Source organism: Balaenoptera acutorostrata, chromosome 1 (assembly GCF_949987535.1).
Source record: "Balaenoptera acutorostrata chromosome 1, mBalAcu1.1, whole genome shotgun sequence".
Taxonomy (NCBI): domain Eukaryota; kingdom Metazoa; phylum Chordata; class Mammalia; order Artiodactyla; family Balaenopteridae; genus Balaenoptera; species Balaenoptera acutorostrata.
The window spans coordinates 74,320,675-74,536,033 of NC_080064.1; the positions used below are offsets into that span (position 1 = coordinate 74,320,675).

Consider the following 215,359-nt stretch of genomic DNA (forward strand, 5'->3'; position numbering starts at 1 on the left):
TCCCCACGCCGCCTCCCAGATCTCGAGGATGGGCATCCGAGAGCAAGTCCGGGCCACCACGTCCCGGCTCGGTGGGCCGCTGAGGTGCCAGCCGGGGTTACCCGAGTCCGCTGCCCTCGGCTCGGCCCCCCTCAGCCCGCCGCCCTTGTACCCGGCCGGCACGTCACTTCCGGCGCGCGCGCCCGCTGGTGAAGAGGGACAGGGTCGGGGCCCCGGCGCGCGGCTGCCGGGGGGCGCGCAGGGGGGGCGGGGCGGGGGAAGGGGGAGTGTCTGCCCGCCGCAGCCGCCGCCGCCGCCGCCGCCACCGTTGCTGCCGCTGCTATCGCTGCTGCCGCCGGGGCTGAGGAGTTTGCTGAAGCCTTGGCCTCAGAACCGGCCCAGTCGTCCCGCCCGCACTCCGGGCGCCAGCGCCGAGAGCACTGACCGCTCTGACCGGTGCAGAAGCAGGAGTTGCCTCAGCCTGTGGGGCGGCGGGGACGGCCCCGGCTCCCCTTCCCCTCCCTGACCCCTTCCTTTCATCGTCTCAGTCATGGGGAACGCGGCGACCGCCAAGAAAGGCAGCGAGGTGGAGAGCGGTGAGTCAAGGGCTGGGTCTGGGGGCCCGCCGGGCGGGCCGGAACGGGGCACCGAGCGCCCCTCCGGGTCGGAGCCCGGAGGCCGCTGACAAGGTCCAGGCCTCGCAGCGGCCGCCGGGAGCCACTCGAGGGGACCCTGGGGACCCGCTGCCTTCCTCTTCCACCCCCTCCCCCCAGCTCCGGCGAGAGGGCTGAGCGCCGAGGGCCGGATGGAGAGGGCAAGGGAGGAGAGCGGTCCCCGCAATTCCGTCTTTCACTAGAGCGCGGGGCGGGGGGGGGTCTCCTATGCTTAGATACTTCCCCAAATATGGTCCGGATAAAGAAGTCTCTTCGACCATCCCAGCCCTCGCTCCCCACCCCCCCCCCCAAAACGCGGGCCCCCTCTTTGGGAGCCACAGGTAGTGTTGTGAGCAGAGTTGGCTCTTTTCCCTCCATCACTTGGGTCCATCCCAATCTTATCATCAGGTGAGGGGCTGCGGGTCTGGTCCTCCGCAGGTGAGGTTAATCCTAAGTGGGCAACTACGTTTTAGAGAGCCTCCATCTCTTCAGTTTAGGAGTGGAAAATATAATAAGAGTAAACAAAAACTTTTCCCACTAGAGAAAAAAAGCAAGGCAGGTTTGCCTTTTCTTGAGACATGAAAGAATTTGCTACAATGTCTGTAAAATTTAAAGGTCACTCTGAATTGAAGTGCTTCCAGAATATGGTGGATTTCTTCTGAGAGCTGAAAGTGCAGGCACTCTACACTTTACACCAAACAGTAAAGAGTCATGAATTTCTGTATGGCTATATGGCTTTATTTATTTATTTATCTATCAATCAATCCGTCAGTCAATCTGGATGGTTTTTGCCTTTGCCAGGTTCAACTCAGATTTGATAATTCAGGATGAACAGAAAACAAATAGTATTCGTTGTGTGACCGGGAGTAAATGACATCTCAGCACTTGAGGGAATGCCTGATGAATTTATTCCAGTTTGTGTAAATAGTATCTTTTAATGCTTCTATGTTTTTACTATGTTTTAGGTTAATTTCATAATTTAGCATGAAGGAAATAGCTTTTTTCGGTATCAGTAAAGCAGAATCGATTGGGAAAGATCTAGTCATTCGTTTTGTTTAATGTGAATAGTTAGATCAGATTATGTGGTTTGTGTTTCACCAGTAAAGTTGTGGTGTTAATTTTCAGGAACTCCAGAAAAGTTTAATGTCTTTCATATGTGATACGGAGATTTTAAAAAGCCAATATAGAGATAGAATTTTCGTGTTGCTTTTTTCTTTAATTGCACAAATGTAGTAACTAACTGTACAAAAAGTATTAAAAATGCAGAAAGTAAAGAATTACTTGTGCCTTTCATCATTTTCCTTTTTAATTTAAAGCTAAAGGTAAAACATGTGCTAATTGTATTACAAAGAGTGTGCTTGGTAATGGAATCATATCAGTGATTTTTATTAACAAGTGCTGGCCTGTACAGTGTTTATATTTTTAACAGTGATAGTAGACTCTTTTGTGATCTATATATTTCCATCTTTAAGTTACCAAACTAATTCTCCCCTAGACATATTAATTTGAAGCTTGTAGCTATGGGATAATCTTGGAATATTTACAGGAAACAGAAAGGAAACTTTAGATGTTTATCAAAATATCTTGAAATGATTCCTGTGAATAAATTCTTTCCTAAGCTTTAACTGTTAGTGATAGCCTAGTTCTTAAGTATGTTAGCCAGCTTTTTATATAAGTTTATTTATGGAAATTGAAGGTCATTATAGTAGTTTGAATAAATGTTGTGAAGTGATAAAAGAAAATAGCAAGCTATGTCTCATTGGGACAATCATTGCAAGTGTCACATGTTGATCAGTTTGTAATTTCATTTGGAGCAATGTTATCAGGTGCATGTTGCTGCTGTTCTATTGTGGTGAACAAAGAAATTTTATCAATATATCTTAAAACTTAATGAAAGAACAACTTTTACCATTATATACCTAACTGTTCTGTATAGTTTTTAAAAATTACTTTTGAAAATATATGCCTTTCAAAATTTGAATGTAGTTATTTAAACTTCAGCTGATACATAAAAGCATAAACTTATAGAAATATAAGTGATTGTAGAGATCAGCCTGTGTAATCATTCCATTTCAAAGCCAAAAAGTGCCTGACCTCTGAATAAGCTGGAGCTGAGATCATGCTATTCGTGATATCAGAGTAAGGAATAGAATCTGATGCCCTGACTCCATACTGTATCACTAAATAATCAATTAATACGAATATTTTCAAAATGCCTACAAAGTGTATTAGTTTCATATGGAGACTCTGTAAGTAAAAGCTCAAGAAATTTTACTATCTAGTGTGAGAGAGAAAATGTACATGTAAAAGTTAACTGAAAAGCAAAATATGACAAGTGCTAACATTATGGAAAATGAACTTAAAACTCTGAAAACTACCAATAGGAAAATGTTTGATTTGAAATGATGATATAAAAATATCAGGCCAGTTAGGATTTGAGGTTTGGCCCATGCCTCATACAGGTGACTCTGGAGCTTAGTTCTAAAAATATTCCAGAAGAATGAAGCTGGGCATAAAAATATTTGAGAACGGTCTTAGTTAGCTTTGACCATCTGGTGCTTATGTTGTACTCTATTGAAATCTATCCCCCTACACTTAGAATAAAACATTTTCTGGAGTAAGACTTGAAAGCCGGGGAGATTTCATTTTCATCTCCACAGTTTCTGGAGATCACATTAAGTTGGGTACCTATTATTCTACTGTAGTGAACCAGGAAATTGTATTGATATGTCTTAAAACTTAATGAAAGAGCAACTGTTACTTTTACATACCTGTTCTGTGTATTTTTAAAAAATTACTCTAGTAAAAAATATGTGTCTCAAAATCTGACTGTAGTTATTTAAACTTCAGCTAATATGCAGAAGTATAAATTTTAGAAAAATAAGTGAGCATACAATTCTCTGAGAAATTTTAAACTTGTCATTCAAAATTGTTTTGCTTATCCTGTCTCCCACTTTTTACTTTACTCACAGTCCCCAACATAAAAACAGATGCCACCTATTTTAGCCTAGGAGGGGTTTTTTTGTTTGTTTATTTCATTAAAAACAAACAAACAAACATTAGATTTCCTCTACCCCCCACCACATGTTGCTTGGGGTCTTTATGTTACACTCTTAGCGCCAAGGTGTTGAGACCTATGGGTAAAGTGTTGATAGAGATTTGGATGCAGATTCTCCCATGACTGCAAGTGGTAGAGCCACCTGTAAGCCAGTGTTCATATAATGATTTTTGAATGTCTTCCAGAGTCTCTCTGTCTTAAGAAATTTTGAAGGTGAATGGAAGTTAAAGAAAGTCACCAGTAGACTAGTTTCAACCAAAATGCAAGTTTCATAAAAACTAGCATTTTTTTAAAGGCTTACTATGTGCCAGGTTCTCTAAGTACTTTGCATGCATAATTTCACTTAATCTTTTCAACTGTATGATATAGTTTAGTTATTTCTCCATTTTATAGATGAGAAAAAGGAGGCTCAGAGAGCTTAAATGACTTGTCTAAGGTTGCACAGCTAGTAAGTCAAGGAGTAACGTTTGAACTTAGGCAGGTTAACCCCGGAACCTGAAATCCTAACCACTGTGCAAACAGTCTCTGCATCCATTGGAAAATCTGATTCTAAGATACACAGAATAGCTTTTACTTCATTTTAATCAGTTTATTATTATAGACAATTTTGGTGGTTTTCAATAGTGTCTTTATTTGGATATAGTAGATATCTTAAATGAAAGAGTTTATTTTTCCTTGTACTGTCTTCTAGATTCAATTTCTGTAAATTGAGGATGAAGGATTAAATTACCTTGAAAGTCTTTTCAGATTCAATATGGTATAATTTCAAATTAAGCCATAGAAAATTAATTTTGTATACTTAAAGCCTTCATTAATATTTGTGTTTAATTCTTTTTTTCTCATTTGTAAATGTATACTTCCCCTTTCTGTGAAATAGCCAATTGAAAAGTTACTTTTGAACTTATATTGCCATTTTAAAAGTATTTGGAAATTTGCATTTTACCATGGTTTACAATAGCACTACCCAATCAAACTTGCTGCTGTGATGGAAATGTTTCTATCTATATTGTCTCATGTGGTAGCCACTAGCTACATGCAGCTATTGAGCACTTGAAATGTAACCTGGGCAACTGAGAAACTGAATTTTTAACCTACATGTGGCAGTTAGTGTTTGGTATATTGGACACCACACGTTTAGAGCATAGCTGTCTTTACATGTAATAAAAACGCCAACCCATCTTTCCATCATCTTGGTAATTTGTGGATCCTCACAAGTTTGTATAGATGAACAAAATGCTGTATTTGTCTTTTCTCATATTAGAAATTAACTTATTTCTTCAGTATTTCCTCTGAATAAGCATTTATAAACCTAGTGAACAGGTTATTATAGCTTAGTAATTTGTGTATAATCTGTAAGGTTAGGTACAAAGTTAATTTCCTTATTGGACTCTACTACAATTAGAATTTATTAGTTTTTAATACTGAATCCCAGTGAATACATTTTTATTGAAAATTTTTATAGATTTAAATGTTGATTAGGAACAAGTTCAGTGATCTCATATCTTTAAACTTTTCAATTATATTTTTTTTAAAAGAAAATCAGCAACAGATATTTATTCTATTTTAATAGACTGACAGAAGAATTTTGGAGTAGTCTTCCTTAGGTTAAAAAATAAAGAAAAAAAAGTCAAAATAAACAGCCACACTATTTGGATGATAAATACATATTATCTCATACAGTTCCATGATTCTGTGATTCATTTTGTGCAGATCATCTACTGTGTAAAATTACCCTCCTGTTCAGGAACCATTTTTCCCATTCTCTTGGTCAGTGTCCTCTACTTAGGATATAAACAGATTGTTGCTTTTTATTGCCAGCAGCAGGATAATTAGAGGCATGAAAGCCAGTTTAGAAAAGTAAGCCATGGCTGAGTGGCAGAAGCAGCAGATGAAAAGATACTAGGTAAGCCAGCATAGCTATTAAGATTCTTTCAGATAGTAAGGAGTTGACCATAAGTCATTTTGATATTCCATTAAATTAATAAATAATTAGTTTAATTTATAAAATTGTCTATATATCTATGTGATAATATATGTTAGTAGACATATGTGTCCACATTTCCTCAAGGGAATAAATCTTAGGTTTTTAACAGAAAAAACTATGTTAAATAGGAAAATGTGGAACTTATAGGAGGTAAATATACCTAGGTCAGTACCATATTATTTTGAGTATTTTATCTTAATTTAAAAAATATTCCTCAAGAGTCCCTGTATTGTTCTTTTCTTTGTTCATTTGTTCATTCATTCATTCTACATATTGAGTTCCTAATATGTGACAGACTTTATGCAAGTCTATGGGAATAAAGGTTGAATAGGATACAGTATCTGCTCCAGAGTACCTGTGTTTCAGAAGGGGGGGACAGACATGTCAACAACTTAATGAAAAACAACAACAAAAAAAACTGTTACAAATGCTTTTGTAAAAGTTCACTGGGGGAACCAATAGAAAGTATGGTCATTTCCACAGAGGTGGGGGGAGGTGAAGTTCAAAAAAGACTGCAAAGAGGAGGTGAGCCCTGAGTTGAACATTGAAAATCATAGATGTTCAACAGCAGGATCACAGGAGGAAGTATGTTCTGAGTAGAGAGAGCACACAGAGTGAGTAAAGATACAGAGGGGTGAAACAGCATGACATATTCAGGGAAGAAAGTAAGTTGTCCATTATGACTAAATGATAGAGGATGGGGTTCGTGGTAGGGAAGAGGGGAGATTGTACAATGAAAGATGAGACTGAAGAAATGGACAGAGACCATGAAAAGAGTTTGAATTTTATCCCATGGACATTAGGGAGCTACTGTGAAATAAGAGAAAGATATGATAAAATTTGGGTTTTAGAGAGATTACTTTGGTGGTAATGTGAAGATGTCACCATGGAACAAGTGAAGTGTTTGGAGGCAGGAAGATCAATTAGAAGACCCCCCCTCTCAAGTGAGGGACTTTGAGGGTCTGAATCAAGGTGGTAGAGGTAGGGATACAAGAACGATCTGAAATGTGAGAAATTTGGAAACTAAAAATAAGCAGACTGTACTGTACTGATTGCATGTTGGTAATGAAGAAAAGGAGGAATTGGGAATAACTCCCAAGTGTTTAGCTTCTCTGTCTTGGTGGCTGGGTTGTTATGCCAGTAATGGAGTTAGGAAATGGATATAAGGGGAGGAACAGATTTGGGGGTGCATATTGAACTCAGGGTGCTTATGGCATTTCTGAAAAATGATTTCTGATTGGTTGTTTTATGTGTGGATTGTCTATAATTCTCCCAGCTGTGGGGGAAAGAATGACCTTGAATGGTCAAAGGATCTTTTCCAAATTTCATCCTCATTTTGCTCCCCTTTTAAAGCCAGCTGTTTAGAAGCTATAAAACTATATATGACATCTGACATGACTTCTATAAATTAAGAACTATAGCCACTAAAAGTTTAGCTTCTTTGTTTTGAAAAAAGTAAAAGCCAAAGCACTGATGAGAACAGCATAACTTTTAAAGAAACAAAATAATTTAAAGTCAGATAAAATGTTACTTTTATGATTAAAGTAAGCATCCTATAAGCTGTTGAGTTTTGTAGAGTCATGTGGAATAGTGGAAAAAACATGTAAAATATAGTACCAACATATATTGTACTAAGTAAATATCAATATTCTTCCCTTAGCGTTCTTTAAAATTGATATTAAAAAGTTAAAGTGTGACTTAATAGTAAGAATATGAACTTAGAATAAGAAAAATCTAAATTCTGTTTTCTAATTCTTTCCATTAGTTTGCTTTAGACAAGTGTTTTAATACCTCCAAGCTGTACTATAAAATTGAGAAGGATGAATTTGATAAAGAGGCTGTGGCCTTTTCCAGCTTTATAATTCAATGATTCTCATATATTTATTAAAAGAAAGAAGGTATATTTAAAAAGTAGCAAGACGGGAATAAATTATAGAAGAGTCTTACAGAATTATGTGTGTAGAGAAATGGCAAATGATCCTCAGTGTGAGCAAATACAAGGTAATTTATTTAGGGGAACTTTTTGATCTGTACTTAAAGAACGATAGCCTCTGAGTTTTGGCCTAAGAAACAAATTTTGGAATCACTGTATTGATCTTTGAAGATATTTTCATGTTCTGCTGTAGGTAAAGGGACCATTTAAATGTTGGTCATCAAGGGAGTGTATTAGAAACAAAACATAAAACAGTCTACTCTTAGTGTAAAATCCTTAACATATTATGTGTAGTTATGATGTTTTGTTTATAGCAGAACTGGAGAAAGTTAAGATCAGGGCAGCTAATAGGAGTAAGAGAATTGAAGGTCTATTGTATGAGGATAAACTTAAAACAAAAAAACAAAACCCAGAACTCTTCATTCTAGAAAGATTAGGGCTACACGATTGAAGTGTATAAACCAAATAGTATAGACAGAGAAAATCTGGGATTGTTCACCTGAATTTAAAACACTACAACTCATGGGCTATTCCTCAAAACTTATAAAAGCTAGTTGTAGAGCAAATAAAAGGAAGTACAGTGAAACCTTTGTAAACTTGGCTTAGAGAATAAATATATTTAACTGATTAGTTTAAAGGTAAAAACATTTGTGCTTACAAATTCAGCTAGTATTTTTATCAACTTAAAAACTGCTGGAAAGTGTTGATGCTTTTTTACTCTTTTTATAGGTTTTGTAACCCTTTCAGCCCCTTACAGCTTCAAAAAGACTCATCAGTATTAGTAGACCTCTTTCTTGCTAATATTGAGGTTTACTACCATAATGCAAATACCAAATTATTTCCCCTGATATGGAGGTATAGCTTAAAAGTTGCTTAAATAGATATAGAGGTATAACTTAACTTGCTTAAATAAAGATGGGAGGTATAGCTTAAATTTTTATATTTCAATCCATTATAATTCATCTATTCATTTTTTTTAATTTCTGGGGGGGGGCGTGTAGGAGATACAGAGTTGTCTTCATGTAGCTCATAGTCTAGTGGAAGCTTTAGATAAGTAAATGCATAATCATGAGAATTTTGTAGGAAGTATATTATAGAGTATTTCCTGTAGTAACAATTTGGTTTTTCACTTTTTGGTTATAATATAAGTTAGATTCAGTAATGTTCTGTATCTATGTGGATAATTTTCTGAATCAAATTTGGGAATACTTGGGACTTCCCCAGTGGTCCAGTGGTTAAGACTCTGCGCTTCCACTGCAGGGAGCACGGGTTTGATCCCTGGTCAGGGAACTAAGATCCCACATACTGCGTGGCGTGGCCAGAAAAAAAAAAAGGGACTCGTTTAAAGAGAGAAATGAACTAATTGACAATTCACAATGAAGGATAATTCAGTAGCACATTTGACATTAGGGCTGCCTTATAAAATCCAATGTAAATGCCATATCTTTAGCTGATTTGCTGTTACAGGTATAAAGTCCCAGGCTTTATGGCTGTGGTTTAAGGTTGTATTCCCTGTTGCCTACTATTCATATAATGTTAACTTTTCAATGACTTCTCAAATTTTTGTTTTCTAGTAAAACAACTGTTGAATCTAAACCTATGAGTCCTTGGCAAATCTGTATTCTCCATCTGGACTTTGACTCAGAAAATTAAAGATACTGTCTTGAGATCTCATTATTTTAAGGTTCTACTTAATGAGTATTCAATTTCCACTTATTCAAGTAGAAGACCATATAGCATCAGCAGACCGTTGTGGTATGTGAGCCACAAAATTGAAAGAAAGTGTTTATACAGATATTACTTAGCTTCTTTTCTAAGAGCCGGTTCTGCTAATTTAGCTCCTCCAATCCTAGCTCAGCTAGGATCCTGTCCTAGCTCAGCTCCCTAGATGTATAGAAGCCATGAAAGGTTAAACTGGGGAAGAATATGAATCCCTCTTTAGGCTGTAGTCTTGAGGTTATTAAATAAGCTATAGTTCAACTGATAGAATGACGCAGAGACAGAATAGTCATTTGTTTGTCATTCATTCAATCCTTTAGTTATTCTCAATCAGTACTTAGTAAGTGCCTACCTTGTACCAGGCATTGTGCTAGTCCATAAATGCAAATATGAGAATAAATGTAAGACTTAGTTCCTATCCTTAAGCTGGGAGACAGATACATTCAGATAATTATGATAAAAATGTACAATGATACACAGGTGCCTGGGATTGATACTAGGGTGAAAATACAACATAGGAGTTTATATGGGAATAAGTATAGAATTTCTGAGATCATCTTGGGAAATAGACTGTAACTGACTGAAATAGAAATTGGTTTTGAGTCCATTTTGGAGATGTTTACATCTGTAACTCTAGCACTTATACTAACATTGATTTCTCAGCTGTTTCTCCTACTACACATTGTGATATGTAAGGGCAGAGACAATATCTACCTTGTTTAGGTAGATATCCCCCAAACACAGTTCCCAGCTCATAGTGGAAGCTGAAACTATGGATAATTAAATGGATAAAAAAACTCAAGCTTCTTTTAGAAATGTTTACCCTCCCCCCTCCCCAGTTAGCAGGTACTTTCTCTGTAATATATTGACTGTTTGGGCCTAGTAGTTGATTTATTTGATAAGAGGGTACCTCTTTCCCTCTCTTCTTATTAGCACATAGTAATTTATTCAACATTTGTATGTCAAAATTATATCACTTTTAATTGGTAGGGAGAGATTGGTCTCAGGCTTCAGTTAGGAAGACATTAGGTTAGGAAAAACTGTTATGCTCCCAACCTCTTAAAAAAAACCCTCCTCATTTGAGGCCTGAATGTTTGTGTATCCCCCAGATTCATATGTTCAATCCTGACTCCCAAGTTGATGATATTTGAAGGTGGGATCTTTGGGAGGTGGTTATGTCATGAGGGCAGAGCCTCATGAATGGGATTATAAAAAAGGCTGAGAGAGCTCCCTTGCCCGCTCCGCTGTGAGGTTAACAGTGAGAATACGGCTGCCAATGAGGAAGTGGGCTGGTACCAGACACCAAATCTGCCGGCACCAGATCTTGAATTTCCAGCCTTCAAAACTATTAGAAATAAATTTCTTTTATTTATAGGCCACCCAGTCTATGGTATTTTGTTATAGCAGCCCAAACAGACCAAGACAAGACCTATACCATTCAGCTGTATCACCATGTTCCTCGTCTATGTTGCTGTCATTTACCAATCGCTGGCTCACTTACTTTCATTCATCAAAAACTTTGGGTCACAAAGTTTCTCTATACTGTAAGCCCTGTATTCATCCTTGATGGCTTTAACTTCTACGTGATGACTCATCCATTACCATTGCATCTCAATTCCCTGACCACATTATCCATATCCCCTTCTCTTCACTTCAGTTCAGATAGCCAGTCTCACCAGCAACCTTGTCATACTCATTAACTGCACAAGAATCACTATTGTAGGCATGTCATTCTCTGATTACAATGTCCTCTCCTTATTGTTTGCTTTTTAAATATTCCCATTATGATCATTCTTCATTAGAACCTCTTGCTTCTTCATTTTTTCTTAACCAGTTTAGATTACGTGGTCCCTGAAATCCTTTGCACTTTTCTCTTTTTATCACATTCTTCCTTACAGAAGTCCAGTTGATAAACTTAACTTCCGCTTTCTTAGTGCTTTCAGCCAGGAGCTAAGCACTGCTGGAGAAAGCCACATGGAAGGGGCACTATAAATTCAACCTCAAATGGGCTGTCAACATGACTTGACAGTTGTACCGCATTTCTCTGATTAACTCTGTTTCGCATTCATTACGATTTCTATTTCATTCTCTTCTTTACCCTTATGAAGTCCCCATTATGTCTCTCATTCTAAGCAATGATCTTGCCTCGTATTTCACAAAGAAAATAAAAGGTATCAGACAAGAACCCCTTCAACTTCTTATATCAAACATCCAGATATCCTATATTTTAACTTTATCTTGTTATTCTATTATAATAGAGGAGTTGTCTATTCCATTTATCTATTGTTAAATCACATCTCTCATTTAGTGGCTTAAAGCAATGACAACATTTATTTTGCTTAGGAAAGTGCACTTTGGGCGGAGTTCTACAAGGACATCTCATCTCTGTTTGACAACAACTAGCTCAGCTCAAAGGTTGGGGCCTAGAATCGCTTAAAGACTTGCTCATTCACATGTCTCCTTGTTGTGCTGGCTGTAGGTGGTTGGAACCTTAGCTGGGATTTTCAGCTGGAATATCTACAGGTGGCCTTTAAATGTGGCTTGGGCTTTCTTATAACATGGTGGTTGAGTTCCAAGGGAGAGGGAGAAGAGCCAGGTGGAAGCTGTATCCCCTTTTATGACCTAGCCTTAGAAGTCAAGCAATGTCACTTCTTCTGCATTCTGTTCATTAGAAGTGAGTCACTGAGATGAGTCCATATTTGAAGAAGGTGTATTAGATTCCACCCTTTGATGGAAGGATTTCAAAGAATTTTTGACATATTTTAAAAACCCACCACATCACACATCTTTCTCTGCAAGGCCAATCCCTCTACCATTACTCTGGATCCCATCCTCTCTTGCTTTCCCAGGAACCTTATGCAATTGTGTATTCTTTTTTTATATTCAACCTGTCTTCTCATTTGTTTTAACAATGTGCACCCCTTTTTCTTTAACTGTCTGTTTTGCTTTTTGACTACATTTTCTTCCCTTTTTCATCTCTCACCTACTAAAGTAAACTAGCCTATGACTTACTGTACACGTGGCCATTTCAGTTGCCTTTGGTCGCTAAGCAGGTAATTAAAATCTGTGTTGGATAAAACCTGAAGCCAGGATTAAAAAAAAAAAAGAAAGTGTTCTTTTTTTCCTCTTCTTGCTGTATTATAGCTACTTACAGTCATGACGCAGAGAATGTAACCTACACTTAATGCAGTTCAGCTTTTAGAATACAACACGTTTGAAAACTTGGTCTGCCTGTAAGTAAATCAGTATGTAACAACATAAAAACAAAAAAGTCTTAAAATGAGAGAGGGGCAAATGGCTAAAAGTGTGTGCAAGGAGGTGATCATAATGCTTGGCCTTGGGATTTATGCTTTTAAGGAGGAAAAAGGATATAAGGATACGAAGTAGAGTGAAAAGAATTGGAGACCTTGATAAGGTCTGAAGATTGTTGGAGTTGAGATATTAAAGTGAGTGAGCTAAAAAGATAGATAGATGGTTGTCAGAGAGAGGATAGAATGAAATGGGTCTAGGGTATAATCTTTCAAGTAATTGTCTAAGATAAGGTAGGGTGGAAATGTATATATTAAGTGAATATAGTTACTAAACTAGAGAGGTTGGAGTATATACATACTAAATAAACATGTATATTAAATGAACTACAATAGCCTAGTTTTATTTGTAGTGTTAAATATAAGAAATATACTCATATGTACAATGCCTGTATAAAAATTCTATTAAAAATCTTAGCAGGGGCTTCCCTGGTGGCACAGTGGTTAAGAATCCGCCTACCAATGCAGGGGACATGGGTTCGAGCCCTGGTCCGGGAAGATCCCACATGCCGCGGAGCAACTAAGTCTGTGTACCACAACTACTCAGCCTGCACCCTAGAGCTTGCGTGCCACAACTACTGAGCCCACGTGCCACAACTACTGAAGCATGTAGGCCTAGAGCCTGTACTCCCCAACAAGAGAAGCCACTGAAATGAGAAGCCCGCGCACTGCAACAAAGAGTAGCCCCTGCTCGCCGCAACCAGAGAAAGCCCACACACAGCAACGAAGACCCAATGTAGCCAAAAATAAATAAATAAATAAATAAATAAATAAATAAATAAATAAATAAAAATATTAAAAAAAAATAAAAATCTTAGAAAAGTACTTAAAAATTAGATTTTAACAATATAATTTTCAGATAAAAAGACAATATATTAAATGTATTTTAGTGGCATGAGTTTTCAATTAATAGTGTATAGCCAAAGACCAAGTGGGATCACGTTGGTTTATATATTCTGTAGATTAAAATATACTTCAGTTTAAATACGTATCTCTTCTTGAATTTAAAAATATTCATACTTGCATAGTTAAATGGGAATGTATTCTTATTCTCTGTGGAACTATAGCTTTTATTAACAGCTGATTTAAATTTATCTAATTGAGAAAGGAATTGAATTATTCCCCTCCCCCTTTTTAAAAATCAATTAACTGAAAAACCTTTGAGAATTTAGAAGCTAGCTACTTAGGTGATCAGAGGTTACTTGCCTGGGCACTTAATATCATTAACCTGGTGTCTGGATCACACTGAGATCTAGAAAGTAATAAAAGTGTTCTCAAAGAAATAATAATAGATGTTACAGCGTATTTATATTAGTTCACACAGGTACTTTCAAAATCTTTCCTAATCTGCAAATGGAGATAGTGCTGAGTTGTGAGATTTAGAAATTGTATATGATGTATACATTTCTCTTCGCACCTAGAAGATGGTCAATAAATAGCGGCTATAGTTTTTAAGGGAAATCCTTAATCACTGTGTGTATAGATTGGGCACATTTTTTAACAAGTTGTCTGAATTGCAAGTTAATGGACAACTAGAAACAGCAAATTAATCTACTGGAGTAATGTTAGATTATAAGGAGCTGACATATTCATAACCTCAGGATCATCAAGAATAAAAAGACATAAAAATTCAGTGGGAAATTTTAGCGTTATCCACCAAAACTTTAAAAATTGCATAAAGCAGCTTATATCATTTATTTCTCACCATAACCCTATTAGTAAATACTATTATTATCATCACTTTTTTTTAGTAAGAAAATTAAGGCTTAGAGAAGTTTAACAAGGTCACACAGTTAAAATGGCAGAGCCATGTGCAATGCAAACTTAGTCAGTTTGTTCTAGGCCTTCTACTCATAATCACTAGTTATTCTGCTCTCCTAACATGGTAATGATAATTTTCTTTTAAAAATTGTACATTTGAAACTCTCCTAGAATCCAAAGAGCCCTTAGAAGATCTGTGTACCTACCATATCACCTTTTTAGACTATTACTTAGCTTTTCCTATGTGCCAGGTACTGTTGTTGGTGCTATATGTATAATAACCCACTTAATCTTCACAACCCTTTGACATAGGAACTATGATTGCTCTTATTTTACACAAGAGGAAATTTAGGCACAAAGAGGCTAAGTAATTTGTCCAAAGCCACATGGTTAGTAAGTAGTCAGGCTGGGATTTGAACCCAGGCAGTGTGACTCTAGAGTCTGTGTTCTTAACCACCATGCCATATTGGCTGCTTTTCTAAAAATCTGTAAATGTTTTACTTTATTTACTTATCTCTTGCATAATAATCTTACCAGTGGTAGAAAACTCAGTACTCTATCAGCCAGGGTTACACCAGACAAACAGAATCAATAGGCTATATATTAAGAGATATATTGCAGGGAATTGACTTATTGATTATGGGGGCTGGCTAGGCAAGTCCAAAATCCATGGGGCAGGCTGTCAGGAAGGGCATGCTGGAACTCTCAGGCACAGGCTGAAGCTGAAGTCCACAGGCTGACTTCAGGGAAGCTTCAGTTCTGCTCTTCAAGGCCTTTCAGTTGATCAAATCAGACCCACCCAGATTATCCAGGATAATCTTTACTTGAAATGACCTGATTATGGACTTTTCATCACATCTACCAAATACCTTCACAGCAACACCTAGATTAGTGTTTGATTGAATAACTGGAGACTATACCCTAGCCAAGTTTACACATAAAACTGATCATCACAGACATTGTTTTTTTTCTTTTTTAACCCTGGGGTGGAGGGTGGGGGGAGCTTTTCATTTTCCTAAGCCAGAAATGGAACTTTCTATTTTCTCTTCAACCTTCATTTATTTATTAATCACTCTGGTACCTCCTCAACACCATCCACCCCCCCCCCACCGCCATTACCACAGCCAAAAAAGATTTCAAATGTTTTGCGATAGAAGGCATATACATAAATCATATTATCTTTAAAGTAAAATTTTAAAAATAAACAGGAGCCTCAAAATAAAGTAGATTAAGATTGAACCAGAAAACTGATGGTGAGACTAGTTATTATATTTGAGCATAAAATTTAGCACTTTCTACATGGCAAGGGAGTTATACAGTATAGAACCTCTTCCAAATTCACTGAAATTCTAACAAATTTAGCATTGAATTCTAACAGGAATTTAATCTATCTCAATATAAGGAGCATTGGCCTACATAATTCACAAGATAACTGTTGTTTAATAAATGAGAGAACTCTCTTTAGATTCCTGGGTGCAAGAAGGAGGGTTTCAGAAAGCTGCCTGCAGTTATTATTTTTTGGCAATTTTTATTTGTATCTTGACCGTTTTATCTTCTTTTGATAAATACAATTTAAAATGCCGTAAGATCCTTTACTAAGAAGAGGATTTAAAGTGCTGCATCATAGACTTTCTAAAAAGGCTTATAAGAATCTTAAGTGTGTGTCTTACAGACCCTCTCAATTAGACAGTTGGGGTTTCTAGAAATGAGGACTTTGTCCTGTAACACAGCAGTCCCCAACCTTTTTTGGCACCAGGGACTGGTTTCATTGAAGACAGTTTTTCCACAGACGGAGCAGTGGGGGGAGGTTGGGGGGGGGGGATGGTTCAGGTGGTAATGTGAGCGATGGGGAGCAGTAGATGAAGCTTCGCTCGCTTGCCCGCTGCTTGCCTCCTGCTGTGCATCCCGGTTCCTAATAGGCCTTGGATTGGTACTGGTCCGCAGCCCAGGGGTTGGGAACCCCTGCTACAGCAGCCTTACATGAGGCCCAAAGTAGAGAATAGCCTTTCAGAGAGAAATGTGAACGTGGCTTTTGTCTATTGGAGTTGATTATAATATGATAACATGAAACCCAGGGTTTTAAAAGGAACTGTATCACTTAGATTGAAAGGGGCAGAGAGAATTCATAATGAAAAGAAGCCTCTGGGCCCTCAACGTCCTGTGGAAAGGAAGCAGGCTGAGAAGCTACTCAGCTCTAAACATAGGCCATTTGTTATGGAAAATGAAGGATGACTCAGAGGATGCAGCCAAGAAGCCAGAGAGTAGAGCTAAGAGACATGGAGAACCACTCCCAGGACTAGTCAAGGAACTGGTGACTTGTGCCCAACTGGATTTCAGACTTGCTATTGACTAATGACTGTTATGTACCTCTTGTTTTCCCCCTTTTTGAATGGTAGTGTCCATTGCAATTTTCCTGTTCCTTGCCTCACCATTGTATATTGGGTTTGTATTGGGCAGATAACTTGCATCTTCACAGATCGTCAAATTAGAGGAATCATACCTGAGGAGCTGCAGACAAGAAACTGGATTTGAGGAGCCTCCTCTCCATCTGCACCTGATTTAGACTAGGTCCTGGACTCTGAGCTGATGTTGTAATGGGACTTTGGGGGGGCCTTGGGAGGGGTTAAGTGTATTTTGAAAATGGAGAAGTGTAAATAATTTGTGGCCAGAGGATACTGTGACAGCGTAACGATGGCTGCAAATTTTTAACCACCCTTTCCATCCAGAGGCATAGTTGATTTCTTCACTCCCTTTAATCTGGGCTAGACATATGATTGTTTAAGCAATAAAATATGGTGGATGTGATGCTGGGTCAATTCCAGGCTTATGCCTTTGAGAAGTCTAATAGCCTGTGCTCTTATAGAAACCAGCTACTATGTAAGAAGTCTGACTATTTTGAGACCGGCATGCCCAACCAGCCACTTGGAAAGAGAAAGAAAAGTGACAGTGAGAGAGAGAAAGGGGGGGGGGGGGAGACAGAAACAGAGGGACAGAGGGAGTTAGAGATAGGCCATATGGAGTAGCACCTAGGCACTAGACAAGTGAGTGACGCTTTCTTAGCCCTTTCAGTCAGCCCAGCCTTCAACTGAAGCCAGATGAGTGAGTGACTCAGCCAGCAGTGACAAGTGAGACGGCAGATGTATGACTTCAGCTGGGCTGTTCCAGCTATCCTCCAGCTGTTTGAGTCACCCAGCTCAGACCCCAGACCTTGTGGAACAGAAATAAGCAGTTCCTACTGTACCTTGACCAAATTCTTGAACCACAGAATTGTGAGAAAAATATGCTCACAATTAACACTAAGTTTTGGTGTTTGTTCCATAGTGATAGACAACTGAAACACATACGAAGGAACTGAAATACAGAAAAGTTCTATCACCTGCCCAAGTTCAATCACATTTTAAACTGCCTATGTCCCTGTTCTTTCCAGAGGACCCTCTGGAACCTCTTTTCCATTATTAGCAAACCTGTCCTCACCTACAGGTTTTCCATGTAATGCACATTTTTTCCCCTACTACCTCGCATTAATAGTTGGACAGTTATGGTTAGCATACCTCCTTGATTTAATTCTAGAGTAATGATAGAATCTGAGATACAGCTGGGTACTATTCCTTAGTTTAAAATATCTCAAGTGGGATCTTCTCCTCTGAGTGTTTCATAAAAGAAATCCCTCACGCAAAAGCATTTAGTTATTAGCAAAGTACAACTGACTGAAACTTTCTTAAAGGAAATTCAGGATCATTTATGTAATATACCAAAAGGTAAACAATTTAGTACTCATGAGACATTAAAGTTTTTCTCAAATGTCCTTCTGATTGTACTCTTGATTAGAGGTCTTCTTTCTTGACCATTCACTAGAACAGAATGCTACCCTGGTCACTTCTCCCTTCTGGATATTTTTCTCTGGAACATCTAATTCTTTCCCACCACCTCAGTATTCAGAGAAACTTCTCGCTTTCACAGAAAACCCAGGCACTGACATTTGCTTCTTTTTAAACCTGGAGTGAGTTTATTCAACCATTTCTTTCAACAAATGAATTTTCATAATAACAGTTAGGGGAAATTTTCTACTCACCATTACTTATATATAATAAAAAGAAAAGAAAAATCTCAACCAGAATCCCACCATTCACAGATAACCAGTTAGCATTTTTTCCTTCAATATATCCTTTTTAAAAATATATGGGTTAATTTTAACAAAAATGGGATTATAATGGGTTGGCCAAAACATTCGTTTGGTTTTTCCATAAGATGGCTCTAGTAGCATTTATTTGTCTTTAACTTCATTCAAAACAATTTTGTTAGATTGTATCGTGACAGCTGTCGTATCAGTGTGTGTTTAAAAAATAAACATCAAAATTGGTGAATTTTTGTGTAGCCATTTTAATACTGAAGATGGAAGAAAGAAGCAACATTTTCGGCATATTATGCTTTATTTTTCAAGAAAGGTAAAAACGCAACTGAAATGCAAAAAAAGATTTGTGCCGCATATGGAGAAGTTGCTGTGACTGATCAAACATCTCAAAAGTAGTTTGCGTGCTGGAGATTTCTCGCTGGACGGTGCTCCACGGTTGGGTAGACCAGTTGAAGTTGATAGTGATCAAATCGAGACATTTATTGAGAACAATCAATGTCATACCACGTGGGAGATAGCCGACATACTCAAAATATCCAAATCAAGCGCTGAAAATCATTTGCACCAGCTTGGTTATGTTAATCGCTTTGATGTTTGGGTTCCACATAAGTTAAGTGACAAAAACCTTCTTGACCGTATTTCCACATGCAATTCTCTACTTAAACATAATGAAAATGTTCTGTTTTAAAAACAAATTGTGGGGCTTCCCTGGTGGCGCAGTGGTTGAGAATCTGCCTGCCAATGCAGGGGACACAGGTTCGAGCCCTGGTCTGGGAAGATCCCACATGCCGCGGAGCAACTGGGCCCGTGAGCCACAATTACTGAGCTTGCATGTCTGGAGCCTGTGCTCCGCAACAAGAGAGGCCGCGATAGTGAGAGGCCCGCGCACCGCGATGAAGAGTGGCCCCCGCTCGCCACAACTAGAGAAAGCCCTCGCACAGAAACGAAGACCCAACACAGCCATAAATAAATAAATAAATAAATAAATAAATAAATATTTAAAAAAAAAAAAACAAATTGTGATGGGCCATGAAAAGTGGATACTGTACAGTAATGTGGAATGGAAGAGATCGTGGGGCAAGCGAAATGAACCACCACCAACCACACCAAAGGCTGGTCTTCACCCAAAGAAGGTGATGTTATGTATATGATGGGATTGGAAGGGAGTCCTCTATGATGAGCTCCTTCTGGAAAACCAAACAATTAATTCCAACAAGTACTGTTCCCAGTTAGACCAACTGAAAGCAGCACTCGATGAAAAGCGTCTGAAATTAGTTAACAGAGAACACAATCTTCCATCAGGATACTGCAAGGCCACATGTTTCTTTGATGACTAGACAAAAACTATTACAGCTTGGCTGGGAAGCTCTGATTCATCCGCTGTATTCACCAAACATTGCATCTTCGGATTTCCATTTATTTCGGTCTTTACAAAATTCTCTTAATGGAGAAAATTTTAGTTCCCTGGAAGACTGTAAAAGGCAGCTGGAACAGTTCTTTGGTCAAAAAGATTAAAAGTTTTGGGAAGATGGAATTATGAAGTTGCCTGAAAAATGGCAGAAGGTAGTGGAACAAAAGGGTGAATACGTTGTTTAATAAAGTTCTTGGTAAAAATGAAAAATGTGTCTCATTTTTACTTAAAGCTGAAGGAACTTTTTGGCCAGCCCAAGAATAGTATGGTACTTACCACGTGCCAGTCACTATTATAAGTGCTTTAACCTGGTTTATTTGATCCACCTCACAACCCAGTGTGGTCTGTACTTTTGTTAACACCATTTACAGGTGAAGAAACTGAAGCAGTTAAATAATTTGCCCAACAGCACATAACTGGGATTCAAATTTAGGTAGGCTTGACTTTAGAGCCTGCAATTTTAACTATTACCCTAATCTGCCATCTAAGTATACATTCTTATACTTTGTTTTGTTTTTTTTTCATTTTTACATCACGAATTTTTCCATGCAGTCAGATGTTATTCTGTAGGGAATTTTTTTTTAACAGTTTGTTAAATTTATTGAAATAATAACGTGTATAGAACTAATTTTTTTAACTCTCCACTTCAATAGTAACCATTCTTCCTACTTCCAATAGCGTTAATTAGTTTTGCTTGTTTTATAAATGTTATCATACAGTAGGTACTCTTTTGTGTCTGATTCATCCCTATGGTTGAGTATAGTTAGAAATTGTCCATTCTCTTGGCTGTTTTGTATTCCATTGTTTGAGTATATCATAATTTATCCATTCTGTTGTTGGTATATGTTAAGTTTCCATTTGAGGGCTATTATAAATGGTGCTGCTATAAACATTCTGGTACATGTATTCTGGTGAAAATATGTATGAATTTCTATTGAATATATACCTAGTTGTGGACATTCAGCTTTAATAGATACAGTCGATAGTTTTCTGAAGTTGTACCAATTTGCGTTACTATCAGCATCGTATGAGAGTTCTCATTGTTCTACAATCCCAACAACTTTTGGTTTTTCCTTCCCTGTTTGCTTTAGGAAAATACTAGTGTTCCATTGTATGATTATGTACTGTCTTTAAAAAGGCAGCTCCTGTTGTTGGGCATTTAGGTTGTTTTCATTCTTTTTTTGAAAAGTGTTGAGACTAGTATTCTTGTAGATTTATTTTTTTAGACTTCTGGTACATGTTTTCCATGCACATAATTGTACAAATAACATGAGTGTTTGTTTCACTGAAACATTATAAGAAGGAGTTATTGTAAGTTTTACAGCTTTAGTTAATCAGCATGAAATAGCATCTCATATTTTTAATTAATTTTATTTCTAGCAAAAGTTGAACATTATGTTTATTGGTAATTTTTATATTTTTAATAAGTAACCTGTTCTCATCCTGTGCTCATATTTCACTTGAAATATTTGTGAGTGTCTTTATTATCATTATTAACCCTTCTCTGGCTGTATGTTATAAACTTTTACTATTTATCTTTCAATTTTGCAAAAATTTAAGTTTTTATGTAATCAAATGTATATTTTACAGTTTTTGTCTTTGGTATCATGCTTTAAAACATCTAGTCATATTTTCAACTATTCCATTCCACTCTCTTCTTCCCCTTTGTGTATATATATGTGTATGTGTACATATATGCATATATTTGTACTGTATACATACATATAAATATTCAAGTTTTACCATTTGAAAAATAATATGAGAGTGTAAACTTTCTCCCTCTATGTCATGTCATCTTCTTTTTCTCAAATCTCTTTTAAAACTAAACTTCTTAATTAATAGGCTAATTTCACAGCTTCTACTTTCTTTCTGTTTATACCTCAAATCCTAAGGTTGATCTCTGTTCCTACCTGCTTTGGTAAGCGTCATCAATAATCCTGTTTGTGACCTTTTTTCTTTAGTTTCTCTCCTCTGTAATGTTTCCCCAAGTGAGTCATCCACTCAGTTACTTCAGATATTGCCACTTCCTATTACTTCTTTGTGACCAATACATATCTCTCTTCAGTTCTCCAGGCGTATTTAATTTTTACTGGGTGTGTTACCTGGAAAGTCAAATTGAGGAAATTGTCTTTTCCCTAAGTCTGTATCCCCTATTTAGGTGAAAATGGAGAACTTTCTTAGTCATGTAAGCCAGAAATCTGGGAGTCATTCTAGATTCTTTCATTTTCCTTATCCCCTACCTCTCATTGGTGACTGCATCTTATCAGTGATTTGTCCCCTCATTTCTACTTCTACTGCTTCTGTCTTAGTCAGTTCTTTATCATCCCTTTCCAGGATATCTAAAATATTTGCTTAACCAATCTCCTTACCTATGTTTTCTTAGCCATCTCCCAAAACTGATCTGGTTCCTCCCTGCTTAAAATCATTTTTTTGTCCTCCATTGAATGTCGTATAGAATCTGTTCTTAGCATGGCATGTAAGGCCTGTCATGATTTGGCCCCTGTAACTTGTTTGATTTCCTTCCTGTCACTCCTTATAGTGCGTTTTAAGACACAATAAGACACTGTTATTAACTATGATTGCTTTGGCATTTGTTAATGACTTTAACACCCAAAGCTGTAGTATTCAGAAGTATGCCCCAAACACAAAATGAATCTTTCTGTATTGCTAGCTAATGTTTATTAAGATATTACAAATAAATTTTTTAATTAGTTTGAGCAAAACAAATCAATCTACTATGGGAAAAATGTATTGGATTAATTCAAAACTAAATCAAAATAATTTTGTCTGCTGTTTCTTGCTTGAGATTATCTATATTAATATCTCCCATTAGTATGGATTATTGAAGATTTACTGTGCCTGATCTCTTCTTCCATTATTTGATTTTATATAAACTTCTCAAAGGAATTAACCAAGGATATAAATAGTACCTGTACATAATTACCAAGTTCTTGATAATTAAAAAAATTGGTAAGTATGCCTTTTTTTAAGTGATAATTTCTGAAATTCACCCTGCTACTTTTCTTTTATAAGGCCTTTACCCATACTCTTTCCTGTCTGGAAATCTTTTTATCTCTTTTCCTTTCACCTAATTAACCCTTTATCACATCCCTCATATTTCATTTCAATTATTATGCTTTTAGGAAGGTGTTCTCTGATCTTCCCACATTAGATTAAGGTCTCCTGTTATATATTTTCATAGAATCATGCGGCTTTTTTATAGTACAGTCTTTCTCACTGAATTATAATATCTGTTTTTGCTATTAACTGAAGTCTAGCACACAGTACTGTGCTTGGCACATAGTAGGGACTCAGGAAATACTTGGTGAATAGATAAGTACAGTTTCTTGATAGGCAAAGAGGATAGATTGGAAATATTTTTTCTGAGAGATGCTTGTTTTAAATATAGACATAGCAACCTTGGTATATCTAAAATACTGTAAGAAGAAAAAATCTAATCCTATAGAATGATGTGCCAACTGGTGCTTTTAATTTTTATTTTGTATTTATTCCTAATATAAGATTGGGAAGATAGCCGTAAAAATACTTCTGCTAGGTAGCAAAGAAGACTAATTATGTTCCTGGAAATAACTACAACTATATACTTTCAACTTCAGGCCTGGTTTACTTGTTATATTAGAAGCAATGTCTTAACAAGAAACTAATATTGCAAGTGGTCTTGTGAACTTGACTCAGAAACAGAAGATCAAATGGAGATTTATTTTGGAGAATTGAGAATATAGTGGTGTAGCAATGAATATCCATTGGTGGCATTGCCGTGGAGGTGAGTGTCCATTTCACAACAGACAGTGTCTTAAGTGCATTGCTTCTCAACTGTGGCTTACCTCCTTTGGTTCCTGCCTTAACCTGGTTTTCAAGTCTTCCTAACCATTCTATATTATACCCATTTCATGAATTCCTTTTCTTCTTAAAATAACTAATATCCGTTTTGTTGTTGTTGTTGTTTGTTTTTTTAACAACAACCTGACTAGTACATGTCCTAAAGGGGAATCTGATTCACATGTCCTCCCAGGAAAGGCAGCTAGAGGTCTTATTTGTATGTATATTTCATAGGGCTCCCAGGGAAACAATGAAAAGTACTCTTAGGATGGATAGTTAAGCTCTAAGGCACAGGAATCAAGGATCATAGAACTCTAATTGATAGTTGGGAGTAATGTTTTTGCATAGAAGAATTCTGAAAGATGGTGCTCCAAATTTCTTAAAAGATTGACAGGAAATATTTTCAGTGCAGAAAACTGACAGGATTAATATCCAGATTAAAAAACACTTTAAAAGTCAACAAAAAGACAAAAAATGAGAATGGAGAGAAAAATACAGTAAAGGATGTGAATAGGTAAATTACTGAAGATGAGATTCAGATGATCAGTTGACATATGAAGAGATATTTGACTTCATTAGTAATCAGTGAAATTTAAAATAAGATGTCTTTTTTCATTTACCAGATTAGCAGAGATGAACAAACCACACATGTATGTATTATGTATTGCAAGCATGTTGAGTGTAAATTGGGATAGCTTCTCCTGAGATGATTTGGTTGTATCTATTAAAAATGAAAATGGGTATAAAGAGTAACTCAGGAATTCCTCTTTTAGGTATCTTCTGAATAGAAACACACATGTGCAAAAACAAGTGTGTATTTTTTAAAAAAAGACAACTATTGGCAAGGGTGTGAAAAAATTGGACCCTCATACATTGCTGGTGGAAATGTAAAATGGTGCACTTTGGAAACTGTCAGTTTCTCAAAACGTTAAGCACCAAATTACCGTACACAGCAGTTTTTACTCTTAGAAATCTGTCCAATAGACTTAAAAACATATGTCTACATAACTTGTACACAAATACTCATAGCAGCATTGTTTATAATAGCCATAAAGTGGAAACAACTGGTGAAACAGAATGTGGTGTATCTGTACAATGGAATATTATTCAGCAATAAAAATTAGCAAAGTATTGATACATGTTACAACATAAGATAAACTTCAAAAACATTAAGCCAAGTGGAAGAAGTGAGACAGGAAAGACCGCATATTGTATAATTTCATTTATGTGAAAATGACAAAATCTGTAGAAACAGTAAGTAGAATAGTGGTTGCTCAGGGCATAGTGGGAATGGAGAATGACTGCAAATGGGCATGAGGTTCCTTTTGGGGTGATGCATACTCTAAAATTAAGTAGTGGAGATGATTGTGCAACTATAAATTCACTTTAAAAATGCCACCGAGGACAGAGTCAAAATGGCAGACTAGGAGGAGCAGAATTCATGTGTCCGCACAACTAGGGCCCCTACCAGGCACTGGTGGGGGACATGGACACCTAAAGGGATAGAGGAACCCCCAGCGACCGGTTTGCGGGATCTTGGTTCCCAGGTCAGAGGTCAGGCCTGAGCTCCTGTGGTGGGAGCTCTGAGTCCAAACTACTGGACTAACAGAGAACCTCAGACCCCAGGGAATATTCATCAGAATGAGGCCTCCCGGAGATCCTAGTCTCAGCATCAAAACATGGCTCTCTCCAACTGCCTGCAAACTCCAGTGCTTGACACCTCAGGCCAAACAACCAGTAAGAGGGGAATACAGGCCCACCCATCAAAAAAAAAAAAAAAAAACAAGAAACAACAAAAAAATATGTTACAGACGAACGAGCAAGGTAGAAACCTACAAGACCAAATAAATGAAGATGAAATAAGCAACCTACCTGAAAAAGAATTCAGAGTAATGATTGTAAAGATGATCCAGAATCTCAGAAACAGAATGGAGAAAATACAACAAACATTTAACAAGGATCTAGAAGAACTGAAGAGCAAACAAATAGTGATGAACAACACAAAAACTGAAATTAAAAATACCCTAAAAGGAATCAATAGCAGAATAACTGAGACAGAAGAATGGATAAGTGAGCTCAGAGATAAAATGGCAGAAATAACTGCCAGGGAGCAGAATAAGGAAAAAAGAATGAAAAGAATTGAGGACAATCTCAGAGACCTGTGGGACAATATTAAACACATTAACATTCGAATTATAGGGGTCCCACAAGAAGAAGAGAAAAAGAAAGGGTCTGAGAAAATATTTGAAGAGATTATAGTCAAAAACTTCTCTAACATGGGAAAGGAAAGAGTCAATCAAGTCCAGGAAGTGCAGAGAGTCACATACAGGGTAAACCCAAAGAGAAACACGCCGAGACACATATTAATCAAACTATCAAAAATTAAATACAAAGAAAAAATATTAAAAGCAGCAAGGGAAAAACAACAAATAACGTACAAGGGAATCCCCATAAGGTTAACAGCTGATCTTTCAGCAGAAACTCTGCAAGCAAGAATGGAGTGGCGGGACATATTTAAAGTGATGAAAGGGAAAGACCTACAACCAACATTACTCTACCCAGCAAGGATCTCTTTCAGATTTGACGGAGAAATTAAAACCTTTACAGACAAGCAAAAGTTAAGAGAATTCAGCACCACCAAAACAGCTCTACAACAAATGCTAAAGGAACTTCTTTAGGCAGGAAACACAAGAGAAGGAAAAGACCTATAAAAACAAACCCAAAAGAAATAAGAAAATGGTAATAGGAACATACATATCGACAATTACCTTAAATGTAAATGGATTAAATGCTCCTACAAAAAGACATAGACTGGCGGAATGGATACAAAAACAAGACCTGTACGTATGCTGTCTATAAGAGACCCACTTCAGACCTAGGGACACATACAGACTGAAAGTGAGGGGATGGAAAAAGATATTCCATGCAAATGGAAATCAAAAGAAAGCTGGAGTAGCAATTCTCATATCAGACAAAATAGACTTTAAAACAAAGACTATTACAAGAGACAAAGAAGGACCCTACATAATGATCAAGGGATCCATCCAAGAAGAAGATATAACAATTGTAAATATTTATGCACCCAACATAGGAGCACCTCAATACATAAGGCAAATGCTAACAGCCATAAAAGGGGAAAACTACAGTAACAATAATAGTAGGGGACTTTAACAGCCCACTTTCACCAATGGACAGATCATCCAAAATGAAAGTAAAAAAGGAAACACAAGCTTTAAATGATACATTAAACAAGATGGACTTAATTGATATTTATTGGACATTCCATCCAAAAACAACAGAATACACTTTCAAGTGTTCATGGAACATTCTCCAGTATAGATCATATCTTGGGTCACAAATGAAGCCTTGGTAAATTTAACAAAATTGAAATTGTATCAAGTATCTTTTCCGACCACAATGCTATGAGACTAAGTATCAATTACAGGAAAAACACTGTAAAAAATGCAGACACATGGAGGCTAAACAATATGCTACTAAATAATCAAGAGATCACTGAAGAAATCAAAGAGGAAATCAGAAAATACCTAGAAACAAATAACAATGAAAACTCGATGACCCAAAACCTATGGGTTGCAGCAAAAGCAGTTCTAAGAAGGAAGTTTATAGCAATACAGTCCTACTTCGAGAAACAAGAAACATCTCAAATAAACAACCTAACCTTACACCTAAAGCAATTAGAGAAAGAAGAACAAAAAAACCCCCAAAGTGAGCAGAAGGAAAGAAATCATAAAGATCAGATCAGAAATAAATGAAAAAGAAACGAAGGAAACAATAGCAAAAATCAATAAAACTAAAAGCTGGTTCTTTGAGAAGATAAACAAAATTGATAAACTATTAGCCAGACTCATCAAGAAAAAAAGGGAGAAGACTCAAATCAACAGAATTAGAAATGAAAAAGAAGTAACAACTAACACTACAGAAATACAAAGGCTCATGAGAGGTTACTACAAGCAACTATATGCCAATAAAATGGACAACCTGGAAGAAATGGATAAATTCTTAGAAAAGCACAACCTTCCGAGACTGAACCAGGAAGAAATAGAAAATATGAACAGACCAATCACAAGCACTGAAATTTAAACTGTGATTAAAAATCTTCCAACAAACAAAAGCCCAGGACCAGATGGCTTCACAGGTGAATCCTATCAAACATTTAGAGAAGAGCTAACACCTATTCTTTTCAAACCCTTCCAAAATATAGCAGAGGGAGGAACACTCCCAAACACATTCTACAAGGCCACCATCACCCTGATACCAAAACCAGACAAAGATGTCACAAAGAAAGAAAACTACAGGCCAATATCACTGTTGAATATAGATGCAAAAATCCTCAACAAAATATTTGCAAACAGAATCCAGCAGCCCACTAAAGGGATGATACATCATGATCAAGTGGGGTTATCCCAGGAGTGCAAGGATTCTTCGATATATATAAATCAATCAATGTGATACACCATATTAACAAAGTGAAGGATAAAAACCATATGATCATCTCAATAGATGCAGAAAAAGCTTTTGGCAAAATTCAACACCCATTTATGATAAAAACTCTCCAGAAATTGGGCACAGAGAGAACCTACCTCAACATAATAATGGCCATATATGACAGGCCCATAGCCAACATCGTTCTCAATGGTGAAAAACTGAAACCATTTCCTCTAAAATCAGGAACAAGACAAGGTTGCCCATTCTCACCACTATTATTCAACATAGTTTTGAAAGTTTTAGCCACAGGAATCAGAGAAGAAAAAGAAATAAAAGGCATCCAAATCGGCAAAGAAGAAGTAAAACTGTCACTTTTGCAGATGACCTGATACTATACATAGAGAATCCTTAAGATGCTACCAGAAAACTACTAGAGCTAATCAATGAATTTGGTAGCGTAGCAGATTACAAAATTAATGTACAGAAATCTCTTTCATTCCTATACACTAATGATGAAAAATCTGAAAGAGAAATTAAGGAAACACTCCCATTTACCATTGCATCAAAAAGAATAAATTACCTAGGAATTTATTACCTACCTAAGGAGAGAAAAGACCTGTATACAGAAAGCTATAAGACACTGCTGAAAGAAATTAAATATGGTACAAACTGATGGAGAGATATAACATGTTCTTGGCTTGGAAGAATCGACATTGTGAGAATGACTATAATACCCAAAGCAATCTACAGATTCAGTGCAATCCCTATTAAACTACCAATGGCATCTATCACAGAACTAGAACGAAAATTTTCACAAGTTGTATGGAAACACAAAAGAACCTGAATAGCCAAAGCAATCTTGAGAAAGAAAAACGGAGCTGGAGGAATCAGGCTTCCAGACTTCAGGCTATGCTACAAAGCTACAGTAATCAAGACAGTTGGGTACTGGCACAAAAACAGAAATATAGATCAATGGAACAGGATAGAAATCCCAGAGATAAACCCACGCACACATGGTCACCTTATCTTTGATAAAGGAGGCAAAAATATACAATGGAGAAAAGGCAGCCTCTTCAATAAGTGGTGCTGGGAAAACTGGACAGCTACATGTAAAAGAATGAAATTAGAACACTTCCTAACTCCATACACAAAAATAAACTCAAAATGGATAAAGACCTAAATGTAAGGCTAGACACTACAAAACTCTTAGAGGAAAACATAGGGAGAACACTCTATGACATAAATCACAGCAAGATCCTTTTTGACTGACCTCCTGGAGATATGAAAATAAAGAAATGGGACCTAATGAAACTTAAAGCTTTTGCACAGCAAAGGAAACCATAAACAAGATGAAAAGACAACCCTCAGAATGGGAGAAAATATTTGCAAACCAAGCAACTGACAAAGGATTAATCTCCAAAGTATACAAGCAGCTCATGCAGCTCAATATCAAAAAAACAAAGAACCCAATCCAAAAATGGGCAGAAGACCTAAACAGACATTTCTGCAAAGAAGATATACAGATTGCCAAGAAACACATGAAAGGATGCTCAACATCCCTAATCATTAGAGAAATGCAAATCAAAAGTACAATGAGGTATCACCTCACACCGGTCAGAATGGCCATTAGCAAAAAATCTACAAACAATAAATGCTGGAGAGGGGTGGAGAAGAGGGAACCCTCTTGCACTGTTGGTGGGAATGTAAATTGATACAGCCACTATGGAGAGCAGTATGGGGGTTCCTTAAGAAACTAAAAATAGAACTACCATATGACCCACCATTCTCACTACTCATCATATACCCTGAGAAAACCATAATTCAAAAGAGTCATGTACCATAATATTCACTGCAGCACTATTTACAGTAACCAAGACATGGAAGCAACGTTAAGTGTCCATCAACAAATGAATGGATAAAGAAGATATGGGACATATATACAATGGAATATTACTCAGCTGTAAGAAGAAACGAAATTGAGTTATTTGTAGTGAGGGGGATGGACCTAGGGTCTGTCATGCAGCGTGAAGTAAGTCTTAAATTGAAAAAAATACCGTATGCTAACATATATACGGAATCAAAAAAAAAATGGTTCTGATGAACCTAGGGGCAAGACAGGAATAATGATGCAGACGTAGAGAATGGAGTTGAAGCCATGGGGTGGGGGAAGGATAATCTGGAACGAAGTGAGAGAGTAGCACTGATATATACACACTACCAAATGTAAAAAGATAGCTAGTGGGAAGCCGCTGCAGAGCACAGGGAGATCAGCTCTATGCTTTGTGATGCCCTGGAGTGGTGGGATAGGGAGGGTGGCAGGGAGACGCAAGAGGGAGGGGATATGGGGACATATGTATGCATGTAGCTGATTCACTTTGTTATACAGCAGAAACTAACACAGCATTGTAAAGCAATTATACTCCAATAAAGATGTTAAAAAAAAATGCCACTGAATTGTACACTTAAAAGTGGTTAATTTATAGTATGTAAGTTATATCTCAGTAAAACTGTTAAACATGATTAATAGCTGGGCACTTTATAAACATTGTAACCTAAGATGGTGGGCCAACACTTGCATGAAGGATTGCTGGAGGAAATTAAGACCAGAGGTATTTTATTAGGAGAAATAAAGAAAATGGAAAACAGAGGGGGCGAGGATGGAGGGGAGAGAGGAAGAGAGAGAGAGGAGGGGAGAGGGGAGAGGGAGGAAGATCACGATGTTCATTATTACATTCTTTGTAAAAATGGAAACTGAAATAGCATAAGGGCCCATCAGTAGAGAAATAGCTAAGTAAAATATGGTACATATGAAATAAGTAACTTGCAAACAGGTATTCAGAGCATGATACCATTCAGGTATATTAAAAATTTAGTATATATGATACCTGTGGAAATATATGTAAAAGTATAAAAAAAGAAAATTTAAGGCTACAAGTAAATTTGGAATAGTGGTTGCTTCTAGGGAGCAGAGCAGGGGAATCAGGATGAGGATAGAAATCAGGAGGGCCTTCAGTATCGTATATAATCTAATTTCTAAGTAGATACTACATTCAAAATTATATAATTTTTGAAAGTATAAACAGGGGGCTTCCCTGGTGGCACAGTGGTTAAGAATCCACCTGCCAATGCAGGGGACACGGGTTCGAGCCCTAGTCCAGGAAGATCCCACATGCCGCAGAGCAACTAAGCCCGTGCACCACTACTGAGCCTGTGCTCTAGACCCCGTGAGCCACAACTACTGAGCCTGCGTGCCACAACTACTGAAGCCCGTGTGTCTAGAGCCTGTGCTCTGCAACAGGAGAAGCCACTGCAATGAGAAGCCCGCGCACCGCACTGAAGAGTGGCGCCCCCTCGCCGCAACTAGGAAAGCCTGCACACAGCAACGAAGACCCGAGGCAGCCAAAAAATAAATAAATAAATAAATTTATTTTTTAAAAAAGTATAAACAGAAAAATGGACTTGAAGCAAGTATTCCAAAATATAAATAGTGGTATTTCTGGATGGTGGGAGTAAGGATGAGGAAAAAAACCAAATTTAAGAAACAAATATAAAAAAGCATCCTTTTCTTTGATTAGCTAATGTAAAGCTGTAAAAAAAATAAAAAATAAAAATAAAAGAAAATGTAAAAGTGAAAGAAAAGTCTGAAAGGTGGCAGTGATAACCCTGCAAGCCCAAAGCAGACCTGAGGAGCAGCAAGAGCATAACAACAGCTCACCATCAAGGTCACTGACCTTTGGAACAGAGCATCAGTGACCACAGTAGGAAAACCTAGGATTCTGCCTGGAAACAGAGGGAACTTAGGGATCATGGTATTTTATTGATGGGGGCCAAAATAATCAAGATTATAATACTTTAAACATCTTATATTCACATGTGACACACTTGCCATCCTTTTTTGGTTCTTATTCAACAATAATCTTGCTTATAAAATTTGACAGTGTTTTTCAAACCACTTACAATGTTATTCACTTTTTCAGTTGAGGAAGTTGGGAATTCACTTCTCATTATCTACCTGCTCTTAAAGGGTCCTGTTTCTATCTTCCAAATATCATAAAAGGACATCTAATGGGGAGAACTTTATTTGCATCCCCAACGTTAGGAATAGGAAGTCCAGGAAGTATATTTTATAGCTTTATAGCTTCTACTATTACAGTTGGAAAAGATGGAAAAAAGCAAATACATTTTAAAGTTTTTAGCCTTGCCTGTTATTATAGAATGGAAAGGATGTTGCATGAGCCAATTAGCAACATCCAATACAGTCTACTCCTTTGACTGTTCATCACCTACATATACCCTTCTACTGACATTTCCGTACATAATGGTAATCACAGTATGCTACATCTGGATTTAATGCTACTATCCTTCATATAAATGAAAACACACTCAACTTCTATCTGGAAGGAGAGACTCAAAATTCCGTCAGTCCCTGTATCAATCTCTGGGTGATACTCATTTAGTCATAATATCAGTGTAATTTTCTGCTACCCTGTGCTAAATTATAAAGTCCACAACCACTAACATACCTTATATAAAATTACTGAGGAACAGGGAGAAGGATATTGATGTGTTAGATATATACATACATACATATGTGTACACATACCAGAACAAGGTGGTATTTATGAGTAGCTGCACTAGTCCTTGTTGTTCTGTCTAGAAGTTGCGACGGGGGTGAGTATGTGTGTGTATGTGTATGTAACATCTCCACAGCTCCTTCATTGTTGTTCCCTCTGTCAGTATATAAATTAGACGGGGTTCTAGTCCAGGATAGTTGCTCAGAATTGTAGTTCAGACCATCATTCTTGAATTATTGAGACCTTGATAGTGTTTTCTATGTTGGATTGCTGAAGTAACCTATCCTTTTCACCACTCAATGGAAATTATAAGAATATATCCCCACAAAATCTCCTGGGTTCCTGTCCTGTTCTTCTCTGCACACATTTTATAGCAAGAACCTATGTTTCACTGATAACCAAGATTAAATACCCAAACAAAAATAATAACTCCCCTATTTTGCCTTTTCTCTTAAAGAAAAATAAAAATTGTAACAAAGCATTATCTTGTAGTTTAATTGCACTTCCTTTTTTCTTTCTTAGTGGTACATAAATGATGATGATTCTTACAATTGGTAGTCTTAGATTCAATGAAATAGGGTAGTGAGGTCTACCACTCTCAGCTCTATTCCAGTGGTTCCCACATGTGTGTCTTCTGTGGTTGAAGAAACACCACCATACACTGGTGGCTGACAGATTTCTTTCGTATATGAACTGTAAGGTTTCAGGACATTTCTGGTTTTCTTGGCAATAATTAATCTTAATTTTTGAACTAACAATGTTCATTAATCATTTTTTCTTCAGTGTCCTCATTGTACTGGCTATTATGAATTTTAGGTATCTCTATCAATGTTAGAATTTTGTGTCCAATCAGCAAGAAACTTAAAAATATTTTATTCTCTTCATTAATTTGATTGTGAAACAAAGTACCTATTCATTATTTTTATTTAGAATTTTTTTTCTTTTTAATAATTTAGTGCTTTGTGGGGGTGGTGGTGGTGGGATGTACTGGGAGATTGGGATTGACATATATACACTAATATGTATAAAATAGATAAGTAATAAGAACCTGCTGTATAAAAAAATAAACTAACAAACAAAAATAATAATTTAGTGCTTTTGTTTGATCCAGAAAAATTTTTGTTGTGATTCACCTTTCTAAATAAGAATAATTTTGTTGATTTCATGGCTCTTTTTCATCTTTGTTTTTATATTCCATTATGTTTTTATCTAAGTTTTATCTTATTTTTTTAAATACATAAATTTAAAGATGAAAAACGAGGTATTCTTCAAATACGTTCAAATCATGAGTCCGTAATTTCTTTTTTATTGAAAAATTCTAAAACTTCTTCCCAATTGCAGCTAGGATGGCATACTCCTATCTCAATTTCCCCTTAGCAAAGTCTCTAAAATGCTTGCAGCCATTCTTTTAGCACGTGACATAATAGGAAGTGTGAAGGAGGGGAAGTTGGAATGAAAAGAACAGTTTTAATGGATTGTAGTTAAAGTATCTTTTGCAAATCTTACAAAAGCATATAGCCTGTGAACACAATGCTAAGAGTCTCTCCCAGGGTGTTAGAATCCATCTCCCTGACCCCGACTCGTTTTCTGAATTTTAAGCTTCTTTAGCTTCACAGTAAATCTGCAGTGGATCTTGGGTTTTCGTTCTCTTTATGAGGGAAGGCGTCTCCTCTGGCTGGCCACTTATGACTCCTTTGCTCATGTTCCTTTTTCTGAGATCCAAAGGACAGAGATGCATTTTCCCTGCCATTGCAAATGGAGCTCTAACAAGTCTTTACTCTGCCACTGGGCCTAGGTGGCTTCATGCACCATTAAGTATCTACATTTGGTACATTTGGTGAGTCCCCCATAGCAGCCCCTAACTGCTATGGACTCTAGAGAATGTCAAATCTCTGAGTGGTTCCCTAGAAGCACCTCATTTGATTTGAGGTGAGGGTGAAACACCTCTTCTCCAAAATGGTGTTGCCTGTCTCACAACTTGATTCACTACAGTTCTCTCCAGGACTCTTCAACCTCTACTTCTGATGTAAATTGGCTAATGTTGGCATATCTGGTTTGATGATCTGTTAGTTTGTCTCTGTAGGTAGCCTGGTCCTTAACTGAGGGCAATTAGCACCTATTGTTTTGTGTTCAGTTTGAAGGGGCTGGCCACCTGATGGAAAAATAAAGAGAACCATTTTAGTACAGATTGATGTCTTAGGTATCTGCTTAATTGCTTTTATCCCTCTGTTTTCTCCTTGAAATCCTGCTTATGTGTTCTAGGTCCTATGATAGGTACAGGAATGCAAAAGTAAACATCTATTATAAACAGTCAAATGCAATACAAAGAATAATGTGGTTTACCTTCCATATATTAAACCATAGTGCTTAAACCTCATTTAAAAAACCCAGTATAAAGACAACTGTTTTCTTTAAAGTTATATGAGATTTTGTAAAAGATTTCACTTTGCCACTATGTAGTAACTATGACTGAACTTATGAAATTAAATATATTACATGATAAAACATTTAGTAGTAATTCTTCATTAAAGAATTCAGATGTGATATTGGAATAATATGGGGGACTTTGGAGGACTTCATTTTTCATAGCGTTGTGGAAATAGGGAAGATTTATCAAAAGGGAGAATGGGGATTCGTTTCTACTATGGTAGTCTATGTGGGAAATTTATAGTTTGATTTGTATACATGAAATAATGCTCTTGCATATCTCTAGTACATAAAATTCTTACTTGTATAAGTATCTAAAATTGTGATTTTTGTGTACTGCTAAAACCTAAGGTAATGATAACAAAAAGATTTTTCTGGATTTGTATGTGGATCCTAAGTGGCCTCATTCTGCCACCTTCTGGCTGACTCCATATCTTATAGTGCTATGAATTAAGTGTCATCTAACTGTTCCTGCTATTGTTGGCACCAGATCATTTATTTTGGGGCCTGGGAGGTTACAACTGGAGTCAAGTTAAGCTATAATGTAATTCTAGTGCCTTAGGCTCACGATTATTTCTTAATTCTAAATGCGTCAGAGTTTATTGGAATAGCTTACCCCATGATGATGTGTCGGGTTGTTTCCTCTAACAGTATGTACTTACAACTACTACTGCTTTTCCATTGATATTAAAACTATATCAAGTTTGTTAGCTATTTATCATAGTCACAATAAGAAAATTATTTGGAGAATGATAGAGAAATCAAAGTTTTTGAAATCGCTCCTAAGTTCTTAGAGAGAAAGTAATGTTGGGTTCAGTAATCACTTATCAAAGCTCTAAAATAAAAGCAGAAACCATGTGACTGCTAATGAAATCTTAGTATTTTATACGCTTGGTTTTATGACTCTTCAGTCTGTTTTCATTTATTCAAAAAAGATTTTGGTAAAGGCTTAAAACTATTGAAAATGTAAATTCATTTTTAAAAAAATATATACTTCTTGGGGGAAGGTAGGGAGAAGGAATTAATATAGAATATTGCAATTTTGTCACCTTTTATAACATACTTTACCTCTCTGTACCTCTGGAAAATTCGATAATAATACTCATCTTAAACGTGGGTTATTGTGAGGAATAAATATGTTATTTCATGTAAAATGCTTAGAACAATGCCTAAGAAGTTAACATTATCATCAATCTGACAAAATTCAGAATATATTACATATTTTTATATAATTTATAAGTAAGCAGATTCCAAAATATGCTAGACAATGTTTTATATTTTCTTACAGTTTTATATCCAGTATTTTAAAAAATAGAAAAATTGAAGATAGTGGAAATATTCTTCTAAAGTAGTGTAGAAATATATGTGATATACCGGCGCCTAATAAAGGCCCTCTGTTTCCGTGTGAGACTCATCTTTGACTTGAGAAACCTAAAATTATCTCAAAAAAAAGCTGTGGTGCTCTAAAAATTTAATCAATTCTAAAACATTTATTGAATGTTTACTATGTGATTACCATTGTGTTAGATTCTAGAGGTAGAAAATTATGGGAGAAGCTCAAAGAAGAGTTAGAAGTATAAGCATATAGTTATTGTACAGTGTGGTCAGTACAATAATGTGGGTATTAATATATTTTAGGAGCTAGAATAGAGGAAATAATATTAGACTTTAAGTAACAGGAATTGGCCAGGAGAAAGTCATCTTACATAAATGGAAATTTAATGTTGATTTTTTGGGACTACTGGTTTATCTGTACATTCTAACATTTCATATTAGTACTGCTATACTGCCTTTCATATCCAGAATGCTTTGTCACACATTCCCTGAAAAATGAGATTTTCAAGCATTTGTACTTTAGTAGGGAAGACCAGGTTTCCATCATGGTAATTCTAGGTAAAGGTAAACTGTATTTTTCTGGGTGGATATTTGCAGTGCTGCTCTCTGAGCCTATAGCTCACTACATTCACCTCCCTATTCTGTGGAGCCAGATCTACCCTGGTGGAAGTCAGATACCTGAGGCCTGGAGCTTGCCCTTGTCTACACTGATGAGGACTCTAATTTGAGTGAAAAGAGTGACTCCATTTGTATAGTGGTAGTGGGAGTTGAGGTGATAATTTTCATCTTCTTTATTTCTGTTCCAGGTATTTAGAAAGTCCTTACATGGAAATTTAGATACTGGACTGCCTGGATATAGTCTTGGCTAATGAGTCAGTAGTGAGTCCATGGGAAGGTTCTAATCACCATAAAGAACTAAAGGGCTAGAGGGAGAGAGTGCCTGCATCAACCATGATTAGAAGTTTTATATTTTCATAGTTCATATATTTTAGTACTCTGGAAATAGAACCCCACTTTTCCCACCCCTGTCACCTTATTACATTTAAGTCTGGTATTAGCTTTCTATTGCTGCTATAACAAATAACCATAAGTTTAGCAGTTAAAAACAATACCTATTTATTATCTCACAATTCTGTAAGTCAGCATTCTTACAGGCTCTTATCTGCAGTTTCTGGGGAAGAATCTACTTCCAAGCTCATTCATATTTTGGCAGAATACAGTTTCTTTTGATTCTAGGATTGAGTTCTCTGTTTCCTTGCCATCTGTTATTTTGGGGCTGCCCTTATCTCCTAGAGGCCTCTCTCTAGTCCTTGCATATAGAACCTGATATTTCAGAGCGAGCAGCGGTGCAATGAATCATTTTCATGCTTGCAATCTGACAGTTTTTTGCCTTGGCTCTCTTCTGCTTCAAGCTGGAGAAAGTTCTCCGCTTTCAAGAGCTAATGTGATTAGATTGGGCCCACCTAGATAATCCACCAGAATCTATTTTCAGGTCATTAATTAGTAACCTTAATTATATCTGCAAAATTCCTTTAGCCATGTATTGTAACATATTTGCAGGTTCCAAGGAATAGATGGAACAAATTGGGGGAGGGAAGGAGGATTCTGCTTATCACAAATCTGTTAGCTTTCAAGTATGGTTTTTGAACCAAAGTAGGAGATTGTGTATGCAAAGACATAAAGTTAGGAAAGGGCATTTTGTTCTGAAGAAATGGCAGTTAATTTAGTAGTATTATTGTTGAGATATAAATTGGTGAAATGGAGCTAAATGGAGGCCTGTTGAAAATTGGCAAAGGTCCTTGATTACTATGGTAGAGGTTTGGATTTTGTGGGCCATGGGAAATCACTTGAGTTTGTTTTTCTTGGGAATGACCTGTAATCGCGTTTTGGTAGTATGACAAATATGATGAGAGTCAGAATGAAGATGTCGGGAGTTTGGAGAGAAGAGGAAGTACAGACAGACTGACCTTTGGAATGCATATCAGACTCACAGTCACCATTGAGAGGAGGATTTATTTAATAGTTAAATTAAGCCATTCTTTCTTTCCCTGGACAACCAGAAATATAAAACAGTTGATAACAGATATGCATGTAATTAAAATAAAATTTAAAACACAGTAATGTGTTCTAGACTCATATCCAGCTCTTTTTGGAATCTCCAATTTGATGTCTAATACATGTCTAAGGAAATCTTTCATTATTAGAACATCCTTCCAACCTCTTCCTTCTTCACCCTTCCTCCTCTTAGTAATTGGTATCACAATTTACCCAGATGCTCAAACCAAAAACATAGGTAATGTTTTTTGATAACTTCCTTTTATTCATTCTCTAGATTCAAACTATCAGCAAATCTCCCTATTTCTCCAAAATATATTTAAAATTTGTCCATTTCTCTCTCTCCCACCACTATCTCAGTTCAAGTGGCTACCATCTCTTGCCTGGACTGTTAACAGTAGTCTCAATGGTTTTCTCTGCTTCTACTCTTACGCTAAACTTAGACCATTTCCCAATCCATTCTCTGCCCAGTAGTTATACTGTTTCTCCTCATTTTTCTTTCAGAGTCTTTAATTCATTGTTCCTTCTGCCTGGTGTACTCTTCTTCCATCTTCCCTCAACTTGCTTCTTTTATTAATACTTCAGGTCATACAACTCAAAAAAAAGTCATGTTCCTCAGACATTTTTGACCTCTCTATACAAAGTAGCCCTCTCCCTGCAATTAATTTCTATCATATCTTCTCTTATATTCTTTGTTTCTTAACATGAAAAGGAGAGTAAATGGGAGGAATAGAGCATGTCATATTTATTCTTACCTTTAAGCCTTTATTCATATAGTTTTATCTTCTTGAATTAGCCTTACTACTTTTTCTGGCCTATCTAAATTCTACCTGTCCTCCAAGACTCTTCTCAAATTTCACATATTCCATTCCATTTTCCTCAATACCTAGTATACACTGAACTCACCTTTCTACTCTTTATGGTGCTTTAAAGTTTCCTTAGTCCTTTAAATTCTCTTAAGCTGAACATACTAATAGTCAGGAATGTTAGGGTTCCAAAATGGTCAAACTTTATATTTGCTGTGGTGTCTTCCATACAGATCAAGTGGCTGGAGTTCCTTGGTATGTGAAAGTATTTCACAAATGCGTTTGGGTTAGTGTATCAGTAGGGTTACTTTGTTAAAAATTCTTCGAGAACAATCATTTACCATAAATATTTAATTATTCCTAGTATATTACTGAACTAGTTTACTGTGTCTGACTATGATATAAATGAAAATTTTGTGGTTTTCTTCTTTTGTTTGTTCTTATATTTGATAGCTGTACACAGCAAATTTAGTTCTTATTCCCTGTTGGACTCTGACTTTTGAAAAGTTATTTTAATAATACATTGAATTGTCTGTATTGACTCTTTTCCTATCTGGAGATTTATTAGTTTGTTTTAAAAGTACTTTCAGTGAAATCATTTCATGTTTTGAATAAAATTTAACATTTCCTATTTTTATACCATAAAATTATATTAAAGATACATATATGTTCAATGGGAGTTTTTTATTTAAAGAAAACCGATTTGCAAAATTTTTCATTATGCAAACAAAAGGCTTTGCCCAGGACTGTTTAGAACCTAATCTATTTTTCATTAAAATTATTTTCATAATATAGGTACTTTACCTTCTAAAAAGGATAATTTTAAAAAGAATGTCTTGTATACAAGATATATTAGGCAGTATGGGACACAATGAACTGACACCTTTCATATTTTAAGAGCAATATTGCCTTGATGTCACTGGAATGTCCAGTCACATCTACAGTGTTCTGTCCAAACTGCATAAATTGACTGTTATGGCACACCCACTGCTTTCTCATAGAGACACTGCAATGTTATAACACAATAGTTTCAAAAAATCTTATTTGTATATTTTGGTGTTTGAATGCTTCCAGTGTTTAGACATTAAAAAATGATGCTGAAGTACACTTTGACCTTCCTTAATCTAAGTAAATAATAGCAGTGTGTTATTAATCAAATGTGTTAATGTAATACCAGTCTGTATTTTTATAATATTTACAATCTACAAAGCTGTTTCACTTACATCATCTTATTTGAGTCACACATAAAACCAGTGATATAGTCAGGGAAAGTATTAATAATCTTGTTTTGCAGAAGAGAAAACCAAGGATTATTGAGATAACTGACTAGTTTAAAAGTGTCATAAACTCATCTATCAGAAAGTATAACAGATCGTAGTTTCTTTAAAATACTCGGCATGAAGGAAGACAGTTAATTCATAGAAATAACTAACTTGAATCGCAGTCTCCACAGTTCTTCCCATCTCCAATATTCTCTTCAAATCTTCTATTCAGAACTGTTTTAAGAAAAGTAGTATCTATCAGCAGTTTTGTTTAGTATTATCAGTATACCTATCATTATTCAGTGGTTAAGTGGATAATCAGCTAAGATAATAGAACTCTTACCATCTTTTTTCCTATATCTTTTGATCCTGGGTATTTAATCAAACAAGTTTTGTCATTACTTTTTCTTTCTTTTTCTTGTTCAGACGGTCCCCTGACTTACGATGATTTGACTTACAATTTTTCAACTTTATGATGGTGCAAAAGCAATATGCGTTCAATAGAAACTGTACTTCAAGTTTTGAATTTCCATTTTTTTCCAGCCTAGCAGTATGCGGGTACAGTATTCTGTTGTAATGCTGGGCAGTGGCAGCAAGCCACAGCTCACAGTTGGCCACACCATCATGAGGGAAAACAACTGATACACTTACATCCATTCTGTGCCTATACAACCATTCTGTTTTTCGCTTTCAATATGGTATTCAAGAAATTACATGAGATATTCAATACTTTATTATACAGTAGGCTTTGTGTTAGATGATTTTGCCCAACTGTAGACTGATGTAAATGTTCTGAGCACGTTTAAGGTAGGCTATGATGTTTGGTAGGTTAAGTGTATTAAATACATTTTCAACTTACAATGGGTTTATTGGAGTGTAACCCTATAGTTAGTTGAGGAAGATCTATTATTTTAAAATTTAAGTCATTTTGTATCTCCTCAGTAAGCCTTGAATCAAATCAAATATATGGCTTGATGAAATCATGGTTCAAATAAATAATGACATACGTAACTCCTAAAAATACTTCCAACTGGGAAATTTAAAATAAGAAGTTCATATTTAAAAAAATAATAATGTAAAATTATTTTCACCATAAGCATAAACTAATAAGGGCTAACACAGTTCTGGCCTATAGATATCTCAGGAACTGTGCTTGCATAAAATTTTGGATGTTCCTGTTGCCCAGTTCTGTCTAATAGAACTTTCTGTGATGATGGAAATGTTCTATATCTACACTATTTAAAAGGTAACCACTAGCCACATGTGGCTATTGAGCACTTGATATATAACTAGTGTAATTGAAAAACGGAGTTCAATTTTGTTGAATTTTAATGAATTTTAATTTAAACAGCCACATGTTGCTAGTGACTACCATATTGGACAGTGTATTCCAGACTCAAATATCTGAATAAAGCAGTTTAAAATCTTGAAAAAGAAATTACAGAATGTTTCTCTTTCAATGTAGAACATATGTTTTGAGCAATTATATATTCTTACATTAATATTTCAAGATTCAAATAAGCTTCAACTTCTCTTTTGATGTGGATTAGTAAAATAAATACTATCTTTGTATCTTGTATTAATTTATCTTATTACTTACTATTTAGCAAGATTATAAACTTTTTTAGATTGTTATACATTGAGATTTATGTGTTATATTAGGTGTTATGGATAGCCTAAGAATGAAAAATATGGAGTAGGATCACGTAATTTTGTTTATATATTTGAAAATATATCAGTTTGCCAAGTGTGTAAGTTAATTCCATATTAATGATGGCACCATCTTTGTTATTAATAGTAATTATTAAATTTTATATAAAAATCATATTTTTCAAAGAAATATGTGCATTTAACTTTTTTGTCACATGAAGTACGGTAACAAAATACTACGGCATTACTGTGGGTTTATTTAGAGGACATGTTTGTTAATTTTACACTGAGATCAAGGTGGAGCATATTGAAAATCTAGCTGTATCCTTTAAATTTTTTGTTTATAAATTGATTATTAAATTGTTAAAATGAAAAGTGGTGAAATTGGTTTCTAGTTCCAATTAAGATGGAATAAGCACACATCACCCTATCTGTTCTACTGATTACACGTAAAATCGTTGAACAGAACACATGCTGTAGTTATGGGAAGACTTTGAAAAGCAAATAATAGCAAGCAGACTGGGGATGGAAATCCAAACTTGGGAGAAAGATACAGTAGTGAATTTCCTTGTTTTTCTGTTTCCTCCCACATCTCCCAGTTTAGATTCAAGGCAGTCTGAATCCCAGAACTGAAGCTTCTTCAGGAAGGAACAAGTGAGGGAAATTCTGTTTGTTTTTCCTGGTCCTGTCTCTGAGTAAGACACACTCCTAAAACTGCACTCCTGTGGCAGTGGTGGGAGCAACAGTGACTGTACAGCTGCCTAAAGCTCTGAGAGAGAATAAGATGACAGAGGAAAGAGTGAATTAGTATAGAAGGTCAGAAGAAATTTTCTAATGTAAAAAACAGAAAACAATAATTTTAAAAGAACAGAGCTTTAGGGACCTGTGGAACAATAGAAAAACTTCTAATATACACATCATTTGTTGACTGAAAAAAACGCACAACCTAAAAGTTGAGAATTAAGTTTTATTTGGCACACAAAACGGGACTTAAGCCTGGGTCACAGCCTCTCAGACCTCTTTGAAGAGGTGAGGGAGGAGCCAGGATATATAGGAGTTTTTGCAACAAAAACCAGGCAGTAGGAACATCAAAAGTTCACTGTTAATTAAAGAAAACCAGACACCTCAAGTTAATGAATTTAGCATTTTTCTATGTATGGGAAGATGCAAAAGTCAGGGCTCATTGAAGTCATTCCTTTGATATGTACCTCAGCTACCTGGGGCTAGTATCCTGTGCTGTCTCATCCTGAGTCTTCTCAGGGTGCACCACTGGGAGGTGGCTGCAGTGGCTGATGGCTTGATGGGAGGCAACCTGTTTCTATCCTGAGTTCCCTCAGGGCTCACTGTCAGGGAAGCTGTAATGTGATGGCTTCATGGCTGCAACATCCTTTGTTTAGTGATATGGCAGGCAACATTTTTTCATTGACACATTAAAATTATAGTAGGGGAGGAAAGAGATTAATGCAGAATAAAATGAAGACATATGGCTGAAAACTTCCCAAGTTTGGTGAAACACATACATTTACAAATTCAAGAAGCTCAGTAAGCACCAAGAAAACCACACCCAAATACATCATAATTAAATTACTAAAACCAAAGATAATTCTTCACCAGAAGTCCTGTTTTAAAGAAATGGTAAAGGAAGTTATTCAGGCAGAAGAGAAATGATACCGGAGAGAAATTTGGAACTTCATGAAAGGAAGAAGAGCAACAGAAATGGTAAATATCTGTATAGATATAACAGACAGTTTTTCTCTTGGGTTCATTAAAATATGATGGTTGAAATAAAAAATTGTAATATCTTTTGGGGTTTCCAATGTATGTTGATGTATATACATGACAACTACAATATAAAGGAAGAGTTTAAAGGGAACCAAATGTTTATAAGCTTTATAAATTTCACTTGAAGTAAAATTTTAATTCTAAGTAGACTATGAAAAGTGAAGTATGTATTGTAATCTGTAGAACAACACCAAAAAACCCCACAACTATACAAATATGCAATATTCAAGTAATCCAAAAGAATTCAGGAATAAGGAAACAGGAATAAAAGAGGAAGGTAAGAGACTTCTAGTTTCAGCTCTGACATATAACAAAGTTAGAAGTCATCACTCCTGTTTCTTTTTTTAAATATTTTTAAGAGCTTTAATTTACTTATTTATTTGGCTGTGCCACGCAGAATGCAGGATCTTAGTTCCCTGACTATTGAATCCGTGCCCCACTGCAGTGGAAGCACAGAGTCTTAACCACTGGACTGCCAGAGAAATCCCATCACTCTTGTTCTTATAGGAGCAACCACCAACCTGATATCTGGAGTGAGGCAAATCTAGAGAGTTGCAGCAGAGATCAGCTTACCAAGAGAGCAGGAGCCACTTGAGCCATAAATTGTTAGGAACATTTAAATGATAATTTTGATAAGTTGCTGGAGGCTGAGTATGGACTTGCATGAGGGTGTGAAACTCATGGGAGCAACAGTCTTAGGGAGGCCCTCATACTCCCATGGGTTTTACCTCCAGGAACACCATCAGGTTCTCAAGATGAAGATCCTGGAAAAGGTCCCCTTGTGGCTTTTGAAGGAGGGATGGGTAATCATTGTGAAATATGCCCAGAGCATATCTGGGGGAAAAGATATTACCAGAGCCATATCCCAGTTTGAGGTGGACATCCCTCCTACTCCAGCCCCCTCAGCCTTCCTAATTCATCTTAAGGGGGCTATACTGCTGGAGAAACACCTATGAAGTTCACATCCCAGAGAAATAAGCCAAGTAAAATATTGAGATTTAATCCTAAAATTGTAGAATGCTTTTCCTCCCCGACACTTTACCCTCATACCAACACCAAAAAAGATAAAAACAAAATATGCAGATGTATAACAGGGCTCCAGTATAAGAACAATGGATTACAACTGAATAGCTACAAGGCATGGACTCTCTCTGAGGAGTACTGAGGGAAGCCCAGAGTCAAAACAAGGATACTAAGGGAATTTGAAGCTTCTGACACCTATAGCAAACATTAAACACAGTTAACCTCCTTGGACAAATTAACAGATCCACCCAGTAAATGCCTGTTTACCTCTGTTCTTATTATCCAATGCTACATGGTAAACTTTCAACAAAAAGTTAGAAGACATGCCTAAATGCAAGAAAAAATAGTCTGAAGAGGCAAAGCAAGCATCAGAACCAGACTCAAATATTGTAGATGTTGGAATTATCAGATAGGGAATTTAAAATGACTATGATTAATATGTAGAGTCTAATAGAAAAAGTAGGCAATATGCAAGAACACGTGAGTAATGTGAGTAGAGAGAAACTCTAAGAAAGAAACAAAAGGAAATGCTAAAAGTAAAAAAACACTGTAATAGAAATAAATGTTTTGATGGGCTCATCAACAGATTGGACACAACGGAGGAAAGTATCAATGAGGCTGAAGATAGATCAATAGGGACTGGCTAAACTGAAATGCAATGAGAAAAAAGAATGGAAAAAAAACCCCAGAACAGAACATCTAAGAATTATGGGACAATTTTGAAAAGTGTAACATATGCATAATTGGAATACCAGAAGGAGAAGGAAAAGGAGCAAAAGAAGTATTTGAAGTAATAATAGCAGAGAAAGTATTATAAAATTAATGACAGACATCAAAATACAGGCCTGGGAAGCTTAGTTTAAAAGTACCAAGCAAAATAAATACCAAAATAACTGCACCTGGGCACATCATAGTTATACTGCAGAAAACCAAAGACTAAGAAAAGCTTGAAAGAAGTCAAAGGGGGGATGGAAGAAAACCTTACTTGAAGAAGAACAGAATAAGAATTATGGCAGACTTCTCATCACCGTGCAGGCAAGAAGAGAGTGGAGTAAAATATTTAAGAGTTGAAAGAAAAAACCCACTAACCTATAATTAATTCTATATCCAGGAAATTATCCTTCAAAAGTGAAGGACAAAGACTCTCTCAGACAAACAAAAATGGAGGCTCGGGACTTCCTTGGTGGTGCAGTGGTTAAGAATCTGCCTGCCAATGCAGGGGACACAGGTTTGAGCCCTGGTCCGGGAAGATCCCACATGCCGCAGAGAACTAAGCCTGTGCACCACGACTACTGAGTCTGTGCTCTAAAGCCTGCGAATCACAACTACTGAGTCCACGCGCCACAACTACTGAAGCCCGCATGCCTAGAGCCCGTGTTTCACAACAAGAGAAGCCACCACAATGAGAAGCTCACACACTGCAACGAAGAGTAGCCCCTGCTCACCGCAACTAGAGAAATCCTGCACACAGCAACGAAGACACAACACAGTGAAAATAAATAAATAAAATTTTAAAAAATATATAAACAAACAAAAACGAAGGTTATTCATTGCCAGCAGATCTGTCCTACAAAAATCATAAAAGAAGTTCTTCAGTGAGAACGAAAATTACATAGGTTAGAAATTTGGATGTACATAAAGAAAGGAAAAGCATCAGATAAGAAAAAATGAAGGTAAAATAAAACCTTTTTATTCATCATTGATCTAAAAGATAACTTTAATAATAGTAACAATGTACAGGGTGATTATAGAATATGGGTAAGTGAGATGAATGACAGCAGTGTCATAAGGGATAGGAGAAAGGATTTAGAAATACACTATTATAAGGTAGCTACACTACAAGTGAAGCATTATAGTGTTATTTAAAGATGGACTTAATTCAGTTAAAAATGTATATTGCAGACACTAGGACAACCACTAAAAAACTAAAAAGAAGTATAATATCTTAAGAGAGGAGATGAAATAGAATCATATAAAATGTCAGTTAAAATCAGAAGAGACAGAAAAATAGGGGAAAAAAGAAAATAAGTGCTGCAACAAGTAGGAAACAGTTACAAACAATAGTGGATATTAATCTAACTATGTTAGTAGTCACTTTAAATATGAATCGTGTAAATACATCAATTAAAAGAGATTGTCAGAGTGGATTAAAAAACAAGATCCTTATATACAAAAAAAGACCCAGCTACGGGTTGTCTGTTAGAAACTCACTTTAAATATAAAGAACCAGGTAAAAAGGAAATGAATGGAGAAAGATATACCATGCTATCATTAACCAAAAGGAAGCTGGAGTACCTATATTAATTTCAGACAAAAGAGATTTTAGAACAATGAAAATTATGAGGGATGCAAAGAGATATAACGTAATGATTTGGTGGTCAGTTCTCCAAGATTTAACAATTCTAAACATTAGCTTTTAACAACAGAGTGTCAAAACACGAGGCAAAAGCTGATAGAATTGGAAGGAGATATAGACAAATCCACTACAACAGTTGGAGACGTCAACATCCCTGTTTTGATAATTGATAGATCAAGCAGGCAGAAAATCAGTAAGTATGTAGATGAGCTGAACAACAGTATCAATCAGTCAACTTGATCTAATTAACAGAATATGCCATTTAACAGCAGAATCTACATTCTTCTCCAGCTTGCCTGGAATATTCACCAAGATAGAGCACATTCTGGGCCATATACCACACCTTAACAAGTTTAAAACATGGTACTCATACAAAGTATATTTGCAGACCACAATGGAATTAAATTAGAAATTGAAAACAGGGACTTCCCTGGTGGTGCAGTGGTCAAGAATCCACCTGCCAATGCAGGGGACACGGGTTTGAGCCCTGGTCTGGAAGGATCCCACATGCCACAGAGCAACTAGGCCCGTGCGCCACAACTACTGAGCCTGCACTCTAGGGCCCACGAGCCACAACTACTGAGCCCGCATGCCACAACTACTGAAGCCCATGTGCCTAGAGCCTGTGCTCCACAACAAGAGAAGCCACCGCAATGAGAAGCCTATGCACCACAATGAAGAGTAGCACCTGCTCACCACAACTAGAGAAAGCCCGCACGCAGCAACGAAGACCCAATGCAGCCAAAAGAAGAGGTCTCAAGAAATTTTAAAATATTTTGAACCAATTTTTAATTAACAGCTTCTCAAGATTTGGGGGATTTAGGAAAAGCAGTGCTTAGAGGGCAATTTATAAACTTAAATGCATGTACTGGAAAAGAAAAAATATCTACATTCACTAAAGATACTGATGGCAAATAAGCATATGAAAAGATGCTTAATATTATTTGTCACTAAGGAATATTAAAACAACAATGAGATACCACTATACATCTTTTAGAATGATTAAACACACACACACACACACAACTGACTGACAATTGCTGACAAGGATACAGAGCGATAGGAACTCTTTTTATTGCTGGTAGTAATGAAAAATAGTACAGCCATTTTAGCAATTTCTTGCAAAGCTAAGCATAGTCTTACCATACAATCCAGCAGTCACACTCCTAGGAATTTATTATACTGACTTAAAAACTATGTCCACATAAAACCTGCACATGAAAGATTATAGCAGCTTTACTCATGATTGCCAAAAACTAGAAGCAACCAAAACATTCTTCAGTAGGTGAATGGTTAAACAAGCTGTGGTACATCCATACAATGGAAAATTATTCAGTGATTATTAAAGAATGAACTATGAAGCCACAAAAAGATATGCATGAATTTTAAATGCATAACACTAAGTGATAGCAGTCTGAAAAGGCTGCATGGAATATGATTTGAGTTAAATGACATTCTGGAAAAGGCAAAACTCTGGCAATGGTAAAAAGGTCAGTAGGTGCCAAGGATGAGGGAAGCACAGGGGATTTACTAACGTGGTAGACTATTCTGTATGATACATAATTGTGGATACATGACAGTAGGTATTTGTCTAAACCCATATCACTTAAAGTACAAAGAGTAAACTTTAATGTATGCAAAATTAAAAAAAAATCATTTAGAAGGTTGGGGAATCCAAGAATGAATGCAGAGTGTGACAAAACAATCTAACTGTATTACAAATGTATGAAACAGCTTCACTGAAGATGACACAATAGGTGCTGACCTAAGTAAATTTGGAAATAAGTGAAGACTCTAATAGTAGAGGCAAAAGAAACTACATAGTAGTGTACTCTGGTTGATAAAGTTATTTCCCACGAGAATAAAGTTTTTAACTGTATTAAGTTCACAATGCTGGTATTGCCATCTGTGTATACCAAAATTGAACAAGTAAGTAAATAGATGGTGGATGGTGGAAGCTAGGTTTCTCACTGTTGGAGTGGGAGTTTTCAGATAAGAAAGGGGAGGAAGCTAAAATGAATTGTACAGTAATGAATTAGAGTTGGCGATACCAGGAAGAACTTATGTTTACCTTACTATAGACATAGGTGGTTACATATAGAAATACTGATAGATATGGGTATACATACATGTTAGTATTCACATATATTTCTCTGTTCTGAAAGCTGAGAGGGCCTAGAAGCAACACCCCAGTAGCAGCAAGCATACCTAGTTCCAAAGTATTGGTTTCTAATACCATTCTCCAGTAAAAGGAACTAGGGATCCTTGCAGAAATGGCTGATTCTGGGACTGGGGCAGGAAGTATAGAAAATGAGCATGGGCCATTTTATAGTGGTAGAAAGTAAGTGCTCAAACACACATGCATGCACGTGTGCGTGCACGCATACACAATTATATGTCAAAGGGACATAGAGACAATTGAAAGAGTTTCCGACGACCAAAGCTTGAATGATTTGAGCAACAGAATAATGTAGTATTGGATTAGAGCCCAAAGTATAAAATAAATATCCATGAGCCCGTATTGCTGTTAGTGATGAATAAATAAATAAATGGGGGAAAAGAGACACATTGCCCAGGCAGAGGAATTCCACTCTTCCTTCAAGGAGGTAGAGTAAAACTCCATATTCTTTAAGTGTGCACTGGGCATAGTGACTTTATTCCAAAGAGTACAGTGTGGAAAGGGAGGAAAAAATGTAATTATACAGTGAAGACACCTGACAAACACTACCTCAACCAGGTGATGAAGGTCAGCATCCACAGTGATAAGCCATGTTGATAGTGTGTAACTTTGATACAATATGATATAAATGGCACTTTACTTCTGTTGTCATCTTCTCAATAACCCATAACCCCAGCTAATCATGAAAAAAACACCACACAAATACCAACAGAGGGATACTCTACAACATACCTGACCAATACTCCTCAAAGTTGTCAAGGTCATCAAAACAAGGAAAGTTTGAGGAAACCATCACAGCCAAGAAGAGGCTAAGGAGACATAAATACTAAATGTAATGTGGTATCCTGGATGAGATCCTGGAATAGAAAAAGGACATTAGGTAAAAACTAAGGAAATCTGAATAAACTTTGGACTTCAGTAAACAATAAGGTATCAATATTAATTTATTAATTGTACAAATCTACCATACTAATGTAAGATGTTAATGATAATGGAAACTGGGTGTTGGGTATATGGCACCTCTCTATACTACTATCTTTGCAATTTTCCTGTAAATCTAAAACTTTTCAAAAAGTTCATTTTAACATAAAGTCCCATTTTATATAAAAGTCTTGAAAAGTGTAAATTATCTATATTAAAAAAATTATCAGTTGCCTGGGGATTTGGAATGTCAGGAGAGAGAGATCATGAAGAATTCTGAGAAAAGTTTTGGAGGTGATGGATATATTCATTTTCTTGATTGTGGTGATAGTTTCACAATTGTATTTATATAGCAAAACATCAAATTCTACACTTCGAATATTTGCAGTTCATTGTATGTCAGTTATATTTATTAAAGCTTTTTTTTTTTAAACATAGGGGACAAACAGAAAATAACAGAACGATAGACCTAAATCCAATTATACCAACTATTACATTAAATGTAAATTGTCTAAACAAGACCCAGCTATGTGCTGTGTAGAAGAAGTCTACTTTAAATATACTGATAATTGGGGGTGGGGGGAGAAATATGCCATCCAAACACTATCAAATGAAAGCTTGTGGTGGCAAGATTATCCAGGATTAAAGAGGGACGTTTATAATGCTAAAAGTGTCAATTCAATAAAAAGACAGAAAAATCCTAAATGTAAATTAATCTAATAACAGAGCTTCAATATATGTGAAACAAAAACTAATATAGCTGAAAAGAGAGAAATAGCAAAATCTACAAAGTTGAAGACTTCTATAATCATCTCTCAGTAATCTATAGACCAATTAAACAAAATCCAGAAGGATATAGAAGACCTGAACAATACCATCAGCCCAATTGACTTAACTGACATTTGTAGTGTATTCTACTTAATAACAATAGAAGACACTCTTCAAATGTACATGGAACATTCACCATCAGAGACCATATCCTGGGTCATAAGACAAACCTTAACAGTTTAAAAAAATTAAAAATCATGCAGAATATGTTCTCTGACCATAATGGGACTAACTAGAAATCAATAACAGAAAGATATCAAGAAAATTCTCATATATTTGTTAATGTAAACAACACACTTCTAAATAATCCATGGTCAAAGATAAAGTCTTAAGGGAAATTAGAATACTCCCTAACACCATACACAAAAATAAACTCAACGTGGATTGGAGACCTAAATGTAAGACCAGACACTATAAAACTCGTAGAGGAAAACATAGGAAGAACACTCTTTAACATAAATCACAGCAAGATCTTTTTTGACCCACCTCCTAGAGTAATGGAAATAAAAACAAAAATAAACAAATGGGACCTAATGAAACTTAAAAGCTTTTGCTCAGCAAAGGAAACCATAAACAAGACGAAAAGCCAGCCCTCAGAATGGGAGAAAATATTTGCAAATGAAGCGACTGACAAAGGATTAATCTCCAAAATTTACAAGCAGCTCATGCAGCTCAATATCAAAAAAACAAACAACCCAATCCAAAAACGGGCAGAAGACATAAATAGACATTTCTCCGAAGCAGACATACAGATGACCAAGAAGCACATGAAAGAATGCTCAACATCATTAATCATTAGAGCAATGCAAATCAAAACTACAATGAGGTATCACCTCACACCAGTTAGAATGGGCATCATCAGAAAATCTACAAACAACAAATGCTGGAGAGGGTGTGGAGAAAAGGGAACCCTCTTGCACTGTTGGTGGGAATGTATATTGATACAGCCACTATGGAGAACAATATGGAGGTTCCTTAAAAAACTAAAAATAGAATTACCATATGATCCAGCAATCCCACTACTGGTCATATACCCAGAGAAAACCGTAATTCAAAAAGACACATGCACCCCAATGTTCATTGCAACACTATTTACAATAGCCAGGTCATGGAAGCAACCTAAATGCCCAACGACAGACGAATGGATAAAGAAGTTGTGGTACATCTATACAATGGAATATTACTCAGCCATAAAAAGGAATGAAATTGAGTCATTTGTTGAGACGTGGATGGATCTAGTGGCTGTCATACAGAGTGAAGTAAGTCAGAAAGAGAAAAACAAATATCGTATATTAATGCATGTATGTGGAACCTAGAAAAATGGTACAGATGAACCAGTTTGCAGGGCAGAAGTTGAGACATAGATGTAGAGAACAAACGTATGGACACCAAGGCGGGGAAACCGCAGTGGGATGGGGATGGTTATGTGCTGAATTGGGCGATTGGGATTGACATGTATACACTGATGTGTATAAAATTGATGACTGATTAAAAATATATATATATTTTTGGACTGAATGAAAATGAAAATGCAGGAGATTGATTCAAGATGGTGGGAGATTGGTTAAAAATGGTGGAGTAGAGGGACATGTTCTCACTCCCTCTTTCGAAAACACTGAAATCACAGCTAAATGCTGAACAGTCATCAACAGGAAGACACTGGAACTCACCAAAAAAGATACCCCACATGCAAAGACAAAGGAGAAGCCGCAATGAGACAGTAGGAGGGGTGCTATCACAATAAAATCAAATCCCATAACTGCTGGGTGGGTGACTCACAAACTGGAGAACACTTATACCACAGAAGTCCATCCACCGGAGTGAAGGTTCTGAGCCACATGTCAGGCTTCCCAACCTGGGGGTCTGACAACGGGAGGAGGAATTCCTAAAGAATCAGACTTGGAAGGCTAGTGGGATTTGATTGCAGGACTTCGGCAGGACAGGGGAAAACAGAGACTCCACTCTTGGAGGGCACACACAAAGTAGTGTGCGCATCGGGACCCAGGGGAAGGAGCAAGGACCACATAGGAGACTGAACCAAGCCTACCTGCTAGTGTTGGAGGGTCTCCTGCAGAGGCAGGGGGTAGCTGTGGCTCACCAAGGGACAAGGACACTGGCAGCAGAAGTTCTGGGAAGGACTCCTTGGTGTGAGCCCTCCCAGAATCCGCCATTAGCCCAACCAAAGAGGACTAGGTAGGCTCCAGTGTTGGGTCTCCTCAGACCAAACAACCAACAGGGAGGGAACCCAGCCCCACCCATCACCAGACAAGCGGATTAAAGTTTTACTGAGCTCTGCCCATCAGAGCAACAGCCAGCTCTACCCACCACCAGTCCCTCCCATCAGGAAGCTTGCACAAGCCTCATAGATAGCCTCATCCACCAGAGAGCAGACAGCAGAAGCAAGAAGAACTACAATCCTGCAGCCTGTGGAACAAAAACCACATTCACAGAAAGATAGACAAGATGAAAAGGCAGAAGGCTATGTCCCAGATGAAGGAACAAGATAAAACCCCAGAAAAACAACTAAATGAAGTGGAGATAGGCAATGTTCCAGAAAAAGAATTCAGAATAATGATCGTGAAGATGATCCAGGACCTCAGAAAAAGAATGGTGGCAAAGATCGAGAAGATGCAAGAAATGTTTAACAAAGATCTAGAAGAATTAAAGAACAAACAAACAGAACTGAACAATACAATAACTGAAATGAAAAATGCAGTAGAAGGAATCAATAGCAGAATAACTGAGGCAGAAGAATTCACTGCTGCAGAACAGAATAAAGAGAAAAGAATGAAAAGAAATGAAGACAGCCTAGGAGACCTCTGGGACAACATTAAATGCAACAGTTGCATTATAGGGGTCCCAGAAGGAGAAGAGAGAGAGAAAGGACCCAAGAAAATATTTAAAGAGATTATAATTGCAAATTTCCCTAACATGGGAAAGGAAATAGCTACCCAAGTCCAGGAAGTGCAGAGAGTCCCAGGCAGGATAAACCGAAGGAGAAACATGCTGAAATACATAATAATCAAATTGGCCAAAATTAAAGACAAAGACAAATTATTGAAAGCAGCAAGGGAAAAACGACAAATAACATACAAGGGAATCCCCATAATGTTAACAGCTGATCTTTCAGCAGAAACTCTACAAGCCAGAAAGGAGTGGCATGATATACTTAAAGTGATGAAAGGGAAGAACCTACAACCAAGATTACTCTACCTAGCAAGGATCTCATTCAGATTCGATGGGGAAATCAAAAGATTTACAGACAAGCAAAAGCTAAGAGAATTCAACACTGCGAAACCAACTCTACAACAAATGCTAAAGGAACTTCTGTAAGTGAAAAACACAAGAGAAGAAAAGGACCTACGAAAACAAACCCAAAGCAATTAAGAAAATGGTCATAGGAACATACATATCGATAATTACGTTAAACATGAGTCGATTAAATGCTCCAACCAAAAGACACAAGCTCGCTGAATGGATACAAAGACAAGACCCATGTATATGCTGTCTACAAGAGACCCACTTGAGACCTAGGGACACGTACAGACTGAAAGTGAGGGGATGGAAAAAGATATTCCATGCAAATGGAAATCAAAAGAAAGCTGGAATAGTAATACTCATATCAGATAAAATAGACTTTAAAATAAAGAATGTTACAAGAGACAAGGAAGGACACTACATAATGATCAAGGGATCAATCCAAGAAGAACATATAACAATTATAAATATGTATGCACCCAACATAGGAGCACCTCAATACATAAGGCAACTGCTAACAGCTGTAAAACAGGAAATCGACAGTAACACAATAATAGTGGGGGACTTGAACACCTCACTTACACGAAAGGACAGATCAACCAAACAAAATTAATAAGGAAACACAAGCTTTAAATGACACAATAGACCAGATATATTTAATTGATATTTATAGGACATTCCATCCAAAAACAGCAGATTACACTTTCTTCTCAAGTGCGCATGGAACATTCTCCAGGATAGATCACATCTTGGGTCACAAATCAAGCCTCGGTAATTTTATGAAAATTGAAATCATATCAAGCATCTTTTCTGACCACAACACTATGAAATTAGAAATCAATTACAGGGAAAAAAACGTAAAAAAACACAAACACGTGGAGGCTAAACAATACGTTACTAAGTAACCAAGAGATCACTGAAGAAATCAAAGAGGAAATCAAAAAATACCTAGAGACAAGTGACAATGAAAACACGACGATCAAAAACCTATGGGATGCAGCAAAAGGAGTTCTAAGAGGGAAGTTTATAGCTATACAAGCCTACCTCAAGAAACAAGAAAAATCTCAAACAGTCTAACGTTACACCTTAAGGAAGTAGAGAAAGAAGAACAAACAAAATCCAAAGTTAGCAGCAGGAAAGAAATCATAAAGATCAGAGCAGAAATAGATGAAATAGAAAGAAAGAAAACAATAGCAAAGATCAATAGAACTAAAAGCTGGTTCTTTGAGAAGATAAACAAAATTGATAAACCATCAGCCAGACTCATTTTGAAAAAGAGGGAGAGGACTCAAATCAATAAAATTAGAAATGAAAAAGGAGATGTTACAACAGACATGGCACAAATGCAAAGCATCCTAAGAGACTAGTACAAGCAACTCTATGCCAATAAAATGAACAACCTGGAAGAAATGGACAAATTCTTAGAATGGTATAACCTTCCAAGACTGAACCAGGAAGAAACAAACTGTGAACAGACCAATCACAAGTAGTGAAATTCAGCCTGTGATTAAAAATCTTCCAACAAACAAAAGTCCAGGACTAGATGGCTTCACAAGTAAATTCTATCAAACATTTAGAGAAGAGCTAACACCCATCCTTCTCAAACTCTTCAAAAAAATTGCAGAGGAAGGAAAACTCCCAAACTCATTCTGCGAGGCCACCATCACCCTGATACCAAAACCAGACAAAGATACTACAAAAAAGAAAATTACAGACCAATATCACTAATGAATATAGATGCAAAAATCCTCAACAAAATACTAGCAAACAGAATCCAGCAACACATTAAAAGGATCATACACCATGATCAAGTGGGATTTATCCCAGATATGCAAGGATTCTTCAATATATGCAAATCAATCAATTTGATACACCATATTAACAAATTGAAGAAGAAAAACCATATGATCATCTCAATAGATGCAGAAAAAGCTTTTGACAAAATTCAACACCCATTTATGATAAAAATTCTCCAGAAAGTGGGCATAGAGGGAACCTACCTCAACAAAATAAAGGCCATATACGACAAACCCACAGCAAACATCATTCTCAATGGTGAAAAACTGAAATCATTTCTTCTAAGATCAGGAACAAGACAAGGATGTACACTCTCACCCCTATTATTCAACATAGTTTTGGAAGTCATAGACACAGCAATCAGAGAAGAAAAAGAAAAGGAATACAAATTGGAAAAGAAGACATAAAACTGTCACTGATTGCAGATGCCATGATACTATACATAGGAATCCTAAAGATGCCACCAGAAAACTATTAGAGCTGATCAATGAATTTGCTAAAGTTGCAGGATACAAAATTAATGCACAGAAATCTCTTGCATTCCTATACACTAATGATGAAAAATCTGAAAGAGAACTTAAGGAAACACTCCCCTCTACCATTGCAACAAAAAGAATAAAATACCTAGGAATAAACCTACCTAGGGAGACAAAAGACCTGTATGCAGAAAACTATAAGACACTGATGAAAAAAATGAAAGATGATACCAACAGATGGAGAGATATACTATGTTCTTGGATTAGAAGAATCAATATTGTGAAAATGACTCTACTACCCAAAGCAATCTACAGGTTCAATGCAATCCCTATCAAGTTACCAATGCCATTTTTCACAGAACTAGAACAAAAAATCTTAAAATTTGTATGGAGACACAAAAGACTCCAAATAGCCAAAGCAGTCTTGAGGGAAAAAAACGGAGCAGGAGGAATCAGACTCCCTGGCTTCAGGCTATACTACAAAGTTACAGTAATCAAGACAATATGATATTGGCACAAAAACTGAAATAGATCAATGGAACAAGATAGAAAGCCCAGAGATAAAACCATGAACCTATGGTTAACTAATCTATGATGAAGGAGGCAAGGATACACAATGGAGAAAAGACAGTCTCTTCAATAAGTGGTGCTGGGAAAATTGGACAGCTGCATGGAAAAGAATGAAATTAGAACACTCCCTATCACCATACACAAAAATAAACTCAAAATGGATTAGAGACCTAAATTTAAGACTGGGCACTATAAAACTCTTAGAGGAAAACATAGGAAGAACACTCTTTGACATAAATCACAGCAGGATATTTTTTGATCCACCTCCTAGAGTAATGGAAATAAAACCAAAAATAAACAAATGAGACCTAATGAAACTTAATAGCTTTTTCACAGCAAAGGAAACCATAAACAAGACGAAAAGACAACCCTTAGAATGGGAGAAAATATTTGCAAATGAATCATCAGACAAAGGATTACTCTCCAAAATATATAAAGAGCTCATGCAGTTCAATATTAAAAAAAACAAACGACCTAATCCAAAAATGGGCAGAAGACCTAAATAGACATTTCTCCAAAGAAGACATACCGATGACCAAGAAGCACATGAAAAGCTGCTTAACATCACTAATTATTAGAGAAATGCAAATCAAAACTACAATGAGGTATCACCTCACACCAGTTACATTGGGCATCATCAGAAAATCTACAAGCAACTAATGCTGGAGAGGGTGTGGAGAAAAGGGAACCCTCTTGCACTGTTGGTGGGAATGTAAATTGATACAGCCACTATGGAGAACAGTATGGAGGTTCCTTAAAGAACTAAAAATAGAATTACCATATGACCTAGGAATCCCACTACTGGGCATATACCCAGAGAAAATCGTAATTCCAAAAGAGTCATATACCACAATGTTCATTGCAGCACTGTTTACAATAGCCAGGTCATGGAAGCAACCTAAATGCCCATTTACTGACGAATGGATAAAGAAGATGTGGTACATATATACAATGGAATATTACTCAGCCATAAAAAGGAATGAAAGTGGGTCATTTGTAGAGGCGTGGATGCATCTGGAGACTGTCATACAGAGTGAAGTAAGTCAGAAAGAGAAAAACAAATATCGTATATTGACACATATAAGTGGAATCTAGAAAATGGTACAGATGAACCAGTTTGCAGGGCAGAAATTGAGATACAGAAGTAGAGGAAAAACATATGGACACCAAGGGGGGAAAGCAGCAGGGGGTGGGGGTTGTGGTGTGATGAATTGGGAGATTGGGATTGACATGTATACACTGATGTGTATAAAATGGATGACTAATAAGAAAATAAATAAATAAACATTAAAAAAAGGCAATGTTTCAGAATTTGTTAGATGTACTAAAATCATTGTTCAGAGGGAAATGATCTAAACTTCTACATTATGAAACTAGAGAAAGAGCAAAATAAAGCCAAAGAAAGTAGAGGGAAGGGAAAAAGATAAGAACAGGAATTTATGAAACTGAAAATGGAAAAAATGATAGAGAAAATCAAGAAAAACAAAAGGTGGTTCTTTGAAAAAGATAAAAAATTAGAATCCTTTCACCAGACTGACCAAAAAAGAGAAGGCAAATACCAATATCAGGAATGAAGGAGGGGATATAACTACAGATGCCACAGACATTTAAAGGCTAATAAGGGGATTTTAGAAACAACTTTATGCACGTGAATTTGACAACTTGGTTGAAATAGATCATTTCTTGAAAGACAAAAATTACCAATATTCATTGAAGATGATATAGATAACTGAAAAGTATGATATCTATTGAAGAAATTGAATAGTATTTGTGGCCTTCCAAAAACGAACTACTGGCCCAAATAGTTTTCCTGACAAATACTACCAAAAATTTCAGGGAGAGTTGATACCAGTTCCCTACAGTCTCTTCTAGAAAATAAAAGACAGAATACTTCCCAACTTATTTTATGCAGCCATTTTTAACCTGATATCAAAATCGTGCAAAGACAGTACATAAAAATAAAACTTCACAACAGTATATCTTGTAAACTTATATAAATCTTCAATAAAACATTTGTAAATTGAATCCAGCAACATATAAAAAGATTAGTACACCAAGAACAAGAGGTGTTTATCCTGGGAATTCAAGGCTGGTTTAATGTTTGAGAATTAATTGGTAAGTGCAATACACCATATTAGCAGACTAAAGAAGTAAAACCATATGATCATATCAATAGATACTGAAAAAGTATTGGATTAAATTCAACATCCCTGTAATATATAAAAACACTGAACTAACTAGGAATACAAGGAAACTTCTTTATCTCAATAAGGGGCATCTACAAAGAATTTCTACAGCTGACATAATGATGAGAAGTGAAACATTTCTTCCTAAGATTGGGAATAAGGCAAGGATCTTCACTTTCACCACTTGTTTAATGTACTACTGGAAGTCCTAGCCAGTGCAGTATGGCAAGAAAAGTAAATAAACAACACAGGAATTAAAGAGGAAAAAATAAAGCAAACTATCTGTTTGAAGATGGCATGATTTTCTGCATAGAATATCCTAAGAAATCTACAAAAGGAAAAAGATTCCTAAATATAATAATTGAGTTTAGCAAGGTTGCAGTATACAAGGTTAGCATATAAAAATAAGTCATATTTCTATATACTAGCGATGAACAATTGTAAACATCTTTTAAAGCATCATTTACAATAGCTCCAATTTAAAAATAATAAATGCTTAAGTATAAGTCTAACAAAATATGTATGGGATCTGTATGCTGAAAATGAAAACACTGATGAAAGAAATCAAAGATGATTGAAAATGAATCAAAAAGTGAAATATATAATATGATCATGGATTGAAAGACTCAGTATAGCTATCATTTCTCTCAATAAACATAATCTCAATAAGTCCTAGCAAGATTATTTTTGTAGAAATAGACCAACTTTTAAAATTTATATGGAAAAGCTAAGAAACTATAATAGCCAAAACAATTTAGAAAAAAGAAATGTTGAAAGATTTATACAATCAGATTTAAGACTTACTAAAAAGCCACAGTAACCAACACAGTACGCTACTGATGAAAAGGAATTGACACATAGGTAGATCAGTGGAACAACATTGAAAATCCAGAGTAGACCCACATAGATATGGTTAACTGATTTTTGACAAAGGTGCAAAGGCAACTCAATTGTAAATGGATATATAAATTGTGGTAAATCCATACAGTGGAATACTATTCAATAAAAAATTAGTAAGCTCTTAAAACGCACAACATGGATGAACCTCAGTTAGTTATGCTGTGCTAAATGAAAGAAGCCAGTCTTAAATAGGTGAATCCATTTAAAAAATGTATGAATCCATTTTGGGAAAGGTAAAACTATTACTGTAAAAGCTTTATTTGAATAGCAGGGGTCATGGTCATATCATTTGCCCTCCACATGGAACAAATACATTATTTACATATAAAATATGCTTCCATGTTTTTCTTTTCTTTAACCTTCAAACTCTAAAGTACATAGTTCTACTTGGCCCCGAGATGATTGTAAACATAAATGTGGACAATGAAATTGCATGGCTATAAGGTGACCATGTGAATGAAAACATTCTCATAGCAGAATCTCAGACTCCGGACAGTGTGTCCAAGAACCATTTCCACCTCCTACCATCCTTTTATCCCTACTTCCCCACCCTTTGAAAAAATCTTTACTTGTGGTAATCATTATTGTCAGTACAAAGGAGCCTTGATTTAGGAGGCAGAAGACATAGGTGACTTTGCACAAGTCACTTAATAACTTAATATTTACGTTTGTTTTCTCATCTTAAAATAAGGATAATAATACCTGTCCTGCTTACTTCATTTGTAAAGATCTGATGAATCAATGGAAACCATTTTATGTGTTGTAAAATGCTTTGTAAATGTAAGGTATCATTACTATTATTAAACATAAGAAATAAACTAATATTTTGTGATATGGCAATCAAAGGAGGTTCAACTCTGAAAATTATTATAATTTATAAAATTAATGCAGAATGAAAAATAAGGACTTGATAACTTCAAAGTTGATTACTCTAGTTTTATTACCATACACTATTTAAACTATTAATAGGATATAAGATATGTTATTACAGCAAATTTTTGGGTACATGGCTAGATATCTTAGTACAAATTCAAGTTCTGAAAATACCATCAGGAAGGATAGCAAGCAATATACTTCTTAACATTAATTTGAATTACGAAAGAATTCAGTTTTAGTTAAAGCTGTAGTTGTTTCTTTCTAGCAGTAGATGCCAGTAGAGTTCTTTTTAATAAAAATCAAATTGCCTAAGTACTTCGATAGCAACAGTTTCCTGGTCACAATACTGTATATAGAAATATTGCTCTAAGGACTAAAGATTCTACTTTCTCTAAGGACTTTGTAACAGATAAAAAACAGTTTTATTGAAGAAAAATGCATAAATTTTAAATGTAGTGTTTTCTAGTTCTTCATCTAGTGAAGATTACTTTCTTCTTCTTGATACAGTAATTTTGTTATAAAACTTATACATTGCTTTAAATAAATTAATCTTCGTGTTCTAATTAGAAATCTGGAATATCTATATGAAACTCAAGCAACATTGGATATAAGTCTGGCTAGACCTGTGTTAAAAACAAATATTGTGGGGCTGAAATGTTAGAATTAGCTTGTACTTTTGGCAAGGGAATGCCATGAGTGTAGTATTTTGGGGAGGTTAATATGTCAGAGAAGAGTGATTGAAAGGAGTGACTGGAAGCAGAGAAAACAAGTTATTTTAGAAATCCACATTTTCACTAATAAAAATGAAACTCAAAGAATGAGTAAAATTTAGTAACTGACTGAACGTAGAGAAAAAGAAGTTAAGTGACATTACTTCTATTGCTGTTGTCTCTATATATGAACAACTAGGTGGTCGTTGGATAATTTACAAATATGATCCTATCATAAATAAAATATTTTCAAGGGTTTGATTCTACTTAGACCTTTAATTTATTAAAACTGAATACTTCAACATATATTTATTGAGTATATAACTAGCACATGCATTTCATTTATGAATTCAAGTAATTCACAATTTGAGACATAAATTTATAAATAGCAAATTTTAACATAAAATTATAAGATCATTGGAAACAGTGGAGAGAGCAGTGTATTTTTCTAGGAAGTATGCGGGAAACTTCAGTGAAGATGTGACATTTTTGGTGAGCCTTGAGGATGAATAGAATTTATCCCAAGAGAGCAAGTCAAAGAATTCAGGAATTTTATGCACTTATACCCATACAGAGACAGTTCATCCTCTGTAGATGTTTATTGAAGACTGCAGACACCTGTTCAGGGTCTGTTTTGTATAAAGTCGGATGTTAATAAAGAAATTATTATTATATACACACATATTTATCAGAAAGCTACAATTTAAGAAGTTTGGTGTTGTAGATACTGTTGCCTGTTTGTTTAGATTGATCTAATTTTATTATACAAAATAAAATGTACACAAATGAGCTGTTATTTGGCAAAATTCATTAGTCAGTGTTTCCTCTGTGTGTGTGTGTTGTGTCCTAATTTGATTACATTATTATTCCTATTTATTCTATTTGTCATTATTGTTTCTATTTATTCTGTTTGTTAAGCAGTAGGCACGAAATCTTGATTAAGACTTTTTTTAGATAGATTTTTAAAAATATCCTTCCTTCCTTCTTTCCCTCCTTCCTTCTTCCCTCCCTCCCTTCCTTCCTTTTTTTCTTCCTTCTTCCCTTCATTTAAAGCTTCCAAAGAGAAAAACCACACAAATTTCTCATCCTTTAATAAGTGTCAGAAGGCAAGTACTCAGAATCATTGTTAAATGTCACAGGTTACTTTTTTCATGCAAATGGACAGTTTACTTTTAACCAAAGGAGCTGTTTCCAAGTGAGACCCCTAAATCAGGGATCAGGTAAGCAGTAGTCCTCAGTGTTAAGTTTAAAAATTAACATGTCTCAGTCAACTAGAAGGATTTTTTTTCCTCTCAATTGAAATTTCTTGCTATGGCTGATTTTATATAATTTTAAATCTTATATATTTTTTTCAAATTTTAGAATGTTTGAACATGTACTGCTGATATGCACTTGTCAGCAGATTATGTTTGGTAAGCAATACTGACACACTAAGTTTTTATAGTTTTTGTATATATTAGACTTAAGTCAGTGAGTTAGCAACATTGAGTTTTTTTAAGTGCTAGTTCAGATTTTTTTCGTTAAAATTTATGTGTTAAAATTTGTTTTGCAAGTGTTTTGTGATATCTATTCCATACCAGCTTTCAGTGAAAAGTTAACAATTTATAAGGATTCATAAAATCTACACTAATCTGTATTAGCTGATATCCTGGATAAAACACAACCTTTTTAACATATTATATTTGGAGAGTGGTTTGGTCTTCAGTTGTTTGTACAGGGCTGTAATACACGTTTAACTAGTTTTCCTTTTTAAAAATTTTTTTTCAGCCTACTATCCATATGTAAAGCTTTATATTTAATGTTCTTATTAACCTGTATATTAATATTAAAACACTCTTAAACATAGCCTTTTAGGATGATATTGCAAGTCTTTAAAATCTTCATCTCTAGTTGAGATGAACAGTTTTGCTAAGAAAGGCTCAGTAATGTGCTGTTTTATATTAACAGGAAACAGAACAGCAGTAGTGGTTTGAATACCCTGCAAACAGGAAGTTTGATACATGCATAGCTCTTGGCTTCTGTGTAAGAAGTTGTTGAGCTCCTTCTGGAAATATTTTCAGTTACTTTAAATTAAGTGTAAATACACATGAATGGCAGCTTACAGAGAACTACCCTGTAATCAGTATACAGGTACAACTGCTCTTCAGAAATTGGAAGGTTTTGCTAGCCGATTATTTCATAGACACTCCAAAGGTACTGCACATGATCAGAAAACAACTCTGGAAAATGACAGCCTTCATTTCTCTGAACATACTGCCTTATGGGACAGATCAAGTAAGTTTTTTTTTTTTTTTATGATACATTGTAACTAGAAACTAAAATGCTAATTGGAGTTTTAGAATCAAGCACAGAACTGTGTGTGGGGGGGTGTCTTTTTATGATTTGGCCAAGGATATTTTGCAAAGTAAAGTTGAAAAAAAATTACAAAAACTTGATTATAAGTTGAGCTGAATCACATAGCTCATGGTTTTGTTTTAAATGCGATTAGTTAAGTTGAATATCAGTGGGAAAATTTTCTACAAAATTCTTACATCATTTCTAGTGTATTTAAAAAAATTTTTTTGTTGTTGTTCTTAAGTGAAATGCCTACATTTAAGAAAGATAATCATTTTATTTTAAAAAATATCTTGGATTTATAAGCCTTAAAATTCAAAAGGGGCAAAAGACTTGCATTTATAATTAAATTTTTGTTATTTTTGCCATATTTTATTTTTAAATGCATGTGTGAAGTTACTTGAGTTTAACAAGCAGGATTTATAATATGAAAGCATAGTATGATTATTCTATGTGAAATCTTATATTTATAACATTATAAATATCAGAAGCTTTCATATGGGTTGCGGGGGGGGGGAAACTTGTTTATGCATGCATCACATTCTTTCCAGGCATGTTAAAATGTTTGGACTTACTGCTTTGCTGAAATGGTGATATGTAATGATTTTTTGTGACATGCACTTTTTAAAGGCTACATTTCACATATAAACAATACCAGTGCCTTCATTCCACATCTCACCTTGGACCCTCCCCAAGGTATTTTTGTTATTCTGATTAAAGGAACAATAGAATTACTCTTGGTACTTTTTTAGTGTGTTTGATCACCAAATAGCACTGTTTTGCCTCTTTCTGTTTACATACTCCATAGCAGTTAAGGAAGAAAACTCAGCTAAAAGAAAAACAACAAAAAACCAAGAATGGCTTACAAAATTGACTCTTTTATTTATATAGTACCTTCATAGTTCCGCAGAAGTTTATTTGAATTTTTTTTTTATTGCATCAGAATTTTTTACCTTCCTCAAGCTATTTTAGGGAGAAAGTAAAGAACATATATTTGTACAAATTTTTTTTCACTTTATAGGTTTTGATTATTTATAATTAATCCTTACTATATAGCAAGTTGATATGAGGAATCTCAAATATCTTCAAGGTAATGAACTGTTGAGTATTGAAATAATAGTACATTATTAAAGATTACCATGCAACAAAAGTTTGTTATTCATTTTACTTGCCCTATTCTGTTAAATTGCAGTCTCCTAAGGCCTTTTGGAAATCATTTTTATGCATTTCAAGGACCTTTTAATTAAACATTCAGTGAGGATCGAGGACAGTACTGAATTAGTACACTAATCCCTGTTTCTACAAATAGTGGGTGTTTAGTAAATGTATCTCAAATGAATGAATATCATGGGCTTTTAATATTTAAAAGTTATGTTTGAATTATACTCTCACCATTTTTAAATGTGTGTGGCTTGTAACATTTTCTGAGACATTTTAAAATCTAGCAGTTGAAGATAATATCATGAGCTATGATTTCTTTTGGAAAAAACAGACTGATAAAATGCTGTTAACATTTTTCTTTATGGTGATGTCACAAAATAAAATAAATAGAATCATAGTGCACAGTGAAATTAGGTGCAAACCTTGTAGCTGTTCGAATAATAGGTATGATATAAGAAATGCTTAAAGAGTAACTGAATGTTCATTAATCAAGCATTCTTTCACTTTCTCTTTCATATCCTCAAATATAGAAATAGACACAATAATTTTATATATGTAGTGATGAGAATGGTAAGCATGGAGTTCTAGTTTCTTATTATGAAATGTGTTGATATAGAGGAGAAAATATGGATACAACAGAAACAGAGGAATCCTTTTGTTTCAAAATTCCAAGGTTTATTTTCATGATGAAAACACAGATTTTTATTCATTTATAGTGTGAGATATGGAAAGAGTTTTGACAGTATGAAGTTTTCGTACAAACCACATTCTTCAAAGCTAATTAAAGCAGTTTACTTGCATGACTTGTTTGACAAGGAAAAGGAATGTAATATCTCCTGATGATAAGCTCTCTGAGTATGCTTGTTCCAAAAGTGTGATTTAAGAAATCAGCTAAGCACAGAAACTACATGTAATTTTATAAAAATTAGGTTTGTGAACTATTGAGTAAAGATTAATTACCAATCTAGGCATGTATGAAATGTAAGAATTTTAATCCAAGTTTCTTTATTCTCCAGTTAAATATAGGAAGAAATACAAAATAAAGTCCACACAGTGGTTTCCAGGTGCCTTAAATGTTTTATCTTTTACTACTAAATTAAGTAACAGGAATTCCTGTTTGATAACATAAATATTTAACAGCTGATTCCATGCACATATAAGTACTTGAAGTTCACAACAAAAACATGAAGGAATTCTTTTTATTCTGGCTCAGAATGAAAGGGAGTATTGACATTCATTGAGTTCTCTTTCTAGCAAATTTATTTAGGTTAGCTTTTAAATCTTTCTTTGATCATAAATGGTGTGTTGAGTTATATAATGCTGAACTTAATGGAAGTTTTGCACATTTTAAATCTTGGACTTTATACATTTAATGTCTAATTACAATATTTTAAGGACTGAATAGACAAATACCATCAAATGCTTTACCTGTTCTCCTTTCCCATGAATTGACAGGCTATTTCTGTGGCAGATACAAATCCATATTAGTGAAGCTTAGATTGAAATACTATATTGAACAAATGAACAATTTTGAATATGGATTTTTTTAGGTAGAATCAGAGCTAAAGTGGTTGTAATAAACCACTTTATCTAGTTAGTTTTACCTTTCCAAAGCTCATAGAGTCTTTAAGGCAGTACACTCCCATGCTTATTTCTTAGTCCACTAAATCTGTATCATTGTAACTTCTAAGCTAAAAGACTGCCTACATTATCTTTTTTTAAAAAAATTTTATTGGAGTATAGTTGATTTACAATGTTGTGTTAGTTTCAGGTGTACAGCAAAGTGAATGAGTTATACATATACATATATCCACTCTAAGAATCAATATTGTGAAAATGACTATACTACCCAAAGCAATCTGCAGATTCAATGCAATCCTTATCAAATTACCAATGGCATTTTTCACAGAATTAGAACAAAAAATTTTGCAATTTGAATGGAAACACAAAAGACCACGAATAGCCAAAGCAATCTTAAGAAAGAAAAACAGAGCTGGAGGAATCAGCCTCCCTGACTTCAGACTATACTACAAAGTTACAGTCATCAAAACAGTATGGTACTGGCACAAAAACAGAAATATAGATCAGTGGAACAAGATAGAAAGTTCAGAGATAAACCCATGCACCTATGGTCACCTAATCTATGACAAAGGAGTCAAGAGTATACAATGGAGAGCCTAAAGAATTTTAACTAGCATAATACAGGAAAAGTTAACTTGCTTATTCTACAGGGAAATGTATTTAGCTACTATACATCTTCTTTTGGAGCTGGACACTTAGTTAGAATTAGCACTTTTCTTCAGGACCTTTTTTTTAATTGAAGGGTAGTTGATTTACAATATTTTTGTGTTAATTTCAGGTGTACAGCATAGTGATTCAGTATTTTTGCAGATTCTATTCCATTATAAGCTTATTTCAAGATAATGGATATAATTCCCTGTGCTATACTTTAAATCCTTGTTGCTTATCTACTTTATATATAGTAGTTTGTATTGGGTTGGCCAAAAAGTTCGTTTGGGTTTTTCCATAAGCTCTTACAGAAAAACCAGAAAGAACTTTTTGGCCAACCCAATATATGTTAATCCCATATTCCTAATTTGTCCCCCACCCCTTCCCTCTCCCCTTTGGTAACCACCAGTTTGTTTTCTATGTCTATGAGTCTGTTTCCATTTCTGTCTGAGTCAGATTTGTCTTTCTCTAAGCATAGTATTCTCTAGGTCCGTCCATGTTGCTGCAAATCACAGTATTTCATCCTTTTTTATGGCTGAGTATTATTTTATTGTGTGTGTGTGTGTGTGTGTGTGTATATATATATATGTATATATATATATATATATATATATATATATATATACACACCACATCTTCTTAACCCAGTTGTCTGCTGATGGACATTTGGGTTGCTTCCATGTCTTGGTTATTGTAAATAGTGCTGCTATGAATGTTGGGGTGCATGTATCTTTTCGAATTATTGTTTTCATTTTTTCTGGATATATACCCAGGAGTGGAATTGCTGGATCATATGGTAGTTCTATTTTTAGTTTTTAGAGGAACTTCTATACTGTTCTCCATAGTGGCTGCACCAAATTACATTCCCATCAACAGTTTATGAGACTTTCCTTTTCTCCACATCCTCTCCAACATTTGTTATTTGTAGATTTTTTGATGATAGCCATTCTGTCTGGTATGAGTTGATATCTCATTGTGGTTTTGATTTGCATTTCTCTTAATAATTAGTGATGAGAGCTAACACTTTTGGTCACTATGTGAACATGGCAATGAATAGTCAGACAATGGAATCCCTTTATAACAACAGTGGTTATTTATGATGTTTCTTCTACCTGGAATTTCCTGTTCCTACTACTGCCAATGGTGAGATTTGCTCATACTTTAAGACTCTGCTCACATATTATCTTTGTAACAAAATCACCAAAGCATTCTTCTGTTCCTCTGTTCTTTATCCTTTTTAGAATTCATGATCTCTTCCTGTGTTCTCATATCATACTCACTTCTATTACATTTTATTTTATAGTATTAAAATTATATTACATTAGTACTCAAGTTACCTCTCTCCCCTGTTTGACTTTGAACTCCTTGAAGGCATAGAATTTGTCAATTTATTTTGGTATTGCCAGCATAGTTCTCAATACATGTTGAGTTGTTTGTTAGATTAACATTAAATATCACTACAGTCCTACACTAACACGCTTTCTCTCAATTTGTTCTATTATGATCTTTGCAATTTACTTTAAAGGCCTGTGGCCATTAACCAAAAACAGTGAAATGCTGATCTGACCCTGGTAAATAAATATCACATTTCAGAGGCACTGAACTTTTCAGTGTTACCTGTACATTTTTATCATGATTGTTTATAAGAATCTGAGTAATCAGCAGCCTTTATAGTAAAACTAAGAAACCGGGATATTAAATGATTTGAAATTACAAAATGTTTCCATGGAGTGTTTAACAATGTCAAGTACTATATCAAGTGTAATAATGAGAAACTTGTACTTGCTTGTGTTTTACAAGAATAGCCATACTACATGGTTAGAGAAGGAAGATTGAGTATATACTCTTGATAGTGTCTTGATCAATTGTGGTCCCAGTCTAGTAGCATTAGCATCATCTGGGAGCCTGTTAAAAAGGAAGACTTTCAGGCTCCATCTAGACCTACTGAGTCAGAATCTGCATTTTAACAAGATTACCTAGCTGATTCATATGCACATTAAAGTTTGAGAAGCCCTTTTTCCCTAATAACATTTTAATCTGATTACCAAATACTATGTCTTCATTGGAGAAAATTTGCAAACCATAGAAAAGAACAAACAAAAAAGTAAAAATCACACATAATCCCACCAAAAGATAATCACTATTAACCTTGTTCTATATATAGTCTATTTTGTGCATAGATACACAAATTTCCACTGGCCCTTTACTTTGGATTTCTCCGTACAGTGTTTCATAACTTTTTTCCTTATTGTAAAGATTTGTTCTACAGTATCTTTTAAGATGGCTGTTTTGTATTAAGGATGCACCACATCTTAAGGATGCACCACAATTTATTTAAACAGTCACTAGCCATCTAGACTGTTCTTAATTTTTTGCTATCGTATAAAAAAACCACTGTGATAAACATTGTTGTAGCTAAATCTTTGTGCATATCATTATTTTTATATTTTATAGGACAAATGTAGAGAACTGTTATAACCATTTTAAGCTTTTGTATTAAATAAATTGCATCCCAGATATACATGTAATATATTCTCTTGGAGTTAAATTAGTTTCAATATTCAGAGAAGACATGTTTAAATTCCCTAGTATAATTTTCTGGCACAAAAAGCATGCTTTACTTTCTTCTTATTAGTGTTTATCAAAAATTTTCCACTTATCAAAATTGGTCAATTATTAGTAGCAAATGGTCTGAGAGACATGTTTTAGTTGTTGAATAGAGCATTATCTTTGGTAATCAACATACCATAATCTGCTTGGGTTGGAGATTCAGTCATATTATAAAGTATATCCTCTAAATCTGATTCTGCAATATAGCGGTGACTCATACCACTTCACTCCCACATTTCCTGGGTGGAATATTGTCATATACACTATCACATGAAACACTTATTTACTATCTGTCAGGCACTGTTCTAAGCACATTGCATATATTAGTTTATGTAATCCTTTAAAAAACCCAGTAAGATGGATACTATTATTATTCACATCTTTCAGATAAAGAGACTAAAACACATTGATGTAAAGTAATTTCCTCAAGGTAACATAACTAATAGATAAAATTTGAACCCAGGCAGTCTGGCTCCAAAGGCAACACTCTTAATCACCATTCTGTGAAATCTTTCTATATGTTTGTAAGAAAAACCAGTCTTTGGGTCCTATAGCAATGATTTCTGTCTGAGGTCTTCTGTTAGTTGCAGAGACCTAGTTCATATTATGAGGACCCAGAAGACTAACAGGCTGGTCAGAGAACTTTGAAAATAAAATGTCATCCAAAAAGAGCTAGTAATTTGAAACTGGAAGGATGATGCATTTTCTGAGGGAGTGAATATTACTTGCAACTCCTAAAACAATGGCTGCTTTTAGCTCTGGGGTCTGGTTATGGTTGTATAACAAGTGTAGCCCACTTGGGATACATATTAGGTCTCGTCTTTGAAATATTCGAATTAATCACTGTACTCATCTGCTCAAATTAGCAGGACTTCTAAATGGCAATTTTCTTGGGATCTTCTTCCAGTCCCCTTCAAGTATTGCTAAACTTCTGGGAGTTTACTCATTCCAGAGAAGCTAATCTTCTTTCCAAACGTTGGATGAAGAAAGAGATGGGTATTTTGATTAGTATAGAGGCTAGTAATCTCATTTTCAGCTGCTATTGATTTTGCCAGTGCTACATAGTTTCACGGTTTAAACTGGTCCCAAAGAATTTGACGTATCCTTGCTCTTGATGCGATGCCACTGATACTTGTGGAGACCGGATTCTTAATGGGAGGATGTCTCCTTGTGGAGACACTGATTCTTTTCTTCTTCTTCTTTTTTTTTTTTTTTTTTTTGAGACACTGATTCTTTTTTTGTCATATTTTATTTAAATTTTATTATTTATTATTTTACAACAATCATTAAGAAATCCTTGTTACCCCTTCATTAAAAAAATTTTTTTAAATTTTTTTTTAACATCTTTATTGGAGTATAATTGCTTTACAATGTTGTGTTAGTTTCTGCTTTATAACAAAGTGAATCATCTATACATATACATATATGTATAAATATGTATTAATTTTTAAATTAATTTTTATTGGAGTATAGTTGATGAGACACTGATTCTTAATGGGAGGATGATCCACCCTTTCCAGTGTTATACTCATTCAAAGCTTATATCACAGATTTAGTTTCCTTAATTTATACTTATATGCTTAGTCATCGTGGCTTCATGCCAGGTTGAATGTGAGAAGGTGCTTTTGACTCATCCCCACACTGTACCAAAATTGGCCTTCCTTTCTTGAACATCTTTCCAGGGATAGCAAACTGGTTGTCTGTGACCCAGATGTAAATCACAGATATGTTTTATTTAGTCCTCATGATATTTTAAAATAATTGAATGTGATACCATTATTTTATATGTAAATAAAAAATATTGATTTTAAAACAAGATCTTTCATATTAATATCTGGACTTTCATATTCTTTTTTTATAATTTTAATATTCTTAATTTTTATTTTTTTGGTTTTGTTGGGTCTTCATTGCTGTGCACAAGCTTTCTCTAGTTGCGGCAAGCAGGGGCTACTCTTCAATGTGGTGCATGGGCTTCTCACTGCAGTGGCTTCTCTTGTGGAGCACGGGCTCTAGGCGTGCAGGCTTCAGTAGTTGCAGCATGCGGGCTTCAGTAGTTGCGGCACGGGCTCTAGGGCATGTGGGCTCAGTAGTTGTGGTGCAAAGGCTTAGCTGCTCTGTGGCATCTGTGATCTTCCCAGAGCAGGGATCGAACCCATGTCCCCTGCATTGGCAGGCGGATTCTTAACTACTGCACCACCAGGGAAGTCCCTGGACTTTCATATTCTTTTTTTTTTTTTTTTTTACTTTCATATTCTTGAACCATTTGAAAAACTGATTTCAGTGGCCTCTTATTCCCATATGAGAACAAATGGGAATTTGCACTGAATAACTATTCTCTTTAGTCAGGATTTATACTGTCTCATTTGCTCTAGCCTTCACACTTCACTACTTCTGTTGTTTTACCTGCCTGTCCTCGGTAGGTACTTGAATTTGACCTACAGAGCCCCTAATATGAGCCTAAATCACCAGATTCTCCTTTATTCTTCGATAAAGCTTATTTAGTGTGCCTTCTTACTCATGGGCCACAGATACTATCACTAAAATCGATAAGAAGTTCTCGTAATTCTGAACCTTAGAAAGAATGGGGTCTAGGTTTTGATCCCTCCTTTTCAAATTCCTGTTTTATTTTTAATGCAGATCTACTTACCTCCTTCCCATTTGTTAGCTCTCTTTACCATAGGGTATTGAGAGGAACAACCTTTACCAAGCTCCAAAGGGTTTTGTTAGATCATTCCCCCAAGGTAATAGATGCCTACCAGCCTTAAATTTACATAATTAAGTTGTCCGCTGAAGTGATTCTTCCCACAGCAAAGAAGATCTGCCTCAGATTGACTCTACTTATGTAGAGAAGCACTTGATAACTTTTTTAAAAAGAGAAATATAATTTACATGCCATAAGACTCACTCATAAGTGTACAATTCAGTGTTTATTAATAAACATATAGAGTTGTGCAGCCATCACTACAATTCAGTTTTAGAACATTTTCATCACCCCCAACAGTTCTTTTGTTCTCTTTTGCAATCAGTCCCCACCTCAGACAAACTCAGATCTGTTTTCTATCCCTACAGGTTTCCTTTTCTGGATATTTTATAAAAATGGAATCATACAATATATATAATCTATTGTTGCTGGCTTCTTGAACTTACAATAATGTTTTTGAGATTCATCCATGTTATAGAACATATCAATAGTTGGCTCTATTTTATTGCTGAATTGTACTGTATTGTGTGGATGTAACATTTTTGTTTATCCATTCAGCAACTGATGAACATTAGGATTGTTTACAGTTTTTGGTTTATTTGGATAATGTTGCTCTATCTATCTGCATGCAAGACTGGGTGGACATATGCTTTCATTTCTCTTGAGTTGATGTCTAGGGGTAGAATAACTGGGTCATATGGTAAGTTTATGTTTATCTTTTTAAGAAATTTCCAAATTGTTTTCCTAAGTAGCTTAATATTTTATATTCCCATCAACAATGTAGGAGGGTTACAGTTTCTTCACATTCTTGTTAATACTTGGTATCATCAGTCTTTTTGATTTTAGCCATTCTTGTGTGTGTGAATTGGTATTTAATTGTGGTTTCAGTTTGTATTTCCCTAATGATTCATGATGTTGAGCATATTTTCATGTTCTTATAAACCATTCATGTATCTACCCTGGAAAAATGTATTTTCAAATCTGTTGCCCACTTTCAAAATTGAGGGTTTTTTTCTTATTATTGTCAAGTCTTAAAAGTTCTTTATATATTCTGAACACAAGTTCTTTACCAAATAAGTAATTTGCAAATATTTTCTCCCCATTGGTGGCTTGTATTATCTTCTTAAATGATATCCTTGAAGAGCAAAAGTTTGTAATTTTAATGAAGTCCAGTTTATCATTTTTTCCCTTGATGGATTGTATTTTTGGTGCCAAATCTTAAGAAATCTTTATCAAACCCAAGGTAATGGAGATTTTTATTCTATGCTTTTATCTAGAAATTAATTTTTTGTGTTGTTTTGTGTGAGCTATGGAGTGGAGTTCTTTTTTTTTAACTCATATAAATATCCAATTTTTACTGCACCATTTGTTGAAAAGACCTTTCTTTCTCCATTAATCATCTTGGCACCTTTTGTCAAAAATCAATTGACCATAATTGTAGGAGTTCACTTCTGAATTCTCAATTTTGTCCCAGTGATCAATGTATGTCTATCCTATGCCAATACCACATTGTCTTGGTTATTGTAACTTTTTAAAAAGTTTTGAAATCAAGTAGTGTAGGTCTTCGAACTTTGTTCTTTCCAAAATTGTTTTGGCTATTCTGGGTCCTTTACATTTCCATATAAATTTTAATCAGCCTGTCAGTTTCTAAAGAAAAGCCCACTGGGATTTTCATAGAGATTTCGTTGAATCTATAGATTAATTTGTGGAGACTCTTCTCTTAACAATATTGAGTCTTGAAGTCCATGAAAATGAAATAGCTTTCCATTTATTTCGATGTTCTTTAATTTCTCTGCAATGTTTCCTGTTTTTTTTTTTTTAGTGAGCAAGTCTTGTTAAAATGGATTCCTAAGTTTTTTTTCTGTTAATACCATTGTGAATGGAGCTGTTCTTTTAATTTCATTTTTGGATTGCTTGTTCCTAGTATTTAAAATGTTATTGATTTATATATATATTATATCCTATGATGTTGATAAACTTACTTATTAGTTCTCATGGTTTCTTTATAGATTCCTTAGAATTTTATACGTATAGAATCATGTCATCTGTACAAAAGACAGGTTTATTTCTTTCTTATCAATTTATATGCCTCTAATATCTTTTTAAATATCTTTTTTCTTACCTCATTGCACTGGCTAGAACCTTTCATACAAAGTTGTGAAGAAGTGGTGAGTGTAGATATCCTTGCCTTATTCTCATTCTTAGGAAAAGCATTCCATCTTTCACCATTATATATAATGTAAGCTATAGGGTCCCCCTCTCCACCTCATCCCCAAACTCACCCTTTATCAGCTTGAGGAAGTTCCCTTCCAGTCCCAGTTTGTTGAGAGGTTTTATCACAGGTATTGGATTTTGTAGAATGCTTCTGCTACATATATTGAGATGTTTATGTAGTTTTGTCTTTTATTCTATTAATATGGTGTATTCCATTAATTAATTTTCAATGTTGAACCAACCTTGCCTTCCTGGGATAAATCCTACATGGTCCTGGTGTATAATCCTTTTAATATACTGCTGAATTAGGTTTGCTAATATTTTGATAAAGATTTTTGCATTGGAATGGATATTGATCTGTAATTTTCTTTTGATCTTTGTCAGTTTTGTCATCAGGGCTCATAGAATAAGTTGGGAAGTATTACATCCTTCTTTATATTCTAGAAAAGTTTGTGTCAGATTGGTATTATATCTTTTAATGTTTCATAGAGTTCCCCAGTGAAGCCATGTGGACCTGAGCTTCTCTTTGTGGGAAAAATTTTAATTACTGACTTAATATTTTTGTTTGTTTATAAGTCTTTTCAGATTTTTTATTTCTTCTTGAGTTAGTTTTGGTAATTTGTGTCTTTCTATGAACTTGTCCATTTCATCTAAGTTATATCATTTATGTAAAGTTGTAAAGTCATAGTATTCTCTTTTAATCCTTTTAAATTCTCTAGCATCAGTGGTTATGCCATCTTTTCATTCCTAATTTTGGTAATTAGTGTCTTCTCTGTTTTATTTTGTCTTGTTTTGTTTTGTCTTAATTTTGGTCAGTCTAGCTAAAGGTTTATCAGTAAGACTTTTGGTCTCTTCATTTTCTCTATTGTTTTTATGTTCCATTTCATTGAATTCTGCTGTGATCTTTTTGGCTTTGGTTTAATTTGCTCTTCTTTCTAAGTTTCTTTTTTTTTTTTAATTAATTATTTATTTATTTTTAGCTGTGTTGGGTCTTCGTTTCTGTGTGAGGGCTTTCTCTAGTTGTGGCAAGTGGGGGCCACTCTTCATTGCGGTGCGCGGGCCTTTCAGTGTCGCGGCCTCTCTTGTTGCGGAGCACGGGCTCCAGACGTGCAGGCTCAGCAGCTGTGGCTCACGGACCTAGTTGCTCCGCAGCATGTGGGATCTTCCCAGCCCAGGGCTCGGACCCGTGTCCCCTGCATTGGCAGGCAGATTCTCAACCACTGCACCACCAGGGAAGCCCTCTTTCTAAGTTTCTTAAGGTGGAAACAAATTATTGATTTGAGACCTTTCTTTTTTTCTAATACATGTGTTTAAAGTTGTGAATTTCCCTCTAAGCTATGCTTTATCTATATCCCATAAATGTTGTTTTCTTGTGGGGTTTTTTCCATTCAGTTCAAAATAGCTTCTGATTTCCTTTGGGATTTCTTTGTGATCTAAATCCAGATATTGGGATTTCCAAAATTTCTTTCTGTTGTCGATTCCTAGTTTAATTCTCCTATGATAAGAGATCATTTTTTGAATGAATTTTCTATCCTTTCAAATTAATTTGAGATTTGTTATGTTGCTTAGCATATGATTAGTATGGAGAATTTCAATGTGTACTTGAAAAGAATGTGTATTCTGACGTTATGATGCTGTGTTTATAAATGTCATTTTAATGATATTATATTCAAGTTTTCTGTAACCTATTGATTTTCTTTTTTCCATGAATTATTGAGAAGAATATTGAAATTTTCAACTATAATTTTTGAATTATTTAGTTCTTTATTTTTTTTAAATTTTTAATTAATTAATTTATTTTTGGCTGCGTTGGGTCTTCGTTGCTGCGTGTGGGCTTTCTCTAGTTGTGGCGAGTGGGGGCTACTCTTCGTTGCAGTCTGTGGGCTTCTCATTGCAGTGGCTTCTCTTGTTGCAGAGTATGGGCTCTAGGTGCTCTAGGGCTTTGGTAGTTGTGGCATGCAGGCTCTAGAGCACAGGCTCAGTAGTTGTGGCACACGGGCTTAGTTACTCCACGGCATGTGGGATCTTCCCAGACCAGGTATCGAACCATGTCCCCTGCATTGGCATGTGGATTCTTAACCACTGCGCCACCAGGGAAGTCCCTAGTTCTTCCTTCAATTCTGTCATTTTTGTTTTAGCATTTTGGAGACTATTTTGTTCATTGCATATACATTTCTAATTGCTAAATCTCCCAGAAGTATTGGCCCTTTTATCATTATGAAATTTCCTTTTTTTGACTTCAGTAATATTTCTTGTCTTAAAGTCTATTTAATAGTCTGATATTGATATAGGTATTCCACCTGTATTATGGTTACTGTTATATGGTATAACTTTTTCTCTCCTTTCCCTTCAACCTATTTTTATCTTAAAATCTAAAGTGTGGCCCTTGTAGACAGCATATAGTTGGACCTTTTTTAATCCAGTCTGATAATTTCTGCCTTGTGATCTGTTTATTCACATTTAATGTAATTATTGATATGGTTGGCTTTACATCTTCGATTGTGCTGTTTGTTTTCTATATATCTTAAGAGTTTTTGTATTGTTGTTCCTCTGTTCCTTCTTTTGTGTTAAACAGATATTTGTAGGATGCCATTTTAATTCCTCTTTGATTTTTAAACTACATTTTAAAAAGACATTTTCTTAATAGTTGATTTAGGGGTTAAAATATGCATTTTATCTTATCACAATCTACTTTTCTAGTAAAATATAGCTACTTTGATGCAATATAGCTCCATTTCTTCTCTAATTTTGTGTCATTTTCACATTTTACCTTTATATTTTTATAAACCTAGAAATGCAGTGTTACAATGATTGCTTCATACAATTTTAAGGTCTTTAAAGAAATTAAGAAAAGAAAGATAAATGTGTTTATATAGTCTTTTACTTATATATTTATCATTTCTAGTACTCTTTATTTCTTCCTGTCAGTTTGAGTATTGTCCAGTGTCTTTTCATCTGGAACAACTTCCTTCAGTATTTCTGCTTGAAGCACATATCCTCTGTTGTTTATCTGAGAATGTTTTTATTTTACCTTTGTTTTTAGAGGATAGTGTTCCCGGATAGAGAATTGTGAAAAGGTTTGTGTCTTTTTTCTTTTAGCACTTTGAATACATTATTCCACTGCCTTCCGGCCTCTCTTATTTTCGTGAAGAAGTCATCATTAATCATATTGCTTTTCCCCTGTACATGATTAGTCATTTTCTCTTGCTTCTCTCAAGATTTTTTTCTTTGTCTTTGGCTTTTAACAACTTGAATATGAGGTGTCTAGGTATGAATCTCTTTGCACTTATCATACTTGGCATTGGTTGAACTTAGATTGCAGGTTAACATTTTTCATCAGATTGGACATTTTCAACCATTATTTCTTCAAATAGTTTTTCTTTGCCCTTAGTCTCTCTCCTTTCCTTCTAGGATTCCTATTACATGTATGGTGATACCCTTGATATCCTACAGGCTTCTGAGGGTCTGTTCATTTTTTTCCTATCTTTTGTTCTCTGTATTCTTCAGACTGGATGATTTCTATTGATCTATCTTCAAGTTCACTGAGTCTTTTGCCCTCCTCAAATCTGCTATTGGGCTTGTGTAGTGAGTTTTAAAGTTTGGGTTATTGTACTTTCCAAGTCTATAATTTTTATATCTTGAATAGTTTCTCTTTCTATCATTATATTGAAATTCTCTTTGTTGTATCATTGCCATCATATTTTCCTTGAATTCTTTAAATACAATTTCCTTTTATTCTTTTGATATATTTCCAATAGCTGTTTTGAAGTCTTGTCTGCTAAATCCTATATCTGGGACCATTCAGAGACATTTTCTATCTTTTTTCCTCATTATGGATTAAATAATGTTTTTGTCAGAAATTTGACTTTTTAAGATAATATTTTGTAGCAGCTCTGCATTCTGATTATTTTTTCTTCCCTCAGGATTGTTTTTATTTATATTGTTTTGTTTTAATAACTTCCATGGCTTTAATCTATGGGCTGTATCCACCATGTTGTCTGGCTGCTGATTTCTCTGTTAGGGATTACCCTGTGCCTGCATAACTTACTTATTATTCAGTGATTAATCAGAGTTTGTGCTCAAACATTCTGAGCCAGTCTATGCTGATGGAGCTGTTTGTGGGTTAGAAAGCATATTCAATGTTCAGGCAGTTTTCAAGCCTGTACCAGCTTTAACTTTCCTTTGGGTCCTCTTGGATCTTTCCTATGGAATAGCTTCCTTGTCAAGCTGGGATATGTGGAGACCTTATTTAGGCCCTCTCTGCCTCTCTCATTTCCATTTTCTATACCAATTTTTTTGCTAGACCATCAGTCTACTGTTCACCCCTACTAAGGCCACAACTTCAGGTTAGCAAAGCTGGATACTTTCCCTGTTTATTTGCTACAGTTTGCTTTTTTTTCTTAATAGACGGTATCACTTGTATGGGGTTTTTTGGCTTCCTCTCCAAATCATGTCAGCCCTCTCTGGCAGTAAAGCTCCTGGTTGTCATGGAGCCCCACCCTGACAGAAGTACTGCACTGACTGAGCTGTGGGGGAACAGGAGCAGCACCAAGCAAGAATACCACAGACTCCCACTGTTCTCATGCAAAGTGTAGCAATTTTTCATGAATAAATGCTTCTCAGTTTGTTGTTTGTGATTACTAGATGTCCAGAACCATGAAGTCATTGTTTTTGATAATTTTGTCGAACTTCATAATTGTTTCTTGGAGAGAAGATTTGCTGACTTACTCATTCTCTCATCACCGGAAGTCCTGTCTCACCTGGCAACTTATAAAATGGCATGTTCACTTGGTGACATTCCACTTAACAAGGAACCATTCTATAGATCCCTTGTACCATTTTGGTACAAATTTTGGGTCTCTGGGAATCAGAACAGTTGTTCACCATACCATCTACCTTGCTATACAATCTGTCATCTTAATCCTGTTTAATGTAAGGGATTTTACACTTCAACAATAATTGTCAGTAACTTTTTTCTGTACTCCCCTCTTTTGAAAATCACATAAGTGGCATCTGACACTGTGATACTGAATATAATGGAAGTTTATAAATAAGTTGTTTTACAATTCTCCTTTATAAATGAAGATATATAGTATTATATTTTGTTTCTTCCATAATAACAGAATGTTTAAATGGTTAACATTTGTGCTGCAGTATAGCTTTCTGGCTCATGAAAAATGAAAGCTATCAGCGATCTGGGCAATAAGATTCATCGCCAATAGTCACTAGCAACAGCACACAGCATTTTAATATCAGTGAGGTCCACAGCTAGCAGTAAGAGCTGGTGTAATTGAAAGACGTTTAGGTGCAATCATTCTGCTGTTTGTTCCTTGCCAGGTTCAACATGGGATTGTGTGAGTATTTGAAGAAAACAGCAATTTTTAAAATATCTTTGAAAGATGTAAAAATGGTAGATAAGTGCTTAAATTTAAGAAACATGGTAATTTTTAAATCATGTGGCTCTAAAATAAAAAGGCATTTTATTTGTCTTGGTTGATTAAAGCTTTAGAAAAGCTACTCCTTGGTTACAAGTGAACCGATAATTCTGGTCTAATGTTGCCGTGGTAACAACTCATGCTGATATAATTGAGAACATCTTATACATCCTGGTTCGAACATTTTCTCCCTGCCATTTTGAGTTGTTCTAGTGGTATATGAAGAAGCCTAGGATAACTAGCTTGAAAGAAATTAAATCTAGTTATGCACATCTTTGGCATTAATCTGATGTTTACTAGTGATATCTCACACTGAGCAGTTATGCTTTGCTTCTAGGGGCTTCTCTTTTTAAAACAAAAGAAAGCTCTTTTCATTTTCTGTCTGCTGCATGCTCTAATGTATGTGTTTACACCATCGGTTCTTATACCTCTAGAGATTAGCATAACTCCCTTTGCTGTTGGATTGTTGTTTTGAGCAGTATGTTTTGGAAAGGTTGATTTTCATCATGAGTGGTAAGTATGCTCTCTGAGACTCTGTAGGTTTGTATTTTTTAAAAATATTTAACTATAAAAGCAAAAAAATGTTTTTTAGAGGGGCAGTTGTAAAGCCAGAACTACAGTGGATTACATTTTCTCTTGATGCTTTTGCATTTAGGGATTATAGTAATTTGCTTTTTAAATCCATTAAGAACTGTGAACAATTAATACCACTATTAATAGTCAATACTAGTAATCAGTCTCTAATCTATTTTATGGTGTGATTTATTGTATTCATTATATACATTAATACATTGTTATTAATTGTGTTATAAATTAGTGAGTAAAAGACCCACTGTGGTAAAAGAGGAATTTTTTTAGTATCTGATCCTGAAGATAATTAAACTTTCCTTTTATTGGCTTTGTCTTTCTAATATTAATTTTTGTTAGCTTCTTTTTGGTTATATAAAAAATACTCAATTTTGAATGAGATGTTGCCAAAATTTTATTGATTTATTTGTTGCTTTTAACTATAATTCATTGAGAAATAGGAATTTAATGATGAAATAAATATATGCATTTTGGTTTTGGAGCCTTTGTTAAAATTTTTAGAAATAATATTTTGGGAAATAATTTGTTAGAACAAGTACTTTTGTGATAGTTTCCTTTTTGTTTTTGTAAATATGATTTATTTTTTTCTAAACATTTCTAAAAATGTTTTTTGAGAAAATATACTACAGTATATACTGCAGTTTATCATAGGGTAAAAGCTGTTCACTTTAAGCCAAACCTGCAGCTAAAAATAGATATCCTGTTGTTAGAGGGAGAAATATTTGCTTAGAGCATAATTCATTAGCATCTTTTTGCTTAACTAAAAAAGAGGATGTTTATTAAGTTAACCTTTGAATCAGATACATGTTTAGGAGAAGTGTTATATGGTTTTTCCCTTATAATAGTCTATAGTTTATACTTAAAAGATTTGGAATTGGAATTCAGAACCTGAGAGAGTTGGATTTTTGCTGTATAGTGGTAGAATTCCAAACAGATGAACATATTCTTCCATAATTGGAGACCATCTCATTATTGCCAATAAACATTTTTTATCCTGCTGCTGTATAATATAAACCTCTTCAACACTGTTAGGTATTTATTTATAGAATGACATTAGATGTTAAAAGAACAATTTTGCATGTAATATATTAAAAATGAATTGTTATTGTTATTATCCTGTTATTCTTCTGTTAGATAGATCTTTCTGTTCGAGTGTTTTAAATTTGGGCTAATATTACAAAAGCAACATGTTAACATTTCTTAGGATTTCTTGGATATCAAAACTGAATATACCTGGTTATCATACTTAAAATACTGTATTTCTTTGAATCCAGGCAGTGTGTTTTTTCTCCTTGAAAGTGTTCTAGAGGTTTTACAATTGGATATGTTGGTTTTAGCTGAAGAAAATTGTTACTGCTTCTCTATTGCTTTTTCTTTCAAGAAAGCTATGGATTATTCAGATAGTATTTGATATACTTGATCATATTGGTCTGCCTTTATAGCCTTTTTTACCATAGGAATTATAGTAATGACAACTAAACATTCTGACTTTTTCAGGATTGTCCAGTTTCAACTAATGTTACTCATAAGTGGTTAAATGCCTCAGCCATTTCAAAATGTGGAAAATTTCAAATGAAGTGTGGTTTTATTTGTAAAAATGAGCAAATGCCAGACCTTTTTATCTAAGTCTTTAGCTATACATGTGATATTTATGTGTATGTGGTACTTTTCTAGTTAAAGAGCTATTTCTTTTCTCCTTTCTTGCCTATTAAATATCAGCTTTTTGGGGGATTAGTTTTCTCTGGAATCTATCTTTAGCCCTCTTTTAATGCTGCATTCTCTCTGAATGATCTCATCCAGTCCCACATCTTCAGTTGTTACCTGAATGTTCAGTGCAAAAGTGAATTTTCTCTTTCCATCCCAAATCTGCTCCTTTTTCATTCATCCTGATTTTTGTTAATGATCCCACTCGCCATGCAGGAACTTAAAACAGAAACCTTGTAATCACTCTGAACTTGTTTCTAACTCCCCAGACATGCACTCAGCCATAAATTTCTATTGATTCTACATTAGAAATGTCTCAAAATCACTCAATTTTCTCCATTATCACTGACACTGAGAATGCTTTTAGATCAGGAATTCTGTCTCTTTTCAATCCTATTGCAGTAGTAACAGCTTCACTGGTCTCAACTTCCAGTTTTATATACCTCCAGACCATTTTCCATGCTGCCATTTTAAAACTGCAGATACACCCATTTCTTAACCCAACATGAAAACTTTCAGTTACTCCTAGTGCCTCTCAAAGGCTAAACTCCTTAGTGGGGCATATGAGAGCAGTGGCCTGCCTTTCTAGCTTTATTTGCACCACTCTCATAAAATTCTGATCTAGTCATATTATACTACATATTATTCCTTGCTCCCTTTCCATATTTATATCTTTTATCATAAAAATTCTGAAAACCAGCTATGCTTTTCAGTGCCTCCATTATTGACTCTGTAGAGTCAGATGATTCCTCTATACTCCCAAAGCAAACTTATAAACTATAACAATTATTTGTATTATACTGAAATTATATATTTGCATATCAGTTTCCAATCACCATCCTTTGAACTCCTTAAGTCAAGGATAGTGCAGTGTTCATCTCTATGTTTCCAGTGGTTAGCCTAGTGCCCCAAACATAGTAATGAACTCATAAATTCTTGTGAAATATATGAATGATTAAAACTTATCCATTTTTTACATAGTACAACACTTTTATTACATTATTGAAGAATATCAGTCATGTATTTTGATTTTTTTGGTTCATGTGCTTATCGGAACATAACTAGCATCATTATATCAAAATCTCAAATGAAAACTCTGATTGGTCTTGCGGTAGTTGAGGGAAAATCTCTGAAAAAGATTTGCTATGCTTTGAATTACAGGAAAGTTACAGACTTGAGCAAAAGCATTTGAGTAATTCCCCTTTTTAGATCAATATTTTCTAAATTGAAAATTTAAGAACACAAAACTGGAAAAACAGTATATCAGTGGAATTAAGGAAGGGTACTTGCCTAGAAATGTACAGTATCAGATTGAAGATCAGATGCCAAAGTTTAACAGTTTTATTTTGAGTAGCTTCCCTTCATGGAAAAGAAATAAAAATAATTTCACCCTTACTAACTTGGATGGATGAAGCTTTTAAGAAAGACTGTGGGAGGTTTCACATACGGAGGGCCAACTGTAAGGGACTAGACCATCCATGGATTTTGGTATCCATGAGGGTCAGGGAAACAATCCCCTGTGGATACTGTACTTTATGATTTTACTTTTAAATGTGGAATCCAAAAAAAAAAAAGCCAAAGCCCTAGAAAAAGAGAATAAAACTGTGGTTACCAGAGGTCAGGGGTGAGAGAAGAAGAATTGGAGAAAATGACCAAAAAGAAGTCCAAACTTACAGTTATAAGAGAAATAAGTATTAGGGCTATAACATGCACTATGATGACTGTACTTAACACTGCTATATCTATATATGAACACTACTATATTTATAATGATATATATGACAGTTATTAAGGGAATAAATCCTAAGAGTTCTCTTCACAAGGAAAAAAAAAAAAAAAAAAAAAAAAAAAAAAAAAAAGAAAGACTGTGGGAGAGATGAGTGGAAAATCCAACACTGCTGATTTCTTTCATTCTAAAACAATTGGGACAAGTGGGACAACCAGAAATTTGTTAGTCTAATCAAGCTGAGAAAGTGGCTTTTCTTCTTCCAGATATAACAGGGCTCTTCCCTGATGTGACGGGCATCACAACTAGTAAGGAACCCTATAGTCCTGGCTCCATTCCCCTCTTGGATTATTTAAATGATAATATAAATATGTATATGTATCAACTAAAAGATATGAGAAGTTGATTCTAACATACCCAAATAGGAGGTGGGAGGATCCACCTTATTTAGGGGGAGCAGTTGTAAAGTTTTGAAAGGCTTCTCATTGTTCATGAATGAATAAACAAGAAAAGTACCAATGTGGAGCCTATAAAAGAGATCATGCTCAAGGATAAGTCCACAGCCTTCAAGAGGAAGAGAATGAACTTATGTTTAGAAAATATTTATGAGGGAGGGTTTAAAATAGGAAATTATAGATAGCATCTATATGGAATTCTTAAAAATTTCAAGTGAACATGGACTCTATAAAATAAGACGTTAAAGATAAAAAGATGAAACAAGAGACTAGGATGAGAGGAGAGCTGGATGAGAGGCAGGAATAGAAAAGAAGCAATAATGATATGATAAGAGAAGGTTTATAAGAAAATGAACCTGGCATTTGTAGAATATAAAGCTGCATTAGACGCAGTAAAGAGCAAAATAATCACTGCAGGAAGGTACATTGAACATGTAAAGAACTAACTTGATAAAAGCTACCAGAATGTAGGGAAAATGGACAGGATAAAAATTATGAGGTGAAAAGTATGTTAGATAAAAGTAGGAACTCTACAAATTGAATGAATAGCATTCCTTCAGAACAGATAATGACTAATAGAACAGAAACAATCATAAAAAATTATGATTCAGGAAAACTTAGTTGAAGAAAAACCTAAAAGTATACACTGAAAGAGCTCATTGTGTATTGACAAAAATTAACAAAAATACCAGCACCTAAATATATCCTGACGGAAGTTTGAATTACGAGGATAAAAAGTGAATTCCACAAACATCCAGGTCTCCTTGCATCTTACAACTTAACACACATTTTTTCTTATACAGAAAAAAATCCATAAATTGTAGACTGGATAATTTGAAAACCCTTCTAGACCAAAAATTAACGAAGATACAGCAGCACATAGAAATACTGAATAAAATATAACAAGCATCCCTTTAAATGAATACTTGAATTTACAAGAATATAATAGAAATCCCCAGTGTGCAAAAAGTCAAATAGTAAGTGAAAAACCAGAGCTGTAAGGGGGAGCATACTTTGACTACCTTGAGGAAATTTTCATACCTTGGTGACAAAATGGCTTTTGTTTTAAATGGCCTCACAGAGACAGAAAAGTTCTTTTTGATCCATGCAACTTGGGATTTCTTAGACTCGTGTATAAAGCCAGGATCCTCAAAGGATCATAACCTCAGTGAAAGCATAGACTAAAAAATAAAACGTCTCCACTGACACAGGGAGAAAATAAGGAAGCTTACATTTCTTGGCTTGGGTTCCTGGGGAGGGGGGAGGGCTGTGTGTGCATGTGTATGGGATGCTTTTCCTGAGAGTTTGTAATCAACTGCTTCTCCAGTAGCTGTCACGTTTTAATCTGTATTGTGTGGTTTAATAATTTTAAATAAAATACCTTATAGTAACAGTTCCAGGCTGGTAACATCTATCGGATGCCAGGCAGAAGCTAATACAAAACATATCCTCATATCAAACCCTGTGGTTTTCTCACAGATAAAGCCCCACTGAGCTTTGAGTTCAGAGTCCAAAATCAAAATAGATACATAACACACACACACAATCTACAACAAAAGGTATTTAGCAAATACAACAGCATTAGACCCTACCAAGAATGTCAGAGTAGAATTGTCACATACAGACTACCATTTAAATTAATAATCACATAAAAAAGAAATATAAGAGAAAAAAATTGTATGCACTTCCCACAGAGCCTCAAAATATATAAAACAAAATCGACCCGTTTAGAAGGAAAAATTATAACTATGTAAGATTTATAGATATATATAAAGAATTCTCACCCAGTAATTGGAGAATACACAGAAATATACAGAACACTTACAAAATTGATTATTTGACTACACATATTTGATATACTTTAAAGAATTGATACATAGGCTGTGGTCTCTGACCACAAAGCAATTAAGTTTAATCAATAATAAAAGACTAATTAAACAAGTAAACACAAATGTTATATTTGGAAATTTAAAAAAATTCAAATAACACACAGGTCAAGAAATAACTCATAAATTTAAAATTCAATTATGTATCAGAACTTGTGCAGCTAAAGGATTTAGAGACAAAATCTTAAATGTGTATGTTAGGAAAAGAGAAAGACATTTGTGATGTAAGGATGCAAGTAAACAAGTTAGAGAAAGCACAGCATGGTTAATCAAAAGAAGGAAAAAAACTAATAGAGACATGAGCAAAAATCAGTGGAATAGAAAATATTCATCAGAGCCAAAGCTTAGTTCATGGAGAAGACTTTTAAGATTAGAACTGTACCTATTTAAGATTTAATCATAGTTAAAATGTTTATTCAAAACTTAACAAAATTAGGACTGGACAGTTTTATAGTCAAGTTCAAAAAACAAAAATTTTACTCTTGTACAAAATTTTTCAAAGAATTAAAAAGATATTCTTAATTTCTTAAATATATGTATTCTAGTAATAGCTTTACAAGTAAAGTATGGGAAAGAAAAGCAGTTAGAAACATGTTCTTTGAAGTTAGGAACAGGAGTAGGATGCTCATTGTCTCTATCTGTACAGTATAACACTGTGAGTCATAACCTACACGGTAGGACAAGAAAAAGTTGGAGTAAAAAAAATTATCATTATTCACAGATATGTGATTATCTACATAGAAAATTCAAGAGAATCTACCAGTGTTATTTTAGAATTAATGAGAGTCTGCCAGTCTGCCATATAATAAGATCAGTATATAAACATCAACTATGTGCTATACATCAGCAACAAACAAATGGTAATTTTTAAAAAAGTCTCCCTTTTACAATAGCAACCAAAGCTCTAAAGAACCTAGGAATGAATCTAATAAAAGAATAAGACCTTTAAGAGAAAAAAGTTATAAAATTCTACTGAGATATTTAATGTTTAACAAGCAGATATCATTTCATACCCATTAGATTATCAAAAATTAGAAAGTAAAAATTAAACAGTAACACATTTTGTTGAGGATATGGATCATCAAGGATAGAGTGGTAGTATAAACTGGCACAACCATTTATTGAGCCACTTATTATTTAGTTAAGTTGAAAACGTGCATACCCTATCATCTAGGGATCCACTCCTAGCTCTATACTGTCCGGCAACAAGACAGAACATTTGAATTCAGGACCAAATGGAAAATCTTTAGCATATGGTTCTGGTAGATATAATATCCTCTGAGAAAAAGCTTCAGTGAACAATTAAGGAAGTAAAGTACATTTCAAAGAGCATTTCAAAAATTGCCTGGGTCATTAGTTTTATGACTATAAATTTACTTTAAGTTTTATCACAAAATCCTTTAGGGAACATCTTCAGTCAAACATGGCTTGGATGGCCTAGAAAATCCACAGCATCCCTAGACAGAGAGCAAGTTTGGAGAGAAAGCATGTACATGTGATTTGTAGTGAATGAGTACACTATGTGAATTCATAGTGTGTCCATCTGTCCATATACATACTAGTCAAATAAGTTAATGTGTTTCTTTCTATAATTTGATCATTTAAATATATATGTCTCACAAAAAGTTTAAAATTTTTTTAACAGTGTAGTGAAAGAGTGGGTCAATTATAATGTTCACTTGTAACCAAGACGATAAAGAATTAACTAATAAAAAATTGTAAGGAGAGGACAGAAGAGTAAATGTAAGTAGTATTGCAATAAGAATAGCCTTTATTGCCTATTAAATTTTCAACCACTCATTCATGTGTGACTTTGTGCAAGACTAATTAATATCTTAGAAAACAAAAGTAGGCCCATTTGTGCAGTTAAGTGGTCCCATCCACTGAACTACACAAATAACAGTTATAGTAATTAAAGTTGTTTTTTATACCCACTGTCATTTTAAGGTTACAGTGAATTTGCTTTGAACAAACATGTTTGAATATGGTGAAGCAAAGTGTCTCTTCAGCAAAGTGAACACAATTGCTCTTCAGATTAAAGGGATAGAAATACGATATTTCATTAATACATTTCCAGAGTAGGGTTTTGACTGGTTAAAAAAATATATGTATCCAAAGAATTAATTGTAATCATTGTATAAAACACTTTTGAATATGTGTTTTCCATTCTATTCCTATGTGTGAATATCTAATGAACATGTATGGGTTGGTAACTTCTTGTGTGTATGTTATTTTATGTGTTATTTAATCTGTTTAATTTATTCTTTTTGATCAAGCACGCAAATCATCAGAAGCATCTGGTAGGAAACCACTTTTTACAGAATAATTTGTTTGCTTTGTTGCTATAAGTTGGATTTTATGAGGCATTTTGTAGCAACTAGAATATTTTATATTAGTTTACTGAAAATATTTGTACTACAGCATGTATGTGTGTGGGGGGGTATACTTAGAAATAACAAGTATAGAGTTCTAAAGAGGTGAGTGTTTGAAGTAGGGGTGGCAGAAGACAGTATTACAGTCCACTAGATTTACACTTCCTAGAGGTTTTGGAAGAGATTGTACTGTTATTTGTTGATAGAACTTGGTATTTTCATAACTAATTTACTTCCATTCCCATCCTGTTCTGTGCTTTCTAACATACACTAAATAACCTAAATAGAATAATGCTTTTATTTAGGTAAAGAATGAAGATGAAAATAATTTAATTACAAAGAGATTAGGGGGCCCATGAATTATAATCTGCTCAGTAAAAAAATATTTTAACTTATTACAAAAAAAGATACTATTAAGAAACAACTGCTTATAGTACCTAATACTTGCTCTTTCCCTAATAGAAAATTTTAGAGGAACAGCTCCTTCTCTTATTCCCTAAATGGATAGCCATCAAGATTTAAAATATTCAGACCTGTAACCCCCACTGTTCTTCCTCCTTACTCTATCTGGCTCCCCTCTTTCTTTAGCAAGTGATCTTGCCTCCTATTTCCCAGAAGAAATGGAGTACAGCAATTGTGAATAACTCAGTTTACTCCTGTGCCTTTCCACATACTGAAAAGCGTCGCTGTGGCGAGCAGCTACCTCCCTGCTTGGGCACTTTCTTGCCCATACACTTCACCTCCCACTGCTGCTGTACACTTTTACCCTATGCTGCAGCTATTTCAGGTCTGTTGACATTTCCTGAGTAAACCATGCTCTTTCCTTTATGCATTTGATTCAAGATCATCCCAGCCTATCTTTGTCTTCAACTTCATCTGCCAGAGGAACTGTTTATCCTTCAAGATTCAGCACAAATGCTGCATCATCTTTTATGCCTTAGCTTACTACCCAAGAATTTCCTCTTTTGAGCTCGAATAGCACCTGTAGATTTCTTAGTTGTAATCCTTGTCACATTCTATTACAGTGGTTCATCTATTTCCCCTTTAGCTTCAGAGTGTCTTTCCTACAGTAGAGTTTTGAAAAAGAACAGAAGTCCAGAGATGGCATTGAAGTAGTTATAGGATGTGTATTTCAGTATATGCTACTTAATATTATTAGCGCTATTGCTATGAGGAGTTAAATTTTTTCTTAGCTGTTTTAAGGAAAATTAGAATGGTATTGATTTTGGCGCTGAACAGTAATTATTGATTTTATTTCCTAACCATTTAATTTTAAAATATTCTATTTGAATATGTTCAGTCAAATAATCATTTCTACATTAATGTTTTAGTCTGTACATAATATTCTGTAAAAATGTGTATAAGTGATTTCATGCTAATATGCTGTTTTTATGAGTGTCATTTAATCATTGTTTAATTTATTTTTCGGATACAAGCTTGCTCCTCTTCAGAAGTATCTGGTAGGCAATTACTTTTAATAAAACAAATGTTACCTTTTAAAACTTTTTATTTGGTTGTTTGCAAGTTGTTATGCTCCTCTTAAAGTTATATTTTTATAAAATATTCTGAGTTAATAAAATATTTTAGTTGATGGGAGAAATGGTTTATTTAGTTTTATGTTGAGTTTTATCCACAAAAATTATTTATATCGCAGTTTCTTGTGTGATATTTTAGAAACAACAAATATAGCACTGTGAAATAGTGGGAGCTGTACAGGGTAGCATAAGACAGATTAATACACACCACTTAAATTAGATAACCCAGGTTAATGAAAGGTTTTTGAAAGAAAAATATAGTTGTAAGTTTTGAGTAAAACAGCTAATATTTTAATTGGGTATTTACCCTAGGAAGTTTATATTCTATTTCATTCTGTTTTCTATTTGTTTCCCTTCTATTTTCTGACATCCATTAAAAGAAGTTAAATAAAATTGTGCTTTTATTGTAAAAGAGGTGTCAAAGAGAGAGGTGACATTTATCACATTACAAAGAAAACTGGAGAATTCAACATCTGGCGTAGTTATAATCTGTACAGTAATAGATTTCTAAACCCTTCTTATAAAACATGAATGATAACCTCCTTTAAGCTTCGCATAATGGTACACTGTAATGAACAACATGCCCTTTTTATAATCAGTAGCAATCTAGAATCTAGCAGCAACACAGAACCAAAAATTGCCCAGTAAATAAATTTACTAACTATAATTAGTGAAACATTGCAGAATTATCTGAATAACATGGAGTAAAGATATGTCATACTTGAATTTTTAATAAATTTTCCTAATGTTTAAAATGAACTCTCTAATTTTTAACAATGTCGTGTGTATAAATATATTCAAAGATATTTTGAGGGTGGTAAGATTTAAGTTTTTTTAATGTACTTGTAGATATGCATAAAAATTATCACTTTGTTTCTTCTTTCTTCATCTCATGAATGTGGGTAAATATTTCTACAAACCAACCCTGGGTGAACATATAGATTCCTTTGGTATTTCTTAAACTGAAGAGAAAATAAATTTATGTGGAAAATAAATGTAATTGAAGTATATACTTCTGGGAAGAAATTGAGGTAATTTTTGGTGTGTCCTCATTTTTTTTAGTACCTAGTTTGCTCCATTATTGACCAGTACAGAACAAAATATATTTGCAGAAAAATCCTTTGTTGAGATATTTTTTCCTAAGGAGTGTTACTAATCACTGTGTCTTTAGATAGGTACTGATGATTACTAAGAAGCATTAGAACCAATATTATAACTCATATGTGTTGAGCTCCAAAACCTGTGGCTGTTGCAGGATATCACAAGGGTTTAAATTGAGTGTAAATGTAGATATGGCTTATATACGAACACAACAAGAAAACAATTGAGAACTTCAAGTATATGCTTTATAGGGAACTCCAGATTAAATGTGCTGCAGTGTTTGAATTTGGCTCTCTCCCACCACTCATTTTATTAATTAGTTGCCAACACCTTATGTCAGTGGATATAAACTTTAAAAATAACTAGAGAAAAACATTTAGAAAGTTAAATTCACCACTGTGTAAAAATAATAAAATCCAAAGCAAATACATGTGGTTCTAGATTGCCTATTGTTTTAGAGTTATTCGTAATCTAGCATGTTATAAAATATTTTATTTTTTGTGTTTATATTTATAAGGTATATATTTTGGTTAACCAATATTTTTACAAAGAGTTAACTGTGTTCATCTTTGCATCTAAATAGTACACATATAAACCAGACATTTCATGTGTATAGGTATACTTATGTGACAAAAAGTGTTGCAGGAACAGAGTTTTCTTTGTGGAATTATTTAATGACATTATAATTAATGCTTATCCTTACTCTAAAAGGGAATCTATTTGTTGAAATAATTTGCAAAATTTAACATCTTTAATTCATACCATTTCTGATAATTTTCATATAAGACCTTTATGAGAACTGTTATTTACTTTCTACAGTGTTACTTGACAGTAAACTCAGAATAATGATGAGTACAGAGAGTATTTCAAAGATTTTCCTGAATATCCTATTAGTGCATGAAATTCAGTAGTACTTAAAATTTTTCCTTTACTTTATTCACCAAGCAGGAAAAAAGGAAATTTTCCTTCAACTTACCATCTTTGGCAAATACTGCCAGTCCTTCCTTTGACCAGTTACTTTTTTCTTAACTCAAGATCCAATTAGCAAGAAGTGACAGGAGAAGCTGAAACAGGATGTTAGGGATTTTTTTCCTTTTCCTGATTTTCTTCCATGTCTCCAAATTATCTGTACTCATGCAGGCATCTGGAGAGTTTATGCTGCAACTTGATGTGCAAGTTCTATAGATAGAAAATAACTAAAAATATTTTTCAAAAGAAATCAGAGGTATATTTTGGGAATCACAAGTTGTTTCTTAAAAGCCACAGTTGCATTTAGCAATAAATTATGTTTTTAATTTATTTTATAGCTGTCGTTTCCAAGTCAATGGCATGTGCAGATGTCTGTTTCATGCAAAAAAAAAAAAAAAAAAGATCTTACTTATAAAACCACTCTTCTTCAGTTGTAACTAGTATATTAACTTTTTAGAAGTAGGATGACTTGAACCTTCCTAAACTCAAAGAAAATGTAATAATATTCCACCCCCAAATCCACCCCCAGGAAGAATTAGATCATATTTGCATAATTAGTTGCAATTATTTGATTCATTGTTTTGGTGAATGAGATTTTCATACAATGGAAAGATTCTAATTTTAAAAATTATTTTTCTCAAATTTTCTAAAATAGGTATTTTGAGAGTATTTTGCAAAATACAAGTGACAGTTTATATAAAGTAGTAAAATAATATCTTCAGAAATGCACACTAGTGTTACATAAAAACTAATGTCTGCTGTTGGTGCCTGTTAACACCATTTTGAAATCTCAAAGCACTTAAAATGCCAACAGCTTTCTTGTTTAACAGTATTTTGCCAAAGGTACTTCAGTGGGGGTAAAGGAGGAAATTACAATATATCTTACATGCCTCAGTTTAATACTACTGCATCATTAGAAGATCTTATTAAAGTATTTGTGAACCCCTCATTGAACTTTTGTCTTTTTATCATCATTCTTATTATTACTTCTGAAATAAATGCCACTGTGCCATTTGTTTAGCCTTTTACTATTTCAACACTATTTAAATCCTATTTTCATCTTTATTTATAGATTCAGATATGAGAGGAATATTGGGAACTCCCCACCCCCCAAAAAAAAGAAAGGCTAAAATAATTACTTCTTGTGTAGTTAGGTTTTGCTCTCTCAAACCTAACTATGGGAAAAATAATACATTTTGTTAATGCCATTTCATCTCTCTGGAATTTTTTTCCTATTTGTTTATAAACCCTGAAGTTATTTTGTAAACAGAAGTCATTGTTAATAGCTTTGTGGGAAGACAATGAAAAAGAGGAATCCTTTTAAATGATTCATCATTTATCAAATCTAAAACTTCAAACCACAGCTCTATAAAATAATGTGGCTATTATTGATCACTATATAAACATCTGATTTTGAATTGCTTTACTTTAGTTTATATTATAAATTAGGCATTCAGGCATTTCGTTTGCTCCAAATTTAGAATGAGAGTTTTAAGCTGTTTGGGTTTTTTGGTTGTGGTTTGTTCTGTTTTATTTTTAAGTCTTTGTGGCTATTCTTTGTGTTAGTCTGTAGTTTTTCCCTTTACCTTTAGTAGAGAGGATACAAATCTAATAATATAAATCCTTATACCTGAAAACAGCCCTTTATCAAAGTCAGTTATTTTTGAAACTCCACAAATCAACAAATTGACATTCTCCAGATTTTTTACTTCTTATGTTTAAAGGCTCTGTTAATATCTGCTGGCTTATTTATTTACAATAAGTATTTTGTCCTATATTGATTTCCAACTTTTTTCATTACTTTCGGGTATGTTTTCAGGAACAGTATTTTTATTATTAAATTTGAAATTATCAAAGTGACCTCCATAGAGAACAGTATTAGATATTCTTAGAAACTGGAGAAACTGTTTGCTTCTTCTTTAGAGTAACTGAATAGCTCTCTAGTATATCATGGTTGTGAATACATGTTTCACGGCAACCATAGTTGACTTAAGTCTGTGTTTTTTAAGCAAGTATATTTATGTGTAATGTATTTATGTATGTAGTATAAATATTCTTAGAAGTCAAAATTTGTTTTTGTTTTTTTTTTTTAATATATTTTCAGTGAAAGAGTTTCTAGCCAAAGCCAAAGAAGACTTTTTAAAAAAATGGGAAAATCCTGCTCCGGTAAGGAACATTTAAAATTTTCTATGATTTAAAAATCTTGCTTTAAGTAAAATCATGATTCTCACCTAAATAATTTACTACTTCAGAAAGTTTAATTTTCAAGTAGCGTTAATGAATATAAGCTGAACGTGAGAATTTTGCCATAACATTATGTTTTGATTTATTAATAATTTTATGTATACCTAAATTGGAGAAGGAACTAATTTCTGATGTAATACCTGATTATACATTTTGATACTAATTCCCAGTTGCTACAAACTCTTGATATTTTCTAATATTCTAGTAATTTTGACTTATGCCTTTGATAGCATATTTATTATTTTTATTAATTATGACAATTAGGGATCATATTGTGCAGTTTCAAATTCTGAATCACAAATACTTGGCTACTGACAACATACTAAGTACTCTAGGATCCTTTCATAAATGTTTTGATGGGTTAAGTTCTATATAATTTAAGTACTTTAGATCTTAACTAAGATCTAAAAATTGTATATAAAAAGCCATCTACACTTGCCAAAAGCTCTTTTTGAATTTATTTTTATAAATAATTAATGACCTTTAATAGTAGGTGAAATTTTGAAAACTTTTTTCCTAGCATAAAAATCCTTTTGAAGTATTTTTTTCACTAAAAAATATTTAATTCTAAATAAAATGTTATGTTTTATGAAGATGCCGTCATTACCAAGATTTAGAGTATGAGCTATATAATTTATGAGGAAGATGGCATATTCGTGTGAAAAGCAGTGACTAGCAGAAAGAGATGTTTTGTTGTCTATTAATGATGTTTATTTTCATTATTTAGTTGGGAACTTTATTAAACATTTCAATCCATTGTTGTTGATAAAACCAAAAATTAAATATTAACCCATAAAATTAAATAATTAATTCAGTCAGAATTATAAGGACTTTTTCTTTCTGTATTCATACAGAATCTCATGGCAATTTAAAATTATTAGAAATAAGAATGAAAACAAGTTTTATAAATAAAAACTTAGAGTTACTTGCTTTCTCCTTAATGATTCAGTAAGAAGCTATGATGTGTCTCCAAAGGCAAGGTTGATTTGCAAAAGATCAAGTCCAACTACAGTGAATTCCAGTAGCAATCCAAATTCCTCACTTATAAAAGAACCATATTGCATCACATTTTTCTCAAGCTTAATGCTATACAGAATGGCCCTTGGAAATATTTCTTCCAAGATTTTCATGAAGATGTTTATAATGAAAACCTATTAAACAAATGGGTTAGCAATTACTATTTGGTGCCACTTAGCACATAATTTGTTCCTAGTAATTTTCATTTTGTTGTGGCAGCAACAAATTCAATAGATTGATGCCTCCAATTCTTTGCTTCTATGCTATAGTCAAAGCCAAACAAAGATGTTTGCTTGTAACAAAGCATCTTTCAAGGAGAAAGAGAGTGATTATTCTTCTGGGACTCCGACTTTTGGTTATCTTTGTGGGAGTGAGGAACTCTTTTTACCTTATTGTTACTTTTTTAGGTAATACTGGGTTATTATCACGTCAGAGAGAGAAAACCATTAGTATCTCTCATGCTGTTATTATCTAGTTCATATAAAGATAGAAATGAAGTAAGACAGTGTTTCTTCAGAGGTAACTCTAGTGAAAGGACTCTGATCCTCAGCTTATCTATTCATTATAATTATTTGTAAGTGCACTAAGACTGTGTGGCTTCCATGATTGCATACTTCTGGTCAGTTTGTAATTATTAAAATACGGAGCTAATTTATTAGAAGTCCAATACTATGAATTCATATTAGAATATGACCTTTCATATTTAAACTGAGGATCTTACTTCCTCACATTACTATTATACTTTGTTTTACGATGTAAGTCTCTTCTCAAATATTAGATCCTTTCTTATTCAAAGGGAAAAATAGAACCAATAATCTGTAATTTCAGTAGTCTCTTTGTATTGTTTTTAAATGGATAGTTATAAATTACCTATTCTGATAGCATATCATTAAATCTATTATAGTTTTCATAGTCTTCTTATAAAAATTTCTAATTTTAAAGTTTATTTTTTCATGTATATGTAGAATAATGCCGGGCTGGAAGATTTTGAAAGGAAAAAAACCCTTGGAACAGGTTCATTTGGAAGAGTCATGTTGGTGAAACATAAAGCCACTGAACAGTATTATGCAATGAAGATCTTAGATAAGCAGAAGGTTAGTGTATTCATTGGTTTGGGTTTTTTTTTTTTTTTGGAATTTTAAAAAAAATTTTACATTTTAAATTGAAATATAGTTGATTTACAATGTTGTGTTAGCTTCAGGTATACAGCAAAGTGATTCAGTTATATACATATATATTCTTTATTAGATTCTTTTCCATTATAGGTTATTACAAGATATTGAGTATAGTTCTTTGTGCTATACAGGTTCTTGTTGGTTATCTATTGTATATATAGTGGTGTGTATATTTTAATCCCAAACTCCCAATTTATCCCTCCTCCTCAACCTTTCCTTTTGGTAACTATAAGTTTGCTTTCTATGTCTGTGAGTCTATTTCTGTTTTGTAAATAAATTCATTTGTATCATTTGTTTAGATTCCACATATAAGTGATATCATATGATATTTGTCTTTCTCTGTCTTGCCTACTTCACTTATTATGATAATCTCTAAGCAGAATACTCTTTAACATAAATTGCAGCAATATTTTTTGGCCCCATCTCCTAGAGTAATGGAAATAAAAACAAAAATAAACAAATGGGATCTAATTAAACTTAAAAGCTTTTGCACAGCAAAGGAAACCATAAACAAAATGAAAAGACAACCTACTACAGAGTGGTAGAAAATATTTGCAAATGATACGACTGACAAGGGATTAATTTCCAAAATATACAGTTTATTACAGCTCAATATCAAGAAAACAAACAGCCTAATCAAAAAATGGGTGGAAGATGTAAATAGACATTCCTCCAAAGAAGACATACCAATGGCCAACAGGCACATGAAAAGATGCTCAATACTGCTAATTATTAGAGAAATGCAAATCAAAACTACAATGAGGTATCACCTCACACTGGTCAGAATGACCATCATCAAAAAGTCTACAAGTAATAAATGCTGGAGAGGGTGTAGAGAAAAAGGAACCCTCCTACACTGCTGGTAAGAATGTAAATTGGTACAGCCAATATGGAGAACAGTATGGAGGTTCCTTAAAAAACCAAAAATAGAGCTACCACAGGATCCTGCAATCCCCCTCCTGGGCGTATATCCAGAGAAAACCATAATTCGAAAAGGTGCATGCACCCTAATAGTTACAACAGCACAGTTTACAGTAGCCAAGACATGGAAGCAACCTAAATGTCCATCAACAGATAAATGGATAAAGAAGATGTGTATATATACACAATGGAATATTACTCAGCCATAAAAAAGAATGAAATAATGCCTTTTGTAGCAACATGGATGGACCTAGGGATTATCATGCTAAGTAAAGCAGTCAGACAGAGAAAGACAAATATCACATAATATTGCTTATATGTGAAATCTAAAAAAATGATACTAGTGTATTCATTGTTATTTACCTGAAGAGTAAATTTTATCTGCTAGATTATTAAACACATGCAATAGAATAACTTACCACTGACACCTTCAGATAATTTATTGTTGCGTTTAATTTGCATTCCTCTTTATTGTGGCTATATAACACACACAATTAATAGTTTGAGTGTAGGGGGGTACATTATTATTTCAATAATTATTTATACATAATAGGTATATATATGTTTGCTAACAAAATATTGAATTCTATATGTAAAGAACAGGCATCTCTATTACATTCTGCCTTGTGGAAAAATGCAGGGACCAATTACTTGATCCTTAGATTGAGGTAACAGAAATTTAGTGATTTATTTTATGACTTATTTTAATTGATAGTTGAAGCCCTGTTGTTTAACATGATTGAGTTGTTTAATTTAAAATGTAAGTTAAAGCAGGGAAAAATTTGAAAACCTGCATGCTGTAACAGATATCAAATCATTATATTATACACCTCAAACTAATAATGTTACATGTCAGTTATAGCTAAAAGAAATTAATTAATTAAAAAATGAATTTTAAGCGTTTATCATATATTAGTGTTATCTAATGAATCAAGGTGTCTGAATTATTCACGCTTTAAATATTAAGCTTCTGTTTTCCTAGTAATCACGATTAAGGGAAAGTAAAAGAAAAATGGCAAATCTTGATTTGTTATCTTACAGATATTATGTACTCAAGAATGACATTTTTGCTTGCTGGGATACAGATAGGAAAATGTGGAGGAAACAGTTCTGAATGAGTAATCAGGGTTACAGATGGTGGGTAAACTAGTGCTATCCCATAGAAATATAATGTGAGGCACATATGTCATTTTGAGTTTTTTAGTAGCTACATTTTTTAAAAAGTAAAAAGAAATAGTTAAAATTATTCTTAATTAATAGATCTTCATTTAGCCCAAGGTATCTAAAATACTATCACTGCCACATGTAATTAATATAAAAATTACTGAGATGTTTCATACTCTTTTTTTCATACCAAGTTTTCAAAATCTGATGTTTATTTTACACTTACAGTATATCTCCATTCAAATTAGCCACATTTCGAGTGTTAAATAACCACATGTGGCTAGTGGCTACCATATTGGACAGCACAGCATTAGACTGGTCTGAGGTTTTAGTCCAACCTCTATTTTAAAACAAAAAACAAAACTAACCTCTAACATGAAAAGTAGTAATGGATTAAGTCTCTCTAAAATTAAATACACCCATACACACATTTGTGCATCTTTGTCTACTGCCGTCTTTCACTTTATCGTTTCTAACCATGCTTCTTGAAAAAATAGTTTAATCACTATCCGCTAACTCACTTCCTTTTAATTCTTCAACCCACAACAATTTAGCTGCCTCCTTGTTTATCTCCTGCTTCTTGCTACTCTACTGAAATGGCACTACCATGGGTCACCAATCCAGTGACTTAATCACCAAGTCCAGTGGACTCTTTTTGCTCATCTTATGTGACTTTTTTAGAGCCTATGACTGTAGTGATGCTCCCTTGAAACTGTCTTGTCCCTGGACTTCTGGAACCCCATGCTCCTAATTATAGTATTTCCTCTCTGGGCTCTTCTTTTTCATGTGCCTTTTCCTGTTTTGTTCTATTTTTTCCTTCTGTCTGCTCTTTAAAGATTGCTAATCTCAATCTCTGGACTATCCACTCTTCCTGTTTTCTTGTTCTATACCCTCTCCCTGTGTACTCTAATCCAAGCTTCAGCTCATCCTTGAACTCTACACTTCTGATTTGTACAGTCTGAGCATGGAGCTCTTAGATATCAACTAGTCCTTACCCTAATTATCTAGATGAGGTAATTGGATCTTAGAGAGGGTAAGTGACCAGCATACTTGTATTGCTAGCACAACAACAAAATGTCTCAAATTTGCTTGCTTGCTTGTTTGTTTGAAGCATAATAGACTTACAATATTATATGAGTTACAGGTGTACAACCTAATGATTTGATATTTCTATACATTACAAAATGATCACCATGACAAGTCTAGTTACTATCTGTCACTATACAAAGTTATCATAATATTATTGACTATATTTCCTATGCTGTATTTTATACCTGTGGTTCATTTATTTTGTAACTCTTAATTTATCCTGTAAACTCTTAAAGTTCGTATCTCTTAATCTCCCTTACCTATTATCACTCATCACCCCACACCTCCTCCCCTCTGAGTTCTCTGTATCTATGAGTCTGTTTCTGTTTTGTTATGTTTGTTCACTTGTTTTTTAGATTCTACATATAAGAGAAATCATATGGTGTTTTCCTTTGTCTGACTTATTTTACTCAGCATAATACCCTCATACCCTCTAAGTCCATCTATGTTGTCACAAATGGCAAGATTTCCTTCTTTTTTTATGGCTGACTATATTCCATTTTATATTCCATCTTCTTATCAATCCACCTGTTAATGGACACTTAGGTTGCTTCCATATCTTGGCTATCGTAAATAACACTGCAGTGAACATAGGGGTGCATATATCTTTTTGAATTGGTGTTTTTATGTTCTTTGGAAAAATACCCAGAAGTGGAATTGCTGGATTATATGGTAGTTCTACTTTTAATTATTTGAGGAACCTCCATACTGTTTTCCATAGTGACTGTACCAGTTTACATTCCTACCAACAGTGCATGAGGGTTCCATTTTCTCCACGTCCTTGCCAACACTTGTCATTTGTGTCTTTTTGATAGTAGCCATTCAAACAGGTGTAGGGTTGTATCTCATTGTAGTTTTGATTTTCATTTCCCTGATAATAAGTGATGTTGAGTATTTTTTCATGTGTCTGTTGACCATCTGTATGTCATCTTTAGAAAAATGTCTATTCAGGTCCTCTGCCCATTTTTCAATAGGGTTGTTTTTTGATGTTGAGTTGTATGAGCTTTTTGTATATCTTGGATATTAACCCTTTATCAGATACATTGTTTGCAGTTATTTTCTCCCATTCAATTGGATGCCTTTTTGTTTTGTTCATAGTTTCCTTCACTGTGCAGAAGTATTTTAGTTTAAGGCAGTCCCGTTTGTTTACTTTTGTTTTTGTTTCCCTTGCTTGAGGAGACATATCCAAAAAAACATTGTTAAGACAAGTGTCAAAGAGCATACTGCCTATGTTTTCTTCTAGGAATTTTATAGTTTCAGATCTTACATTTAAGTCTTTAATCCATTTTGAGTTTGTTTGTATATGGTGTGAGAAAATAACCCAGTTTGATTCTTTTGCATATAGCTGTTCAGTTTATCCAGCACCGTTTATCAAAGAGACTATCTTTTCTCCATTGTATATTCTTGCCTTGTTTGTTGTAGATTAATTGACCATAAAAGCATGGGTTTCTTTCTGGGCTTTCTAGTCTGTTTCATTGGTCTATGTGTCTGTTTTTATACTAGTTTCATACTGTTTTGATGACTGTAGGTTTGTAGTATACTTTGAAATCAGCAGGCATGATACCTGCAGCTTTGTTCTTCTTTCTCAAGATTGTTTTGGCTATTCAGGATCGTGTTTACATATATATTCTAGAATTATTTGTTCTAGTTCTGTGAAAAATGCCATTGGTATTTTGATAGAGATTGCATTGAATCTGCAGATTGCCGTGGGTAGTATGGCCATTTTAAGAATATTAAGTCTTCCAATCCATGAGCTCAGTGTATCTTTCCATTTGTTTGTTTCATTTTTAATTTATTTCATCAATGTGTTTTAGTTTTCCGAGTACAGGTTTTTACCTCCTTGGTTAGATTTATTTCTAAGTGTTTTATTCTTTTTGATGCAGTTGTAAGTGGGATTGTTTAAATTTCTCTGATAGTTTGTTGTTAGTGTATTAAAACACAAAAGATTTCTATACATTAATTTTGTGTCCTGAAACCTTACTGAAATCATTTATTAGTTATAATAGGCTTTTTTGTGGCATCTAAACACATTAAATGTTTAGCAGGGGGGAAGTAAGAATGCAGAGTCATTAGAATGCATTCAAACTTAAGAGATTATCAACTTAAATAACCACATATATGTATAGGTTGTTATATATAAACCTCCTGGTAGCCACAAACCAAAAATCTATAATAGATACACACACAAAAAAGAGAAAGGAATCCAAACATAACACTAAAGATAGACATCAGATCACAAGGGAAGAGAGCAAAAGAAAAAGAAAGAAACAAACAAACAAAAAAACTACCAAAAAAACCCACCTGAAAACAGTTACCAAAATGACAATAAGTACGTATCTACCAATAATTACTTTAAATGTAAATGGACTAAATGCTGTAGTCAAAAGATAGAGTGGCTGAGTGAATAAAAAAACAAGACCCATATATATGTTGCCTACAAGAGACTCACTTCACATCTAAAGACACACACAGACTGAAAGTGAGGGGATGGAAAAAGGTATTCCATGCAAATGAAAATGAAAAGAAAGCTGTGGTAGCAATACTTATATCAGACAAAATAGACTTTAAAACAAAGACCATAACAAGAGACAAAGAAGAACATTACATAATGATAAAGGGGTCAATGCCAGAAGAAGTAGTAATAATTATAAATATATATGCACCCACCATAGGAGCAGCGAAATACATATAGCAAATATTAATAAACATAAAGGGAGAAATTGATAGTAACATATTAATAGTAGGGGACTTTAATATTCCACTTACATCAATGGACAGATCGAGATAGAAAATCAATAAAGAAACACTGCCCTTAAGTGACACATTATACTAGATGGGTTTAATAGCTATATATAGAAAATTCCATCCCAAAGCATCAGAATACACATTCTTTTTCAAGCACACATGGAAATTCTCCAGGGTAGATCAGTGCTAGGCTACAAAACAAGTCTTAATAAATTTAAGAATACTGAAATCATATCAAGCATCTTTTCCAACTATAATTATATGAGACTAGAAAGCAACAACAACAAAAAAGTACAAAAAACACAAACACATGGAAGATAAACATAGTGCTACTGAGCAACCATTGGGTCACTGAAGAAATTAAAGTGGAAATCAGAAAATACCTGGAGACAAATGAAAATGAAATGCAATGATCCAAAATCTGTGGGACACAGTAGAAGCATCTCTAAGAGGGAAGTTTATAGTGATACAAGCCTCCCTCAGGAAACAAGAAAAATCTCAAATAAACAACCTAATCTTACACCTAAAAGAACTAGAAAAAGAAGAATAAACAAAACCCAAAGTTAGTAGAAGAAAAGAAACCATAAAGATCAGAGCAGAAATAAATGAAAGAGAGACTGAAAAAAACAATAGAAAACATCAATGAAACTAAGAGCTGGTTCTTTAAAAGATAAGAACCTTTAACCAGACTCATCAAATAAAAAGGAGAAAGGGCCCAAATAAATAAAATCAGAAATGAAAAAGAAGTTACAACTGACACCACAGAAATACAAAGGATCATAAGAGATTACTACGAACAATTACATGCCAACTAATTGGACAAACTAGAAGAAATGGATAAATTCCTAGAAGAGTACACTCTCTCAAGACTGAATCAGGAAGAAATAGAAAATATGAACAGACCAACTACCAGTAATGAAATTGAATCAGTAATTTAAAAAAAAAACTCCCAACAACAAAAGTTCAGGACCAAATGACTTCATGGGTGAATTCTACCACACATTTATAGAAGAGTTTACATCTGTCCTTCTCAAAGTATTCCAAAAAATTTCAGAGAAAGGAATGCTTGTGACCTCATTGAATGAGACCAGCATCACCCTGATATCAAAATCGAAAAAAGACACCATAAAAAAAGAAAACTATAGGCCAATATCACTGATGAACACAGATGCAAAAATCCTCAACAAAATATTAGAAAACCAAATTCAATATTTTAAAAAGATCATACACCACAATCAAGTGGAATTTATCCCTGGGATGCAAGGATGGTTCAGAATCTGCAAATCAATCAGTGTGATACACCACATTAACAGATTGAAGAATAAAAGTCATATGATCATCTCAATAGATGTAGAAAAAGCTTTTGACAAAAAAGCTTTTGACATGAACATCAATTTATGACAAAAACTTTCAACAAAGTAGGTATAGAGGGAACAATACCTTAACATAATAAAGGCCAAAAATGACAAGCCTACAGCTAACACTCATACTCCCTGGTAAACTGAAAGCATTTCCTCTAAGATCAGGAATGAGATAAAGATACCCACTCTGTCCACTATTATGCAACATAGTATTGGAAGTCCTAGCCACAGCAAACGGACAAGAAAAAGAAATAAAAAGAATCCATATTGGAAAGGAAAAAGTACAACTGTCACTGTTGGCAGATGACACAATACTATATCATATTTATATGTTTTTTTATTAAACCTATTATTAAAATGTTATTATCTGTATAGTCCCTAATTTTTGTTTCTTAAGATGTTAACAGAATGTACTCTAGTCATAAAATATTAAAAGGATTACAAAAAGATACCATTTTTATGCTTTAAAGTATTTAGGGAAGTTTCAAATTCCTTTTTTGGTAAGATAGTGACTTGTCTAAGTTACTGAGAAGATTAACTCATTGATTAAATCTTGGTGAAAGAGCACTTCTCAGAAGAATAGCTGCCATTTTAAGTCATTTCTACTGTGGCAATGTTCTGGATCTATTCATAATTAGGACAAAGTGTTTATGTTCTGAATTTTTTTCAAGTTTATTTACTGTAATTTGCTAAAGATAAGTTATAAAATAACACTCCATAATAACCTTTTTGCCATGAATCTTTCAATTAACTCTTTTTGGCTTCTATCTTATAGTGTATGGAGCATGGGGAAGAAAATCAGTGCAGAAATCAAGGAAATCACATTTCTCTATTCCTTACTATATGTCTAGCATTGCTAGGTACTTTATATTATTGTATCAGTGAATCTTCCCAACAACTTTATGTGACATTAATTTCTTTTAAGCCCATAACCTATTTAAGTAATTTTTCCAAAGTCAGACAGCTAGTAAGATGAACTAGGAATTTGCACAAGCTTTGTCTGATTTCTATGCCTCTACTCCTTGTTTAATTTTTCCTTTGAAATGTATTTGTTATCCCTAAGATTCTTTCTACCACCACACAGTTTGGTCTCTCACTAATGTTCACTGGGCTTTCACAATAGCATCTTAATTAATTTTCACAACCCCACACTTTTCCCCCTGTACTAATTCACCCTCCTCGTTGCCAGTGAAGTTTTCTTACCATATCATATCATTTCACTTAGTCAAAAAGCTTCCTGATGTTTATTAAATGAAGCCAGAGCTCTGCAGCCTACTTTCAAACACTTTATAATTTTCTTCCAGACTCCACTATAGGCTTATTTGACACTGTTTTCCTACATGTCCTCTATTCTCTACTTCTCTGATTGAAACTTGACTCACAGGAGTATTTGGTGCTCTGCTGGGTGGTGCAGGGTAATATGTGATGATACATGGCCTATCTTCTATATTAATATCTTCTCAAGTGTTTGGCTAAAAAAAAGTCAGCTGATAAATAATTATTTAGAAGTGCGTTTAAATATATGTATTTAAATTAACATAAATATTAAGAAGTAAATATAAATTTTATTTGAATTTTGAAAATAAAACATGGACTATATTCCCAGGGGTACTTGTTAATTTTCTCTGCCATTCTGGCATACTTCATTACCAAAGACTGTACTACTCCTCTGTGTTTTTCTAACCTTTGATATCTATCCATCTTTAAGACCCAGCTGAACTCTCACCTTTTTTAATAGATTATAATAACAATTGACATTTATTGAGCTTTTACTTTGTGTCAAGCACTGTGTTAATCACTTGACATGTATTGTGCTACACAGTCACTTTCAAAGTAGGTATTATAATTATCATCAGCATTTTATAGATAAAGAATCTTGGACTCAGAAAGATTATGTACTAGGCCTAATGTAAACATTTTCTCCTCTGAACAATTATAACATCATAACTCTTATTTGGCAGTTATTCATAAATTGCTATTCTCATATTTATGCATCATACTTTCAAGTAAATTTTGTGGAGCATGAAGGGAGATACTCTCTTGTCCTTATCTCTATTGCACTTGTTGTGCCTTACATGTAGTAGATATGCATATTTAAAAGTAAATTAAAATTTAATTAGTTAATTTTAAAAATTAATTTAAAAATTAACCAACATTATTTGCTTTGCCAGCTCATATGTCTTAGATTCATTTTAATTGTTATGCCCCCCAACATACACACACATTTGGCTTAAGGCTATAATGCAGAAAGCCTCTCTGTTACAGTTTTCATTACTTATTTCACAAGGTAACATATTGTCTATGCCTAACTAAAAACCCAGTATATCGTAATACATAAAAGTAAACACTGTGGTATATCCAAACAACGGAATGTTATTCAATGCTAAAAAAAAAAAATGAGCTATCAAGACATGAAAAGACATGGAGGAAACTTAAATACATAAACTAAGTGAAAGAAGCCAATCTGAAAAGGCTAAATAAATACTATATGATTCCACCTATGGAACATTCTGGAAAAAGCAAAACAATGGAGACAGTAAAAATATTAGTGGTTGCCTGGTTTTGATGGGGAGGGAGGGATGAATAAGTGGGGCACAGAGGATTTTTAGGGCAGTGAAACTACTCTGTATATTATAATGGTGGGTGCATGTCATTACACATTTGTCCAAAGCCATAGAATGTACAACACCAAGAGTGAACCCTAGTGAAATTAATGGGTGATAATCATGGGTCAATGTAGGTTCATTGATTGTAACAAATGTGCACTCTGGTGAAGAATGTTGATAATGGAGGAGACTATGCATGTGTGGAGGCAAGGGGTATATGGGAAATCTCTGTACTTTGTGTTCAGTTCTGCTGTGAACCTGAAACTGCTTAAAAAAAAACAGTCTATTAATAAAAAGTAAACACAAAGCAACAGTAATTCTCCAGCTAATGTTATATAATTTATTGTGATAAGTATGGACTAATTGGTTCTGTAACCAGTTAGAATGTGGACAATAGTGATTCATTCACTTCATGTTTTCAGGTGAAAAAAAGCAGCTGAGGTCCAACGAGTTGAAATAACATCTCCAGTGTCACAAACTGGTTGAATAGAAGGTCTAGAGAACACAGGTCTTCTGACTCTTAGTCAATTATTCTTTACTCAGCATTATTTTTATACTATAATTTTATATCCTAATAATGGATGGTATCTTTGATAACCTTTCTTATTCATGTTCAACTTCTTGAGTTCTGTGACTACCCCACACTGACAATAAGCCTCTGTCAAGAAAAAATGCCACTTCCTAATGATTTACACATATACAAAACCCTGTTTTTCTTAAATTCAGAATAGAATCACATGTGGAATAGAATCACAGTCTTCATGAAGTCAAGATAAGTTTCTTTCCCTACTATGTACCTGATTGATTAGACAATCCAGTGGAAGCTTGATTAATCCTATATGACCTTATTTGTTATACAGACATAGTCATTTTTGTCAATATTTTGTGGCTGTGCAAATGTTCTTGTATTTATTCAGGTATTATGAAATTAACAGATTGTTCATTTTTACCTCCTGTTTTTTAGTTATTGACTTTTCCTCAATCTTTAATTTTCTTGCTTATCTTCTCAAGATTTAAAATCAATACCTACTTATTACAGTAATTTGTGCCAGCTCTTTTAGTGGACTATAAGTCATTAGGACCTAAGTATTTTCACATATTAATTTTTTAAGTAATTTATTATGAGTCCCTTTTTTCTTAGCTCTGGCTTCTTTACTGAAAATTATAGTTAACCTTTCGAAGACCAAGTTTTAAACCTCTGTTAGGTTTTTCATTTGAATCTGATAAGCCTACTTGGTAGTTATTATTATTATCCTTATCTAAGCTAGAAATTTTGTTTATCCAAGTTCATTATTATATGGAAAACTATTTTTTCCTTTAAAAATTATAACAACTTTTAAATTTTGTTCAAATACATTAAATATATAATCTTTTTTTGGTCAATTACAGGTTGTTAAACTGAAGCAAATAGAGCATACTTTGAATGAGAAAAGAATATTACAGGCGGTGAATTTTCCTTTTCTTGTTCGACTGGAGTATTCTTTTAAGGTAAATTTTACTTCTATCTAAATGAGATATTTTCAACTTCATATTTTTTTAATTACAAAGCTATAATAGGATTCTAATCTATATGATAAACCTGGAGAAAATGAATAAACAAAAAAGTAATATATTTAGATTTTATGTAATTAAGTCCTGTTGTGCTTAAAAACTTAGGTGACATTTGAAAAGGTTTTGATTCTTATTGAGGAAATTGTTAAAGTTAATGTGTAATTAACTTTGTTAATGTGTAATTTTTCATGAAATGGTATTATAAAATCAAGTATTTTAATTTATCAAAATTCATAGTGACATCTTATTAAGCAAATCTTACACTCATACTAACAAATACACCCACATACCTTCTTCTCTTGAACCTTTGCTGCTGCAATCTCACTGTCATCTTTTACTTAGTAATTTGTGCTCTAGCCTTTTCATTTATTTGAAGCAGAACAATCTTTGGCCCTCTGCTCAAGTGCCTCATAAAGTTGCACAAGGTTTATTCTTTAAGTTGGCAGCTTTTCAGCTTTTTGGAATGATACTTGGCATCTCTCTACCAATTGATTAATATGGAACATTTTAGCCTTTTTCCTTTTTCCTCCTTTATTCTTTAAATCAAATGAAGATCTGTGTATTTAGGATGATGTTAAAAATCGTTAATCTCTCTGACCTAATTTAGTACATAAAATGTAAATATTCTAACTTTTTCAAATTGTTTTTTAACTTTTGCTTACACTATATAGCATTACGTCATTGCCACAGTGTTTAATTGTTCAAGAGTTAAGTGTTCCCTGCAAGAGCAGGAACAGCAAAAATCCCAGACTAATCTGTGGCAAGAGTACCAGGGGGGAAAAGATAAGTGCCCCAGTGTAGAAAAGTTAGGGCCTTTTCCATTTATTCTCTATTTCCCAATGTTAGTAATGTATCAGATTTTTTAATTTGTCTTTTTCTAATTAAACATGGTGTTATCTTAAAATATTTTCATGCAAAATAATGTTTCATAATTTTGATTTATTTATCCTTTTTATTTGTTCATAGGATAATTCTAATTTATACATGGTTATGGAATATGTCCCTGGTGGTGAAATGTTTTCACATCTAAGAAGAATTGGAAGGTTCAGGTAACTAACACTTTACACTCCTCAAATCTTTATATGCTGTGTGTTTGTTTTAAACCAAACTTTTAAGTTATTGTCAATGTTAAAAATTTATTTCATGTAATTTAGTAATATTTTAGCTATATGAAGAGTTACAGGGAAACATTAATAAGAGGCCACATCATACTGAGTTTTAAAAATTAAATAAAAGCACCATGATAGCAGTATAAATATTCTAGCGTTGGTAGGTATCATGAGGGTCCATTATTTGAAGAATATCCAGATATTGCAAAAATTAATTGAATTTAAACCAGTATTTACTGAATAAATATTAATAATACATCTCTGGGGAAGAGGTTTGTGTAAGGATGAAGATAAGAAAGAAATATATAGAAAAGATAATCATTGGTATCATAGTGATAAAATTATGAAAGTTTATTTTGCACAAATTTATTCTCCTTAACGTTGTTGCCATGTTGAGTTTTAAACATATATATGTAATTTAAAAGGAGTTTGTACCTTATCATTAGGTTATTACTAATAAGGTCATACAGTTATTAAAAGTTTATAGATTCTGTTAACTTTACCTGTGTGTAATAGTTCGTAAGCTACTACTATTCATTAAAAATCACTATTAGAATGAAGCTGAAACCAAGAACAGGTCCAGCTTTGTTCAGTATACTGTATATTGACATAATTAAAACATCAGTATGAATTCAAACAAGACTGAAGATGGTAATTCAATTCATGAAAACATGATGGTAGACTTGGATTACCATGAGATCATATTCAGTAATGGGCCAGAATGAGAGTTATTTTAGTTACCTGAGGCCTAAACCAAAATTCATTTATTGACCTAATATGTATAGGACACCTAATATATGTCAGGCACTGTGCTGATGCAGAGTAACTTCTGTTTAATGATTTTTTTTTAACTTCCTGTTGTCCTCTCCTACACTCCTTGTCCAGGCAGGTCCAGAATTCTCATATTGCCCTATGATAATTTACAGTTTTACACTGAATTACCACACCTTAACCCATCTTCAAAAAATATTTTATCCATTTTCTGTGATTATTTCTTTTCTTTGCAACTCCCCACACTCTTATTTCTTTAATACTTAACTGGATACTAAGAGGAAAGCAAGTTGATTGACATAATTCACACAGAGACATTGCCTTTTCTAAACTTTCACTCATACTATTTATATACTTGAAATGTTTGTTGCTAACTCCCACCTTAGAAACTTTGAGGCAACAGGAAAGACTGAGTTATTGTTGAGCATGGTTCTAATCAGAATCAATGGAGTCATTACGATTCTCTACTTAAATAGTAACTGTCTAGACTTAAAGCTGCTATAGCATTAAATGTTCCTTATAGAATATTTTGCTCTGACCTTTCAACAATTTGATTAAAGATCTATGTAATGTTTGTGTACCTCCAATCAAACACCAGTGTGGAGATAAACATAAAATGCTGAGTGCCTCTTATGTTTATGATGATACGATGATAAATGCATCTCATATTAACGGGTGTATGAAGAAAATGAGAGGGGACTTCCCAGGTCAAACGTTTCCAAAATTAGGGATAAATGTTTCAATGACCAGGATGATTCTTCTAATCTCCCTTTACAGTATTCTCATTCCTTGTCATAGGACATATGGTATAACTTGTTATAGTGTCATGATAGGGCTGGAACTGGAAGAATATTATAAAATATTGCCACAAAAAAGTTTTTCTTCACATATTCATTCATTTAACAAATATTTGCTGAGCACTTGGTGTGTATCAGGCTAGGACCTTGGAAATATAGTGAGTGACAAGCAAAAGGAGTAGCATATACAATCTCTTTTTAGAATTCCTATTTTTGGTGCTACCAGATCAAACTCATGCCAGCCATCGTGAGGGAAATTCTATTCATAGTTAAGGTTGTTCATTGAGGACACAAATCTGAAAGTCATTGCAATATATCAGGAAGATTAGCAGAATTCAGTGTATACACTACAAGATGAAATAGAAACTCAAACTAGAAAACAGTACATCCTTTTGGAGTAATACTCAGAATGTGGCATCAAAATTACCATAATCCATCAGTTAATCTAATCTATGTATCCAGAACTGTGTGTATTTACCTAAATATACAGATTATACCTATGTTCAGGTATCTGTATAAATATGCATAGTAGAGGATTTGGAAATTCAGACACCAGGATTGAATCTGGTTTCTGAATGGGATTATTGGTATCTTTATTCTTCATTAATATTGTATGGCTCTTTTTCTATAATGAGCATATGTCACTTTTGTAGTAGTAACAGCCTGGGTAAAATGGCATAAATCTGCAGATTAATGCAGAAATTCTTTAAGTACTTGAAATTTATGAGAAAGGTAGATGAGATGAAGCCTATCAGCAATAGCAATTGCCCTGACAGATAATCTAACTGGTGCTTTTCAGTCATTCTCAATGTCTTCTAACATGGCCAATAATAATTTAAATTACAATGAAAATCTGAGAGTTAAGTTTTCTTCAACATATGCTGCCCACTAAGTATATCAAAGCATTATTTGAAGATGATTTATAGATTTAGTAAATATTTGGAAACCAACATGTTTCTTTACATATGTTTAAAAGAAAAAAAAAATTTTTTTGCTCCCAAAATGCCTCTACCTCATGTTATTTTTTTTGTATAATCTACTAATTACTATATGTTAACCCATTTTACCAAAAATCAATGTTTTGTTTCTTTGTAGTGAACCCCATGCACGGTTCTATGCAGCTCAGATAGTGCTAACATTCGAGTACCTCCATTCACTAGACCTCATCTACAGAGATCTAAAACCTGAAAATCTCTTAATTGACCACCAAGGTTATATCCAGGTATGACTTGAACACATTATATATAATGTATTTGAGAAATACTAGGTAAGAAGTTATATGTATTTAACCACAACTACCAATATTGGATTCTTTTTTTTCTTTGAGGGAGACAATTCTTCCTAATAGTTTAAACTGAGCTCACAGTTCTGTTGCTATTACAAAGAACCAAAAGTTCCATCAAAGATGGAACCCGTTTCTATCTCCCTTAGTCTATAGTTGTGAACTGATTTCAGGCTCCTGCGTAAAGAAATAATAGCTAAATTTGTGAGTACTCACTTAGTGCCAGGCATTATTCTAAGTGTTTTACATGTATCACCTCTTTTAATTCTGATAACACTATGAAATGTAAATACTATTGTTATCCTCATTTTAAGGTGAATGAAACTAAGGAACAGCAAGGTCACACACGTAGAGTCATAATTTGAACCCCGTCAGCCTGTCCCAAGAGTCCATGCTTTTTAACAGTACAGTGCAGCTACCAAAGGAGGCCCAGCTACCAATAATGGACTGGTGGTAGTGTTTTCTTTCCATTTGTACTATCAATAGAATGAGAGCACTCCTTTTTATGCAGTTATTAAGATTCTCCCAGTGATGCTTTTGCATTTCTGAGGATGTAATTAAGGGCAGAGGACAATGCTGGACTTAAGGAACACTCGTAGCACTGCTTCATTTTTATTAAAACTATTTTTTTTTTTTTGGTTCATTTGTTTCTTTGTTTGAGTCAGGGAAAGGTTCTCCAGCATGGGTTGCTTTAACCTTTATTCACTAAACAGTGCGTTCTTGGATTAGTCTCAATTACATTGACTTAATTTTTTTCATGGTATTAATTTTAACTCTGATTTTTAACTTTCAACTTAGGTACAGTAGTACATTTATTATGAAATAATAAATGTTTACAAGTTTTTTTGTCTTTTATAGGTCACAGACTTTGGGTTTGCCAAAAGAGTTAAAGGCAGAACTTGGACATTATGTGGCACTCCAGAATACTTGGCTCCAGAAATAATTCTCAGCAAGGTATATTTATAATGTAGTTATGTAAGAAGTAGAAATATAAGGCATGCATCACTGTGGACTTTTATAAAAAAAAAGTTTATTGATCGATTTTACATGTTTATTTAATCTAAATATGAATTTAAATCTATTTGTTCATAATTACTAAAAAGTAATTATTTAGAGTCTACCACTAATCCCATAAACTGGTGATTTTAACTCTGAATCTGAGAGAATTAGTATGAATAAATCTGACCTCTAGATCCATGTTTTGAAGCCAAAAGCATAGCCTTTTCATAATTATTCCCAATACAGGAGGGCAAGGAGGCCCTTGCTCTGCGTTACACCAAGAGGCAGACTAAAGATGACATGTACTAGTTGTCAATTCTTCCTTTGTTTCAACTTTACCACTTAAATGAAAAAAAAGTATGTGAATTATTTTTTTAAATTTTACTTTAAAAATAGGAAATTATAGCAATTGAATAGTTATAGTCTTATTGAATACAGTTCTGCTTTTCTAAACAGTGCAAAATGTGGTGAGAGAAATTTTTAATCATATCACAAAGGATGATTTAACTTTTGTTTTCCTTTCTACTGCCATCCCTTGGTGGAGAAAGCCAGAAAGGAGAGACTGATAATAACTGGGCACAGGAGCCAGGAAAGAGAAAGGGATAACACAGATGCTTTGATATTTACACATTGAATAACTACCCCCTGAATAATTGAAATTTGGCTAACCTACAGAAGTATTAGACTAAAATAAAAGAATTCTTTCAGCTGTCCTCTCATTATCTTACATAATTTATATCATCTATAACTTTTAGTCTTTTATAATCTAAATATCATTAACATATTTCTTCTTTAAGTACATTTAACAAATAATGATAACATAGTAGGCACCAAAACTTTAAAAACTGTATGTGTATATATATATGTGGTAAAAGAAATAGATATTCATTGTATGAAATTTGGAAAATATAGAAAAATATAAAGAAAGAATCAAAAAACCTATAATCTCACCATCCAGAGGTAGCCTTTTTAAAAAAACATTTTAATATATTTTTCTATGCATGTTATAGTGAATGTATAGTTTTGTATTCAGCTTTTTCACTTGAATGATAATAAGCATGCAAATATAATTCTAATGGCTTATTTGAAAATGTACCATATTGTATTTTGCCATTCTTCTATTGTTGAGTATTCAGGTTATTTCGTTTTTTTCTATTATAAATCACTGTGATAAACATCTTTGTACATAAAGCTTTTTCTATATTTTAAATTATTTTTTTAGGATAGATTCCTAGAAGTGGAATTACAGGGTCAGAGAGTATGAACATTTTTAAGGCTTTCAATACATGTTGCCAAAGCACTGTCCAAAAAGATTGTAACAATTCTGCACTTCTCAGCAGTGTTTGAGAGTACCTGTTTCACCACACTTTCTCCAGCATTGGGTATTCTTGTTTTAAAAACCATTACTAATTTGATAGACAGTAAATGATATCTAATTATTTTAAGTCTCATGTCTGATTATTAGATTTTTTTAATGCTTAATAGTCATTTAGTATTTCTTTGTGTGTATGAATTATTAGTTCATGTCCTTTGCCCATTTTTCTATTATAATTTAGTATTTCTTACTGATTTGTTTTAGTTTTCCATACCTAGGGTATTGAAAGCATCTGGAATACTTATTATGAACATTAATACACTATCCAAAACATAGAAATCAAAGTTTGGTAAAAGGATCTGTATCAACGTTACATGCTTTCATTATAGCAAAAAAACATGGTAATTACATTATTAATGAGTTGAATTTAATGAATTAAAGCAAAGTTGATGCCATTTTTATTAGCAAAACAAAGTGCTATTCCTATTTTACTAGTCTCTCTCTTTTTAAAAACATACAGAAGCAGGAAATAAAAAGGAAAAATCTCTACATTATTATATTTTAGCCAGTAATTTGAAAATTAAATAGTTTATAAGCTAAAATTTTGAAAAAAGGTTGGACTAGGGGGACTGGCAAAGGTAATTAAAAGCTGTATCTGATGGCAGACTAAAAGATCTGGCAAGAACTCAGCTCATTTCTCTCCATGATCAAGTTGTTTTGTTTTTTTTCATAATCTTTTGTGCCAGTTGACACTGATTATGGCTGATAACAAACTTTATATAAACATGTTAATATTTTATTCTTATTTATTTTCTTATCAATACTTCTAAATCTTAATTTTAGTAGGCTTAACATGAAAAAAAAAAACCCAAATAAGAAACCTTAGAATTGTACATTTGGTTTGCAACACACTCTTTATACACATCATTTCCTTTCATTTGATGTAGTCCCCACAAAATCCCATGAATTAGTTATCTTTCTTGTATACCTTTTAGAGATGAGAAACAAAACACTAGATGAATAAAGTATACTTAAATATTTACATTTATTATGTTCCACATTAAACTTTTAGCTTTCATAAGATCCTGTGAAGTGGATGGGATTATCCCGAGTATATTCACCTGCTTAACTCCAACAATATAGAATATTTTGAAGTCAACTCCACTGTTTATTATGAAGTACAATATCTACTCTTTCATTTCAAAACTTTTGACCTTTCTAAGTATTCTCTAGAAAACCTGATTCATAATATTATGGAACTAGATTGGGCTTTAAGGGGTAATTTGGTCCAATTCCCTTCCTATTGTTGAGCAACAACTAAATTATCCCAATTAAACAGGGCATTTTTTATTGTCTTTAATATTCTTAATTATTTTAGGAAGAAGATTTAATAATATTTCCTAATATCCAATTTCAGTATCTGGAAATTCTCCCCTTTGTTTAATTCAAATCTGACCTGATACATTTTATTTTTTATTTTATCCTGAATTACTGCTCAGCAACTGCTTTTTAAAAATTTTCATATGCTTGAAGATCACTTTGAAATAATTTATGACTTCATTCTCCTCTGAGTGAATTAAGTAATAATTGACATTTGGTGTTGGTTTGTCTTAGGGCTACAATAAGGCAGTGGATTGGTGGGCATTAGGAGTGTTAATCTATGAAATGGCAGCTGGCTACCCCCCATTCTTTGCAGACCAACCAATTCAGATTTATGAAAAGATTGTTTCCGGAAAGGTAAGTAATACAATTTATTATTCCTTTATTCATTATTTCTATAAACAAATGTTAAGCTTTGTAGATTGAAACCATTTGATATCACCAGAATATTACCCTAAACTGGGAAAAAGACAGAAATATCTATAGTTGCTGCCCTTATATTTAGCAGCTTAAATGAGCAGCACTCATTTAAGATAGCGTAAATACTGAATAATTGAAGTCTTTGAAGTAAAAAAGGGCAATTTTACAAACATATTAGCAAAATAATAAAGCAGTTTCCACTATTAGCATTGTTATCTCTTGTAAAACACAGGATCATAGCCCTAATTCTTCCATATTCCTTCAAATAAATAAAAATTGTTAGTTATTTCATGTGGGTATCTGCTTGGAGAGAAGTTTTAGGGGCTGTTTTTATATGCCGTTGCTTTTTTAGGAGAGACTTGTTTGAATTATGTCAAACATGACAAAATTGGACGTAGACATAGAATAGATAAGCCTTTTTAAGATGGGAATTCATATAAATGATGTAAACAGTTTTTCATGTTAATGTGATTATAATTGCCATTGATCTTTAGCAAATATGAAATTAACATTAATTCTTCTTGGATATAAGTAGATGTACTATAAGTCAGAGTATTTTACATTTTGTAATTACTCCACAAACCTTTCTTCTTTTGCATTTATAATCCCTAATTTTGTTTCCAAGCGTATTTTGTTTAAAGGCAATCATTCACTCTTGCCGTAACTCATGCATTAGATCCTTTTTAAAAATACTGCAGTCAGTTTTAATAGAGATGAGCCTGATTCAGTAGGCTTTCAAAAATTCCCAGAAGGCCTTCTATGCATTTATGACAGAGTTCATGGGAAGGGATAGTTTCCTTATATTTCCTTATTTTTCCTTTTCCTACATGTGGTACGCTCTATTAGTTTGTTTTTGTTTATGTGTTTGTTTTTGATGATATAACATCAGTCTTGACATGACATTCCCTGAGATGTGATATAGTTGACTTTTTTGTATTTTGTGACCTTCTAAGGCAGAGATAAGCCTAATCAACCTAAAGAATCTGGAAGGAGATAGAAGAAAATCTGTTTCTTTATATCTCAGCCAGATTCATGTTCTATATTTCGTATGAAAGCTGACCCTTAGCATTCATGAACTTAAAATTTATAATGTCAGCTATTCAGAAGGTACCTTGAATGTCCATAATATAATTTATCTTTTTTACTAAGACCCAAATTTAAATATCTGGATGGAACAAGACACCAGTAGAATGAGTCTCTCCAGCCACCTAGAACCCACATCTCAACACAGTGTTGTTCCATATGTCATAGTGCATATGCAGTCTACAGGGATCACAAGATTTTCAGTTATATTTTACTGTATTTTATGGGGGGAAGTTTTGTATTATGGCAGGTTCACAAACTAGGGGACTAACTAAAGAACACATACTTCAACTATGTCAAAGGTAAAAAATAAATACCTCTTACAGCTAACTAAGCTAGGTTTTTGAAAGATTCACACTAAAGTAATATAGAAAGGCAGAACGAAGTATTGATATTTAGGTAATTAAGTATTACTGCTGTCCCTGCTACATTTGTAGATCTCTAAGCTTCAGGTTTCTTATATTTGTAATCGTTTTCACCCAGCAGAATATTAAAGTCAAAGTAAGAGAACTTTTGAGATGAACAAAACAAAAAATCAAGAAAAATTAATAGACAAGGCAGTGATTTATTTTTTAAGAATTTGAGAAGTGATTATGTAAAATCTCAAGAGAAAATAAGGCCAAAGGTCATATGAAGAATAATGAGAGGACTAAAATACTTTTAAATAACTGAATGGGAGAAGCATATTTTACTAGTACAAAGACTAAGAATGCAGAAATTATAGTAATAGTTCCAAATAATTACAGTTAATTACAGAGTTCCTGAATCTTTACTACATTGCTTTTATTTATACTTAATTTCATAGGAGGAATCAAATTTTCTGACAAGGATGCTGTCATAACTAAATTTTATTTACTTAGAAAAATTGTTTTAGCTAAAACAAATGTATCTTCATCTGTATGAATTGGCCTCTGTTTGCCAATCATTGTACATTGTGTAAATTTTTTTTGGCTACTTATGAATGTGTTTTTATTTCATATCAAACTTTAACATTTAGAATCCAGTGGTAGCACACGGTTTAAATTTAAATCTGCATAAATTCTAAAATTGTAACAGTTTAAATCCTGGTCACCTTAGAAGAGAAGAGTAGCAACATAAAATTTTATCATATCACAATATCTGATTTTTTTCCTTTATTTATTAGGAATACGATAGGGTGTTTGGTGTACTATTGTTTTTAACTAAAGGTGCCAGATTATCTCTCCCCATATTGGATGTAAAGTTTTCATTCCTTGTTCCCTTTATGCATTTAAAGTAGAACTCATGAAAACAAAATAATTGTTATTAAGTGATCTCTAGGATCTGTATTATTTGAATGTAAAATCATATTCACATTTCCCAATAAAACCATCTGTTTCAGCACTCAAATCCAAACTAGAAGTTATCTCTATCCACATTACAAAGTATTATTGTCTCTCTAGTTAGTAGCTAAAAGTCAAATTGGAGACGAACTTGTTTTCAAATTTTTTAATTGTTCAAGTCATTGAAAACCCAGTTTTGGTCTTACAGATCCTGTATTTGTATTTAAATTTTTTAATGGTTTTAATGATATCAAATAACATTTAAAAATATACTTTTCATTCAGAATTTTTTTCTTTTTTTAAAAAGCATGGTATTTTATGCAACAATATTTTATGTTGATTATATTTTTGGAAACCATGTTATAAAGATTATAGGTATCATTGACTTATCAAAGTTAAATGAAATGTGTTTAATGAAGTGATTAATTCACTAAAGTACATATATTTGAACATTAGATTTTTATGTTCTTTCTCTATTTACAATATTTTAATTCAAATTGGTATTTATAAATGCACAGAAAGATGATCAATCAGCTTGTTAGATCCTCTCCTACACATATTTTGCCTTTAAAAAAAACAGAGGCGGTGGTATTTATTTATTTTTATTGGGGTATAGTTGTTTTACAATGTTGTGTTAGTTTCTACTGTACAGCGAAGTGGATTTCCCTGTGCTATACAGCAAGTTCTTATTATTTAACTATTTTACACATATTAGTGTATATATGTCAATCTCAATCTCCCAATTCATCCCACCACCCCTGCCCCCTGCTTCCCCCGCTTGGTGTCCATACGTTTGTTCTCTACATCTGTGTCTCTTTTTCTGCCTAGCAAACTGGTTCATCTGTACCATTTTTCTAGATTCCACATATATGCATTAATATATGATATTTGTTTTTCTCTTTCTGACTTAACTTCACTCTGTATGACACTCTCTAGGTCCCTCCATGTCTCTACAAATAACCCAATTTTGTTCCTTTTTATGGCTGAGTAATATTCCGTTGCATATATGTACCACATCTTCTTTATATATTTGTCTGTTGATGGACATTTAGCTTGTTTCCATGACCTGGCTATTGTAAATAATGCTGCAGTGAATATTGGGGTGCATGTGTCTTTTTGAATTATGGTTTTCTCTGGGTATATGTCCATTAGTGCGATTGCTGGGTCATATGGTAAGTATATTTTTAGTTTTTTAAGGAACCTCCATACTGTTCTCCATAGTGGCTGCATCAATTTACATTCCCACCAACAGTGCAAGAGGTTTCCCTTTTCTCCACACCCTCTCCGCACTTATTGTTTGTAGACTTTCTGATGATGCCCATTCTAATCAGTGTGAGGTAATATACCTCATTGTAGTTTTGATTTGTATTTCTCTAATAATTAATGATGTTGAGCAGCTTTTCCTGTGCCTCTTGGCCATCTGTATGTCTTCTTTGGAGAAGTGTCTATTTAGGTCTTCGGCCCATTTTTTGATTGGGTTCTTTGTGGTTTTGATATTGATCTGCATGAACTGTTTCTATATTTTGGAGATTAATCCTTTGCCTGTTGATTCGTTTGCAAATATTTTCTCCCATTCTGGAGGTTGTCTTTTTGTCTTATTTATGGTTTTCTTTGCTGTGCAAGAGCTTTTGTTTCATTAGGTCCCATTTGTTTATTTTTGTTTTTATTTCCATTACTCTAGGAAGTGGGTCAAAAAAGATCTTGCTGTGATCTATGTCATAGAGTGTTCTTCCTATGCTTTCCTCTAAGAGTTTTATAGTGTCCGGTCTTACATTTAGGTCTTTAATCCATTTTGAGTTTATTTTTTCATATGGTGTTAGGGAGTGTTCTAATTTCATTCTTTTACATGTAGCTGTCCAGTTTTCCCAGCACCACTTATTGAAGAGACTGTCTGGTCTCCATTGTATATCCTTGCCTCCTTTGTCATAGATTAGTTGACCATAGGTGCGTGGGTTTATCTCTGGGCTTTCTATCCTGTTCCATTGATCTATATTTCTGTTTTTGTGCCAATACCATATTGTCTTGATTACTGTAGCTTTTCCTGCATCTATTGAGATGATTATATGGTTTTTATCCTTCAATCTGTTAATATGGTGTGTCACATTGATTGATTTGTGTATATTGAAGAATCCTTGCATCCCTGGGATAAATGCCACTTGATCATGGTGTATGATCCTTTTAATGTGTTGCTGGATTCTGTTTGCTAGTATTTTGTTGAAGATTTTTGTATCTGTATTCATCAGTGATATTGGTCTGTAATTTCCTTTTTTTGTAGTATCTTTGTCTGGTTTTGGTATCAGGGTGATTATGGCCTCGTAGAATGAGTTTGGGAATGTTCCTTACACTGAAATTTTTTGGAAGAGTTTGAGGAGGATGGGTGTTAGCTCTTCTCTAAATGTTTGATAGAATTCACCTGTGAAGCCATCTGGTCCTGGACTTTTGTTTATTGGAAGATTTTTTTTTTTAAACATCTTTATTGGAGTATAATTGCTTTACAATGGTGTGTTAGTTTCTGCTTTTAACAAAGTGAATCAGTTATACATATACATATGTTCCCATATCTCTTCCCTCTTGAATCTCCCTCCCTCCCACCCTCCCTATCCCACCCCTGTAGGTGGTCACAAAGCACCGAGCTGATCTCCCTGTGCTATGCGGCTGCTTCCAACTAGCTATCTATTTTACGTTTGGTAGTGTATATGTGTCTATGCCACTCTCTCACCTTGTCACATCTTACTCCTCCCCTTCCCCATATCCTCAAGTCCATTCTCTAGTAGGTCTGTGTCTTTATTCCCGTCTTGCCACTAGGTTCTTCATGACCTTTATTTTCCCTTAGATTCCATATATATGTGTTAGCATACTGTATTTGTTTTTCTCTTTCTGACTTACTTCACTCTGTATGACAGACTCTAACTCCATCCACCTCACTACAAATACCTCCATTTCATTTCTTTTTATGGGTGAGTAATATTCCATTGTATATATGTGCCACATCTTCTTTATCCATTCATCCGATGATGGACACTTTGGTTGCTTCCATGTCCTGGCTATTGTAAATAGAGCTGCAATGAACATTTTGGTACATGACTCTTTTTGAATTATGGTTTTCTCAGGGTATATGCCCAGTAGTGGGATTGCTGGGTCGTATGGTAATTCTATTTTTAGTTTTTTAAGGAACCTCCATACTGTTCTCCATAGTGGCTGTATCAATTTACATTCCCACCAACAGTGCAAGAGTGTTCCCTTTTCTCCACACCCTCTCCAGCATTTATTGTTTCTAGATTTTTTGATGATGGGCATTCTGACCGGTGTGAGATGATATCTCATTGTAGTTTTGATTTGCATTTCTCTAATGATTAATGATGTTGAGCATTCTTTCATGTGTCTGTTGCCAATCTGTATATCTTCTTTGGAGAAATGTCTGTTTAGGTCTTCTGCCCATTTTTGGATTGGGTTGTTTGTTTTTTTGTTATTGAGCTGCATGAGCTGCTTGTAAATCTTGGAGATTAATCCTTTGTCAGTTGCTTCATTTGCAAATATTTTCTCCCATTCTGAGGGTTGTCTTTTGGTCTTGTTTATGGTTTCCTTTGCTGTGCAAAAGCTTTTAAGTTTCATTAGGTCCCATTTGTTTATTTGTGTTTTTATTTCCATTTCTCTAGGAGCTGGGTCAAAGAGGATCTTGCTGTGATGTATGTCAGAAAGTGTTCTGCCTATGTTTTCCTCTAAGAGTTTGATAGTGTCTGGCCTTACACTTAGGTCTTTAATCCATTTTGAGTTTATTTTTGTGTATGGTGTCAGGGAGTGTTCTAATTTCATACTTTTACATGTACCTGTCCAGTTTTCCTAGTACCACTTATTGAAGAGGCTGTCTTTTCTCCACTGTATATGCTTGCCTCCTTTATCAAAGATAAGGGGACCATATGTGCGTGGGTTTATCTCTGGGCTTTATATGCTGTTCCATTGATCTATATTTCTGTTTTTGTGCCAGTACCCAACTGTCTTGATTACTGTAGCTTTGTAATATAGTCTGAAGTCAGGGAGCCTGATTCCTCCAGCTCCATTTTTCATTCTCAAGATTGCTTTGGCTATTCGGGGTCTTTTGTGTCTCCATACAAATTGTGAAATTTTTTGTTCTAGTTCTGTGAAAAATGCCAGTGGTAGTTTGATAGGGATTGCATTGAATCTGTAGATTGCTTTGGGTAGTATAGTCATTTTCACAATGTTGATTCTTCCAATCCAAGAACGTGGTATATCTCTCCATCTATTTGTATCATCTTTAATTTCTTTCATCAGTGTCTTATAATTTTCTGCTTACAGGTCTTTTGTCTCCTTAGGTAGGTTTATTCCTAGATATTTTATTCTTTTTGTTGCAATGGTAAATGGGAGTGTTTTCTTAATTTCACTTTCAGATTTTTCATCATTAGTGTATAGGAATGCAAGAGATTTCTGTGCATTAATTTTGTATCCTGCTACTTTACCAAATTCATTGATTATCTCTAGTAGTTTTCTGGTAGCATCTTTAGGATTCTCTATGTATAGTATCATGTCATCTGCAAACAGTGACGGCTTTACTTCTTCTTTTCCAATTTGGATTCCTTTTATTTCTTTTTCTTCTCTGATTGCTGTGGCTAACACTTCCAAAACTATGTTGAATAATAGTGGTGAGAGTGGGCAACCTTGTCTTGTTCCTGATCTTAGTGGAAATGGTTTCAGTTTTTCACCATTGAGGACAATGTTGGCTGTGGGTTTGTCATATATGGCCTTTATTATGTTGAGGAAAGTTCCCTCTATGCCTACTTTCTGCAGGGTTTTTATCATAAATGGGTGTTGAATTTTGTCGAAAGCTTTCTCTGCATCTATTGAGATGATCATATGGTTTTTCTCCTTCAATTTGTTAATATGATGTATCACATTGATTGATTTGCGTATATTGAAGAATCCTTGCATTCCTGGAATAAACCCCACTTGATCATGGTGTATAATCCTTTTAATGTGCTGTTGGATTCTGTTTGCTAGTATTTTGTTGAGGATTTTTGCATCTATGTTCATCAGTGATATTGGCCTGTAGTTTTCTTTCTTTGTGATATCTTTCTCTAGTTTTGGTATCAGGGTGATGGTGGCCTCGTAGAATGAGTTTGGGAGTGTTCCTCCCTCTGCAATATTTTGGAAGAGTTTGAGAAGGATAGGTGTTAGCTCTTCTCTGAATGTTTGATAGAATTCGCCTGTGAAGCCATCTGGTCCTGGGCTTTTGTTTGTTGGAAGATTTTTAATCACAGTTTCAATTTCAGTGCTTGTGATTGGTCTGTTCATATTTTCTATTTCTTCCTGGTTCAGTCTCGGCAGGTTGTGCATTTCTAAGAATCTGTCCATTTCTTCCAGGTTGTCCATTTTATTGGCATAGAGTTGCTTGTAGTAATCTCTCATGATCGTTTGTATTTCTGCAGTGTCAGTAGTTACTTCTCCTTTTTCATTTCTAATTCTATTGATTTGAGTCTTCTCCCTTTTTCTCTTGATGAGTCTGGCTAATGGTTTATCAATTTTGTTTATCTTCTCAAAGAACCAGCTTTTAGTTTTATTGATCTTCGCTATTTTCTCCTTCATTTCTTTTTCATTTATTTCTGATCCGATCTTTATGATTTCTTTCCTTCTGCTAGCTTTGGGGTTTTTTTGTTCTTCTTTCTCTAATTGCTTTAGGTGCAAGGTTAAGTTGTTTATTCGAGATGTTTCCTGTTTCTTGAGGTAGGCTTGTATTGCTATAAACTTCCCTCTTAGCACTGGTTTTGCTGCATCCCATAGATTTTGGGTCATCATGTCTCCATTGTCATTTGTTTCTAGGTATTTTTTGATTTCCTCTTTGATTTCTTCAGTGATCACTTCGTTATTAAGTAGTGTATTGTGTAGCCTCCATGTGTTTGTATTTTTTACAGATCTTTTCCTGTAATTGATATCTAGTCTCATAGCATTGTGGTCGGAAAAGATACTTGATATGATTTCAATTTTCTTAAATTTACCAAGGCTTGATTTGTGACCCAAGATATGATCTATCCTGGAGAATGTTCCATGAGCGCTTGAGAAAAATGTGTATTCTGTTGTTTTGGGGTGGAATGTCCTATAAATATCAATTAAGTCCATCTTGTTTAATGTATCATTTAAAGCTTGTGTTTCCTTATTTATTTTCATTTTTGTTGATCTGTCCATTGGTGAAAGTGGGGTGTTAAAGTCCCCTACTATGATTGTGTTGCTGTCAATTTCCCCTTTTATGGCTGTTAGTGTTTGCCTTATGTATTGAGGTGCTCCTATGTTGGGTGCATAAATATTTACAATTGTTATACCTTCCTCTTGGATCGATCCCTTGATCATTCTATAGTGTCCTTCTTTGTCTCTTGTAATAGTCTTTATTTTAAAGTCTATTTTGTCTGATATGAGAATTGCTACTCCAGCTTTCTTTTGATTTCATTTGCATGGAATATCTTTTTCCATCCCCTCACTTTCAGTCTGTATGTGTCCCTAGGTCTGAAGTGGGTCTCTTGTAGACAGCATATATATGGGTCTTGTTTTTGTATCCCTTCAGCCAGCCTGTGTCTTTTGGTGGGAGCATTTAATCCATTTACATTTAAGGTAATTATCGATATGTATGTTCCTATTCCCATATTCTTAAATGTTTTGGGTTTCTTATTGTAGGTGTTTTCCTTCTCTTGTGTTTCTTGCCTAGAGAAGTTCCTTTAGCATTTGTTTTAAAGCTGGTTTGGTGGTGCTGAACTCTCTCAGCTTTTGCTTGTCTGTAAAGGTTTTAATTTCTCCATCAAATCTGAATGAGATCCTTGCTGGGTAGAGTAATCTTGGTTGTAGGTTTTTCTCCTTCATCACTTTAAGTATATCCTGCCACTCCCTTCTGGCTTGCAGAGTTTCTGCTGAAAGATCAGCTGTCAACCTTATGGGGATTCCCTTGTGTGTTATTTGTTGTTTTTCCCTTGCTGCTTTTAATATGTTTTCTTTATATTTAAGTTTTGATAGTTTGATTAATATGTGTCTTGGCATGTTTCTCCTTGGATTTATCCTGTATGGGACTCTCTGTGCTTCCTGGACTTGATTAACTATTTCCTTTCCCATATTAGGGAAGTTTTCAACTATAATCTCTTCAAATATTTTCTCAGTCCCTTTCTTTTCCTCTTCTTCTTCTGGGACCCCTATAATTTGAATGTTGGTGCATTTAATGTTGTCCCAGAGGTCTCTGAGACTGTCCTCAGTTCTTTTCATTCTTTTTTCTTTATTCTGCTCTGCAGTAGGTATTTCCACCATTTTATCTTCCAGGTCACTTATCCTTTCTTCTGCCTCAGTTATTCTCCTATTGATCCCGTCTAGAGTATTTTTAATTTCATTTATTGTGTTTTTCATCGTGCTTGGTTCCTCTTTAGTTCTTCTACGTCCTTGTTAAATGTTTCTTGCATTTTGTCTATTCTATTTCCAAGATTTTGGATCATCCTTACTATCATTATTCTGAATTCTTATTCAGGTAGACTACCTATTTCCTCTTCATTTGTTAGGTCCGGTGTGTTTTGACCCTGCTCCTTCATTTGCTGTGTTTTTTTCTGTCTTCTCATTTTGCTTATCTTACTGTGTTTGGGGTCTCCTTTTCACAGGCTGCAGGTTCGTAGTTCCCGTTGTTTTTGGTATCTGTCCCCATTGGCTAAGGTTGGCTCAGTGGGTTGTGTAGGCTTCCTGGTGGAGGGGACTAGTGCCTGTGTTCTGGTGGATGAGGCTGGATCTTGTCTTTCTGGTGGGCATGTCCACGTCTGGTGGTGTGTTTTGGGGTGTCTGTGGCCTTATTATGATTTTAGGCAGCCTCTCTGCTAATGGATGGGGCTGTGTTCCTGTCTTGCTAGTTGTTTGGCATAGGGTGTCCAGCACTGTAGCTTGCTGGTCGTTGAGTGAAGCTGGGTCTTGATGTTGAGATGGAGATCTCAGAGAGATTTTCGCCGTTTGGTATTACGTGGAGCTGGGAGGTCTCTTGTGGACCAGTGTCCTGAAGTTGGCTCTCCCACCTCAGAGGCACAGCCCTGATGCCTGACTGGAGCACCAAGAGCCTTTCATCCACATGGCTCAGAGAAAAAGGGAGAAAAAATAGAAGGAAAGAAAAAAAGAAGATAAAATAAAATAAAATAAAGCTATTATAAAGCAAAGCTATACAGACAAAATCTCACCCAGAAGCATATACATATACACTCACAAAAAAAAGGAAAAGGGGAAAAAATTAATATCTCCTGCTCCCAGAGTCCACCTCCTGAATTTGGGATGATTCGTTGTCTGTTCAGGTGTTCAGCAGATGCAGGCACATCAAGTTGTTTGTGGAGTTTTAATCCGCTGCTTCTGAGGCTGCTGGGAGAGATTTCCCTTTCTCTTCTTTGTTCGCACAGCTCCCAGGGTTCAGCTTTGGATTTGGACCCGCCTCTGTGTGTAGGTTGCCTGAGGGCGTCTGTTCCCCGCCCAGACAGAACAGGGTTAAAGGAGCAGCTGCTTTGGGGGCTCTGGCTCACTCGGGCAGGGGGGAGGGAACGATATGGATGCGGGGCGAGCCTTCGACGGCAGAGGCCGGCATGACGTTGCACCAGCCCGAGGCGTGCCATGCGTTCTCCCGGGGAAGTTGTCCCCAGATCACGGGAGCCTGGCCGTGGCGGGCTGCACCGGCTCCCAGGAGGGGCGGTGTGGAGAGTGACCTGTGCTCACTCACAGGCTGTTTGGTGGCGGCAGCAGCAGCCTTAGTGTCTCATGCCCGTCTCTGGGGTCCACGCTGATAGCCGCGGCTCGCACCTGTCTCTGGAGCTCCTTTAAGCGGCGCTGTTAATCTCCTCCCCTCGCCCACCCGGAAACAAAGAGGCAAGAAAAAGTCTCTTGCCTCTTCGGCAGCTGCAGACTTTTTCCCGGACTCCCTCCCGGCTAGCTGTGGTGCACTAACCCCTTCAGGCTGTGTTCATGCCACCAACACCAGTCCTCTCCCTGTGATCCGACCGAAGCCCGAGGCTCAGCTCCCAGCCCCCGCCCGCCCTGGCGGGTGAGCAGACAAGCCTCTCGGGCTGGTGAGTGCTTCTCGGCACCGATCCTCTGTGCGGGAGTCTCTCCGCTTTGCCTTCTGCACCCCTGTGGCTGCGCTCTCCTCCATGGCTCCGAAGCTTCCCCCTCTGCCACCCGCAGTCTCCGCCCGCGAAGGGGCTTCCTAGCGTGTGGAAACCTTTCCTCCTTCATGGCTCCCTCCCACTGGTGCAGGTCCTGTCCCTATTCTTTTATCTCTGTTTTTTCTTTTTTTCTTTTGCCCTACCCAAGTACGTGGGGAGTTTCTTGCCTTTTGGGAGGTCTGAGGTCTTCTGCCAGTGTTCAGTGGGTGTTCTGTAGGAGCAGTTCCACGTGTAGATGTATTTCTAATGTATCTATGGGAAGGAAGGTGATGTCCGCGTCTTACTCTTCCGCCATCTTCTCTTACTCTTCCGCCATCTTCTATTGGAAGATTTTTAATCACAGTTTTAATTTCATTACTTGTGATTGGTCTGTTCATAATTTCTCTTTCTTCCTGGTTCAGTCTCTCAAGGTTGTACTTTTCTAAGAATTTGTCCATTTCTTCCAGGTTGTCCATTTTATTGGCATATCGTTGCTTGTAGTAGTATCTTAGGATGCTTTGTATTTCTGCACTGTCCGTTGTAACTTCTCCTTTTTCAATTCTAATTTTATTGATTTGAGTCCTCTCCCTCTTTTTCTTGATGAGTCTGGCTAAAGGTTTATCAATTTTGTTTATCTTCTCAATGAACCTGCTTTTAGTTTCATTGATCTTTGCTATTGTTTTCTTCATTTCTATTTGATTTATTTCTGATCTGATCTTTATGATTTCTTTCCTTCTACTAACTTTGGGTTTTGTTTGTTCTCCTTTCTCTAGTTCCTTTAGGTGTAAGGTTAGATTGTTTATTTGAGATTTTTCTGGTTTCTTGAGGTAGGATTGTATTGCTATAGCCTTCCCTCTTCGAACTGCTTTTGCTGCATCCCATAGGTTTTGGGTCATTGTGTTTTCGTTTTCATTTGTCTCTAGGCATTTTTTGATTTCCTCTTTGATTTCTTCAGTGATCTCTTGGTTATTTAGTAACGTATTTTTTAGCCTCCGTGTGTTTGTGTTTTTTACATTTTTTGTTTTTCCTATAATTTATTTCTAATCTCATAGCATTGTGGTTGGAAAAGATGCTTGATATGATTTCAGTTTTCGGAAATTTACCAATGCTTGATTTGTGACCCAAGATGTGATCTATTCTGGAGAATGTTCCGTGTACACTTGAGAAGAAAGTGTAATCTTCTGTTTTGGGGGGGAATGTCCTATAAATATCAATTAAACCTATCTGGTCTATTGTGTCATTTAAAGCTTGTGTTTCCTTATTTATTTTCATTTTGGATGATCTGTCCATTGGTGAAAGTGGGCTGTTAAAGTCCCGTACTATGATTGTGTTACTGTTGATTTTCCCTTTTATGGCTGTTAGCATTTGCCTTACGTATTGAGGTGCTCCTGTGTTGGGTGCATAAATATTTACAATTGTTATATCTTCTTCTTGGATTGATCCCATAATTATTATGTTGTGTCCTTCTTTGTCTCTTGTAATAGTCTTTATTTTAAAGTCTATTTTGTCTTATATGAGAATTGCTACTCCAACTTTCTTTTGATTTCCATTTGCATGGAATATCTTTTTCCATCCCCTCACTTTCAGTCTGTATGTATCCCTAGGTTTCAAGTGGGTCTCTTGTAGACAGCATATATACGGGTCTTGTTTTTGTATCCATTCAGCCAGTCTGTCTTTTGGTTGGAGTGTGTAATCCATTCACATTTAAGGTAATTATCGATATGTATGTTCCTATTACCATTTTCTTAATTGTTTTGGGTTTGTTTTTGTAGGTCCTTTTCTTCTCTAGTGTTTCCCACTTAGAGAAGATTCTGTAGCATTTGTTGTAGAGCTGGTTTGGTGGTGCTGAATTCTCTTAGCTATTGCTTGTCTGTAAAGCTTTTGATTTCTCTGTCGAATCTGAATGAGATTCTTGCTGGGTACAGTATTCTTGGTTTTAGGTTGTTCCCTTTCATCACTTTAAATATATCATACCACTCCCTTCTGGCTTGCAGAATTGCTCCTGATAAATCAGCTGTTAAATGTATGGAGTTACCTTGCATGCTATTTGTCATTTTTCCCTTGTTTATTTTAACATTTTTCTTTGTCTTTAATTTTTTTCAGTTTGATTACTATGTGTCTCGGCTTGTTTCTCCTTGGGTTTATCCTGCCTGGGACTCTCTGTGCTTCCTGGACTTGGGTGGCTATTTCCTTTCCCATGTTAGGGAAGTTTTCTACTATAATCTCATTAGGTAAGCTTTCTACTATAATCTCTTCAAATATTTTCTTGGGTCCTTTCTCTCTCTCTTCCTTCCGGGACCCCTATAATGTGAATGTTGGTGCATTTAATGTTGTCCCAGAGTCTCTTAGGCTGTCTTCATTTCTTTTCATTCTTTTTTCTTTATTCTGTTCTGCGGCAGTGATTTCCACCATTGTGTCTTCCAGGTCACTTATCCATTCTTCTGCCTCAGTTATTCTGCTGTTGATTCCTTCTAGTGTATTTTTCATTTTATTTATTGTATTGTTCATCTCTGTTTGTTTGTTCTTTAATTCTTCTAGGTCTTTGTTAAACATTTCTTGCATCTTCTTGATCCTTGCCTCCATTCTTTTTCCAAGGGCCTCAATCATCTTCACTATCATTATTCTGAATATTCTGAAAAGTTCCTATCTCCACTTCATGTAGTTGTTTTTCTCAGGTTTTATCTTGTTCCTTCATCTGGGACATAGTCCTGTGCCTTTTCATTTTGTCTGTCTTTCTGTGACTGTGGTTTTCGTTCTGCAGGCTACAGGATTATAGTTCTTCTTACTTCTGCTGTCTGCCCTCTGGTGGATGAGGCTATCTAAGAGGCTTGTGCAAGCTTCCTGATGGGAGGGACTGGTAGTGGGTAGAGCTCAGTAAAACTTTAATCCGCTGGTCTGCTGATGGGTGGGGCTGGGTTCCCTCCCTGTTGGCTGTTTGGCCTGAGGCAACCCAGCAGTGGTGCCTACAGGCTCTTTGGTGGGGCTAATGGCGGACTCCAGGAGGGCTGACTCCAATTAGTACTTCCCAGAACTTCTGCTGCCAGTGTCCTTGTCCCTGCAGTGAGCCACAGCCACTCCACCCCCCACCCCCCCGCCACAGGAGACCCTCCAACACTAGCAGGTAGGTCTGGTTCTGTCTCCTGTGGGGTCACTCCTCCTTCCCCCTGGGTCCTGGTGCACACACTACTTTGTGTCTGCCCTCCAAGAATGGAGTCTCTGTTTCCCCCAGTCCTGTCAAAGTCCTGCAATCAAACCCCATTGGCCTTCAAGTCTGATTCTCTGAGGATTCCTCCTCCCATTGCCAGACCCCCAGGTTGAGAAGGCTGACCTGGGGCTCAGAACCTTCACTCCAGTGCGTGGACTTCTGTGGTATAATTGTTCTCCAGTTGAGAGTCGCCCACCCAGCAGTTTTGGGATTTGATTTTATTGTGATTGTGCCCCTCCTACCATCTCATTGCAGCTTCTCCTTTGTCTTGGATGTGGGGTATCTTTCTTGGTGAGTTCCAGTGTCTTTCTGTCAATGATTGTTCAGTAGTTAGTTGTGATTCCAGTGCTCTCACAAGAGGGAGTTGGAGGTGGTATTTAAATGTCAAATTATTCATGCAATATTAAGGTTCAGGTTTAGAAATGCATAGTTAACAGAAAAGTCTTATAATTCCCACATTAACTGTGCCTCATCCTAGCAATACATATGCTAAGTTTCTGTATATAGTCTTTAAATTTAATACTTCAGTGCCATATACTCTATACAAGAATCAGTTATGGTTTCCACAGCAACTCTATCTGGCTGCATTTCTCTTGTTAATACAAAAGTTAACGTTGTGTTCAAAAATGACATTTGCAAATAAGGTGGCAGGCAAGTAACAGCTGTGTGGAAACCTTAAAGTTAGAGTTTTTGACTTATGTAATTCAAAAAAATTCTTAGTTCCATTATGTATGAAGTAAATATTATTCCATTTTTAATGAGCACCAAAAATGTACAAGGAGACACTATAAAAAATATAAAGTTGTAAACATATGTATACACAGAATGATCCAAGAGTCAGTTAATTTTTTCCTGAAGAGCAATCCACATTCACATGAAGTGTAGTTGATTAGCAGCCAGATGGCTTTTCCCTTCTATGTCCAAGGTCCCCAAGATCATTCCCAGGTTAGGTGATTCACTAGGAAGACTCACAAAATTCAGCATATAGTAATACTCAAGGAATGAATACCTTTCATTGTAACAAGTACCTTACAAGAAAGTTTATAAACTAAAATCAGCAAAGGCAAAAGTCACATGGGGTAATGTCCAGAGGAAACCAGCACAAGCTTTCAAGAGTCCTCTCCCAAAGGAGTCAAAAAGGACACTTCATTCCTCCAGCAACAAATCTGGCAACATGGATGAAATGTTATCTATCAGAGAAGCACAGTAAAGACTCAGTGCCCAAGGGTTTTATTGGGATCACATATACACCCTCTACCTAACACATAGCAAAATCCCAGACTCCCAGAGCAAAAACAGATGTTCAGCATAAACCATATTGTTTGTACCAACAGTCTAGGTACAGTGAGCCACTCATGTCATTTAAGGAAGTTTCTTTTCAATGTCTGGAACTTTGAATCACCATTCCAATTCCCAGATACCTGCCAAGTGCCAAACTTGCAGGCAGGCCTTCCTGAAGGGTAGCAGTCTCAGGCCTGCTATATTTTCTCTTTTTTGTGTATTCCTAAGTAATATACACATATACAGATATACCACTACACTTTTTCTAAGGTACCATTGTTAATGCTTTTGGAGAAATTAAAATGCCATTTTCTATTTGGCATGACTACAGTTAAAGAGACTTAACAGTACGCAGGAGTTATTTTCATGAAGTACAAAAACATTTATACCATTTACATAAAATCCAGGGCCGTGTTTTAACACTTTGCTGTGGACATTTAAAATTCTTCTTAATACCTGCTTTGAGACAGTCCTTACCTTAGGGGTCCTATGGGCAAATGATTGCAACTTGTTTTGCAGGGGATAGAATGAGGATGGGGTGGGTAATAACCTTTTGCAACCATCTGAATTCATTATGTCTATGCACTGTTTCTGCATAGGTAAGAACAGATCAGAGAGCCCACAATCATGGTACTAATATTTATTTATAAGTATTTTGTTAATGTCCTAGATGTTTCTTTTTATATATAGGATCCAGGTTGATTAAACTTTCCCTGGGTCCTATGAGGCAGTGTGGAACTTTGCACCATATCTATTAGAAAGCCTAATGTATGAAAAGTTGTTATGTGTTTTGAAAAATTAACTAATGTATATGCTCAGTTTTTCTAGATAATTTTTTTACTGGGATGGTAGATTTCTTGAACTGTACTAATTTAGAGAGAGGATTTCTCAAAATTTATTCCAGTATGCATGTGGACAGAAGTTAACAGATTATTTACTGTATGCAAACTCTTTTGAGTCATTTAAGCCCAGTAAATTTTACCCTGATGCATAAAAGATAATGTTACTGGTTGAACAATCTTTTCCTCTGTAAATTGCAGAAGAATAGCAGTAAAATTTTTCTATTCTTCAATCAAAGATCAACTTTGTAATTTCTGTGATTAAGCTGAGTATAGACAAACTTGATTTTGGTCTTATTTTATTTCTAAAGTTAAAAAAGAGTCAGTGAATTTAAATCACCCAGTATGGGTACTATAACAACATGCACTGATTTGCTTTTTGGATGTAACTTCTTAAATTTTTAGAAAGTAATAGTTACTCCTAAAACTAAAATGTACAAGACTTTATAATCAGTGCTGAAAGCAGAACAATATTCTGTTTGCTCAATTCAGAGTGAATTTCACAGTTGTTTTAACATATTATGTAATATAATTTGACAAAGTTGTTTAAGGTATCAGCTATATTCACAATTCTGTCCTTATAAAACGGTTATGGCTGTCCATTTTCTCCCTGCCTCTATCAAATTTAAGAACCTTAGGAAAAGAAGAGAGTGTTTGTTGTACAAATTTAACAGGTGGAGCATGAGACATGAAGAAAAGAGGAACTTCTTACACTCTCCAATGACTTTTCTAGCACAAGTGCCCTTGGGTAGTCTGGAAACATAATGATAGATATTGTTGACTTCCAGGTTCCTTCTTTGATTCAGAAATTCAACTTCAGTTCATTAAAATATTATCCTAATGAAAAGATTTAAAAAATGAAACATGTATTGAATTAGTGCCTGCAAGATGCAAGGCAGTTTCACAGGGAGTTCCCTGGCAGTCCAGTGGTTAGGACTTGGTGCTTTCACTGCGTGGGCCTGGGTTCAATCCCTGGTTGGGGAACTAAGATTAAGATCTCAAAAGCTGCATGGCACAGCCAAAAAAAAGGAAAGGCCGTTTCATAAAAGTTAACTAATTTCTTTTCATACCTGCCAGATGAAATATACTCTTATCATTTTATAGATGAGGTAAGTGAGACTCAGAAAGGTAAAAGAGTTTGCCCTAAAGCATAGAGAATGTATGTAACTGGAGTTGGGATTGGAACCCAGATATTCTTTCTACTAAAGAAATAGCTTAGTAGAATTTTTAAGATGACAAGAATGTTCCATTTTACTTGATTTAACTCCCTTATCTTATGTGTAGGTAAATCAAGGCTCAGAATTGCCCAAAGATAAAAGCTAGTTTGTGGCAAAAAAAGAAACAGAATCTAGTTCAGTGGTTCATTCATTACTCCTTCACTTGGCTTCAGTGACTCTTCATAATCTTAGTTTTATTCCTGAATTACTCATCTTTCCTTCTAAATCTCTTTGGCTTGATCCTCTTCTTTTTCTGCATTTCTTCCATTGGTGGTCTCATTCTCGTTATGACTTTTAATGCTAGCTGACAGCTCCCAAATTCATTTTTTCCATCCATACGTGACTCATTGAGTTGCAGACTTTTGTATCCAACTTCCTACCTGAAATCTCCACTCAGCGGTCTAATAAATATCTCAAATTCAACCTAAAACTGACAGATTTTTGTTTTCCGTAGCTAATCTGTTCCTCCCACCATCTTTCCCATCTCAGTTGATGGCAACATTATCCTTTCAGCTACTTTCAGTTACTCAAGACAAAACACCCTGGAGTCCTCACTCCATATTTGATGCACAGGAAAACCATTTTGGCTCTATCTTTAAAATATATGCAGAATTCAACTACTTCTTACCACCTTCACTGATACTGCTCTCTAACATTAAGTCAGATCCTGTTACTCCTTTCAGAACTTTGCAATGATTCCCCATTTTCTTCAGAGTAAAAAATTAAAGACCTTACAAAGCAAGGTTTTGTCAGGATAACAACATTTTTAAAGGGTCACTCTTGTTGCTAAGTTTCTTTCTCACTAGAATATAAACACTGTGGAGGCAGGAATCTTTGTCTCCCTTTGGTTTACTACTATATTCCAAGCACATCAGTGCCTAGCACATAGACGGTATTGAATCAGTGTTTGTTGAATTTAAGTTCATGCATTCATTAAATATTTATTAAGCTTATGGTATATGACAGACCAGTGCTGGATACAGAAAATCAGCTGTGGTCTCTGCCTTCATGAAGCTTTCATGAAATAGATGCCCATTCTCAGAGATACTGATTCTGTTGGTCTTCCGTGTATTCCAAACATCTGTATTTTTTAAATTATTACAGATGATTTTGATACACATGATGTGTTAAAAGCTTGTTGTGTGTGTCTGTACCTCACTGTAGAAACAGATTTATTCTCAAGAATATATCATTAGGAAACTCAGAAGTAACTTGGTCTCTAAGGGTTGAAAAACATTCCTAAACAGGAAATATTAGGGGAAAGAAGACCCAGTAAATACTCTAGGGAGTACATATTGCACAAACACCTCTTTCATGTTAAATAATGCCAGTTTCCAATAACCTTATCACTCACATCTACTGGTTGAATGGGGTTAGACTGTCTCTTTTCCACATCTAGCTCTTTACAGCTGTTTTCACATTATTTGCCCTATCATATATTTTGTGCTATCATGGACTGCAGAAACATGTAGGAGTCAAAAGAATTAAGTTATTTTCCCAACAATGAAATTAACTGAGTTGGTAGTCTCACTGGAGCTAGGGTTCCTTATCTTTCTTTAAAAAAAAAAAAAAGAAGGTTCCTCTTCTTTAAAATGAAGGTTTAGACTAAATTAAGCTCCCTCTAGCTGCAGTATTCTAGAATTCTGATTTTACTTTTGACATCTACAGCAGTTATAATTGATAACAGTGATAGAAACAATACAGTATCAAAATTTGATACAGTTTTGAATCATCCCATTATAGAAGTCTTTGGTGTTTCCAGGTTAACATACTATAAATAAAGGTCTTGCATTTAAAACATAATTTCATTTATTTTCTAGTTTTTGCTAATTTCAGTTGATGAATCAACGTGGCTCTTTGGGAAGTTCAGTCAACAAAGAAACTCCATTTCTGATTACATTTCAGAACAGTCATGGAAAAAATACTTTCACAATGATTCTCATTATTTCCCCTCCAGTAGACTTTACGGGTATGACAGATTCCCATCATTAACATGGCTTACTATGGGAGTGTGGGCTACCTATCATAATCTCTGGGGAAGAAGAGGGTGTGATGTGGAGGTGAGGAGGACATGTCTAGAATTTGAAAAGATTCCCAAATGATTCTGATATCTACCATCACAACCCTCTACCACCATTCCCCATTTGAGAATCACTGTTCTGGGGATTAACCAAATAAATGTGCTTATTAACTAATTCAAGACCATCACTGTATCTGCATTCCACATAAAAAACTACTTTATTCAGGTGTATATATTCTTTATCCATTGCATTGCATATTACCTGAATTCAGAAGATAGTTTATATGTAGTACATCACTGTCTACCATTCTGAACATCATGAAGTGGAGAATAACTGACACATTATATTGAACAGTTCATGCAAACTCTATTCTAAATGAAGATAAGTATACTTCAAATAAGTTATTTCTTTGGAATCTAAACAAAATTAGAATATAACCATTGTACAAATAATCGTGGTATTTTTCAAGTGGACAGTGTGTCTTTGAATACCCAATATTCTCTAGTTTTTATTCCAAGTAGGATAAATGAGGAAATGTGCAGCAAATATTTTTAAGATGAAACTTTCAGTCTTTTATAAGGTCCCTAACAACAACCTGAAGCTAGAGTGTATGTCCTGGAGTTGGAGTGCCTGGTTTGCAATTATAGCTCTACCACTTATTATCTCTGCAATCCTGGGCAAATTACTTGATCTCTGTAGGTCTTAATTGCATCACCTATAAAGTGGGGATAATAATCGTATTTACCTCGGTGTTAATGTTCTGGATTTTATGAGCCAGTGCATATAAACTGTTTGGCACAGTGCCTAACTTCTAATAAGCCATTGTGTCAAAAGCAAAAACTAGAGAGGGTGGTAGTTCATGTCTTTTTTTTTTTTAGAACATAAAACATCTAATAATCTGTAATAATATAGGCTTTGCAAAAATGAGGTTTTTTTAGTTGCTAATATGAGTTGACCCCAAACCTTCAACCTTCGAATAGTCTTTGTTTGCTTGACACAATACTACTTTTCCTCTGGTATGATGGTGACTTAGTTTATTACTTACACTAAAATTGTTTTTTGATCTGTCACTAGCAGAAAAAATAAAACTTCTGCATAAATAGTAAATAGTGTTGCAAATAGTGCTTCTCAAGCTTTCATGTACAGATGAATTACTTGGAGATAGAAGCTCAGATTTTCAGGCCCAATACCATTAACATCTGAAGTAAGCCCCAGGAATCTGCATTATCATCCTCTACTTCCCAGTTGATTTAGATGAAAGTGGTCCCTAGGACCACACTTTGAGAAATATTTATTCACAGAATAGCAGGAGAGTGGCAGTCAGAAGACTATGGTTATGAATCTAGCACTGCCATAGATTTCTAGCTTTGCATCCTAATGATTTAACTTCTGCTTTGAGAACATGAGAATGTATGTCAAGTATGTTGAACTTTTTAAAGTCAGAATGTAAATTAAGAAGTTCTATATGTTTGAAGACAATGTAATAAAGAGCAAAATTCATGAGGCTGGGAATTGTAAGACGAGATTTCTCGTCCCAGCTCTGCTACTTTATAGTGTAATGATTGGGTAAGGTATATAATGTCTCTGAAATCTTAGTTTCTCCATCTTTAGAACAGAGTTAATACCATATTCACCAAGTATGTTATCTCCAACTAGTATGTAAGTACCAAGAAATCAGACTTTGTTTTTGCTCACTGTTGTATATTCAGCACCTAGAACAGTGCCTGGTACATAGTAGGTACTCAATAGGTAATTGTGGAATGGATGAAGTATATTATTTGAAGTGATCTAATAAATCCTGGGAATAGAAACACAAAAATAGCATAGTACCTTCCCTCCAGAAGCTCACAGTCTGGGTGAGACAGACATGCACAAATACTACAGCATAGTTAAATGAATGAGTGCATTGTGAAGATCACCTGAGGTAATGTAATGATGCACATTGCAAGTTATAAGGTGATGGTGGCACTTGTGGAGAACAAAAGAAAGAATGCAAGTTCAGAAATGGATCTGTTAACCCTTTAAAGCATTTCTTCAGAGATTTATGGTCAGTTTGAAGTTAAGGCCATGATAATCCAGAGAATAATGTTTGTATTTAGTGAAGGTGGGAACATGAAATGGGACCTACAAGTGCACGATAGGAAAATGGGATTAAAATGAAAGTGCACGTGCTCACACACATGTAGATATACGCACATACATACCTGTGTGTGTGATGGGGAAGAGGGCAGTGGAAATGATTGAACACAGTTGAAAAGGATAATGGAGAGGTGGTAGTAATGAAGGAAGAGTAAGGAGACGTAGATGCAGCTGTTTCTTCTAATATCATCCTTTAGTAGTACTCATTTTAATTTAATTTTTCAGTACCCATATTAATAATAGGGAGAGAACTGGGAATTAGGTTGGAGTAGAGAGTTAGAGGAGAAGAATGTGTTTAAACAAAACAAAAAGTAGACCTAGGTCTCCGATGACTGGTACTTTATTTTATCGATTACTTGATATATAACATCTTCAGTTATTTGGGGTTTTTTTGTTTGTTTTTAAGGCTGGGGGCCAGTCAACTAATTGTAAAGTCTTCACAGTTTAGAAAGTGGAAAATGCTTTTAAACCAATCTAAATCATTTTTTGCACTGTTGCATAATAGAATTATTTTTAAAAGTCACTCATAAGTAAAAGAAGAGTAGTTTCCTATGCTATGAAAGGCAGTGTGGATTTTTATAATCATTTTTAGACTTCCTTTTTGATCATCTCTTTCAAAAATGTGCATACTGATATCTTTCATATGGTGTTTTTTCTATTTAAATTTCAAGTTTAAATTTGTATGTTGCTAAGACACAAGATTTATCATGTGGGATCCAAGGGGTCTCTCTTGAAGATGGGTAAACCTTCTGACATTGCTGGAAAAGTTCTGTAGTTATGCACATTTTTCTGGAGAGGGGTCCATGTTCTTAAAGAGAGTCCATGACCAAAACAAGGCCCTAAGAGAACAGTTTTAATTTATTGACTCAATTCTCTTTTTTAAAGACTACTATGGAGACTGAAGTGTGTAGTTAAAAGTATCTGAAGGTCATCACTACATATTTTTGTATAATTATATGATGATCTATCACCTCAAAAAAAATTTTGGAATGTGTGTTTTACCACATGGTCTGTTTTGCAGGTTCGATTCCCTTCTCACTTCAGTTCAGATCTCAAGGACCTTCTAAGGAACCTGCTGCAGGTGGACCTGACGAAGCGGTTTGGAAATCTAAAGAATGGTGTGAGTGATATAAAAACTCACAAGTGGTTTGCCACAACTGATTGGATTGCTATTTACCAGAGGAAGGTGAGGCTTTTCTTTCTTTAATTTAAAAGCTTTTTAAAAGTTGCTGTTTAAATTATATGTAGTAGAGGGAAAGTGTATATTCTATTTCGACCACCAATTGAAATGTTTTCCTGGTTAAATTTTTCCTACCCATGCCTCTTTTCATAATGCCATGGCAATTATATATTAGACAATGTCATAATGGTTTGCACTTCAAAACTGATGTGAAGCCACATTAGTAGGACAATATGTAAACAAATATATTCTCTTACCCAGAATTGGCATACAGCCAGATATAATAACGTTTAAGTGCTGGATTCATCAGATATTTTTCAGTCATTATTACTTTACCTTTGTAATAAATTGAGACGTTTAAGAAAAGATTTTGCGGTGCTGAATTACTTTTCTCTCTCCTTTTGCTTCTTAAATGCCCAGTTAAAGGTAGTTTGTATGAATAAAGTGTTTTCATCTTGAATATGTTAATTTTTTCTTTTTTTTCATAAAACAAAAACTTCTAATGTTTCAGAAATTTGCCATATTTAATAATGCCATGCATCCACATGAGTGAATTTCCTTAGGAAAAAAGTGTAAATGCTCAAATTATTAATAGCACAGTTTTTCTAATTTATATTTTTTATAAAAGATTTTTTTAAAAACATTAAAAGAATTTTAGAATGCAGCAAATAGAAAATATAGCAAGACCAAAACAATGTGAGTGCAGTACAGCCTTTGCATCTCAAAGGGGTTCAAAAACTCTCTAACCATTAAACTCATGAAACATAGCCGTTAGCATCATTATCTCAACTGGTTGTGTTATGTAGTCAAGAACAAGGTCCAAAGCAATTTAAAATAGATTTTAGATCTAATAAATAAATATTTTATATTTTCATGTTTTTTCTAAATTTCCTAGCACCAATGCAGTACTTTCAAATTAATGAAAGCAACTCTGTAACTTCTCATTTTAATCTTTGAAGTAATCCTATGGGATAGGTGGTACCATTTTCCCCATCTTACTGATAAGAGAATCGGCTCAGAAAAGCTAACTGCTTTAAACATAATCATACAGCTGCTAAATAATGCCTATGTTTGATTCCAAGTTCTTCAGATTCCCTATTCCAAGATCACATTACCCCTTTAAAGACCTTTTAACATGGTTATTAAAATAAAGCCCCAAACCACTGAACAGTATACATTGTTTCATAAGATATTCATAGATTTTACATATTACGTGCTTAACTTTCATGCTTTGAGCAATTTTGGAGTAGGAAGACTCTGCCTCAGAAGGCAGAAAAGAGCGAGCATGAACTCTGGGGTTAGGTAGACATTGATCTGAATCCCAGATCAGACAACCATTAGGAGTGAGATCTCAAGCAAATTACTGAACCACTTTAAAGCATCAGATTTCTCATCCTTAAAATTTGTATTAAGGTAGAGGATGCAAAAGGAAGAGTAATTTGGAGAGAAAGATTAAATAGATTGGTCCAGGCTCTATTTTTCTTTCTGGTTGAGGTATGTTTCATATAGTTATCATCAAGTAATCTGTTAAGTAAATAGATTTGAAATCATCATAATCCCATCATCCAGACAGCACCTCTATTAACGGTTGGCATATTTATTCCTTTTTTCTGTGCTTTTCCTCACCACAGTCTATTCCCATGACTTCAGTGACCACCTTCAGTAGTAGATCTACTTCTTCCCACCCTGCATTTTCCCCTTAGCTTCAGACCATTACATCACAATTACTACCTACTACAAGATTCTATTTGGGTGACTTATTTAATCTACATTTTCTTTTAGTGCTTTTTGATCTAACTTCTTTTTGTTATTGTTGTTTAATAATTAACCAATTATCCTCTTAGCATTTGTTGAATAATAATTATCTGACTCCATATTTGAAACTCCACCTTTCCTAATACTAAATTATTATATACTTCAGTCTGTTTCTGAACTTCATTTTTTATGAGCTCTTTTTGTCTCTTCTTGTACTGTACACCACACCACCACACCATTTTATGTAGCTTTATAATGTTTATTTCAATTTTCAAAATACTTATATATTTAATATGTGGAATTCTTATAAATATTTATGAAAAATACATAATTCAGTTTTCTACAGTTTTATTGTAGTAAAGTACATATAACGTAAAATTTAATATCTTAACCATATGTAAGTGTACAGTTCAGTGGCATTAAGTACATTAATATTGTTGTGCCACCGTCACCACCATCCATCTCCAGAACTTTTTCTTCTTGCAAAACTGAAACTCTGTACCCATTAAACAATAACTCCTCTGTTTTATTGGTCTTTCCAAATATTTATGTTGTATTGGAGGATCTTAATTGGGATTACAGTATATTAATTAGAAGAGAACCAAAATCTTTAGGATTCTTTTTAATGAGCATGTTATATTTCTGCAGTTATTCAGATAGTTTCTGTCATTTGATAAAGTTTTAGAAACCCCTTCCCTCATACAGGTCCAATTTCTCTCTCAAAGTTATTCCTTAAATTTATATTTTGGTTGCTACTGTGAATGTGTTTCTCTCCCATTACAAGAGCACATGGGAGAAAACATTTCTATGTTTGTTACAATTGGCTACCTTACTAAATAAATTCTGTTACTGATTTCCTTGGATTTTATTGACAGATAATCACAGTGGGCGGAGGGGTCATTTGCCTCTTCTTTTTCAATATTTATATCTTTTATTTCCATTGTGTTTTATTATATATGCTAGAATGTCTAGAATAATATTTTAAAACAGTGGGCCTGTTGAGCTGTCTTATCTTCTTCTTCTTTTGAATGGGAATGCCTTTTATGCTTTACCACCAAATATGAAATTAGCTATTTGTCTAGGATAAGTATTCTTGATCAGGTTAAGGAAATATCCTTGATTGCTAGTATACTGTATTTTATCTTCTTTGACATATTAGTATATGGAGTTACATCAGTGAGATATCCTAACATTCCTGAAGTGAACATCATTTAATCCTAGGGTATTATTATTTTAATATCTGCCTAAAATCAATTTGCTAAAGTTTTATTTAGGATTTTTACTTCCATAGTCATAAGTTTTATTGATCTATAGTTTTTGTTTTTCTGGAGTTGAGATTATATGGATTCATAAAATGAGTCTGGAAATTTTCCATGTTTCTTATTCTTTGGGAAATTTAAGGAACATAGGAATTATATTTATACCTTGGAAATTTTAAGAAATTAATTCTCCTGTGGATATTGGCCTCTTCAAATTTTTGCCTCTTATAAAGTCAATTATAGAAATTTATATTTTCCTATAAAATCATTTATATCCCTTTGTAATTATCGCTATTTATATTGTCTTTATTATATTATTGTTAATTAATGCTATATTTAGATGAATTGATTAGACTTTGTTGAAGTTTGTACTTTTTATTAGTATCAGTATCTTAAAGATTTATGATGTATTTTGAATATTTTCAGATTTATATTTAGAAATAAACATTTCTGCTGTTACTTAGCCAACATTTACTAATCTTTACATATCATGTATTTTAAACAATTATTCTTAAAATGGGTAGAACTCCTACTGCTCATTTAGCATTCCTGTGCTTTCCAAAGGGCTGGATTTATCTCAGGTAGTAAACAGCTTATCTGCCAAGAAGTAGCACACTATAACAAACAGGTTATTTTTTTGGGCAAATTGATCAATAGCAAATCTTGATGATTAACAAAAATGGACTTGGGCCTCTCTGGATAATTTACAAACAGAAATAATTCAGTACTTTAACATAGCCATTTGTTTTACTATCATCTCAATTCTAAGTATGTAGAGAAGTACAAAAATAATAGTAAATTTGAATAGTTTTCATAGTCCTTTTTTATTCTCTGACCAAGTGCTCATGAACAACGAAATAGACAGAGGCATCTGGCAGAAAGACAAAAAATGGGAGAAAATGGCCTGGACAGCTCAAACTGTACAGTCATTTTCCAGAGATTGTCTCAGTAGGTGTGATCCTAAACTGCTGCCTTGCTAGTAGACATGAGGCAACTGTCTGCTTAGCCCATTCTTCTGCGCAGTGCAGAACTGCAGGCCCCAATGCAGGGCACACAGGCAACCATCTGGCAAACAATAAGATATTAGATTCCCCATTCCTACTTATTTTTTACCTTATTCTTTTTAGATGTCTTCTTTGTGTGTATCTTATAATAGTTTAGCCATGTGTGTAAATAATTTATAAATAAATAACTATACATTTATTGGTGATATATACTCAAAAATGTTTTACTAAAGGGCATATAAATCAAAACCCTTTAGAAACCACTGGTATAAATATTAGAAACAGCTCTGGACTGGAAGTGGAGACCTAATGAATTTGAAACCTGCTTTAGCCACTTATTAGTCACATGAATTTGGTCAACTTTCTGTTTTATAATCTGTAAAATGGGAATAAGGCTACCTTCCCTGCCTCCCTCACAGTGTTACGCTGAGGAAGAAATGAAACAGCCTGCGTGTAATTGTTTGTAAACATTATAGATGCTGTGTAAATTGTGGTGTTATTGTTTCAGCTTCTCAAATCTTTTCCTCAAACATATTCAATACACCACAATATCTTTATACAGACCATATTTTAAGTAATGGAAAGACATTTTATTTTTAGGATCCAAAGAGAAAAATGTTCAGAATTTAACAATTTTGTAATTCTAAAAGAGATTTTTTTTTTCAAATTTCTCAGAAAATTTTGATAGCCAGATATTTTAAACAAAATAGTCTTGGGAATTTAAAAAAAAATAATTAAAAATAAATCTGAATTATCTGTAACCTCAGGAGGAAGGAATTAAGGAAAAGGGGATAGAAAATGGACTTCAGAAATAAGGAACTGATAAAGGAAAAACTGGAGTTCTATAACCTTAAGTGCCAGCATTTTGATGCCAGCAGTTAATTATCCTAGAAATCTCATTGTTGTTGGCCTGTACCATTCCTTGAATGAAAATATTGAGATCAATAGCAAACCTGTAGTTTGCTTCTTCTTTTAATGTTGTGATCATTTAGGGACTTAAAGGCATTTAAAGATTGCTACTGTGTAGTAATAGTCGGAATTTATTTTTCTTAGTGTTTGTTTGGAAATTCTCTGGCATTTGTTTTTCCTCCTTTTCCATATCACCAAGCAGTTAACACTTCTGACACTATCTATTTGGAGATACCAACTGCCAGTCCAGTTTTTGCTTCTAACGGGCTATAGGTCAAGATTCCCACAAACACCTGGGGGTTGATTAATTTTCTAGAGTGGCTCACAGAACTGAGAAACTACTTACTGGTTGACCAGCTTATTATAAAGGGGTGTAACTCAGGAATAGCCAGATGGAAGAGAGGCACAGAGCAAGGTGTGTGAGAAGGGGCTCAGAGCTTCCTGCTCTCTCCAAGCATGCCACTCTCCGCAAATCCCCACTTGTTCACCAACCCAGAAGCTCTTCGAAACCCAAACCCCTTCCTTTTGGGGTTTTATGGAGGCCTCATTACACAGGCATGATTGATTCACTCATTGTCCATTGGTAACTGAACTCAGTCTCCAGTCCCTCTCCCCTCCCAGAAGGTCAGGGAGTGGGACTGAAAGTTCCAACCTTCCAATCACAGGGTTGGGTCCCCTGGGAACCAGCCTCCATCCTTAGGTTACTTAGGGGCTTTCCCAAAGACACCTCATTAATATAACAAAAGACACCTTTGCCACTCTCAACTCAGGAAATCCAAGGGTTTTAGGAGCTTTGTGCCAGTAACTGGCACAAAGACCAAATATATATTTATTATAAATCACAATATCACTCTTGTTTCTCTCTCTGTCTCAATTATAGGTTGAAGCTCCATTCATACCAAAGTTCAGAGGCTCTGGAGATACCAGCAATTTTGATGACTATGAAGAAGAAGATATCCGTGTCTCTATAACAGAAAAATGTGGAAAAGAATTTTGTGAATTTTAGAGATGAGCAACAAGATGACATCAGAGCTCACACTCAGTCTTTGCACTCTGTTAAGAGATAAGGTAGAGCTGAGACCGTCCTTGTCGAAGCAGTTACCTAGTTCCTTCATTCCAGCGACTGAGTGAGGTCTTTATTGCCGTCATCCGTCTGTGCACTCTACATCCACCTATGTAACAAGGCACCGCTAAGCAAGCATTGTCTGTGCCATAACACAGAACTAGACACCTTTCCTGCTTCTCTTTGGTTCGTCTTTCTCCTCTTCTCCTAAATCCATTTCTTCCCGTTCATTTTCATTAATTTTTCTGCAAATAGTGCTTCATTTTATTTTGTTGGTGTTTCAGATGGGCAGTGTTACAGCTCTGTGACATTGGAAGGGAAGGATAAATGTTGCTTTTAGTAGTTCTTACCAATATTTTTGTTGGTCAGTTGCTTGAGGATATACTTTCTAATAATCATTTTTACTTTGAGTAGCTCATATTCGGTTTTGCCAAAACGCTGGACAATTTTTGAAGATAGAATGTCTTTACACCAAGGATATTTATACAAATAAAACAATAACTTTCCTAGAACTAATACAGAGTAGCTAGACCCAGCAATTTGGATTCCTACAGATCAGAAGCTCTATTTCACTTCACCGCCTTTTCTGTCATCCTCTCCTTGAGTAAATAAGTGACCAGCCTGTGCAGTATGACAAGCGTGTCTCATTTGCAGGAAAAGCTAATGACATGGATCATCATTGCCCAGGTTCTCTCACTTGATACCAGCATTTATGTAGGTATCAGAGAAGAGTTCTAAGATTTCTAAACTTTAACTTTCCATAAGGGTTTTAGCCAGTATTTTAATAGACCATGACTAATGAAAGTGACACATTTTTAAGTTTCTCAAATAGTCCCCACTGTAAACTTTTGAAAGGAAGAGAAATGAACTAAAAAGAACATTAATGTGAACAAATACTTAGCTAAGTCAAACAAATGGCTTGATTCTTGTAAACAATATAGAGGCACTTTTGTTTAAGTATCGAGGTTTTTTTGTTTATTTTGCTTTGCTTTGCTTTGTTTTGTCACAGTAAGAACAAAAGTTGTTGCCAGGTGATTATGCTGGTGTACTGTATTTGTCAGCCTGAGGTAGAGACCCTGTTGCAACTTTGGCTTTCATCCTATGCCTCAGCAGTGAGGAAAGGGGACAAAATTTATAAAACTACCACAATTGTGTTTTAATTTTGAGGTGTGGTATTTTTAGCTATGTTGTAATTTCTTGCCTCTTCTTTCAGTAAACGGAATTATGATCATGCAGATACAATTTTAGTATTTGAGTTTAGTTTTTTTATATACTTTTTTGCCAATTGACTTAACATTGCTGTCATGTGGAAATTTCAAGCACTTTTGCACATTTTGTTCACTGTTTGTTGAGACTCCACTTAACTCAGTTTTTTAAATATGTTTTTTCTTTGCTTTTAAATTTCCTGTCTGGTTTTATTTCTGTGTGTCAGTGACCTATCTTAAAACAACACACCAAAATAGTTGAAAATAAACTGTGTTCATTTTTTATGATCAATTTACATGCATATAAGATGAGTTGTGTTTAATCAAACTGATCTTAATGTATATAAGCACTCTATTTGCTTCATTATCGGTGCAGGTAGGTCACTGATTCTACTTCTTTTCATCTGTACCACACCCTTGTAAAACCTTTGAAGACACTGAAAAAATCTGTCTGAGATATTCTCCGTATCAGTCTGTACATCTTTTGGTTGTCAAGTGTTTCTGCATGGTCATGTCACTTAAAAGCTGATACTGATTTGTTGGTCCACCTATATTTAAAATGTGCAAGAAAAATATGAAATACTTTGCTGTAGCAAGTTTTATGTAACAAAAATATATCATGTTAATAAATCTAAAAAATTTTAATTACTTTTTTTGTATTTCATTTACACCCAAGAACATGCTGATCATGTATTCTATATGTATGCTATAAATGCTGTGGTACCTTTGTTGTATATTATTGTAAAATTATTACAAAATAATTTTAGTAAATCTTGGGGGTGACATTTTGATTATTACATTTTTAGTTTTCAGTAATTTAGAAGATTTCTATGAATTCTAAAAAAAAAAAATTATGAAATTACTACTGCCTGGCAGATTTGCTATAGAATCTACCTAGGTCGATGACCCTAGGCATACATTGGTTTTGAGGGCTATTTAGCCGTTCCATTTTAACTTTCCATTTAAAGGACACCAGCAAGCTTTCAAATATATCCAGGGAGTCTATTTTTGACCACTCAAGTACCCTGAATTAGAATATCTTAGAATTATATAAAACTCCCAGTTTCAGCCACAATTGAGCCAAAAATAAAAGTTTGATTAATAAATAAGTGGAATGAATCAGTATTTAATATCAGATTACGTTATTTGAAACAGAAGAAATAATGAGATGGCATTGTCGAGGAAGGAGCCCTAGACTGAAAGTCAAGGCATCTGAGTATCAAGCCTGGCCTGTCACTATCAGCAATGACCTTGGCCTTAGTTCTCTTATCTATGAAATGGAAGAGTTCCATTAGGCAGTTTCTAAGGTCCCTTCTAACTTTCACATGTTGTGACAAGACTCTTCTTTTTATTTGACGTTTTGAAGGGATAACATGCTTAGACGCAAGTCTCGGTAAGGCTATATTTTAGGGCATCTTTCTTCTCCTTACTCTAGAGTGTTCTTACAATTCTTTGAATATGAGAACCTCGTGTCTGTTCTGATTCCTTCCTCCTTCACTGATGCTAAATATCCAATTGATATCAAACTGTCAACCTACCAAAAAGATATTGTGGCTTGTGGGCACTGCTGTCTTGTTCTGATATGTTCTTGTAGTGACTGCCCATTGGCCTGAAAATACTCATTGTAAGCCTAAAAAAATCATTTTTCTTTCCCACTGTTTTTTCTGCTTGTTGAAGAATCAAATGAAATAATGTATGTGAAAGCACCTTGTAAACTGTAACCTATCAATGTAAAATGTTAAGGTGTGTTGTTATTTCATTAATTACTTCTTTGTTTAGAATGGAATTTCCTATGCACTACTGTAGCTAGGAAATGCTGAAAACAACTGTGTTTTTTAATTAATCAATAACTGCAAAATTAAACTATCTTGAAAGGATAAAACAATTTATTGAGTCTTGGATTCTATTTAGTGCCCTTATTTCCTGATTTATTTTCTGCATATACCACAGATGCTTATGGATTCCTAGTTTTTATGTATTTGGGTGAGAACAGAGCAATGGAGGGTCAAATGTCCACTAGTCTATTCCAACTGTGTGTTTACTGAGAAACTACTAGATTTATTCCATAGTATCTAAAAGTGTTTCTTCTTTTTCCTCACGCTATTAGTCTAAATTATTCTTAAAATAATGTTGAAAATATTCATATTTAAAAGATTGACAGTACAAGAGCCCTCATACTATTGTAATAATGAACTATGAATTTATACTTTTTTCTTTAGAGGTGCTTCTGTGCTTCACCATTACCTCTTCCAGTTTTAGCCAAGTTGATTAATATGTGTTTCTATAGTTGTCCTTTACCTCAAGAAATACATTTTTATTTAATTATTTTAATAGCTTACCATTTTTATTGCTTTGTTACTACATTTATAAATATTGATGCATTTTATAACATGATACTACTTTTATGATTGCTTCATTTTATCATTGTTAGGGCTTAATATAAATTCTGGTTTCCTCACTTCCTTATGTAACTAATTATAAAAATCTGGGCATATCTTCACTCCAGAACTACCATCATTTGAAATTCACTTAACTTTTCTCTTACACACAAATATTGGATGTGAAGTTAAATACTTTAGATTTTAGCTTTCCTGAACATTTTCTATATGCCTTATTTAATAGACTTCATGCCCTCTGATAAGGGCTGAATTTTGCCCCACCAAAATTCCTGTGTTGAAGTCCTAACCCCCAGTATCTCAGAATATGATTGTATTTGAAGGTAGGGCCTTTAAAGAGAGAATTAAGGTAAAATTAGGTCATATGTTGGGCCATGATCCAATAAGACTTGTGTCTTTATAAGAGATTAGGACAGAGAGAACACGCAAACTGAGGGGAGACCATGTGAGAACATAAGAGGAAGATGACCATCTATAAGCCAAGGACAAAGGCCTCAAAAGAAGCCAACCCTGCTTACACCTTGATCTTGGACTTCTAGCCTCCAGGAATGTGAGATAATAAATTTCTGTTGTTTAAACCACCCAGTCTGTGGTACTTCGTAATGGCAGTCCTAGCAAACTAGTACACCCACTGAGTGTACTCCCATGGTGAACGGCTTGCATTCATCATCTCCCTTCAAATGCTTTATACTTGGCTAATACTTAACCATAAGCCAAAAAGAAAAAAAAAAAAAAGTGTAGTCACAGACCTCACTGCACCTCCTGCTTGTTTCTATTCTTTCCTGGATCATTAGCAGGAAACAGGAAACAGTAGCTAATGAGAGTGGGGGAAAGCACGGGTAACTGAAACCACGACTAACACCTGGTCAGACTTACCCTTGGCATCAAGCTATCCTTTTGAAAATACAACATAAAATTGAACACACAGGAGTGGTTGACTTTAGAATCTTCGCTCATCTCTTAATGGTGATGTTAATGAAATGGCCAAAAGGAAAGTGGGAATGGAGATAAAGGTCTAGTGAGGGGGAACCCCAGTTGGTTCAATGTCATTATTGAGGGGGTAGTAATGCTCACAGCAAATGATTACCTTAATATGTCAGTTTTCTATGGCTACTGTAACAAATTACCACAAAATTAGTGGTTTAAAACAACACAAATTTATTATCTTACAGTTCTGGAAGTCTAACATCTGAAGTGAGTCTCACTGGGTTAAAAATCAAAGCATCATGGTATATCTCTCCATCTGTATGATCTTTAATTTCTTTCATCAGTGTCTTATAGTTTTCTGCATACAGGTCTTTTATCTCCTTCGGTAGGTTTATTCCTAGGTATTTTATTCTCTTTGTTGCAGTGGTAAATGGGAGTGTTTCCTTAATTTCTCTTTCAGATTTTTCATCATTAGTGTATAGGAATGCAAGAGATTTCTGTGCATTAATTTTGTATCCTGCTACTTTACCAAATTCATTGATTAGCTCTAGTAGTTTTCTGGTAGCGTCTTTAGGATTCTCTATGTATAGTATCATGTCATCTGCAAACAGTGACAGCTTTACTTCTTGTTTTCTGATTTGGATTCCTTTTATTTCTTTTTCTTCTCTGATTGCCGTGGCTAAAACTTCCAAAACTATGTTGAATAATAGTGGTGAGAGTGGGCAACCTTGTCTTGTTCCTGACCTTAGAGGAAATGGTTTCAGTTTTTCACCATTGAGAACGATGTTGGCTGTGGGTTTGTCATATATGGCCTTTATTATGTTGAGGTAAATTCCCTCTATGCTACTTTCTGTAGGGTTTCTATCATAAATGGGTGTTGAATTTTGTCACAGGCTTTTTCTGCATCTATTGAGATGATCATATGGTTTTTATCCTTCAATTACTTAATATGGTTTACCACATTGATTGATTTGTGTATATTGAAGAATCCTTGCATTCCTGGGATAAACCCCACTTGATCATGGTGTATGATCCTTTCAATGTGCTGTTGGATACAGTTTGCTAGCATTTTGTTGAGGATCTTTGCATCTATGTTCATCAGTGATATTGGCCTGTAGTTTTCTTTCTTTGTGACATCTTTGTCTGGTTTTGGTATCAGGGTGATGGTGGCCTCATAGAATGAGTTTGGGAGTGTTTCCATTGCTATATTTTGGAAGAGTTTGAGAAGGATAGGTGTTAGCTCTTCTCTAAAAGTTTGACAGAATTCACCTGTGAAGCCACCTGGTCCTGGGCTTCTGTCTGTTGGAAGATTTTTAATCACAGTCTCAATTTCAGTGCTTGCAATTGGTCTGTTTATATTTTCTATTTCTTCCTGGTTCAGTCTCGGAAGGTTGTGCTTTTCTAAGAATTTGTCCATTTCTTCCAGGTTGTCCATTTTATTGGCATAGTGTTGCTTGCAGTAATCTCTCATGATCGTTTGTATTTCTGCAGTGTCAGTTGTTACTTCTCCTTTTTTATTTCTAATTCTACTGATTTGAGTCTTCTCCCTTTTTTTCCTGACGAGTCTGGTTAATAGTTTATCAAGTTTGTTTATCTTCACAAAGAACCAGATTTTACTTTTATTGATTCTTGTTATTGTTTTCTTCATTACTTTTTCATTTACTTCTGATCTGATCTTTATGATTTCTTTCCTTCTGCTAACTTTGGGGATTTTTTGTTCTTCTTTCTCTAATTGCTTTAGGTGTAAGGTTAGGTTGCTTATTTGAGATGTTTCTTGTTTCTTGAGGTAGGATTATGTTGCTACAAACTTCCCCCTTAGAACTGCTTTTGCTGCATCCCATAGGTTTTGGGTCGTCGTGTTTTCATTGTATTTGTTTCTAGGTTCTTGGATTGGAAGAATCAATGTTGTGAAAATGACTATACTACCCAGAGCAATCTACAGATTCAATGCAATCCCTATCAAACTGCCAGTGGCATTTTTCACAGAACTAGAACAAAAAATTTCACAATTTGTATGGAAACACAAAAGACCCCGAATAGCCAAAGCAATCTTGAGAAAGAAAAACGGAGCTGGAGGAATCAGGCTCCCAGACTTCAGACTATACTACAAAGCTACAGTAATCAAGACAGTATGGTACTGGAACAAAAACAGAAATATAGATCAATGGAACAGGATAGAAAGCTCAGAGATAAACCCATGTACATATGGTCACCTTATCTTTGATAAAGGAGGCAAGAGTATATAGTGGAGAAAAGACAGCCTCTTCAATAAGTGGTACTAGGAAAACTGGACAGCTACATGTAAAAGAATGAAATTAGAACATTCCCTAACAAACACCATACACAAAAATAAACTCAAAATGGGTTAAAGACCTAATGTAAGGTCAGACACTATCAAACTCTTAGAGGAAAACATAGGCAGAACACTCTATGACATAAATCACAGCAAGATCCTTTTTGACCCACCTCCTAGAGAAATGGAAATAAAAACAAAAATAAACAAATGGGACCTAATGAAACTTCAAAACTTTTGCATAGCAAAGGAAACCATAAAAAAGATGAAAAGACAGCCCTCAGAATGGGAGAAAATATTTGCAAATGAAGCAACTGACAAAGGATTAATCTCCAAAATATACAAGCAGCTCAATATCAAAAAAACAAACAACCCAATCCAAAAATGGGCAGAAGACCTAAATAGACATTTCTCCAAAGAAGATATACAGATTGCCAACAGACACATGAAAGAACGCTCAACATCATTAATCATTAGAGAAATGCAAATCAAAACTACAATGAGATATCATCTCACACCGGTCAGAATGGCCATCATCAAAAAATCTAGAAACAATAAATGCTGGAGAGGGTGTAGAGAAAAGGGAACACTCTTGCACTGTTGGTGAGAATGTAAATTGATACAGCCACTATGGAGAACAGTATGGAGGTTCCTTAAAAAACTAAAAATAGAACTACCATACAACACAGCAATCCCACTACTGGGCATATACCCTGAGAAAACCATAATTCAAAAAGAGTCATGTACCACAGTGTTCATTGCAGCTCTATTTACAATAGCCAGGACATGGAAGCAACCTAAGTGTCCAGTGACAGATGAATGGATAAAGAAGATGTGGCACATATATACAATGGAATAGTACTCAGCCATAAAAAGAAACGAAATTGAGTTATTTGTAGTGAGGTGGATGGACCTACAGTCTGTCATACAGAGTGAAGTAATTCAGAAAGAAAAACAAATACTGTATGCTAACACACATATATGGAATCTAAAAAAAATAAAATAGTTCTGAAGAACCTAGGGGCAGGACAGGAATAAAGACGCAGACATTGAGAATGGACTTGAGGACACGGGGAGGGGGAAGGGTAAGCTGGGATGAAGTGAGAGAGTGGCATGGACTTATATATACTACCAAATGTATAATAGATAGCTAGTGGGAAGCAGCCGCATAGCACAGGGAGATCAGCTCGGTGCTTTGTGGCCAACTAGAGGGGTGGGATAGGGAAGGTGGAAGGGAGAGGCAAGAGGGAGGAGACATGGGGATATATATATATATATAGCTGATTCACTTTGTTATAAAGCAGAAATTGACACACCATTGTCAAGCAATTATACTCCAATAAAGATGTTAAAAAAAAAAAAAAAAAGCATCAGCAGGCCTGCATTCCTTTCTAGATCTCTAGGGGAGAATCTGTTTCCTTGCCTTTTCCAGCCTCTAGAGGTTGCTCACTTTCCTGGACTTGTGACTTTATTCCTCCATCTTCAAAGTCAGCAAAATTGGGCTGAGTCCTTATACTGCATCTCTCTGATATCCTCTTCTGCCTCCCTCTTTCACTTTTAAAGACCCCTGTGATTATATTGAGCCCTGGGTTATATAACCTGGGTAATCCAGGCTACTCTCCTCATTTTAAGATCAGCTGATAAGCAACCTTAATTTCCCTTTGCCATATAACCTAACACATTCACAGGTTTTGAGGACTTAGGCATGGGCAACTTCAGGGCACAGGGAGTGTGGGGGAGACATTATTTTGCCTACCAGACTTAATGTAATTTTAGGTGGAAAATATGATTATCTGAGAGATGGGGGTAGAGACAATCTTCACAATTCAAATAGAACAAAGGCTTAAACTGAGCTTTTCCTGAAGCATAGAGCTTAACATGCAGTGAATATTCAAGTACATTGTCATAGAGCCTAATTGAGTAGCAGTATCAGTTCTGCATACCTTAAAAGGTACTCAACATCACTATTCATCAGCAAATTGAAAATTAAAATCACAAGTAGATATCACTACACACCAACAGAATGCCTAAATACACTGAGAATACCAAGTGTTGGTGAGGATGTAGAGCAATGGAAACTGTCTGCATTGCTAGTGGGAACAGAAAATGGCACAACCACTTTGGAAAACAGTTTGGCAGTTTACTATAAAGTTAATCATTTTCTTCCCACACAACTAGCCTTTCTACCTCTATGTATTTACCCAAGAAAATGAAAACATATGTCCACACAAAGACATGAATGTTCACTGCAACTTTATAACAGTCCTGAACAAATGGATCAACAGATGGTGGTGTATCCATGCAATGGAAGACTACTCGCCAATAAAAAGGAGCAAGCTACTGATACCAGCAACAACATGAATGCATCTAAAAAGCATTTTGGTTGTATACATTTGTCAAAACTCATTGAACTATATACTTTAAAATGAGTACATTATACCTTAGTAAAGATGATTTTAAGAATTATGAAAAGAAAATAAATTTTAGAATAGATATGATTATAATAGAAGGTTAGTGATCTGGAAGATATAGTCTAGGAAATCCCTTGTTAATATTCAAAGATAAAGACAGAAAAACATGAGAGAAAACTTAAGAAATATGGGAAGTTAGCTTCAAGAGTGATGAAAATTGTTTAAAAGTTCTAAAAGGAAGAGACAGAAAAATGAGAAAGTAATGTCTTCGAAGTTCTGAATGATTGTTTTACTTAGAATTATATATCGATACCTCAGCAAACTATTGCTTGATTGTAAAGCGGAGACTCTAGTTCCCAGGTACCCTAGCCCTCTGGCACCTAGACAGACCTGGCCAGTGGGAAGTGATGGGAAAAGACTGGAGGATGGCCAAAAGATATAATCAGAGTGTTTCTCTTCCTATCTCTCCCTGCAATCAGTACCATTTCCTGAGTCTTCATTGTTCCATCTCTTGGTCACTGTCATGGTTCCATGTTCCACTGGGCAGCCCAAGCTTCTGAGTTCTGTGAGCCCTGACTCCTTTTTTCTTCCAGTCCAGGGCTGATAGAGCTCCCTGTTGTTGCTCATCTTTGGTTAACTTCACCATCCTAATATTTGTCTTTATTTTTGGTTTTTTATAAACTTTTTAGTAATAATATGACTGGTACTTTTTTGTTGTTATATGAAGTACAACTGTTTGACTCTCTATTCTTCCATCACCTGTGTAACCAATTTCTTCTATTAAATCTCCTCTGTTGAAATACCTAGAATGGATCCTCTTCTCCTGACTGATGTTCCCATTATCACCACTTTTGTTATACATTGTACTGAAGGATCCTAGCCATCACATAAGAGAAAAAAGAACAAAGGTGATCCTGGCCATCACTGTAAGAGAAGAAACAACACTGGCAAAATAAAGATCATCCCAAATAAAATAAATTGTGAAAATTTTCTATCAACAGATACTCCCTAAGGAAGGAAATTCTAAAACTATATTTTAAGAAGAAGGAAAATGGTCCCAGAAAGAAGAAATAGCTCCTGGGAAGTTTAAAGGAAAGAAAAATAGGAGGAAAAAAATAAACATCATTAGGAATAAGAAATGAGATGGACACAGAAGAGCTTTTAAAATTAGAATTTTCATCAGGCTGGAACTTAAAAAGACACACAAACCCACCATTTCTCCTGCCACCCTCTCCCCCCAAACACATATAAATGATAGAATATATTTTCAAATATCTTTAATGACATAGATTTCTCTCAAAACAAGATAACCATCTCCACAGACTAGAAAGGATGAAAATACACAGTGGTAAGTGGGGGCTGAAGCCACAGACTTACTAATCTACAGAAAAGATTTTTATTACAGTGAGATTACAGTAAATGCAAAAGAAAAAGATGTTAAAGAAAATTCAGAGGTTGTAATGGATACTGAGAACAAAGATAATCCACTATTGACATCCCTGAATTAAGAAACTATGGATGAAATAGAAAAAGTAATCAAATATACAGACTTTTCACTAAAATGAAGGAAAAAAACAAATTTATATGTTTAAATAACACATTATTTTTCAGGAAAAATTGACAAACAGCTTTCAACACCAAACCATATTCTAGTGAAAGTTTTGAACTTCAAGGATTAAAATGTTATGCATAAAATTAAGTCACCCCCAAGGTGATGGCAGAATCTGGCTGGCCTCAGATATTTCCACAATATTACTTGGTGCCAAAAGACACTTAAGCAATGGTATAAAGTTCTAAGGGAAAGACAATGTGAGCCAAAAGTATTATACCCAGCCAAGTTGCATTTAATTTAAAGGCACAAGTCTCTGTGAATAATCAAAAGAAAGAAAACCTATGGCCTCTTCACATCCAACTGGATCTATGAAAATAAAGAACTCAGTAATGAGGAAGCAGAGATAACAAAACCCATGGTGAACACTGAATCTGTCTAAATGTCATACTAACCACAAACAATGATGTCAATTGCAATTACAGAACCAAATGTAAATGTTTAGACCTTGGCAAAATTAGAATACGATAACTAAAAAAAATTGGAAGGTAGGAAAAGGAAGTAAGATGTCATTTCCTTATCTTTTATGGTAGGAAGTCAACTAATAAAATCTAAAATTAGTACATGAGGTTAAATAAGATAATGACTCTAACTTCGCAATGATTTTTTTATAATTTTATAATTATTTTGTGGGGAAGGAACATTTATCAGCAGTTTTCATTTTCACTTCAACTTCTTTTTCTTGTGTTGAATCCAATTACATTTATTTTCATTTCAGTTTCTTCTACTAAATTGGATTTTATAATATAAGTAAAATTCAATTGGAGACTTTCTATTAAAATGTATGATATAATTTTTATCAAATGAGTGCTATCTAGTTAGTACCTCTCTGTATTTCTAGTCTTCTGTTTCTGTTTGGCATAGAGGGAAGCCTAGCGTGCTACTGATGGAATGGGATTTGGGGTGATTTTATAACTTCTCCTTTGTACTTTGCTGAATTGCTTGCATTCTTTATAATGATAGAGTAATTAATCAAAAATAAATATGCTCCATAACAGAATATTAATATCTTTATCCATTTAAAAAATCATCAAATATTATGAGACTTACTCTTAGCAATTAAGCCATTTTCACCAGAGTTCAGTTTTAAGAAATCCTGATTCCTTCCTTTCAAGATTAAAAACGATAATACTTTTTGAGCAAGCCACCTGATGTCAATGAAATGGCTCACTAGCAGTATCATTGCCATGAAGAAATGTTTTCATCTCATTCCTCATTTCCCAAGCTCATTAGCACCCTTCCTTTTAACAGCCAACACCATTGTCATGTGGAGAAAAGGCTCTTGTCTTGGCTGCCCATTTCTTCACACGGTATGCTAAAAACTCACACTCAGTAACCACAACCAACTTGTTATTAAATTGTTCACTATTTTCTGTAATACTAAATCAAAGTCAGGAAGCACATAGCTGAGTTAAGTGCAGACTGTTCTCTGTGAATACATATTATGGTTACTGGCATCCAGAATAAAGCTTCTTTCATTCAAGTAGCAATGTCCTTCTTTGTCACTTACTGATCTGAAGATAACCTCATTCCTATCTATACTGTGGCTCAGAAAATAAGCACTAACCAAACAAAAGTTTTCTTCTCTGTGATAAACAAATAAAAAAAGGTGCTGAGCCCTTCTCCTTCACATATAATTCAACACTTAAAACCCAATGTAATAGAATCTACTCATCAGTGGTCTTACCTACATTGTTCTAGATAGTATGCCACCATTTTTTTTTCTCTCATTTTGCTTTCCCACCACTCACACTTGTCATTTATTTGGGGCTGGTTTTGCACAATTCTTAATTTAGTATGCTTAGTACAGTTTTTGCTCTAAGGAGGAAGACTTTGAATCTTGATTTTGTGCTTTTGGAACTGATATTAGTCAAGGCTCTCTCAGACCACACAATGCAAAGCAGCTTTAGCAAAAAAAGGGAAGCAGTGAACTCACATAACCAGGAAGTCCGAGGGTGGACTTTTGTCACAATAAGGACTAAAAGATCAAACTATATCATCAGAACTCTGCCTCTCATTCCACCTCTTAACCCTGCTTTCCTCAGAAGTGACTTCAGCCTCAGTAGGTGCTCTCCATGGGGCAGAAAATAAAACCAGCAGCCACTCTAGGCTTGCACTTTCCGAAGAGTTCATTGTCCTCAATGAAGGAGAAGGTCTCTCGTGCACTATGTCAGTCCCTGAAAGGGACTCTGATGGCCCAGCCCGGGTCAGAACCTACTTCTGTGCCCAGGTGAAGGGACATACATGATGACAGTCTCACCAGAATTACATGGATTGGGGGAGGTGTAGTTCTCCAAAGAAAGATGTGTGGGTCAGAAAGGAAAAAAAGCTGATGTTCACTAAGATCTCTTCTACATCTTCACCATCAAAAACCAAAAATTTTGTATGGAAAAGAATTATTTTGTGTGTTGTGGAAAAACTTTATAGGTTTACCAGAATGACAGGTGTAAAAACTTCACTTGTACCATACCACTTATTAAGAAATTATCCTAATAAACAACATCATGGGCTACGGGCAAATGACTGACCAATCCTACAAAATTCTATTTTCAAAGATATCTGGTTCTTCCCTCTTCCCATTTTTATTTTTCTTTTGCTTGTGGGAAATCATCAAACTCAAAGATTTATTTGTTCTGATACATGGATTCACAATTAATATTCTCACTGGAACCTACTTCGCTATTTAAGATATTAAAATTATTATGAGGTAAATTATTTTTTTGTTATTTTCATCGCTACTTTTATCCTTCAATAAACTCTTTGGAGACATTAATACCTTTCTAGAAAAAAAACATGAAATTTAACAATAACACGTAAAGTGTTATTCAAAACAAACTACGCCCTGTTAACTGAATGTCATTTTAGAGAAAAAGACCAAACAGCATTTGTGGGGCATGACGGCTGTTCTAAACATGGTCACAAATTCTTTGACATTCTTCCCATTGGGAAGTGAGGTCTATGTCCATTCCCAGTTAAGATGCTTTCAGATGGTACCAGCCCCCTCCGTGGAGTCACTCCCAGCTGTGTAATTTTCCCAGCTGAGACCCCAGACATCTTTGTGGTGAGACAAGCCATTTCTGCTCCGACTTGTTTGAATTTGTGATCCATGAAACATCTGAACTTAACAAATTGGTTGTTTTAAGAGGCTAAATTTTAGGGTAATATGTTATTCACCAAGAAATAACTGGAGCAGGCATACCTTCATAAAGTGTTAAGAATGTAATGGCTAAAACCACAGTAAGACTCTATCGCATGCACATCAGCTGGGCAAAAACTAGAAAGCTTAAAATATAATTGTGGTAAAGATGTGGAGCAATCAAAACTCTCATACGCTGCCATTGGAAATGTGAACTGGTCAACCATTTTGGAAAGCAAACCAGGCAAAATCTAATAAAATTGCTCATGCATGTGGTCTGTGAACATCAGCTTCACTCATACAGCCTAGAGAAACTCATTTGTCCAGTAGGAGATATGTATAAAAAATATTCATTGAAAAATTACTTGTAATAGCAAAAATTTTGAAGTGATCTAAGTATCCATCAAAATGAGAATGAATAAATAAATAGAGGTAAATTCACATGGTTGAGTTCTATACAGGAGATAAAATGAATGAATTAGAGCTACAAATATCAACATGGTTGAACCTTAGAGGCATAATACTACGGACAATTTCAAAAGAAAATAAAGGAAACACCGAAGTACTAGAAATAAAGAGGGAGCTCAAAGCCTGGTGTGAGCAGGAGCTGATGTCAGGGTGGCTCATGGGAATATTGGACTAGCTTGAGGCCCTAGGGACTGGCTGATGTAGTTTTATTGCCCACTAGGGTCAGGAGAGAAGATGTGGTCTTAGGCACATACAAGGAGAGTAGCAGATACTTCTGCATTAAATATAGAACTTAAAGAATGAACATCTATGAAATGGGTACTAGAATTAATCCAACCTCTGTCCCTGGCCAATGGGAGGAATGAAGATTATCATTTTGGGGGACATGTAGAAAAAAAAAAATACCTTGAGCTATCAATCTCCAAGTCTGAAACTCATACAAATGTGAGGTCACAATGTATTGGTGTGGGATATCAAGCAGAGGAATTAACAGAGAAACTTGTTCAGGATTAGTTAAACTCCTTTGTCAAACACAAATGCAAAACCATATGACAGTGAAACTTCCACAACCCAACATTCTCCCTGGGAAAAATCCAAAAATGTAAAAAAAATCAGAAACCACATAAGGAAGTCAACTGCCATGAGGAGGAGTGGCAAATACAACAAAATGGGAAAGTAGTGCTCTAACAGTTGGAGGCACTAAAACAAAAAATAATCTGCTCTCAAAAATTAATTTTAAGATCATAAGATTGAGAGAAGAATCAAATGGAAAGTCTAGAAACAAAATATATAGCCACTGGAGATCAGCCAAGATGGCAGAGTAGACCCTGAGCTCAGCTCCTCTCACAGGCACATAAAAATCACAACTATCTGCAGAAAAACCGTTGATTAAAAAAAGACTGGAACTTACCCAAACAGATCTTCTACAACTAAAGATATAAAGAAGGAACCGCAGTGAAATGGGTAGGAGAGGTGGACTCATGATTGGTCAAGTTCCATACCCCAGGGTGAGTGATCCACAAACCAGAGGATAATTACAATTGCAGAGGTTTTCCCAGAGGAGAGAGAAGTCTGAGCCCAAATTAATCTCCCCAGCCCAGGGGTCCTGCACTGGGAAGATGAGCTCCCAGAGCATTTGGCTTTGAAGGCCAGCAGGACTTACTTTTGGGAGTCCCAGAGGACTGGGGGAAATAGAGTCCTATAATTTCATAGGAGTCTGGGTCAGACCTACCTCCTGATCTTGGAGAGTCTCCCAGAGAGGCAGGAGGCAACTGCAGCTTACCCTGGGGACAAAGACACTGGCAGCAGCCAGTTTGGGGAGCTCCTTCCACCAGGTGGACACTGGTGCTGGCAAGTGCCACTGGGGAATCCTCCATCTAGCCTAATAGCCCCAGGGTCCAGCCCCACCCTGGCTCAAAAACCTCTAGGTGCCAGTGCTGGGATGCCTCAGGCCAAGCAACTAACTGGGCAGGGACACAGCCCCATGCATCAGCAGACAGGCTGCCTTAAGACCCCCTGAGCCCACAGCTGCCTTTGGACATGGCCCTGACCACCATAGAGCCCAGGACCAGCTCCACTCACCAGTGGGCAGGCACTAGCCCCAGAATCCCCTGGGTACTAGCCATGCCCTCCAGGGAGTCTTCTCTAGCCTCTGGATCAGCCTCACCCACTGGGGGCAAACACCAGATGCAAGAAAACCACAATCCCGGGGCTTCCCTGGCAGCACAGTGGTTAAGAGTCCACCTGCTGATGCAGGGGACATGGGTTTGATCCCTGGTCCAGGAAGATCACACATGCTGCAGAGCAACTAAGCCTGTGTGTCACAACTACTGAGCCTGTGCTCTAGAGCCCGAGAGCCACAACTACTGAGCCTGCATGCCACAACTACTGAAGCCTGCACGCCTAGAGCCTGTGCTCCACAACAAGAGAAGCCACTGCAATGAGAAGCCCACGTACTGCAGCAAAGAGTAGCCCCCTGTTCGCCGCAACTAGAGAAAGTCCACACACAGCAATGAAGACCCAACACAGGAAGGAAGGAAGGAAGAAGGAAGGAAGGAAGAAAGAAAGAAAGAAAGAAAGAAAACCACAATCACACAGCCTGTGGACCCAGCATGCACACTAGCAGGCCAAACGCTGCCATGGGACCAACTGGGTCCCAGCCTTGCTGAGTACCAGGACAACATAAGCAACAGGACACCCCAGACCCCATACCCAACTGTGTCAGGAACCAACCCCTGACACCAGTGATCCAAAACCAGCTCTGGGACTCCTGAGACCTGCAACCAGACTCCAGGACCTGGCTCTGCCCACCAGTAGGCTGGCACCAGTGGGCGGGAAACAGCCCAGGAGTCTTCTGGACCCTGACTCTGTACACCAGTGAGCCAGCACTAGCCCTGGGGCTCCCTAGGCTTCCACAGTCAGCTGCCTCATGACCTAGTCCCCCCAACCAGTGGCCAGCAGCCTCCACACAAGGCAGGACCTGGCAAATAACTGGACTGGGAGCCAACAAAGCCTACCAGGCTGCCCACATAGTCAGCCTGTCACAACAGAAGGACCTACGCAGCCCTCATAGAGGGAACCACTAGAACGTATAGCTTGGTGACAAGAGGGGAGTGCACTGCTGGGATGCAGAGGATGTCTCCTACAAAAGGCCACTCCTCCAAGGTTGAGAAATGTAACCAACCTACCAGATACATAAAAATAAAAACAGCAACTTAGGCAAAAATGAGACAACAGAGGAATATGTTCCAGACAAAGGAACAAGATAAAACCCCAGAGGAAGAACTAAATGAAGTGGAGATAGGCAATCTACCCAGGAAAGAGTTCAGGGTAGTGACAGTAAAGATGATCAAAGAACTTGGGAGAATAATAGATGCACAGAAGTTAGAAGTTTTAAACAAAGAGTTAGAAAATATAAAGAACTGAACAGAAATGAAGAATACAATAACTGAAATGAAAAATACACAAGAAGGGATCAGCAGTAGATTAAATGAAACAAAGAAATGAATCACGAGCTGGAAGACAGAGCAGTGGAAATCACTGATGCTGAACAGAAAAAAAGAATGAAAAGAAATGAGGGCAGTTTAAGTGACCTCTGGAACAACATCAAGCATACTAATATTTACATTATAGGGGTCTCAGAAGGAGAAGAGAGAGAGAAAGGGGCTGAGAACATATTTAAAGACATAATAGCTGAAAACTTCCCTAACAGGGGAAAGGAAACGGATATCCAAGTCCAGAAAGCACAGAGAGTCCCATACAGGATTTACCCAAAGAGGAACACATCAAGACACATTGTAATTAAAACGGAAATATTAAAGGGACTTCCCTGGTGGCACAGTGGATAAGACTTCACACTCCCAGTGCAGGGGGCCTGGGTTCGATCCCTGGTCAGGGAACTAGATCCCACATGCATGCTGCAACTAAGAGTTCGCATGCCACAACTAAGGATCCCACCTGCCACAACTAAGGAGCCTGTGAGCCAAAACTAAGGAGCCCGCCTGCCACAACTAAGACCTGGCACAACCAAATAAATAAATGGAACTATTAAAGACAAAAAGAGAATATTAAAAGCAGCCAAAGAAAACAACAAATAACATACAAGGGAACTCCCATAAGATTATCAGTTGACTTTTCAGCAGAAACTCTGCAGGCCAAAATGGAGGAGCATGATATATTTTAAAGTGAGGACTGGAAAAACTAAACCAAGAATGTACTACACAGCAAGGGTCTCATTCAGATTTGATAGAGAGATCAAAAGCTTTCCAGACAAGTAAAAGCTAAAAGAGTTCAACACCACCAAACCAGCTTTGAAAGAAATGTTAAATGAACTTCTCTAAGTGAAAAAGAAAAGGCCACAACTAGAAACACAAAAATTATGAAATAAAAAAAACTCCTTGGTAAAGGCAAACATACAGTAAAAGTAGGAAATCATCCATGCATGAAGCTAGTAGGAATGTTAAAAAACCAAAGTAGTAAAATCATCTATATCGACAATAAGCAGTTAAGGGGTACACAAAACAATCAGATGTAAAATATGATTATCAAAAACAATAATTGTTACTGAATATTTCGTAATAACCTATAAGGGAAAAAATATGAAAAAAAATATATATATACCTCACTCATTTTGCTGTACACCTGAAACTAACACAACATTGTAAATCAACTATACTTCAATTAAAAAAAAAAAGACAGTAATTGTGAGGGGAGGAGAGTACAAATGCAAGGTTGTTAAATTCATTTGAAATTAAGAGATCAGCAACTCAAAACAGCCATGTATATATACATAGATTGCTCATGTTAATCACAAACCAAAAATCTGTAATAGGTACACACACAAAAAAAGAAAAAGGAATCCAAACATGACACTAAAGATAGTCATCAAATCACAAAAGAAGAGAACAAAAGAAGAAAAAAAGGAAAAAAAACCCCACAAAAACAAACTCAAAACAATTTAAAAAATGGCAAAAAGAATATACCACTATCCAAAAATTACTTTAAATGTAAATGTACTAAATGCTACAATCAAAGACATAGAGTGACTGAATAGGAACAAAAACGAAACTCATATATATGCTGCCTACAAGAGACTGAGTTCAGATCTAAAGATACACGCAGACTGAAAGTGAGGGAATGGAAAAACATATTTCATGCAAATCAAAACGACAAGAAAGAGGGGGTAGCAATATTCATATCAGACAAAATAGACTTTTATAAAAGGCTATTAAAAAAACAAAGGAGAGCATTAAAGTGATCATTACAAGAAGAAGATGTTACACTCATTAACATATATGCACCCAATATAAGAGCATCTAAATGTATAAAACAAATACCAAAAGATATAAACGGAGCAATTGACAATAATATAATAACAGTAGGAGAATTTAACACCCCACTGACATCAATAGACAGCTCACCCAGTCAAAAAATCAATAAGGCAACTTCAGTCCTAAATGACAACAGACCAGTTGGACTTAATTGATATCTACAGGACACTACAACTAAAATTAACAAAAAACAAAAACAGAATACAAGTTCTTTTCAAGAGCACATGGGACATTCTCTAGGACAGACCATATAGTAGGTCTCAAAACAAACCTCAGAAATTTAAGAGGATAGAAATTATTTCAAGTATATTTTCTGACCACAAGGGTATGAAACAAGGAATCAACAAGGAATCACAGAAAGAAAAATGGGAAAACAACCAATGCATGAAGGCTAAACAACATGCTACTAAAAAAACCAGCAGGTGAACAATGAAATCAAAGAAGAAATCAGAAAATACCAAGACAAATGAAAATGAGGACACAACCTTACAAAATCTGTGGGATGCAGCAAAAGCAGGTCTAAGAGGGAAGTTCATAGTGATACAGGTCTTTCTCAAGAAACAAGAAAAATCTCAAATAAACAACTTAACCTACACCTAAAAGAATTAGAAAAACAAGAAGAAACAAAACCCAAAGTCAGCAGAAGGAAGGAAATAATAAAGATCAGAGAGAAAATAAATGAAATAGAGATCAAAGAAACAATAGAAAAGATCAATAAAACCAAGAGCTGTTTTTTTAAATAAACAAAGTAGAGAAACTTTTAGCTAAACTCACCAAGAAGAAAAGAGGACCCAAATAAACAAAATAAGAAATGAAAGAGGAGAAACAACAACTGATACCACAAAAATACAAAAAAAATCACAAGAAAATACTATAAACAGCTATATGACAACAAATTGGACAACCTAGAGGAAATGGACAAGTTTCTAGAAACATACAGCATGCCAAAACTGAGTGAAGAAGAAACAGATAATTTGAACAGACTGATCACTAGAAGTGAAATAGAATCTGTAATAAAAACAAGAAAAAACAAAACAAAAAAAAAACTACCTGCAAACTAAAGTTCAGGATCAACGGCTTTACTGCAGGATTCTACCAAATATACAAGGAAGAACTTATACCTATCCTCAAACTATTCTAAAAAATTGAAGAGGAGAGAACTCTCCCAAATTCATTCTATGAGGCCACGATCACCTTGATACCAAAACCAGACAAAGACACCACAAAAAAAGAAAATTACAGGCCAACATCTTTGATGAATATAGATGTAAAACTCCTTGACAATATATTAGCAAACCAAATCCAACAATACATAAAAAGGATCATACACCATGATCACGTTGGGTTCATTCCAGTATTGCAAGAATGGTTCAATATATGAAAATCAATCAATGTGATACACCACATTAACAAAAAGAAAGACAAAAACCACATGATCACCTTAATAGACGCAGAAAAAGCATTTGAGAAAATTTAACATACATTTATGATAAAAACTCTCACCGGTGGGTACAGAGGGAACATACCTCAATATAATAAAAGCCTTTTTTGACAAACCCCAGCCAATACAGTACTCAATGGTGAAAAGCTGAAAGCCTTCTTGCTAAATTCAGGAACAAGACAAGGATGCTCACTCTCACCACTTCTATTCAACATAGTATTGGAAGTCCTAGTCACAGCAATCAGACAAGAAAAAGAAATAAAGGTATCCAAATTGGAAGGGAAGAAGTAAAACTGTTACTATTTGCAGATGTCATGATATTCTATACAGAGAACTCTAAAGTCGCCACACGACTACTATTAGAACTAATAAATGAATTAGCAGCAGGATGTAAGATTAATATATAGAAATCTGTTGCATTTCTTTACACTGATAATGAAATGTCAGAAAGAGAAACTAAAAAAGAAATCCCATTTAAAATCACATCAAAAAAATTAAATACCTAGGAATAAACTTAACCAAGGAAGTGAAAGACCTAAACACTGAAAACTATTAAACACTGATAGAGGAAACTGAAGATGATTCAAAGAAATGGAAAGTTATCCCAGGCTCTTGAATTGGAAGAATTAATATTGTTAAAATGGCCATAATACCTACAGCAATCTATAGATTTAATGCAATACCCAGCAAAATACCCATGACATTTTTCACAGAACTAGAATAAAATAATCTTAAAATTTATGTGGAACCACAAAAACCCAGAATTGCCAAAGAAATCCCAAGGAAAATGAGCAAAGCTGGAGGTATAACCCTGTCAGGCTTCAGACTATACTACAAAGCTACAGTAATCAAAACAATGTGGTATTGGCACAAAAACAGACATATAGATCAATGAAACAGATTAGAGAATCCAGAAATAAACCCACGCACCTACAGTCAATTAATCTACGACGAAGGAGGCAAGAATGTACAATGGAGAAAAGACAGTCTCTTAAACAAGTGGTGTACACTCCTTCACACCATATAGAAAAATAAAATCAAGATGGTTTAAAGACCTCAACATAAGACATGATACCATAAAACTCCTAGAAGAGAACATAGGCAAAACATTCTCTTGTGTAAATCGTAGCAATATTTTCTTAGATCTGTTTTCCAAGGCAAAAGAAATAAAAGCAAAAATAACTAAATGGGACCTAATGAAACTTAAAAGCTTTTGCACAGCAGAGGAAACCATCAACAAAACAAGACAACATACAGAATGGAAGAAAATATTTGCAAATGATGCAATTAACAAGGGGTTAATATCCAAAATATACAAACAGCTTATACAACTCAATATCAAAAAAACAAACAACCCAATCAAAAATTCGGCAGAATGCCTTTTTCCAAAGAAGGCATACAGATGGGCAACAGGCACATGAAAAGATGCTCAATATCACTAATTATTAGAGAAATGCAAATCAGAACCACAGTGAAGTATCACCTCAAACCAGTCAGAATGGCTATCCTCAAAAAGTCTACAAATAATAAATGCTGGAGAGAGTGTGGAGAAAAGGGAACCCTTGTATACTGTTGCTGGGAGTGTAAACTGGTACAACCACTATGGAAAAGAGTATGGACATCCCTTTAAAAAACTAAAAGTAAAGCTGCCATATAATCCAGCAATCCTACTCCTGGGTATATATCCAGAAAAAAAGGAAAACTCTAATTCAAAAAGATACATGCTTCCCAATGTTCATAGAAGCACTCTTTACAACAGCCAAGATATGGAAGCAACCTAAGTATCCATCAACAGATGAATGGATAAAGAAGACATGTTATGTATACACAATGGAATACTACTCAGCCATAAAGAATGAAAATTTGCCATTTGTAACAACATGGATAAACTTGGAGGGTACTATGCTAAATGAAATCAGTCAGAGAAAGACAAATACTGTATGATATCACTTATATGTGGAATCTAAAAATTAAAACAAAGTAGTGAATATAACAAAAAAGAAACAGACTCACAGTTATAGAGAACAAACTAGTGGTTACCAGTGGGGAGAGGGAAGGGGAAAGGGTAGGGGGATTAAGAGGTACAAACTATTATGTATAAAATAAACAAGCCTCAAGGATATATTTTACAACACATGGAATATTTTATAACGACAAATGGAGTATAACCTTTAAAAATTGTGAATCACTATGTTGGACACCTCTAATTTATATAATATTGTACATCAACTATACCTCAATAAAGGAAAAGTTTCATTAAAATATATGTATATAGCCATTGAGGAGAGGAACAGAAGATCATGGCATAGTAATCTATACACTGCTGAAGAAAGAATTTGAAAACTGGAAAGGAAAACTGAATGAATAACTCAGAATATGGCACAGAGAGTTAAAAATGTGTAAAAGTTTAAAAGAATTGTAGGATAAAATGAGAAGATCCAAAATACATCAAAAGGAGAGTAGCAGATATTCAATTTTCATAGCAACAATGACTGAGAATTTTCTATAATGGAAGAAACATGAGTTTTTAGATTGATAAGTACATCAAGAAAGGTAAATAAAAGCAAATCCACACTATACAGCAGAGAAAACTATAGAGCATCAAAGAATAGGAGAAAATCTTCAGAGAAAACAGAAAGAAGAAAATTACCTACAAGGATAGCAATTAGACAGACTTTTTTTTTTTTTTAATTAACAAGTATACATGCTGGAAGATCACAGAGTAATATCTTCAAGAGCTGAGAATAAATATCTGTCAACCTCGACTCCTATTTCTAGCTAAGCTGTCCTTCAAGAGAAGAAGGGCAGGGAAGACATTTTCAAAGTCAGAATTAACCACTCAGGCCCTCCCTGACAGAAATATTTTTTAAATGTACTCTGGTAAGAAAGAAAGTAAGCCCAGGAAAAGGAGTGGATACAAGAAGCAATAATGAGAAAAGAAATTAGCAAATACCTTAATAAGCATAAATAGACAAAAGGAAAATTTGTGAAATGAATATGAATGAGATTATTTCATATCGATCTTCCCTTTGAAGCCACAAGCCATTTCTAACTACACTTTGAAAAACACTCAAATAGGTTTTTCTCCAATAATTCAAAGGAGGTTCAACCTTAGTAGATCAATTATTCTATTATAATTTACTACAGTAGCATCCACTCCTAATTTTAAAATTAAAAAATATCTTAGTAAATTATGAACAGAAGGAAGCTTTAGTAACGTGATAGTATTAACTACAAGAAACCTATCACAAAACATTTAGTTCACAGTGAAATAGTAGAAGCACTCACATTTAAGTGAAGAATAAGACACCATTATTATTCAAACTTTTCTTGAGACCTTAACACAATAATATCAGAAAAATAAACAGAGGTTTAAATATTGGCACTAAAGGGGAAAAACATGTCTACATTTAAAATCTAAGACAATGAATTGAAAAATGACTGAACTTAGTAAGACAGAAGAGTAAGATGGCTAAACAGAATCAACCTACAAAAATCAAGTTTTCCCATATGACTCAAATTAAAAAATTGGAAATGTAATTTTTAAAGCCTCACTCACAATATCAACAAAAACTATATCATACTAAAGAATAAATGTAACAAAAAAGGAGTAAGTTCTGATTAAAGAAAACTGTGAATCTTTTTAGAAGTATATAGTATATAATTTGAATCATATAGAGAATGATTATGTTTCTGGATGGAAAGAAGGACAAAAACTCCCTCTTTCACCAAACTGTAGACAGGCTCCTCTGAGCCCTCTTTTTCACCCAGCCTCATCCTTGGGACCTGTCTTCAGCCTGCTTAGCCCAGTTTTAGAAGAATCTTGCAAAGTCAGTTTGGTGAGAATCCCCCCATATTTGATATCTTATCACTATTGCCTTCCTTCAGCAAGAATCCTGTTAAGTTGGTTTACAAGAACCCCCTTCCCCTTTATGTCTCTTCTTAATAATTTTTCATCCACTGACATCCCTCACTCTGCTTATTGGCTATAAATCTCCACTTGTCTTTGTTGTATTCGGAGTTGAACCTGATCTCTCTCCCCCATTGTGATAGTCTTGACACCTATTGCAATAGCCCTGAATAAAGTCTTCATCACCATTTTAACAAGTGTCAAAATAATTTTTTCTTTAACAAGAGTCAATATTGTAAAGTCTCTTCAAGTTAATCTATAAATTCAATGTTATCCAATCAAAATCCTAGAGAATTTTTATGGAGTTTATCAACCTTATTCTCAAGATTTCATATACATATATAAAATTCTATAAGATGATTCAGTAAGATAACAAGGAGAGGTAAGTTGTCCTGGATATCTTAAGACTTTGTAAAACTTTTGTAATTAAAACAACAAAGTACTGCTGAAGGGCCAGACAAATAGATCAATACAAAACAATAGTTCAGAATTAGTCCCAAGAATATAAAAGTTTATAATCTAATGCAGATTGTATTTCAAACAGTGGGGGAAAAGATAGAATAAATATCTAAATGGTGTTGATTTGTTTGAAAATTTTAACAAATTATAACAAACATAGAATCAAATTACAGATGGATTAAAAATAAAATATAAACAATAGAAGTACACATTTATTAGAAAAAATCAGAATAACATTTGTATAACTTGGAATATGTAAGTCTTCCTAAACAAAACCCAAACCCTGAAGCCATGAAGGAAAAGACTGAACACTATAAATTTAAACCATAACCTTAAAATATATGAAACAAAAAGCTCCATAAAAATTTTTAATAAACATTATTCTGGAAGAAAATTTTGCAATATGTATTACAAAGGATTAATCTTCACTATATATAAATATAGTTCTAGCAGAAGATAATCCAACTAAAATTTTGAAAAAAGAAAATGAATAATTCACAGAAAAAATATAAATGACAATTTTTTTAGAAAGCCAAATCATATTTGGAATCAGAATCAAAGTAATAGAAATGAATACAAGACAACGAAGCAATGCAGAAGACTGGGAGAGGTCATTTTTCACATGTAAGAACTCAGAGAGGTTATCTTCCATGTATTGTTTCATGAGAAGTTGCTTGGTGACTGGAGGAAAAACAACAAATATGAAGATGTAGAATATATGAAATGGTTGGCTCATACCAAGAGTTCAAGGACAAGAAACCCAAAGCAAAGACAGAACAGTGGACCTAGAGAACAACTGCTCCCAACTAGAACAAGAATTGGGTGAGCTCCAGAAACACTGGTTTAAAAAGAAAAAGAAGACTCAACGTTACCTCAATTTAAAGAAAAAAAAAAAAAAAGAGAAGAAGAATTAGGTGATATTAATAATGCATAGGTTGGAAGAGAAAAGCAGGTAGGTATTAAGGATTTGGTGAAGAGAAAATACACTTCTTTTAAGAAAGAAAGAAAAACAAAGGCTCTACTAAAAACAATAAAAACCTAAATAAGAAAATTGTAGTCTAAAAATGAAGCACATTAATGTGTGGTGTGGATTTTGAGTAACTGATGGAGCATGAGAAGTAGAATCCATTTTTTCTTAACACCAGGAACATTTCATTTTTGTGTGGTAGGTAGAATGACTCCTCAACAATGTCCATGCCCTAATCCTTGGAACCTGTGCACATGTTACCTTACATAGCAAAAGGGACTTTGCAATGTGATTAAGATTATGGAATCTGAGATCAGATTATCCTGGATTATCCAGGTAGGCCCAACCAGATCATATGAGTCCTTAATAACAGACAACTTTTATGGGCTATGGTCAGAAAGAAATGTGATGAGGGAAGAAGGACCAGAGAAATGCAATGTTACCTGCTTTGAAAATGGAGGAAGGCGCCACGAGCCAGGGAATGTAGGTGACCTTTAGTAGCTGGAAAAGGCAGGGAAACAGATTTTCTCCCCTAGAGCCTCCAGAAGAAACCAGCCTTGCTGATACCTTGATTTTAACCCAGTGAGACTCCTGGAGGACTTCTGACTCCCAAAACTATAGATGTGTGTTGTTTTAGTATGCCATTAAGCAACTGTGTTGTGTTGTGCTCAGCTTAGAGAAATTTGTTACAACAGCAGCTCTGCTCCTGGAGGTGCCGGCATCATGGTATTGACATGTGGCCCTGCAGGGAAAAGTATTTCATGCTCAAAGGAACAACTTTATTTTTGATTCTCAACCATTTCGAATCAACCTACATATAATGTAAAATAAGACTCGAGTATAGTTACAGAAGATAAACATTAATTATCCAAATGACAGAAATTAGAAGGTGAAAGGTGTAATGGATAGAAAAGTGCCCTTATCTTACATGATGGGAATTTGGGGACATCCCTGAAAGTTCATGGGACAAGAAAGGGAGATTTAAGTATATAATTTGAAGTTTTACAAAGGTACCAGTAGAAGAGCTAAAGACAGTGTTGTTAACTATCAAAAATTAAGATGAAAAGGGAGAAAACACCATGGAGTGGCATAAGAGAATATCTAAAGTTGAAAAACCAGCAAGTAGCAATATAAATGTGATAAGAGTCACAAAATTTATTTCACACTCTACTTAGGGTCACCCCTTTATTTTATCCCTTCTTAATCTGATCTCCCGCCACCCCACCCCACTTCTAGCCCCTACTCTCTGGCTAAGGCAGGAAACAGTTTTCATGTTATTCAATTTAAAACATAATCCAGTCTGATAAATCATGCAGTTCCTTCAGGAAATTCAGTCTGCCTGATTCTCTACCTGAGATACTGTAGCTGCAGGGAGGGAGCGGGAGGGCTTACCTTTGTGTCTTCATTGCATTGGAGGAAGGCAGTCCTGCCTCGTGCTGGACCTGGTGACTGGCCAGCATCTGTAGGTCTTTGGCATTGTATGCCCTGAGTTTTTCAGTTCAGTTCATTCATGAATCTCCTCCACATGCCAGGCACAAGGCTAGGCTTGAGTCTACATCATCTGCTCATTCCTGGAAGACACCCCAGTCTGCTCCGGCCCCATCAAGGTCCCCCTCCTCTCAGCTCACAGCATGTTTTGTCCACAGGAGATATTCAGCTGCCCCCCTGCAGTGATTCTCAGGTACATTAGAATCACATGGATGTACTGTCACCTATTGTAAGATGGCAACTGATATTTAGTTATTAACAATTAAAATACCAAAGATCGTTTTTGATTCAAGTAATCTCTTTGACAACGTCCTCTCAATTACTTGCAGTCTAACACACTTTACGTGGGCAAAAGAGGAGACGTGACAGCTATGACCCCACAAACACCCAGGGGAGTGTGTCACACATGAGATCATCACCATCATGGGTGTCACGGTAGACATGTCCAGAGTTGCTGACATGCTTACTTGTTACAGCTCCTATGCTATCACAGTACTCTTGTGTTACTCCTTACTTTCTTCATCTTGCCAGACAGCCTGTAAGTCCTGGCCGGTCAGGGCCAAGTCTTGCGTCTCTTTGGATCAATCTGGTAGCCCCTTCACAGAATGTATGTTGATTTATTGCCTGAATGTTGGCCTGAGAATACTCTGGACACATTAGCCCAATAAGACTATAAACTGGATGAGCTAACATAAGCTGTCAATTTTGGTACACAAGCACAAAAATTAGATTTTACAACTATTTTCCTATATCCGCAGCATCATAAGTGGAACAAGCATGGGCTTCAAAATAACATCTACCTGGAATAATATCTCAGCCCTACCGTTTCCTGGTTGTGTAGAATCGAGCAAGTTACTTGGCCTCACTGGTCCTGTCTCCTCACTTATAAAATGGAGATTTAAGAATGCAAATGAAATTAAAATATTAAAAAAGGAAAGCCTCTAAAGCATCTAACGCATTTCCTGTACACATTAGGTGTACAGTGGACGTACAAGGAGCAGGGGGAGCTGATATACCAGGGACAAAGGAGAAGAGAAAAACCTCGGACATCAAAAAGGTGATTGCTGTCTGGTAACTAACTGAAAAGCAGTGTGGGTCCAGGAACTGGATTTTCTTTTTTGCCCCTGGCATCTGCCCTACTACACTTGGGCCAATTGTAAGTGACTGTGAGACTGTGAGATCAGCTCTTCCAGTCGGTCTACAAGCTTTGCTGGCCAGGCTCCCCGAGAAGACAAGTGCCGCTTTGTGCCTGTTCCTCCCATTTTTAGAAAGATGACTAATCTGCTCTCTGTCTGAGAGAGAAACTCCTTGTAAATTGTCATCCTTCCCCAGATCTATGACTGTGTTGCAGGAGCCTGCAAGGTTCACAGGGTCCTGGCACTTCCTGAGATGGCATTACCATGGGATTAAACTCCTGACCTGGAGTGGCTTTCTCCTGTGCATCTAGACAGAAGAGAGTCTTCACACCTGGAAGGAACACCTAGGGAATACTGGGGAAATGAGAAAAGCTAAAATCCACTCTGGTTAATGCTCCTTTCCCCTGAAAAATCCCCTTTATATGAAACATTAGTCAAAGGTTGTTGTTTTGTCTGGGTCATGGGGAAAATCACGTTATTCTAGAAAGGAAAGGAAGTGGCATTTCTTGGCACCCAATTTTGAATTCTGCATTTCAAATCATTCAAAGAGCTTCTGCAGCTGGTGGAAGATAGAAACTTATTTGAAGGGAGGAATGAGAAACTCATCAAAGAATTACAACTCCTTGGGGTAATTTTGATTATAAATAGGACAGATGCTATCTGTCTAGCATGGTTCCTTCATTCATTTATTTGTTCATTCAGAAATATTATTAGGCGTGTCTGTTGTGAGGCCCTGTGTTAAGTACTCATGACACAAAGATGATAAGACACAAAGATGGGAGACATATATGTGAACAAATACTTAAAATCACGTGAGACAGGTTCAATAAAAAATGCATAAGTAAAGCAGTGAGACCTGGGAGGGAGCACTGTGGAAAGGCAGAGGGGAAGGAGTCAGGGAACGTCTCACAGAGTAAGACCTGAGCTTTGCTTTAAGGATGAGTAGGTCTCCTGGGATATCAGAGGGGAAGGGCATTCCAGGCAAAGGGAAGAGCAGGTGTTAAACCACATCATGTACACAGGGCGCTGCAATTACTGTTCTGTAATACTGGCATCCCAGACAGCAATGGGAAAGTGATGGGACTTTCCTGGTGGCGCAGTGGTTAAGAATCCGCCTGCCAATGCAGGGGACATGGGTTTGATCCCTGGTCCAGGAGGATCCCACATGCCACGGAGCAACTAAGCCCGTGCGCCACAACTACTGAGCCTGCATGCCACAACTACTGAATCCCAAGCACCTAGAGCCCGTGCTCCGCAACAAGAGAAGCCACCGCAATGAGAAGCCCATGCACCTCAACGAAGAGCAGCCCCCGCTCGTCACAACTAGAGAAAGCCCGCACGCAGCAATGAAGACCCAATGCAGCCAATAAAATAAATAAATTTATTTTAAAAAAGTGGGAAAGTGTTAAGAAACGAGGTTGGAGAGGTAATGCAGGCTACCATCATGAGAGGCATGGAAGGCCATATTGAGAACTTTGGACCTTATCCTGTGGGTTCCTGAAAACCACTGAAGGATGTTAAGTAGAAGAGAAAGATGATGTGCCCTATGATGCATTTTAGAGCTTAGGCTGGAATCAGGTAAGGATGAAGAATAGATCCTAAGGGATGAGTATAAAGAGTGTTACAATAATCCAGTAAAGGGGGCAATCAAGGTCCCCCATAAAGTGCAAAGGAGGGGATGAATTGTGGCACTTGGTGACCATTGGATCAGAAAGTAAAGGACCCCCATGTTTCAGGCTTGAGAAACAGATTTGTGCAGGGAGATCACAAGTGGGTGTGGCCATGGGGAATGTAATCAGAGATGTTCTCAGCTCATCAGAGAGGTCTAGATGGACTCATAGGTTTGGGAGTCATCCAGCACAGCTTGGGGGTGGTTGAATCCTTAGGCATAATGTGATTGTTTCAGGGGTAATGTGCAGGGCGGAAGTTACAGATGGATAGCTCAAGGCCAAGTATACCAGTAGATGTTTTTGGTTTGGCTTGTGTAATACTTTTAAATAGGTAAATTTATTAGCAACATTTAAACGTTGGGGGATATAACAAAGAAAGGAAATCTAAAATTCTGGCTTTTTTTAAAAATCAGAAGATCTGGCAACACTTGGACCACATTCTCACATAGCAAAAAATGGCCATAGTGGATCAGCCGCTGCCCATTTAAAAGGGGCATCCAGTTCACCACTGTCTCTCTGTCCTGATTCACTTACTTATATGGCCTGTTGGGCCCCAAGAAAGCCTGAGTTTGCAAAGAGAGGGCTAGACAACAGCAACAACAAAGGGTCCTGCAGCAGCAGAATGATGCCCTCCCCCAAAGAGATCCACATCCAAATCCCCGGAAGGTTGCGCACCAGCAGACCTTAAAATAGGGAGAGTATTACTGACTACTCAAGTGGGCCTAATATAATCACAAAAGTCTTTAAAGGTGGAAGCAGGAGACAGAAGAGGTCAGAGTGATGCAGTGTGAGAAGGACCCAGCCTCATGCCGCTGGCTTTGAAGATGCAGGAAGGGAAGAGCCCCTAAAAGTGGAAGAGGAAGGAAGGAGGAGAGTCAGAGAAAGAGATGTGACTACAGACGCATGGTCAGAGCAATGAAATGTGAGAAAGACTCCACCAGCCATTACTGGCTTCGAAGACAGAGAAGGGCCATGAGCCACTAGAAGCTGGAAAAGGCAAGGAAATGGATCCTTCCCTAGAGTCTCCAGAAAGAAATGCAGCCCTGCTGAGACCCACATTGGACTTCTAACCTACAGAACTGTAAAATGATAAATTTGTGTTATTTCAAGACACGAAGTTTGAGGTTTCGACAGTCATAGAAAACTAAGAAGTGGCTGCTAGAAAAGAAGTAGCAGGCAAAGAGGCTGAGAAAAAGGGATAGGAGAGAACCAGAGGGAGTGCAGTTACAGAATCAAGAAATGGCCCATTTTCAAGAAGGAGATACCATCAAATGACACCGAGATGTCAAGTCCAGTTCTGAAGGCAAAGGGTAAAATAGATACATGATGTCCAAACTTAGGGGCACATCAGAATCACTCAGGGGCACTGTTAGAAATCCTAGTTCCTAGGGTCCACCCCAGGCCACTGGTCTAGACTCTGATGTTAGGCCAAGTTTAGTCATCACGGAATGAGATGAGCTGGTGTTTTACCAGATTAAATGAGTATTTCCTACTTGTTGACTTAATTCTTACTCTTAAGGCTCCATGTGGCCTTTAACAGAAGGAAACCTGTTTGAAATTTAATGTTACATTTTATTAAAGCTATTTATCGGCATGATTTTTGTCCCTATGTGGATAATAAACTCCTTGCAGGCGGTAGATCATTGCCAAGTGTTTGCTGAATGGATAAATGAAAGAGATGGAGCCACTGGAGGACTCTGTTGTCTTCCAAAGCTAGCAGGATGAACAGAGAGCATTTACCTCTAAAGCCTCTATAAATTATTCATTTGTGCACGTTCACTTGTTATATGGATGAAGTCATAATTTTCGACTTAGATGCCTAGAATCCTCCACTATTGTTAGGTCATCAGAACAAGCCAGGATTAACCTTCATAGGGGTCCCTGGATCAGTGTGACAAGGCACTTTCTTTTATTGTCTCTTTCCTGAAATGGCCTTTGGTAATAGTACAATAACCCAAATAAAAAGAAATCTATCCCTAACCTAATCCTAGAGGTGGCACAAATATTCCCAGTTCAACACCTAAAAGGCTGACCTAGAAGACTGGCCTCTGAAAATGATTGGGCCGAGAGTGCCAGCCATGGGGGATGGCTGAGCCACAATGACCAGCCTCCACTTGGTGTAAGTCCAAAGGTCAAAATGTGACATCAGCGTAGGCCCCGGACACCCTGGATGACAGAGGCCTGACCTACTTTGACACCTGGGGCAAAATACAAAGGCCCAGGAGAAAGAGCTTGTGCTGCAGCAGTTCCAATGCAAGAACAGAATTCCAGATGCTCTGCTAAAGGAAGGCTAGAATTCAAGCATAACTTTCAGGCAAAGGGAAGAGCCGTGAGCTGAGATTCAGTGGGTGGGGGCTGGGATTCTGAGGGACATCCTGCCTCCTAGGAAGAAGGGGGATCAGTCAGCTGTGCAGACAGTAATGAGTTGCTGGTGGAGAGTCTGACTACGTGCTTTCATGTCACTGATGAGTGTGACATCGTTGAAATAGTTGGGACAGAAGCCAGGTTGCAGTGAGCTAAGAATATGTTTTTGAAAAGCTCAGATGAGATGGAAAAGTAGGTCAGGGTGCTAGAAAGAAATGCCATAAGGAAGGAAGATTTTTGTTCTGTTGTTATGTGCTTGGCTCTATTTTTAGGATTAAGGGGACTTGAACATATACAATGTCTGAGGAAGGGAGAGGCTTAAAACACAGGAAGGAAAATGATAAAGGAACAAAGATGGATGTGAGGTAAAGAGATGGGACCATCAACACTAGTTACAGGTAGTGTTAGTTAATAGATATTTATTGAGCACTTACTATGTGCCAGGCACTGTCGTAAGTGCTAGAGTGAACACAGACACAGATATAGTCCTTTCCTAGTGACATTAGGGTTTAGAAGAAAGGGTGTTTTCTTTCAGGCCTCTTTAGTTGGAAGTGCCAGTAACCCAACCTGCTTAAGAGAAAAAGAGAACTGACTAATTTATGTAACTGAAAAAAATCCAGGCATGGCTGCCTCCAAAGACTCAACAAAATGTTGCCGAGCATCTCTCTCCCTCTCCCTCTCTCTCCCTCCCAGTTCCAATTTTCTCAAGCAGTCTGGACCCATGTAGTAGCAAATACGGTGCCCTCATCTCCATCATTACGTGGCTCATGAGGCCAATGGTTTCAGTAAAATAAACTACATCTCAATGGCTCTGCCAAGAGTCTCTGGACTGACTCTGAGGGGCTCAGGTTTCAGTTATGTGCTCATTCTGACCTATTTCTGTGGCCAGAAAGTTGGTGTGTTTTGATTGGCCCAAAACTGGTCACATGTCCTCTCTGGAGCAGGAGTTGGGGTAGGGTCAACGCCAACTCAACCACATGGATTAAGAAAGGAAAAGGATCATTCCAAAAAGGCAATTGGGCTTCTTAGACAGAAGAAGGGACGTGGTTGAGGCAAAAAGAACAAGAGTTCACTACAGAAGGAGTGCCCTTGAATAGAAGAAAAGGCCTCCCATCTCTTCAGGCTGGAGGGGAAGAGGGAAGGATTGCTGCCAGGTGGACAACTTTGAAGATACAGGGTGAGAATGGGAAGGTCGGTACCTAGCACACTGGTTTTCCTGGAAAAGTGGAGGCCAGTGCATGTTCAGAGAGGGTGGGGGTAGAGGTAAGTTAGGAGACTTGTAGACAAGGGTTAAGGTTTGGAAGAGCAGCTGAGGGAAACAGGAGAAGGAGCTGGCCCGTGACAAAAGGATCGCTAGTGGTTAGCAGATTTTGAAAACCATGAATTTGTCATGCCCTAATCTGCACAGTTACACGATTTTCTCCACAGGCTCAGCCCTGAGTAATGATAGCCGTGGTCATCTGTGGAGAAGTGCACAGCGAGGAGCCCAATCTTCCTACCCATTCTGGGACAATTTGGCCATCAGGCAGACACCCAGGAGCTGTATTCATACCAGGGCTCCTAAGCCCCCTGGGAGAAGTGGTGAAGAAGGACAAAGGATGGGCCTGTAGGACACTGACTCTTCTTGCTACAACCTTCCCACACCTCAGAAAACCAGCCACCAAGGACAGGGAACTCACTAGGTGGCATGAGAATACCCAGTACTTAGACCCTGGCTCCTTGGAGATGAAGAATGTGCAGCCTGCTCCTCTGGCTGGTACCTGGCAAACACTTCCCAGCCCCACCCCTGGTACTCTTCTCTACCTCTAAGCTGTTGAAGAATTAACTTTTTAAGCTCCCCCCGAATACCAGGCACTTTTAGTTTGATAGCCCATTTAGCCCTCTCATCATACTGATAAGATAGATATTATCACTCTAATTTTACAGAAGAGTATATTGAAGCTCAAGATGCTGATAAACTTGCCCAAGGTGAAACAACTGGCAGCTCTCTCCTAGCACAGCCGGGAGAGGGTCTGGGGTGTGGAAAGGCCATGTCTTTTTCAGTCACATGACTTCCTGTTTTCCATCACTGGGTATCCAAGAACACTGCTCCCTCCACTGGGACCCAAAGATTCCTAGAGGTCCTCAAATGTATTCTCAGGATCTGTGAGAATGTTTTCTGTCTTTAAAGAGCCTGTACTTTGCTTGAGTTTCAGAGACTTTGGCCTGGAGAACTGTGCTCGCTTGTGGGGAGGTACTTCTGAGTCCTGAGCGGGTTGGGCAGGAGCTTGAGGGGCAAGTACTAAGCTTGTCCTGGTGTGGGTCGCAAAACACCGGGGCCACCCTGGCTGACCACAGCAGTGTCTTTGCCAGGGATGTGTTAGAGAGGATGGCTGTGGCTTCCCAGCAAGTCAGGTGGAGGCATGCAAGCTGCCAAATGGAAAATGTCAAGGACAATAATGCTTACAGCAGAAAAATACTTGACTGACCTTCAGGGGGCAAGGTGCTCAGTTTTAACACTCAAGGAGGCCCAGACTGTACTCAGGGCAAGTGTCACCCACTCCCATGCTTGTTCCCAGGACTAGGGGGACTTGGAAAAAGGACAGTTCAAAGGTTAGCACTGCATAGAACATTACATCTAAAAAGCACTTCCACTTTAAAAAAAAATCTTTTACTCCTTCCAAAAGCCCCTCCAAGGAGGTGCTATTAAGCCCATCTTATAGGGGAAGAAAGAGAAGTCAGTACGGCAGGTCACACAGCAAGATAGTAGTGGGGCAGAAATCAGTCCCAGGACCTTCCAAATCCAGGTCGGTTCCACTGAGCCCACTTGAAGCACCTTTCCCGGCAGTGCCAGAAGAGATCAGCATGGAGGTCAGTTGCTGTCTCGAGTTATCTAGTTAATATACTTTCATATCAATGTGCCATTTTCTCTTCCTGTAAACAGTCAGTGAATCAACAGATGTTTTACAAAGGAATATTCTTTGGTGGAAAGTTGTAAAATGGGACAAAGGTCTTTAATACTTCATGTTCAGTTGATGAGAAGTTTTCTCTGACTACCCACCAAGTGAGGTCCTCCCTTACATAAAGTCAAATATGTCATTTGCTTTCATTGCCATGGTGAGCACAGGTAAGGCATATGGATTTTGGCTTTGGTAATACAAAGGAAGAAATGGGACTTTGGAAAGCACTATGTGTTAAACAGTGAATGCCCTTCATTTGGTCCTTCTCGCCATGCTTTGTTTTCTGGACTACGCCCCTCAGAACCGTCCATACCTGCCTAAAGCAGAGGCGGTGAACTGGCAGTACTCGGGCCAGAGCCACCTGGCTGATGGGATTTGACCTCCATAGTTTTTTCACAGTATTTTAAAAAATGTTTATCTGGTAACTACTATTTAACATTTGGTGAAGACCATTAAAAAAAATCAGATTTCTGACCCAACTCAAAAACCAACAAGCTGATTAGAAAATGGACAAAAGACTTGAATAGACATTTCTCCAAAGATATACAAATGGTCAATAAGCACATGAAAAGATGAACAATATAACTAATCATGAGGGAAATGCAAATCAAAACCACAGTGAGATACCACTTTACAACCATTAGGATGGCTATTACCATTAAGAAAGAAAAAAAGAAGGAAGGAAGAAAGGGAGAGAGGGAGGTAGGGAGGGAGGAAGGAAGGAAGATAACAAGTATTTGTAGGATGTGAAGAAATTGAACCCTTGTGCATTGCTGGGGGGAATGTAAAATGGGATAGCCATTGAGGAAAATACCATAGAAATTCCTCAAAAAAAAATTAAAGTAAAATTACCATACAATCCAGCAATTCCAATTCTGGGTATATACTGAAGAAAACTGAAAACAAAGACTTGAACAGATATTTGTACACCCATGTTCATAGAGTTTTATTTACAACAGTTAAAAGGCAGATGCAACCCAAATGTCCAATGAGGGATGAATGGTTTAACGAAATATGGTATATTTATGCTATGATAGTATTCAGCCTTTAAAAGGAAGGAAATTCTGACACATGCTACAACATGGATGAAACTTGAAGACATTATATTAAGAGAAATAAGCCAGTCACAAAATGACAAATATGTTATGACTCCACCCATATGAGTTATCTATAGCAGTGAATTCACAGAGGCAGAAAGTAGAATGGTGGTTGCCAGGGTCTGGGGGTGGGAGGAATGAGGAGTTAGTGTTTAATGGGTATGGAGTTTCCATTTGGGAAGATGAAAAATTTCTAAAGATGTACGGTGGTGACGATTGCACAATAATGTGAATGTACTTAATGCCACTGAACTTAAATGGTTACAGTGGTACCTACCTTTTATGTTATACATACTTTACCACAATAATAACATTTTTTCCTGAAAAAAAATAGAATAAGAATAGGCAGTGATAATGGGCCCACATCCTCTTGGTCAGCATATTCGTGACAATAAAGGAAGCATCTGAACAGGGGCTCATGTGAGCCCACATCCAAACAGTAGATTACTATGCCAGCCAAGAAACCTACAGTGAAATTTCAAAAGGATTAAGATTAAAGGACCGATGCAGTCAAAGAGGATATAAATGACAAACCTTGGGGACTCCAGGTGTTATTTCTGGGAATGTGAGTTTCTTTCTCAAGGCTCACAGGATTGGTGACTGCCCAGGTAAGCATTCATTGTCTGGATCACATTGTACTGTCAGATCTCTGTATCCACAGGTTCCACATCCACAAATTCAACCATGGAAACAATACATATTTTTTTAATTCCAGAAAGTTTCAGAAGGTGAAACTTGAATTTGCAACACTCTAGCAACTATTTACATAGCATTTACAGAGGCGGTGGTGGTATCGTGGTTAGCGTAACTGCCTTCCATAGCATTTATATTGTATTTACAACTACTTACACAGCATTTGCATTGTATTAGGTATTATAAGTAATTTAGAGTTGATTTAAAGTATACAAGAGGATTGTGTAGGCTATATGCAAATACTATGCTATTTTATATAAGGGATTTGAGTATCCTCAGATTTTGGCATCTGCAGGGGGTCTTAGAACCAATCCCTCACAGATACCAGGGACCACTGTATATATATAGGTCTCATCTCAGGCAGGACCCCATCATATTTTCTGAGCAGGGAAGACTCTTCTGCATGTGAGTGTTTTTCCTGGGCCTGGTTGGTCAGGTGGAAGACCACTTATAGCACACAGTATGTCTCAGCTAGGACCCAGGTAGCTTGGAGATTTACAAATCCCTCCAGCCAGGGCAAAAAACCCAGGAACACCGTTTTCAGTTCCACATGTAAGAATCTTGGAAATCACCATGCAGTGCTAACAAGTAAAAAGCTGAACAGACTGAAAAACAAGCATTGCTTCTTGGATTCATAAGAGAGCTCCCTTTACACAGGGCAAACCACTGCCCCTAATATTGGAGAGACAGACAGGCAAATGCAGGAAGTCACAGCTTACCTGAGCAGAGATTCTTGAGCAGAAACTACTGTGGGAACGAGTGCCAGGGTAGGAAAACCTGAACTGTAATTAATCAATTAAAGAAGGCTCGATGTGGACAAGTCTAAGAGTTAAAAACTACAGGGGACCCAGTCTTAGGGAGAGTCCCAAACTTTTGTGAGTTTTACCTCCAAGAACTTGACCAGTTTCTCACAGCAAATACCTAAGAAAAATCCCCTCAGGCTTCCAGCAGGGGAGGGGGAAAAGGAACCATTTTGAAATAGGTCAGAGCATCAACACACAGCTGTTCTTAATAAGGCCTGCCCCCAGGGGAAACTAGTTAACCAGAGGTAATCTGCTGAGGTATTATCAGAGCCTAACTGGCCTGGAAGGGAAATACCCAACTCCATCCCATCCTGTCCCACCTAAGCGGGGAGAAAAATGCATGTGAATTTCAAAGTCCAGAGGCATAGCCTCACCAAGAGACTGAGTCCTAAAAACAGGACTATAGAACTTTCCATCTCTTCCCACACCTCACTGCCACATTACTAAAGGCCTATATACAGAAGTTTCTTTTACCAGGTACATCATGTCCAGTTACCAAGAAAAAATTACAAGGTATACTACATAGAAGAAAAAAAAAACCCTCACGTTTTTTAAGAGACAGATCACACATCAGAACCAGACATGTGTCCCAGAAGTTGAATAATGTCTTAGGGCTCCCCAAAATACTGAACTGCTTTATTTACCTAACAAATATGAAAAGAAATTAGGATGGAACCTGTTTTCCTGCTAACATTGCTGGTGTTGGAATTATCACACCAGGAATTTAAAACAACTATGATTAATATGCTAAGGGATCTAGTGGATAAAATAGACAGCATGCAAGAACAAATGGGCGATGTAAACAGAGATGGAAATGCTTAGAAAAAAAACAAAATGAAAAGCTTGAGGTCAAAAACAGTAAAACAGAAATGGAGAATGCCTTTGATGGGCTTGTTAGTAGATTGGATACAGCTGAATAAAGAATCTCTGTGCTTGATACGGCAATAGAAACTTCCAAAAGTTAAAAAGAACAAATAAAAAAAAAACAGAAGTGAATATCCAAGGACTGTGGGACAACTACAGAAGGGGTAACATATGTGCAATAGTAATACCAGAAGAAGAAACTAAGAAAGAAACAGAAGAACTAATTGAAACAATAATTACTAAGAATTTCCCAAGTTAATGTCAGACACCAAACCATATATCCAGGAAACTCAGAGAACACCAAGCAGGATAAATGAAAACAAAAACAAAAACTAAAATAAAAACAAACAAAAAAAACCCCTCCACCTAGGCATATCATTTTCAAACAACAGAAAATCAAAGAAATAATCATGAAAGAAGCTGGGGGTGGGGAGGGGTGGGGGGAAAAACTTACTTATAGAGAAACAAAGATTAGAATTATATTCAACTTCTCAGAAATCATGAAAGAAAGAAGAGAGTGGGATGAAATAGTGAAGATGTTGAAAGAAAAAACCTACCACATTAGAATTCTGTACCCTGCAAAATTGTCCTTCAAAACTGAAGCAGGAATAAAGATTTTCTCAGGCAAACAAAAATTGAAGGAATGTGTTGCTAGTAGACCTGCCTTGCAAGAAATGTTAAAAAAAAGTTCTTTAGAGAGAAGAAAAATGATATGGGTCAGGAACTCGGATCTACATAAAGAAAGGAAGTGCATCAAAGAAGGAATAGTGAAGGTAAAATTTGTTTTGGTTTTTCTTAATTCTTTTGACAGATGTTTGTTCAAAATAACAAAAGCAACAAGGTATGTGATTAGGTATGCTTATGTATATATCTTTAATATGTGCGTGTGTGTATATATATGCTTATGTATGTTTATATATAAGTAAAATGAACAACAGAAATGACACAAGAAAAGGGAGGGAGAAATCAGGATTATTTTGTTATTATAAGGTACTTGCACAACCCAGGAATTAATATAGACCCAGACTTTACACCATTTGTGAGAATTAACTAAAAATACATCATAGACTTAAATGTAAAACGCAAAGCTATAAAACTCCTAGAAGATATCACAGAAGAAAATCTAGATGACCTTGGGTAAAGTGATGACTTTTAGATACAAATCAAAAGGATCATCCATGAAAGAAATAATTAGTAAGCTGGACTTCATTAAAATTAAAAACTTTGTTCTGCAAAAGACAATGTCAAGAGGGGGCGGAGTCAACATGGCGTACTAGGAGGACATGGAATTTGCGTCACCTCACAACTAGGGTACCTACCAGGCACCTGTGGGGGGCCACGGACACCTAAGGGGACGGGAGGAACCCCCAGCAACCGGCTTGCGGGATCTTGGTTCCCAGGCTAGAGGTCAGGCCCGAGCTCCTGTGGTGGGAGCTCTGAGTCCAAACCGCTGGACTAACAGAGAACCTCAGACCCCAGGGAATATCAATCAGAGTGAGGCCTCCTGGAGGTCCTCATCTCAGCACCAAGACACACCTCTATCCAACAGCCTGCAACTCCAGTGACGGACGTCTCAGGCCAAACAACAAGTAAGACAGGAATACAACACCACCCAGCAAAAAAAAAAAAGAAACGACAAAAAAATTTGTTACAGACAAAGGAGCAATGTCAAAACCTACAAGACCAAATAAATGAAGAATGAAACAAGCAACCTACCTGAAAAAGAATTCAGAGTAATGATACTAAAGATGATCCAAAATCTCGGGAACAGAATGGAGAAAACACGAGAAACTTTAACAAGGATCTAGAAGAACTAAAGAGCAAACAAACAGTGATGAATAACACAATTACTGAAATTAAAAATATTCTAAAAGGAATAAATAACAGAATAACTGAGGAAGAAGAACGGATAGGTGAGCTGGAAGATAAAAATGGTGGAAATAACTACCAGAAAGCAGAATAAAGAACAAAGAATGAAAAGAATTGAGGACAGTCTCAGAGACCTCTGGGACAACATTAAATGCACCAACATTCAAATTATAGAGGTCCCAGAAAAGGAAGAGAAAGAGAAAGGGTCTGACAAAATATTTGAAGAGATTATAGTCAAAAACTTCCCTAATATGGGAAAGGAAATAGTCAGTCAAGACCAGGAAGCACAAAGAGTACCATACAGGATAAACCCAAAGAGAAACATGCCAAGACACATATTAGTCAAACTATCAACAATTAAATACAAAGAAAAAATATTAAAAGCAGCAAAGGAAGAGCAACACTTAACATACAAGGGAATCCCCATAAGGTTAACAGTTGATCTTTCAGCAGAAACTCTGCAAGCCAGAAGGGAGTGGCAGGACATATTTAAAGTGATGAAAGGGAAAAACCTAGAACCAAGATTACTCTAACCAGCAAGGATGTCATTCAGATTTGACAGAGAAATTAAAACCTTTATAGATAAGCAAAAGTTAAGAGAATTCAGCACCACCAAACCAGCTTACAACAAATGCTAAAGGAACTTCTCTAGGCAGGAAACACAAGAGAAGGAAAAGACCTGCATAACAAACCCAAAATGATTAAGAAAATGGTAATAGGAACATACATATGGATAATTACCTTAAATGTAAATGGATTAAAGGCTCCAACCAAAAGACATAGACTGGCTGAATGGGTACAAAAACAAGACCTATATATATGCTGTCTATAAGAGACCCACTTCAGACCTAGGGACACATACAAACTGAAAGTGAGGGGATGGAAAAAGATATTCCATGCAAATGGAAATCAAAAGAAAGCTGGAGTAGCAATTCTCTTATCAAACAAAATAGACTTTAAAATAAAGACTATTACAAGAGACAAACAAGGACACTACATAAGGATCAAGTGATCAATCCAAGAGGAAGATATAACAACTATAAATATTTATGCACCCAACACAGGAGCACCTCAATACATAAGGCAAATGCTAACAGCCAAAAAAGGGGAAATCGACAGTAACACAATAATAGTAGGGCACTTTAACACCCCACTTTCACCAACGGACAGATCATCCAAAATGAAAATAAATAAGGAAACACAAGCTTTAAATGACACATTAAACAAGATGAACTTAATTAATATTTATAGGACATTCCATCCAAAAACAACAGAATACACTTTCTTCTCAAGTGCTCATGGAACATTCTCCAGGATAGATCATATCTTGGATCACAAATCAAGCTTTGGTAAATTTAAGAAAATAGAAATTATATCAAGTATCCTTTCTGAACACAACACTATGAGACTAGATATCAATTACAGGGAAAAAAATGTAAAAAATACAAACACATGGAGGCTAAACAATATGCTACTAAATAACCAAGAGATCACTGAAGAAATCAAAAAATACCTAGAAACAAATGACAAAGAAAAACACGATGACCCAAAACCTATGGGATTAAGCAAAAGCAGTTTGAAGAGGGAAGTTTATAGCAATACAATCCTACCTCAAGAAGCAAGAAACATCTCAAATAAACAACCTAACCTTACACTTAAAGCAACTAGAGAAAGAAGAACAAAAAAACACCCAAGTTAGCAGAAGGAAAGAAATCATAAAGATCAGATCAGAAATAAATGAAAAACAAATGAAAGAAACAATAGCAAAGATCAATAAAACTAAAAGCTGGTTCTTTGAGAAATACACAAAATTGATAAACCACTAGCCAGACTCACCAAGAAAAAAAGGGAGAAGACTCAAATCAACAGAATTAGAAATAAAAAAGAAGTAACAACTGACACTGCAGAAATACAAAGGATCATGAGAGATTACTACAAGCAACTATATGCCAATAAAATGGACAACCTGGAAGAAATGGACAAATTCTTAGAAAAGCACAACCTTCCAAGACTGAACCAGGAAGAAATAGAAAATATAAACAGACCAATCACAAGTACTGAAATTGAAACTGTGATTAAAACTCTTCCAACAAACAAAAGCCCAGGACCAGATGTCTTCACAGGTGAATTCTATCAAACATTTAGAGAAGACCTAACACCTATCCTTCTCAAACTCTTCCAAAATATTGCAGAGGGAGGAACACTCCCAAACTCATTCTACGAGGCCACCATCACCCTGATACCAAAACCAGACAAAGATGTCACAAAAAAGAAAACTACAGGCCAATATCACTGATGAACATAGATGCAAAAATCTTCAATAAAATACCAGCAAACAGAATCAAACAGCACATTAAAAGGATCATATACCATGACCAAATGGGGTTCATCCCAGGAATTCAAGGATTCTTCAATATATGCAAATCAAACAATCTGATACACCATATTAACAAACTGAAGGATTAAAACCATACGATTATCTCAATAGATGCAGAAAAAGCTTTTGACAAAATTCAACACCCATTTATGATAAAAACTCTCCAGAAAGTGGGCATAGAGGGAACCAACCTCAACATAATAAAGGCCATATATGAAAAACCCACAGGCAATATCATTCTCAATAGTGAAAAACTGAAACCATTTCCTCTAAGATCAGGAACAAGACAAGGTTGCCCACTCTCACCACTACTATTCAACATAGTTTTGGAAGTTTTAGCCATGGCAATCAGAGAAGAAAAAGAAATAAAAGGAATCCAAATCGGAAAAGAAGAAGTAAAGCTGTCACTGTTTGCAGAAGATATGATACTGTACATAGAGAATCCTAAAGATGCTACCAGTAAACTACTAGAGCTAATCAATGAATTTGGTAGAGTAGGAGGATACAAAATTAATGCACAGAAATCTCTTGCATTCCTATACACTAATGATGAAAAATCTGAAAGAGAAATTAAGGAAACAATCCCACTTACCACTGCAACAAAAAAGAATAAAATATCTAGGAATAAACCTACCTAAGGAGACAAAAGACCTGTATGCAGAAAACTATAAGACACTGATGAAAGAAATTAAAGATGATACAAACAGATGGAGAGATATACTATGTTCTTGGATGGGAAGAATCAATATTGTGAAAATGACTATACTACCCAAAGCAATCTACTGATTCAATGCAATCCCTATCAAACTACCAATGGCATTTTTCACAGAACTAGAACAAAAAAATTTCACAATTTGTATGGAAACACAAAAGACCCCAAATAGCCAAAGCAATCTTGAGAAAGAAAAACGGAGCTGGAGGAATCAGGATCCCTGACTTCAGACTATACTACAAAGCTACAGTAATGAAGACAGTACGGTACTGGCACAAAAACAGAAATATAGATCAATGGAACAGGATAGAAAGCTCAGAGATAAACCCACACACCTATGGTCACCTTATCTTTGATAAAGGAGGCAAGAGTATATAATGGAGAAAAGACAGCCTCATCAATAAGTGGTACTAGGAAAACTGGACAGCTACATGTAAAAGAATGCAATTAGAACACTCCCTAACACCATACACAAAAATAAACTCAAAATGGATTAAAGACCTAATAAGGCCAGACACTATCAAACTCTTAGAGGAAAACATAGGCAGAACACTCTATGACATAAATCACAGCAAGATCTTTTTTGACCCACCTCCTAGAGAAATGGAAATAAAAACAAAAATAAACAAATGGGACCTAACTTAAAACCTTTTGCACAGCAAAGGAAACCATAAAAAAGATGAAAAGACAACCCTCAGAATGGGAGAAAATATTTGCAAATGAAGCAACTGACAAAGGATTAATCTCCAAAATTTACAAGCAGCTCATGCAGCTCAATATCAAAAAAACAAACAACCCAATCCAAAAATGGGCAGAAGACCTAAATGACATTTCTCCAAAGAAGATACACAGATTGCCAACAAACACATGAAAGGATGCTCAACATCACTAATCATGAGAGAAATGCAAATCAAAACTACAATGAGGTATCACCTCACACCAGTCAGAATGGCCATCATCAAAAAATCTACAAACAATAAATGCTGGAGAGGGTGTGGAGAAAAAGGAACCCTCTTGCACTGTTGGTGGGAATGTAAATTGGTATAGCCACTATGGAGAACAGTATGGATGTTCCTTGAAAAACTAAAAATAGAACCACCATAAGACCCAGCAATCCCACTACTGGGCACATACTCTGAGAAAACCATAATTCAAAAAGATTCATGGGGCTTCCCTGGTGGCGCAGTGGTTGAGAGTCTGCCTGCTGGTGCAGGGGACACAGGTTCGAGCCCTGGTCTGGGAGGATTCCACATGCCGCGGAGCAAGTGGGCTCATGAGCCACAATTACTGAGCCTGCGCGTCTGGAGCCTGTGCTCCGCAACGGGAGAGGCCGCGATGGTGAGAGGCCCGCGCACCACGATGAAGAGTGGCCCCCACTTGCCACAACTAGAGAAGGCCCTCGCACAGAAGCGAAGACCCAACACAGCCATAAGTAAATAAATTAAAAAAAAAAAAAGATTCATGCACCACAATGTTCATTGCAGCTCTATTTACAATAGCCAGGACATGGAAGCAACCTAAGTGTCCATCGACGGTTGAAGGGATAAAGATGTGGCACATATATACAATGGAATATTACTCAGCCATAAAAAGAAATGAAATTGAGTTATTTGTAGTGAGGTGGATGGACCTAGAGTCTGTCATACAGAGTGAAGTAAGTCAGAAAGAGAAAAACAAATACTGTATGCTAACACATATATATGGAATCTAAAAAAAAAAAATGGTTCTGATGAACCTAGGGGCAGGACAGGAAATAAAGACATAGACGAAGAGAATGGACTTGAGGACATGGGGAGGGGGAATGGTAAGCTGGGACGAAGTGAAAGAGTAGCATTGACATATGTACACTACCAAATGTAAAATAGATAGCTAGTGGGAAGCAGCTACATAGCAGAGGGAGATCAGGTCAGTGCTTTGCGACCACCTAGAGGGGTGGGATAAGGAGGGTGGGAGGGAGACGCAAGAGGGAGGGGATATGGGGATATACTTATGCATATAGCTGATTCACCTTGTTATACAGCAGAAAATAACTCAATACTGTGAAGCAATTATACTCCAATAAAGATGTTTAAAAACAAAACAACAAAAAAAGACAATGTCAAGAGAATGAGAAGACAACCCAGAGACTGGGAGCATGTCTTGCAAAAGACACATCTGATAAAGGATGTTATCCAAAATATACAAAGAACTCTTAAAACCCAACAATAAGGAAATGAACAAACCAATAAAAAATGGGCCAAAGACCTAACGAGACTCACCAAATAAGATATACAGATGGCAAATAAACATATGAAGTCTTTGTCACGTCTACTGCAAGAATGAAGACCATTCTCAGCCATCAGGCTGTCCACATTCTAGAAAATATTGACATTACTCTGAAAGAACACACAGTTATTATGAAGGGCCCCAGAGGAATCCTGCAGAAGGATTTCAGTCACATCAAAGTAGAACTGTTTCCTTGGAAAGAAAAGAAGAGGCTCCAGGCTGACAAATGTTGGGGAAATAGAAAGGGACTGGTACCTCTAGCACTCTCTGTAGTCACGTACAGTGCATGACCAAGAGTGTCACCCTGGGCTTTCATCACAAGATGAGGCTGTGTATGCTCACTTCCCCGTCAATGCCGTTATTCAGGAGAATGAGTCTCTTGTTGAAATCCAAAATTTCTTGGGTGAAAAATAGATCCACAAAGTTTGGATGAGGCCAGGAGTTGCTTGCTCCGTAACTCAAGCCCAGAAAGATGCGTTAATTCTTGAAGGAAACAGCAGTGAACTTAAATCAAATTTAGCTGCTTTGTTTCAGCAAGCCACAACAGTTAAAAACAAGGATATCAGAAAATTTCTGGGTAGTATCTATGTCTCTGAAAAAGGAACAGCTCAGCAGGCTGCTGAATAAGTTTTAAGATGCCCAGCAATTGTGCATCGTCCACATGATCCAGCAGTTGTGCTCCTTGTTATTTACCCAAAGAAACTGAAAACTTATGTCCACACAAAAACCTGCATATGGATGTTTATGGCAGCTTTTCTCGTAACCGTCCAAACTTGGAAACAACCAAGATGCTGTTTCAGTAGGTGAATGGATAAATAAACTGAAGTACATCCAGACAATGGAATATTATTCAGCACTGAAAAGAAATGAGCTATCAAGCCATGAAAAGACACAGAGGAAACTTAAACGCATATCACTAAGTAAAAGACGCCAATCTGAGAAGGATACATACTCTATGATTCCAACTATATGACCTTCTGGAACAGAAAAACTATGGATATGGTACTTGCCAGGGGTTAGTGAAAAGAGAGGGATTAATAGGTGGATCACAGATGATCTTTAGGGCAGTGAAAACACTGTATGATACATGCATGCATTATACATTTGTCTGAACCTGTAGACCATACAACACCAAGAGGGAACCCTAATGGAAACTATGGACTTTGAGTGATTATGATGTGTCAATGCAGATTTACCAATTTCAACAAATGTAGCCCTCTGGTGGGAGATGTTGATGATGCAGGGAGGCTATGCATGTGTGGGGGAAGGAAGGTATATGGAAAATCTCTGTACCTCCCTCTCAATTTTGCTATGAACCCAAAACTACTCTAAAAAAAATAGTCTTTAAAGAAACCCAGGAGCCGGCTGAGGTCTCCCTGATACACTGAAGTGGGCCTCACAGCAGTGGGGCCAGCAGCCCACTGCAGCAGCGCCCCCTGGGGCCATACTGTGGGAGTGACCCTGGACTGAGTAGGAGAGGTACCAAGATGGTGTTTGAAACAAGCACCAGATCAAAGAACAGATCTGAGAAAACAGACAGAGGATATGGAAGAAGGAAGAAGAAGGAAGCCCATCAGTTGGAATAGAACCACTAAATTGGAAGAACTAACAAGATGACAAATTGGGGGGAAAAGATAAGAGTTAAATTAGAGTCAGAGTGAGGTGCCAGGGCTTCTATGGCTGGTTCCATTTGTACCTCAGAAGCACGGAGTCCCAGCCTGAGTACTCCTGTCACATATGGGTATGGGGTACTTGCTCTCCCTAGAGACAGCTACATGTGTCCCTGAGAAGGGGGAGAATACCAAACATATCGGATGCCACCAGAAATACATTTATGGAATTTCAGTTCTCTGGAAACCTCTAAGACAATGTCCATTTCAGTAGTATCATAAAATGACTTCTTCAACAGGCACAGTTTATAAGAGTAGAATTAGAAAGACAATTATAGAAAACTCTGACAGTTGTGCAAACAGAAAATTGTTACTAAGGGCTTACACAGTCAGCATTTGCTAATGTCCTGATCTTATGTCCAGTAGGCACTGGATTGTCAGGTTTCTGTGATCATGGCAGATGGAAGAGTTTCAAACTAAAGGCTTAATTTGTCCATGGACTGACATCCTCCTGGCCTTGAACCGATTTCCCATGACTGACTTAGTAATATAATTTGTGGTAATAATGTGTTAACGTGTCATATAAATCTTCATATATTCAGCACTGACTTTATTATTGTGGGCCTCCTGGGGTGTGGATTCATTTCCTGTTAGGCAGCCTTTACATAGTTTTTGCTTTCCTTAGCCCATTTGTGCGAAGCTGTGCCTTTTTACTATGTTCGTACAAAGAAGTGTATGGATAGGCACCTAAGCGCCATATTAATTGTTAACCCAGACCGGAGAAGTTACATAATTTTATTTCTTTTATTTAATATACATTTCATTGTACAGAAAATAAAAGTTAGAAGGAAAAAGCATTATGTGTTAAATTAGTTAGAAAGAAAACTCAGTTAAGTTTTAAGTTTTAATTAAATTAATTTTACTTAAGTGCTAATATTTTGAAACCCAAAACTAGAACCAGAAATTCTGTTAAGGCGTATGGGCTATACACAATGGGGAGAGTTGTGTCCCAGAAGTTGAATAATGACTTAGGGCTCCCCCAAATACTGAGCTGCTTTATTTACCTAACTAACAAATATCAAAAGAAAATAGGATGGAACCTGTTTTCCTGCTAACATTGATGATTGCTAGATAAATACAGAAAGGTCTGACATACGGTCAGGTATCAATAAAGGCAAGGGCATGAGTCCTAATTGAACAGCTATTGTGTGCTAGGATTTCACCAGGTTCTGGGGGTACTGGGGTGAGGAAGGGGTCAGGTTAGGGAGACGGAAAAAGCAGTTCTCTTATGTCCAAAGTTGTCTAGGCACTTCCATGGCTGAGTTCTCTGAATTCATCACGCACTACCCCACTTCCCTAGTTTCAATAAGCTTGTTGCTTGGGAACTCACATAAAATGTGAAGTGGGAGCATTGCAAAGCAACCTGTCATAACCCACCATGCCCTGTTTTATTACCTTTATGGTATTTCAAGGTGAAAGCCTATATTCAGCCTTGTCTTTTGCTTTCTCGGGGAAATTCCAGACGGTTGCAGAGAAGCTATGAAGCTTCTCTTGCCAGTTGGTGGGACCTTGTGCTCTCACACTCTGATCTGCAGGAAGCAGGTCCAGAGGTCGGCTCTTCTCTACGACAGGGATTAGTCTAGGAGCCATTTACGAAGCTGGGCATGACTGCCAGTCCCTTTATCTCCTCTTAAGTTCCACAGTACAACCTTAGATATGGAACCTTTTTTTCTTTCTTTTTTTTTAAAAAAAAATTTGAGTTTTACAAAAAGAAATAGCTTGGAAGCTATTTCCAGACCAATTTATCTGCTGTTATGGGAACCCTCTTTAAGGAAAAGACATAATCTGTCTGACATCCTTCATCCACCCACTCCCCTTTCTCTTTCCTAATGAAAAATGTGCTGTGGTGAAACTCCCTCTGCATCAATCTTAGGCTCCAAAGGCCATCTGGCTAACGCAGGACACTGTACTTTCTTGTGACAAGAAAATGAACATTTTTTTTTAAGTGAACGAAAGTAATTCCTCACATTTTTTCAGATATAGCAAGAAACTGGAAGAGAATCCTAGGAAAGAGTTAGCAAACATTGCCAATAGGCCAAAGTCTCTTCATATTTAACAGGAAGAGGGTGTTTGACCTTTTCTCCACACCACTGCGTATGTGAATTTCTGACCTTGCCCCTACATTTCTTACTTGCTGTCTCTTGTATGGCAGGTGGTAAATCATCACTCCGCCGAACCCCAGCTCTGCTGGAAAGTGTCTCTGACTCTAGAAAGCACACTGTAGGTGACTGTTCAATTAAAGGCACAAGGTCTGCAGTCAAAAGATCTGCATTTGGGACCTGTGTCCATCACGTACTCACTATATAACTTCTAGTGATGTTATTTACACTAGCGAAGCCTGATTCCTCATCTGAAAAACGGGATAATAGTAGTACTTACTTCAGTTTCCTCATCTATTAAAAAGAAATAATAACATTGCGTATCTCCCTGGGTTAGTGTGAAGATGAAATAGAGGACACAAGGTGCATAGCACGGAGTGTGGTATACAGCAGGCTTTCAAAAAATGGTAGTTACAAGGATGATGACAGTGAGAGGATGGCACTGAGAAAATGACCTGCAGTTTAGGTCAGGACACACCAACACCGAGTGAGAAGAGCTCTCCTCCGGCCAGAGTGCAGTTTCTCTTGAAAAACGCCTGAAAGGCCTTGCTGTAGTTAGGCTAAACTAAGTTTATTCCGCTCTAACTACCCATCAGTTGTCTTTATACCTGTATGTCCCACAGGCAGCTCAGATTCAATGTATTTAAATTTAGGCATCTTAACTCTTTTTGACTCTCATGTCAACCATGTCCTTCTTTCTGTAGTATTTTAATGTTACCCATGCATCCTGCAAACCAGCAGCCTGAGAGTCACCCTGAGACCTTCCCCAACCTTCCGCCTCCCTAATCTTTCACCTCCTGAATATGCCCTGAATCCATCATTCTCGGACCTTCCATATCATCACTGCCTATTCAAAGCCTCTCCTCTCCTCTCCCCTCTCTCCTGCACTACTGCAATAACCTCTTAGCCGCTCCTACTCTCTAATCTCTTTGCTCTCTGTTCCACCCTCCATACATCCTTACCACACACGTGATCATTCTAAAAAGCAATTTGATCGGTGTCACTTCTCTGACTAAGCCCCTGCAATAGCTCCCTACCAATCAAAGGATTATCTCCAAACTCCTGGCCAAGTGTACAGGTCCTCCATGCTCTAACCCTCCCTTCCCACGCCAACCTCATCCCTGCCAATCTTTCATGATTGTCGAACATTCCAACAGTGAGAAACTCTTATAATCTCAAGAATATTGTAGGATCCAGACTCCGAGATAGTCCCCAATGATCCCCACCTCCTGGTGTTCACGACCTTCTGTAGTCTTCTCCCACTTTGTACCAGAGTTGGTCTGGGTGACCAACAGAATGGCAGAATGATAATAACCTAATCACTCCTGAGATTAGGTTATAATGACAAAGGCTTCTATCTTGGACTGTCTTTCTCTTGGATTACTTGCCCTATGGAAAGCCAGTTGCCATGTCATGTGAGTAACACTATAGAGAGGCCATGGTGAGGAACTGAAACCTCCTGCTGAGTCATGTGAGTGAGCTTGGAGACTGCTTCTCCAGCCCCTTCAGATGACCGCAGTCCCAGCCAACGCTTGAGAGCAACCTCATGACACACCATAAGGCAGGACCATCCAGTTAAGACTCTCCCAGATTCATGACCCTCAGAAACTATGTGAGATCTCAGATACTTACTATTGTAAGCTGCTAAGTTTCAGAGTAATTTGTTATTCAGCAATAGATAATTAATACAAAAATCATCTTCATTTAAACCTCCTTTCTCTTGTACATTCCTTTATACATGATATATACCATCCATCCATTGCCACCATGCAAGCCTCAGCTAAAAAGTCACTCATTCTATAAAGCTGTCCCACTCCTCCTCCACACCCTGTCTGCACTGTCATTTGTGTTTACACAGCATCTGGTACTTAACTCCACTGTGACCCTTGTCACATTGTCCTCTGTGGTGGACTGAATAATAGTCCCCCCATGATGTCAATGTCTTAATCCCCAGCACCTATAAATGTTACCTTATATGGCAAGAGGGACTTTGCACATGTGATTAAGTTAAGGATCTTGAGATGGGGAGTTTTCCTGGATTATCTGGATTTCCTGGGTTACCTGGATATCATCATACAGACCCATATAAGAGGGACCCAAGAGGGGTCAGAGCGAGGGGAAAAGGTGATGTGACCATGGAAGCAGACACTGATGTGCTCTGAAGATGGCGGAAGGGGCCACAAGCCAGGAAGACAGGCAGCCACTAAAACCTAGAAAAGGCAAGAAGGCAGATACTTCTCTAGAGCTTCCAGAAGGATGTGGCCTCCTGGCACCTGAGTTTAGCCAAATAAGAGCCATTTTGGATTTCTGATCTCCAGAACAGTAACAGAAGAAATGCGTATTATTTTAAGCCACTAAATTTGTGGTCATTTGTTACAGCAGCTATAGAAAACTAACACATCCTGTATTTCTTTATTTATCCTGCCCTCCGCCCCCCTGCCCCATACACAGTAGACTGTTAACTGCTTGAAGATCGTGTCACATTTATCTGTCCCCAGGACCTAAAATAATGTCTGGCACATATCAATAAATATGTGTTGGCTAGTCAAATAAATGAACTAGTCTAAACTCTTCAGGTTACAACTTGAATATTTCACTATACAGTCGCCCCTCAGTATCTGCGGGGGATTGGTTGCAGGACCCTCACAGATACCAAAATCCTCAGATCCTCAAGTCCCTTATATAAAATGGTGCAGTATAGTCGCCTTCTGTATCCACGGGTTCCTCATCTGCAGATACAGAGGACCAACTATATAATCAAAGGTAATGACTTCCTTCAAGAGATTTTTTTTTTCCTGGAAAAATGTCACTGGTTTTCATAGATCCAGATAGAAATATAATTCCTGTCTAGAAAAAAAATCTCAAAACTCTCTTATTCTTTTGGAGCAAAAGAATGTCAGAGGTCATCTCCTGGGTGTAATGACTGAGATAGAATATATTTCTGGAGTAGATCCTTTTCTTCTTAAGTGTGAGTCCTAAAAGAGGCATGAAATTGTGGGCAGAGTCCAATGGAGTAACACAAACGTAAGTAAAGGGCTGAGATCTGGGTGGTGGCATCTGCATTTCTGGTCATTAGCATTTGATATACAGAGAGTGCCTCTACTCTGCCCTTAACTCTCCGTGAGACCCTGAAAAAGCCACTTATTCTCAGTTTCTTCACCTGTATAATTAAGTGGTTGATTAAAACTCATTCAGTATTTCATTTAACAAATATTTGTTGAGCACCTACTATGTTCCAAGCATAGTTCTCAATGCTAGGAGCACAGATTTAAACAAGATTCCCTGCCCTCATGGATTCTATGGAAGAAAATAAATTAGGGAAGGGGCTTAGTGAATACAGGAGTGGAGGTGGATGAGGAATTTAATTTCAGCAGGGTGGTCAGAGAAAGCTTCATTGGAAAGGTGAAGTTTGAATAAAGTCCAGAGAAAGTTAAAGAACAAATCATCCAAATAATTGGAGGGAAAGCTTTCTAGGAGTAAAAACAGCAAGTACAAAGGCCCTGAGGCAGGAGGGTGCATGGTATGTTTCTATGTTCGAAGACTAGCAAGGAAGCCAGTGTGGCTGGATTGCAGTGAGCGAGAACTGGAGTGAGCAGGAGACAAGATGAGGAAAGGTTTTAGGGAGGGACCAGATAATGTAGACTAGTGCTGTCTGATATAAATTATAAATATAATTCAAGCCAGAAATGTGAGCTACATATGTCATTTTAAGTTTTCTCTTAGCCACACGAAAAAAGTAAAAAGAAACTTGTGAAATTATTTTTAATAATGTATTTTATATATCAAATATATTCAAAATATTATAATTTCAGTATATAATGCATGCACCCCAATGTTCACAGCAGCATTATTACAATAGCAAAGATATGGAAGCAAGCTATCAACAGATGAATGGATAAAGAAGATATGTGACATATATAGAATGTGACAATGGAATATTACTCAGCCGTATAAAAGAATGAAATTCTGCCATTTGCAACAAATTGTTGCCATTTGCAACAACATGGATGGACCTACAGGGTATTATGTTAGTGAAATAAGTCAGAAAGAGAAAGACAAATACTCTATGTTATCACTCATATGTGGAATCTAAAAAAAGAAACAAACAAATGAATATAACAAAATAGAAACAGATTCACAGATATAGAGAACCAACTGGTGGTTACCAGTGGGGAGAGGAAAGTGGGGAGGGGCAAGACAGGGGTAGGGATTAAATGGTACAAACTACTATGTATAAAATAAATAAGCTATAAGGATACATTGTACAGCAGAGGGAATATAGCCAATATTTTATAATAACTTTAAATGGAGTATAATCTATAAAAATATTGAATCACTAAGTTGTACATCTGAAACTAATATAATATTGTAAATCAACTATACTTCAATTAAAAAAAAATGAGACTGTTGGGAAAAGATTATGGATGTTTTCATGGGTTTTAATCACTTGGTCAAAGCATTGAGCTTTTCTGAGCCCCTGTGTCTTTCCCTGTAACATGGAGACACCATTTCAGAAAGAGGACCCCCAGTGCAGAGGCCCAAAGGCAAGAGCGAGCCCGGTCTGCTCCGGGATGACCAGTGTAGTTGAAGAGGAGAAGCAAGGAGGAAGGTAGTAGGAGATGTGGTCAGAAAGTAATGGGAGGTGGGTGGTCAGGAACCATGCTGCTCTTTCTCCAACTTCAGGGAATATAGGGAATAATAAGTAAACTCACCAACCAAGCCTAGGTCGCTATGTTGTGGTTAAAAACTCAGCTCCAGACTCTTCTAGGCCAAAATGATCTATTTCTGTGGTTATTTTTTTTCCCCTTTTCATTTCCATAAATACAGGTCATCTAATACATATGGAAGGTGTAGACAATTTGAGCAACAGTGTTCTTTTGATTTGCTCCAGAAGGAGAAAGCAGTTCAGAGGCAGAACTGCTATGTAGGTGATGAAGTTTAAGCTTTTGGGTTTTTCACGTGCATAGGTCTCTTCCAAGGCTCTGTCTTTAATTTTGTATTCGTACTTTGATCTTCCTTTCCTTAAAGAAGGATTCTCCAAATTGTATAATCTTCGGGACCAAAAAAACCTAGATCTCCCCCTACTTAGGAAGAACATTCCATCGTAGACCTCTCTTAGGAATAAAAATAACTGACTTGGGTAAAAGTCGGGGAGGGACTTGGACACACTTGTCTGTTAAGCATAGCTGGGGAGGGCTGGTCATTTATGCTGCAGGAAAGGAGCCGACACCCACCCAGCTGCCACCCTTTGGAAAAGTAAAGTTAAACAACGAAAATTATGCAGGAAGAGTTATATGTTTGTCCTTCCCAAATCTGTTTGATTGTAAAATCAGGTGTGTTGCTTTAAAATGTATAGATTCCTGGGCCTTTCCCCAGATCTACTGATTCAGTCTCAGTGGTAGGGCCCAGGAATCTTTAAGAAAACTCCACCTGTGGGCACCAGTGTGTTAGGGTTTCTGAAGCATAATTTTGAAATAATGATGCATAACTCTGAGAATTTCTGGAAGGAAGAGCAGCCTCAGTCCCAGAAATGGGGTGGGAGAGTTCCTGAGCTGCTCGTTGTTGAGAGAGACACTTGATCAATGATTTATAGTCTGGGTAGCTCTTTCCCTACCCTCAAAAGTGCATCCAATTAAGTGAAAGCTCAGCATCGGCTCCCTAAGACCAGGCCCAGGTAAAAGAAGATGGACTCCAAGATGCTGCCTTCAGGTGGCCTCCAAGGATGTGGTCGTGTTCATCGCCCAGGAGGAGTACCGCCCTCTGCATCTGCAGGGACCTGCATCAGAGCAGTGGGAATCATTGCTTCCTGGACTTCCATCTTCCACACTGAGCATAAGTGTGGGGGCCACAGGGAGAGGATGAGGAGAGCAAGCCCAAGGGCATCCATGTACAGGACAGAGCTGCAGTTTGGAAAGGCAAAGTAATGGGCTCAGGGTTACCCAACCAGTAGATGGTAGATGTGGGATGATGTAAGACTGAAAGTGTCAGGGAGAAATAGACAGACTTAGTTACATACAGCTAAGAGAGTTTGCATCATAGGGAATTTAATGTGCAGAGTCTAACCAGTTGATGAAAATACAAAAAGAGCTGAAAGCAGTCATCCCTGCTTCAGTCTCACAGTTTGTTGGGGAGGAAGGTGGCGGGGGCGGATAGGGAAGCAGAATCCTACCCGGGGCTTCTCTGCAGACGTACAGAATGGAGAGGGGGGCCCACTGGCTAGATCACAGAGGGAGCCTGTGCAGGTACTGAAAACTTGAGCATTACCACTTCCAGTCACATGGGGAAGACATTAAAGGAGAGAGGGTGGAGAGGAGCCTTGGAGAGGGAGTTAAGAGGGGGTCAGCAAGTCACAGCAAGTTAAGAAGGCTAATCCAGAGGCAGAACCTCACTCCCCACTAACGGACGTGGGATAGACCCCAAGAGAGTGACTTAAAAAAAAACTCTGTTACCTTATTCAAAGGACTCAGCATAAAGGAGGCCCCATGACCTTGTATATTATTAGAGAGGTAACATAAAAAAGATATATATTTCCTCTGATTCACAAGACACCAGCTTCCAGGAATTAATAAAAGAAAGTGAAAAATCTCTCAATACTAACTCGCAAATTTTGCAAACCTGGCATGTAGCAAGGAATCAGAGATGGGTCAATACTTTTAGGAAAATGTACCAGAAAGAGCACGAGGTGAAAGGGACTGAGTCAGAGGCAGTATCAGCTTCTATTTTCAGAAAACAGCAGCCTTGGACACAAACCAAAAGGCAGGCAGTATGCAGGCACCGGCCCTGAGACCAAGCCCACATCAATCTCTGGTCACAGCTGTGCACAGAGATAGCAAATCGCTCTTTCCCATCTGAGGAACTAAGATAAAGACTGCATGACAATATAGTTCTTCCACAAAGAAAACTTGCACCAGTGGGCACTCTGCCTCTGGGTTAAGACTCTTTCTGCCCTCCCCAGTGATCTGCAGCCTCTAGTGCTAAGTTCTTTCCCAGCCAGAGAACGCTTGCTTGCCATACTGGACGTGCTCAGCATTCGGGAACTCTCCTATCTTAGCAGCTAGGTAGAGGCAGAGGCAGAACCCAAGCAAGAGCCTTCACACTCTGACTTCAAATTTGGCTTTGTTTGTCCTTCTTGTAAACCTGGATCCGTGGAAACCCAGGCCAACCATCCATCCACATTCATCTAACCGGGAAGGTGTCAGCACTAATGCCAGGTACTGGGGATAAAGAGTCAAAGACATTGTGGGACCAGATGTGAGCGTGGTACTGCCATTATAATGGTCTGACCATGAACTTGCTACCTCACTCTCTAAGCCTCAATGTCCTCAACCTTAAAATGCAGCTGAAGATAGAGTTGGATGGGGAATTAGAAATAATATGTAAATTGCCTACAACTGCTCCATAAGTGGCATTTATTACTATTATTACAGACTGTTAAAGGAGGAGACACCTGAGTACACTGAAGTTTACAATGTAGTGCTATTTTGCACCATGATATATTTATATGATATTTCAGAGAGCAGAGGGGAGGCTTCTAAATCAATACTGGGCAAAGCTGTAATGTGAAGTTTCAGAATTTTGATGGATGGGTAGGAGTTAGCTAGGTAAAGAGTTAGGCAGAGTGTTTCTGGGCAGGGAAAGCAGCATGTACTAAGACACGGAGGCGTGAAATGCCATTATGCACAGTTTTGGAAGAAGGTCCATGGAAGTAAAGAAAGGGTTAAGGGGGTGGCTGTGACCCAAAGAGGATGGTCAGGGGTCAAAGCACAAAGGGCCGTGTGCTAAGCTAAGAGGGTTGAACTTGACTCTTGATGCTGGAGAGAGACATGGAAGAGTTTTAAGTATAGAAGTATGATCGTATTTGTGGAAGGGGTAAATTGGACAGAAGTCAAACTAGTGGCAAATGCTTAAGTGCCAGCTGACAATGTAAAATCCAGGGCTCATTTAGAGACACCTGTTTCAGAGCTACAATGTCATAAGAACTGGCATTTTAATTTACTGCCTCAGTGTAAATCTTATCGACAATAAATTTGGGGAACAATTGAGATGCAGTATCGAGTGATGGATAAGAGTATAGGCTCTGGACTCAAATTGTGTTTGAAACAAGTCTCTGCCACTTCCTAGTTGTGTGATCTTGAGCAAGGTATTTGTGGATCTCGTTTTGCCCATCTGTAAAACAGGAATAATAATAGTACCTGCCTCAAACAGCAGCTGTGAGGATTGTATGTGGTTAGAACAGTGCTGGACAGAGCAAGCACTCGTTAGTGTTGACCAGTAGTTAGGGGTGGAGGTGGTGCGAGGCAGGCTCTTTGGCCTCCAAGTCACTCTCCATGAGACGGTCACCTTCATTGACTTCTTGGCTCTGACCCTATGGACACGGATTAGCTGTCAGTTAAGCCACATGCGTGACAGTAACTCCCAGTTACTCATTTTATGTAAAAATCGCATTTTTAATACTCACTTGAGCATCAAGTAAATTATAATGCTTAAAACAGCTCAGTTAATTATTTCAAGCACCACAGGACAAATCTACACTGTCATACTTGGGTTTTTTTTTTTTTTCTTTCTACTCCCATCTATTTCTTAATATATGAAATATTCAGTGCTTACAAAATAATATATGTAATATGTATGTTACAAAGCATCACGACAAACCCAGTGAAATCACTGTTCTGGAGCATTGCACTGAGTATCCCTATGTGCCTGCTATGGTCCCCCAAATTCGTATGTCCTAACCCCCAAAGTAATGCTATTTCGGAGGTAGGACCTTTGGGAGATGATTAGGTCATGAGGGTGGAACCCTCTTGAAAGGGATTAGGGTACTTATAAGGAGGTTGCAGAGAGGGCCTGTCCCTCTGCCATGTGAGGACATAATGAAAAGAACCAGGAATGAGCCCTTACCAGACACCAACTCTGCCAGCATATTGATCCTGGACTTCCAGTCTCCAGAACTGTGAGAAATAAATGTACATTGTTTATAAGCTACCCAATTTATGGTAGTTTGTTATAGCAGCCTGAACGACTAAGCTAGTCTTGTATTAGTTTCCTATTGCTGTTGTAACAAATTACCTCAAATGTAGATGTTCAGTGGCTTAGAACAACAGAAATTTATTACCTTAATGATCTGGAGGTCAGAAATCTGAAATGGGTCTCACTAGGATAAAATCGAGGTGGCGGCAGAGCTGCATTCCTTTCTGGAAGCTCTAGACTTTTCTAGCCTCTAGAGACTGCCCACATTCCTTGGCTTGTAGCCCCTTCAATCTTCAAAGCCAAGAGTGGCTGGTCAAGTCTTTCTTAGGTGTCATCTCTCTAGTTTTGACTCTCCTGCCTCCATCTTCCACTGTTAAGGTTCCTTGTGATTATTGGGCCCACCTGGATAATCTAGGATAATCTCCTTAAGATTAACTGATTTGGCAACCTTAATTGTATCTGCAAACTTAATTCTCCTTTGCCATGTAACCTAACATATTCACAGGTTCTGGGGATTAGGATGTGGACAGATATCCTGGGGTAGAGGGTGTTATTCTGTCTACCTAGGTGTGGAATTGCTGAGTAATAGAGTATATGGATCTTCAACTTTACATGATAATGTCAAATTATCTTCCAAAATAATCACACTAATTTACACTCCAGAAAAATTAGAGTTCTGACTGTCCCACACCTCACAACACATCTCCTCAAACTATTAAAATTTTGCCAGTCTGTTGGGTGTAAAACTGCATCTCAGGATTTGAATTTCTATTTTCCTAATTTTGAGATTGAATATCAATATTTTTTTGGCCATATGGGTTTCCTCTTCCGTGAAATGTCTGTTTATCCATTTGGTTGTGAGCTTTTTTCTTGAAATTTGTAGATCCTTTCTTCTTCTGGATATTAGTATTTTGTCAGTTAAATGTGCTACAAGTATTTGTGGTATGTTCTGATGTACCAAAGTTTCTAATTTTATTGTGCTCAAATCTCTTCAATATTTTTCTCTATAAATTACATTTTTGCGTCTTTTTTAAGAAAATTCTTTCTTATCCTGTTGGCATAAAGTCTCCCATATTTTCGGTCAAATTTTTTAAGGTTTTTCCTTTCATATTGATGTCTTTAATCTGCCTGAAGTAGATGTTTTTTGATATGATGTAAGGCAAAGATCCAAGTGTATTATATTTTCCGCCCACGTGGGTAACCAATTGTCGCAATGCCAATTACACTTATCTGCAATGCCATTTCCATATTAAACACACTCATTTACTTTTACATTTATCCATGCATTTAAAGATGATATATTTTATCACTCATGTTAAGTGCTTCAGAGTAAGAGAAGTCCTCTATATATTTTAACTTAATATTTTTATTATTTCTAATTGCTTATGCCTTAGGATATAACAAACTTACATTACCACTGGATCCTTCCCTGTCCCTAGATGTCTGGTTCTGGGTTCAGTTATCACTATGGGCCCAGCTCTCACTATACAATATCCATTATTGTAGGTAAACCAGTATCATCCTATGTCTGCTGTTCAGGTCTTTCTCCTGTTGCTGAGTCTGTCTCCAGTTAGCCCTAGTTCTATTGCAAACTTCATGATTTTAATTCAGGGATCTATGACTATTTCTCTCAGAGACCTACCTCCTCCTTTTCATATCTCTAGACAACTGCCGTGTTTTGGAGAAAGTCCAAAAGTTTAACCTTTGGTTAAGGAGATGAGATTGTACAAACTTTTGTTTCTTAATACCATCTGCCTGGGAATAAACATCTCTGGATGGGAAGAAATAAAGAGAGGAAGGAAGGAAGACAATTTTTGGAAAATCTGTATGTATGTCCTTCCCACTATAGAGGATGTGAGGGCAGGTATCCTGTATTCCAATGATGAGTTTCCATGATTGTGGGTAGTTTCAACAGACAGCAGAACTGCTATCTACTCATTGTTATAAATCCTGGCTTATCAATTATACTAAAATTAACCTGCATTTTCTAACTGATTTATGGTTCGTTATCATGTGTCAGTCCAATTCTTGCAGTCAGGGACAGGTATCACCTCTTTTGTAAACTTTCTAGACTAAATAATATCAGCAATGTTCATTCATTTCATGTGGCAAAGCAGATCTCACACTGTTAAAAACAAAAACAAAAATCCTGGACTTGTTCTCAAGTATACTCTTGGCACTTCCTACAGGTGTGATGGCCAGCAATACAGGTGTGAATCTTAGGTATGGCAATGTTCACAAGGAATGTTTAGCTTACTAGTATTTACAGGTTTTTCATGGAAAGTATATGGATCCATCCTCAGTATCAGCACATAAAAGCTACATTAGTCCCTTATCAAACCTTCTACTGTCCAACTGTTGCGCTGCACCCCGCAGGCCTGCAAGTCCTGTACTTGCCCAGCCTCAGGACCAAAGAGCCTGGAGTCAGAGACATCAGTGGTTTTATGGATAGGGGATCATACATGTCTAAAGTGGCAGGGGGAGGGAAGTTACCAGTTATAGGGGGAACTGACGTCAGGTTGGCTCACTGGTTACCAGGGAAACCAGCAGAGGAACACGCCCCTCAGCACCCCTTTGATAGACTATCAAAGTGGAGATAGTTCTGATCTAAAGATTAGAACAATTGCCAGCTGGGGCCAGGAGCAAGTACACAGGTATTTACTGATTAGGCCCTATGATTGAGAGGGAAGGTCAGTCTTGGGAGTAGGGTGTAGGTGAAGCAGGAACCGGTTGAGCAGGGGATGTACAGAGAGCAAGAGAACAGCCATCTCGGGTTGCCTGACCATACAACATCACATATCAAATCTTGATTGAGAGAACAAATATTTATAAAACATTGTTGAATGAACTTATCTATGAAACAGAAACAGATTCACAGATATAAAGAACAGATTTGTGGTTGCCAAGGGTGGGAGTGTGGGGAGGGGTGGATTGGGAGTTGGGATTAGCAGATACAAACTATTACATATAGGATGGATAAACAACAAGGTCCTACTGTATAGCACAGGGAACTATATTCAATATCCTATAATAAACCATAATGGAAAGGAATATGAAAAAAAGTATATATATGTATAACTGAATCACTTTGCTGTACAGCAGAAATTAACACAACACTGTAAATCAACTATACTTCAATAAAATAAATTAAATAAATTTTAAAAATTGTTGAAAGAAATGCAGTTTATCTGTATTAGTTTCTTAAGGCTGACATCATAAAGTACCACAAACTTTATTAAAACAAGAGAAATGTATTCTCTCATATATCAAGTGTTGGCAGAGTCAAGTACCCTCTGGTGGAGGTTCCTTTCTTGCCTCTTCCAGCTTCTTGTAGCCTCAGATGTTCCTTGGCTTGAGGCAGCACAACTCCCATCTTCACCCCCCTCTTCCCCCTGTGTGTCTCTGTGTCTTCACATAGCCTCTCCCTCTCTATGTCTTACTTCTTCTTACTAGGACACCAATCTTATAGGACTAGGGCCCTCCTCCTACTCCAGGAGGACCTCATCTTAACTAATTACACCTGCAATTACTTTATTTCCAAATAAGTCACATTCTAAGGTGCTGGAGGTTAGGACTTCAACATACCTTTTGCAGGGACACAATTCAGCCTGATAACAGTATTTACTCCTCCAAAGAAAACATTTTACCTTCCAAAGAGGCTTGAATCACCCTGTCTTAGAACCACAGGAATTTGCTTTCTCTGGACTATTTTGGATGCCAGGTTTTCACTTTTCATTAAGCAATGCTATAAGAAATAGCTTAAAAGAGTGCCACAATTGTACTTACTAATCAAATTCATTAAGAACCCTGCCCCATTTGATTTTTTTTTTCCAGAACTCAGTGTTACAAAAATTTTCCCTTTGACTAACTTGCAGGTTTTCTTTTAGAGTCAGTGGGAATCATATATCTAATTATGTGGATTTTTTTTCTTGCTTTGGTTACCAGGAAGCTTGAAACTTCAGCCATAACTTAATATTACTAACTTCAGGAAGCTTAAAACTTCAGCCATAACTTAATATTAATAACTCTGAGGATGCTGCAGCTACATATGTGTATTTTTATTTCTCCTCTGGTGTTGATATTTTATTTTCATTTGGATGTTAAATAATTTTTTTAAATTGCTTCTTGTATTGATATTATTACAAGTCACTTGAATACTTTGTTAAAAAATGTACGTAATAGGTAGAAAAGAAAAGAAGTAAATCTCCCTTGCTCTCCCTCTGCCTCTCTCTTTCTTTCTTTCTCTCTCCTTGTCATTCACAGCAGATTTTCCTATCGTTCCAGCTGATCCATCACTGAATGACTGATCGAAGATTATGAGCCATCTATAACTGGAACAGTCTACATTCCAGTTTACATTTTAAGTGGATGATTCAAACAGTACACAGGTAAACAGGGAGAGGGAGGCAAGAAAATGACTCACTTTGTTCTTGAGCAATAAATTTGATCTCACTGACTTCCTTCAAAGATTAAAAAAAACAAAAGCCCAAATAAAAATAGCACAGGACCCATGCAACAGTGAAAGGTAAAAGAAATCTGAAAAAGCAGAGGAAATAAACAAGGAAAAGAAAATAAATCATTGAAAAATCACACTAAAAGCACCAAGCAGTAGAACTTAAACTGAAGAAAATTGAACATGGAGGGCAAGCTATAGAAAAAAAATCACATAGAATTTAGCAGAACATGAATATAGGTGAATAGAATACAGGTGATCACAGAGAAGATGAAAGATATGAACAACAGACAATGGAGAACTGACATATGAACGACTGTTGTTTTTGAAGATGTGAATGAGTAAATGGAACTGTAAAAATTTACATAATAGAAGAATTTTCTGAAATAAAGTGATCTTAAAATTACACTTTGAAAGGGCTCATCACAATCCAAGAAAATTTAATAAAAGTTTTTTTCTAGAACTTCAAGGATTGGAAAAAAAAATCCTACAGTCATCTAGGCAGAGGGAGAAAGGTCATCTTCAAAAACAAAGAAATTAGATATATTCCAAGCAATGTTAGATGCTAGAAGAAAATGGAACAGTGGTTAATGAATATTGAAGCAGAAAAAATTCTATACCTGGTCTAACCACCTTCCATGTGTAATGGTAAGAGAAAGAAATTCTCAAATATACAAGAACGCAAGAAACATAACATTTATGCACTTCTGAAAAATTTATCAGGAAAAAAGTTCAAGGCAATGAATAGATGAGTAACAATAATGAATTCATGAATGAGAAAATCATGGGGTACAAACGGTTTGGCGATGAGCTTTGAATCTATTTATACATAAATTATATTTAAATAACCCAGTATTCTATGTCATAAAAATGAAATATAATTGTTATAATGCTTAAACGAAAAATTACATAATGTAAAGAATAATATTTCGATAATAGACTGAAACAAAAATCATATTTGCTCTCCAAACTAATAGAAAATGGGGAGAGAATAAGACAGTCTAAGTACATTAGTTTCATTGTCTTTCATCATTTCATTTCTAAGGTAAATTGAGAAATACAAATGTAAGCATACTATTTAATACACTTTACAACTTACAATTTGCCAGTCTGGTAGGTGACCTTCTAAAGGGGCTCCCAGTGGTCCCCACCTCCTGGTATCCATGCCCTTATGTGTAGGCTGAACATAATGACATGCCTGTAACAAAGAAAATGTGGCAAAATGATGAATTCATTCAGAAGTGATTCTGAAATTAGGCTATTAAAGACTGTGACTTCTGTCTTGCTTACAATCTTTCTCTGACTCTTCTCGCACGCTTCTTTCATAAAGCCAGCTACCATGTTGTGAACTGCCCTATGGAGAAGTCCAAGGGGCAGGAAACTGAGGCTCTCAGGAGCCCATGAGGAACTAAATCGTGACAACAGCCACAGGGGTGAGCTTGAAAGCAGATCCAGCCCAAGTCAAGCCTTCAGCTGAGAATGAAGCCCAGTTCAACATCTGTGAAAACTGGAGCAGTGAAAATCCTGAAGCAGGGGACTCAGCTAAAGCCATGCCAAGATTCTTGACCCACAGAAAGTATGAGCTAAAAAATATGTGTTGGGGCTTCCCTGGTGGTGCAGTGGTTGAGAATCCGCCTGCCAATGCAGGGGACACGGGTTTGAGCCCTGGTCTGGTAAGATCCCACATGCCGTGGAGCAACTGGGCCCGTGAGCCACAACTACTAAGCTTGCGCGTCTGGAGCCTGTGCCCTGCAACAAGAGAGGCCGCGACAGTGAAAGGCCCGCGCACCGCGATGAAGAGTGGCCCCCGCCTGCCGCAACTAGAGAAAGCCCTCGCACAGAAACGAAGACCCAACACAGCCAAAAAAAAAAAAATGTGTTGTCTTAAGCTGCTAAGTTTTGGGATAGTTTGTTACACAGCAATAGATAACTAATACACAGAGGAAGATAAAAATAAAACCAAAACAAAACAAAAACAAAGAAAATACAGTTCATAAAGCAAAAGAGAAAACAAAGGAACAATAAAGATTCAAAATGGAACTAAACATAAGATTAAACATGCTTAACTAAAATAATTTCAAGTAGAATAAAATAAACTATTCCAAAAAATGATTAAATGGGACAAAGAGAGTCATTTTAAAATGGCAAAGGATACAGCTCACAATAGTTACTGCTAGTATGAATCTTCATGTACCAAATACTATAACCTTAAATACATAAAGCAAATACATAAAGCAAATACATACAGCAAGCAAAACTTCAAGAAATAAGAGATACATAAATACATAAAGCAAAACTTCAAGAAATAAGAGAAAAAATAAAATGTTAGGTGATTTCAGTGAATTTTTTAAAACTATTGAAAAATCAAGAAAAAAATATGTACAGATATTGAGGATGTGAATAACATGATCAAAAAGATTGATGGTAATATATGCTACATAACAGATGCTCAATAAATACTTAATTTATATTTTATGTAAGTATTTATTGAGCATCTGTTACATAGCACATATTACTGTCAATAGCAGGAAAGAAAAAAGTACAAATATTTTAGATACCCATGTAACATTTACAAAGCGAAATCATATGCACAGAAGAAAAAGTGTAGACAATATATACCAAATATTTAATAGGAATTATTCTAGGAATGGATTTATTGGGAATTTTCACTTTATATTATTAATTTCTGATTGTTTTAATTTTTACCACATAGTTTGCTTTCATAATAAATAAATAAAATTTTAAAATGTTCCTTCTCCTCTTTAGAATACTCCTGAATAATTCCATTGTCTTTCTTTCCTTTCTTATGGGAAGAACTGTCTCACCTCCCTTCCAAGGATAAACGTCTCATAGTTCCATCTTCTCTGGAATGTCAGTCCATCAATTATCCCCTCTGCTCTGAACTTCCATGTTTCTGCCTCTAATGGCTTCTTCACTTCATCCTACAAACAGCTGTCTCCTGTCCCCAAGTCTACAGCATCCCTTCACATTAAGAGCCCAGATTCCTCCTGGCCATCTTTGCCGAAATTCTCTACTGCATCCTCCATTTCTGCAATTACAAATCCACCTCTTCTAGACATTCAATTTCTACTGAATCAATATTGTTTACGAGGCTTTGTGCTTAGAGTAATTACCAACTTGCCCCCAAATCCTCAACTCCATCAAAAGTGTTAACTCCATCAAAAAGATCAAGGGAAGAGGGGGAGGAGACTATGCCCTATGAATATAATAAGTCAGTGCCTCTCCTGGCAGGAGCCAGGAATGAGCACTGCACCAGGGCTGAGTCCTCCCCTCCACAGGCCTTCAACATTCCACCAAAATGGATCAAGAATCCACCTGATTCTCAGACCTTTTCCCCTCCATCCACAGAGTCAGGGAGCCCAAACACTCATTCCTACTCCCTATACTCACAGCCTTCCCACCATTTTATTTTTTGACTCCTCTGGGACTGATTACAATATCCCTTTATCCCTGTCTATGTCAATCACCACAAGAAGTCCCAGACTCCCAGGTCCCACCTGAAGTCTCATTACCACAAGGCTGCAAACATCCCCTAATCTGTCTCCAGCTTCCAGCTTCCCCAATCCCTGAAACTCTCCCACAGTGCCCTCTGGAATTCATGAGTCCTCTCCCACATCACTTTTCATCACTACCCCTCTGGTTCAACCCACTATTATTTCTTGCCTCTATTACTGCAATAGCTTCTGGCCTATTTGGCTTCTACCACTGCTATCTGTGATCTATCCCAGAGAGATCAGCCAGAATAATCCTTCAAAAATATGCCTGAATGTTATTGCTCTGCTCAAAACTCTCCAGTAGCTTCCCATTTAATTCATCATGAAAGGCAAAGTTGTTGTAATGTCCTCCAAGCCCTACATCCCCTGTTCCAACCCAGCGGTCATCCTCAGTCATCCTGCTCCTCACCCCCAACTCTCTCTAAACCAGCCACACTGGCATTCTTGCTGTTCCCTGAAAACTCCAAGCACATACTCACCTTGCGGCCTATGCCTAACTCTTCTCTCTCCCTAGAATGTTCTTCCCTCAGAAATCCACAGGGCCACTCTTTTACCAACTCCCGTTCTTTTCCTTGAATGTCACCTTCTCAATAAAATTTACTATATTTAGCACTCTCTCCTGCATTCCTAATCTCTTTTATCTGCTTTATTTTTTCATAACATTTGCCACTTTCTAATATATAGAATTTACTTATTTAGTTTATATTTACTATTTATTGTCTGTCTCTCCCACACTCATATTAGAATGCAAGCTCCTCGAGTGCAGTAAACTTTTTCTGTTTTATTTATTGATGTATCTCAAGTATCTAGAACGGTGCCTAGTACGTAGTAGGCACTCAAAATATATTTGTTGACTGAATAAATGGTCCGCAGCCTTGTCAAACCTAATGCCCCTTTGAACAACAAATGAGTCAATAACCTCTTTACCTTTGTGAAGGGAAAGTCATAAGCTACCTACACATGTAATTTTTTTTAAATTCAAAGCAATGCCTTCACTGTAATATAAAGGAAAAAGTAAACATATGATTCAACATGGAACTGCTCAGCCACCCCTAAACTAAAAGACACAATGAAGTAGTCAGACGCTTGCATCCAATCTGTAGAATCACCATGAAATGGGCAGCACAAAATGGACTGTATTGGTGACTCAAATTCCAGGAACGGCATTGCCATTTCACTGTGTGAAAAAGTTTATGTTTATATATAAAATAGATTCTAGGCTCAGGTAAATATAAACAGGTTTTTCATCCACGTGAATGAGCAATGGGACAGTCAAGTCACACAGGATGTGGGACAATTCTTTGCTGGGCAGGACTGCCCTGGGCATTGCAAGATGTCTAGTGTCTTTGGCCCTACCAACTACATTCCAGTAGTTCCCCATCCGAAATCACTGGGACAAGCAAAATCACTCTGGTAAAATCCCTGGGTTTTAAAATCCTATGGTTCTAATATAATGAACCAAGTACATAAAAAAGTGCTTTGTAAACTGCAGAGTGCTCTACAAACGTAAGGTGCAATTATTCACTCTCCCTTTGCATGCCCAGGGCTTCAACTGAGTGAGCCACAGAATAGGTGTTCCAAGCAGAGAATGCCACGTGTGTGTTCGGGGTGAAGGCAGAGTAAGGCCCTAAACAATATGGGCTCGGCCGGGAAATCTCTACTTGTCATAACTGCCAAAACCCAGCTAAAAACTTCATCAGAGTTGCCACGTGCGAGTCAGACGGGAAGAAAAAATGGTATTAGCCTGAAGACCCCCAATTTAAA

At 36.1% G+C, this 215,359-nt stretch overlaps 1 protein-coding gene and 1 pseudogene across 5 annotated transcripts; both read left to right on the plus strand.

The window, feature by feature from the left end:
- The first annotated feature begins 241 nt into the window (after nt 1-241).
- PRKACB (protein kinase cAMP-activated catalytic subunit beta) lies at nt 242-149,655 on the plus strand. 5 transcript variants are annotated; one of them, XM_057555128.1, is made up of 12 exons: nt 242-575; nt 89,515-89,538; nt 91,047-91,070; nt 95,320-95,381; nt 97,442-97,570; nt 108,927-109,025; nt 110,055-110,137; nt 112,861-112,987; nt 113,906-114,001; nt 116,976-117,098; nt 140,415-140,579; nt 146,381-149,655. In XM_057555128.1, exons 1-12 carry the CDS (start codon nt 530-532, stop codon nt 146,504-146,506), a joined length of 1,104 nt encoding a protein of 367 aa, XP_057411111.1. In that variant the 5' UTR covers nt 242-529; the 3' UTR covers nt 146,507-149,655. The 5 variants fall into 5 exon arrangements, with proteins under 5 accessions (XP_057411111.1, XP_057411124.1, XP_057411120.1 ...); XM_007173008.3 differs by lacking the exon at nt 242-575 and adding an exon at nt 80,774-80,798; XM_057555141.1 differs by lacking the exons at nt 89,515-89,538; nt 91,047-91,070 and adding an exon at nt 64,319-64,469.
- Nucleotides 149,656-192,944: 43,289 nt separating this feature from the next.
- LOC102998674 (60S ribosomal protein L9-like) lies at nt 192,945-193,518 on the plus strand (annotated as a pseudogene).
- Nucleotides 193,519-215,359: the final 21,841 nt, after the last annotated feature.

What these genes read in the sequence shown, in the direction of transcription:
- PRKACB (XM_007173007.2), top strand. Translation starts at nt 64,286, where the DNA reads ATGGCAGCTTACAGAGAACTACCCTGTAATCAGTATACAGGTACAACT. An exon ending in AGAAGAATTGGAAGGTTCAG is followed by an intron (nt 110,138 to 112,860) that starts GTAACTAACACT and finishes GTTTCTTTGTAG; the next exon opens with TGAACCCCATGCACGGTTCT. An exon ending in TTGCTATTTACCAGAGGAAG is followed by an intron (nt 140,580 to 146,380) that starts GTGAGGCTTTTC and finishes TCTCAATTATAG; the next exon opens with GTTGAAGCTCCATTCATACC.